The sequence below is a fragment of the Brachycentrus maculatus genome, unplaced genomic scaffold (assembly GCF_059751285.1).
Source record: "Brachycentrus maculatus isolate JH-2025_06_01 unplaced genomic scaffold, ASM5975128v1 h1tg000365l, whole genome shotgun sequence".
NCBI lineage: Eukaryota > Metazoa > Arthropoda > Insecta > Trichoptera > Brachycentridae > Brachycentrus > Brachycentrus maculatus.
Window position 1 is genome coordinate 258,377 of NW_028281114.1, and position 288,358 is coordinate 546,734.

General features: G+C 32.4%; 15 protein-coding genes and 1 long non-coding RNA gene across 25 annotated transcripts in view; 5 read left to right on the forward strand and 11 right to left on the reverse strand.

Annotated features, from left to right (window-relative positions):
• The window catches only part of Ho (Heme oxygenase), a 10,205-nt gene extending 5,546 nt beyond the window's left edge, over positions 1 to 4,659 (forward strand). The window contains exon 3 of the mRNA XM_088269844.1: positions 1 to 4,659. This exon is cut by the window's left edge and continues 2,289 nt beyond it. The gene's annotated coding sequence lies outside the window, so the exon portion shown is untranslated.
• Positions 4,660 to 25,225: 20,566 nt separating this feature from the next.
• Positions 25,226 to 46,328, reverse strand: LOC148303507 (uncharacterized). 2 transcript variants are annotated; one of them, XM_088269824.1, is made up of 13 exons: positions 46,239 to 46,322; positions 46,106 to 46,159; positions 40,795 to 40,926; positions 39,104 to 39,253; positions 38,317 to 38,391; positions 37,017 to 37,128; positions 35,049 to 35,150; positions 32,349 to 32,534; positions 31,496 to 31,591; positions 29,238 to 29,333; positions 28,272 to 28,383; positions 26,406 to 26,578; positions 25,226 to 25,930 (listed from the first exon to the last, which is right to left on the reverse strand). In XM_088269824.1, the coding sequence occupies exons 3-13, from the start codon at positions 40,923 to 40,925 to the stop codon at positions 25,790 to 25,792; spliced, it is 1,374 nt and encodes a 457-aa protein (XP_088125950.1). In that variant the 5' UTR covers position 40,926; positions 46,106 to 46,159; positions 46,239 to 46,322; the 3' UTR covers positions 25,226 to 25,789. The 2 variants fall into 2 exon arrangements, with proteins under 2 accessions (XP_088125950.1, XP_088125949.1); XM_088269823.1 differs by having other exon boundaries at positions 46,106 to 46,328.
• A 1,021-nt stretch (positions 46,329 to 47,349) lies between these two features.
• mRpL54 (mitochondrial ribosomal protein L54) lies at positions 47,350 to 55,242 on the forward strand. The gene is made up of 3 exons (XM_088269837.1): positions 47,350 to 47,553; positions 47,639 to 47,790; positions 54,977 to 55,242. The coding sequence occupies exons 1-3, from the start codon at positions 47,463 to 47,465 to the stop codon at positions 55,139 to 55,141; spliced, it is 408 nt and encodes a 135-aa protein (XP_088125963.1). The 5' UTR covers positions 47,350 to 47,462; the 3' UTR covers positions 55,142 to 55,242.
• Positions 55,243 to 55,698: 456 nt separating this feature from the next.
• On the reverse strand, positions 55,699 to 63,458 carry LOC148303509 (ciliary microtubule associated protein 1A-like). The gene is made up of 7 exons (XM_088269838.1): positions 63,275 to 63,458; positions 62,185 to 62,303; positions 60,914 to 61,010; positions 59,022 to 59,199; positions 57,479 to 57,565; positions 56,658 to 56,757; positions 55,699 to 55,839 (listed from the first exon to the last, which is right to left on the reverse strand). The coding sequence occupies exons 1-7, from the start codon at positions 63,288 to 63,290 to the stop codon at positions 55,750 to 55,752; spliced, it is 687 nt and encodes a 228-aa protein (XP_088125964.1). The 5' UTR covers positions 63,291 to 63,458; the 3' UTR covers positions 55,699 to 55,749.
• A 906-nt stretch (positions 63,459 to 64,364) lies between these two features.
• Positions 64,365 to 73,818, reverse strand: LOC148303510 (chitinase-3-like protein 1). Of its 2 annotated transcripts, none has more exons than XM_088269833.1 (9): positions 73,704 to 73,818; positions 72,345 to 72,515; positions 71,622 to 71,722; positions 70,551 to 70,810; positions 69,389 to 69,512; positions 68,125 to 68,310; positions 65,896 to 66,018; positions 65,299 to 65,436; positions 64,365 to 65,031 (listed from the first exon to the last, which is right to left on the reverse strand). In XM_088269833.1, exons 1-9 carry the CDS (start codon positions 73,720 to 73,722, stop codon positions 64,600 to 64,602), a joined length of 1,554 nt encoding a protein of 517 aa, XP_088125959.1. In that variant the 5' UTR covers positions 73,723 to 73,818; the 3' UTR covers positions 64,365 to 64,599. The 2 variants fall into 2 exon arrangements, with proteins under 2 accessions (XP_088125959.1, XP_088125958.1); XM_088269832.1 differs by lacking the exon at positions 73,704 to 73,818 and adding an exon at positions 72,886 to 73,006.
• A 7,296-nt stretch (positions 73,819 to 81,114) lies between these two features.
• LOC148303511 (chitotriosidase-1-like) lies at positions 81,115 to 87,002 on the forward strand. The gene is made up of 8 exons (XM_088269821.1): positions 81,115 to 81,128; positions 81,313 to 81,413; positions 82,481 to 82,740; positions 84,090 to 84,210; positions 84,570 to 84,755; positions 85,113 to 85,235; positions 85,832 to 85,966; positions 86,577 to 87,002. The coding sequence occupies exons 2-8, from the start codon at positions 81,318 to 81,320 to the stop codon at positions 86,949 to 86,951; spliced, it is 1,296 nt and encodes a 431-aa protein (XP_088125947.1). The 5' UTR covers positions 81,115 to 81,128; positions 81,313 to 81,317; the 3' UTR covers positions 86,952 to 87,002.
• Positions 87,003 to 87,469: 467 nt separating this feature from the next.
• LOC148303512 (uncharacterized) lies at positions 87,470 to 92,351 on the reverse strand. The gene is made up of 3 exons (XM_088269839.1): positions 92,083 to 92,351; positions 91,867 to 91,999; positions 87,470 to 89,851 (listed from the first exon to the last, which is right to left on the reverse strand). The coding sequence occupies exons 1-3, from the start codon at positions 92,151 to 92,153 to the stop codon at positions 89,513 to 89,515; spliced, it is 543 nt and encodes a 180-aa protein (XP_088125965.1). The 5' UTR covers positions 92,154 to 92,351; the 3' UTR covers positions 87,470 to 89,512.
• A 1,274-nt stretch (positions 92,352 to 93,625) lies between these two features.
• Positions 93,626 to 132,279, forward strand: Cep290 (Centrosomal protein 290kDa). 2 transcript variants are annotated; one of them, XM_088269841.1, is made up of 33 exons: positions 93,626 to 93,894; positions 96,041 to 96,131; positions 96,728 to 96,810; positions 97,229 to 97,402; positions 98,996 to 99,131; positions 100,270 to 100,406; positions 102,182 to 102,295; positions 102,886 to 102,979; positions 104,161 to 104,330; positions 105,551 to 105,741; positions 106,918 to 107,235; positions 107,875 to 108,038; positions 108,324 to 108,447; positions 109,301 to 110,244; positions 111,134 to 111,368; positions 111,979 to 112,120; positions 112,990 to 113,099; positions 114,219 to 114,395; positions 114,779 to 115,055; positions 116,743 to 116,992; positions 117,315 to 118,026; positions 118,473 to 118,610; positions 119,294 to 119,573; positions 120,890 to 121,131; positions 122,899 to 123,045; positions 124,469 to 124,633; positions 125,859 to 126,019; positions 127,487 to 127,686; positions 129,037 to 129,233; positions 130,193 to 130,341; positions 130,723 to 130,817; positions 131,180 to 131,308; positions 131,902 to 132,279. In XM_088269841.1, the coding sequence occupies exons 1-33, from the start codon at positions 93,712 to 93,714 to the stop codon at positions 131,941 to 131,943; spliced, it is 6,771 nt and encodes a 2,256-aa protein (XP_088125967.1). In that variant the 5' UTR covers positions 93,626 to 93,711; the 3' UTR covers positions 131,944 to 132,279. The 2 variants fall into 2 exon arrangements, with proteins under 2 accessions (XP_088125967.1, XP_088125968.1); XM_088269842.1 differs by lacking the exon at positions 93,626 to 93,894 and adding an exon at positions 95,185 to 95,743.
• A 209-nt stretch (positions 132,280 to 132,488) lies between these two features.
• On the forward strand, positions 132,489 to 133,838 carry LOC148303514 (uncharacterized). Of its 2 annotated transcripts, none has more exons than XR_015838475.1 (3): positions 132,489 to 132,701; positions 133,128 to 133,261; positions 133,399 to 133,838. It is a non-coding gene; the product is annotated as an uncharacterized LOC148303514 (long non-coding RNA). The 2 variants fall into 2 exon arrangements; XR_015838476.1 differs by having other exon boundaries at positions 132,489 to 132,671.
• LOC148303515 (lysosomal acid glucosylceramidase-like) lies at positions 133,044 to 150,541 on the reverse strand. Of its 2 annotated transcripts, none has more exons than XM_088269834.1 (13): positions 150,388 to 150,541; positions 144,252 to 144,353; positions 143,102 to 143,238; positions 142,253 to 142,361; positions 139,717 to 139,846; positions 138,567 to 138,723; positions 137,717 to 137,877; positions 136,790 to 136,913; positions 136,588 to 136,704; positions 136,354 to 136,498; positions 135,983 to 136,062; positions 135,349 to 135,626; positions 133,044 to 133,285 (listed from the first exon to the last, which is right to left on the reverse strand). In XM_088269834.1, exons 2-13 carry the CDS (start codon positions 144,313 to 144,315, stop codon positions 133,186 to 133,188), a joined length of 1,602 nt encoding a protein of 533 aa, XP_088125960.1. In that variant the 5' UTR covers positions 144,316 to 144,353; positions 150,388 to 150,541; the 3' UTR covers positions 133,044 to 133,185. The 2 variants fall into 2 exon arrangements, with proteins under 2 accessions (XP_088125960.1, XP_088125961.1); XM_088269835.1 differs by lacking the exon at positions 150,388 to 150,541 and adding an exon at positions 148,976 to 149,011.
• Positions 150,542 to 152,424: 1,883 nt separating this feature from the next.
• LOC148303516 (lysosomal acid glucosylceramidase-like) lies at positions 152,425 to 171,118 on the reverse strand. The gene is made up of 13 exons (XM_088269822.1): positions 171,022 to 171,118; positions 169,210 to 169,304; positions 167,089 to 167,225; positions 165,427 to 165,532; positions 163,721 to 163,850; positions 161,320 to 161,476; positions 160,056 to 160,216; positions 158,346 to 158,469; positions 157,447 to 157,563; positions 156,778 to 156,922; positions 155,239 to 155,315; positions 154,803 to 155,080; positions 152,425 to 153,653 (listed from the first exon to the last, which is right to left on the reverse strand). Exons 2-13 carry the CDS (start codon positions 169,271 to 169,273, stop codon positions 153,554 to 153,556), a joined length of 1,596 nt encoding a protein of 531 aa, XP_088125948.1. The 5' UTR covers positions 169,274 to 169,304; positions 171,022 to 171,118; the 3' UTR covers positions 152,425 to 153,553.
• A 3,506-nt stretch (positions 171,119 to 174,624) lies between these two features.
• On the reverse strand, positions 174,625 to 189,015 carry LOC148303517 (lysosomal acid glucosylceramidase-like). Its single transcript, XM_088269846.1, has 11 exons — positions 188,911 to 189,015; positions 188,399 to 188,504; positions 187,804 to 187,933; positions 186,530 to 186,686; positions 185,095 to 185,255; positions 183,739 to 183,862; positions 183,023 to 183,139; positions 180,533 to 180,677; positions 178,280 to 178,356; positions 177,005 to 177,282; positions 174,625 to 174,837 (listed from the first exon to the last, which is right to left on the reverse strand). Exons 1-11 carry the CDS (start codon positions 189,013 to 189,015, stop codon positions 174,738 to 174,740), a joined length of 1,500 nt encoding a protein of 499 aa, XP_088125972.1. The 3' UTR covers positions 174,625 to 174,737.
• A 6,943-nt stretch (positions 189,016 to 195,958) lies between these two features.
• LOC148303518 (lysosomal acid glucosylceramidase-like) lies at positions 195,959 to 209,326 on the reverse strand. Its single transcript, XM_088269843.1, has 12 exons — positions 209,251 to 209,326; positions 208,681 to 208,817; positions 208,285 to 208,390; positions 206,083 to 206,209; positions 204,085 to 204,241; positions 202,513 to 202,670; positions 201,849 to 201,972; positions 201,427 to 201,543; positions 200,389 to 200,533; positions 199,696 to 199,775; positions 196,836 to 197,113; positions 195,959 to 196,179 (listed from the first exon to the last, which is right to left on the reverse strand). Exons 1-12 carry the CDS (start codon positions 209,315 to 209,317, stop codon positions 196,080 to 196,082), a joined length of 1,596 nt encoding a protein of 531 aa, XP_088125969.1. The 5' UTR covers positions 209,318 to 209,326; the 3' UTR covers positions 195,959 to 196,079.
• Positions 209,327 to 213,031: 3,705 nt separating this feature from the next.
• LOC148303519 (lysosomal acid glucosylceramidase-like) lies at positions 213,032 to 231,219 on the reverse strand. The gene is made up of 12 exons (XM_088269847.1): positions 231,168 to 231,219; positions 229,982 to 230,118; positions 229,262 to 229,358; positions 228,244 to 228,370; positions 224,982 to 225,138; positions 224,474 to 224,634; positions 224,003 to 224,126; positions 223,038 to 223,154; positions 220,678 to 220,822; positions 216,386 to 216,465; positions 214,898 to 215,175; positions 213,032 to 213,303 (listed from the first exon to the last, which is right to left on the reverse strand). The coding sequence occupies exons 1-12, from the start codon at positions 231,217 to 231,219 to the stop codon at positions 213,204 to 213,206; spliced, it is 1,575 nt and encodes a 524-aa protein (XP_088125973.1). The 3' UTR covers positions 213,032 to 213,203.
• Positions 231,220 to 233,930: 2,711 nt separating this feature from the next.
• Positions 233,931 to 249,185, reverse strand: LOC148303520 (uncharacterized). Its single transcript, XM_088269848.1, has 11 exons — positions 249,002 to 249,185; positions 247,934 to 248,047; positions 246,547 to 246,702; positions 244,207 to 244,401; positions 243,545 to 243,736; positions 242,661 to 242,956; positions 241,784 to 241,980; positions 240,724 to 240,894; positions 239,532 to 239,629; positions 237,839 to 237,999; positions 233,931 to 234,308 (listed from the first exon to the last, which is right to left on the reverse strand). Exons 1-11 carry the CDS (start codon positions 249,083 to 249,085, stop codon positions 234,218 to 234,220), a joined length of 1,755 nt encoding a protein of 584 aa, XP_088125974.1. The 5' UTR covers positions 249,086 to 249,185; the 3' UTR covers positions 233,931 to 234,217.
• Positions 249,186 to 262,992: 13,807 nt separating this feature from the next.
• Positions 262,993 to 288,358, reverse strand: part of sano (CABIT domain-containing protein serrano) — a 135,937-nt gene continuing 110,571 nt past the window's right edge. For all 5 annotated transcript variants that reach the window (XM_088269826.1, XM_088269825.1, XM_088269827.1 and 2 more), the window contains one exon: positions 262,993 to 270,280. The gene's annotated coding sequence lies outside the window, so the exon portion shown is untranslated. The remainder of the gene's footprint in view (positions 270,281 to 288,358) is intronic.

Here is a 288,358-nt window from a genome sequence, read left to right on the forward strand (position 1 = left end):
GGCGGACAAGGCGGACTAAAAATATAAATATTCATAATTTCATATATATACCTATTACTTATCTATATATACATTAAAAAAAGACATTAGTATATACTAACCACGCATTATAGAAGTGGCCAAAAGGACACATCCATGTTTGAAAATCTCCAATTTATTTTTTATATGGCCGGTTCATAAATTTTTAAGACAGTTGTTTTTAACTAAACAAAACAACGGTCAACGTGTTATGTTGCAGTGGACAGCGATTGCAAAACCTTTCTTTGAATTTATGTTACATTTATTTGTAAATTTTAGACAAAACCTGTGTCTTTGGATTTGTTGATTTGACTCGGTTAAACCACTTCCCAACCGATACAAACTGATCCCGGTAGAGTCTACTGTATATAATATAATAAATCTATGTCATTTATATTACTACTAGTCATTAGAACAATTTTAACAGTAGATAATTGTTGTATTTCAATGTATTGTAATATATTACAAGAAAATGGGCATCTGGGTACTTATTTCCAACAGCAATAATCTCACAACATTTTGAGTGTGTCCAAATACTTGTTCACATTCTAATGATTTGAGAACAACGTTTCGGAATTGGTTCATACATATAGACAAATTGCGCCATTAGAACGAAAGTGACACTAGTGAGGCATTTGGAGTTGCAGAAGCTGGAAATGTTATAAATACAAAATATAAGAAATCAAAAAGAAAAATATGAGAATGATCTAACAAAAGAGATATCAAGATATTTCAATAATTTGAAAAGTATCTCGTCAAATCATAAGGTTAAATGATAAAAATGAAAATCGTATTTTCTGGCGTTTCTCATGTGTGTGATTATAATCCAGGATTCGGACCTCACATACTAATAAAAGAGTTTCTGCTCAATAAAAAGCTTCTTTTCATCTCACCAATAGATGTCTCTTGTGAAGTTTTAATGATTCAAGAATAATGTTTCAAAGTTGGTTCATATATATAGAACTTCCAAGAATTGGAAGAATTGGTGAATGTTACACGTGTGTTAAGTGATCACTTAAACCAGCCTAAGACGGTCGTCAGCCCCGTAAATGCTCAGACTTCCATATTCTTCTTTGATGAGATGTCAAAAAATAATGTGAGCAATAACTTTCTCTTATTTTAATCCTTCTCCTCACCCAATGGTGCATAGGGCTTCGTATCAAAGAAACAATTTATTATCTCGATTGTTTATTACACAAGACATGGTGATCAATGAGATAACGCAGTACTCAAATATTATATTTGAGCCATTGTCTTAAGGTGGAGACTGACCGGAGCATTTGGTCGTAACGTAACACGTTACGATGCGAGCATTCAGGCAGTCAGTACAGCGAGCCGAGCGCTCCATCCATAGTTTCGGATGCTCGCCACAAGCGATGTAACGACGTTATGTTACGAGTAAATGCTCCGGTCAGTCTCCACCTTTAGTACAGAGCTGTGCGGTGCAATAGGGTTAGGGTATACTTTGTTAGAATGTTTTATGTTTGGTTTAATATGGGTTCCTTAGCTACTCAAAATATGCCATTTATGTGGAAACGAGTACTTGTAAGTTACTGCTCAATAGGTACAGTTTTATGTGAGGTGTCATTTTTCTGAATGGCACCAACAACTGATTTTAACAAACTGAAAAACAGTAAAAAATATGCATTCCTGTTTTTAAATTGTTCAAGAGTAAACATGCAAAAAGGCGGAAACTACTCTAATAGATTCACTGTGATGTTATCTCTTGTACTACAGCGGATTGAGACAAGCACTCACAACACATTTCTTCTACATATAATGGCTTTTCATTATTGCTGTTGGAAGATGTATTATGTCCATTTTTCTTTATATCTGTATATCAGAGGGTACATTTTGATGAGGTCCTATGTACATTTTGATATTTTTTCATAATTAAAAAGTTATACTATAAATAAGTAATGTTTTACCATAGGTAAAAGGTGTTATTATTATTTCCATAGATAAATACAGAGATATTTAAAGATATAAGAGTTTTTAAACGTTTTTGTCAAGTGGATTCAATAAACATCTTATTATTTAAAAATCCACTCGAATGAAACCACTTTTTTGGGTTTACATTAATGCAAACATGACTAGTTTCGAGAACCACAGATGTTCTCATCAACAGATAAAAATGCAAACACTTTGCTCAAACATTTGTGCTTACATTAACAAGGACGGGAAAGGTATTTCTACCCATTGGGTCGATTGATGCTTAAGGACGGGAAGGGTATTTTTACCTTCTGGGCCAGCCTCATTTCAAAGGCAGAAAAAAATTGATCTTTTAATGTTTTTACGTTTGTCCGCCTCCGTAGTGTAATGGTCAGCACGCTCGGCTACCGTTCTGGAGGTCCCGGGTTCGATTCCCAGGGTGGGTCAAATAAATATAAGTGATTTTTTCACTGTAATATTTATTCAATATTACCCTGGACTGGTACCTGAAGCGGAGGGCTGATCACCTTTCCTTCATGTGTAAACGATCAAGATAACACTGCGTTTATATGAAGCAGTGCCCTATGCACTATTGGGGTGCGGATGAGGGTTTTATTATATTATTATTAATGTTTTTATGTGAATATTATGTATCAATCTCTATGTTCAGGTCTAACCTATATGTGCTCAGTTATCAAATCCCTACGTCAGCGGTCCGCAGGCATAAAAAACACTTGTCCGTGATGTGTTAATAAACTCAAAAAAGTTGCCTCATAGAGGTGTTTTATTTTTATATTACAAGTCAAAAAATAATTCAACATTTTGATTATTAGAATGTGATTTTGTTAAAAATGTTATTTGAAATATCACCCTCTGATGCATAGATGCTATATATTTGTGTATTAGACTAATATAGATATGTAGACATCTCAATATATTTTTAATAATATAGTTTATAGATAGCTTATATAAATAGAGAATTTACATATCTATTCAATAAAACAGGGTTTAAATTGTTAATATATATTTGTGTTTATGTTTGACTTCAAAAATTATACTTTTATATTAATTTTATGCTGACTTCTTCCATGTAATGTTTATTGATGTCTCCAGATATATCGCTCACTCCTTTCAAGAACGTCATAAATCAAAAATCGTCAATTTTCAGTTGTGCATGTTTTAGGAATGCCCAGAAAATGTACTATATCCCAGCAAAAGAGGCATATTTTTAACTTAATATTTACCCGCTACAGGGCAGAAAATGTGTTTTTTGCATTTTGAAGAAAATGTATTGTTTAATATTTTTTTTAATATATTAAATATTTTTCAAATGGAGAAAAAACCTTCAGGTTTTACCTAAAAAGATCTGTTGCACAGTAAAATGTTCAATAAGAGGCTTGATATTTATTTTTAATACATTGTGTTATATTTTAAAACATTAAAAACGTTCTCCTGAAAAATCAAGTTTTTTGATTTATGACGTTCTTGAAAGGAGTGACCGATATGTTGAAATTTATTTTCATATGAATACCTACATAAATATCCTTTCTTTCATTTCATTAATTGATTTGACAGTAATATCCATCCATTTTTAATTAAAAATTTACTTGGTTAATACCACTATTTCATAAGATTATTTCCAAACACCGTTCGATGCTTGAAAATAATGCTGAACCCATCAAAGTTTGTGTCGCAATACATTTCAAGAATTAGTTACATTTACCAAGTAAAATTAAAATTAAAAATCCTTTTTTTCCTGAATCCAGAACTGTCCTAACTGCATTTGGGGAAATTTTACAAAAGGCAATTAAATTTTTAAATATGAATGAGTTCTTCCAATCATTTAATAGAATTTTATTTTGAATATTTGTATATTTATATTCCTTGAAAAACTATTTATTTAAGTTAAGAACTTTCCCTACAACTAAATCAGTATCATAAAAAACGAAATACTGTTACTGACTCCACAAAATATATTGTCTAGCCCAGTCTTTATCAAAGTGGGTGATGACGCCACCCTCTGAGCATTTAGAAGCCTTTTAGAGGCCCCAAGAGACAAATAGAAGAGCTGAGAAGCAATTCATTTGTATCCCTTCCCTCTTTTCTTTTGGGGGACATCCTGGCGATTTTTTACCTTTTGACTATAAATTTTGATAAAGGGATGCCTGACTAAAAAAGTTTGGGAACTGTGCTCAGCAGCAGATTTTTCAAAAAGTCTAATTCCTTGTTTGCCCACAATACCCTTCTTGTATTTCAATAGTATTCTTTGATTAATACAAACGAATTATGTATAATATATTTAATGAAAAATAAAACATTATGTTTAGATTTTACAACCTCAACATCTGAAATTGTCATTTGAATATCGACTTTGTGGCGGAATCCAAACCTAATTTTAGGAAATTTGATATTAACGATTTGAAGACAGCAAATTTGGACATTTACAGGACTATATTGATGAATGATTATATGTAAATCGTTACATTTTAAAAGAAAATACATACATACCCCCTGTATACCAAAAATGCTGTCCAGTAGTGTTACTTTCCAACGAACATAGTGTAAATATTCTCAAATTGATGTATGAAAATTATGTTTATTATATTTGTGCAAAATACTATTTTATTATGTATGTAAGTGTACATTACATATTACCCGTGTTAATGATATTAAATCTCTATGTTGTGTCATAAATGTAAATAAAAAATGACAAGAAAAAATTAATTTGTGTTATTATACATAACCTCAAATCCACCTTTAATATAATGAATCCTTCCTTCAAAGTAGGGTTCTTTTTTAATATGGGTGCTCTTAAAATCCATGTAAATAAATCTGAAGGAATTGACATCTCAACATAGATAAAGAATATAAAAGTCTGGGTATTTACAGGGCTTATTACCTGTCATAGGCTGGTTAAGTGATCACTTTACACACATGTAACATTCACCATGGGTAGACTCGTGATTGACAACCAAACTTCTCAAATTTGTGTAACTCATATATATCATCAATCTTATGACGCTTCATAATTTAGTTTACAACAGCCATCTATGACTGGATTGAGAAAGCTTTTATTCGGCAGAGACCCTTTTATTTAGGTGTATGTAAGATCCGAACCCCGGATTGTTTGGGAATTTCATTCCATAGCTTTCTATGAGAAAATAATACATGTCGCTCACTCCTTTCAACAACGTCATATATCAAAAGATTTTTCAGGAGATCATTTTTAAAGTTTAAGAATATAATGAAATGTATTAAAAATAAATATCAAGCCACTTATTGAACTTTTTACTGTGCATCAGATTTTTTGAGGTAAAACCTGAATGTTTTTTCTCCATTTGAAAAATATTTAGTATATTTTAAAAATAATTGAACAATACCTTTTCTTCAAAATGCAAAAACAACACTTTCTTCCCTGAAGCGGGTAAATATTAAGTTAAAAATATGCCCCTTTTGCTGGAATATAATAGTGCATTTTCTAGGCATTCCGAAAACATGTATAACAGAAAATTGACGATTTTTGAAATATGACACTGTTGAAAGGAGTGAGTGATGTAAGGAATGTGGCCATGTTGGTAACAATAACATAGCCGCAATTGTGTGGATACCAGCATAGTCTGGCAAGAGCATTCTAGATTCTTCCTAGAAACCAGTCACTCACTTAGAGATACCTAGTAATACATATTTATAATAAACCATAGTAAGTAGGTACTAGTGAGTAATTCCTGATCATTTTCCACCAACAAAACAGTGTGTAATGTATCCTGAAAATGGAAAAGTCAGTAAGCAATATAAATAAATAATTGATAGTCAATATTTGGAAATATTTAATTTATTTGTTTAATTACATTTTGTTGATATAACATTCTTCGTATATAATCAAATTTCATAACAGTCTATATGTATTCTCAGTTAACTTTTAGCATACATAGTAATCAAGGTGTTCTATGGTACCTCACGAGAGGCTTCACAAGATAACACAACTTAATGCTGAACTATCACATGGATATAATGCGGACAAAACTATCGGCACAACCTTTCGCTGCATTTATTTTCAAACAATATATTTTTAAAAAATACCAAAATACAAATAAATTCAACACCAATTCAGCTATTTTTTGTGTGAATTTCAGACTAAGGAATAATTTCATTGTAAGAAATAAAATTTATTGGAATGTATTAACACATTTCGGACGGGTGTTTTTTACGCCTGCGGACCGCTGGCGACTGCGGGATGATAATTGTGTATATATAGTTAAGACCTTAACAAAGAGATTGTTACATAATATTCATATAGAAACATTAAATAATTCCTTCTTGTCTGACTTTGAAATGAGGCCAGCGCAGAAGGAAAAATTATCATTCCCGTCATTAAGCATCAATGGACCGAACAGGTAGAAATACCTTTCACGTCTCAAGTGTGTCAAAATTAGAGCATTATAAGTCGCAAGAGATTTTAATAAAAAGTGGTATTTACCAAGTGAAATTTTAATTTACAATATTACACATAACTTAAGACAACATTATTAATATGCCGGTCTTTTTTTCACGAACCATTTTCAGATTTTAAAAAAATTGAGAGAAAAAGAAAATTTCAGTTTTAAAAAAATGCTTTTAATTTTACATTTTTATTTGGATACTGAATGAATAAATAAAATAATACAGGTCGATAAAATTAACCTTTATTATTTTAGCTTTAAAAAAATGTGATATTTTCTTTTGAACTAAAGAACGTTAATGGTGTTCAAGGGCTAAATAACGTGTTTGTCTCGAAACCAATAATTCCTCAGTATTTTGGACGACTTCTACAGCCCAATTGGCTATTTTGAAATCTTTTACGGCTTCAGAATGTGGAATCATTTCAAACCAGCATTGTGTATATTTTGTTTGTTTTTGTAAAACCTTCTTTGTTTGAAAATAAACACAGCGAATTCACAACGAAAACAATAAATTGTCCTTAAGGAATGTTATTTGTACATTCAGCACTAATTTTCAACCTTCGTCCATCCGCCGATTCTCAGAGCACGATATTAAAATATATTTCTAAGTATAATATGCCATTCTATATTGACATTCAGGCATTTTGGTATGTCACCGCAACCTTTGGTAGGCATTCTGGCAAGCGGTATCCTCCCTTGCTTTGTTCCACATACTAACTGCCATCGACGATAGAAACAACATTATTCGATGACGAGAGATTTTAAATTTTGAATCTTTAAAAAGTATTGCCACACTTTATTTCGTTGTATTGACACCCTGATAACACTGACCAGATTAATATGGTAAATTAAAACGTAAAGAGCACCGCATAACCTAAGAAATACAGAATATATTACTACTAGTTTTCCCATGCTATGGGGGAAAGATGAAAAACATCACGCATCTTTCCTGATATACAGTCTTAGCTTCAACTTGCACACAGCTATTCGCACATTCTCTTCAATTACAACCAGATTTAGTCATCCTTGTCTGTTTTTGTTCTACTTGCTCATTCGCTCTTATAGCCATCCCTCGGTATTGGCTATTTTCCATATTCATGGACAATATCTTGACATATTTGTATCTGGGAGTGGAATATAGATGACACAAGTCAAAGAATTTTACGATGGAGACCTTGGGAGAACAAAAGAGGTGTTTAGAAGACCCCAAAAGAGATGGTCTGACGACACAGTCGCTGTGGGGGGTAAAAACTGGCTGCAAGCAGCAACCGAATACAATGGCTACAATAGTTTAGAGACTAGAAGGAATGTGTATTTAATTACGCATTTTTATCGATTGTTGCGCGGTATGATTGATAATCCTGAAATTATCCGGAGCATTGGTCTGTATGTTCCCGATAGTTACCTAAGACAGCGTCGGCATAGATTGTTTCACATTCCTATACACAGGACCAACCTGCCGATGGTTATGCCTGTAGGAAGAGCTACCGCTATGTTGAACAATATTACATTGGATATTGATCTGTTCCATGTGTCCGAAGGAGTTTTCCGAAGCGGGATTCTTCTACACCTTTAAGTCTTCTTGCTTACTTTTACTTTTAATATATACGCCTTGAATATTGTTTGTTATGTATATATTCTTTTTTTATTGAATAAATTGAATTGAATTGAATTAATTGAATTGAAACCGACCGGAGGAAATGGAAAGAAGGGGAAGAGGCCTATATCTAGCAGAGGAGGTCAGAGGGCTCATGAAAAAGAAGTGAAGGACATTACTGCTATATGGATAGGATATAGAGGAAGAATAGTAGGTAATTTATAAAATAAATGTAACTGATATGGACAGTAAAAGTAATATTTTTCAAAGAATCCCAAATTCATGTATTCATGTTTGTCAAAATGTATCTTTTCTAGAAAATACCGGGAGATGACTATATAATCTTTAAACCTTTCTCCCATCATTTTATAAAACTCTCTCTTCACCTTCCTAATTAACTTTTCAAATTAAACCCTATCGTACATCAATTTTCTTAGATATCTCATTCAATCCCCATTCTTCTGTCTTCAACTCCATAGTTTCATATTTCACTTCCGCGCACAAGTATTAGGACTAGCACTCCATAACGTGATGCAAGTATAGCTTCTGCGGGCGTACTTATCATAAAATGTATTAAAAAATAAACAGAAATCCTATTTCTTTACAGGAATTACATTCTCAGCTTATATATTTTTAATTATTCAACACTCGATAGTGATTTCTCTAATACATACAAAATATTAAACTAACACACGCATAACATTGTGTATTTTATAATATTTGAGCTCTCAAAAGGGGATGTCAGATTGATTTCTTGAAATGGAAGGTTGACTAAATCCAAGAAAAATGTGACAAAGTTCCCTGTACGTATCACAACCTTATTCATTTGCGTGTTCTTTTAAAAAGTAAGTACTCTTTCATTGTCGAATTCGTATTTCTAAATTAGCAAACAGAACTAGATATATTAAATTTGTGCATATTTTGGCACACAAAATGTGACTGACCCGAGTTTGTCAAATGATGTAAAATTTGGGATATCATAGAAGATTGATCTTTATGAAATTATCTGGAATAAACTGTGTCCTAAATATCCCATTTTGTCTGCTGTTCTTATCAACTAGATATTTTTATTTTAAATTTATTTATTTGTCTATTAACCGCCCTACCTTTGGATTATTATTTTTTTTTAAATCTGATTCCACTGTAGCACTAATTCGCCATTTAGAGCCATTTGGGGCCACAGACAAAGTAAAAATTGGCAACCTCCTGCGTGTAGTGACACAATAAGAAAAAGCCTAATTGACTAACAATGTTTACTAATGCATCATAGACTATAACCGAGGTATAACTATATCGCTAAATTAACTAACATCAGTGCTAGAAGATGCTCGCTACGAGGAACGAAATATATCGTACAATACACGAATATGGACATGTATTCTGGCAAACTTGAGAGGATGGTTCCACTGTAGCACTAACTCACTGTTTAAAGCGGCCGCAGATAAAGTGAAAATCGTTCATACTGTGTTGAGTGGCACGATAATTGAAGCCGATAAAAGAAGGCTTATTGACTAAAAACGTTCACTAAAACATCATAGAATGGATTTAATTCGACAACCGAGGTAGAACTTTATCGCTAAATTAACTAACATCAGTGCTCGAAGATACTCTTTAGGCGGAGACGAAATATGTCGTACAATACACAAATATGGACATGTATCCTGGCAAACTTGAGAGAATGGTCCCACTCTAGCACTAACTCACCGTTTAAAGCGGCCGCAGACAAAGTAAAAATCGTTAACATACTGTGTTGAGTGGCACGATAAGAAAAAGAAAAATTGACTAACAACTAATGCGTCGTAGACTGGATTAAATTCGACAACCGAGGTATATCTACATCGCTAAATTAACTAACATCAGTGCTAGAAGATGCTCTTTACGCGGAACGAAATATGTCGTACAATACACGAACGCGGGTGTGGCAATAATGCCTGGCCAGCTGTTGCGGTGACGTTACTCCAACGAGGTGAACGGTAAGTTCAGATTCGCTGTTACTGCTTGACTTGTGTAACTAAGTCGCATAGTATTATCACAGATGTTTACCTTGCTTGGTGTTCAACTATTTGTCGTTCAAGCAGTGGAAGGTACTCATTGTCGGCTTTTGTTCAAAACACTTTTCCCGATCACGAGGCTGTCAAATAATCCACTTTTTCATCTATATAACATTTTCATTGGCATAACATTACTCGAGCATCCTGCGTTTTTAATTGTGGGTAGGTTCGAAAGTCGAATGGGACCCACAAAAACAAACCCACATACCGCTGATATTTTTTCATCCAGAATAGACATTTTTATATAATTTTACTGGCAGTATTGGATTCATTTTAAGAATCAAATGAATAGTAATTGAGACTCTATGAACTAAAATAAGTTATTCAATCATCCTTATGATTGAATTATTTCATAAAAATAATTTAAAAAATTAAAACTATTGACACTAATCTGATTCCGTATTTTGTCAATTTCTTCCGGTAATAATTTAATATTTTTCTGCCTCCATAGTGTAGTTAGTGGTCAATGCATTTGGCTACCATATTGGAGGTCCCAGATTCGATTCCCAGTGTCCTTTGAACCGTTGGGTGCAGTTAGAAGAAGAGCAATAATAATAATAATCATTCAAATCTCGTAAATTTCTCATAAAAAAAAGAAAATCAATAAACAAATTTATATGTAATCATTAAAATGAATGACTCAATTATTTTCATTTGATTAAAAATTACAGATAAAATGATATTAAAAATGTCTACTTTACATAACATAATGACTCAATTCGAATGAGATATATGTTTGATGCATTTTATTTTTGAAAAATATATATGAATTATTTGAACAGTCTGCCATCTCGTTCAAGTTATTTGAATTTTGTAGCTATCACATTTTATGAGCTGCGTTTTTATGCAGACACAGATTAAGTTTTGAGAGTGCTAAAATTAACTCCCAGCATACGATCCCAACCAAATATCTTATACTTATACCTAAGGTTACAATACAATAATAATTATAATATGGTTAATATATTATCTGACACCATTAAACCTAGTAATTAATGAAAAGATACGGCCTAGAGGTGGATATAAAATGATGGAGAATCCGCTGCATTTAACAAGGAAAATAAGGAATGAAAAATCTCATTATTAAAGATAATTTCTAGCATTTTCAAACCATTACTGATTTATACACTGTGCAGCATGAAACCCCAACCTTATAGTTGAGTGTGACTTATAGATAATTCGCTCATTTGATGTAACGATGGCGCAATTACACTTTCAGAAATATGTACTACAAAAGATGCAATTAAGACGTTGTAGCAACAGAAATGGCGCCATTTTACTCAATTCTACAATGACATCTTGTAGCATTTCACCACAAAATCAATCCTGTCCATATTTCTCATGATGTAAATAGTCTTTTCGCACATTTTGACATATTTAACTTATTTTTATAAAAGTGTTAGTCTTTTTAGCTGAGTGTCTCATAAGATATAGGCTGATTTGACCATAAAACGACAGCAAATAAATGTCAAGCCTTATTTATTGATTTAGCGTTTAATTTGCAGAACTCCATTTTAATTTATGTATTAATTTTTAAATGAAACAGATTTTTTGAGTCTACTAAGTTGTATTTTATTAAAAAACACATCAAAATTAATATTGTGACTATTTTTTCGTCTAGTTATTGCATTTTCAAACGAATGCATTCATTTGAAAATGCCATAACTAGGCGATAGTAAAATACAACTTAGTAGACTCAAAGAATGTGTTTGATTTAAAAATTAATATATTAATGTCAAGCCTCAAAAAAATGCAACGGATTAAGAACTAAGATAAGGAAAAACATCAAAATAACATGAATATATCCACAAAATCCGGCCAAGATACAAAATGAAATACAATTTTCAAGATAGTTACGATAAAATATCATTTACAGAATATTTTAAAAGAGAAAGACAATATTACTGTATATATTACGTAAGTTTATCATAATAAATGTATTCCAGAAAATTACAAGACATTATAATAAACGACGAAAATACATAAAATTCATTACATATCATCGAGAAAAACATATTTCAACATTCAATACTCATTTTTGACATGTGAATCAAATAGCGGGACTTATTTCATAGTGCTGCAAAGAATTTGAGAAAAGTGAGAGAATTATAGAGTACAATTCAACATGTTGACTGCCAACTAGGAGATAACTCTAGGATTGCGTTCTATGCTAGAACGCCGACTATGAGTTATCTCATACTGTGTTTACTTACCATATTCGTACAGCTACGATCAAATTCCTAGTACAGTATATCAGTGCTAATATGGATAGATGGCTTCTGGGAAGAGAACAAAAAATTAATGCTGGCTTACATGAACAGAAAATTGATTGATAAATGAACAGAAAATATAATTAAAATCAAGAAGTAAAAGAATATTTTTATTGTTTGTGAAATTGGCTTTTTAGACCAGAATTCTGAAAATTTCCGTGGCAGTCAACGTGTTAAAATTAACCCTTTTAGTGCAACACATTTTCGATGGAGGAAGCGCGATGCCGCTCTTCGGCACTCAAACAGTTGATCAAAAAAATACTGCCGTGAAAGAAATACCCACTTATTTCTACAGATATTTATGGATTCAACCATATATTTGTATCAATACGTGATTACGTAGTCAAACTTAAAAAATAAAATGTCTTTGATTAACTGAAATGGTGAAAACCTACATTTATAATGAACCACTTACATTTCTCGAAGCGCAAGATTAAAATTGCGATTATGAATTTCAAGCTTTGCACGCAAGCTGTTATATAATATATATGTATTATATCTTGTTGGCTGATAAAAATGTAAAAAATTCAATAGTGTCTGCTATATATTTTCCTTTTTTTCAAACCAAATATTATATAATACAAAATGAGTTAAGGTCTAGATACACACACTCATTATTAGCACAAAAGCATGCTATTATTGAGCAATTGCTACTTAGTAGTATGTGTGTACATAGTTTACTAGAAATAAGCATGCTCATTTTGCTCTAAAATTGGCAGTTATTTAATTTTCAAACATGCTACCTGCAGTACGGGTGGGAGGGGTGAGCTCTAACGCGCTTGAATGAGTTTGCTTATGAGCATGCTAGTATCGATGTATGTAAACGAGTAATGCTTATTTCAAGCAAATGTATATGTCTATACGGAGAAAATACTCGTTTTAAGCATGCTGTTAGTAGCATGTGTATCTATACCTTTATATTTACATTCAATACATATTTTTCATTGTTGAAATGATAAATTGGACAGCCCAGTTAAAGAAATACATTCCTTCATTTTCAGGGTCGTGAACAGAGAATTAATTAGGGTAGGTAGTAGATGTAGGTGGAAAAGTAAGCTAGGTACTACTAGCTAGCTAGCTAGCTAGTAAGGTAGGGTAGATACTGGTTGCGTTTTTATGTTACGCGGGTAAGTTAGGATAGGCACTGTTTTTCTGCCTATATAGAATGCACGCCCTTGTCAATTGAATCAATTTAATAGAGTCCCCCAGTACTGGCCAAATATTTTTGAATTTACAGAAAAATTTCTTCAACCATACATTTTTTTAATAAACCCTGGACTGGTACCTGAAGCGGAGGGCTGATCACCTTTCCCTCATGTGTAAACGATCAAGATAACACTGCGGTATATGACGCAGTGCCCTATGCACTGTGTCATATAACGCAGTGTTATATAACGCACTTGGGGTGCCGATAAGGGTTTTATTACCTTATCATACATTTTTCGGTAAATTTTCAGCCCCGTAAATCAAATATTCTAATATATGTAATTGTATAATTTGGAGATGGTGTTTTTACAAAGTGATTTTTATAACTGAGCCATCCAATTTTTTCATATAGAAAAGTTCATTACAAATTATCATATAGACAAAAACAGTTTTTTTTTTAATTATTGAACATACATATTTTAAATACATTACACTTTATTCTATGTACATACGGATAAAAATATTTAATACGGAGAGTTACAGTGAAAGTTTGAACTAGTAAAAATATGTGCCAAAGCAATGAAGTGAATATCATTGAATATGTGTCGTAAAATTAACAAAAAAATATCCATAGATTCAAAAAGAAGGATTCTTATTTGAGCATCGTTAATAATTCAAAGTCGCTGTTTATCCTTAAACACCCTTTCCAATATCCACTCTAATCTCATCAAGTTAAGCAAAAACACAATATAATTGAGGATGCTGTGAAACCAAATTTTTCACTCAAATTCTATTATAATCTTTCTTCAACATTCTGTGTTTTTTAAAGTTTAAAACGATTTTTTAATCTAAAATCATAATTCAGAAATCATGAACCACTTACTTGAGAAACAGCAGTTTACGCAGGATGCTCAAAAAAATTATAATTGAATTTAATAGAAGATATATATTATGTTTATTTAATGGCAAAAACATAATGGTTGCAACCCTTTAATGCCTTTTAACCACAACATATTTAGAATGTAGTGTTTTTTTCAACCAAAAAATGAGAAATTTTTAAAATAATATAATATAGCGTCAATTGTCAGTCATTTTTCATAAAGGTATATCTGAAATTTGTCAATTTTATAGGCACACATCACTCAAGTTCAGATACTTGGCAACAAAAAAAAACATATTGATAAAAAGACAGTATATATCGTGGGCTTACTGGCAAAAATCGTTATCTCGAAAATATTCAATTTGGACTTAATGATGGAGTATAATAAAGTTTTCAACATTCTATAATCTGGAAAAATAGACTAAATAGTTTGAAATGTCATTTATATGTGGTTTTTAAAGTAAATTTAACTTTAAGATTAAAAGCGGGTATTTTATTCAGGCTAAAAGCTTTAAATAACAGGGATTTTAGAGAGAGAACATTTTTTTAGCGAGTGTTTTTGCTTAGAATTTTCACTCATGAATTACATGAAATTATAGTGAAATTAATTAACTTTAAACATAAAGAGTAAATCCACTCACTAGTAGGCATAGGCTATGAAACTTAAAAAGTTGAAGCCTGAGTAGGGTCATGATAAGCGGTGTTGCATAAGCCGTAGCTAGATTTCAGAGGCACTTGGACGTTAGGTACTTCAAAAAATTTAACGTTTTTTGCCAGTATACCCACGATATGAATTGTTTAAACGAATAAAAAAAAGAGTTACAAGCTAAATACAGTAAGTTATCAGCAATATGTGATTACGACATTTAAGGGTGTAATAAAAAAAAACAGAATATATTTCACTGAAAATTTTCAGAAATAAAAATACAACTTCGTGCGATATATCTGATAAAACAATCAATATTCTTTCATTATAAGAATTTTATACAAATGTTACGCTATCCGATACAAAATCTTTCTAGTAACGATCTAGCCCTACTTTTACTCATCTCCATGGTCATTAATGCTTAACCCTATTTTTCGACAAAGGTGCTTTTTAAAAGCTATATAGTTGTGAATATTTAAAAAAATAATTATTTATAACGTAACTAGGTGTTAAAATGCGTTATAGCAAACACTAAAGATGCTCCGTGCAGGGAATGGTCTCAAAACTGATGGGTCTTTTTCAGTCTTTTCTATGTAAAAATAAATAAGATGTTACGTTAAGACAAATAGGAATTTGACCTCACAGTCAGAACAAGAATGTGCGCCAATTGTTTAAGACCGTACATATGTTAAATAGCAACTTAACTTGCTTTAAACCCAGGTAACATTCGACATAGTTGATTTTTTTTATTTAAATAAAAAGAGAAATATTTGTGTTTTTATTATTTACAAATATACTTCAATTTCATACTATTTCTGTGAGCTTCTCATTATTAAAATATGTATCAAGTTATGGAAGTGTGGGTTCGAACCGAGAAACATTGACTCAAGAGTCTGCGACACTAACCACGGGACCACAACCCAATCGATTCGGCAGTCACTTTGTAGTAAAATCTATACATTTTTAATAAGTACATACCACTATTTCTTAAAATCTATTGTGGCATGTGTTTCTATACATCCCACATTATTTTCAAACATCGTATACGGTATTTTATTTATTGTTTCGGCATTTACTTTGTTGAAATCATTAAAGAAAACACTTGAATTTATTTGACGACTAGTTTCGGAACCTAAGCTTCCATCTTCAGATCTAAATGTAAATGTTTACATTTAGACCTGAAGATGGAAGCTTAGCTTCCGAAACTAGTTGTCAAATGAACTCAAGTGGTAAAAAAACAAGTATTTTCTTTAATAATTTTAATTGTTTACGGTATTTGAAAATTATGCTGAATACATTGAAGCATGTGTCACAATAGATTTTAAGTAATTTTCTCATTAAAATTTGAATTTAAATATACCCTATGCACCATTAGGTGCATACAAGGGTTAGAGGAAAAAGAGAGGAACATTCAATTATATGATAGTCAATAAATTATATTGATATTGTAAAACATTCTTGTTCTGACTTCGAGGAGAAAGAGTTATAAAAAATGGTATTTAATAAAACAGTCCTTAACCCTTAGCACTCCTCAGTTATTCTCTTTTACGTAGCTCTAATTACCTAATTCATTTGGAAAATAGATTTTGAAATAGAGACCTCACATTTGTTTCGTATTGGAAAATTGTACATAAGGGTGGAGACTTCCCCACAGTTCGGGGAATTTCCCGCAGGTTAGCCGACTTCGGATGGAGCATTCGGAAGGAGCGGCGAGCAGCTCGGCTCGCTGTACTGACTGCCTGAATGCTCGCATCGTAACATGTTACGTTACGACCAAATGCTCCGGTCAGTCACCACTCTAAGAGTTTGTTTTAATGTTTTGCTCTATATTATATTAGAAATTGCTCCAGCACTTCACATAGGAGTAATAAGGGTTAGCATTTTTGAAGAAAAGAAATAATAAAAATATGATAGGAACAAGGTATCGACTGTTTTCGGATTATAAAGAGAATCTTACAACAATTATTTTTTTATTGTTTTGTTGTTACAACTGTTATTTTATAAATAAGATTAAAAACAATGCCTTCTATATGATAAATACAATACACTGCTAAGGAATTAATTGGCGGCTGAACTGTCTGCCTCCATAGTGTAGTAGTTAGCTCGTTTGGCCTGAGTCCTAGAGGTCCCAGGTTCAATTGCCAGTAGGTTTAAAATAAGCATAATTGATTTTTCTCCCTGGACTGGTCTGAAGCGCAGGGCTGGTGAACTTGCCTTCACATATTTAACATTCAAAATAATTTAAATAAGATTAGCACTATTGGGTGTGGATAAGGGTAAAAAAAATAGATAAATTAGCATTGAATTATTCCATAAAGGTCAAAAATGTATCAAGGCTGAGTTCATATGTACTCTTGATTGTACTCAAAGCCTAAAAAACAATGACTAGTAATGTTGGGACGTACAAATTACAAGGACGACCTGTATTGATGTACCCGTAACACACAATGTGATGCTACTAATCCTGCGTTACGATTTGTGTTTTATATAGAAGGCATTGAATTCTGTGTCATACTGAGAGCGCATATCCGTTTGACGGCTTTTGATATTCACAGGCAGTTATTTGAGCTTGTCACTAATATATATCTTTATATTATTTTGTATTGTAATACTGAAAAAAACTAATGACATTCTTTGATTTAAAATGTATAAAAAGTTACATTTAAACTGTTGTTACTGAAAACATTACGAAATTGAGATCATTGAGGTTTTTAGATTTAACGATACGAAGTTTACATTAATTTAATTTTCACACTCAAATAAAATATAATCTGTTAATAGATTTTAAATTACGTTAAATTCTAAGAAATGCTTTGAATTACAAAGACAATTCTATTCTACTTTTTACAACTTTAACAATCTTATACTTTCTGTTTTTTTTTATGATAATAAATTAATAAAAAAGATGGATCCTAAATTTTTAAGTTTCATAAAATTCCTATCAAATAATTCATGCAAGGTATTTCAATAATGACCTTTATTTTACAACGAATAATATTTTAAGTAAATGTGTAGCAAAAATTAAAAAAAAAAAGATTAATTACTATTTATCTTTAATTCCATCAAAAAAATCGCACAGTCAAGAGCGGATGTTAATAGCATTTTCAATATATATGATCTTGTCCGTACCGAATGATGATTTCAACTACTCTTAGGAGAAAATCTAAAAATATTATATTTTCATAGCATTAACAGCAACGTATTTCATTATTTTATGTACTACAAATTTCAAATACGTTTAAAACTTAAAACAGTTAGAATTGACATTGACCAGATGTTAAAATGATGATTTGATAAAATTCATTCGTTGAACACCCCATACACTCGAACTTATATATGTAGTTATGTTATTATAACCAGTGCTGTAGTCATCAATTTTACAGAAGATACCTGTTGTATATAATATTGTTTATGTTATATTTACAATCATATTTGTGTGGTAAAAATTATACCCTTTAACAGTAAATGTACCTGAATTCTTTGAAACATAAACTTCTTTCCTTTGTAACTGTTAAATTAATTTATACTTTCATCCATTTAAAGTCATAATTTTTTATGGAAAATTACTGTCACTCCCGTGTACCAAAAACGCGCAACAAATATATCCTGCTATGTTTGATTTGTTACAGTACCTACCTACAGAAGATCATTGTTTATAGTCTATGGTACTAACAGGTACAAATAGTCTATGCTGTCGTATACAACATAATCTATGGTGTGATAAAAAATGTTATATTTTTTATACACAGGCATTTTTTCAGACAGTTTTCATGGATGCATTGCTGAAATGCGAATACTAAGGTGATCAGCTGGAGTGTCCCTTAGAGACAAAATAAAGCATTCACACATTCATGGAAGCCTGGGTGTAACAGACATCGATAATATGGTAGAGCAAAGTCAATTGAGATGGTATAGGCACATAGGACACAGAGAACCTGATCATATTGTGAACCAGGCAATCGCCATGGATCTTCCTCGAAAGACATCTACAAAAAGACCAAAAAATTCATGGATGCTGCAGAAAGATAACATGATTCAAAGGCATGGGATAGATGACATTGTATATGATAGAAGGACCTACAACCTGAGGACAAAGAAAGCTTACCCCAACAGTCTACAAAGATGATAAATTGGCTGGAGCCAGGAAGAAAATAAAGGGTTTATACGCTATTTCTGTAAATACACACCCTCGACTACAGCACTGGTATCTAAAATAAAATATATTTACTGATTTTGCCATTGAAGTGTTTTATAAATGTAGTTCAATAGCAATAAACAACTATGTTTCACGGTAAATTGGAGAACATGTCGTTTTCGATAAGAATTCATACTAATGTATGACAATTTAAATTCATAATATACGTCAAATTTCATCAAGATAAAAACCTTATTTACGCCTACTACCATATTTTTTAAAACAACTAATTATAAAGGAAATAATGAACACATTAAATAAAATTTGAATAATAATATGGGCATCTCAACTAAGATGGAGGATCTATCGTTTTTTTATACAAAAGAAGATGGAAGTCTGAGCATTCCAGGGCTTACAACCTGGCATTCGGCTGGCTAGAGAGGCACTTTATAAACATGCGCAACGTTCACCATTATTCTGATCATTATTGAACATCCATATTGCATTAATTTTTTAAAGACATATATTTGGACTCTTGTTGGAATTTTTAAATTTTTTCGTCAGTCATGACATAATTTGATAAATGTGGAATTTTCAGATGACAGGCTGTTTTAAATTGAGAATTTCTGAAGTATATGGCTTTCTCCTGTTGCAAATTGGTGACATTCATTCAAAATTCGATTGCATGTGTGCATATTTTTTTAGGAGAGAGAGCCTGTGTAATTTGACGGGTTGATCGTTTTCTTCGATAAATACTTCGTCTCAGATCAGACTATAGTGTATGATGTATATATATATCATTCATAGGGTGAATAACCCAGTGTCAGATATTTGCATTTGAAATATTGAAGCTATGAAGAAATATGATACACATAAACATATACATCGTTCACTCCTTTTAACAACGTCATATATAAAAAACATGATTTTTCAGGAGATCGTTTTTAAAGTTTAAGAATATAATAAAATGTATTAAAAATAAATATCGAGCCACTTTTTGAACTTCTTACTGTGCAACAGATCTTTTTAGGTAAGACCTGGAGGTTTTTTCTCCATTTGAATAATATTTAGTATACATATTTAAAAAAATAATTAAACAATACATTTTCTTCAAAATGCAAAAACAACACTTTCTGCCCTGTAGCGGGTAAATATTAAGTTAAAAATATGCCGCTTTTGCTGGGATATAGTACATTTTCTGGGCATTCCAAAAACGCGCACAACTGAAAATTGTCAATTTTTGATATATGACGTTGTTGAAAGGAGTGAGCGACATATGTTTTTGAGTAGACAAATCCATAAATACATACTGTATTCATTTGAATATAAACTAAACAAATGAATCATCAAATAAATATGAATCATTTTAAAAATCCTCATTTTACATTATCAAGGAACTTGTACACATTACTGATGTACAACTTACGCAAGCTTTTACAAGCGTTAAACCATTACTGCTTTCTTCCTTTTCTTTTAACATATAGCCAGGTATACCCTTCACTATGTTCCTTCACTTATATCATATAAAATTTTAAAATAATTCATTCTTATACTACAGTAAAAGCATCATAGACTGAATACATTTCTTCATAGTCAACAATACATATAAGGATGCCAAGTGGGTAATGCCTAAATGTAACAAGTATGCAAATTTTTCACCGCATAAACTAAAATAAATGTAATATTTATGTAATTACTTCAATTGACATGTACATGATCAAATTGTATCATCCCAATTATACAATGTGCATTTTGAATGAGACAAATTGTGTAATTTCGATTCTGCGTGATGTTATCCAATGTTCTCAGATAAATGGCTCTTTTGCCTGTTAGGAAATATAGTTTTAAAAAAAACAGTTCTAAACAAACTGATTTGAATATCATTTACTTGTATCCCATACTTATGGAATATAAAATAAAATAAAACCTAAGTAAACAAAGTTCTCAGTTTTTTCCCGCCAATATTTCAAAAGAATTAGGAAAACTTACAAACTTTCTTCATAATTTCAATGCCATAAGAGAGCGATAAGAGCGGCCATACAACTACAAGTAAAATTATTTTTACAAAGACATTTAAAAATACGCCTCTTATTTGTAACTACATATGTACGTATGTACAAAAGCAAGAATTTCGCAAAAATATTTAGCAACTGGATACAGATACCTAAAGCAACTAATATATATATTTTTTTGAATCATTAATTTAATTTAATAATTATACCTACATTTTTTTGTTCGTACAAACAGATGCATAATTAATTGTATGCATGTACCAACAGTCTACTCAGGGATTCCCAAAGTGTGGGTTTTTAAGACAAATTTCAGTGGACTATTTTTTAGAGGAGCAATGGTTTTATTGTCATTGTAAAATATAAATATTATTTATCATAATTTGTTTGAAAAGCCGTCTGTTTTAAATTAAATTTCATATCGTTGTCGTTATTGTAAAATACATATCTTTTAAAGATTTCTTTTGTGAAATTAATTCACCTCGACAACAGCAAATACTTCAGTAAAAAAACTATATACAAGAATCAGGAATCCACAGAACCACTATTGCAGAATATGTTTTATAGAAAAAAGCATATTTTGTGGTATTATTGATACTTGTTTTGTTTTATGTCAATCTAACGCAATTGAATAAAAGAAAATTCCATTTTGAAAATGGGGTCACACTTATAGTGAATGTACATGTACAGGCGGCTTAAAAATTTTTAAACCACTTTTCGCAGTTTAAAATGGTTGAGCTTAGCACATGTTGACCTTAAGACATAACCAATATTGTATATTGTCGCTAAAGGTCAACCTAGCATATAACAGCTGGCTATAACCGACTGTCATCTACTACATAGTATTTACTTAAAATGGTACCCAGGATTGCCAACTAAAGCGACGAAAATTCACGCCAATTGCCAGCTAAAGCGTTCTTTCTTTCATGTATTTAATCAAAATTTTATCAATCGAATGCAGTACCCTATACACCATTTGGTGGGACAAAGAATTGGAAACACATTACCAATTTATTGTAACTGCAAACAGTTGGTAGAATTCCATATTCAATTGTTGGGTATTATATCCAAGATTAAACACGGTTAATAGATTGAATTCTACTTTATTTAGATATATGATATGTGACTCATTTTGTCTTATTAGGACATTATCAAACACTTAGTTGAGTAGTGTAATGGTCAGCACGCTCGGCTACCGTTCTGGAGGTCCCGGGTTCGATTCCCAAGGGGGGTAAAATAAATATAAGTGATTTTTTCACTGTCATATTTATTCAATATTACCCTGGACTGGTACCTGAAGCGGAGGGCTGATCACCTTTCCTTCATGTGTAAACCATCAAGATGACACTGCGTTTATATTACGCAGTGCCCTATGCACCATTGGGGTGCGGATAAGGGTTTTATTATTATTATGAAATAAAGTAGAATTCAATCCATTAACCGTGTTTAATTTTGGATATATTACCCAAAAATACATTACCAATTATCAAATAGTATTTGTTACAACTATCACAGTCCACTAAAATTTGAGAATCCCTGGCCTACGTAAATATTTCCTTGCAAACTAGAGAATGCAAAAGTGCAATAGTTAAACACGCACTCTATAATTAATATCTATGTTTTATTTAACCATCGTTCCAATATAAACATTTCTTGAATAAAAACCATAGAGTTCTTTAATTTTGTTTATGGTTCTTCATTATTGGCAGAATGGATTTACAGCCAATTTAAATTTGACACCAGGCAACACTGATCACGTTCTTAAAATTCACTTACACACTAAGTTTTTTTCATTATTTTTAAATTCAATTAAAAACAGTGAGATATTTTTTCACTTTCGAATCGATATCCTTAAATTTTAACTGATGATATTGTCAATTTATTGAGAAATAACACGAGAAGACATAGTTTTTAAGCCTAAATTTTAATTTAGGAAGCAAAAAAAATTTAGTTTTTTTTTCAATGTGAATCAAAAAGTATGTCTGTTTAATATTAAATATTTTTACTCACAGCTATTACTACTTCAATGCACTAATAAAGAATTAATAATCAATCTCTCAAAAGTTGAAAAATACATTTTTTTTAAATAAAAACTTCTCAAAAAATGTACTTTATCATACATGCAAGACCAAAGACTTAAAAAAAAAAAAAAAACTTATAATCAATTCAAAAATACTATCTACTCCTTTCCCGAAAAAAATAGGTCGTTTGAATTTAAAATAAAATAAATGTTGGTCTTTACGAATAGGTAGTATCATAAAATTCCTCATTCGAAACATACAAAAATTAATTAAATAATTCTAATACATACATGTAAATATGTAGACATTTTCACATCAAACGTTGTTGGTATTAGCGACTCGCATACACAGGACTAGAACCTATACCTCGCGATTGCGAGTTAAGAGTGCGTGTTAGATTATGAATATTAAAGATAGCATTCTAGGATGGTCATTTCGAAAGCTTAATAAAGAACTTTCAATCAAACGTCTTCAACCTCGTAGAATTAATACCCAACATTATTCCGATGACAAAAAAATATGGAATAATCCGTGTTTCACTGTGTCAGGCTCGAATATAAAATGGCCATACATTTGACAGTGTAAAAATATGTGACAATCACTCATATGGCAACTGCCAAAATGACATAGAGTAATGAAATGATAGAGTTTTCCTCCTGTATGCTGCCCGCTACGTCATTGTACAAAAACATGCTCGATTCACACTAAAAATTCTAGAACAACCTATAGACAAAAAAATTCATTACTTCAACACATGACTTCAGTATAACAATCTAACGCCACTTCTTCACTATACAATTTTGTACCCTCAAGAAGGGTAACATAGTCTAAAATTGGTACAAGGATAATTTAGCACAGTGCTCCGCAATCTTTTCTCACTTACAACACACAAAAAATTTCCTACAATTTAGTGGCACACCAAAAGCTAAAATATAGAGACCATCGAAAAATCATTAAGTTATATAATTTATATTTGAAGCACTAACTTTGTGATTTTTCATTTTATAATTCAAATGTAACTTTGTTTTAAAATCGCTATAAATATTTTATTATAACTTAATTATAATGTCTACCGGTTTCGAAGCTAACCTCTTCTTTATCAAGACTGATTTGTCTTGATAAAGAAGCGGTTAGCTTCGAAACCGGTAGACATTATAATTAAGTTATGATAAAATATTTATAGCAATTTTAAAACAAAGTTACATTTTAATGATATCAATAAGTTATAATATTCTTTACTACATTTATATAATTCTTTACTACATTTTAAAAAATAGACAATATTATCTAAAATAATTATTCATGGTGTTTTTAATACAAAATGAAAAATTGTAAAATATCAAATACATTGAATTTGACTGCAGACACCTGTATCGGTTCACAGCACATCGATTGCGGAGCACTAATTTAGTACACAGTTTGACCGAAAAAATATGTCTTTAACATACTGTGACCGTGAAAATCTACATTCTTATTTAACGTTTTATTAACCTTTCCCTTACGGTGCTAAAAACTTCCGTGTGCAACGGTGATATGTATTTTGTACACCATACGAAAATATGATTTACAAACAGGAAAATGTGAATATTCCTAAATGTTGCTTTTATTGACAATAGTTGAAGTTTAAATGTATGAATTTTGTAATGATAACTCTGGTAAGTATCTGAAACCGAGAAAAAAATCAATCTCAAGTAGCCGTTATAGCTGGTGTAGCGGCACAACCACCCCGAAGGACGACTTGCGCTCTACTAAGAAGAGATTGGCGGAAACAGTATAAAATCGCGTGCGCATGTACGCAAAGCATGTTACGCACGCACACACCGAGAAACGTTTGTGTATTGGTGATTCTATCCCTGATTTTTTCACAAATAATTTATTTCCGTCACTGCAAATCAATAACTATTTATTATATTATAATACTTTTATGTAATACGTAATTGTACTATGGAGGAATACAAAAATTCTCAGCCCGTATCTGTTATATTTATTTTATTAAAATTAAACACTTTAATATACCACTTTAATGAGTTTTATTTATATATACACGACTAGTTTCGAAAATGACAAATGTTTTCATCTTCTGGTACAAATTAAAACTCATTAAAGTGGTATATTCAAGTCTTTAATTTTAATAAAATAATCATGTCATTCCACAAAGTGGATGCCGAATCAATAAATAACATCTGTTATATTTTATAGCGATATTCTCGTTATTAGAGTCAAATTGTAGTAAATACATATCACCGGAAAGGAAAGGTAAAACGCAATACTCTATATTGCGTGCGGTTGTTATTTGAGTTCTTTGGACACGTTGCGCGTGGCTACGAGGATAGCCTGGAACGACTAGTTGTGATCGGTAGCCTGGAGGGAAAGAGAGGGAGAGGACCCCCACACAATGGACCGATCAAATTAAGGCAGCAGCAGGCACCTCAGTGGTTGGAGCGCTACGTGCAGCGCAGTCAAGGGATAACTGGAGAAGAGTCATTGTTTCTGCAAGGGTCACAACCCTCAGCGATGAGGAATAAGACGGAGAAGAAGAAGTTATTCGAGTCATGTGTCGTGTGCGCGGTTACCTGGTTACCTAAAAGCATACATTGCTACATCGGCATGTTGTCGTTTGATCTGGCGGGAAGCGGAGGGCAGGTTTAAGGCAGGTCGTTACGAATGGCCTTCATTACGTAGTCCTGCACCAGGTGAGGGTTCTCGTCCGGATTGGCAACCAGAGATGGATGGAGATCGCGTCCATTCAAGACCCGCCACGGGAAGTTTAGAGTGCGGTTCATTTTCTGAAAATTCACAATCAAACGTTACAAACATTTCAAACTATTAAATCATGTGTGGCTAACCCGCGGCGCCCTTACGTGCGGCCCGCGGCCATTTATGAAGAATATATTTTTAAACCAGTGATTTATTTGTGATACACGGTTTGATGCATCAACAAAATTTATGCCCTCAAGTATTCTATGAGCCAAGTCATGCATGTTGTTATAAAAACAGTGAACCATATCCGTTCACACGCTCTTCAGCATTGCCAATTTAACGCAATCTCAAAAAATCTTGAAAACCAGTTAAAGTGTGCAACTTCACTATTACAATAGATTAAAACACTAATTAAAAATGGATAGATTTTCCCAAAAAAGTGACTGCCGAATCAATTAATGAAACGATAACATTTCCACTTGATTCATCTTGACTTTCAACTGATAACACGGGCATTTTTGCCTTGCTGTTCATCTGAAGTGGGAACGCGTGGGAGCTCACCTCTAGGAAGGAGTCGCTGAGGTGAGGGGGCTCGTGGAGCGGGCGCCAGCGCCTGTAGAAGGGCTCGCAGGCCGGCCCGTCGGGCGGCAGCAGCGCCGACACGGCCAGCCCCTTCAGGGAGGTGCCCCGCAGCCGCGCCATGCCCAGCAGGTCTAGGGCCGTCTGCCAGTACCCTACAAATCAATCATCACAAATTATTATTAACCGGTTAACTGCCAAAAGAGTCTTAAGACGCATAATTTTCTGTGAACGGAGCACCGCTCCTACAGAAATTACGTCTTAAGACACGCCGTTTTAAATTGGCTTTTACTAAAGGAAATCAATTATTTAAAATGTACAAATATATTGAACGCATAGTGACATCTATTGAGAATATCTTTGCATACTTGGAATTGAAACAGAATTTTTTTTACCACTTTAAACGTAAATTAAAGAGAGCTTTGTCGTTAGCACAACTAATGGCGCTCAGGGTTGTCCAATAATCCCCGAGTTGCCGTCACTGCCGAATCTGATGACAGTGATTTTAGTGTCGATTCTGATGATTTTTCATTTTTCGTTTTTTTAAATCATAGTGTGTGTGTGTGTGTGTGTATACTTTTAATATTAAAGTAACATAAACAATTACTTTTGACATATAATTAAGTTTTCCTATTTTCTATGACAAATTTTGTGACAACCCTGCACCATGAACAATTAATTTTATGATTATGGATAAATGACTGCATGACTGGTGCAGTCATTTATCCATAATCATAAAATTAATTGTTCATTTATTTGATAAGTTTTATAAATAAATATTATTTCACTTTCAAAAAAGATATGTTTAGAAGGTTTATATTTGTCGTAAAATTCGAGGCGTGCTGGGTACCGCTATACATGTACCTGTCGGCAGTTAAAAGGTTAAGTTCACATCTAATGAACTCAGATGAAGAAGAAAATAGAAGTCTGGGCTTTTACAGAGCTTTTTTTTTACTATGAAGTCAAGGGATCTTGATACCTATTTCTAATAATGAGCCGCTCAGGCTCACATAAATAGTATGAAATTGTAGTATTTTTATAAATAATAAAAACGCAAATATTTCTCTTTTCAAAAAAAATACACAATAAAAATAGAAGTCTGGGCATTTACAGTAATTTTTAAGTAAGTACAGTTATTTTTGTAAATAATAAAAACATATATTTCTCTTCTGGTCTGGACATTTACAGGGCCATCTCAGTATGACCATCTCAGTACAATCTCATAATGCACTAAAAATATAGAATTTGGTGAATTTATGATGATTACCGTAGAACAGGGCTACTTGAACTTTGATGTGTTACTTGAGCCCAGTACAAAAAAGAGATTTAAATCCGTATTTGGTCTACAATAATGAACGCATGGACATGATTCATTGTTTCCCTGATAGGTGACACTTATTGCCATGATACATTCATTATTGTAGTCCAAATACAGATTTCAATCTCTTTTTTGTACTGGGCTCAAGTAACACATCAAAGTTCAAGTAGCCCCCATCAAAGTTCTACGATATTTATTCAAATTTGAAATCCTATCAAGTAAAAGAGATAATCAGTAATAACTCGCGAGTACTTTGACTTTGGTTTATTCCTACATAAGTATGACTAGGTAGCTCTAAGTAAGTGACTGGTTTCTAGGAGAGACGAATCTAGAATGCGCTTGTCAGACTTTGCGGGTATACCCACGATTACGGCTATGTTGTTGTCGCTGACATACCCACATACCTTACAGTTTTCAAGTGATTTTCAATTAAAAAATAATATGAAACACTCAAAATATGCAGGTCATAACTTCACTTGTTATGCACACACTAAACGTGACAACCGCAGAGAAAGAGCCAAAGAACTCACCGTGAACAGTGATATACTCCAAGTTGAGGCACCTCCAGCACATCATGATGAGGGGGTTGGTTGTCTGGGATCGGTAGTACTCCTCGCGACGGGCGTCCACAATCCTCGAGTTCTGTAAACAAGGTAAACCAAAATAAGTCAATACGATCACAGATTGCAATCATCACACATATTAAAATAAAATATATGCAAGAACTATTGCTAAAGGCATAGAAGAATCCTGCTTCGAAAAACACCTTCAGACACATGAAACAGATGAATATCTAATGAGATATTGTTCAACATAGCGGTAGCTCTTCCTACAGGCATGACCATCGGCAGGTTGGTCCTGTGTATAGGAATGTGAAACAATCTATGCCGATGCTGTCTTAGGTAACTATTGGGAACATACAGACCAATGTTCCGGATAATTTTTGGATTATCGATCATACCGCGCAAAAATCGATAAAAATTAGTAATCAAATACACATTCCTTCTAGTCTCTAAACTATTGTAGCCAAGCATACCCTGGAGAAACTCGCAATAGCTCTTACTTCTCTCCTTTGAGCACATACCTCAGATAGGACTAGGATTATTTAAATCATTTATAATATTTAAACCAGTCTACTGCTTTGGTGGGGTGACCATCAATTGAGTTCTCGGGACCCAAATCAAGTAGCCTTTTTTTAAATAATTGAAATTTCACAATGTTATCAATATGCACTGCATTTTATGCATGTCCCTACTAGAATCAACATCACACACACATTCAGATCCACACTAAATATTTCATACTAATCTTTATGTTTCTGTGGTTAACTATAATTGGCTTGTTTAATGTATATCTTTTAATTGTTTTGTTTTACATATGTTGCTGTTATTAACCCAAATAAAAAAAAATTTTAATTAAATTAAAAAAATCTTTTGTAGCAAATGATAGGTTATTGTCAAATTGGCGAAAATACTAAAATAAAAAGATATACTCACGTATTTCAACATGTCCGTTGTCATGGCATCCACCCAAAGTAGCTCTTTGAATGTGTTTTGATAGTGCACCAAACTGTCTATTATATCGTTATTCAACTGAAAATTCACAAAATAAAGTATATTAGATTATATTATTTTGAGAAATAATATATCAATAAGATCCACAAAGTTAATGCTTTCAATATTCTAAATATATTTGATTATCTGTCATTTCCAAATTATCCCCTAACAAAAGTATTTTAAACACTTTATAATTACTCCTATACATAAATCTGAATGTTCATTACATTACCCTGTGAAGAGACAGATTTATTGCATGGTCAGAATTAAAATTTACATTTCATATAAAATATAATTTATACTTTTTCGGTTACTCAATGGGATGGTATTCGTTAAGATTTCCATTCAAAATTCAAATCATCAAATGTCAAATTGTAAAATTAGGATCTTCCCTTTCTTAAGCACCAAATCGACCGAACGGGTATAAATATCTTTCCCATGTTAATTGTAATTTATGAGCTTTGCTGTGAGGTGCTTTCTTGACAATATATTGATTTATTAACCGGATCCCGGCGGCTCGCATAAGCGTATGTGTTTTAACAAGACATGCCCCATACGCGGCTGACATAAGCGTTTGTGTTTTCACTTTGCTCCAAGTTTCGAACCTCAGTTCAACTTGGAGGGATTTTTTCATGGTGTGGAACTTTGGATAAAATAATACGTCAATCCTCGGCCTTATGACATCTGTTGAAATATCTGACTAATAATTTGTAACATCACAAGGATAAATAAAACAACAGATCCCTGATTTTTCTTGCGGTCGGTAATTAGTCCGCGCCATAATCATGCCCTATATCTGTCTCACTCTCGACGCTACGCATCGCCAGTGGGTAAGAGTGACACACGATGCGTGCTTTGATTTATTTATGTTACGATCTAATTTGTTTATATTACGATATATTTCAAGAATAATGTGACACACGTGTATTATAGAGTACCAAAAAGGCACAATGAATCCCATTGAACGTTTTTGTTTAGGAAAATAAATCGTTTCATAACTAAATACATGATAAAAGTAATCATTTAAAAAACGGTGAAATACAGCCGCGCACGGGCGTCTCTTAGGAACAAAGTTAACGCGTTTAAAAGGTTAATGATATGTTTATTGATTTGGCGTTTGTTTTATAGAACTCCACATTTTTTTTTGTAAGAGAAATATTTGTGTTTTCATTATTCACACAAATATTTCAATTTCATACTATTTCTGTGAGCCTAAGCGGCTCATTATTAGAAATAAGTATCAAATTGTGGTAGAGTGGGTTCAAACCAAGAAACTCTGACTTAAGAGTCTACGACACTAACCATGGGACCACAGCCCGACATTAAATGTTAAATCAAACACTGAGTTTTTGAGTCTACTAAGTTGTATTTTATTTCATTAATTGATTCAGCAGTCACTTTGTGGTAAAATCTATCCATTTTTAATTAATGTTTTACTAAAATGTTTGAAAATGATGCGGAATGCATGGAAACACGTGTCACAGTAGATTTTAAGAAATAGTGGTATTACTAAGTAAAACATCAATTAAAAATTGTATTTTATTGTTTAAAAAAAAAACATATAAATTAATTTTGTGACAATTGTTTCGCCTAGTTAAGGCATTTTCAAACGAATGTGAAGATTAAATGGACTGATGGTCCTGAAGTTTAAACTTCTGCAGTAATAATTTACGGGAGACAATAGTCTGTCTTAAGTTTGTCATGAGCTATAAAAACATTAATGGTCTCACAATACCATATCAATGAATTTTTCCTTTATTTTATTTATTGTTTCGGCATTAACTTATTAATTTATTATACAGACCTGAATGATGGAAGTTTAACACCTGAAACATGTAGTCTATAATAAAACTCAAGTGGTAAAAAACGAAGTGTTTTCTTTAATCATTCTAATTTTTCCTTTACCTGAAAATGAATATGAGTATTCCCTACAAGCCCCATTAACTACTGTTGTCTCCCGTAAATTATTACTATGTATACACACATGTTAAAATTATTAAAGTACCAAAAATTGTATCTTTATAAGGACCGTCAGTCCATTTAATCTTCACATTCATTTGACAATGCTATAACTAGGCAAAACAATTGTCACAAAATTATTTTTGTGTTTTTTAATTTAACAATAAAATACAGCTTAGTAGACTCAAAAAATCAGTGTTTGATTTTACATTTAGTACATAAATTAATAATATATTTACCGATTTGCAGAACATGACCCTTAAAACCTCCAGCGGAAGAGCCGGTCGAATGACCGAATTACCTAGCTCGTGCAGTATTTGTCCCGACAAGGATATCTGGAACGAGTACATACATGTTTTTACACATTGAGAGCATTCGCAAGAATCTGCCAGTCAATTGATAAATGATAAAGTATCTAGAGTCGATTATTGTAACAGTATATACACTGGTCTACCAAACAATAAAATACTTTTATATATTGTTTTTTGTTTGTTTGTTCACTTAGTGGTATGACATGATAAAATTGTAAAAGAAAAACAATTATTTTTTACCACTTGAGTTATATTTATTTTATTATAACGACTAGTTTCGGAAGCTATGCTTTTATCTTCAGGTCTAAATATAAATAAATATGAAGATCTAAATATAAATAAATATGAAGATGTAAGCATAGCTTCCGAAACTAGTTGTTATAATAAAATAAATATTTTATTTTTTGACATCTCAACAAAGATGAAGAAGAATATGGATGTCTGGGCATTTATGGGGCTTACGACCATCATAGGCTGGTTCAAGTGATCACTTTACACATTGTGTAACATTCTCCAATTCTACCCAAGTTTGACAACCACACTACTCAAATTCTTGGAAGTTCTATAATATATGATCCAATTTCGAAACATTGTACTTTAATCACTAGAGACATCTATTGTGAGATGAAAGAAGCCTTTTATTCAACAAATATTTGGACACACTCAAAATGTTGTCTATAATAATCAGATAGAAAATAGCGAGTGAACATAACCGAGAATTACATCAGAAGTAATCGCACCCTCTATATAGGAATGAATATTGGTAGAAGGCGGGGCTTACGCAGTTGATGATGACCGTCATGTTGGGATGCGTGTCGGCCCACTCTTGCCAGGCGGAGTCCAGGTCCCTGAATCCTCTTGCAGGACGGACACAAACATTCAGACACAGCTTCTTCAGGCTCGGCAGGAGGTCCTTGTAGAACAGCAGCAAATCCTCGGTGTGGGAGGTGTAATCTAGAGACAGGCTCTGGAAACATATTTTTTTTATTTTTTTATATTTTATTAATTAAGGCAGCAGCAGTCACCTCAGAGGTTGGAGCGCTACGTGCAGCGCAGTCAAGGGATAACTGGAGAAGAGTCATTGCTTCTGCAAGGGTCACAACCCTCAGCAATGAGGAATAAGACGGAGAAGAAGAAGAAGATTTTTTTTTTATTCAATATAGTTACATTTTTAAGTACAATATAATACATTTTCTAAACATTTATACATATGGCAAACTTTAAGTTTTAGATTCTCTGTGCCTCTCCAAAAAAAAGACTGAGCTCTTGTGCTTGGAGAGGGACTTACACTCATGGTTTAATGTTTTATATAACTAATGGTATAGTCTTTTTTTATACATTTTTTCAAGATTTACATGTAACGGGCATTAATTTTTTTCTTAAGAATTTTCATATCTTCTATTTTTTTAATTTCTTTAGGGAGTTTATTGAAATATTCAATTCCCAAATATTTGAAGTTTTGTTGAAATTGCTTAGTATTGCATTTTTATTATATATTACACCATTTAGCCCAAAGAAAAATCACGGAACAAAATTTTGTAATTTCATAAACTAGAGGAATGGACAATATAAAACGTACAAAAAAGAGATGCACGCTCGTCAGATACTTGTGCAAAGAAAATGGCACAATGATTAGTATGTCGTATACCTGAAAAAATATCCAATGCGGTGTGTCTATGTCATCATAACTGGTTACCTGTACTGTATTTTTCTCTGCCAGTTTTATTTATTTATTTATTTAAACTTCATACACAGAAAATAAATAAGTACATTCATGCTATCAAAGATATTAACATGTTGTTGTCGGGCGGTTTTCATCAACCCCAACCTTTATTATACTCAGAATACTATTTATTTAAATTGTTTTATTTTTAGATTACTTAGGTGGAAACCTATAATTGGAATTGTTTTTTTTTTTGTATTTTATCATACTATGTTATTTTTGTCGAAATATTCTGTTGGTTTTCCAATTAATAAATAAAATTAAAATAATAAATTGAAATTAAACAAAATATATAAAAAAACCCTTATCCGCACCCAATGGTGCATAGGGCACTGCGTCATATAAACGCAGTGTTATCTTATCGTTTACACATGAAGGAAAGGTGATCAGCCTTCCGCTTCAGGTACCAGTCCAGGGTAGTATTGAATAAATATTACAGTGAAAAAATCACTTATATTTATTTTACCCCCCTTGGGCATCGAACCCGGGACCTACCGAACGGTAGCCGAGCGTGCTGACCATTACACTACGGAGGCAAAAATTAAAAAAAAATAATTAAAATAAAAAAAAACAATACTGCCTGACCTTCAATATACTAATCACAAGTAACCGCAAACCCAATTCCAATCAGTACAATGTTTTTTGGCATCTCTTGCGCTCTACCAAAAGTAAGCAAATGCAACGATTTTAAGCATCTCCCGCTCTCTACCAACAGTATGTAAAAGACACTTATAAGCGATTCCCGCAAACAATGTGTTAATGTTATCCGTATTTACATTTATGTTCGTAAAAATTGAGTCATTTATAATTTAGAACAGTGTCCGTCGATGGTTGCTTCTCGTTGGAAGGGACAAGGTAGAAAGTGAATCAATTAAAGTCCAGGTGTAATTATTTTATTGTAAAACCTTTATACTGTAAATTGTTATTGTATCTATTGTATGTAATGTATATAATCTAATAATAAAAAAATTATAATTATAATACAAAAAAATTGTATTAACATGGAAGTATTTTGGCTCAACACAGGCCATGCCTAAAAACAAAAATTAAAAAACACATCAACAAATCGCTCACTCCTTTCAAGAACGTCATAAATCAAAAAACTTGATTTTTCAGGAGAAAGTTTTTAAAGTTTAAGAATATAATACAATGTATTAAAAATAAATATCAAACCACTTACTGAACCTTTTTACTGTGCAACAGATCTTTTTAGGTAAAACCTGAAGGTTTTTTCTCCATTTGAAAAATATTTAGTATATTCCGTGTCTAGTATATGTCCGCCTCTGTAGTGTAATGGTCAGCACGCTCGGCTTCCGTTCTGGAGGTCCCGGGTTCGATTCCCAAGGGGGGTAAAATAAATATAAGTGATTTTTCATGATTTCACTGTCATATTAATTCAATATTACCCTGGACTGGTACCTGAAGCGGAGGGCTGATCACCTTTCCTTCATGTGTAAACCATCAAGATGACACTGCGTTTATATGACGCAGTGCCCTATGCACCATTGGGGTGCGGATAAGGGTTTTATTATTATTATATTTAAAAAAATAATTAAACAATACCTTTTCTTCAAGATGCAAAAACAACACTTAGCGGGTAAATATTAAGTTAAAAATATGCCTCTTTTGCTGGGATATAGTACATTTTCTGGGCGTTCCGAAAACATGCACAATTGATAATTGACGATTTTTGATTTATGACGCTCTTGAAAGGAGTGAGCGAAATGTGTATGTATATCTCATATTTGATAGTTTTACCTGTAAGCTGTCGAAACCTTGAAACAGCAGCGGAGAGTAGGCGAGCTTCATCTGAGGACGAAATCCAGCCGTTCCAAGCACTTTAAATTCAGCTTTATTTTGCTGAAACAACAAATTCAAAAGATTTACAACAATGTGATAGCATTGTAAAAACATGTATTTTTAGATGGTTTAGATACGTTGATGACATTTTTTGTATTTTTATTGGGACTGATAGACAAATAGATTCATTCCTTACTCACATCAACACATAACATAATAATATTAAATTTACTATGGAAAAAAATGACGATAATACCCTAAATTTTCTTGATTTATCGATTAAAGTTATAAATAATAAATTAGATTTTAATATATATCGTAAACCAACACACACTGACACAGTCATTCCAGCTGATTCCATTCATCCCATTTCACATAAAATGGCCAGTTTCCATTCATTATTAAATAGACTAGTTAATATCCCCCTCAGTAACTCTAATTATAATCGTGAATTAAACACAATTAAAATAATAGCAAAACACAACGGGTATAATAGCGCACTAATAGATAAAATGTTAAAAAATAAAACTAAAAATAATTTAACCAAAAAATACATATATTCAGCTCCTAATAATGATTCAATTAAAAATAAATCTTGGCGAAAAATTTTATATACGGGTTCAATAACTAAAAATATTTCAAAAATCTTACCCTCCAATATAAAACCTGCATATTATACTAATAATAATTTACATAAAATCCTCGATAACTCAAAATCTAAAATTGATTTATTACAAAAAAGTGGTGTTTATGAAATTTCGTGTGGAGATTGTGATAGAAAATATATTGGCCAAACTGCGAGAAATTTGAAGATTAGAATTAAAGAACATCAAAGCGGTCTTGTTAGTAATTATTTTTCGGAATTTGCAAATCATATAATAGATACTAATCACTCATTTCACTCTCATAAATTAAAATTATTACACCTTGTTCCATATAAAGGCCAAATTATGAATTATCTTGAAAATTTAGAAATACAAAAAAACCTGAATTCTAATAATAATTTATTAAATAATATATTGTTTCAAAATTCTTCACATTGCTTTCAATTTTTCCTTTGTTTTCAAACTCCGTTCCTTGACTAACCCCTTCCCCTTACTTTCCCCTCTCCTTATTTATAGAAAAATTTTATATTTTATATTTAAGTTATTATACAGACCTGAATGATGGAAGTTTAACTTCTGAAACATGTAGTCTATAATAAAACTCAAGTGGTAAAAAACGAAGTGTTTTCTTTAATTATTGTAATGTGATAGCATTTAAAATTTGGAACAAAGGCAAAATAAAGGAATGGGTGAATGATCAAGAGTTAATTTTATGAAAATTGTAAAATGCATACATTCTTAATTTTTATCTCTTTTTTGTGTGTATATTAGGTTAAAATCGTTAAAAACAATATAAAATGTATTAAAAAAGAACTCCACCGTCAAGACACACAAGGTGGCTTGGTGGGTCTTGGCAAAATATTTTTATTTAAAAATGTTTAAAATTGTGATTTAAATAAATGTATACAATTTATGTTGTTATTATTTTTTGACACAAAGATGAAGAAGAATATGGAAGTCTGGGCATTTACGGGGCTGACGACCGTCATAGGCTGGTTTAAGTGATCACTTTACACACGTGTAACATTCACCAATTTTACCCATTATTGACAACCACATTACTCAAATTCTTGGAAGCTCTATATATATATATATATATATATATATATATATATATATATATATATATATATATATATATATATATATATATATATATATATATGCACCAATTTAGAAACCTTGTTCTCGAATCGCTAGAACTTCACTAGAGACATATATTGGTGAGATGTAATTTTGTGAACAAGTATTTGGACACACTCAAAATGTTATGTTATGTTGATAAAAATACGTAAAATCCGGGTTTTACTGTATCACTTACAATTCTTCTCAGAATAAATGGTGTAAATGTTGTAAACTCTGTGCAGCCGTGGACGTTGATGCAGGTCAGCGTTGGTAAGTCGCAGAATTGTAGCAGATACATCGTCAAGATCCTGAAATATTATTTAACAATTAGCACTAATCACACACACACACACACACACACACACACACACACACACGGCATGTAACCTAGAAGAATGAGAATTGGAACAACCGTGAAAATATAAGAAATATCATTTCTTGAATGTTTTTCGCAGATACTTTGTGGCACATTTTACAAACTTTATAAAATTAATTTATTTTTGGTCAGCACGCTCGGCTACCGTTCTGGAGGTCCCGGGTTCGATTCCCAAGGGGGGCAAAATAAATATAAGTTATTTTTTCACTGTAATATTTATTCAATATTACCATGGACTGGTACCTGAAGCGGAGGGCTGATCACCTTTCCTTCATGTGTAAAAACGATCAAGATAACACTGTGTTTATATGACACAGTGCCCTATGCACCATTCGGGTGCGGATAAGGGTTAAGGGTTTTTATTATAAAATTAAACAAATTTGTTTTTGGGTGATTCCATTAGTTGTTATTTGGGTTTGCTATGCAGTGGATAATAAAAATAACATTTAGGATTTTTTACGGAGTATGTGGAAGTTTTTGGTAAGGGATTGTAATTAATTATGAATATTTTAATGTTTTTTTTTCTAATGTTTTAGAATTTAATAAACCCTGATGACGACAAGGTTCTTGTCGTAACCGGTAGGTTAAAGTGTACTAATAATAAAAAAGTGGTTAAAACAAAGTTGTTTAATTTTATAAAGTTTGTAAGAAATATCATTTTAAAATACCCAAATGCAACACAAAACAGTGCCAACAAAATTACATATACTTAGGAATAAAAAAATTCAACAGCCCTCCCTTTAGAAATTAAAAATATAAAAGACACAAACAGTTTAAAAAAGAAACTGAATGAACAATACAAACATATCGTATACGGGAGAAAGTGACCAAGTGCATTTTTTTACAAAAACGTGATTATTGACTATTTGATATCTTACTAGCTTAATATGTATCGCCCTGAAAAAATCCCAAAGCGATTTTAAACTTGGAAGTATAATATATGGACTTATTAAAAAATGACTAACTGCATTATTGTTTATTTTCTTGCCAAGCAAAAGTGATTTCAATGGCTCTCCTGAACATTTTACGTTTTGTTAGCTGGCCACTTTCTCCTGTATGACTACGATATACAGACTATACAATAGAAAACTTAATTGAATAACATCCATAGTATGCTTACTTTGTACTTTCCATGGAGACAAATTGCGCCGTTGGAACAAAAGTGACACTAGTGAGGCATTTGGAGTTGCAGAAGCTAAAAATGTTATAAATACAAAACAAATATTAGAAGTCAAAAAGAAAAATAGGAAAAAGATCTAACAAAGGAGATATCAAGATATTTCAACAATTTAAAAAGACTTACACCTTAATAACAGTATGTAACACCCTAAATACTAAATTCTTTCATAATTAGTTCACATATCGCTCACTCCTTTCAACAACGTCATATATCAAAAATTGTCAATTTTCAGTTGTGCATGTTTTCGGAATGCCCAGAAAATATACTATTTCCCAGCAAAAGTGGCATATTTTAAACTTAATATTTACCCGCTACAGGGCAGGAAGTGTTGTTTTTGCATTTTGAAGAAAAAATATTGTTTAATAATTTTTTTGATTCACGAAATATTTTTCAAATGGATTTTTTTTTTCAGATTTTACCTAAAAAGATCTGTTGCACAGTAAAAAGTTCAATAAGTGGCTTGATATTTATTTTTTATACATTTCATTATATTCTTAAACTTTAAAAACGATCTCCTGAAAAATCAAATTTTTTGATTTATGACGTTGTTGAAAGGAGTGAGTGATATTTGAAATAAAAACCCACCCTTTACCCAATAAAATCGTCATTAAAACCCATTGCTCAAAGGGTCAAAAGAATGAGGGTTATATACAGGGTGAATCAATTTATTCAATTTGTTAGGCCACAGCCGTCTGTAGGGTATTATTATATTGATCAGCAAACTCACCTTTCGAGGACATTTTCACCAAACTTGGAACACTCTTGGCTGGAAGCCGCCAGGACACATTCTAGCTTCTTGAGATTGCGGCGGTACAGTTGTGTGAGGAAACTATTCTTCTTCGCAGATTTCTTGTCTACTTTCAGGCGTAGAAACTCCCTACAATCATCAGTCAGTTTAGCATACAAATCTGCTAAATACATAAAAATTAAATACCTTTAAAAATTCATCAGTGCGGACAATATTATATACAAATAAAGTCAATGAAGTGCGTCTCTTTTCGTATACATTTATGAAGGAACATCATTGTACATGTTGTATTGTTGTGTTTGGCATTCTCTGTACATGTCCAGCCCATCTCAACCTAAGGAGTCTCATATGGACTATATACTAGAGATACTAGGGGCCATCATAAAGTTCAATGTTGTCCCAGATACGCCACTTCATATAGTTTGTTGTTGTTCCCCTTTTACGGGGCCACATATTATTCTCAAATCCTTTCTTTGGAATTTATCCAGCATGCAGCTGTCCACCATCCTTGCTGTCAGTGTTAGCGTTTTACATCCATATCCCGACACAGTTCTTACAATAGTCTTGTAAATGATTTATTGGCTTTCCTGTGGACACTACGTGACTTAAAACTAAACTCTGACAACAGCTCCAGCTGGCAACAAGTTGCAGAAGCCTGGATGAGGAAATATTCAATATCGGATCCGTGTTAGTTCATAAGAAACTCTCACGAGAGGTGGTATTGTAGATGAAAAAAATAGTGAAGGACATTGGTACCACAAACCAAGCTAGGACACAAAATGCCGAACCCTCTTCTAGTGGGAAGGAAGGCCTGTTAAGGACAGTCAATAGTCAGGTGTCTCCTGAGAAGTCTTATGTGGTTTCCTCCCAGCAATGAGCAAATGCTGGGAAGTTCCTGATTGGCCCACGCTAGATTATCCCTCCTGTTCCCAATACGGATTGAAATAAAACATGTTTTTATCTAGAAGAAACAAATATCCACTTTATTATTTTTTGACATCTCATCAAAGATGAAGAAGAATATGGAAGTCTGATCATTTACGGGGCTGACGACCGTCATAGGCTGGTTTACGTGATCACTTTACACACATGTAACATTCACCAATTCTACCCATTATTGACACCCACAATACTCAGATTCTTGGAAGTTCTATATATATGAACCCATTTTGAAACATTGTACTTGAATCACTATAACTTCACTAGAGACATCTATTAGTGAGATGAAAAGAAGCTTTTTACTGAGCAGAAACTCTTTTATTAGTATGTGAGGTTTGAATCCTGGATTATAATCACACACATGAGAAATGCCAGAAAATATCATTATAGCTTATAATTCGACCAGATAATTTATTTACAACATTCTGAGTGCGTCCATAATCCAGATTTGTGAACAAGTATTTGGACACACTCAAAATGTTGTAGAAAAATCGACTAATTGATCTTTAAACCTTGTACATAATAACCACGGTAAATAATAAATGCAGCTCTCATCAATAAATAACAAAATACTGGTTACAAAGAAAAGTATGTTTTGTTGCCTGCTGCAATTTTCCCTCTGATTTCTGCTGGATCTTCGCTGTTCTCTGTTAGACTGGAGTCTACGTAGATGGATTGATCGACCGCATCTTACCTGTGGAAAGAGCGATGGGAGGATATGACTACGTTACCGTTTGATCTTGATGAACATGAGGCAGTATCTCCAATGGCGACATGTTGCGGAAGCGGAGAGACAATCCTCGTGCGGAAGGAACTCGAAAATCCTGCACAGAGGCAGAACGGGCAATTCCCCCCAGGACATTCTGGAAATAATCAAACCTGGAATTTATTTTGTATACAAACACACTAAGGACGGGTGTTTTTTACGCCTGCGGAACGCTGGCGATGGGATTCGACAGTTATGTACATATAGTTAAGACCTACAAAGAGATTGATACATTGCTCGCTCGTTTCAAGAACGTCATAAATCAAAAATTGTAAATTTTCAGCTGTGTTGTTTTTGCATTTTGATCACGCCCTACCTTGATCAAAACTCTATTTTGCCTTTTATGATAAGGTGCAATAGCTCGTACTTTAGCCCCAGAGAGAACACCTTCCGAACTTTAATATCAGTCAGCAACTGTTTTAATATATCGCTCACTCCTTTCAACAACCTCATATATCAAAAATCGTCAATTTTCAATTGTGCATGTTTTCGGAATGCCCAGAAAATGTACTTTATCCCAGAAAAAGACTAAATACTTTTCAAATGGAGAAAAAACCTTTAGGTTTTACCTAAAAAGATCTGTTGGACAGTAAAAAGTTCAATAAGTGGCTTGATATTGATTTTTAATACATTGTATTATATTTTTAAACTTTAAAAACGTTCTCCTGAAAAAAGGAGTTTTTTGATTTATGATGTTCTTGAAAAGAGTGAGCGACATAATATTCATATAAAAACATCAAATAACTCCTTCTTTTATGACTTTGAAATGAGGCCGGCGCAGAAGGTAAAAATACTCTTCCCATCCTTAAGCATCAATCGACCGAACGGTTAGAAATACCAGTCACGAAGTAGTGTTTTTTAAAGTGGTATTACATAAAGTGAACGATGGGTGATAAGGAGAGTGTTAACCGCCCTACACATACGAGCGTACATGATACGCGCAGTTTTTCTTCACCATTCTGCGCTAACTCGTATGACCTACGCACACGAAAAAATATATCTATTCCATAAATATTTAATATGCACCAGATACACTGACAAATTTTTGTCAGGTTTCCTGACATACCTGACAATATTTTATTTTGTGACAACAAACGTTTAATTATTTTATGTTATTTCAATTTTTCAATTCAAACCCTTATTAGCACCCCCATGGTGCATAGGGCACTGCATTATACAAAGTGTGCACAGTGTACAATTATACAGTGTTATCTTGATTACGAAGGAAAGGTGATCAACCCTCCGCTTCAGGTACCAGTCCAGGGTTATATTGAATAAATATTAGAGTGAAAAAATCACTTATATTTATTTGACCCCCCCTGGGAATCGAACCCAGGACCTCCAGAACGGTAGCCGAGCGTGCTGACCATTACACTACGGAGGTGGACAAATTATTATCAGTTATTCACAATATTTTGTATGTCAGGTTAGGAGTCAAAATAATCGGTGGGTATGTACGAGAAGATGCATGAACGTGGAAGAGGCGAAGAATGTTTGCAAAGACAGAGTGGTGTGGCGTTCTATTCTCTCTGCCTTCCCTGCGGAGAAGCAGCGTGATAGTTAGTTAGGTAGTTAGTTAGCACTCCAACGTTGAACCATTACCAATCAGCTACTCTGGTCAAAAAAATGCGACGTTTTTCTATCATTAATATCAATATTTTGGTTCCCTGATTTTGGGACACACTGTCTGGCAATTTGTATGACCATGTTAATTAAGATTAACTGTATTTATCTAAAATATTTTTTTGTAGAATATACTTGGGTGATAGAGAAATCAGTGATTAAAGTTATACCTGCGCCGGGCCAGACATTGTGGCCCACGGAGCTGTCTACTAGAATCATACGGGCCAGAATGTCTGGCCTACAGAGTAGTAAGAGTTAAAAGGTTTGCAATGCAAGCAAGAATTTACAATGTAGCAATCAGAAAGAATAAAGTATTAAATTAATAACTGTCTCCAGTTCATGTCTCCAGTTCACATAGAACGTCGATGTGATAACCCCTCTGCATAAAATATGACAGAATAGCTTGTTAATCAAAAGTTGCAGTACTAAAATGTTTACACATTTATCACAAATATGACCTTTAAATCTAGGTTATTGTACATTTTATAACAATCGCAATAAGAAGGATAAAAATGAGAAATGTTACTACTGGGAACTATTATTTAGTTAACCTAAATAATAACTTCATTAATTGATTCGGCAGTCAATTTGTATTAAATCTATCCATTTTTAAATAATGTTTTTCTTAGTTAATACCACTATTTCTAAAAATCTACAATGACACGTGTTTCGATGCATTCCGCATAATTTTCAAACACCGTAATAATAATAATATAATAAAACCCTTATCCGCACCCCAATGGTGCATAGGGCACTGCGTCATATAAACGCAGTGTTATCTTGATCGTTTACACATGAAGGAAAGGTGATCAGCCCTCCGCTTCAGGTACCAGTCCAGGGTAATATTGAATAAATATGACAGTGAAAAAATCACTTATATTTATTTTACCCCCCTTGGGAATCGAACCCGGGACCTCCAGAACGGTAGCCGAGCGTGCTGACCATTACACTACGGAGGCGGACAAACACCGTATGTGAAGCTAATTCTAAATTTCAGAGTTGGGTCCTTGGGACTTTGAAGGTTGAAGAGGGGGTCGATTCAACGTCCCAAGGACCCAACTCTAAAATTTAGAATTAGCTTCACATACAGTGTTTGAAAATGATGCGGAATGCATCGAAACATGTGTCACAGTAGATTTTAAGAAAAAAATAGCATTTACTAAGTAAAACATTAATTAAAAATGGATAGATTTTACCACAAATTGACTGCCGAATCAATTAATGAAGTTATTATTTAGGTTAGGGCTGAATAAAGAATACAAGAGTTTTTACTTTTATATTTTTTTACAAAAATGTTAGTAGTATTAGTATATAACCAGTCACCGAGATTTTTTTTGTCCACCAGTTTTGAGACGTACTTGTCTCTTCGTCAGGACAATCACTACTACAGCATGCAAACAATACTACCTGTCACCACCATAACACTATTCACACATCAACAACTACACAAAATGTTGATCACATTCGATTTTAGTCAACTAGAGGCCAACATGCAATAAGTGCAGAATAAACATGCAATAAGTGCTAAGTAAACATGCACTAAGTGCAACCCCTAGTGCATGTTGATCCTAGGGTTGACCAAAATCGCATGTGATCAACATTTTGTGTAGTTATATATGTGTGAATAGTGCCATGGTGATGTGTAGTATTGTTTGCATGCTGTTGTAGTGGTTATCCTGACGAAGAGACGGGTACGTCTCAAAACCGGTAGACATAAAAAAATCTCGGTGAGTGGTTATATACTAATATTACTAACATTTTTGTAAAAAAAATATAATAGTAAAAATGACTAACCACAAAGTAAATGCTTTAAATATTGAAAATTATACAAGAGTTGTTTGCACTTTTACTTGATACCTGACAGTAAGACAATTAGAAACAATTGATTAGGTTGACACTATTTCTTTGTCTTAACACATTGTTATCGGGCAGTTTTTTCATCAACCCCGGTACTAATTATACTCAGACAGTCTGCCGCCTGACCCTCAGTTTACTAATCACAAGTAATCGAAAATCCAATTCCCATCTCTACAATGTTTTTTGGCATCTCTCGCGCTCTATTTTAATTACCTAACGTCCAAGTGACTCTGAAATCTAGCTACGGCTTACGCAACACCGCTTATCTTGACCCTACTCAGGCTTCAACTTTTTCAGCTTCATGGCCTATGCCTACACGTTAGTGGATTTACTCTTAATGTTTAAAGTTACAATAATTTCATGTGATTCATGAGTGAAAATTCTAGGCCAAAACACTCGCTCTCTCGCGCTCTACCAAAAGTGAGCAAATATAACACTTATAAGTGTCTGCCACTCTCTACCAACAGTATGTAAAAGACGCTTTTAAGCGTTTCCTGCAAACAATGTGTTAATAAATGTGAAAACAATGATGCCACATAGATTTTTTAATGTCGATAATTAATTTAGAAATTGTGTAGTGGTCAGCACGTTTGGCTTCTGTACTGTATATTCCGGGTTCGATTCCCAGGGACTCAAAATAAAAGTGATTTTTCACTTTAATATTTATTATTATTTATTGATTCGGCATTAACTTTGTGGAATGACATGTTGATTTCTTTTTTTTAAATAAAACACTTGAATATTCCACTTTAATGAGTTTTATTTATATATACGACTAGTTTCGAAAACTTACAGATGTTTTCATCTTCTGGTACAAATTAAAATTATACATAAATATATACAATTATATAATATATATATATAAAACTATACATTAAAGTGGTATATTCAAGAGTTTAATTTTAAAGTAATATTTATTATATACTACCCTGAAGCGCAGGCTCAATCACCTTTCCTTCACGTATTTAAAGATCAGGATAGCACTGCATGCCCTATGCACCATTGGGTCCGTATAAGGGTTATAAAAAAGGAAATTTAGGGCGATTCTAGATATCGATACGTATTATTTATAACATTCGTTTGAAAATGCCATAACTAGGCGAAACAATTGTCACAGTATTACTTTTTATGTGTTTTTTTTTTTTTAAATAAAATACAACTTAGCAGACTCAAAAAATCTGTTTGATTTAAAAATTAGTACATAAATTATTTATACGATATGTATTTTAATTAGGATCTGGCTGACGTATGTGAATGCTAGTTACATTTCAACGTTCACACATTATTGCATATATTTATTTCATAAATTCTTTAGTTGTGATGAAGTTGTACAGAATTAGAGTGACCAAGAGGACTTGGCATGACCAAATCAATAAAAACCTGACATCTGGTTGAGTCAAAACTCAACATAACAAATGGCAAATCAACATGACGTTTCATCCTGATGAAAATGATTCCAAAAAAAAAAATTTAAAGGTCAAATAAAAATGATACCACAAAAGTCACTAGTATTTTTCGTAAATATGCGGCAGTATGCGGAATTAAAAATTACAGGCGGACATTTTTTTTTTCATTACAATGTAAATACGAAATATGGCTGTCAAAAATATGTTTCAAAATTTTTCATGTTTCATGGTGAAATGTCACCTTATGCATATGTAATACGGGCATAAATATTTGAAATGTCGCAGGTTTAACGGAACGACCGTACTTTGCAAGATTTCGCTGAGTAATAAAGAAGAAGACATTATGTTTTACGTGACGCGATGAAAAAATTTTTTACATTACATACTCACAATATGTTGCGTCAAATTGAAAAACTGGAAAATCTCCGCCTCGTATTCCGAAAGCTATAACAAATATTAAATTGTAACCACTGACAACACTGTTTTAATTTTCCAATAAGATTCAACCAAATATGCGCAATACCTCCCCTTGATACCTCAACAAATATTTTCTTCAGCATAAAATGACAGCTGTCAATAGACTTTCTAACACCGAATTCCACAGAATACAGGGGTACAGAATACCACAGATCACAAATTATCCTAACCTGGTAAAAAGGTTGGCTGCTCCTAAAAACTGACGGCTAGAGACAGCAATGAGCGGGAAAATTTAAATACCGATAGCCAAAGTAAAAATCTAACTTTTTTAAATCAAATACTGTATGCATTGTATTATATTATAATAATTAAATTGACAAACATCATTTATTGCCGTCTAAATATTTTTTAAAAATCCATTTTGATTTGGCTAAAATGCTTTATGAAAAGGTTTTATCGTCTGATTCGGGGTCTGTCATTTATTTATTTATAATTATGTTTTAGACTGTATTTGAATGACAGTCCCAGAATATTTTTTTCATTAAACCGCGTATTGTAATATTATTTCGTAACAACCAATGTCTCAGGAATACTTGCGTTAGTGCACCTTGGATATAATTGTTGAAACAACGGCTGCAATGTTGGCAGGGGGAAATACCACATACTAAAACCCAAACTTCACTGCTTTCCACAAATATATATGTATTTTTTGTCGTAAATATCATTTTTTCAAGTTCATAAATGCTTATTATAATTTGACTTTTCTGTATATTTAAATTACAAATTTGCAATATTTATTTTGAATATAATAAATTTTTGTATTTTTACATAATTCACCCGAAAATAAAAACATTATTTCTGATTTTTTTTACAAATTGAATATGTGGACACATGGTAATTATGTTTTGTTATTACAGGATTGGTTAGATGAAAATAAAGTTCTTTTTATCGATATTTTCCACTTGATTTTTAACATGATAAATACAGTTACAAACGAATAAACAAATGTATTATTTATTTTTATCGTCTATCAATGACTAATAGTGTCTATCAATGACGTTTTCTTAATACATTTCGAAAAAATAATTCAAAGAACCCTCTTAAATTCTTTATATTGTATTGAAAAATGAACAAAAACAAAACATATTTTTCCATTTTCTAAGTAGATACTTAGACTTATTTAAAAACCAAAAAAAAACACTACCAACACTGAATTCGTAAAGAAAAAAAACATAACCTCAAAATTTGTAATAAAATGTCAGATTTTACATCCACGAATTAAAAGTTAACAAATTTTATTTTAACCCCGAGATAACTGTTTGCTCTCAATATGACTTCACTTTTGTTTTCCGCTTTAAAACCGGCAATTTTTTCTAGTTTCTCTTACGTACGTCACTATGCTGTCAAGCCAAACATTGGATGTATGATATTTAAAAAAATACTTGTATGAAGTTGATTTTAAATGATTTTGTAATGGTTTTAATTTTTCTGTCGTATTTTATGTAGCCATGATGGGTCTCGGTAAAGGAAAAAAGAAGGGTGGAGGCAAAGCAGGAGCAGTAGTGGAAAAAGTTGTAATTCCAGTCGAAACTGATGCCACGAAATTGGTGAACTATGTCTGCGGTAGTAATATATACTTGACTGGTGAAGATATTAAGGTACTTTTTAAATATATTTATGGCAATATAGCTGTCATTCACCCAACAGGCCATGTGTTCTTATTCTCACAATTATTGAGAATTCGCATGTGGATGGTCCTAGTCTAGTAGGCTTGTCAGACGTTCCGGTTTGAACAAGACAGTCCTAATGTTCCGGCCGGTTAACTTCACGTGTCCGATAAAAAAAAATTTGATTATAGATGACACAAAAGTCGAAAAATTATTTACACCATTTCGAATGTGTCCAAATACATGTTCACAAAATCTCCAATTACAGGAGTTATTTTCACATTATTTTTTGACATCTCATCAAAGATGAAGAAGAATATGGAAGTCTGGGCATTTACTGGGGTTAACGACCGTCATAGGATGGTTTAAGTGATCACTTTACACACATGTAACATTCACCAATTGGGTTTAAATTTGATGACAGTGATGTGTAAACAACTTATTACAGGAAAGGTGGGATGCCAAGAAAAGGAGTTGGGTTTACCGAGGCACATCTTGGGATAAATTCTACTGGCAATCTCCTGAATCTCTAATGTAGCAAGTCATAAAATACTTAACCTTTCCCTTCCGATGCTAAAATAAAACGCGCGGTCCGATGTTGGGTAGTCACTACACAATAAAAAAATTAGCAATTTTAGATTGGAAAAATACAGACATTCATAGCTAATCTAACTAAGTAACTAACCATCACGCCGCTTTCCGCAGGGGTAGGCAGAGAGAATAGAGCGCCACACCACTCTGACCTTGCAAACATTCTTCGCCTCTTCCACGTTCTTGCATCTCCTCATACATACCCGCTGATTGTTACGACTCCTAACCTGACCACTTTCAAGTATTTGGAATACCTGATCGTGCCATGTTTTTCTCGGTCTTCCTCTGCTTCTTTTCCCAATAACATTCGCCTCATAAAGCTAATCTCCTCAATTAATTATAAATGAAGTCAAAAATTATAATAATTTAATTGCTTTTTTTGCTGAAACATTAAAAAACCACCTGACAACGCTCACGAATGTCGGGAGCTCAAAAGCTACTGACCGCAAGCAACATTTAACTTTGAGCTCCTCACACTTACACAGTGCATGTATACAAGAGTGAGATGCGAATATAGTGTCGCGGTTCCCGCTCACTCTTCACGCGCTGTTTATAATACCTTCGATGAACCCGATAAATTCTGATTATTATTAATATTATTTTTTAAATCAACGCGTAAATGTGTTATGGAGAAATACCTAAAATCTTAGCCTTGTATTTATTATATTTATAGAGATACAGGTCAAATCTCTTTGAAGCGAATACCGAATTAACGAAATTCCCAGTATAACGAATCTGCAATATCCCGGAAAACTTCCATATAAGTCCAAAAGAAAATTTCAGATTTTTTTATCAAAAATTAAAAACCTATTTGAACTTGCTTTTTAATTCACTTTTCTTTCATTGCTTATGAATTTCTTTTTTCCAATAAAGTCTCACAGTTTGAAAATCATAGTTTCATTTCTGTTATGTCCTGTAGTAGGTAGGTACCCATATTGTATTGATCACTGGCCGGAAGATCGGGTGTAGTGTAACAGTAATAACTAATTTTAATTTGCTAATAAGAGTGGGTATAATATAGCGATTAAATATATTTAAAATGTGTCATATGCTATACATCCAGTGTAACGAATTTTCATTATAGCAAAATATTTTTTGGTCCCGTGAAGTTCGTAATACCGAGATTTGACCTGTATAATGGTTTATTTATTGATTGGGCGTTTAATTTGTAGAACTCCATTTCAATTTATGTATTAATTTTAAATCAAACACAGATTTTTGAGTATACTAAGTTAGAAGACAATTTTTTTATTTTTTTTTTTTTTTTTTTATTTTTTTTTATTTATTTATTTTTATAAATCACAATTTTTAACATATATTAAAAATAAAAATAAAAAGTTATTTTGCAGAGACCCACCAAGCCACCTTGTGTGTCTTGTCGGTGGAGTTCTTTTTGCATACATTTTTTTATTGTTTTTTAACCATTTTAACCTAATATATACACACAAAAAAGGAGAAAAATTAACAATATAATCTTTTTTACAATGTTCATAAAATTAACTCTTGATCATTTACCCATTCCTTTATTTTGCCTTTGTTCCATCTTTTATTTTGACCTCTAACATCCGTCGGCAACAAATTAAAAATGTTCGGAACGATATATTGCAGTGTTCGACTTCCATATTTATTGTTGATTCTTGGGACTATCAGACCTTCGTTTTGTGTAAATCGTGTATCATGGTTGTGTACTAGAAGATTTCGATATTTTTGTCTAGTTTGTTGCTCAACGATGATACTCATCCACAATATTCCACGTACCGGCAGTAATTTTAAATGTTTATATAACAAGATTGGATTGTCCCTTTGATTATATATATGACTGGGTACAATTTTTTTGATTATGGAATATTGCAGATTTTGAACCATTTTTAAATTTGTTTTCGTCGAATGTCCCCAAGACTTAATTCCATATCTTATTAAGGATTCTACTAATGAACAGTATATAATCTTTAAGGTTGGTTTAGGCAGGATAAAGTACAACTTATAAAAAGTACTCCCTAGAGCCCGCAGACGATCACAGAGTTTTATAATATGCGCATCCCATTTGAACTTATTATCTATACATAAACCTAAATATTTAAATTCGCCCACAAATTCAATCCTATCGCAACTACAATTTTGTTGCTTTTTATTGTGCAAACAGTCAAAATTGTGTGCAATAATATTACCTATCTGTGCAAATTTGTTTGCAAAGTGAGGTGAACTAATAAACATACATTTAGTTTTCTTTGAATTGATTAAGAGTCCAAAATCATGCGCCCATTTTAAAAGCTGATTAAAATCATATTGTAATTTTTCTTTAGCTTCTAATGGATTTTCACTTTCTATGACTAAAGCTGTGTCATCGGCGAACACAAATCTATTTACATATTTAAATATTTTTTTCATCAGTGAGACATATATTATGTACAGTTTTGGTCCTAAAATCGAACCTTGTGGAACTCCAGATAAATATTTTTTGTCTTTACTGAGAACATTTTTGATTCTGATTTTCATTTTTCTCCCCGTAAGATAATTTTTAAAGAAGTTTAGCAATTTTCCCCTTATGCCTATTGATTCTAATATACTGACCAGTTTTGCGTGACATATAGTGTCGAATGCTTTAGTAAAATCTATGAAAATAACAATAATGTGCTTTAAGTTATTTAAACTACAATTAATTTTATCGGAGAATTTTTGCAGCAGGTCATCACAACTGTTTTTCTTCTGAAATCCAAATTGATACTTGTCTATTATTTCAAATTTTTCCAAATATACGTCTAGATGAATCGATACATACTTCTCCAAAAATTTTTCAATTGACGATAGTAATGAAATTGGTCTATAATTATTTACGCATGAGTGGTCTCCTCCTTTATGTATAGGTCTTATTATACTATATTTTAGTTCGTCTGGAATTTGACCACTGTCCATTATTAAATTAATAAGGTGAGTTATAATAGGAGCTAGAAATAAATTATATTTTTTAATGTCGTACATCCTAATGTTATCTATACCTGTTGTTTTTGTGTTTTTCATTGATTTTATAATAATTGCTATTTCGGGCACCTTGGCTCTCGGCAAGTACATGGAGTGTGGTCTATGATCGAGTTCCATCTTGCTAGTTTTAATTACACATTGATGAGTTAGACTATTAACCCCCTCCTCGAAGAAATTTGCGAACTCTTCGGCTACTTCCACAGCTGACTTCGTTTTCATAAAATATTTTTCTAAGACAGTGTCACAGTCCGCTTTATTTTTTCTTCCCATCGCTACGTTTATTTCATTCCATGTAGCTTTGATGTTACTATAGCAGTTTTTAAATTTTTCATTGTAATACGCAGCTTTTGTTTTCAAAATAATCTTATTAATTTTATTTCTACACAGTTTGTATTGCTCTTGAAACCTTGTGTTTTTTGGTGAATTTTTCCATCTTCTCCATAACATATCTCTTATTTTGATTTTTTCTATTAAATCAGGATTTACCCACGCTTTTCTTCCTGTATTATTATCTTTTCTGCTCTTCAATGTTATTTTGCTATTTTCGTATACTTCATTAAAGAATATTTTAATTTTATTATAAAGAATACTTGGATCAGTTTCAGTTAATAAGAGATGCCACTGTATTTTCTTCATATTTAAATCGATATTTTTTTCCGCGAGGTATACATACTGTTCGTGTTTACTTTCTTGTTTTTTCCTGGAAGTAGAGATGGAGACGGCAGTCATGTAGTGGTCAGCAATAGCGCACTCTAGAACACAAGCTTGTAGTAGTACGCACTCCCTATCACGCACATAAATATGGTCCAAACACGAGCTAGTCGTGATCTGTTGTATGACAGCTTCCCTAGTTGTGTCATTTATGCATCTTGTCATGCCATGTGATGCCATCATATTTTCATATGTCATAACAACGGCATCCTTAGAGTCCATCAAATTTATGTTGATATCACCAATAAATATTATATCTCCTTTTTCTTTAATATTTTTCAACAGGTTATCAATTTTGTTGATGAAAATTAATTAATTCGTTTTGGGTGGCCTATAAATCGACAACAAAGTAAAAGTTTTTTTGTTTTCTAACGTTAATGTGCCCCCTACGCACTCAAACTCACTTTCGAGATCATATTTTGTTTGAGTAAATATTATATTATTTTTTATATAAATAATAATTCCACCACCCTTTCTTTTTTTTCTGCAGTAGTAAAAAGTATTGAATCCTTGAATATTAAATAAGTTAATATCAGTTTCTTTTATGGATATTTCGCATATAGTAATAATATTAATATTATTTATACATTTATTCAAAATAACATTTAATTCATCCCAATATTTAGCAAGCGATCTTATGTTTAATTGAATGCACGTGATACTATTTCTCTGAGTATTTTGAATCCATTTATTCAGACAAGTTGATCGTTCGTATTTCAGGTTACTTATTTCTGCCTCATCCATATAGTCATATAACCAATTGTCAATATTAGCAATATTGTATTTTTGCTCTCGCCCTTTGTTCCATCCTTTTCCTCAACGGGCATTCCGCACTGAAAGCCGTGTGCCCATTTAGACCTTGTGCACAGTTTACACATTTTGGCGATGTCGCCGCATCTTGCTTGCTTTTGCATTCCTGCGCCTTATGTTCCCCTGCACAATACGAGCACGTCAGTTTGCGCTCACAAAATCGTCTAGTATGTCCGTACATTAGGCACTGTAAACATTGCACCAGTGGCGTCTCGTCTTGTACCGTGATTCTTTGGAATCCTATGTTTACCTTTTCCGCCTGTACAAGATCTTTCCAAATAGTTGGATTAGTTTCAGCAACAACATGACATAAAAGATCATTTCTAGTGCGTTTTTTGTATTTAATTTTAATGTCCGTTTCACTTATACTTTTTAACTGTTTGTTTTGTTTTATCAAATAATTTATAAAATCTTCTTCTTTGGTGTCATTTAGAACATTTTTAAAAATAAGCAACGGTTTCCTCTGACTAGCTTCTTCCACTTTGATCTTACTGTTTGTGGATTTGTTAATGGCTTGTTTAAGCGTTTTACTATCCTCTTTGCTTCCACAACTCATAATAATTTTTTTATTGGCCGTTTTCCTGAACTCTTCCACACCTACGCCTAGTTAACATACATTAATATTTGTTTTTATGACCTTGGCAATTTCGCTGCTATCGTCTTTTGGATCAGTTGATGATATTATGAGTGTGTGTCTTGGTTTACTTACATATACTTTTTTAACTGCGTCCACATAAGATAGAGAATCGCTCGGTTGGGATATCTTATTATCTTTAAATAATAATTGAATTATTTTGCTTTGTTCCAGTACTATATTTTTGAGATCTTTTATTTCCATGCTTAGTTCTGTGACTCGTTCGCTTAGCGTGGACACTATTTCTGACGTAGCTCTGGTCATTTCTACTGTATGGTATATATCGATTTATTTAGCCCAGAATTGCTACAATAATATCACAGAAACCGCCGTATAATCACCTTTTCACTTTTATTATTTTATATAATATAATAAAAACACCTCACAATATACTACCAAGTACTTTATATAATTTATTGTTTACAACTTTACGATTTTATGTATTTTTAATTTAACTTTATTTTTGTGCGTCGTGCTCTTACAAAGGTCGAAACTCAATTGTTTCGCCTTGTTAGGGCATTATCAAACGAATGTGAAGATCAAATGGACTACGGTCCTTATGTAGCTATACAATTCTAAGTGACAGTTTTAACACAGGCAGCAATAATTTATGGGAGACAACAGTAGCTAATGGGGGATGTAGGTATGTACCCTTATATTTATTTTCTGGGAAAGGAAGAATTTTTTGACATGGCCATATTTCAGAGAATTAATACTTTAAAGCTTAATACAATTGTTGGTAATATTATTTTTAAGAATTTATATATGTAGATGTAATTATTAGTTTATCAATAACGCATCATGCAAGCGTTTACATACAGAGAGATGATGTACAGTAATAGTCTATTTAAATATGTTAAGCAGTAGTGAAGACATAAGGTTGGTTTGTTCATTAGGTAGTGGGGGATGTAGGTATGTACCCTTATATTTATTTTCTGGGAAAGGAAGAATTTATTGACATGGCAATTTTTATTTTTATTTTAAGAAAGAATTTATATATGTAGATGTAATTATTAGTTTATCAATAATGCATCATGCAAGCGTTTACATAGAGAGAGATGATGTACAGTAATAGTCTATTTAAATATGTTTAGCAGTGGTGAAGATATAAGGTTGGTTTGTTCATTAATGATTTTAAAATTAGGATTGTTTATATACTTATTAATTTCTAATTGCTCTAATATATTCATTTTTCTACCTTTGCTTCCAATATGTAATGGAATTGGTTTATTTGAGACATGAATTTTATGGTTATTTTCATTTAAGTGGTTGGCAAATTGAGAGTCTAGTTTTTTATTTTTATAAGATCTTACGTGCTCTGAATATCTAGTAGACTCAAAAAATCTGTGTTTGATTTAAAATTAATACATAAATGTATAATGGTTATTGAAGCAATGTGTACTAGGTACACAACACGGGGAGGGAAGGTTAAAGCACCACATTGTTTTTCAGCTGAAGCCTGACAGTGAATATCCTGAATGGCTGTGGGGACTCAGAACTACAAAGCCAAAAACTCTAGAAGAGATGGACCCGGCTACAAAGGAATATTGGACAAAGGTTCGCACCATTGGTATGAGAAGAAACAACAGACTGAGAAAGCTAAGGAGATTTTTGTAAAGTGCCCATTTTGAAAAAATAATATCTGATTCACACCCCTGCCTGTAGTTCCATAAGTTAGATAATCTTTTAATTTTAATGAAATATACCGATGTAAACAATTGCCTTATATTATTTTTTTAAATTGTAACGGCCGTCGCTTTTTTGTTACTAAAAATACTTAAGGTTTGTAACACAAGATTTATTTCACAACACCAGCGCAATACGACTTTATGTATGATCTACATTGGTCTCGATAAGGGGAGGAAGTCCGGGTTGTCAACAGTACACGTGCTCCATGCAACATGGCGGGTATCCATTGGCTGACATCATTCCCCACCCCTTGACATCAATATTGCTATGTTACAAAATTATTTTTTGTATGAATTTTTCTTCTTCTAACCTTCATTCGCACCCATTGGTGCATATGGCACTGAATCGCATAAAGCAGTGTTTATCTTGGTGTTTACATTACATGAAGGCAAGATGACCAGTCCTGGGTGATAATAAAGAAAGTGTGACCCCCTAGGACATTCTAACTATTATTGGTATCAAAAAAGAAATTAAACACATTTTTACTTAAAACAATTTATTAATTAGGTAGTAATTTAGAAAGCCAAAATGTTTGTTTAACTTTTGCATTCCACGTTATCGGCTTCAACGAATAGAGGAGGTGACCACTCAAAGTGTTTCGTGCCAAACGAATATTTGAAGGATGCCTGGAAATAAAAAATAAAAAATATTTTAATAACTTACACAGCAGCATTTCCAGTTCATTAAAATGACTAAATAAGTTAAATATTAATGATTAGGTCTATAAATATTAAACTTTTGTTTATGTATAAAGATATATTTAATTAGGTTTACATATATTAAAAAGGTTGCTGACTGATATAAAGTGTGGAAGGTGTTCTATGTGGGGCTAAAGTACGAGCTGTTGCACCTTTTCATAAAAGGCAAAATAGAGTTTTGATCAAGGTAAGGCGTGATCAAGTAAATTAGTAAATATGACAAACATTTTCAATAAAAAAAACTTAGAAATTTTGCTGAGAATAAAAATTTCATAAAATATATGTGAAATTCAATGGTTGACGACACCATCTGGAAAAACTATTTTTTTGTTGTTGATCAAATTGATAACATTAATTTATTATGTGTATGGCAGATGTTTAAAATGTTGATATTTTTTCTAAAAATTAATTATAAAAAATAAAAAAAACATTTTTAAAATCTCACTCCCTAGGGTAAACTTTTTCGTTATTATAATTAATATTTAAAGCAATGACTTTGTGATTTTGCATTTTATAACTAAAATATAACTTGTATATATAATATAACCGGTTCTTTTTCAAGATTGATTAGTCAGTGAATCAGTCTTGATATAGAAGCGGTTTAGCTTCGAAACCGGTACACATTATAATTAAGTTATAATAAAATATTTATAGTGATTTTAGAACAAAGTTATACGTAATTTAATTCTTTTTTATTATTATTTTACTACTCAAGAGGTTAAGATAAAGAAAAGTGTGTCACTCACATCTCCGGGCATGTAGAGATTAGGTCCATATCTCGCAGGTCCTGGAGAAACCGGGTCCTTGTCTGATGGGTGTCTTCCTCGCATGGAATACTTAGGATATCTGGTAAATTACGATTAAATTGTGTTAAAAATATCTGATAATATAGAAATATTGCTATAAGTGAGGCCTTGTGAACACATTATTGCGTAACTAGATCGATAAGATTGAAAAGATATAGAGTAATCTCTTCTCCATCTTATTCCTCATTACTGAGGGTTGTGACCCTTGTGGAAAAGCAACGACTCTTCTCCAGTTATCCCTTGACTGCACTGCATGTAGCGCTCCAACTACCGAGGTGTCTGCTGCTGCCTTAACTTGAATGGTCCATCGTGTGGGGATCTTCCTCTCCCTCTCTTCCTTTCCAGGCTACCAATCACAGCCAGTCATTCCAGGCTATCCTTATTTCCACGTGCAACGTGTCTAAAGAACTGAAGAATCCGTCGTGTGCAGACACTGGCCAGAGTCAAGCCATCCAAGTGTAACTGCTTACGAATGGACTCGTTGGTGCGTCTAGCTGTCCATGTAATTCGTAGCATGCGCCTCCAACACCACATTTTGAGAGCATAATTTTTTTTCCTTTCTGCTGCTTTAATGGTCAGCAGTGTCAGCAGCATAGAGAAAAATGGAGTGGACCAAACTCCTGACTTGGTGTTGTTACTCACACCTAGGTCTTTCCAGATTTTGTCTAGCATAGACATATATTAGAGTAATATCACCTTGTTAAACTGAAATTAAGAAATTATCAAGGAACATGGTAAAGTATGGCATAATGACAATTTACCCCGTTTTGTACACTTCGATGTCTTTGTGGTAATAAGTAGCTGGTCCGGGTGATCTGGGCTTCATATTCGGGTCCAATCTCTTGCTCCTAGAATCAAATAACGCCATTAATAGTATTGCCTCTAATTTTCCATTCTTGATTTTGCCCAGATTGTTAGGATAACTAAAGAAGACGCAATTGGATCATTTAGCAGTTACAATATAAAAAATTGTGACCATCAAATTGTGTATAACACATATATTATATCAGTGGGTTTATCTGAGTGTTGAATCATTTGATGATTATTATTTTGGACATTAATATTGCAATCCTTAATTATTTGTTTTCTTTCTATTACTAATTAAAATGGTAAAATTTTTCAAGTTTAGTAAAATATTGTTAGTTAGCTAGGCATGTGTTAAAAAAATTGGTATGAAGATATATGCTGGTCCAAATTTTATTTTTCCTTGTGTTAAATACCAAATACGCCAACAACTACACTAAATTATATTTAAATAATACACAGCATTTTACTATGCTAATTTTTTATTATTATAAACTGGTAAAAAAAACAATAAACACAAGTATTTCAGCATTAAATTGAGTACGAATTACATGTTTTAAAGAAAACGAAGATTGATATTAAAAAAACAATTACATCACATAATACCCTATTAGATTTTAAAGATATATACATAATACAGTGGAAACTCTCATAATGGGCATAATTCTTTCCAGAATCTTACTCATTGAGCGAAACATTTCCTGGCTCACAAGTTAATGTTGTGAAAAGGGCACTTGACCTTTCTCTTAAAATTATGCGAAACGTCGTTCGTTATGGAGCAACTTATTTACATTTTTTTTACTTGTGCGAATTACTCATTATGAGAGGTTCCATTGTATAATGTAAAAATTGCTTCCTACTTTATTATATTTGCTTAATTTGTGTCAGTTTAAACTTCAAAGCACATAATTCCAGAGCAAAGCTAGTTTACATTGGGTCTCCTTCTGATGAAATAGGGTACCGTAGATGGGGCTACTTGAACATTGATGTGTTACTTGAGCCCATTACAAAAAAATTTTTAGATGTGCTATCGATCGAAGTGTGTGACAATAAGTGTCACCTGTCAGGGAAACAATGAATCATGTCGATACGTTCATTATTGTAGACCAAATACAGATTCAAATAATTTTTTTGTCCTGGGCTCAAGTAACACATCAAAGTTCAAGTAGCCCCGTTCTACGGTATTCATTTTATTGAGATACATCAACTACGCGGCTGTCCAAACTTAAAACACAGTAAGGGACATTTTTTGTAGTATGTTTTTTTTTGCATTTTTGGACTGAGTAGCATCTACTTAGTCCAATAATGCAAAAAAAAAACCTACCACAAAAAAATGTCCCTTACTGTGTTTTGAGTTTGGACAGCCGTACGATTGTTGACAAACAGGACTCATCATACGCAACGGTTTCTTTGACCATGTTGATAAAGATGTTTAAAACAGTGGTGTATCGTTTGAATCTGCTGTCCAGCAAAAAGGAATAAAGCTTTTCTAATACTGACATGGACCACTGCTGTGCGTCGAACATTGGCTTGAGGCTGTAGGCGTTTGGTCCCGGCCCGAGCGTCTTCAGGTCTCTGGCGAGCTTGTCGCCAAAGCTGTAGACGGGGGCCCGTTTGGTTTTCATCGGGGGACACTTCTCCGGCTGATACACTCCCGGCCCGGGTCCAGACTGTTGTCCTGCAGATGGAAAAATTATGCATCATCATAAATTGCCTGAAAAATTTGGTAGAACTGTGTATACTTGCTATCAGGAATATGCAGTGGCGTGCACAAAGGGTAGGGTAGGCATATATTCAGAAATATTAAAATATTTATTTTAAATTAGTAACACATAGATTATATCGCTCACTCCTTTCAAGAACGTCATAAATCAAAAATTGTTAATTTTTAGTTGTACATGTTTTCGGAATGCCCAGAATATGTACTTATACATTTCATATTTTAGCAAAAGTGGCATATTTTTAACTTAATATTTACCCGCTACAGGGCAGAAATTGTTTTTGCATTTTGAAGAAAAGGCATTGTTTTATTATTTTTTTTAAATATACTAAATATTTTTCAAATGGAGAAAAAACCTTCAGATTTTACTTAAAAATATCTGTTGCACAGTAAAAAGTTCAATAAGTTTCTTGTTATTTATTTTTAATTTCACTTTAATTTTTCACAATATATAATTCATAATATATTTACATTTTTATTTATAACATAATATATTTGAATCATTTATACATATGGAGAACTTTTATATTTCGATTCGCTGTGCCTCTCCATAAAAGAGACTGTGCTCTTGTGCTTGGAGAGGGACTTACACTCGTGGTTTAATGTTATATAATAAAAGATAAAATAGTTTTTTTTTGTATATTTTTTCAAGATTTAAATGTATAGAGCTTTAATTTTTTTCTTAAATATTTTTATATCATCTATTTTTTTTATTTCTTTAGGGAGTTTATTGAAATGTTTGATTGCCAAATATTTGAAGTTTTGCTGAAATTGCTTGGTGTTGCATTTTGGAGTAGAAAAATCGTTTGAGAATCTCGATGATAATTTTTTTGTTAAATTTAAATAGTTGTCACCCTTTAGTATTTGAAAAATTGCATTTTTTTTATAAAAGGATTCCATATTTGGGACTTGAAATTTTTTGAATAATAATTTTGTTGGATATATATTTTTTTTTCAAAATAACTTAAATTATGGTTTTCTGTACTATTTTCACTGAGTTCAGTATGTTGTTGTATGAGCCTCCCCATGCAGTAATGCCATACTGTAGTAGTGAGTGTACGATAGCATAGTAAACTCTTTTTAGGTTGTCGATGGTTAGTATGTTTAGAATTCTAATGAATATATATATATATATATATATATATATATATATATATATATATATATATATATATATATATATATATATATATATATATATATATATATATGCATTTTCTTATTCGTTTTACTAGTTCATTAATGTGACTATGGTATTTCAAGTGTTGATCTATTATTACACCTAGATATTTTATTTCTTTTTTTGGACATAAAACAGAACATAAGTTTTTGCAATTTGAATCCCTGCAGTCACCATTGTGAATTCTAATTTATTTGAATTTTATTTCATTACTTTTTTTTACGACCACATTTAAAAATTTTCTTTATACATATACATATTTAACCTGTGCTTTTATTTGTTTTTGTAAGTTTGTTGTGTTCTTATAAAATTAATGAATAACATTTAAACGTATTATAGTGCACTGTATTTCATTTCATGTTTTGTGTTTTTCATTGTGTACAAACCAGAAATAAATTAATAAATTATAATAAATATAAATAAATAAAAAATACTGTATGACAATAATGAAAAATGACAACTTGTTTGAAACATGGCGATCGGGTCACTTACGAATTCCAGCAGTCTTGAGACCAAAACTCCAGGCTGGTTCTGTAATTTGGCCATGCGCTGTAACCTTCTTTATTTCATACGCTGGACCGGGGCCAAGCTGTAAATTTTACAATAAATATAAAAACAAATTAAATTAAACCACTTTTCTGTTGCCTCAAACTATCAAGCTTTGAAATATTTATCAAGCCGTAAAAAACATGTAAATGCCACATTCATTCAATTATTTTGAAATGGTCAAAAATATTTATAAAAACAGTACAAAAGGCAGTTGGTAAATTTAACCTTAGCTTAAAATAAATCAATTGTTTTATAATTCTAGGGAGAGTGAACACAGCTCAAAAAAGTAGTGTTGGTAAAAAAATTCATAAGTAATAAATCATAATGTAAATTTATATCAGGTTATAAATTTATAACCTAGATATGTTGATATCCTATAAAATATTAGATAATGAATAGTTATGATTAAAAAAACTAACTTACAATCACGCCTTTTCTATGCAGGGGTAGACAGAGAGAATAAAATGCCACACTAATTTGTCTTTGCAAACAATCTTCGCCTCTTCCACATTCATGCATTTCCTCATATAAACCTGACGATTATTTCAACTCCGGACCTTTCCACTTTCAAGTATTTGATAGTTTGTGTGTAGCACTATTTTTGTAATAATAATTCTACCTCAATGGTGCTTTGCTGAGATCAAATTATTCTAATGAGTAAATAAATGCGTTTTAATTTTTCTCATTAAGTATTCGATAAATCGCAACTTAATTTTCTTAAAACCCAGGTAAAATTTGACGTAATGATTTTCTTAAAATAAATATTTGGTTTCGAAAAGAAAAGAGTTATTAAAAGGTAAGAGTTAAGAGTTAAAAGTTAAGGTAAGAGTTAAGAGTTAAAAGTTAAGGTAAGAGTTACGAGGTAAGAGTTAAAAAAAATAGAAAAAATATTTTTTCAATACTTATTTAAAAAAATCCAATATGTATTCTTAGAAAAAATTGGGCGTGAAGTGACATGCGGCTGTCAGCGCATCTAGACAGTATTTATTGAATTCTATTAGTGCAAGTAAGGTGTTAAGATTATCTCACTCTCACTGTTTTCATCCGCCGATGGAAGAGCGTGTCTCATTGCGCCCGCAAAATTTAAAGCATATTTGCCAAATTTAGTGTACTGGTGGGATCACTGAACCCACGGCAGTCAAACATGGCATTGACTTAACCTATGACTTGTAGAAGGTTAAAAAAAAAGTAGTAGTTATAAAATGTAAGTTCACCAGTTTGTATCCCAGGCCCCCCTTCACTCCAAACGAGTATTGGGGATTCCTCTTCTTGGTGGCATCGTGTTGTGGATAGCCTACAGTGGATGGTAATATATAGTTGCCAGGTCCGGGACCTAAATGTTCAAGACAAAAAAGAAATACATTAATATTTATATTATTTATTGATTCAGCATTAACTTTGTAGAATGACATGTGATTTAAAAAATAATAATTTAACGCTTGTATAATACCACTTAACCCTTACTGGTCCAGTGTCGAATCTCATTTGACATCGATTTTTTGCTCTTGGGTCCCATGTCGGATGTTATTCGACATTTTTTTCATTAGTATTATTTATTAAAATTCCAAAATTACATTCTTGTCACTCCTATCTATGTATTACAACAGTATGTGGAGCAGATGACAAAAGATTTTTCCAATTGGAATACAACTGTCTAGCTAGATTTTTTTTTTAATTTTGGGGGACTGGAAAGGGTTAATGAGTTTTATTTCATTACACACGACTAGTTTCGAAAACTAACAGATGTTTTCATTACAGGTAAAAAGTAAAACTACTTACTTTTCACCTGTAGATGAAAACATCTGTTAATTTTTTAAACTAGTCGTGTGTAATGAAATAAAACTGAGTAGTCATTAAGTGTTTCACTAAAGAAATATATTTATTTATGATGGCCTCTAAATATATATTTATGAGGTGGTTAAGATCCGGTAATTCAAAAGATCTACATCAGTAGATCTCTATCTCTAAATCTGTTCACTAAAACCAGATCAATCGAATAATGGATCTTACACTTCATTTTTTTCTGCCAGAGGGAGGAGAATTTTTATTACATATCTTATCAGGGACAGCGAAAACCAAAAAAGTGTCAGTACATCAATGAATCAGTGACCTGTGACCATTTATTCACTCAAAATTAGATTGAAATTGGAAAATGAGTCACTCAGAGATCACATTTTGACTACATTCAGTCTTTTTTTTACCTTCTTTGCCGACTCTATGATTTTCTTCCTTTTATTAGATTGGTTTCAGGACAATGGTACTCTAGTCATCACAGCATATTGAAATGAAATTAAATAAACTTACCTAGTGGTTTGCCCATTATGTTTTTTTCTTTTTAAGTTAAGAATTCATATAAAATCACAGAAAATTTAGGGCCGAAAGATAACTTTTTTTTAGGTTTTATGTTTTAATTTTTTTGTTTTTTATGCATTTTCATGTTTTTCTTCTCCCCCACTAAACATGTCCGCACAAACATACAACCTTTTTGCAAATGAAATGAAAATTTTTGAATTTTTACACAAGAATATAACAATTGCACAATTTGAAAAATGGAATACATTTTCAAAATTCAATTAACATCCATAAGCACCTACCTAAACATTGTAATAATTATTTTCTGTTTGAGTAAGTACTTTTGTTCCTCATTTGCACCCCATAGCTCATCTTGCACCACATCAGATTATCATTGATCGTCAATTGTGTTACGGTAAGATTATTAGCGAAGCCCCCACATTTGAACTTAATTTATAACATAAATAGTATAGTAATAAAGATGACATAATTTGTACAACACACTATTTAATTTTGACACATTTTTTTTTAAATACAATAAAATTTAGACTACACACAAATTTCACACAAAAATAAAAATGGTAAAACATAAAAGCATAATTTCTGTTTGTCCGTAAGCTTGATCATTATGGCTTATCCCCAGGTAGTTTTGGAAGAGTGTGTTCAGTTCAGAGTTGTGAAAGTTATTGTCATTCAATTTTAATGTAAAAAAACCTGTGATTCGCCGGCTCTGTGAGTCAGTGACAAATTGACCTTGGGCGGCAAATCGCCGGCTCTGTGAGTCAGTGACAAATTGATTTGGCCGGCAATTTGCGGGCTTTGGGCGTTTGTACACTACACGGAATTTTACCGTCCGGCAGTCCGGTTTTGAAAAATGAAAGCGACTACGACAGTTTGGCATGATCGAATTTACGCGCAACGTGTTCACGCACATATCCGAAGAAAGATGGACAAAAGCACAAGCCAATACCAGCCAATCATTGTTTTAAAACGCTAACTGACGTGCCGGACGGTAAAATTCTGTGTAATTCCGTGTAGTGCACAAACGCTCTTTGTGTTGCAGTGGGTTGAATGGATGAACCAAATTAAAACAATACAGTTATTTTAATTATTTATTTATTTCATTCATAATTGATTTGAATGATATAGTTGACTCTATTTGAGAAGCAATCAGATCCAGGACCTGTATTATTTATTCACAATATTTTTTTCAGCCTCCAAAATTTACTGTCAAATATATATTTTTTTTAAATTTTGTAAATAGAAGTAGCTTTAGTTTGAACTATTTTGGAATGAGTTCAAAACAAAATAATTATTCTAGAAAATCAATTGAAATTTCAGCACCCAATCAAATGCTTGTAATTGCAGGTGTTTTTATTTAGATCAAACCCGAGATTGGCACTGCATTTGAATTTCGACATCATATATTTTCCTCCAGATAAGTAACATTTGTAGAATATAGAGCAATCTAAGGGGTCGCGAATGTAGCCAGCCTTGGTGCAAGTTAGTTCAGAAGGTTTCACAGTTGTCTCAACAGGTTTCACAGTTGTTTCAACAGGTTTCACAGTTGTGTCAACAGGTTTCACAGTTGTCTCAATGGGTTTAACAGTTGTCTCAACAGGTTTGACAGTTGTCTCAATGGGTTTAGCAGTTGTCTCTACTGGTTTAGCAGTTGTCTCAACGGGTTTGACAGTTGTCTCAATGGGTTTGGCGGTTGTCTCAATGGGTTTAACAGTTGTCTCAATGGGTTTTACAGTTGTATCTGCGGGCTGATAGAAAGAAAATATTAGTATTAGATTATTGTGGGAAATGTCATGTGGCAGAATGCTAAAAAATAATTGTTTTGTAATAGTTTCATTTTCAGACAGAAGTAGGTGATCTGGGAAATGTCTAGGTTCACTTTCTATTTATTTTTAAATATGAGTCTAATGGGAAAAACGATGAGAAGTTTTTCAGGGAAATGTAGAAACCATAATATAATAGGCATACATATTTATTGCTCTTACATATTAAATAAAAATAATTAAAAACCTTACCGAAGAACTCATCAAGAGACGTTGGTTTAATATGTTCAAAAGGGGATATTTTCCTTCACCACAGTTTCCTCTGAAGTCATCTGTCTCCATACTCCAAACCATTCCACCACCCAAATTGTAGCTCTTTATGAAATCAATCTGGAAACCACAAATGATTGTGTAATATCAATAAGATATGTATTCTACTTGCATACACATGTCTAATGAAAAAAATATAAATTAAAAAGTAGTTTCTAATATATTACTATTTACATAAATTATTAATCTTCAATTGTGTCAAAAAAAACAAATGGTGATATAGACATATGAATTTGTAAGACTGGCATTTTTTTCAATTTGTAAAGCTATACTTTTCGTATAACAATACCTTTGTATGTTGTATTGAATTGATTGTTCTCAAATATCTGTCCACGTGTAATAAATTACGAAATAAAAAGGTTTAATATTTTCATGGCTCTTTGTGAAAAAAAACTTTAGAAATGTTATAAACGTGAATTATAAAATTTTCAAACCCAACACCAATTCAATGAGTGATTTATTTTGTAATAATTTTAAACCAATAATGGTACTTTTTTGGAAGAAAACCCTTCTTCTTACCTTGATTTCAAATGATCTTTTGTCATCATAAGTAACCCACTCATTGCCCAAAATGTAGTAGGGAACCTTTGCTTCATCATCCCAAAACTTTTTGGCATTACTATTCTTGAGATTTTGGCAGATCTGAAAACAACAACAGAAAAAAATATAAATTAATGCATTTCAAAACACAAATGTGATTCATAATGATTAAAGAAAACACTTGTTACAAAGTTAATGCCGAAACAATAAATAAAATGTGATTCATAAATTGTAATATTTCAATGCAATTATACAGTTTTCACCATTCAGCATATTGGAAACATAACAACACAGTTCACAAAAATGTCAGATTTGTCTTCATTTGCAGAATTTGTTTGAGGATTTATTATGTAATTATGTCACTAATTTTTCACCTTCCATAGCGTAGTGGTTAGTGCAGATGTGGGGAATTTGTGTCCTCTTGATTTCTCTAAAATGGCCCTGTTGGAGGTCCCAGGTTTGATTACCAGGAAGACAAAATATAAATATGCCACCCTGAACTTTAAAAAGTGACTTTTCCCTATAATATTTATTCAATATCACTGGACTGGAACTAAAGCATAGGATTGATGACCTCCTTCCACTCAATTTAATTAACACTCAATATAATTCTTCTTCCAACCCTCATCCGCACCCGATGGTGTATAGGGCACGGCATCATATAAACGCAGTGTTATCTTGATTATTAACTCATGAAACACTCCGCTTCAGGTAATATTGAATAAATATTAGAGTGAAAAATCACTTACATTTGTTTGACCCCCCCCTGGGAATCGAACCCGGGACCTCCAGTATGGTAGTCAAGCATGCTGACCATTACACTGCCCACAAGAGGTGGGCGAAAATATATACTACGTAAATATAATATAATACTATATCAATATGATACAGTGCCCTATGCACCATTGGCTGTGAATAAGGGTTATAAAGGAAGCAATCAAAGGTTACAAGGCAAGCAAGGCTTGTACAAACCATACACTTTTCATTTATATTTAAGCATAACATGGTAGATAAATATGCGAGATCAAAGATGTCGTTAGGTGGGGAAGGCAACGAAGGAGACAATGGTATGCGCATGTGAGGAGAATGGAACCATCCAGACTCCCCCACATCGTACTGTAGGTAGACGACTCAAGGGCAGACCACCAAACAGATGGGTCGATAGCTGGGAATCGACGTCGCAGGAGGCTAATCCCTCTTAAAAACAGGCCGCAAGGCCTACAATAAGAAGAAGGGGAGATAAAAAATAGCCTAGGTTAAGTTAGATTCATAAACTAACCAACCATCTCACCACTTTCCTATAGGAGTGGGCAAGAAGAATATAAAGCAGCATCATTTTGTCTTTGGGAACAATCTCCGCCTCTTCTACATCCATGCATCTTCTCATTCAGACCCGCCAATTATTTAACCTGACGTCATTAGACCCGCCAATTATTACCTAACCTGTCCACTTTCAAGTATTTGAAACACTTGGTCGTGTTCAATTTCAATTTCAATTTATTTATTTCATTTAATATAAACATTACAAACTAGATATATATTTTTTTAATCGTATGCATTAAAAATACATTAAAATAAAATATATGCAAGAACTATTGCTAAAGGTGTAGAAGAATCCCGGTTCGGAAAACTCCTTCAGACACATGGAACAGACCAATATCTAATGAAATATTGTTCAACATAGCGGTAGCTCTTCCTACAGGCATACTTCCCATCGGCTGTGTAGAGGAATGTGAAACAATCTATGCCGACGCTGTCTTAGGCAACTATCGGGAACATAAAGACCAATGTTCCGGATAATTTCAGGATTATCGATCATACCGCGCAACAATCAATAAAAATGCGTAATCAAATACACATTCTAGTCTCTTCTGTTCCCTTCTAGTCTCTAAACTGTTGTAGCCAAGCATACCCTGGAGAAACTCGGTCGGGTAGAGCCAAGGATAATAGCCGAACTCTCTCATATAGAGATACTTCAGAAACTTCTTTTGGACTTTCTCTAACATAAGAGAGTACTTAAGCTCGTGTGGCCCCCAAATCATCGAGCCACTCTCGAGTCCACTTCGCACCAAGGAGTTATAAAGAGTTCTCAGCATGCGGGTATTTTGGAAAACCCTGGCAGTATGCAGAACAAATCCTAGCATTTTCAATGCATTACCACTGACCGCCTCTATGTGATGGTGAAATGTCAGAGTGTTAGCTACTTACTTCATTATATCCGAGGTATCCAGGTTGTTGAGTGATAGGTCCTGCTTTGCCTGATCCTGAAGATGGACAGCGAGCTGTCGTACAAGATGTAGAACTGAGAGTGTAACTGTATCCATACAGAGCCATCCCCAGAACCAGTTTGGAACTTGGAGCGCCGTTTTTAATCCATGCATCAAGGCAGCTTTTCTGTAAAACAAATATAGTTTTTTTTAGCCTCCACTTGTTTACGATTTTAGCTCTTACAAACAAAATAAATTGTAATAACAATAAATAAATCATATCATAGTCATACAGAAGAATGTGACCAAGTGCATTGTTTAACAAAAACGTGATCATTAACTATTTGCTATCTTACTAGCTTAATATTGCCCTGAAAAAATCCCAAAGGATTTTAAACTTGGAAGTATAATATATTGACTTGTTAAAAATGACTAACTGCATTGACGTTTATTTTCTTGCCAAGCAAAAGCGACTTAAATGGCCCTCCTGAACATTTTATATTTTGGTAGTTGGTCACTTTCTCCTGTACGACTACGATATAGAGATAGGACGTTTGTCCACTACATGGAATTCTACCATCCGACACGTCAGCTAGCGTTTTAAAATGACGATTGGCTTGGATTGGCTTGTGCTTTTGTCCATTTTCTTCGGATCGGAGCTCTTGATCAGTGCGTGAATACGTTGCGCATAAATTTGATCACGCTAAACTGTCGTAGTAAAAAAAAAATGCAATAAAATTTGTATAAGGAATAACCTGCAAAGTGTCTATTTTAGGTGCTTGTCTGCAGGTAGGATAGTAAGGATAGGGAAAGTAAATGTGAAAAATACATCACAAAAACCCAGACCAATTGAAAATAAATCTTTCTTGATTTCATTTTGCAATTGGCGGGAATCGAACCCGCCTATTGAAATATTTTTTAATTTTTTTTATTTGTATACATTTATTTAAATCACAATTTTTACATATTTAGAACTTTTTTTTTTGCAGAGACCCACCTTAAAATCAAACAATGATTTAAAGAGTGTACTAAATTGTATTTTATTATTAAAAACATAAAAATAAAATTTGTGACTAATGTTTTGCCTTGATTGACATTAAGGAAAATATAAAATAAACTATTAGATCAACATGAATTAAATCATATTTTTTATCTAGTTAAAAATACTATTAAAAATAATAAAATATTTTTAAAAAAATACAGGCCGTCTTCTTCAAAATTAGCTATTTTAATGATCCGTTTTGTTTTACGTTGTTGGTACTTACAATATTAAGAGGACCATCACCAGTGTTTATTTCAGCTTTTGACACATATAAAGGAGTGTTGTGTCCAGTTACTGGTCCTACCGTGTGCAGGTCATATGACATCAAATTGATCCAATCCAAATATCTAAAAAAAATTCAAAAGATAAGGTACATTGTATTTATTTAAATGTACATTACATAACCTACAAAAAGAAAATTGTAGAGGTTTAAAATCACTATATGTATCATATTCGACACTAATGATGTTAAACAGTTTCATTAGCTTATTGTAAATAGGTGAATATTATAATTAAGTTATAGTAAGATACTTTTAGTGATTTTAAACAAAGTTATAAAATGGAAAATCACATAGTTAATTTTGATTTTATTATATTCAGATTTATAATTTAGGAAATCTGTGTGTGGAAAAGACAGTTACAACTGGTGTTAAACTCGAGAAATCCCTTTATTCCTATCCAGTGGTGCATAGGGCACTGCATCAGATCGACACAATGTTAGCACACTGTTTACTGAAAACGCTTCAAAGTGTCTTTTACATACTGTTGGTAAAGACGCATATAAGTGTTCTATTTGCTTATTTTTGGTAGAGCGCGAGATATGTCAAAAAATATTGTACAGATCGGAATTGAGTGTGCTTACTTGTGAGTTACTTGTGATAAGTATACGATCAGCGGGGGGCTGCGGGGCTCGGAGGGGCTCGCGCGAGCCCCTTGTTTAATTTGACTTGTGAAATTGTGAGAAATCAATATTCTCTGATTAAATCAGTACATCAATGCAATTTCAGTAGTTGGTTTAAATGTATTATGACGCATAAAACTTGTTGCCTTTTGGAATTTATCGAGAAATATATTTACAATAAGAAATATTTCATTCGCTAAATTAAAGAATTCTCCACCATAAAAAAGTCATGTATATTTTATCGTTATTATTATGTATTTTGGATAGTTCAAACATAATTATACATCACCCCCTTCCCACGCCACCCGCGAGCCTCTTGTTAAAAAATTGGCAGCCCACCACTGTATACTACCCTAATTAGTGTCGGGGTTGATGAAAAAACAACAATGTTAACTTAATGGGAGGAGGGAGAAACGTAGTGTTAGATTTGTGCTGGCAATTTGATTTTTTTAGCCATATTAGCCTGGATATTATCACAACTTACTTGACAAGATTGGCAACATCGTATGACTGTTGAATTGAATATTCTGAGACTCCAACAGCCGCCGTTAGCAGCAAACCTTCCTTCCCGAGTTCGGCTTTGAGCAGTCGGCAAAGGTCCACGAAGTTCTGTTTGTCTGCAGCAGCACCGCCTCTCTGAGCCGGATACTCCCAGTCCAAGTCCAAACCGTCAAAGTTATATTTCTTCACAAATGCTACCGCGTTTTTGGCAAATGTCTGCCTTCTACCGGCGTCACTAAAAAGCTGAAAGAAAAATTATACTATTTATTGTTTCGCTATTAAGTTTGTGGAATGACATGTTGAGTAACATCAAAACTTGACGTGATACAAGCTTGTCACCATATAAACTTTGAAGAAGAACGATTAACTAAGTCCAAATCAGTCATCAAAATTCCAGTTACAAAATCATTGTTGGCCAGTGTTATTTTAAAAATTAAACACTTGTATAATACCACTTTTTGAGTTTTATTTCATTACACGTGACTAGTTTCGAAAACTACAGCTGTTTTCATTGACAGGTGATTACAAAGCAAAAAAATTATGCAGGTTTATAAAGAGGTGGGGTGGGTAGTAAACAGAAGGGGCGGAACTTTTTACAATGGGAACAGATAATAATGGTGACATATTTTGGAAAAGCATTTTATTATTTAATGTTTTAACAGAATTAAAATTTTTATGTGTTTCTTAATTTTCTCATTTATTCATGACTTGACTTGTCTGAAAAAAACATGAAAAATTGCTTGCAACTTTTGTTTTGAATGATAATTTGCGCTTAATCAATTTAATTTAATTTCATTGTTAAATAATTAAATTAAATAGAAGATGTTAGGTGGGGAAGGCAACAAAGAAAACAATGGTATGCGCATGTGAGGAGAATGGAGCCATCCAGACTCCCCCACATTGCACTGCACAAGATAGACGACTCCCGGGCAGACCACCAAAGGAGATGGATTGACAGCTGGGAATCGACTTCGCAGGAAGCTAATCCTTTTTAAAAATAGGCAATAAGGCCGACACCAAGAAGAAGAAAAAGAAGAAAACAGAAAATACTTACACTTGAATAAAAAGTAGAACCAGCAGACCATCCGCCCATAGCAACTAAGGTTTTTAATTTAGGGTTGCTTTTTTTCAAATTATTGAATTTTTGGAATCCTCCTACAAGTACACAAACATTTTAAAAAATTCAGTAATTGATTCGGCAGTCACTTTGTGGTAAAATCTATCCATTTTTAATTAAAGTTATACATAGTTAATACCAGTATTTCTTAAAATCGACTGTGACACAAACATGGTGTTTGAAACTGATGCAGAATGCATTGAAACACGTGTCACAGTAGATTTTAAGATAAAGTGGGTATTTACTAAGTAAAACTTAAATTAAAAATTTACTAAGAAACAAAATCATCAAACCCCATCACCGCGTTTCAAATCAGTTGTAACATTTACACTTGATATCGGCAATCAAATTAAATAATGACAAATAGTTATTCAAACCCTTATCCGCACCCCAATGATGCATAGGGCACTGCATCATATAAATGCAGTGTTACCTAGATCGTTAAACACATGAAGAAAAGATGATCAGCCCTCCGCTTCAGGTACCAGTCCAGGGTAATATGGAATAAATATTACAGTGAAAAAATCACTTATATTTATTTGACCCCCCCCCCCTGGGAATCGAACCCGGGACCTCCAGAACGGTAGCCGAGCGTGCTGACCATTACACTACGAAGGCGGACGAATAGTAATTGACAGAAACCCTTGCAGAACAACTCACCTAATGAAATATCAAGCCATGAATCCATCATTGCGAGGTCGGCATTGTTGCTGGCGGTTATAAACGAATAAACCAAGTGCGTACATAAATCAGATGGTATTTGGTCCAAAGGGAAATTGCCATCTCCCGGTCTGTATGCTGCCCAAGTTCCCACATAGCACACTACCTTATCTGAAACAAAATAAATTCTGAGTTTTAAACAAATAACCGTATTAAAATCTTTTTCATATTCTTCTACTAATCCTTATCTGAACCTAATGGTACAAAGGGCACTGCATAGTATTGATGCAGAGTTATCTTGATCGTTACTTACATGACGGCAAGATGATCACTCCTGCGCTTCAGGGACCAGTCTAGGTGAATGTAAAATAAATATTGGAGTGTAAAATCAGTAATTTGTATTTATTTTCACCCCCTCCACTGGGAATCGAACCTGGGACCTCCAGCATGCAGCTTAACATGCTAACCATTACACCACGGAGGCGGATAATACTATTAATAATATGTAATAGCTTAAAATAATTTAACAAAATGAAAATACCTGGTACGGCTTGAGCATCCGGTACATTCAGCATAAAGCACAAAACTAGAGCGCCAAAAATACTTTTAAACACCATTGTTGCGAGTAAGTTGATGATGCAATGAACTAAATACTTCTTACTGAAGCCAATTTTTAAATGTAACTTGAATTTATACAAAAAATATAATCTCTTCATAATACCATAAAATAAAATAAAACAAACATGGCCATATTAAAAATTTAGTTTGTTTTCCTTCTTTAAATAGAATAAACAGTAGGGTGGGTCAAGCATACACAGAGAAAAAAAATTACATGAAAATTGTATTTTTTAATTCAGGCAATTCATACATATAATTTGTGTATGATGTGTCGGGTTGTGATCCTTTGGTTAGACAGAGTTTCTGGGTTCGAACCCACTTTACCACAATTTGATACCTATTTTTAATAATGAGCCGCTTAGGCTCACAAAAACTTTATAAAACTGAAGTATTTTTGTAAATAATAAAAGACAAAAATGCAAATATTTCTCTTTGTGTCCTGACCTTGCTACTATTCTCCGTTTTCTTTCCTATAATACATACTACCATTTTTACTCCTGGGTTTTCAGTACAAACCAAGTAATACTCCGTCTTCTCCTGTTGAGTTTACTATGGTTTTCTCATCACTAACTCAGATGCTGAGAAGTTTCCATGAATAGGTTACAACCGACTATTCTGCTTGATCCTGACACAAAATCGCTTAAATAAAATAAAAATCATTTTTCCGAATCAAAGGTTGTACATCATAAGCACGGCAAATAATAAATGTGACTGTAATAATAAATTTAAAACTCCATATACCTTCAGTAATGTCCTTCATATTGAGCACATCTAGTTACATCGTCTGCATCCTTTCCAACATATTTCACTCGTATGTCCATGAATCTGGAGCGTAGGAGTGAGTACCCTTCTTTTAACATATCGCTCACTCCTTTCAACGAGATTTTTCAAGAGATCATTTTTAAAGTTTAAAAATATAATAAAATGTATTAAAAATAAATATTAAGCCACTTATTGAACTTTTTACTGTGCAACAGATCTTTTTAGGTAAAAACCTGAATGTTTTTTCTCCATTTGAAAAATATTTAGTAGGTATATTTAAAAAAAGAATTAAACAATACCTTTTCTTCAAAATGCATAAACAACACTTTCTGCTCTGTAGCGGGTAAATATTAAGTTAAAAATATGCCGCTTTTGCTGGGATATAGTAGATTTTCTGGGCATTCCGAAAACATGCAAAACTGAAAATTGTCGATTTTTGATATTTGATGTTGTTGAAAGGAATGAGCGATATATAATTACCATAGAGTTTACAGCATGTCACTTTGACTCAGTCTTATTTTGATTGTCAATTATACGAAGGCTAGATGATCAGTCTTGTGCTTCAGGTAAAACATGTCCACAATAAAACATGTCTGACATACAACATATTTTGACTCCCCTTTGGAAATGAACCCGGAACCTCCAGCAATGTAGCTAAACATATTGACCACTATTCTATATGGGTGAACTAAAACTGTAATCTGCAATCATCTAGATCAGTTCTCCGCAACCTTTTCTCACCTATGACACACCAAAATTCTTCCTAGAATTCCGTGGCACACCAAAAGCTAAAACATATAGACCATTGAAAAATTATGTAGTTATAAATATTTTATAATTTGTAAAAAAGGCTAAATGTTATGAAAAAAATATCATTCTGTGTTAACACACATTGAGAAATTATTTTTGTATTTAAATACATAATGAAAAATTATAAAGTGTCAAATACATTGAATTTGACCGTGGCACAACTAAATCCTGCTCACGGCTCACCAGTTGCGGAACACTGATATAGAAGACACTGATTCGTTTGTTTGATTTGCTAAAGCATGTGATTTAAAATTAGGAAAACATCAAAGATTACATTGTGTAATTTATGATTTAACATAAAGCATGCGTGTTTCTCAATACCGAAAACTTTCTTTGATAACATTACGTCTTAGACTACCAAGAATCTTAAGCATTGATAATAAATGAACGCGTAGAATATAATCTTATTTATTTTTATAACCTTTCTCGTACTGATCATTCAAAAATTACATGTGATCTGAAGCAGGGTACCAAAGGACCCCAGTTAAGATTTGTATGGAAATCGTAGTACGCAGTTTGCAGTAAGTACAAATTTGTCGCCAGCTGAGTAATAGATGCTATGTCTGTTTCAACGCGCAGCCAAGCGCCAACTGAATGCTTCCATTGGATAGTAATAGGCCAGAAATAGGAACAAACGAAAGTGGAGTAGTCTAGCTGTCTCAGTCTCTCTTTATAGTAATACCACATTTATCAGAGTAAATAAAATAGTATGACGCTATCAGATAAAATAATTAACGTACTGATATATAAGTACGTATATCTCATAATACTTACTGATTGTGCTTTTTATTAAAAACAATATTTTGAAACATTGCAACACAAAGGCGGCGAATCGCCAGTCAAGGTTAATTTGTTACTGACTCACAAAGCCAGCGATTTGCCGGTTTGTCTTTGAAGTGATTTTTTTTTACAATTAAACTGAATGACAGTAATTTTTATTATAAAAATGACATTAATAAATAGGTTTCTGTTACTGGTTTCATAATAAACTGTAATAATCACAATATTACCATTTTTATTTAGTGTATAATTTATACAAGTTTATAAAAGTTATAAAAGTCTTTATGTTATTGAAATTATAAAAACTCTAAAAATTAAATTAATTAGCGCGTTGTATGAACAAATTATGTCATCTTTATATGTGGTACAATGGGTTCATGATTTTAAATATTAAAAATAAAAAAAGGAAATTTTTCTAAAATACTATTTTTAAGATGACAAAAAATATGGAGTAAGTAGCTCTTATAATACTAAAGTTAAGGAATTAAATTTCATATACGGGGGATTTCAATCCCCCTGTTAGATCCGGCTAGGTTAATGATAAAACTTAAGAATTGCTCAAGTAAAATTATTTTCTCTGAGAAATTGCAGGTACAAGGTAGAGTACGTCAATTGTATGTAAATAAGATTATGTCATAATGTGTACCTACTGTCTAGCTACGTGGAAAGTGTAATTATATTAATATGACAGTGTGGCTTTATAGAGTTTGAGCTTTGCTGGACAGTGTTTGAGGCGATTCACAAAATGGCACCTTTGTACATTTCTGACTCTGTTATCTAAATTTTAAATTCAGCCACACATCCCACTACTTCACAAACTGTACTAGTTAAACTTTTCTGAAAGGGTTGAGTAGAAACTCTATCTAAACTCTATTAAAACATAGTATGGCTCCAGAGCAGTGCAGTGGTGGGATTCAGCCGGTTCGCTAGGACCGGTGTCTAAATTTTTTAGAGTTCGCCAAACTGGTCCTTAACCCTTTGTTGTCACACAATATTCCGATTGAGTTCATGTATCGGAGCTAATTTGGTGACGATTTATTTGATAGGTTATAACTAACTAACTAACTAACCATCACGCCGCTTCCCCGCAGTGGTAGGCAGTGAGAATCGAACGCCACACCACTCTGTCTTTGCAAACATTCTTCCACATTCATGCATCTCTTCATACATACCCGCTGATTGTTACGAGTCCTAACCTGACCACTTTAAAATATTTGGCATACCTGATCGTGCCATTTTCAGCATCTCGCATTGCCAGCATCTCCTCATACATACCTGACGATTATTACGACTCCTATAATAAATTATAAATTATCCAAATTTAGCATCGATTGATTTTTTATACAAAGTGAGATGGGAGATGAAAGTCATTTGAGAGCATTTCAGGGCTTATGACAAGACACTTTTTTTACACTTGTGTAAGTTCATAATTTTGCCCAATCGAGCATCTAGATTGCATTCATTTTGAAAGTTTTATATACTCATATGCGCCATTGCAATATTTCCTTTTGTACGTTAGCTTAAGTTTTGATAAATGTGGAATTTTGAAAAATGGTGCTATTATTATCTGAGAATTCGTGAAGTATAAATCTAATGCCTCATCTCCATTGAGTCATCTATAATATGAATAATGAAATTCATCTATAGGGTCAAAAATTCAGTATCTGATAAAAATTATATTCAAAATAATCTCTAGTTATCCAAGAACCTAGATAAAAACTACTACTTAAGATATTTCAAATAAAGGATTAAGCTTAAAGATTAATAAGACACAAGAAAATATCTAATGCGTTGCATTGTAAATCATTTTTTTACTGCCTTATATAAATAAATCATTAGGTTTTTTTTAATGCGTCATTTTTATTGCTATAATAAACAATTACTAATTTTTCTATAGATTTCATCATCAATCATGTTTTGATGAATAATATTATTATCGTTTAAAAAAAAATAGACCCTTATCTCAAATTATGTAGAAATATTCATTTTAAAGAAGTAACATCCGAATGTTGTAAAATTATTTTCAAGTGCTTTAAATATTTATTTTAACTTGTAAAAGAGTCTCAGTAGCCTCTTAACCCCTAAAACTCCTTAATTACTACATTTTACTTGACTTATTTAATTTATTTATAAAATATATGAAAAAAAGGGATTTCACATTAGTTACGAGTTGGAACACCATATAATGTCAAAATAAATATTGGGATAGTAAATATGATCATATAATGGTTGCTTTGGCTATTGCTCTGAACTTTAAAATAAAAGAATAAATTGAACGTTTTTGTCATGATGTTGGATTATTGGCTAATAAATTAATAAACAAAATCACAAGACTATCGATAACATTCTTATTGAAATCTGTAGGGAACTAAGGGAGATATTAAAGTTTAAACTTTAGATATTTGAATAAAAGGAAAAACGTGCATATGGTTTATTGACTATGGTTTATAGAGCTGTAATAGTAGTAGTATGGATTGTTTGTTTACCACTACACTACCATTTGTGTTATACAAATATGAGGGGAGGGGGGGAAGGGAGGGTGGACCATAGGCATGAACAAATAGAGCCACCAATAATTTAGCAATGACACCAACATTAAAATAACTCCATCGTTTCTGTGACGTCATTCATTACCAATGTACGAAAATAATGTTTTTTCGATGGCAAATTTTCCAAAAGAAAATTATGAATGAAAATATTAATTATATCGGCTGTTATAAACACAAAACGAGTCTAATACAATCCTTTACAGGTTGAGTATGTTAAATTAGATATTCCTCCAGTCTGACAAAGATCCATTGTGGTGTATGTTTGCAGAGAGAAGCCCAAGAGATATAAAAACATGTTAAAATAATGGATACAACGCCCTTATCAAGTTACTTTGACACTGTAACATGAGTGGTATGTTTGAATCACGACACACACCACATGGGGATGGGCTAATAAGACAAAGAGTGGCAGGCTTTTGAGAGAGGCTGATGAAGAGCTCCAATCTCATCATAAAACCGCTTTTGGAGTACAGATGGGGACTGGATATATGGCAGCACTGGAACGCAGTATTTAATAGCTAGCAAAATGATCTTCTCACATCATCTCTCCAGAATTTTTACTGTTATTTACAATATTTCTGATTTTGTTTTTGTTCATTATTTTTATATGCAATGTAGTTGTAAACAAAATATGGCAGACTAAATAATACATCCACCGCTTAGTGGAGCTGAATTAAAAATTATCATTAATTTAATCCTTGTATACGATTTTCTAGTACATAATCCATGCGCCACACTAACCATGGAAGTTGTAAGGGTTAAACATATGATTTTTGTAGAATCATTCTGACTCTTATCTACTCTCAACTGTGTCCAAATAAACGATCTTTTTCTTCTATGGATACCTCTATGCGCATCAAGATAGAATACAGAAGTATATATTTAATAAAGAAATATATTGTTAAGATATTTAATAAATAAAGTGGTGAAAAATCACAAATATTATTAATACCAAAATATACTAAACTTTTGTGTGACCCATCATGACATGGGATCCAAAGCAGGGGGGACACCGTAGTCACATAAAACGCACTAAGATTGTCAGAAATGAAGACTCTAAGAAGCATATCTGGCAAGAGTCTACAAGAGTGAATAAGGAACAACAGGATAAGGGAAATATGCGAGATTGAAGATGTTTTTAGGTAGGGAAGGCAACGAAGAAGACAATGGTACGCGCATGTGAGGGAAATGGAACCATACAGACTCCCCCACATTGCGCTGTACAGCCGACCCCAAGGTAGACAACTCCCGGGCAGACCACCAAAGAGATGGATCGACAGCTGGGAATCAACATTGCAGGAGACCAATTCCTCTTAAAAACAGGCCACAAGGCCTACATCTAGCAGAAAAAGATGAATCATTAATATCAGGTTAACTTTTAAATTTCAAGCAAACCACGAGACCTTAACCCAATAAAAATATAGTTTGATTACAAACTAATTTTACAATGGAATTATTCTAATAATTATATGGTGGGTAAATAAAACTACTTTAAAGTGTTTTTGATAAGATTGAAGAGTCAATAAAATCAGTCTGATACCTGCAAAAAAAGGGTATAAAAGGTAAAACGTTTTCAAATTAGTGTTTCAGTTCAGAATTTTATTAAATTCAGTAGGATAAAATTATTTAAAATGTTTTCTAAAAGTTTTCTTTGTGTCTTTGCATGTTTGGTGTTTGTCAATGTGGTCCAAGGGACTCCTGGTACTAAATTTTTAATTTTTAATTTTATTTATTTTATTATATTTTTATTTATTTCATATTAATTATTCTGATTTATATAGTTTTTTTGTATTTCATTATAAAAGATTGTTTTCTTTAAGCAAAACCAGTTTTAAATTGAAATACTTAAATGAAATAAAATACAGTTTTACATAAAAAAAAAATATTTTCCCTCCGTCAGCATATGGTATTAAATTTCCTCCTTGATTTTTTGGACATTTTTACAATTTCGAATTGAGATCTTTTGAAAATATCGCAAGTATTATAGGAAAAAAAGAGAATAAATATAAAGAAAGATAATAATTTACAAATATTTTTCTCTTATCGTAAAATTCAAATTAAATTTGTTAAAATTAATAAGCTTTTATAGTATTTTTACGAAGAATTCAATGAAGAATGGTCGCCATCTTGACATATTTCAAAAGGTCTAGAATAGAGTTGAAAAGTATGGTGAGGGATAATGCTGGCACACAAATAATAAATATGGAGAGAAAAAAAACATGTTCATGTCTTATAAACATATAGCATCCGTCGAAGGCCAAGTGGTCCTCACCAAAAAGTTACATTTCCAATATTGCACAAAAAATCCTTTAAATGCAAATCTATGTTCTGTTTATTGTATTCTACCGAAATCTTAATTAAACTTGTGGTAAAACGTGACTAATCCTGTGTTAAACTAATATGAAATCATTAAATTGCACCAAAGCACGAATAATTTTACAATCTGGAATTCCTGATTACTTAAAATCATATATAATGGAAATGTAACGTTTTGGCGAGGACCTCTAAAAGTTTCCTTATTAATTCAACGAAATTTGGAGTTAAGAAACATTCCTATTGATGTATTCAATTTCAGACAAGGTGGTTTGCTATGTAGCGAGTTGGGCCATGTACAGACTAGGCGATGGTAACTTCCCTCTAGATCAAATCCCCCCTAATCTTTGTACCCATCTAATCTACTCTTTCGTTAATGCTAATTGGAATAGCAACCTTGCACATATGGACGAGTGGGCAGACATTTCATTAGGTGAGTTTTATTGTCCTTACTTGGTTTGTAAAACTATGAAAAAGCTAGACATAATATTCATTCTCGTAATAAAACAACTGATGATAAATGCATTTAACATCATAAGTGTTTGTATGGCTGAGATTAAATTCAGCATACCAGTGAATAATAGTTGGTTCCCTAATGCAGAACTTTTATAACGCTTAACAATCCACTGTTTGGTTTCAACAGCATTTTCCCATCTATGAAACAATGTTTAATTAACATACAAAATTCATTTTAACTTGTAAATTAATTGTCGGAATGCCATGAAATTATAAAACTCATAGTTTGAAGGCTGGTACTATCCAGCAATAATATAGTTCTGACAACAGTGTTGCCATATATATGTGAGACTGGAGACTTACTCAATGAAGAGATAATGAAATCTTTCTTTGGTATTCTTACCTTTTTGCAGTTTATATATTTTGAATATGATGAAGTAAAAGCTTTACGTATATTATTTACTTAAATAATTATAATAACAAAGTATAGTTTACGGTTTGTAATACTATAGATGTAGCTTAATCTTATCTTTTATTTTCTACTTTATAAATAATTCCCCTTAATAAATTTAAGATTTTCAACTCCAACTAATGAAATGCAGAAAATCATTGGTTTTATTAATGCTGAAATTTCGACATCTTTTAAATTTTTATTTATTAAAAATATTGTTTGATTTAAGGCGGGATGGAAAAACTAAACAGTTTGAAGAAAGCAAATCCCAATTTAAAGACTTTAGTAGCAATGGGCGGATGGAATGCTGGCTCTGAATTATATTCTGCAGTAAGTAAAAAAATATTCAATTACACTATTTACTACACCAAAATCATATTACGCTTCATAAAATAAAATAAAAGGGGAAATATTTAACAATACAATAAAACAATTATGTAGCTTTTTCCACATTTATTTTATTTGATGATTTACTGGGTTTAACTTTTACCAAAATCTTATAAATGTTATACATGCAATTAAGCAGGGTATACGGGGTATAGAACCATGTTTTTTATACTGTTTATTTAACTAAAACAATTTATTAAATGAATTTAAGTATTGTCTAAGTATAATAATTACATTTAAAAGATGTTAAGAGTTTCAAATAGAATTTTTGTAAAAAAATTAATGAAATGGATTTTGTAACTGAATTTAGATAATAAACAAATCTATCTGGAGTCACTGGTTGACAGCTCTTTCTACCAGACTGCACTCATCCAGGAAAAGTCAGTGTACTTTGAAATGTAAAATTCCCATCAGTTTTTTCTCATCATGGACAGAACATCAAGGCATTTATAGATCGTTTTCTAATAGGTAAAGTAATGATAAATGTATATGTGTGATGTAATTATTTATTATTTCTTTCTTATGACAGTTTTTTTAATTAAGTTAATTCTCGGATTTCTAATCTATCTAGTTTTTTACCTTTACAAGATACATATATGAATTTGATGCAAATATTTTTGTTTAAATTCTGGCTTACATTATCAAACTATTAAAGTGAAACAAATCTTAGTCACAATTGTCGTCAAGAAAAGATGATTCAGTTGGCTTAGCCATGTACTCTGTATGCCTCCCGAGAGCCGCCATCAAGTTTGCCTCTTTTACAAGGCATCAGGTTAGTGCCGCCCAGGACGTCCACTGCTGACGATTTGTCGGCAGTTCTCGTTAGAACTTTGGGACGCGGACCTGTCTGAGGATGCAAGGGAGCTGGCAGCTGACAGAAAAGCCTGGAGACAGTTTGTTGACTCCAGATATGGCTCCGGATATGGTTTAATATATAAAATAATATATTTACTTCAGATTTTATTTAAATAATAAGCTGTATTTTAACTGCTTTCTATGTATTTAACCAGATATTTAGTGATGCCGGTAGAAGGCAGGCATTTGCTGTAAATGCCGTAGCATTTGTGAAGAAATTCAACTTTGACGGTTTGGACCTGGACTGGGAGTACCCGGCACAGAGAGGCGGTGCTGCTGCAGATAAACAGAACTTTGTGGACCTTTGCCGACTGCTCAAGGCCGAACTCGGAAAGGAAGGTTTGCTGTTAACGGCGGCCATGGGACTCTCTGACTCCATTGTTCAACAGTCATACGATGTTGCCAATCTAGCAAAGTAAAAACTTTTTATTTACTTCATTGTCATTTGGAAAACCCATCAAGAGCGCTTTTTTAAAAATCATAATTTAAGTTGGAAGTTTACCACTATATATATTAATATGTACATGCTATAGGTATTTTCATGAAAGAGTTTTTAGTGAAAATATTCTGAATAATCACACTATGTACTACACTTTTCATTTTAACTCTAAATTGTGTTTTGTTTCCTATATAAAACTGTCTCTCGATTGAGTAAATTCGATGGACTTTTTCTAACTCTTATCAGCACCCAATGGTGCATAGGGCACTTCATAATATAAATGCAAAGTTATTTTGATTGCTAACTACATAAGGACACAGCGATCAGTCTTGTACTACAGGTACCATTTAAAGTGATATTAAATAATTATTAATATCACTGTGCACTGGTAAAATATAATGTGAAAAATAATTAATAATTTCGCCCTTTCTGAGAACCCATCTGGGACCTACAATATGGTACCCAAATGCGTTAACTACTATACCACTGAAGCAGTCGACAATAGATTACATCCCCATATTTGTGAATGTATTTGTATTTTGTCCCTTATAAAATATGTGATTTTAATTTCGTGCCAAATTGTGTCATTTTTATATAAGGTGTGTGAGGTCTGTAGTAGCTATTGATTATTTTGAAGCTAGCATTGAAAAATGCATTGTAGTGATTCTGTTCCCACACTAATAAATGCATGAAAAAGTATTTTTAATAAATTGACACAACATACATGCTTTTAAAGTGCATTTGAATCACTCAATACTGCTGATGTAGGGTTAAGTACCTACCTACAACAATTATAAGTACCTATTTAGAATGGTTTTCCTATTTTAAATATTCAAAGAAAAATAATGAGGGGAATCAAAGATATTGAAAGTCACAGTTCTTTTTTTAAAGGTAACCTACCTATAAGTAGAAAAAGATTCAAAAGCATTTGCAATACATTATTTTTTTACATAAAGTGTCCGGTAACGCTTTTGTATGATTTTATTCATTTATTTTTAACGTCATTATTTTGGTTTGATACCAATTTTTTTATGTGCAGATTTCTATAGAATGTATCGGCAACACAAAAAGTTTTTTTTATTTATTAATTGGGTACTCACTTTGTGGCAATACCAATAAATGTTTAATTAAAATTTATTTACTTAATACCATTAATTCTTTAGTTTGGATACGTTCAGTATCAATATCTTTTATATTTTTTGTCACAATAGATTTTAGGAAAAAGTGATTTATACCAAGCAAAATATAAATATTTTTTTTTTAAAGTTTCGTTGCTGGCATTACAAAGATTTTTCTACCTATGCTTTATAATTTTCTGATTTCAGATATTTGGACTTCTTTAATTTAATGGCTTACGACTTACACACAGAGGGTGCTACAGGACATAATACTCCACTGTTTGTATCAAACGCTGAAATTGGCACTTTTGATATTTCTCTTAATATTGTAAGAAATATATTTTTGTAATAATAAAAAAGTAAAGGCCATCACTGAAAACCCTGCTATAAAAAACATGACTTCATGAAACCATATTTTAAATTATATTGTTGGTAATATGTGGGTTGTCAAGGCAATAAGGATGATATTAAAGAAGAATATATGGCCTCCTGAAATAAAATTGACGCATGATTTTGCAATAAAATATATGTAAAATCTAAAAAAAAAATCACTTCCCAGATACAGTTTTGTCCACAAAAACTCACTTCAGGACAGTTTAAAAATTGTCCCTAATTTATTAATTAAAAACCCTCTTGATTTTATTTTTTTACATGTATATATGATATCTTAATTTACATTTGATTTAGAAATCGTGCATTGATAATTGGATAAGTAATGGAGCTCCAGCGAATAAGTTGGTTCTTGGAATGGCGCTTTACGGTCACAGTTATACCCTCAGCTCTACATCTTGCACGACAGCACGCTGCCCATCTTCTGCAGCAGGAAATGCAGGCCCCATCACTCAGCAACCCGGATACCTCGGGTACAGTGAAGTAAGAAAACATATCTAAATTATTCTAAACCGAAGAACGTATCAACAGATCCTTGATTAAACCCTCTGATGACCTGTGATGAAGATTTTATTTGAAAAAAGGGAATTCAAAATAATTTTAACAAATCATACATAAGACATTTTTTAATAGAAACAATACATATTTCACCTTTTCAATAACCTCGTAGGGTAGCTATAGAATACATTTGACTATCTCATAAAATAATACACTAAAATTAGTCTGAGCTATTATTTTCTTGCTATGTATATATTATAAGAACACAAATATTACTCTTCATTCTATTTAAAAAAACTTAAAATATTATGAACATTACTTATAAGTACATATTTTTTTCAGATTTGCCAGAATCTTAAGAACGTGAATGCAAAAAAGAACTGGGATGATGAAGCAAAGGTTCCTTATTACGTCTTAGGAAATCAGTGGGTCTCGTATGATGATAAGAAGTCTTTTGAAATAAAGGTAATTGCGATATCATAATAGTTATTATTTAATGAATAATAAATGCGTAATACTTAAAGGACCTTTGACCGAACGTGGTATATGTATATATATATTTTTTTTTGGGTTTATGATATTTTCATGCAGTGTATTATTGATGATTTGTATATCTGATATATTTCATGGGAGATTTTTCTTGTGATTTGTGTGATCAATTTTTAAATATAGTATGTAAAAATTGTTTTAGCATATAGTTTTTTGACTACTACAAGTTGTAATTTGTTGGATATTTTCCCTGTAAAAGTGTGCATGGGAATTAAAAAAAATACATGTTTTGGATTTTTGTGTAATATTAACACTTAAAAGTGTTATCACTCGTACCACTCCATCAGGATAGATTGATATAATACATAGTAAATTTTTACTTATTCTTTTGAATTTAGGATATACCTACTACATAATATTATAAAGACAAAAGTTTTTTATCATTGTAGTGTTTTCAGTTTGCAAATTCCGTTTAAAGTGATAATCTATTTGTTTAGTTTCTACCATCGTTAATTCTAGACAGTAACATGAAATGTTATATTTTTATGATATGAATACTTTACATGTTTTAGTTGGACTTCATCGAAAGCTATAAACTGGGTGGAGCAATGGTCTGGAGTTTGGAAACTGATGATTTCAGGGGAAATTGTGGAGAAGGAAAATATCCTCTTGTGTCTTTACTTAACCAAAGAATTCTCGGATCTGGGGTAAGTATTTTAATAATAATAATAATAATAATAAATTTGGATAACTTATAAAGCGCCTATTTCGTAAAATACTACCTGAAGGGCGCTTAAATCGGCTTTAAATCATCTATGAACCTTCTTCCTTGTCTTTTATTCACAATCAATGATGCAAAGAATTTAACCAAGATATTTGCATTGCAATCTTGATTATAAATCTATAAAAATATCCCGATAAATTTATTAAAATATTAGAATGCAAAAATACTAACATCAATGTAAATGTAAGTCAAACAAGTTGATTACGAAAATGAAGGACAAAAGTTTATGTTATTGAAAATAATTAGATAATTAACAATGCATTTTTTAACCTTCTCATACATCGTCGAAATATAAGAGTTTGAAATAATTAAATAGTTTATTTCTACAATCACCCGTTAACTTCCAACTCCATTATCTTGGTAAATCCTAAGTTTACACTTATATATGTGATGACAAGTATTGTGTGTTATAAAAATGTATCGCTTTCTATTTGTAAAGTATTTTTTGATTAACAGCTGCTGGAAAAAATGGCCAAATTTTGCCCATTGTTCCCTTTCCAAGTGCTCATATTATGAATTTGATATTTTTTAAGGTATCATCATCAACCACCACAACAACTCTCAAACCCGATTCTACAACTACAACAGCCAAACCCGAATCTACAACTACAACAGCCAAACCCGAATCTACAACTACAACAGCCAAACCCGAACCTACTCCAGAACCGGAAGTCCCAGTTGAACCAGAAATTATCAATCCAGAGCCTGAAGTAGTTAACCCAGAGACTCCGTCCACCCAAATATGCACCAAAGCTGGGTTTTTCAAGGACCCACTGAACTGCTCCAAGTTCTACCAGTGCTACTTGTCTAGCGGGAAGTATGTGACTGCCCACTTCACTTGTAGCAATGGACTTCTGTTCGATAGCAAAACTAATGTTTGCAACTATCCTCAAGTGGTCACATGCTAGATTAAATGTCTAAGAACAAAATTATATAGAAAATTTAATAAAATAAAATAAATTTGCAATTTATACATTGTTTTATTTTAAAGAAAGCGATACAAAATTGCACATTGTGCTGTAATTGGTTGAAGCTTTCTCCATTTGAAGAAAGGTAAGAATTTTTCAGAATTATTTAATACATTGTTGGCAGGAAATGCTTTAAAGCGTCTTTAACATAATGTTAGTGGAGAGGGTGAAGAATGCTTATAAGCTTATGTATTAATTTTAAATCAAACACAGATTTTTTGAGTCTACTAAGTTGTATTTTATTAACAAAAAACACATAAAAAATTATATTGTGACAATTGTTTCGCCTTGTTAGGGCATTATCAAACGAATGACATTCGTTTGATAATGCCCTAACAAGGCGATACAATTGTCACAATATAATTTTTTATGTGTTTTTTGTTAATAAAATACAACTTAGTAGACTCAAAAAATCTGTGTTTGATTTAAAATTAATACATAAATTAAAATGGAGTTCTACAAATTAAACGCCAAGTCAAAAAATAAAATGCTTATAAGCGTTGAACTTGCTGGTTAGATGAGACTAGGGATTGTAATTAAAACACTTATTATTATCAGTATTTATTAAAGTAATCAGTAATACATAGTCATAGACGCGTAGCGGTTTCCGTATTGACGAAGCACGAGTGTTCCAAGGCGAAGTACGGTGGTGGTCGTAGAGACGCATCGCTGGTGTAGAACTACGATGATACAGTTGAATATCCACAATGAGATGAGCTCAACAAGCTGCTCTCCGGCGCTACCATTGCTCAGGGAGGCGTCCTGCCCAACATCTTGGCCATGCTCCAGCCCAAAAGGACCAAGAAGGGGCAATAATACGGCAGCTCCACTTTACCCCCTTCAGACTCAGCGGATTGACGACGTTTTTCTTTAATATAATAATTTTTTTTTTATCATTATCATTTCCATATCATAATCCATTCGGTATGAGGTAGTATTTTACGAAAATGGCGCTGTATAAATCATCCAAAATTATTAATACTAGTCGCGGTACTGGTGGAGAATTGTGATCAACTGTGAGCACTGGTCAAGGACTGAGATGGTAGCTTCTGGGGGCTCAGCCTATATTTACCCTCCAGATCCTTTGTTCCCCTCCAGATGTTATGTTATTTCCAGACGCTATTCGATACCCAGGACGTAAGAAACCGCGTCGGCCGTAACATTGTCCTATGGTATGCTTTCTTCGAATCAGCAATTGTTATCTGCAATCTGCAACTGCTATTGGTGTCTGGTGCCTGTTATTGCTGCTAGACGTTACTTAATACTTAGAGGTGAATGCCACCACGGTGTTCTATTTACTTACATTTGGTACGGCGTGAGATGCCAAAAAACATTATACAGATCGGAATTGGGTTTGCGGTCACTAGTGATTAGTAAACAACCCTAATTAGTATACTAATTAGGGAGGTTGATGAAAAAACCGCCCGCAAACAATGTGTTAATATATTACAACGGAGCTTGAAATAATATTTCAATACATTTACTTCTTTTTTTGTGGGGGGAAAAAGCACCATGGACACTTTATAGGTAGTGCCGAATCCTCCCGGCTTAAGCCCCCCTCGTTCTTTACTGCTCGGTTCCTACCTTGCGGTTTACCCGAGGCAACAAAGTCTGTCTAGATTAGTAGGCTGCTCTGATGGCAGCAGTAGGAGCTCTTTAGACGGCAGCAGCAAATGCTGCCCAGATGGCAGCGGAGAAGGTTTCCCACACGGCAGCAACAGAAGCTGCCCAGCGAAGGGTGCTCAGCTGGTTGATGTTGTTCTGGCTGCGGTGTAAATGCAATAAATTCATTATATGAACTACACTAATCCGCTCATTCTGATACTCGATCCAGGACGGATCGTTCTGATGCTCTTGATGAAGCTTCCACCATCAGTTGTAAATGTTCTTCTTCAGCCCCCAGGGCGGCTTCTTCTGCCACCAGTCATGCCTTCTCCGCCTCGCCCTTTTTGCTGCGATCCTCGCTTTCTGCCTGGTCACCCTTACCCGTATGGCAGATATCTCCAGGCATCTATGGGCTGTTCAACGTATGAGGAGCTTTTTTTTTAGATGGGAATTGCATTTATTATTTACCTCGCTTATTATGTACAAGGTTTATAGATGATTTAGTGGATTTTTGTTTCTTCTAGCAAATTAAATATGTTTTTATTTGAATCTGTGTTGGGAACAGGAGGGATTATCTAGTGTGGGCCAAACAGGAACTTCTCAGCATTTGCTCATTGCTGGGAGGAAACCACGTTGCACTCCTCAGGAGAAGGCGGACTGTTGACTGACATCAGCAGTCCTTCCATTCCACAAGAAGAGGGTTCGGCATTTTGTGTCCTACTTTGGTTTATGTTACCAATGTCCTTCACTATTTTGTTTTTTGTATGAGGAGCTGAAGAGGGTGGCGCACAATAGACCAGAATGGCGAAGGTGTCATTTCGCTGCAGACCAATCCTCAAGATTGAGACCACAGAGACAAAAAATAGATGCTTCATTCCTATTGAAACACTTTTGAATTATATGCTCTTTTTTGACAATCTTACCAGATGAGATAAGGTTTTTTCTACTAGTTTATTCATGCGTTTGATGTTAGCTGAATTTTTTTCTTCCACTAGCAACATCAGTTTTTCTCTTTGTTTAAGATTTTCCTCCCGCAGAGCCTTCAGCTGGGATCGACGTCTATCAATCTCTTTGAGCAACACTCCCATTCTACTCTTTCTCTTCTTTGAGGGGAGATTTGAAGAGTAGGATTCCTCAGTAGAAGACGCGTGTGACGAAGGACTCGGAGCTCGGTCAGACAGCGAAGGGGGTGGGTCTCCAGAATCCAAGATCACAAGTTGAATATCCTGAATATACTGTAAAGCATAACAACAAAAAAAATTACAAACATTTTAATCACCTTAACCTTTATTTTATTTATTGTTTCGGCATTGACTTTGTGGTAAGACATGTTACAATGATTAAAGAAAACACTTGTTTTATACCACTTGAGTTTTATTAAAAACAATAATTATTATAACCCTTATCCGCACCCAATGGTGCATAGGGCACTGCATCGAATTGACGCAGTGTTATCTTGATCATTACTTACACGAAAGCAAGGTGATCACTCTTGTGCTTCAGGAACCAGTCCAGGGTAATATTAAATAAATAATACAGTGTAAAATCCTTAATATTTATTTTCACCCCCCCTGGGAATCAAACCCGGGACCTCCAGTACGGTAGCTAAACACGCTGACCATTACACCACGGAGGCGGACGTATAAAGACAATAATAAAACTAATAAAACTCAAGTGGTATAAAACAAGTGTTTTCTTTAATCACCTTAATCTTTGCTGAAGTATGGACGTAAATAAACGTCAGTGTAAAATTTACAGAAGTAAATTTTCTAGAAGTACCCCGGTGTAGGCAGTGAAACGGATTAGTATTTAGTTCAGTTAGTCAGCTAGATCCGATTCCGACCCGATGTTGGCCGGTACACAGACGCCCACAACCCCGACCAGCACAGCAGAGTAAGTAATGTAATTGAAAGCTGTCCCACCGCATGCCCAGATCTGATACAGAAGCATCCCGGCTGCCTGACAGTTCTGCTCTTGCTAAGCAATTTTTTTTTCTTAAACTAAGTTGCGATATTTTTTGAAAATGTGAAACAATATAAAATGGTATCTCGATTTAACTGTGAATTTATATTTAAAAGCTTTCAATATACCTGTCACTGCCAATCTAAATAAATACAAGATTGTAAGTCCGTCACCAAAATTTTCTAGAAGTTCCCCAGTGTAGGCAGTGAAAGGGATTAGTGTTTAGTTGAATTAGTCAGCTAGATCCGATTACGACTCGACGTTGGCCGGTACACAGACGCCCACAACCCGACCAGCACAGCAGACAGACACGGAACAGTGTTCCGTGTTCCAGTAAGTAATGTAATGTAAAACTTGTGCTATGAGTAGGCTTACCATACGTCCCGGTTTGACCGGGATTGTCCCGGTTTCAGACACGGGACCCGGTGTCCCGACTGGTTTAGACTTTGTCACGGTTTGCGCGAGCACTGTCTACTTATCTGTTCAATTTTGAAGCGTCGGCAAAATAAAAATGTATTTAGAGAGTGTTCTAGTTTAAAAGAATTAATTATTTGTTCCAAATATTTAAAAAAAAATTATAATTGTATTTGAAGGTGTTACACTCCTTAACAATTTATGTAATTTTACATAACAACATTTTGAGTGTGTACAAATCTGGATTATCTCCAATTATAGGAGTATTTTTCATATTATTTTTTGACATCTCATCAAAGACAAAGAAGAATATGGAAGTCTGGGGATTTACGGGGCTGACGACCGTCATAGGCTGGTTTAAGTGATCACTTTACACACGTGTAACATTCACCAATTCTACCCATTATTGACAACCACACCACTCAAATTCTTGGAAGTTCTATATATATGAACCAATTTAGAAACATTGTTTTTGAATCACTAGAGACTCTATTGGTGAGATGAAAAGAAGCTTTTTATTGAGCAGAAACTCTTTAATTAGTATGTGAGGTCGACTTCCATATCCTTCTTCATCTTTGATGAGATGTCAAAAAATAATATGAATTTTATATAAATAAACGTTTATAAAAAAATACATACAAATTTAGTATTTTTTCGGATTATCGTATTTTACATTGATTTCTATGGGAAAAATGTTTCGCTTAGCGAGTAAGATGCTGGAATGACTTATGCTCGTTATAAAAGGGTTCCACTGTATTTGTTTTTTTCCCTACCTGTCCTGGTTTGGAGCTTTATAATTATGGTAAGCCTAGCTATGAGGTTAGACTTGGAAGAGAAAGATTAAAAATAGCAGGCAAAAACTTTTACAACAAACCTTCTTCCACTCCTCCGCAGATTTTTTGCAGCCGTTAGCATCATTGTCAAGCATTTCACGGAGATTCTCAAATTCTACATGAGATGTTTGCTCATCTTGAGACGGCTGAGATATATAATTGTGATTACCAGACCTAGTAATGAGAAAACATATTAATAATTATGCAGCATTGCAGATTAGAATCAAAATTAAGAGGCGTATTTACTATGCACAAACCTATCGACAAAATAAGTAGAGTTCTCCGATTTTGGACTAGTTGGAAAGGGACTCTTCTGGTGGTTTGTCATTTCAGAAAACCGGTAAACTAATTTATATGTTACGCACACGATTTATAAGCAGTCATACGCAAAACAAAAAATATTGGTAATATTTACGTTTTAAAAATAAAAATGAAAACGACAAAGAATACATTCAAAACACCGCAGTTATAATATTGTTGACATGTGCACGCTTGTATACGTTTTTTAAAATCATAGAAAAAATGAGTTATGAGAGCTGTCATTCGGTGAGTGCGTTTAGTTACTTAAAGCTTTCGTAGGATGGTCACGCCGTTAAGCGGTTCCCAAACTAATAATAATTATATCGTCTTGAAGAGGATGATCTAGATCGCATGTTCTTTGGGTGCCCGCTAAATGACGTCTTCCCGAGATTCCTTTCAGACCTCTCCAGCATAAACGTCCCATTTCCCACTAACATCTCAACCTTATCAATCTCCCCAAACAAACTTGTAAATAAAATAATTTGTAAATATCTTAAAATTAATTGTATTAGTTTGTAAAGGTGTATGATAACTCACTTAAATAACTCACTTAACAAACAAACATTACTAATAAAACTAACCCCACTAACAGGAATACTAATTTTTGAAAGTTAAATGTAAATAAAAAATAACTCGACACTGGCTAGAACAATAAAGATTGGTAAAAAGCCATTAAAAAGAAGAAGAAGAAGATAATAATTATTTTGTCCAAATATGAACTGATCTGCTCAAAAATATTATTCGATTTCTTCCTAAACCGATCTGCTTTGATCTGATGGGAAGTAATTTACTTTCGTCTAAGGGTCATAATATATTGGCGGACATTCTATTAATTGTGACAAGTGAAACTATATGCAGAAATTTACCAAGTTTTATTGATGGTTTCGACAATAGACACATAACGACGCCTCAGTTGAAGAAGTTACATTTGCTTAGAGAAATTATTCTTAGGCACATCACATCAGTCTTATTGGTGCTACAAATATTATAGGAATAAATTGCATATTTATTGACTAATTATATTTAAATTGAATTAAAAAAATTACAAGTGATGTGTTACGCTAATTGAATTGTATCCTCTCTGCCTACCCTTTCAGAAGGCGTTGTGTTGGTAGTAGTAGTATATGTGGTCGATTTAGTTTGGCCTTTTTGAACTTATTAAGTGTGAATTCGAAGGATCGGGAGACGATCATCAGATAATGGTTTGGAACAATTCACAAATTCAGACACTAAGTTTAGCATAAAGCATTCTAGGAATTAAAACTAGGTTTCTCTCTCTTTGTTTGCTCAGTGCAAACTAAAGAAGATAGAAAGAGATAATGTTAGAAGAGTATTTGTCGGTTAAAAAGAGACAGACTGTAAATTGCAGTGCGCTATCTTTTTCTTATACACGGGATATTAACACTGAATGTTTGAATATCGAAATGCGTGTATTACGAGCTATGTAAAGTATATTCGGTGGTAACGGCGGTATGTTTTGACTTTTCTAGTTTGTTATCGTTTCCGTTGCTAGGGTGAAAAGTCCGCCTGGAAATGACCTGGAATTTAAGATCGGGGCTGTTAAATAATTAAACATTTTAACAAAAATGGTTGATATGGATTGGAGGACGATTTTGTCTTTCAATCATGAAGATATCGCGGATGACGACAAAGAGAAGATATATGACGGAATAATATGGATCGACCCCGGGGATATAGAAATGAGTTTTGGAGATATGAAAGGGCTGTTTATAGTTGCGCAAGAAATATTACGATACAAAGGAGAACAGGTAAATTGCGATACGTAATTTCGGTATTGTATGTTTATAATTATAATACCACCAATAGATGGCTGTAGTAAAGTTCCAGTAATTCAAGAACAACGTTTCGAAATTGGTTCATATATATATAGAAATTCCAAGAATTTGAATACTGTGGTTTTCAATAATGGGTAGAATTTGTGAATGTTACATGTGTGTAAAGTGATCACTTAAACCAGCCTATGACGGTCATCAGCCCCGTAAATGCCCAGACTTCCATATTCTTCTTCATCTTTAATGAGATGTCAAAAAATAATATGAAAATAACTCCTGTAATTGGAGATAATCCAGATTTTGTGAACAAGTATTTTGACACACTCAAAATGTTGTAAATAAATTATATTTATTTATTTTGTTGTATTGTTTTCTTGATGGAATCCAAGAAGAGAAAATATTTTGTAGTTTAGAAGTACCATTGATGGATAGTTAACTAATTAATAGTGATAATAAATTTGAATATTTATAAACAGCATTTTTTATAGAATTTTGCCTAAGGGTCAGCTGATAGCTGCACATTTTAGGGGAAACCTAAAAGAATACCCTTTAAAGTCACCACCCCTCGGTGTTGGAAGTTAAAAAAGCATTTTATTGAAACCATGTCAAGTTTTCATTTAAAACAAATATATTCTAATCATTTAATAACAAAATTTCCAACCGTCAAAGTCCCGAGCGTGCTATTGGAAAATGGTGTTATGTAGAAAGATACTAGTAATTTTTACATAACAGTTTAAGGTAATTTGTTAAATATGAAGAAACTTATGAATTATGATTTTTACCAATTCTTTTCTCATACAAATCGGTCACAAGAAAAAGTGGGAGTTGCGGGCAGTGGCGTGCACATAATTTTTAATCAGGTTAGGCAGAAGAGTTGGGTAGTGTTTCACTAAAAAGTTCATATATATTTAGTTCCATATAGAAACACTGGTCATGTTTCTACATGGAATGCGAGTTATCCAGGGTAGGTAGGCACTGTTTTCTGCCTACATAGAATCCATCTCCCCCTCCCGGAAACTCTGCGACCTAAAGTACGCAGATGATGCTGTTTTAATTGATGACTCTGTCGAGGGTCTTCAATTGATCGTCGACAGGGTAAATAGGTACTCTACGCACATGGGGCTTACAATAAATGTTGCAAAAACCCATGTGTTGTGCAACAGCTCATGCCTAGATGCCCAACAACCCTTGATGTTGAGTAACCAGCGCATCGAAAAGGTCGAGAGTTTACTTAAGTAAGTACTTGGGAATGTACGCGACTGAAAATGGCAGCCTTCAAAAGGAACTGGGAGTGCGATTAGGACTCACTGGGTCCGCATTTAACAGTATGAAGGCTGTCTGGAGATCGGATTTATACTCGGTGAAAACCAAATGCCGCCTATACAATGCCTGCATTGCTCCTGTTCTCTTATACGGCTGTGAAACATGGCACCTTACAAGGGCCCAGAGCAGCCGTGTACTAAGCTTTGAGAATAGGTGTTTGCGGAGAATCTTAGGCGTGCGGTGGTTTGACTTTGTGAGGAATGAAGAGATAAGGCGTAGGACGCAGCAAATCTTGGTCACAACTGTCGTCAAGAAAAGGCGATTCAGTTGGCTTGGCCATGTACTTCGCATGCCTCCTGAGAGCCTTAATCAAGCTTGCCTCTTTTACAAGGCATCAGGTTCGCGCCGCCCAGGACGACCACTGCTGACAATTCGTCGGCAGTTCTCGTCAGAACTTCGGGATGCGGATCTGACTTGGGAGGATGCAAGGGAGCTGGCAGCCGACAGAAAAGCCTGGAGACAGTTTGTGGACTCCATATGCTCCACCTAGGGAGCGGATATGGTTATTATTATTATTATTATTATAGAATGCACGCCTTTTCTTCTTCTTTTTTTTAATGGCTTATCACCCATCTTGGGTGTTATAGCCAGTGTCGAGTTATTAATGCTCGCCTCTGGTTGCGGGGATACTTTTTTGTACCTGAACATATGGAATATGGGATATTGTTGCGCTCGGGCAATAATATAGCAGACATATCACATATGTTTGTATGAGTAGGAGAGTTAATATAAATAATTATAAATCCGTTTTTTTAAACGCTACATATTTTTATTATAAATAATATTTTTTCTCATTTAGGTGCAGTCACTTACCTCGGAACTAGATAATATGGCGGAGAAACAAGGTGAAATGGAAGCTGAGTTCAAACTTAGCAATTTAAGAAAAAATGGTAATTTTCATTAATTTATTACACATTGTTTCGTTTTCTTTATAAAATAAATGTAAAAAATAGTTTTAATTTAAGAACTGACTATTTATTTGATTATTTTGATTATAAGTCTGTGTTTTCCCTTTTCTTTGTGGTAAACCAGAACTTTCTTTGTAGGCTAATTTGAAAAGGAACTGGCATTTTATTAGAATCATCTCAATTTTCTTTCAATAGGTTAAATATCGGGGTATTACATTTTTTCGTAGTAGCATTTATATAGAAAAATCGCAAGATAATCTGTAATATTCTTATTGAAATCTGTGAAGGCGAAGAAGAAGATGAAATGGATTAATCTATTTATATGTATTTCAATATAAGTATATTTTGACCAAACAAAACCAAATAACTGCCCGTGTGATAGTATTTAATGAAAATGGAGCTTAATAAATTTTCCTAAATAATTATTATTATTTTTAGGATACAATAAAATTAATAATAATAAAATTAACCAACTTCTATTTCAGTATTTTTGTAAATCATCAACCTAAGGATACTTTACAATTTTTATCTCCAATTTACAATGACTACTGTACTATAATGGATGATTTTTTTTTCAGAATCTTTGCAACAACGAGAATTATTAGAACAAAACGAACAGAAGGACATTGTAATTGAATCGAATAAATCCATTATTGAAAAGGTGACATTTGTATTGTTTATTAACAAATGTACTTATCTATATTTTAGTATAGTAAAACTCTGCTTAATACTGCTCCCTTTAATACTGTTTCAGTATTAGGAATTATTATAGGGATTCTCCAAAATTACATGTGATATGATATTTTGTTCCATATGATATTCGCATGAAATTGGGCTACGTTGGTTTGGGCAGCTATCATAATCAACGAAACATCTTAAATTATGCCTTGATTAAAATAATGCATTAAAAACACCATAAGTGCACTGTGTTCTGTAAATGTCACAACTGATTTGAATATGTTAACCAGGCTAAAAATCTTGCAAATTTGATCAAATGGAAATGGCTGAATAGTAAGGCAAAAAAATGTGTTTTATTTGTCGCTTATTGATAAAAATTGAAATAATATATGGTTTCACAGCTCACTTTAAAGATTTCTTCGCTTGAAGAACAAGTCGCTAACTTGCTGAAGGACAAAAATGGCGACAGCTCTTCGACATCCGATCCTGTATCGGAGATTGACAGGATCAAGGAATTGGGAGATGCTCTTAAAAAGAAAAATGGCCACATTAAAGAGTTGCTCAGTGACATCCAGGTAAACTTCTTGCAATAAACTGAACCAGGTATCTGAGAAACCGTATTACACTATCTGATAAGGTTTTGAAATTAATGACAGCTGGGAATCGACATTGTAGGAGGCTAATCCTTTTTTAAAACAGGCCACTAGGCCTAAACCAAGAAGGAGAAGAAGAAGAAGAATAAAAAGAAATTCTGTGTAATAGAACTGTATATTTTTCTCATAAAAATAAGTTACAACGTTTTGAGTGTGTCAGAATACTTGTTCACAAAATCTGGATTATCTCCAATTACAGGAGCTATTTTCATATTATTTTTTGACATCTCATCAAAGATGAAGAAGAAGTCTGGTCAAATTATAAGCTTAAATAATAAAAATGAAAATGGTATTTTCTGGCGTTTCTTATGTGTGTGATCCAGGATTCAGACCTCACATACTAATATAAGAGTTTCTGCTTAGTAAAAAGCTTCTTTACATCTCACCAATAGATGTCTCTAGTGAAGTTCTAGTGATTCAAGAACAAGGTTTCTAAATTGGTTCATATACATATACAGAACTTCCAAGAATTTGAGTAGTGTGGTTGTCAATAATGGGTAGAATTGGTAAATGTTACACGTGTGTAAAGTGATCACTTAAACCAGCCTATGACGGTCGTCAGCCCGTAAATGCCCAGACTTCCATATTCTTCTTCATCTTTGATGAGAAATCAAAAAATAATACAAAAACAAGTTATTTTTTCTCCACTTAATTATTCACTAGCTGTACACGCATTGCTATGGCTCAATCTGGTTGAATGGAAAGAAAAGAGAATAGAAAGTACACATTTCTATTATGTTTCATTTCACAATGCCTGTGAATCGATTAAAATATTAATAATCTATGAAACAACAATGCAATATAAAGCATTGAAAATGTTAAGTGACAGGTCCGCCGTAAGTAATATTTAGTATTTTGTGTGATGTTGGTACGTTCAACAGATGGCGCTACTATTGCGGTCCAAAATGCTGTTTTTCAATTTTGTAATGTAATGTTGGGTCAAAATTATGAAGAAATCGATGAATAACTTTACATTTAAGATATTGAAATTAATTTATATAGATATATGTACAAAATTATTCGGAGAGAAATCCCTGCTAAAAAATTATTCCTCTGAAGTTTTGAGATCTGAAGGGCACGATGTATATCTTCATATATAATAATTATCAAGTTAAGACCACATAGATTTCATGCGGTACCCTAAGCACCATATTAGTGCAAATATAGATCACAGATGTACTTGAATTACGTGATTTTTTTTAAATACGGAAGATAAAATACATTACTCAAATTATTGTTTTGTTTTTATTTTAATATTTGATATGCTTTGAGTAGGTACTTTCCAGAAAAGACGCTTGTCAACACTTATTTTTGTGTTCATTCAGTAGAACAGTTTTCAAATTCCAAAATTTTCTTATGTGTTTTCTCTCATTTGTTTTCTTTTAAAAATATTTTTCTTTTCCCGCCTCTTTTCTCCCGGCTGTCAAAAGTTAAAAAAAAAGTTGAATTGTTACCAAATTTTGTTAATTAATATTTAAATTATAATTTTGCTAACATTCAATGATTTATTTTCAGGTTATCAGCGAGGAAAATAAGGCTCTGCGTAGTAAACTCAATCACACCAAAGAAAAGTTATCAGAGGCGACTTTTGATATAAAAAATCTCTCCCTTTTAGTTACCAATACAAGGGGAGAAAATATGAATCTTCAAGGTACCACAACTATTATTCTAACCTTACTACACTACCATAACGCCATTTCTGTGCAAGGGTTAAGCAGTGAGGATGGAACAGCATACTTGGTTGTCCTGACATACAGACAGCTTCTTCTTCTATATGCACACATTTTGTCATACATGCCAATTAGTTGTGTAGACTTTTGAAACAACCAGATTTTAGGTTCTGATTGATTTTGTTATGCCGAGTCTTTCTTGGCTGCCTTCATTCTTTTCCATCATTCACATTTGCCAAATATACTCCTTCAGTCATTTTATTTCGTCATCCATTCGATCCATGTGTCTAAACCAGCTCGAAGACCCTTTCCTAATCTTTTGAGACTTGTCTGCAGGTAGAATAGTAAGGATAGGGAAGGTTGATGTGAAAAATACATCACAAACACCCAGACCAACTAAAATAAATATTTCTTGAATTTTTTGCAGTAGACAGACAGGAATTGAATCATATTCGTCTATCTATTTTTGCCACAGCTCTTTCATATATCAGTTTCCACACATTTGACAATAGATTCTAGACAAAATTTTGAGTGTGCCCAAATACTTGTTCACAAAATCTGGATTATCTCCAATTGCAGGAGTTATTTTCAATTGGAGATAATCCAGACTTTGTGAACAGGTATTTGGACACACTCAAAATGTTGTAAATAAATTATCTGGTCAAATTATAAGCTTAAATAATAAAAATGAAAATGGTATTTTCTGGCATTTCTCATGTGTGTGATTATAATCCAGGATTCGGACTTCACATACTAATATAACAGTTTCTGCTTAATAAAAAGCTTCTTTACATCTCACCAATAGATGTCTCTAGTGAAGTTCTAGTGATTCAAGAACAAGGTTTCTAAATTGGTCCAAATATATATTCTAGAACTTCCAAGAATTTGAGTAGTGTGGTTGTCAATAATGGGTAGAATTGGTGAATGTAACACATGTGTAAAGTGATCACTTAAACCAGCCTATGACGGTTGTCAGCCCCGTAAATGCCCAGTCTTCCATAATCTTCTTCATCTTTGATGAGATGTCAAAAAATAAGATTCTAGACAAATGATATACGGGTAGACCATAATGGCATCATTGCAATCATATTTTCATTGAGAAATGTTGTGTACTTTCAGCTAATATAGAGAAATTGAATAATGTAAACGCGTCATTAAAGGACCAAGTGAATGGGCTTGTAGAAATAACCAAAGAACAAGATTCACAATTGGATGAATTTGCCGAACAAATGGATTCCAGGATAACCCAATGGAAGGTATTCTTTTTTTCGCTTCATATTTTAGTTTTTTTTAAAAGAGAAATTTTGTGTTTTTTATTATTTACAAAAAATACTTAAAATTTATATATTTCCGTGAGCCTTAAGGTGGAGACTGACCGGAGTATTTAGTCGTAACGTAACACGTTACGATGCGAGCATTCAGGCAGTCAGTACAGCGAGCCGAGCGCTCCATCCATAGTTTTGGATGCTCGCTGATGCTAGCCGCGAGCGATGTTACGACGTTATGTTACAACGAAATGCTCCGGTCAGTCTCCACCTTAAGTGGCTCATTATTAGAAATAGGTATCAAATTGTGGTAGAGTGGGTTCAGGTTCAGGTTCAGTGCTGCAGAACAGCGTTTATTATTTAATATAATTTTGTACTTAAGTTATACATATTTATATATAAACATATATTTATTATTATTTTTTTATTGGACACTGTCTATCCTCACTAGGTATTTGAAGATACCTGTTCTGAGGTAGGCAGGTTATGATTATTCGTTCGAACCGTGAAACTCTGATTGAAGCGTCCGCGATACTAACCACTGGACCACAACCCGACACTTCTTCATATCTTCTTCTTCTTACCCTTTTCTGCACCCAATGTCTATAGGGCACTGCATCATATTGACACAGTTTTATATTGATCCTAATTTGTATTAAGGCAAGGTGATCAATCTTGTGATTGTATTAAACAAATATTAGTGTAAATAATCACTTATATTTATTTTTACCCCCCTGGAAAATCGTACCTGGGTACTCCAGCACTGTAACCAAACACACTAACCACTACACGACATAGACGGGAAAAATTTCATCATAAGTGTTTACTTCAATTACATACTATCTTTTTTAAGATTTTTACTGGTGTCTTAATATAGACGAAGTTCTTTTTTTCTTTTTAACCCTTATCCACACCCAATGGTGCATAGGGCACTGCATCATAGTGACGCAGTGTTAACTTGATCGTTGATTGCATGAAGACAAGGTGATCAGCCCTCCGCTTCAGGTACCAGTCCAGGGTAATATTGAATAAATATTAGAGTGAAAAAATCACTTTTATTTATTTGACCCCCCCCTCGGAATCGAACCCGGGACCTCCGGTACGGCAGCCGAGCGTGCTGACCATTACACTACGGAGGCGAGCAATAGATGAAGTAACTAAAATGTAAATATGTAAGTGTGTTAAGTGCTGGTTTTATACACTGTCTAACAGTCACTGTTCTACCCGTGAATTACAACCATATGATTCAACTTTGTATGTACATGTTCCAAGTAAAAATTCAAAATTTTATTTTAACTATAGATTTTCTCAATTGAACATTTATTGAACATCTATCTATCATGCAATTTATACTTCACTTCAAACCCTTATCCGCACCTCAGTGGTGCATAGGGCACTGCATCATGTAAATGCAGTGTTATCTTGATCATTAACACATGAAGGAAAGGTGATCAGCCCTCCGCCTCAGGTACCAGTCCAGGGTAATATTGAAAAAATATTACAGTGAAAAAATCACTTATATGTATTTAACCCCACCTGGGAATCGAACCCGGGATCTCCAGTACGGTAGGCGAGCTCGCTGACCATTACACTATGGAGGCGGACAATCTGCTTCGCAATTTATACAATTTAAATAAAATTCAAAATATTGTAAATGTTCTTAACAGTTGACAATGATGAAACAACCAATCAATTCTATATAAAACCTAGTCGGCTTTTGTTTTTAATCTAGAATATTTTGATTATATTAAATAAATATATTTCAGGATATTTTGGATGGAAAAGAGGCAGAAATAGAAAAATTACAAACGGTAAACGCTGATTTACAAGATAAGAATTCTCAAAAGTTTGACCAGAAGGAGCCGGAATTTTATTCTAAGGTACTGCTTATATTCATATAATGACGTATTATTATTTTTGATTATTTTTTTTTTCTTAAAATTTTGTGGCAATGTTATATTTAATAAATCTGGGTTTCAACTTACCACAAACTTTGTGTTATTACATTAATAATAATGATAATAAAACCCTTATCCGCACCCCAATGGTGCATAGGGCACTGCGTCATATAAACGCAGTGTTATCTTGATCGTTTACACATGAAGGAAAGGTGATCAGGCCTCCGCTTCAAGTACCAGTCCAGGGTAATATTGAATAAATATTACAGTGAAAAAATCACTCATATTTATTCTTACCTCCCTGGGAATCGAACCCGGGTCCTCCAGAACGGTAGCCGAGCGTGCTGACCATTACACTACGGAGGCGGACATTATTACATTATGTTTGTGTTAACTTTTTTTGGTTGTTTTTTTTTTAAATATAATTTTAAATGGTGTTGACAAATGCTTACTCAAATATCCAAGGTGGTTTTGAATATTTGAAATTTAGTATATGTATGTACATAGTATGAAAATAATAAAAAATAATAAAATATTTGTTTTATTTTATTTCTAAACTTTAATGGTTTTAGATAATAAGACAGAGAGAAGAACAGATTATATGTCTTCAAGATAAGCTACAGGAGGCTTCTGAAGACATGATGAAATCAGCTAAGACTATTGAAGGTATAGTATAAATTAAACTAATCAGTAATTATTAAAGAGAGCGAAAGATGAACTTACACGATGAATGACAAGAAAAAGCTTTATATTTAGTCAGTATGTTCTCAAGGGATTGGAACGTGGATTTGTATATTGAAACCGAGAAAAACTTGGCACGATCAAGTATGCCGAATACTTGAAAGTGGTCCGGTTAGGAGTCGAAACAATCTGCGGGTATGTATGAGGAGATGCATGAACGTGAAAGAGGTGAAGAATGTTTGCAAGGACAGAGTGTTCTGGCGTTCTATTCTCTCTGCGGTGAAGCGGCGTGATGGTTAGTTAGTTAGTTAGTTTTTGAATGCAGGGAATATAATAAATGATACTTAAAATGAAGTGACTGTAAATAAAAAATATGTCCATGAAAGCCAAATTGACACTTCACAATGAAGTGCTAAAACTGACACTGATATATGGAAGCGAAACATGGAGTGGCAAAAGAAGGATGAAAGTAGAGTGAATGCCGTTGAAATGCGTTCCGTCAGACAAATGAAGGTACTGTAGAACGGGGCTACTTGAACTTTGATGTGTTACTTGAGCCCAGTATAAAATAGAGATTTAAATCTTTATTTGGACTACAATAATGAACGTATCGTGACAATAAGTGTCACCTGTCAGGGAAACAATGAATCATGTCGATACGTTCATTATTGTAGACCAAATACAGATCTAAATATTTTTTTGTACTGGGCTCAAGTAACACATTAAAGTTCAAGTAGCCCCGTTCTACGGTATAACAAAAGAATATATGGCTAAACTAGGGATAATTGAACACGTTCACTGCTTTAAAATAATGTTAATTCTTTAAAACATGCTAGATTTTTTTCTTCTTGTTTCCAGCAGTAATAAGTGTCTTTATTACCAATTAAATAAATTTTTGTAAAAAAAATTTTGTGATATATTTGCCCATTTATACCTATCACACGGATTTGTGTATCCAATTCTCGGCAGCAGTGTACGCAATAGACTGACGCGTTTGTATGTTGATGTGCGCGATCACGGATCTGTGTAGTGGGCACCATGCGCTAGACGCATGATACACGGATCCGTGTTAGGCATGCAAAGTGTTAAGAAAAGTAATATCCCATTTGAATCTTCACGATCTCAATAAAAAAGATAATTGTAGTAAGCAATTTTTCTTCCCGAAGGGCTGAAGAGTGCCAGGGCCGCTCTGGAGGTGGCCGTGGAGAGACTGAAGATGGGCATTTCCCAGGAAACGGAAGACAGCCGCCTGCTAGAGAGGCTCCGGGCCGAAATGGAGAGAAGTTTGGTAGACAGAGATGATCTGGAGGAGTGTCTGAAGGTCAAAGAGGCAGAGGTATAGATGAAATGATATTATCAAATCGTTCACTCCTTTCAAGAACGTCATAAATAAAAATACTCGATTTTTCAGGAGAATGTTTTTAAAGTTTTAAAATATAACACAACGTATTAAAAATAAATATCAAGCCACTTATTGAACTTTTTATTATGCAACAGATCTTTTTAGGTAAAACCTGAAGGTTTTTTCTCCATTTGAAAAATATTTATTATATTTAAAAAAAATAATTAAACAACACCTTTTCTACAAAATGCAAAAACAACATTTTCTGCCCTGTAGCGGGCAAATATTAAGTTAAAAATATGCCTCTTTTGCTGGGATATAGTACATTTTTTGGGTATACCGAAAACATGCACAACTGAAAATTGATGTTTTTTATATATATATATATATTATGTAGTTGAAAGGAGTGAGCGAAATGTATTAAATATTGAATACACATTGAATGTTATGTATTGAATATTTTATTATCTATTTGTAAAATATTTAAGTACATGTCTGCCTTCGCAGTGTAATGGTTAGCACACTCGGATACTGTACTGGAGGTGCCGGGTTGGATTCCCACGGGGGGGATATAAAATAAATATATTATAAGTGATTTTTCACTCTAATATTTATGCAATATTACCCCAGAGTGGTACCTGAAGTGCAGGGCTGATGACCTTTCCTTCATTTGTTAATGATCAAGATAACACTGATTTTATATGATGCAGTGCCCTATGCACCATTGGGGTACAGATAAGGGTTTGGAGTTTGAAGAAGACATATTCATGCTTTTAATATTACCATGAGTTACAAAATACAATACTCATTTTGGGACATTTACATAGTTTCATATTTAATACATGTACAGACTCATACATATATACAAATGAAATCGTTTATGTATACATATTTAAATATTTATAATATTTAAAAATACAATAAAAGTAAAAGGGATAAATATTATGACAAGAGGTAAAAAAGTAGCAAGACAAGAATACATACTTGTATAAATGGAAACACCCCTATTTGCAAAATTTCTTAAAAATAATTATATATTTTAAAATAGATAAGTAATTTAGGGATTGGCTTCTGCTAAATAAACATTATCTCAATGAAAAAAAAAACGGTTAATTTTTTCAATATACATTTATGTATTTTATATATTCATATTGTAATATCTTTAAAAAACTGTTAAATTTATTGAAAATCTCTTTGTAATAATAATTTCTCAGTTAGTGGAAGCTTTGAAGCTGATAAATCAATACGAACATAGCGAGAGTGGATTGAAAGATGCCCTGGAAGCCAACAAGAAGGCCAAACAGCAGATCAAAGTGAGGGATGATCACATTCACCAATTAGTGGCTGAGAATAACAAGTTCACCCATGTCCTGGACCAAATGCAGCTGGAGAATTCTGTTATGAGGTGAATATTTTTGTTATTTTCACTTGAGTTATCTTAGGTGCGAATTTTAATCCTACTTCATTAAGGGTGTACTCGCAAATATAAAATTAAGTACGTGACCGACTGCGCGGGTAGCTACATGTGTGTCCGCATACAATATTTTTTTAGAAAATATATTTTGGAATAATATATTTTTTACATATTTATTAAAAATATGTACATTTATTTTTTTCAACTCTTTTCTTTTCAAAACCATATATTTATTTTGAAGATTTTTTTTTTCTTTACAAAAAACAGTGTTTTAAACAACAAAATTAAATTACGTCAAACGTTATCTGGGTTTAAAGAAAATTAAGTTACAAGCTATCGATCATCCCGCCTTAATTGATTCGACAGTCACATTGTGGTAAAGATCTATGAATTTTTAATTTAAGTTTTACTTAAATAAATACCACTTTTTTTTTAAAATGTATTGTGACACGTGTTTAAATGCATTAAGCATCATTTTAAACAGTGTTTGAAAGTGATGCGGAATATCGAAACATATGTCACAATAGATTATAAGAAATAGTGGTATTTACCGAGTAAAACTTAAATTAAAAATGAAATATTTTTGCCTTTTAATCTTCAAATAAAGCGATGATTAAAAATGTTAGACATTTCATTGAAAACATATAATTTCTATAAATTTGCTTTATTTGTCTATACGAAAATTGTAATGGGGATGCATGCTACATGCGCGACGACACTTGTGATAGCACTTGTTGACGCCCAAATTAAACAGGACACTTGAGTCCCCTTTTGTCAGGAGGCAGGTTGGACTGAAGCGAGTATTAATTAATAACACGGTATAGACTATTTATATATATGTTTATTTAATAACAAATAATACGGCAGTCAATACTCATGTGTTTCCAAACAGCTCTGTTAAGTTATGTTACACCCGATTCTTATGAAATACGAAATTAGATTATTTAAAAACCCTCTTGCTTTGGGATAGGGAATCATAAAATGTTGTACCGATTTATGGCCATGGGAACGCATCTCGCACCAAAGCCGGACAACACATGACGAGTCCCTCGACTTTCTAGGTAGGACTGTAAATGTGCGAATGACAAAATGGCTGGGCCATTATAAAATGTAAAAAAAATTGTTTTATACATATTGCTCCAAAATAAATATTTTATTTAACTACAGAACTAAACTAAACCTTTCACCTGAACATCCAATTTCGACTGCCGACGTACTGTCCCGTCACAACAGACGCAAGAAAGAGCTGAACGCATCCTTGAGGAAGGTCTCCGCACTGGAGGAGCAGAGGATATCTCTCCAGATCCAGCTCCGACAGAAGGACAAGTGCATCCGAAAGTTGGCCAGCTACATCAAGAGTCTGGGCATCAAGCTGCCGGAGCACTTCTTGGCGGCCATTCTGGCAGAGGATAATATGGCCCAGCAAGCATTTGAGAACGAAACGAGCTTGAATAATGACGGGTCCGGGGATTTGATCAACGAAAGGTACGCATTTAACTAGTGTCGGGTTGTGGTCCCGTGGTTAGTGTTGCGGACTCTTAAGTTAAAGGAGTTATTTTTATATTATTTTTTGACATCTCATCAAAGATGAAGAAGAATATGGAAGTCTGGGCATTTACGGGCCTGACGACCATCATAGGCTGGTTTAAGAGATCACTTTATATACGTGTAACATTCACCAATTCTTCCCATTATTGACAACCACACTACTCAAATTCTTGGAAGTTCAATATATATATGAACCAATTTAGAAACCTTGTTCTTGAATCAATAGAATTTCACTAGAGACATCTATTGGTGAGATGTATAAAAGCTTTTTATTAAGCAGAAAATTAGTATGTGAGGTCCGAATTCTGGATTAAAATCACATATGTACACGAGAAACGCCAGAAAATATCATTTTCATTTTTATTATTTTTGCTTATAATTTGACCAGTTAATTTATTTACAACATTTTGAGTGTGTCCAAATACTTGTTCACAAATCTGGATTATCTCCAATTTTTAGAGTTATTTTTTATAAAAATATTATGAAAAATAACTCCTAATCTTTTAAAAAAAAACTTTTATTTAAGAAAAATATGGTATTACCAAACTTTTTTGTTATTTAAATGTTATTTTTCAGTGGAAATGATACCGTAGATAAACATTATCCTCCTGTTTTTGAAAAGGAAGTTTTCAAAGAAGAAATAGATGTGAAAATGAATGTAGATTACCAGAGAGTTTTTAAAGAAAATGAGGTCTTGAGGGAAGGCCTACGTCAAATGTTTGACGCCATCAAACAAAAAGGTACCTACAGCAAAAGTCTATTAACTATATCCATGATAATAAGTATTTTTCAGCATTTTTAATGTCCCGAAATTGAGTTGTCATAAAAAATTGTACCAATAATTAAAATTTTTGTGTATTTCGCAATTGGAAAAGTTTTATTTATGCTTATGTTGTTATATCTTCTTTATTTTCAGTTTGTAACAAGCATAAAAAATACACAAAAGGAAACTTTTTTCAGGATTCCTTTTGACCTTTTGACAAAAATGTTAAAACTTTTCAATAAAATGATTTATATAATTTCAGCTCTGACATCACCAACTGATTTGAGCTCAATTTGTTTAGAAAAATTGATACAAGCTTTGGATAATAGCATCTCTACATCCACATTGGAGGAAAATAATTTAAGAGTTATGCTGACTGAAGCTAGGTTTGTTATTTTTACGTATCAATATAACCATGAAGGTTGACTTAGAATATAAAATACATTTTCACTATTTCAATTATTTTTTTTTTTGTTTATTTTTGGCAAAGCACCCAATTTTGGGTGATACCTGAAAAAGATTTTTGATATTTTTCATCATATGTATAATAAAATTTTGACTAGACAATATTATTTTTTTACATCTCATCAAAGATGAAGAAGAATATGGAAGTCCGGGCATTTACGGGGCTGACGACCGTCATAGGCTGGTTTAAGTAATCACTTTACACACGTGTAACATTCACCAATTCTACCCATTATTGACAACCACACTACTCAAATTCTTGGATGTTCTATATATATGAACCAATTTAGAAACCTTGTTCTTGAATCACTAGAACTTCACCACAGACATCTATTGGTGAGATGTAAAGAAGCTTTTTACTAAGCAGAAACTCTTATATTAGTATGTGAGATCCGAATCCTGGATTATAATCACACACATGAGAAATGCCAGAAAATACCATTTTCATTTTTATTATTTAAGCTTACAATTTGACCAGATAATTTATTTACAACATTTTGAGTGTGTCCAAATACTTGTTCACAAAATCTGAATTATCTCCAATTACAGGAGCTATTTTCATATTATTATTTTATTTATTTATTTATTTATTTTTTATGAAAATAACTCCTATAATTGGAGATAATCCAGATTTTGTGAACAAGTATTTGGACACACTCAAAATGTTGTAGACTCTATACAAAGTGTAGTGGTAAATTCATAACGCTTATAAATATAAAAAATCGATTATGTTTCCAGGGCTGAAATTTATTTTCATTTTATTTTTACTTACAGAAAAGAAATTCTATTGACGATAGATTTACTTGCTAAAGAATCGCAGAAAAATTTAGTACTCGAAAAGAAATTATCTGAAAAAGAACATGAACAAAGTATTCCCGAAATAACCAGCAGAGAGAACCAAAATGTTCATGTCTCTCAACCTTCATCCAGTGACGATAATATAGAATTCGATTTTACAAATGCAAAAACCATAAAAGATACGTATTTAAAATCGGCCGAAAAATCCCATTCGCAAACTTTGAACAATACTCTTAAACATTTCCATCGGCAGTTTGAAATTTTATACGATAATATGATTGAGGTTTTTACGCGAAGTGCGGAGGATAAAAATAAATGGCTGGTCTTAGAAAATCAATACAAGAACGAGATTGAAAATCTAAACACATCTCTCGAATGTTTCAATGCCCAAAATTATCCCGCTAACAAATCCAAAAGCCCGAATGATTCGCGCGAATTAAGCATAGCCGAGGTGGATATGACCCAATTGAACCTACTTTTAGGAGAAAAGAGCTATTTCGAAAGAAGGAACAAGTATTTAGAAGAGACTTTGAAGTTTGTCCGCATTAATAATGAAGAACTAAAATCCGAGTTGTTTTACACTAAAAAGAGAATGTACGACAAGATTAAAGTTTACGAACTCGACTGCCAAAAGTTCATGTTTCACGTGGCTGATTTACGAAACAGCCTTCGGAAGTCAATGCCTCTCGATGTTTTTCTAAAGCAAAATGAAAAGTTGAATGATTACGAAATTAAGTATAGGATTATGTTAAACTCAAGTAAGGATATCAAAGGCGATGTTGGTGACATAGAAGAACATGGATTCAATGTGGAATTAGTAAATAAGAAATGTGATTTGTTGATAAATGAAAAGAAGGAGTTGGAGTCTTTATTGAAAAAAGAAAAGCAATTGAACATTATGGCTGAAAATTCAAAATCAGGTATTTTTGTTATATAATTATTTCCACTTCTTAACACTTAATGTTGGATGTGCAATATCTAAACACATCCTTACATCTGAAATTCTTACTCTTAATATCGTGACACTCAACATTCTAACCTTTCTTATCCCAACACTCAAATTCCGTACTTAGTCTTCAATATCTGTCAATGTGTACTAAAAAATTAGAAGTCAGATTTTTTTATTTATTAAATTTTTTAGAATTATTTTGGGATATGAATCCCACCACTCGAAATTTTGATTTTTGATATCCAAACATGCAAAATTCTGACGCTCAAAGATTACTCTATAAATCACGGTGCATACGTTTTTTTAAAAAAAAGAGAAATATTTGTGTTTTATTATTTACAAAAATACTTCAATTTCATGCTATGTATTTATTTGAGCCTAGGCGGCTCATTATTAGAAATAGGTATCAAATTGTGGTAGAGTGGGTTCGAAACGTGAAACTCTGACTTAGAGTCCGTGACACTAACCATGGGACCACAACCTCACCCTAACCAATTAAAAACCTTAACATTCAATAAAAAAACATTAAAATGGTCAGTTTAATTGTTGCTGTTTTTGTGAATAATCACATTAATAATAATTGAATTATCAAGGGCGCTTCCATTACGGGAGTGTTCCAAAACTATATTCCAAAACTCCAAAACTCAATAGTAATATTCCAACACTCCAAATCCTGATTGTTCAAAATCCAATTAAAAATTCCAAAATTTTGATTCTCAATTCTTATGAATTTAAATAACAAGACATTTTTTTGAGTTTTTTTTTATAGTATATTATTTTTATCACATACATCTTATACAATCTGATTTTCAATCAATTAACACGAAACCAACCGCATTACTCTTTTCTTTTACATTTAGCTGATCAGAATCTCCAGTCCATCTCTGCCAGTCTCTCTGACTGCAAGACGGAACTGATCATGGCCCAGCAGAAAGTCAAGTACCTGGAGAGCATCAACAGCTTGCTGTCGACGCAAGTGAACAACGCTCATACAAAATTGGACGAGACTAACCAAATACTGGCAGCGGCCAATCACAGGATATCCTCTCTTGAAACGCTAAACGTGGACTCGCAAAAGAAGCAAATGGAATTAGTGTAACGTTGAAGTTTTTATTTTATTTAATTGCTAATATTGCAAGAGTATTTCATAACTCAAATAACTCATTTTTGCTAGTTAACACACAAAAAATGTGTGTTTTTTACACTGGCGACGGGATTCGATAATTGTTTACATATAGTTTTGACCTTAACGAAGAGATTAGTATATAATATTCATATAAAAACATTACAAAATTTCTTCTTTTCTGACTTTGAAGTGAGGCCAGCGCAGAGCTTTGAACATGGCAACGCAGTAGTATCGCTGACATTTGCCTGATAGTTTTGAGCACCAATGTAGTGTAACTGTCATTTCTCTATAGTTTCCCCTGAACACCAATGTGGTAGACTAGACTTCATAGTGTTGATGTACCTGTACAAGTAATTACGCTTATTTTGTTCACAATATTTTCAGTGTGTCCAAGTGCTTGTTCACAAATATGGGTTTCTCCAATTAGGAGTTATTTTTACATTTTGATATCTCAACATAGACGAAGAAGAATATAGAAGTCTGAGTATTTACAGGGCTAATGACTTGTCATAGGTTGGTTTAGTTTTCTACGGATTTCTTACACTCAATTAATTTGTTTTATTTTCTTTACTCGAATAGCAATAAAGTTCAGTCATTTCATGGATTGGAAGAAGGGGAAATAGTGGACAGTGAGAATATCACAAAACTAAATAAAGAAAATGAGCAACTCAAGTTAGAAAATATAAAACTGTCTTCAGAACTGACTGCACTTATAAATCAGGTAAAAACATTACATTTGTTCCTTTTTTATTATTAGTGGCCCGTTTCAAGCCTACTTCCTTCACAGTGTAGAGGCCTGTGCATTCACTACTGTCTACAAGGCCTATATTTGGATGGAAAATTAAATAAATAACCATCACGCCGCTTGCGTAGGGGTAGGCAGAGAGAATAGAACGCCACACCAATTTGTCTTTGCAAACAATCTTCGCCTCTTCTATATTCATGCATCTCCTCATATACATACCTGCCGATTATTCCGACTGACCTGACCTGACCACTTTCCTGACCCAAGTATTAAATACTTGATCATACCAAGTTTTTCTCGGTCTTCCTCTGCTTCTATTTTCAACTACATTTTTTTAATTTTTTTTTTATTGAATTTTATTTTTACAAAATAAATATTTGAATAATACAAAATAGTTGGTAAATATACAAAACATTTCAAATATAGCGTTTATACTTCTCTAATAAAGAAGATACTTGCGTTCAGAGAGGGAGTTCGTTTTACATTTTTTTTTAATATTTACAAAGTAAATTAGAAATAAACAAAGTAAATTAAAAATAATAAATAAATATTCCTTGGTTTGGAGTCTAGGTAGGGGTGAGTCTTATATATTTTTTAAATTTAGTTTTAAAGGTTTGATATATTTTATAGATTTTTAGTTTTCCGGAAGTTTATTAAAGTTTTTTTTACCTACATACGTATAATTGTTTAACACTGCTGTTGTTTTACATTAGACTTTTAAATTCGTTAAACTAATCTTTCTTCACTTTTTTCACTATCTTGTAATTTATACAGTGGAATAAGAAATTCACGTAGTGAAATTCTCTCATACTCAAATGCTGTATTAATTGTTATATTTATTTCAGTCCAACGATATTCAACATGATAAATTGGTCAGCGATCTGGAAATGAATATTCTACGCCATCAAATATTAGACCTTCAATCTTGTAATGACAACAAGGCCATCATTGCCAGGTATTGTACAATAAAAAATAATGATAGATATATCGCTCACTCCTTTCAAGAACGTCATAAATCAAAAATTGTCAATTTTCAGTTGTGCATGTTTTCGGAATGCCCAGAAAATGTACTGTATCCCAGAAAAAGAGGCATATTTTTAACTTAATATTTACCCGCTACAGGGCAGAAAGTGTTGTTTTTGCATTTTGAAGAAAAGGTATTTTTTTTCTTTCTTTATTTTAAATTCTTTTGCATTACATGATATAAATTCAAATACAAAAAAATATGAATAAAATATTAATATTAATACAAAAAAAGATCCCACAAAGGCATGGCTTGTGTGTGGGTATACAATATAATTTAGGTCATAGTAAAGGGTATAAGGGTATAGGTATTATAAGTAGAACTATAATAATAGTGTTAATATAAGTGTTTATTGTTTAATGATTTTTTTTTAAATATACTAAATATTACAATAATTAAAGAAAACACTTCGTTTTTTACCACTTGAGTTTTATTATAGACTACATGTTTCAGAAGTTAAACTTCCATCATTCAGGTCTGTATAATAACTAAAATATAAAATATAAAATTTTTCTATAAATAAAATATTTATAGAAAAATTTTATATTTTATATTTTAGTTATTATACAGACCTGAATGATGGAAGTTTAACTTCTGAAACATGTAGTCTATAATAAAACTCAAGTGGTAAAAAACGAAGTGTTTTCTTTAATTATTGAAATATGTCTTACCACAAAGTTAATGCCGAAACAATAAATAAAATATACTAAATATTTTTCATATGGAGAAAAAACCTTCAGGTTTTACCTAAAAAGATCTGTTGCACAGTAAAAAGTTCAATAAGTGGCTTGATATTTATTTTTAATACATTGTATTTTATTTTTAAACTTTAAAAACGTTCTCCTGAAAAATCAGGTTTTTTGATTTATGACGTTCTTGAAAGGAGTGAGCGATATCTTTATTTTTAACATAATTATTTTTTGCTTAAATATAGTCCCTTAAATTTTGCACTTGACTGTAATATTTTTTTTAAATATCGCAGATAAAAAAACAAGTCAGATAGATGCATTTCTCAAAAACCAGATTTAACGATTATTGTATTTTTTTTAGATTAAGTGGTGAAATATTGGTGTCTCACTTACACACGGCGGAAATGCACAAGAAACGCGAGAAGTTGACAACGTCACTCAAGAAAGAAAGAGACAGGACAAGGAGACTGGAGAGTATTGTACATGAAAAAGAAATACAGTTTGATAATTATGTTTCAAGAACAAACTTCAAAATAAGGTTAGTAAAGAAGTTTTTGCAACCATTATCAGAATTCATAGTCTGGTTAGGTTAGGTAAGTTTGGATTTTACATTTTTTTTTTACTATCGAAATTTATTAAAAAATCTTCTTCTTCTAACCCTTATCCGCACTCGATGGTGGATAGGGCACTGCATCATATAAACGCAAAGTTATCTTGATTGTTAACACATGAAGGAAAGGTGATCAGCCCTCCGCTTCAGGTATCAAACAAGGGTAATATTAAATAAATATTAGAGTGAATAAATCACTTATATTTATTTGTTTATCCCCCCTTGGGAATCGAAGCCGGGACCTCCAGAACGGTAGCGGAGTAATTTGATGTTAATTAAGCGGTAAATTGATGTTAATTTGTATTTTTTAGTTTTCTAAGCTCAGCGTTGCAGTCATTAAGAGACCAGTACCAATGTTCCATTCCCCTGTCCTATTTGGAGAATATCCACAACACTAAAGAAGAAATAAAAAAGAAGAGCAAGGAACTGGAAGATTTTGAAGCAGAGTTGAAAGAAAGAGAAAGTAAAATATCTACAGAGGATGTTTATAATGCTGAAGAATGTGTAAAATTATTACAAAACGGAGATGTGCTATGTTTAAACAATGATATTCTACAGTGTCCACACATTCTTGAATACAAATTGAAGGTATTTTTGATATTTTTTTCATTCAGTTCAGTGTCAAGAATCGGCATTTATCATAATAAATTTTTCAATGTTTTATTTGCAACAGTAAAAGGGAATATTATAGGTGTCTCAACTTTATACGAAACATGTATCGTTCTTTTTTATGTGAAAGAAGATGGAAGTCTGAGCATCCCATGGCTTACGGCCTGGCATTTGGCTGGCTTAAGTGATTATTTTATGCCCTTAAATTGAAATCACATATAAGCAAACATATTAGACACTATCCTCACTAAGTATTATAAATACCTCTTCTGAAATAAGCAGCGTTAACTTTCTTTCAAAATGAAATATAGAATATTTAGCCTTAACCCGCGACTGCCCTTAGGGTCCATATGGGCCAGAAATTTTCGACTGCTTAACTGCCCAGGATTTTTTTCGGTTATTTCTAATATCCAATTTCTTTTTTTATTAATGAAAAAAAAAAATTATATTAGAAATAACCGAATAAATGTAAACTGGTATGAAGCAGTATTGACAGTGTTACAAAATAAGTGTTGCCAGCCCGAAAAAATATACAGTAGTCGAGCAATAATCAATAATATAATACATTTCATCTGGGCCCATATGGACCCCGTGGGCATTGGAGGGGTTTCCATGGCCTGGGCAGATAGTTAACTAATGTCTAGAGATAATTTATACATGGGAGCCTTATATAAAATAAAATAGGGGTTGTGGTCCCGTGGTTAGTGTAGCGGACTCTTAAGTCTTGTCATATTGATTGCAAAAAACATGATAGCAAGGTAATCTGTCTTACGCGTTTGGTGCCAAAGGTAACATTTTTTTCTAAATAAAAGAGAAATATTTGTGCTTTTATTATTTTCAATTTCATACTACATATTTTTGTGAGCCTAAGCGGCTCATTATTAGAAATAGGTTTCAAATTATGGTAGAGTGGGTTCGAGCCGAGAAACTGTGACTCAATAGTCCGCGATACTAACCACGGGACCACAACCTGACACATAATATTAAATATGACATTTTTATTATTAGATTAAAACCAATATTTTTAGCTTTTCCACTTTTTTATTTGACCAGCGACCGGGTTTCGTCGTTACCGACATCATCAGACTGGTGAGAGGCTATACAAATTGTTATGTTATATATAAAAGAAGGCAGGAGTTGATAACCATGATTTGATATAATTTTATGAGAAATTAATTTAATTTGAGTGAATTTAAGTATTGTATGATATTTAAAATATTTTTTTATAAAGGTTTTTTTGTATTGAAAGCACGATTTTATATAAAGTTATAATATATTATAAAATCGTGCTTTCAATACAAAAAAACCTTTATAAAAAATATTTTAAATATCATACAATACTTAAATTCACTCAAATTAAATTAATTTCTCATAAAATTATATCAAATCATGGTTATCAACTCCTGCCTTCTTTTATATATAACATAACAATTTGTATAGCCTCTCACCAGTCTGATGATGTCGGTAACGACGAAACCCGGTCGCTGGTCAAATAAAAAAGTGGAAAAGCTAAAAATATTGGTTTTAATCTAATAATAAATTAAAAATGCAATTCCATCACGAAGTGTCAGTGGATAATATAAATCTATTAAATATGACAGTATAGATTACTAGAATTCAGGATTACCGCGCCGAACATCTGAGTACTAATAATTCTGTTTTTCAGGAATCTAAATGGAGAAGAGAAAAAACATTACTAGATTCCAAAGTTAAAACTTTAATGGATGGTCGTGATATTTTGGAAAATAAAGTAGATTCACTGGAGGAAAGTCTGCTGATGCTGACCTTTGCATTTGGAAAGTCCTCCAATCGTCAAAATCCTTCAGATTTGGATATATCTCCTTTCCATATTCAGAGATCTTCCTCGATTGTGGAATTGACGGATATTGACTCTGATGACATCAATCAAGCCAATGGTAAATATATCTTTCGAATCTATTTTTGATTCTATCTCAAAACCATTTATGGAACCTTTTCCGGAAATATATTACAAAATGATCTTAATACACTTCGGATGGGAAAAGTATTTTTACCTACTGCGCTGGCCTCATTTCAAAGGCAGAAAAGAAGGAATTATCCAATGTTTTTATATGAATATTATAAACCAATATGTAATTATCAAATCCCATCGCCAGTGGTCCGCAGGCGTAAAATAATACCCATCTGAAATGTGTTAACTGGGTTAATGACTTTATTCCGGGAAAAAAGTCCATATTGATTCGATTATTATGATTTTAGATCCACCCTTGCATAAACCCACGCCGAAACCGCGAACCTTTGTCAAAACATCTCCAACGCATAGATTCAATGACAAAGTTCAATCTTTGATAGAAACTGAAGTGAATTTACCAGGTTCTCCAATAAAAATATCTGAAAAAACTGCAATAAAATCGCCAGAAAGGACTACCGTAGTCATTCAAACCGATCCTGTAACACCCTGTGATTTAGAAAACGCCATCTGTCAAACAGATTTCGAAGTATACGAAATTAATAATGAGGACAAAATAAATATTGACTTAAATAATCAGCTGGAAATTTCGCAAAATGATTTGAAATCAGCACTCACTCTGGCAGCGGAAAGAGCCGAACAAGTTTTAAATTTACAAACTGAAAAGTGTCTACTCGAATCCAAGATGGCCGCCTCCGAACAGCTGTTGATTGACAAGGATAAAATCATTGACAGTTTACAAGCAAAGTTACGTATCAATGAAGATATACCCGCTGTCGCCGATGAAACTGAGAAATTGAATCACGAAAATGAAGCTGAACAGTTGCAAAAGGTTTTGATGAGTTTGAAGAATATCGAAGCTGAGAAAGATTGGTCCATAGAAGAGTATAAAAAATTGTTGGAAGCAGAGAAAATAGAACACGGGAAAACAAATGCAATAGCTCAAAAACAAATGTTTGACATGAGGATTCAACTTGAATCTCTGGAACGAGAATATAACAGGTAATTTATTTAATTATTTAAACTTCATCTACAGAAAATAGTAAATACATTGGCAGGCTTATTGCTAAAAAGCAATATCTTCCAACCAACCAAAAACAGACTAGTGATATTGATCAAAACGTTTGATACCATATACATATAGCTGTTTGCAATCTGAGGGTAGATAGTACTTGAACATTAAAAAAAACATAAATTACAAAAGAAGATAATAAGGAGGCAAAGGAAAAAGGGAGTTTAAGGAAGGAGGTAGAGGGAAAAACTAAGGGAGGAGGTTTGATGGACAGTTAGGATTCTAATGGTAAATCGTAATGCCTCAAACGTTTCTTGAAAGTTATTAGAGAAGGTACATTTTTAAATAATGGTTTGTTATTGCTAAGCATTATTTTTACACTATAAATGTTTATGCTTCATATTAAATTATGTTTTGGAATTTTTCTTTATTTTAGTTTAAAAGACTTGATGACGGCTCCGTCTCATGTTGAGAGTTACAACAGTACCATAGAGAAATATAGAGGAAAAATATTACAATTGGAAGAAAGATGTTTTCAACTCCAAAGAGATTTTGAGAATGGACATGCGGCTGTGTAAGATTTTTTTAAACTGAATTTATCCAAAATAATATTGTCTTTTAATGTAATTAATTGTTTTTGATTTAAGCTTTAATTGGTACGTACCACTATTTCATAAGATCTATTGTGACACATGTTTCGATGCATTCTGCATCATTTTCAAACACCAAGTTAAACTTAAATTAAAAATAGATAAATATTACCACAAAGTGACTGCCGAATCAATTAATGAAATTAATTGTGTTTAGTAACCGTTTATCAATTGCATTCTCCAAAAAGGCTGTAGATCAGAAAACTTCAGGTATTGTTACCAGATTGTACAGTAGTATAAATGGTGTAAAACTTACTCACTCAAGTGCGAGTACGGGTATGCAACCCCGATTACATTAGCCATTGCTGCTATTTCTATTTTTCCCTCTTATCGTATATACCATTGTTCCGCTAAGTTTGTGCCGCGGAACACTAGTGTACGGTTAACAGGTTAACACAGCATCAAGCACTGGTTGGAGCGCTACGGGCAGCGCAGTCAAGGATATCATGATGGGAAGTAGAAAAATAGTATGTAGGAACCCCTTGAGAATGAGGATTTTCTGCTTTAAAATGTTCTAATATAATTATCTCTTACTTGTATTGCTGGTTGTTATCGTTTGTAATTTCACTTCTGTTTAAAGTAGACATAATCTATTTTCCTCTTCCAGATTATCTTCAAGATCGGAATGCGAGCGTTGGAAAACATTGTCCGCGGAACGCTTCTCCGATTTGGAAACACTTAACAGACGGCTGGAGGAAAAACACATTGAAGAGGTTACGTCATACAGGACGGAAGCCTCCCATTGGCTGGCGGAACTCAACGTCGCCAAGAGGAGCATAGGGGACCTGAGGGCGGAGCTAAATCAAAACAAAATGGCCGTTGCGAGGCAAATGGCCGACAGGGAAGAGGTCATCAGGAGGTTACACACTGTGAACGGGAATTTGAAGGTAGATAAACCTAAAAAAAACTTACTAACTAACCATCACGCCGCTTCCCGCAGGGGCAGGCAGAGGGAATAGAACGCCATACTACTCTGTCTTTGCAAACATTCTTAGCCTCTTCCACGTTCATGCATCTCCTCATACATACCCGCCGATTGTTACGACTCCTAACCTGACCACTTTCAAGTATTTGGCATACCTGATCGTGCCATGTTTGGATAAACCTATCATTTCATATTATCCTAGAGTGTACCTAATGAGCATCTTGATTTTATCAGATTTACGATCAAGATCACACTTTTCTTGTTTTTTTTTTTCAGGATAGTTGTCTGGATAAGTCATTGTGTATACTCAAATAAAACCAATAACTATATAAATAGTCGTTATAATTCAATTGGAGTTAACAAAATCAATTTGACGCAGTGCTCTTTGCACCATATAGACCCAAAACAGCTTAGCAACTCAAATAAAACCAATAGCTTTATGAATGGTCGTTATAATTCAATTTGAGTTAGCAAAATCTGTTTGTCACAGTGCTCTTTCCACCATATAGACCCACAATAGCTTAGCAACTCAAATAAAACCAATAACTTTATGAAAGGTCGTTATGATTCAATTTGAGTTAACAAAATCAAATTGACACAATGCTCTTTGCACCATATAGACCCACAATAGCTTAGCAACTCAAATAAAACCAATAACTTTATGAATACTCGTTATAATTCAATTTTAGTTGACAAAATTTGTGCAGTGCTCTTTGCACTATAATCTCGTATATTCCGAAGCCAGGAGATCTGTCTTCTGCCCACACCTCATCGACCCTCTGTTTTACCTTTTATGATTATATTTCTTCTTACATAGATTACACTTTGCTGCTCATTCGTTTCAGAAATTGCAATTCAATGAGGTTTTGGTTTTTGAAGTTCAAATGCACAATCATTTCAAAACATTAAAATTTTTAAATTATTAAAAAACCACAACTGTATGATGCACTGCTAGTTTATTTTAAGCTGGCTAGTTTTTTCTTTTTTCTGTGCCACTTCTAACGAAGATCGGCGATCATCATGGCTATCTTCAATTTTGATGCTGCAGCTGGGAACAGAGATTTGGTGCTTCTGCCAAACCATTGTCGTAGGTTTTTCAGCCATAATGTCCTTCGGCGTCCTTGATTTCTGGCTAGTTTAGTATGCTTCTATTTCCTGCGCCTAAGAAGGCAAGAGCATTTAATTGGATCCTAGTATTCATCCTCTTCTTAACATCTCCCTCATTCTTTCCATCCCTAGAAAGTATGCATAAATCCTTATTATCGTTTGGTGTTTCAGCAAAAAATCTTAAATCTCCAGACCGTAGTGGCGGCCAATGATCCCACATTTGATCTGTCGTCCATCACAGAACTAGAGGAGGAAGAGGACACTAATATAGCCCTCGACACTGTCATGGTGCATTCCCAGAGGATCAGCAATGATGGAACTTCAGACTCCTTAAACAGCGACATTGACTCCAACAGGGGAATGTACAATGACCGGAACAGTATGCAACTTAGTAACCGACTTCAGACTGGTTGGTATGTAAATATTTATTTCTTACCATATTTTCGGGCTTCCTGCACAAAATAATAGAGGGGACGATCGACGGAATAAACGCCAGAGGACGCCTACGCCGCAAACAGCTAAGCGACTTATACGAAGACATGGGCTGCTCGACGTACGAGGAGCTGAAGAGGACTTCCGAAAATAGGCGAGAATGGCGAAAGAGATGTCATCTGTTGCTACAAGACCAATCCACAGGATCGAGACCAGGGAAGAAGATATAACCGCTATGATATTGTTTGTAATGTTTTATTAATAATCTTAATATTTTTTTTTATGATTAATATATACGTTTTTTAACACACTATGGATGGGAAAGGTATTTCTATCCGTTGAGTCAATTGATAGGACGGGAAGAGTATTTTTACCTTCTGCGTCGGCCTCATTTCAATGTCAGAAAAGAAGGAATTATATATTTGATGTTTTTTTATGAATATTATGTACCTATCTCTTTGTTAAGGTCTTAACAGTCCACAGGCGTAAAAAACACCCGTCCGAAATGTGTTAATATCATTTCACTGCTAATATTGGAAGACCTTGTAACTCGTAAATCTAACCTTACTCTTCTTCACCCCTATCTGTACCCAAATGGTGCATAGGCCAGCGCATCGCATCGATGCGGTGTTAACTTGATTTATATCGGAGAGTAGTGGAATACATTTGAATTGATTCAGATGATATAAGTGCAGGAAATCAAGGTCAAGGATATTACTTTTTATCAGAAAATAATCCTCTTCTAACTCTTATCCGCATCCAATGGTGCATAGGGCACTGCATCGTATTGATGCAGTGTTATGTTCATTGTTACTTACATGAAGGCAAGGTGATCACTCCAGCGCTTCAGGGACCAGTCTAGGGTGATATTAAATAAATATTAACCTTTTCATGGCCGCAAATAAATTACGCCGCAGTGCTCAACAGGCCAAGTATTTTTTTGAAAAAAAAAAGTTGTCCAAAGATTTTTTTTTTGTTGTTTTTATTGAATTATAATTTACTTACCAAATATTATATCCCGCATCGATTGTTAGAGTTTTATTCTTGAAGTTAAACCAGTTTCAAATTTTCAGGGTTGTCACACTAAGTCGCACACGCAAGTTTTTATTAAATTTAATATTAACACACAACTATTATTTATCAATGGAATATTTTAAAATAATAAGAAAAACACAAAAAAATTGAGCAAAATAAAAACCCCTGGCGTTCAAAACAATCGATTAAAATAATCAATATTTCAAGTGGTTTGAGTGGTAGCCCTAATGACATCTGTCAACTGTCAGCTGAAAGTGATACCGATAAATCACTTAAAAGTATTTAAAAACTTTATAAAATATTTTGTGACAACTTCAACTGATGGCAATGTATGTTCCGTTTTTGACAGATTGTCAATATGAGTTAAAACTGCGGAGTAATACGTCATCAAAAGTACTGACGAGATATCTCGTCTCTGGCCATACGGGCACTCCGCCATTTGCCGAGATATCTCGTCTCTGGCAACCATCGGGTTAAAGTGTAAAATCACTAAAATTTATTTTCACCCCCCCCCCCTGGGAATCGAACTCGGGACCTCCAGCACGGTAGCTAAACATGCTAACCATTACACCACTGAGGCCAACAAAGAAAGGAATAGGAGGTAGAAAAATAGTAATAGCAGCAAAGGGATGGGCCGTTCTTGACCCTTTAGTTTACTGATAACAGAATCATTTGTGAATGTAGAATTGAATTTAAATATGATATTTTCTTAGGTCTGATTCAGCTTTGGATAGAGTAAGAAGAGAAAAACAGATGTTGGGCAAACAAAATTCACTCCTGAGGAAACAAATTCGTGTTTTAAGTGCGAGAGAACGCAGATCCAGACTCGAATCTCAAAATCTAAAGGCACAATTATCTAGGTAAATTTATTAATCTACTCTTTTTTTATAATCCTCATCTGCATTGCCCCAATGGTGCATCGGGTACTTCTTCTTGGTGTAGGCCTTGTGGCCTGTTAAGAGAGTTCAACCTCCTGCGATGTCGATTCCCAGCTGTCCATCCGTCTCTTTAATGGTCTGCCCGGGAGTCTTCTGCCTTGAAGTTGGCCGTGCAGTGCATGCGGAGGAGTCTGGATGGTTCCATTCTCCTCACATGCGCATACCATTGCCTTTCTTGTTGCCTTTCCCACCTAATGACATCTTCGATCTCGTATATTTCTCTTAACCTGGTGTTCCTTATCAGTGAAAAATCACTGTTTTTTCCTGATTTGAAACTCTAATGCACTTAACACTACACCTACAGACCCATATTTATACCACATCCAAAAATATTTTCAATAATTAATTTTTGTGAGTTTCAGCAATGCATACACTTACTAACTTTAACCATAGATGTCGCCTATAAAGTTTATATTTATTATTTAGCAATAAAGATAAAATTAAGAAAGGTGTGTTGAGATGGTTTGGGCATGTGAGTCTAATGAGAGAAGAAAGAACAGTTAAACAAATTTATGCAGCGAATGTAGTTGAAAATGGAAGCAAAGGAAGACCGAGGAAAACTTTGCGTGATCAAGTATTTGAAATATTTAAAAGTGGTTTGGGTAGGAGTCTGAATAATCAGTGGGTACATACATAGAAAAGGGGAAGATTGTTTGCTAAGACAGATTGGTGTGATTTTCTACTCTCTCCGCCTACCCCTGCGGAAAAGTGGCGTGATGGTTGGTTAGTTAATTTAAGTTTATTCTGAAAAGCTTTGTTTTGTCACATCTTACATTGATGGAACTTTTTGAAATTTGGTTTTCAATCATAGGTAGAATGATGAATGCTACATAATATTTTAATACCCAAACCATTTAACCATCTCAATAAACTGCTTGGACCTATCAACAATTATTTTGTTAAATTGTACATTTCACTCACTCCTTTCAACACCGTCATATATCAAAAATCATCAATTTTATCATGTTTTCGGAATGCCCTGAAAATTTACAATATCCCAGCAAAAGCGGCATATTTTTAACTTGATATTTACCCGCTACAGGGCAGAAAGTGTTGTTTTTCCATTTTGAAGAAAAGGTATTGTTTAATTATTTTTTTAAATATACTGAATATTTTTCAAATGGAGAAAAGACATTCAGGTTTTACCTAAAAAGATCTGTTGCACAGTAAAAAGTTCAATAAGTGGCTTGATATTAATTTTTATACACTCTGTTATATTTTTAAACTTTAAAAACAATCTCTTGAAAATCAAGTTTTTTTTTATTTATGACGTTGTTGAAAGGAGAGAGCCCTATGTCAGGATGTTAATTAAATCTTGCTAAATATTTACCTACATATTTTTTAGATCTGGGATAAGTAATACAAGACAGTTTTCAAGTCCAGAAGAGACCTCGTTCTTGCAAAAGAAGATAGACGCTCTGGAAGCGCAATTAACCGAGAGGAATTCTTACACCACTTCCAATAATAACAGTAGAGCCATGCAGATTGCACTGTGGGACAAACAAAAACGGTAAGCTATCTCCAAAATTTTAATATTTGACCGTATATATCTATGGGCTAATTTTAATTTAGTTTTTCTGTAATTGTCTTTTAACCTGTCCGGGAGTATGGCCGTACGCCCATACCAAATTTTCTTCAAAGGAGTCCATACTCCTTTGAGGAAAATTTGGTAATTAATTTTTTAAATACGTTTCCATATAAATCATGTTTTGTAGGCCGGAGGTCCATGTACGGCCATCCGTACATGGACCTACGAAACCTATTTAAAAAATTAAATACTGCAAAATTATCAATGCTTCAGTAAATCATGTTTAGTTGTGTAAATAAAAAAATATGTTATAAGCATCACCTATCATATAAAATTATAAAAAGTTTTTTAAAAAAATATAGCAAAATACTGACTCCCCAGATACACTTTTGTCCGCAGATACTCACTTCCGGACAGGTTAAATACCTTCCATTTGTCACCGAAACATAGTTAAGAAAAAAGTTCATATGTGTTTGATTATTCTTTCGGTATTTCAAATATTTATCTACATATCCACCTCTTTTGCATATACTAACATAACCCATAAATAAACAAATAGGATTTTTGAAAAAAACATACGTTTTGTTTCTTTATTTATTCATTTAATTTTCGTATACTTATTATTTTGCATAGACCCACCCACCAAACCTAAATATGGCTTGTCGGATGACTTTTTCTTAAAAGCATTTGTTGCATTTTCAATTCATTATATCTTTAGTTCCTACTTGCAAAACAAAATATTTTCCATTTTTACCTGAAAATGTTATATGAATTTGAATATTTCCTTAAATCACTGTATTATTTTCTATTAAAACCTTAAATAAAAATAATTACTGTTAACCGTTTCGTCATCAAAAAACTTATACAAATCAGCAATATTCAAGTAACACAAGCAAATATGAGTGCGGGTATGCAACTTTGAGAGCCTTAGCCATTGCTACTATCCTCTTTTTCTCATCTACTCTTTCTCATCCATTCCCCTTCCTTTGGGAATAAAGCAGAAATATCTTTCACCATGAGCTCCATCACTTGCATCTTCTATATCCCATCAAATTTATTCTCTTACTATATCCACAAATTGATCGAACACTGCATTGACTCGATACAGTGCTCTATGCGTAATCTAGGTACAATGAAAAAGATAATTGTATAATAATTATTACATTTTAATATACTCATTATAATAAAAAAAAATTCTCACTCTTAGTTGGCAAGAACTATCGGAGAAATGGAAGCAGAGATTTCAGGAGAAGTGTTCCCAACTGGAGAGGTCAGAGAGACATTTGGAAGCGGCTAGAATCACTATACAGAGAATGGAAAAGGATAAGAGACATCTTAACAGTTCGAGACTATCCAAAACTTCTAGAGGTATTTATTCATTACTATCCAACTTTAACCACCCTGCACATACGAACGTACATGATACGCGCGGTTTTTCTTCACCATTCCGCGCTAACCCGTATGACCTTACACGCACAAGAAAAGATATCTGCTCCAAAAATTTTTAACCCTTTCCAGTCCTATGTCGAATGTCATTCGACATCGACTTTATTCCAGTGAGTCCTATGTCGAATGTAAGTCGACATTTTTTTCTTCATCAGTTTAGTGTTAAAATACAAGCAAACAAATTTTTTTCATCCATAGATGTCTATAAAATGTAATAATAAGAGACAAGATTGTATACATTCAGAATAAATATATTTTTTAACACAAGAGTAGTTTTATTAAAAAAAAACTTGGATGTATTGTTTTACCCTGTAAAGCTGTAAATCTATTGTGGACTTGGTGGAATTTTTAAAAAAATTTTATGGACCGGAAAGGGTTATTGTGTACTGGATACACTGACAAATTTTTGTCAGGTTTCATACCTGACAATATTTTGTGACAACAAACATTTTGATTTTTTGCTTCTTTATAAAAATATGCCTGAAAATAACCCGAAGGTAGGGTGGTTAAATAATGCTGATGTTTAAACAAATCCAATCTCTTTGGGAAGTCTTTCAAGATGGCATTTCATTTCATTAACAACATTTTTAGAGTTGATTTACAAAATGAAAGTTTCTAATTACCTATAAAAATATTACATTTATTGTTCATGGTCTATTTCTTGTCATGAATCTAACAAAAGTAAATGGAATGTTCATATCTGTGTTAAATATGGTCTTACTGTATTGAAAAAAATATTTTAACATTAATTGCTGTTTTGTTCTAATCTTCCATTTATTGGTATTTTTCTACTTTTATCAATATCTGACCAATATTGGAATAATTATTCTTCTTTTAACTCTTATCCGCACCCAATGGTGCACAGAGCATTGCATCGTATTGACGCAGTGTTATCATGATTGTTAATTAGGTGCAAGGTGATCATGCCTGCGCTTCAGGGACCAGTCCAGGGTACTATTAAATAAATATTCTTCAAACCCTCATCCGCACCCGATAGTGCATAGGGCACTGCATCATATAAAGCAGTGTTTTCTTGATCGTTAACATATGAAGGAAAGGTGATCAGCCCCCAATCAAATAAATATTAGAGTGTAAAATCACTCATCAATATTTATTTTCACCCCCACCCAGTGAAAATCGAACCCGGAACCTCCAGTACAGTAGCTAAACACGCTAATCATTACACCACAGAGGTGGACATTAGAATATTTTTTCAAATTACATCACCTTTTTTTCCATCTTGGTAATTATTAGAATAATTACTAAGATAGAAAAAAGATAACATGAAAAATTTTTGGCGTTTGACAAGCATATTTGCTCAGTTATTAGTATTTTTTTCAATTGAATCTCTTAAGTAATAAATTATTTTTCTCGTTTTAATTTGGATAGCCACCGATGGTCAAACGCCTTCCAGTGGCACGGGAGACTTTGACAACCATCTGGAGCTGCTGTTGAGGGATAAAGAGAGACTGGAAGATGAGGTGCGAAGTCTGCGGGCGAAACTAGAAGGGACTGTCACTCAGGGGTCACTCATGGAGAGGCTGGAGGCTCAACAGAGGAGAATAACCTCTCTGGAACTAGCCGATAAGGTGCTTTATTTTATCACGCATAATTTAAATTAGATTTAAATAATTCAAAAAAATATACATATCGCTCACTCCTTTCAAGAATGTCATAAATAAAAAATTGACAATTTTCAGTTGTGCATTTTTTCGGAATGCCCAAAAAATGTACTATATCCCAGCGAAAGAAGCATAATTTTAACTTAATATTTACCCGCTTCAGGGCAAATAGTGTTGTTTTTGCATTTTGAAGAAAAGGTATTGTTTGATTATTTTTTTAAATATACTAAATATTTTTCAAATGGAGAAAAAACCTTCAGGTTTTACCTAAATAGATCTGTTGCACAGTAAAAAGTTCAATAAGTGGCTTGATATTTATTTTTAATACATTGTATTATATTTTGAAACTTGAAAAACGTTCTCCTGAAAAATCAAGTTTTTTGATTTATGACGTTCTTGAAAGGAGTGAGCGATATGTAATTTTAATAGGGGTTATTTTTCATATTATTTTTTGACATCTCAATGAGATATAGAGGAATATGGAAGTCTGGGCATTTACACGGCTTATGACAGTCATAGGCTCGGTTAAGTGATCATTTTGTGGACAAGTGGTTTCCTCCCAGCGATATGAGCAAATGCTGAGAAGTTACTGACTGGCCCACACTAGATTATCCCTCCCAACACAGATTCAAATAAAAACATACTTATTTAGTAAGAAGAAACAAAAATCCACTAATTGATCTATAAACCTTGTACATAATAAGCAAGGTAAATAATAAATGCAATTCTCACCAAAAAAATAATAAATACAAAAGGCTTGGAGATGGATATTTGGATTGGGGACTTGTTACATTACGACAGTGTTCCGCAAACTTTTTCTATTCAAGAACCTACCAAATTAAGAAATTTCAGAGGTGCATATTTACCATATTGTGTTTAATGGCGACAACGAAGGCGATACAGGAATGAACATATAAACAGAATGTCAGAAGACAGACTTCCACGTATCGCCCTTCAAGGCAACCCTGAAGGACGCAGACCCCCAGGCAGACCTCCGAAAAGATGAAAAGACAGCTGGGAGTTAACATCCCGAGAGCGACATGCGGAAGCACAAACAGATCCCTAGGATCTACAAAAAGAAGAAGAAGAAGAAGAAAATGTTTAATGGGAAATATGAGCCTACTTAACCGAGCATAGGCAATCAAAATTTCTAGCAATTTTGTTATTTTCACAAAACTAGACTTTTCCGTGACACACCAACTAATCATCATGGTACACCAGTGTGCCGCAGGACACACTTTGCGGAACAATGCATTACGGAACCATACATGGCACAGATCTTGTAACAGAATATTAATAAGCTACCCTTCATTTCAGGGTAAAGACGTGCTGGTGTCTGAGTACGAGCGCTTGCTGGAGCAGAACTCTTCGCTGGCCAAGAGGAACCTCAAGCTGGAGTCGGAGGTACTGGACACACAGCTGCTCACACTCGGCAAGAGGCTGGATCCCGATGGCAGCGAAGGAGAGAGTGCCTGCTGCAGGAGGAATCGACTCCAAAAGGAGCATCTACAGAAGTAAGTGCGGGAGGAGACTTCAATTTGTATGGTTGTGTGACTCAAACTCAAAGACTTGGTTCTCTTTTACATGCTTATTTGATAAATTATTGGTTTAACTGTATTCAAACGCTCTAAAGTCCAAATTCAATTTCCTAAATTGGTGAAATTTAACCATCAAATAAATAAGGGGAAGGTTTACCTTATATATTATGTATTTATACCACCCACATTTTTTTCTTCTTCAAAATACTTAAATATTAAAGTATTAATATTAATATTTAAGTACATTTATGAACATTGCCGTATTTATTGAAGGTAAAAATTATTAGGTACTGTTAACTTTATATTTAAGTACATTTATGAACATTGCCATATAAATTGAAAGGTCAAATGAGTAGGTACTGTTATTTAAGTACATTTATGAACATTGGCATATTTATTGTAGGGACAATTGATTAGGTACTGTTAACTAGTGAAACTTAAAAAAATATATATTTAGAGAAGGCATTCAAATATTTTATTTCTAAGTTTAAACAAATTACTTTCATTCTGTTTTCTCTAAATACCTACGAAAGTATAATTTCTTTGATCACATCTTCCATTTTTAGAGATTATGAGCTAAAGTTATCATTATCTCTAGAACCATGCTTCTCTGCATTGCGCTCTTATTTTAAAACTGTCTAATAGGCCATAAGTCCTTTAATTATATCTACTGTTTGTTTTTACTGTTTATATTTACAAACATTTTTATAATTTTCTTTTGAATTCTTTGATATAGAAAAATAAAGAATAAAAATTGTATTGATCTGATTAAGGGTATATCGTACATTATTTCCCTATCTTTTCTCCTGCCTGCAGACAAGCCTCTAAAAATAGAAGCTTTGCAGTTTGTTCTTTTAAAAAGTAACATATAATTTAACAACATTAAAAAGAAAAAAAGTCATAAAATAGATTATGATGATATTTTGAATTTACAGCTATGTAAAGTTACTCAAGGAAGAAAACAGTCAACTCATATCTCGGAATATAGAGCAGCCAGTTTTGGATGTTACGTCAACAAAGACTTGTTCAGTTTCACACGCCAAACGTATATCAGATTTGGAAAGGACTGTTCTCACGTTGAGAGGTAACACTTCATATCTTTATTTTGTTTTATTTATTTAAAGCAGGCCTGGCCGATCCAAATTGCACCCCGGGCCGCATCGAGACCTAAATTTTTCCTAAGGGTCGCATGTAGATAGTCATATTAAAAAAAAATACAATTAATTTTATACTTATTGATTGTTTTTAAAAGTATTATAAACAATTTGAATGCAGAATGTTTTTAAACTACCAATATAACAAGATTATTTACATTTTTTAATATAGTCAAACAAACAGTGACCCATGAAAAACACAACAAAAATGTTTTTTCCATTACATGTCTGTATTTCGTTTGATGATTTTTTTTGTTGATACAACGTCCGTTTTATTTAAAAAAAATTATCTGCAAACATGGTGTTTTCAGGACTCATTGGCGGATTGCAGGCTGAAAATAAACGGCTTCTGATGGGATCAGGAAAATTAAAACGGAGTCCGGTTCATTCCAGCAATATTGAAAAGGTTTTTATTTTGTTATTTTTTTCACTTTCAATTGAGTAGAAAAAAAATAAGTTTTTTAGCCAATGGCGGCAATCGGTAGAAGATTAAATCTTCTACCAATTTGAGCTTTTTCGAGAGATTTTTGTAAGTGAACTGTCGATCGGCATGAGTTTTGCAAGAGTATTGATTTTTCAACTCCATTTTATTCTTAACTTAATGAGTTTTGGTAGATTCTGTTAAACATACATGTTAAAATTTTAAATTTGCCATTTGCAAATTACTGCTATGGGCTAAAAAACTATTTTTTTTTCAACATAACATGGTTTGCAAGTTGACTACTCAATTCTGATGAGAATTTTTCATTTGCTCATTATTTTTTTTAGGTCATAGAAGAACTTCAAACAGAAAATGAGTCATGCAGAAAGATAATAAACGAGAAAGATGAACTATTAGAGAGGGCCAAGTTATTATTACGGAAAGCCATTGATAAGGAAAAACTGCTACTAAAAGAGGTACCTTACTCCGTTCTTTATATTAACGTTTTCCAAATCTCTGTTTCCGATTGTACGATTAAATTTTTCATTTCACATCATCAAAATTAACTTAGGATGGATTTAGCAGTTTGTTAAAGTATGTGCCATGTAAATTTTTACATCATGTATTTTATTGAGGTTTTTCTAAAATTTTTCCTTGACAAAAATGCCAAAAGTAATTAACCATGAAAAGGACTTGACAATGTTTTGATATATTTCAATGTTCTGCAAGAGAGTTCTACGACACAGGTACAAAAAATGGTATACTGCATGAAAAACGCATTAATCGTTAAAAGTGATTATGTAGAAAATTACCTTACCAAAAATGTACATGTTTATGCGAATAAATGTGTTTCAACTTATGAAAGGAACAGAGATCTTATTTTATAGACAACCTTCGTATTTCATTAGTATCTAAGTCACATTTAAATTTTAATTAATTATCTGTTTGCTTTGGTAATACTATTAAAACCCGCCATCACCTTTGAGATTAATTGATCGCAATTGAATTTTTCTTTAATTTATTGTGTTATAAAATATGTAAAGTGAATAATAAAAAATCTTTCTTTCAGATTTCATCTCTAAAAGAAAAATTAAATTCATCTGGAAATTAAACATATAATTTTTGTAAACGTCAAAAAATAATAAAGGAAATATTTTATTAAGTGTTAATTTTTGTGCATACTTAAATTAAGAAAAATGAAGAATACACATGTGAAAATGCAATGATTTTACCAAAGAATCTATGAAACTAGTCAGTTTTCTATATAATAAATCTATTTATAATTATTTTATTGGAATTTTATTTATTATTAGTAAAAGTTTTCATTGATTTATATAATTCAGCACTTTTACATAACCCTGCTTGTATTTAAAACAATATTATTCTGACTTTTTATATTCCTCACCCTCAGTTTATATGAAAAAAGTGCAATAAACCTTTTTTTTCAATAAAATACTTTTTGATTTTGTCTTTTTTCTTATGTAAAAGTTTATTTGATTTTCACTTTATAAGTATTGATAGAACCTAAAAAATTAAAATTGAAAAGGAAAGAAGCTTGATAATGGAATACATATTTGAAATTGTCCTTATAAAATCCGAATAACTACATTAATATATTTTAAGTGAAATTATTATGCAACAGTAATCTTGAAAGAGTTAACTCTTGATCTAGGTATTTGTTATTTGTATTTGTAAAGAAATGTATGCTGCAAAACCTGATATACTAGTTCTCAACTAGTTCAATGAAATAATTCTTCTCACATTTGCAGTAATTATGAATTCCATCGCAATATCTACTTCACCACGCTCAACATTTTTCAAGCAACACGAAAACCTAAGGTACTTGCTGCATATAATGTAATGTATACAGTGAGTGTTCTGTTCAAACAAAAACAGTTAAATTATACATATAAGTAGTCCACTTGCAAACCACATCATGTTAATTTTTTAAAGTTTTTAAGCCAATAGCGCCATTCACCATTCGGTAAAAAATTAAAAATAGTAACGTCCATATTAAACATAATCTGCCAAAAACTCATTAAGTTAGGAATAAAATGGAATGGAAAAATCAATACTTTTGCTAAACTTGCTATGCCGATCGACAATTTACTTTTTAAAATCTCAAAAAGTTCAAATCAGTAGAAAATTTAATCCTCTACCGAATACAGCCACTGGCTAAAAAACTAAATTTTTTAACATTATGTGGTTTGCATGTGGACTATTCATATAACAGATTAAAAAAAATATATGTATGAATATGAACAAGGCAATAATAATAACAAAAATAATTTTTAGGATAATTGTGACTTTATTACTTAAAAGAGTTAAGTATTTTTAATGAAGTATTTTTGTATCACCAGTAAATCAAACTATGGACGGATCTTGCAGGAACATTTACAGTAATACTCCCTTTGTCTTTTTCTTGAATGGTGAGCGTCTTTTCATTATCATATCTGCACAAAAAGAAGTGTTTTTTATTCTTGTTTTGTTACATTACATTAAAAGTAGATAAAGGTTAGATAAAATTAATAGATACTGAGTTAAAACAAGCATGGTTTTATTCTAGGTCCAAGAATATAAAGAAGGAAGATGAATTTGGAATTCATTTGTAAGGAATCAGAGAAAAGGAAAAATATGCCAAATACCTTTTTTTAAAATAGACTGATCTTTAGAATTATTAGATAAATGTTCACAACTACCAACTTGCATGATCTAAATTAATTGCCATTACTTAAAATAAAAATTCATTAGGCGTAGTATTATTTGTAATCAACTACCTACATATTTTTATCTAAAATTAATTGCCATTTTTAAAAATAAAAATTCATTAGGCTTTGTTGGCACTATTTTTAAACAACTACCAACTTAATCATGTTCTAAAATTAATCGATATTATTAAAAATAAAAATTTATTATGCTCGGTTGGTACTATTTGTAAATAACTTCCAACTGAATAATCATGATCTAAAATAAATTGCCATTATAAAAAATCAAAATTCATTAGGCTTGGTTGGTACTATTTGTAAACAACTACCAACTTAATCATGATAAAAAAAATTAATTGCCACTATTATAAATCTAAATTCATTAGGCTAGGTTGGTACTATTTGTAAACAACTACCAACCTAGTCATGATAAAAAATTGCCATTATTAAAAATTAAAATTCATTAGGCTAGGTTAGTACTATTTGTAAACAACTACCAACTTAATCGTAGTAAAAAAAATTAATTATCATTATTAAAAATTGAAATTCGTTAGGCTAGTTGCGTTGCTACTATTTGTAAACAACTACCAACGTAATCATGATTTAAAATGAATTGCCATTATTAGAAATAAAAATTCATTAGGCTCGGGTGGCACTATTTATGCTACCAACTAAATTACCACTACAATTACAACTACCAACTAAATTATGATTTAAATTGATTGCCATTAATAAATAATATATATATATATATATATATATATATATATATATATATATATATATATATATATATATATATATATATATATATATATATATATATATATATATATATATATATATATATATATATATATATATATATATATATATATATATATATATATATATATATATATATATATATATATATATATATATATATATATATATATATATATATATATATATATATATATATATATATATATATATGTATATATGTATATATGTATATATGTATATATGTATATATATATATATATATATATATATATATATGTATATTTATATACATATATATATATATATATATATATATATATATATATATATATATATATATATATATATATATATATATATATATATATATATATATATATATATATGTATATATGTATAATATATATATATATATATATATATATATATATATATATATATATATATATATATATATATATATATATATATATATATATATATATGTATATATGTATAAATATATATATATATATATATATATATATATATATATATATATATATATATATATATATATATATATATATATATATATATATATATATATATATATATATATATATATATATATATATATATATATATATATATATATATATATATGTATATATGTATATATGTATATATGTATATATGTATATATATATATATATATATATATATATTATATACATATATATGTATATATGTATATATGTATATATATATATATATATATATATATATATATATTTATATACATATATATATATATATATATATATACATATATATATATATATATATATATATATATATATATATATATATGTATATATGTATAAATATATATATATATATATATATATATATATATATATATATATATATATATATATATATATATATATATATATACACATATATATTAGGCACCGTTTGCTCAGTTGGTAAAACTTGTATAAAGGACATGACTACCAATATCATATAAAAAAGGAAAAAATAGATGGATAGGTACTAACGGATTATAAAATATGATGGTTATTCCATTATCGGGTCTAAGAAATGCGACATTATCAATGAAACCATTGATTTCCTGTATTTCTATCCTTTTAGACCCTCTCGGTATGAATTTACTGAAGTGTCCAACAGCATAAAACAGTGGCTGTTTTAAGAATTCATCATTTTCTGGCATGACTATAACTCCTGCATCCACATAGTTGTCAAACCAATTCGGTCCACCTTGTCTATTCAGAGCTAAATTCCAGTCAATCCATCCCACGCACCAATGATTTAAATCCTGAAAACAGTTGCATTTAATTATTTTTTCTTATGCCTCTCCATAATATAAAGGTTAGCCACCAATCTAAATTATCTTGGTTCACATTCAAATATCCTGCGATAAAGCTATATTTCCATGGCCTGTATTATTTTATTGTTGCCGAGGGTCTAACTTTCAAAATTTTATATTGTCCAAGTTGCTTGTGTTTAAAAATAGAAATCAGAGTAGGTTCAGGTTCAAACCAAGATACTCTGCTCAGGACCATGTCACTGTTCATAGGACAAGAATCCTACTCAAAATGTTACAATATCTTGACAAGTATATAAAAAAAACATTGTCAAATGACTAGGTTATATTTTTGGTAGGATACTCACCTCCAAAATATCTTTGATGTACATTTCCGCTCTTTCCCAAGATCCAAGTTCAACCTTTTCTGTCTGCCATGGTTTATCACCTATTACATAAAATGACTGATTATCCCTCTTTATAATAATAAAAATAAATAAATAATACTAAGTAGGTGCTACTTATTCAAATTTTAAGAAAGTGTGCGGAGTGCTGCTTAGTCCACTGTAAAGTGTACTAATTGTTTAAAAAAATTGTGAAAGTTAATGTTTCAATAGACCCTTAAGAGATACCATTAGTTAATTACAAAGATAATCAAGGAAAAAAGTACCACATTCTATTTGTTTTAGTTTTTTTTCATACAGAAATAAGAAGATACTATAAATATTAATTGTCTTACCCACACAAGCCTCCGTTCCTATTATATACTTATCGGGGAAGGCATTATGTGTTCTGTCTAATGAAGACGGGCCAATCAAAGTATCCCAGTACCAATGGACACCAATGCCATCTATATACTGCATTGTATCAGGATTTTCTGCAAGCTGTCAAGCAATATTTGATTTCAAAATACTTCTCCAGAGAACATTGATACTCATATGATAGTTTTTAAATGAAATATAATAATTCTTACCCATTCAATCCACCAAGGAAGGCTAAATCTTTGATCATCAAGTGCTAATATATTAACCTTGGAGAAATCAGGATCGTTCTTTATGGTTGGACCTAAGTTATTTGCTATCCACGTGGCCTAGAGAAGCATAGTTTATTAATAACTACATACATTATTTCATGAGCATTATTCTGAACCAATATTTTTACTTTATTCAAAGTACCTGTTCGGAGGGCATCCACCCCAGGGAATTGAATGCCATGATAGGGATAATACCATTGCTAGGCTCGTTGCCCGTTGAGATAGCCCAGATATTTATGCCAAACTTTTTGTATTCCTGTAAAAATCTAAAATAATCATTAACAATTATTAATCTTTCCACAATCAAACTTGAATTAACACACCTTCTCATCTGCACCCAATTGTGCATAGGGCACTGCAAGACATTATTAGAGTAAGTATAGATCATACAGAATGCTATATTTATTGTTAATTACATGAAGGCAAGGTGAACCACCCTGCATACTACTCTAAAATATTATTAAATAAATATTAGAATGAAAAATCACTCAATTATTTTGTACTCCCTGGGAATTAACCCTTTTGCATTGGAAAGTTTTTTGTATGTGCAGTGTGCAAACTCTAACAAACTCTAACTCTATCAAATTCCAAGGCTTATTACTATTTGATTGTACTTAACTTGATTCTAGTTTAATTATATTGAAATGTAATTTTTTTTTTTAAAGTATTAAGTAAAGACTTTTTTTTCTTGGCACCATAGCGGCGACACTAAAGTTGTCTGGCAAACCAGGCATGCCACCTCTATAGCGGTACTAAGAGTCAACCCTTTAAAGTTTGATCCAGACTTCAAGCATGGTAAACATATTATCACAAGTAGATGATATTGTTATTCAAGATTTGCACACTGGGGTTTGAATTTAAATGATAGTTTGATCAAATTATACAAGGATAATTTATAAAGATAATAAAAACCACTGCTGGATACACCATTCGTCACCTGATAGATCAGGTGAAATGGAGTGATATATAGTCCGAAACATCCATAATAAATCTAGTAATTGCCACCCTCAGTAATGATTGAAAATAAGAATGTATATTATGGAAATAAAAATAAATAATATTTCCTTACTTGAGATGATAGTCTGCCCATGTTTGATAGTACTTCTTGATCAACCTAGACTCTCCACCAAACTCTCCGTTAGTCTTCATCCAAACAGGAGGAGACCACGCAGTTGCCAATATCATCAGGTCATCAGTGGACAAATCTGATGCTCGTTTTATAAGAGGAATCTGAACAAAAAATGTGAATGAATGGACACCATAAATGCTACAATTCTCGAACGGCATGGAGAATAGAATGCCTCACCACTCTGTCCTTGAAAACAATTTTCACCTTGTATACATTCAGGCATCTCCTCATACATACCTGCTGATTATTCCAACTTTTGACCTGACCACCTTTCAAATATAATAAATACTTGATCATGCCAAGTTTTCCTCTGCTACTATTTCCAACTGCCTTATAAATCTGTTCTTTCCTCACTCATTGGTTCCACATGTTAAAACCATTTTTAACACACCTTTCTTAATTTTATCGACAATCACTATCACAGCATGCAAACAATACCACCTTTCACCACCATAGCACCATTTACACACTCAAAACTACACTAAGGTTAGTTTTGTACACACTAAAACTACTCTATGCTTCACTTCCATACACTAGGGTTGGTTGGCTCATAAGCTTTTATTTGCTACAATTGATTTAAGTGAACTATTCACTCTGTTCCCAGCATTCATTCTCCATATCTTTATCAATCAAAATATAATACAGGAGGAAATAAAATGGAAGAGAGGAAGAGGAAATAGAAGTGGCTATGTGGACTAGTTTAAAGAGAATACCGGAATCATATTGTACAAAACTACTGATGTAAATAACACATTCTAGATTCTCAATGCTATATTAAATTTGAACTCACTTTTAGTAAAAAGTCTTCATCTGTGAGTGTAAAGTTGGAAAGATTTTCATCGTCTGTAGGCTGCATGTTGTAGGCATAAGGGTGCGTAGAGAAATCACTCCCGCCTATCGGCACCCTACCCACATTAAACTCCAACCCTTTTTCACTATAGTATGACCTATGAAGCAAGGAAAATCACAGTATTGATATGATGACGAGCTTATTCAAACCATTAAATAATCATAAAATAAAGTTAGTTTTATTTTAAAAAGTTTTATAAAATGTGCCACAAACTATCTGCAAAAAAACATTCAACACAATATCAATTTGTATTTAACCTTAAGACGCTCATAAGCCGCGTGCAATAAGGGTAGCACCCTTCCCAAGCATTTTTGTGAAATATTCGCACGACTTGCTACCTACGCGTAGCTACTAAAATATTTATTGGAACCAAAAATAAAATGATGGATTGGTATCTCAAAGAAATTATTTACATAAGCTAAAATTCATATTTTGAAAGGTTAAAAAGAAGGGGACACATCATTGAATGTTACGTTAAATAAATAAAATAATTGACTTTTAATGCTTGTGTTATTTATTTTATTGACAGCAATTAAAAGTATTTATTCCATTACTACTATAAATTATTCTTACTAAATTATAAAAATCAAGAAATGCCCAATAGGGTGTTTCACACGGTTGTATGATGATAATCAAATAATTTAAAACAGATTATTATGAATATTTATATTTTCTAAACTTGATCTCAATATTTTATTTATTGTTTCGGCATTAACTTTGTGGTAAGACATGTTACAATGATTAAAGAAAACACTTCGTTTTTTACCACTTGAGTTTTATTATAGACTACATGTTTCAGAAGTTAAACTTCCATCATTCAGGTCTGTATATGTTATTATACAGACCTGAATGATGGAAGTTTAACTTCTGAAACATGTAGTCTATAATAAAACTCAAGTGGTAAAAAACGAAGTGTTTTCTTTAATCATTGATCTTAATACATTAATAGTACAATAACATTATTAGAATCATAAAAATATGCTTTAATATTCAATACATTTATAACATTGTTTTAAACCTTTGAATAGACCCTATTACACACGAGAACATTAAATGAACTTTATGGGTTCTTTGCAATTTTTTGTATTACCTGACAAAGTTCTCTTGTGCTTCTTTACTTAGTGATAATAAATTAATTCCTGCGGCATCTGTAAATGATCCTCCAAATCCTTTTATTGTCTGAAAGGGTTTTTCTCTGTTAATTTGAATAACTGGAGTTTCTGGAATGTTTTCAAAATTAAGTTATTTGCATTAGTGTAAATCCCTTAAACAATATCTTTGCTGACCTTTAAAACAAATTAAAAGCATTCACAAAAATATGCCATTTTCTGCCTGCCAATTTATAAATGCATTTGTAGTATGTAGAGTCAATCATTATATACGGGTTACCAAACAATAAAATGACTGGACTGCTGTCAGTATTAAATGCTGCAGTGAGACTGATTTTAATAAATTTTAGACACAACATTCCACTACTTCATTGTTTGGCTTTCCCAAAAGTATGAAGTATTTATCCTATTTGCTTGTTCATAAAGAATATTCCTGAATATCTAAAGAAACTTTACATCCCAGACAAATTGAGTGTTGAAGCTCTAACGCTTTGATCAGCTACAACAACTGTCGTGGGTAAAGTGGTCTTGCTAGCTCGCAACCAGTGCATTAAATTTTGCAAATGTGGGCTTTTGCGGGCACAAAGGTATGGATTGCTCTTCCACAGGTGGTTAAAAACTGTGAGAATGGAATGATCTTTATAAAAAAATTATAAACACATTTACAATATTTTGAGTGTGTCCAAATACTTGTTCACAAAATCTGGATTATCTCCAATTACAGGAGTTATTTTCATATAATTTTTTGACATCTCATCAAAGATGAAGAAGAATATGGAAGTCTGGGCATTTACGGGGCTGATGACCGTCATCGGCTGGTTTAAGTGATCACTTTACACACGTGTAACATTCACCAATTCTACCCATTATTGACAACCACACTACTCAAATTCTTGGAAGTTCTTTATATATGAACCAATTTAGAAACCTTGTTCTTGAATCACTAGAACTTCACTAGATTTAACTTCTCTTATATTGCCCAGACTTCCATATTCTTCTTCATCTTTGATGAGATGTCAAAATATTATGAAAATAACTCCTGTAATTGGAGATAATCCAGATTTTGTGAACAAGTATTTGGACACACTCAAAATATTGTAAATAAATTATCTGGTCAAATTATAAGCTTAAATAATAAAAATGAAAATGGTATTTTCTGGCGTTTCTCATGTGTGTGATTATAATCCAGGATTTGGACCTCACATACTAATATAAGAGTTTCTGCTTAGTAAAAAACTTCTTTACATCTCACCAATAGATGTCTCTAGTGAAGTTCTAGTGATTCAAGAACAAGGTTTCTAAATTGGTTCATATATAAAGAACTTCCAAGAATTTGAGTAGTGTGGTTGTCAATAATGGGTAGAATTGGTGATATACGTGTGTAAAGTGATCACTTAAACCAGCCGATGACGGTCGTCAGCCCCGTAAATGCCCAGACTTCCATATTCGTCTTCATCTTTGATGAGATGTCAAAAAATAATATAAACACATTTGTTGACATAATCATTCCCATAATTTTTCTTCCAAATTAAATCACAGAATTATATTTGAGAGTTAAAACACCCTTGAGGTGGTATTTTACGAAGATGACATAAATAATTGTTATTTAAGGAAAAAAACACATTTGTAAGATTATCCTAAATTATATGAGGTTGGACGGGGATCAGGACCGTCGAGGCGCTGTATAGAGCTGCCCGAGACAAGGACAATTACTCTCAAGTGATAGTCGACGTCAGGGGGACCTGGCATGGCACGTAAAGAAGAAGAAGAAGAAGATTATCCTGCATGGTAATTTTTATATTCAAAATATGAAATGTGATGCATTTGATACTTACTGATTATTTTTAATTTTATTTAATTATCTATGACAGTACATTCATCAGATATGCAATTCAATCGGTTGAAGTAATCATTGTTTACCGTTTTGACTGCTAGATTACACAATATTATTTATTTTCATAATGATCTAATTACTATGTGTCATTATATTATATAAGAAATGTCAGGTGTAAGATAATAAAACCATTAAATTGTATACAAATTACATTAGGTATTGAACAAAGCCAAAATAGAGTAAACTGTAGTGTAACTAGCTACTAGGGTTCATCTGATCTCCCTTCTTTGCAAATCAAATTATCACCTTGCAACAGAAATGTTTAAAAAAAAAATGTTTTGATAAAAGAGAATTATTCCTATGGTGAAATTGAGTCAAAATGAAAAGTCTAAGCAGGTCTTTAGGCAGAGAAAATATCAACTCGAACACTCTATTCAAAATATTAAGTGGTCATACAATGTACTTTCATAACTGTGTCAAATGAAATTCAACATTTTAAACCGCAGACTTATAAATAATAAGTGCTATTTTTCAATATCCATAAAAATATATGGTTTTGAAAGTCTTATGTCTTATGTTAATTCGAGGCAGAAATTCGAATCCGTGAATAAATTTAGGAGATTAATACTTTAAACGAATGAACATTTACATTATCATTAATAAACAGAGATTGAATAACTTACCGGCATAAACGATAACTTTACTAATCCAATCAATAATTCCCTTTGGTTTAGGAGTGCTGAGAACTTTCTTTTGTACGTCTCCAAAGGTTTTTTCAAATCGAAGACCTTCCTAAAAATGAGAACAGTGTTATAACCTTATATCTGCTGAATGCATTCTCTATTTCAAATCTCTGTCAAGAAAAGTAGCCAAAATTGTTGACTCAAGAGATTTTTGTGTCCAAATCATGTCTTAATATATTTCAACTTTCCCAAGAGACGTCTCTTCCTACTTCAGTATTGAACACTGTTGAAAATCCTTGACTTTGACTAAAGAAATGACTAGACCAGTGTTTTTTCCACGGAAACGCAAGACGTGTTAAAACGGTTAAGATATTCACTAGCAGATAACAGAGTTTCTCGGTTTGTACCCACTCTACCACAATTTGATACCTATTTCTAATAATAAGGCGCTTAGGCTCACAGAAATAGTATGAAATTGAAGTATTTTTGTAAATAATTAAAACACAAATATTTCTCTATAAAAAAAAAGAAATGTATAACCCAGTTCTTTAGACATGTTGCGCGTGTCAACGAGGATAGCCTGGAACGAGTGATTGTGATCAGTAGCCCAGAGAGGAAGAGAGGGAGAGGAAGATCCCCACACGATGGACCGATCAAGTTAAGGCAGCGCAGCAGACTCCTCAGTGGATGGAGCACTACGTGCAGCATAGTCAAGAGATAGCTGGAGAAGAGTCATTGCATCCACAACCCTCAGTAATGAGGAATAAGACGGAGAAGAGATGTACCTAATAACTACGATAAATAATAAATGCAAATCCTATCTAAAAGAATAAAAGAAGGTCAACTTACACTGCTGGAGGTGAAGAGAACATATTTGCCGGGTGACAATGGATCCACGCTAGACACCTCGTCACAATACGATGCGTTGCACACACATACCACAGAACTGTGGTTGTACTTTCGTGCCAGGCAAGGCTTGTCTTGGCCTGAAAATGAATGCTACCCATTTAGAGATGTGCCTTATGGGTACCTGATACTTTTTTGGTTACCTAATTGGAATGGTATTTGCTAATTCTTCTCAGTTTGTATTTCTGACTAGCTTAAGTTTGTGGTATCAAATTGTCCAATATATTAGCAGCTAGAAATATGTGCACTAATTGACGTCACTAGCTTTAAGTGATCCAATCCAAAAACCGAATTCAGTAACAACTTATTTTAAAGAAGTCATTATTTAAACAGTTTTTAAAAAAAGATCCCCCATCTCTGTGCTTATTGTGGATATTTTTTTTATACATGAATATCATTTCACATAATGATGAGTAATAATAAAAATAATTGTGTACTACAAATTAAAAACAACACCAGTTTTGGCAGATTTTTTTAAAAATTCTTAAACAGAAATCCAAAAAGTATTTTTGCATTGTGTGAGTATAATGTAAGAAAGAATAAATGCTGTAAATTAATTTTCTTTCAGTGATACTTATACCCCTTACCGCACCCCAATGGTGCATAGGGTACTGCTTCATATAAACGCAGTGTTATCTCGATCGATTACACATGAAGGAAAGGTGATCAGCCCTCCACTTCAGGTACCAGTCCAGTGTAATATTGAATAAATATTAGAGTGAAAAAATCACTTTATATTTATTAAACCCCCCTGGGAATCGAACCCGGGACCTCCAGAACGGTAGGCGAGCATGCTGACCATTACACTACGGAGGCGGACGAGATTCAGTGATACTACGTGAAAAATAAAATAAAAATATTACAAAAAATTATGTTTCGTTAATTTATGAAAAATCTTTTTGTCTTTTTTTTTAGCACAGAATGGTAAATAAGGTTATATTTTTTTATTAAAATAAAAATTAACTTTGATTTTTGCTGTCTCATTACTGCTTATTCTATTCTTTTCTGGGGCTATTCTGTAACCTGTCTAATCTTTTTTTTAAATTATGATTACTCACGTAAAAATATCGCAATATTGAAATATTCTACATACCTAAGGCATTTACCATCAGATATCCAAAAATTAGTAGCAATATCAAATATTTGAAACTGAACATTTTTTGACATGAGTTGACTGCTCCAAAGAAAAAAAATGCTGAAAAGGAGAGAGAAAAAAATATTAAGGAATTTATAAATGTGAAGATGTAAATAGCTTTCCCTTGTTTAGCACAGGCGACCAAAGCAACCTTGATATTCTGTTAATATACAAAGATACCTCGTTTCTCTTAAGACACATCTTGATAAGTTAACCTCAAAGTATTTCCTGTATGTAAAGTATATCTTGCACTAACCACTACACTACTGATTTGATGTTAACCTGCAGACATATCCGTAAGTGCGTTACAGTAGAACCATGTATGTAATTGGATCACTTATTACAGTATGTAATATTAGATTGAAATGTAAAAAAGACAGGCACCGTGGCGTAATTGGGTAGACGCTCTACTGCGAAACTAGCGTTGGGGGTTCGATTCCCTCCAAGTGCAAATAAATTCAAGAAAGATTTATTTTTGATTGGTCTGGGTGTTTGTGATTTACTTTTCACATTTACATACTTTCCCTATCCTTACTATCCTACCTGCAGACAAGACTCTAATAGAGGCTTTGCATGTTATTCTTATTTAAAAAATATGTAAAAAAAATGCTCGTACAACGTAACTACTGAAGTGTAAAGCACTATGTAACATATGAACTGTATTACAAATTTCTCGGCCAATCGGAACTTTTCCGAATCCAAATAAGCCACAGCCCCAATTATTTCAGATTTCAGGGGTTCTACTGTAATGAACTATGACTGTCGCCATTACGGATATGTCTGGGTCGGATATCGCTCACTCCTTTCAAGAACGTCATAAATAAAAAATTGTCAATTTTCAGTTGTGCATGTTTTAGGAATGCCCAGAAGTACTATATCCCAGCAAAAGAGGCATATATTTAACTTGTAAATTGTACATTTCACTCACTCCTTTCAACACCGTCATATATCAAAAATCATCAATTTTATCATTTTTTCGGAATGCCCAGAAAATGTACTATATCCCAACAAAAGCGGCATATTTTTAACTTTATATTTACCCGCTACAGGGCAGGAAGAGTTGTTTTTGCATTTTGAAGAAAAGGTATTGTTTTATTACTTTTTAAAAAAATACTAAATATTTTTCAAATGGAGAAAAAACCGTCAGGTTTTACCTAAAAAGATCTGTTGCACAGTAAAAAGTTCAATAAGTGGCTTGATATTTATTTTTAATACATTGTGTTTTATTTTTAAACTTTATATCAAATCCAAATATTTATATAAATTTATAATAAATTTATATAAATAAAATTTATATAAATTTATAGCAAATCCAAGATTATGGTTTTTGAAAGAGAAGAATGCAGATCTGAATGTGAAATATTGGTAAACGGGGAGATTTTGGAACAGGTAGATGATTTCGTGTATTTGGGTAGTATGTTTTCTAGGGATGGAAAGATTGATAGAGACATAGAAAGGAGAGTGAATGCTGGGAACAAAGTGAATGGTGCACTGAAATCAGTTATAGCAAATAAAAACCTAAACTGGCAGTGCACAACGGAGTCCTGGTTCCAACTCTAATGTATGGAAGTGAAACATGGAGTTGGCAAAAGAAGGATGAATGTAGACTGAATGCAGTCGAAATGCGATCTCTCAGAAGAATGTGCGACAAAACGATGTATGATAGATGTGCGAATAGTGAAATAAGGAAGGAATGCAAAGCTAAGATAAGCATTATCGATAAAATTAAGAAAGGTGTGTTGAGATGGTTTGGACATGTGGAACGAATGAGTGAGGAAAGAACGGTAAAACAAATTTATGAGGCGAATGTTAGTGGGAAAAGAAGCAGAGGAAGACCGAGAAAAACATGGCACAATCAGGTATGCCAAATACTTGAAAGTGGTCAGGTTAGGAGTCGTAACAATCGGCGGGTATGTATGAGGAGATGCATGAACGTGGAAGAGACGAAGAATGTCTGCAAGGACAGAGTGGTGTGGCGCTCTATTCTCTCTGCCTACCCCTGCGGCGAAGCGGCGTGATGGTTAGTTAGTTAGTTTAGTTAGTTAAAAACGTTCTCCTGAAAAATCAAGTATTTTGATTTATGACGTTCTTGAAAGGAGGGAGCGATATGTCTATAAAGGTTGAAGTAAGGAATGCGTCATCGATATAATTTAACATTTCAAAAGTAACTAATTCATGAATAAATTGAATACATAAACATATAAGTAACTAATATTCCTCAATAGCTATTCTCAATAGCGGTTCTTTATTGAAAGTACAAAACCAATTAATAATTTAGTTATTTACACACAAATCTGGATCCAATTATTTTTTATACATAATTTTAAAAAATTAATCTTACAATTTTTAACCGAAAAAAATTAAGATACCAACATTATGGGTGTGTCCAAAACCTTGTTCATATAAACCTGAACAAGGATTTAAACACACCTAATATTTGTCCGCCCCCGTAGTGTAATGGTCAGCACGCTCGGCTACCGTTCTGGAGGTCCCGGGTTCGATTCCCAAGGGGAGTAAAATAAATATAAGTGATTTTTTCACTGTCATATTTATTCAATATTACCCTGGACTGGTACCTGAAGCGGAGGGCTGATCACCTTTCCTTCATGTGTAAACGATCAAGATAACACTGCGTTTATATGACGCAGTGCCCTATGCACCATTGGGGTGCGGATAAGGGTTTTATTATTATTAATATTGTGAATAAAATATCTGGTCATATAAGCTTGATAAAAATTGCAAATCGTGCATTCAGGCGTCTCCCAGTATGTAAAATAATTTGGGAAGGATCTTGCATACATTTAAAAATAGAAGATTTTTTGCCAAATAAAAAGCTTACAGAAATCAACCGTAGATGCCGCCACGAACTCACACACGAAACAAGGTGTAAATTATGATCAATCGTGGACGGTGAATCTTACATGTCGCTCACTCCTTTCAAGAACGTCATAAATCAAAATACTTGATTTTTCAGGAGATCGTTTTTAAAGTTTAAAAATGTAACACAATGTATTAAAAATAAATATCAAGCCACTTATTGAACTTTTTTCTGTGCAACAGATCGTTTTAGGTATAACCTGAAGGTTTTTTCTCCATTTGAAAAATATTTAGTTTATTTAAAAATATAATTAAACAATACCTTTTCTTAAAAATGCAAAAAAAAAACACTTTCTGCCCTGTAGCGGTTAAAAATTAAGTTAAAAATATGCCGCTTTTGCTGGGATATAGTACATTTTCTGGGCATTCCAAAAACATGCACAACTGAAAATTGACGAATTTTGATTTATGACGTTCTTGAAAGCAGTGAGCGATGTGTGTAAAGCATGACAAGTCGCAAGCCCTGCAAATACCCAGTTTTCTGTATTCTTCTTTCTTTGTTGAGATATCTGTATTGGATTGGCGTCATCGTCGATATATCGACGGCCGCGTGTGTGTGTGTATAAATAAATTTGATTTGTTTTTGCCTATTAATACAGAAATAGTGATTTACATATAAGACTGTTTTTTTTTTTTAATAAAACTGTGTAGCATATACCATATATAAAATTAAGTACATACAAAAATGTCACCTAGATACTTCAATGCTCGTTTCGTGTAAATATTGTAGATACTTTGTCTATGATTTCGACATTTAATATTAACATTATCGGAAAAGTTTGAGAATAGCTCCTAAAAAATAAATAAATAAAAACAATGGTATCCGCTAAAATACAAGTACCTACTCGGCAGTGGCGGTACTTCCCTAGAAGCCCAAAAGCCCGGCTTGCCTAACAACTCCAAATAAAAATGACTAAATCTAGACCAAAATATTAAAAATACATAATTAATGTGTGACTATTTTTAAATTATCGCGCGCTTACATGATTATTAAACACTATGCATGCCATTATATGGTGATGGTACTTATTGGTTATGGTTAATATCTGAGGAAGATATTTTATTATAGTGAACATTTTCTTTATTTCAAGATGATGGCTATACCTTACAAAAGTTACATGTTAGCATATTTTTACAATGATTACAATACATTGTTTATATTTATAATACTTTCTGGGTGCTTACTATACTGGGAATGATATGAGGTGAAGAAATTATAGGTACATCATGTATTCACGAATGTGAAAAATAATGGGCTTGCCTTACTGGTGAACCCTAGGCACGCCACTGCTACTCGGTGACCTACCGACACTAGTGAAAGTAAATATATATGTATTAAACTTTCAAAACGTCTACATGTAAACATGACTAACATATTAAATTTTTAGTACACATTTCGCTCACTCCTTTCAACAACGTCATATATCAATAATCGTCAATTTTCAGTTGTGCCCGTCGCAGTTGTATGTTTTCGGAATGCCCAGAAAATGTACTATATCCTAGCAAAAGCGGGATATTTTAAACTTAATATTTACCCGCTACAGGGCAGAAAGTGTTGTTTTTGCATTTTGAAGAAAAGGGTATTGTTTAATTATTTTTTTAAATATACTAAATATTTTTCAAATGGAGAAAAAATATTCAGGTTTTACTTAAAAAGATCTGTAGCACAGTAAAAAGTTCAATAAGTGGCTTGATATTTATTTTAAATACATTTTATTATATTTTTAAACTTTAAAAACGATCTCCTGAAAAATCAAGTTTTTTGATATATGACGTTGAAAGGAGTGAGCGATTTGTGTATGTACCGTGTACCGTGATGCCTCGCACAACGAACGCAGCGTACAACGAATCTTCTATTCATCTATTACGCGACTCAAAGACTTAAGTGACAATTTTTATTAAGTATACCACCTTTTAAAAAGTCAAAAATTCCTTTTTTTTCTCTCTATTTTCTCAAAACACTCAGTAATCCGAGCGATCCCTTAATCCGAATGATCCCCTAATCCGAACGATTCCATAATCTGAACGATTCACTGCACGATTAGCAAGCTGTCACTGCAGACTGCAATAGTTTTTTGAATTACAGTAAAACCTTGTTATAACGATCTAATTGGGGGGGAGGGATGTCCTTTTAAAAGTCCGTTTTATAAAAATGGTTATTTTTTTTGGTGTCGATAATATGAATACTGTATTTAGAAATAAATAAACAATAAAAAACACAAACAAAATTACACTATTGTCTTTTGACACTCGTCGTGAAGTGACGTTGCTGTTTGATATCGAAGCGCTTGCTTTCGGTAATCCTATTTTGAAAAAGGAATCAAATTTTGTTTGCACTTTAAAATATTGCTATTTTATTATAATCAATGGATCTTTGTCAGACGGGAAGAATATCTAATTTACCATACTCAACCTATAAAGGATTTTATTAGACTCGTTTTGTGTTTATAACAGCCGATATAATTAATGTTTTCATTCATCATTTTCTTTTGGAAAATTCGCCTTAAAAAAACGTCATTTTCGTAAGTTGGCAATGAATGACGTCACAGAAACGATGGAGTTATTTTAATGTTCGTGTCATTGCTAAATTATTGGCAGCTCTATTTGTTGATGTCTATAGTCCACCCTCCCACCCCCCTCCCCTCATTTGTATAACACAAATGGTAGTGTAGTGGTAAACAAACAATACACACTACTACTATTACAGATCTATAAACCATAGACAATAAACCATATGACGTCATAAAACGTTCGATGACGGAAATTTGATGACATATACGAACGCACGTTTTTCGTTTTATTAAAATATCTAAAGTTTAAACCTTCATATCTCTCTTAGTTCCCTTCAGATTTCAATAAGAATGTTATCGATAGTCTTGTGATTTTTCATATTAATTTATTAGCCAATAATCATACATCGTGATATTTATCCATTCTCTAAAATTAAGAAAATGCTTATAATATAACTGTTATCTGATGAATGCTCAATAATTTGACCAGATTTTTTGTCTGTCATATACGTATCCCTACTTTGAAATAGGAATCAAACTGTGTTTGCACTTTTGAAGTTTGCCTTTTAAAAAAAAATATATATAATCAACTCTCTAAAATACGTATACTAGTTGAACTTCGTTATTTGACAAATAGTCAATAATTTGACCGGATTTTTTGTCCGTTATATCGAGGTTTTACTGCAATAGTTTTTTGTATTATGTACCTTTACAAGTCTCGCAAGCTCGCACGTGTCGGACTTCCCGCGTTAATTTGACGTGCGCACGGCGCGCGGTCGCAACTGCTACTGAATAATAGCGTATCTACCTAGGCCTGCTGAGTACGCGCGTAGAGATAGTGTGACTGGACACTAATTCATTTATTGGGTTTAATTTGTGGCGACTGAAGAATGAATGACACTTTCCTGGGAAGCATTCAGACATATTTAAATCAATAAATATATAAATTTTGAAATCTAAAATTTTCTAAAAATGTTCACCGATTACTTTGAAATTTTGACACAACGTTGCGTAAGAATACGAGCGTGTTTTTACATTAATACATAAATAAAATGCAGTAAAACTTCGATATAACGGACCTCTATTTCACGAACTTCGGATATAACGAATAAAAAATGCGGCCAAATGCAAAAAAATTAAAAACATCCTGTCCGTGTCGGGTTGTGGTCCCTTGGTTAGTGTCGCGGACTCTTGAGTCAGAGTTTCTCGGTTCGAACCCACTCTACCACAATTTGACACCTATTTCTAATAATGAGCCGCTTAGGCTCACAGAAACAGTATGAAATTGAAATATTTTTGTAAAAAATAAAAACACGAATATTTCTCTTTTTATTAAAAAATTTAAAGTAGGTCATCGATTGTTTTGAAAATTTTTATCTAAGTTTTTATCTGCTCGAGTTTCTATCTACTAAAAATAAAAATGTTCACATTGTCATATTATTTTTTGACATCTTATCAAAGATGAAGAAAAATATGGAAGTCTGGGCATTATGTCTCTATATTATTATCTCGCATATGTCCCTGATCCTGGCGTTTCTTATTCTGTCTTGCCAGATATAATCCATACAATCTTCATTCCTGACACTATAAGAGAGTTTTTTTTACTACGTTGTCCGCTCTGCTTTCAATCCCATGTCATGATGGGTCGCACACAAGTTCTGTATATTTTGATTTTGCTGATGATATTCATGTAAGGGTTTTTCCATATAGAATTTTTCAGGTATCCTGAGATGGCTGCAGAGCCTTATTTACCTGCCCGATCACTTCACATCGCAGATCCATTTGACCACACAGGTCCACACCCAGGTATTTGAACTTTTCCACCTGTTCTACTAAGACGCCATCCACGGTCACGCTACATCCCACTGGGATCCGAGAGAATACCATGCTCTTAGTCTTTGTAGCTGATAAAGTATTGTTTACTTGTATTGTAGTTTTATTAGGTATAACTTTTTTTTACATATTTAATAAATAAAATTGTCATAAATACGGCCCTGGCTCTAGGACTATCGAAAAATACGATTTATATTTGAAACATTTATCCAAATATTCAATTTTGTGATTTGTGATAAGAAATTAGTTATACAAGATAAGATAACAAAACCTATTCTATATTATGATTGACATGAGTTGCATTTTTTATACCTTGCGGTCGAAGTACAACAATAAATGGGTTAGTCTCCATATTAACCCTTTGATGACTGTGCATGTATTAGATAATTTAAAAAAAAAAATATTACACTCTCTTTATTATTCATCCTTCACTTTAAAACTACTTGCACCTTACAAAGGCCCAGAGCAGCCTTGTACTTAGCCTTGAGAATAGGTGTCTGTGAAGAATTTTAGGCGTGCGGTGGTTTGACTTTGTGAGGAGTGAAGAGATAAGGCGTAGTACGCAGCAAATCTTGGTAACAACTGTCGTCAAGAAAAGGTGATTCAGTTGGCTTGGCCATGTACTCCGCATGCCTCCCGAGAGCTGCCATCAAGCTTTCCTCTTTTACAAGGCATCAGGTTCGCCCCGCTAGGACGACCACTGCTGACAATTCGTTGGCAGTTTTCTCTAGTCACAACTTCGGGACGCGAACCTGACTTGGGAGGATGCAAGGGAGCTGGCGGCTGACAGAAAGGCCTGGACACAGTTTGTGGACTCCATATGCTCCACATAAGGAGCGAATGTGGTTAAATAATAACCATAATTACAGACTCGAAGAATAATCTTATGATAGTAAAAATCATGTTATATGTGTTGAATTTTTAAGTTTATTAATTAATATAATATACATCGCTCACTCCTTTCAAGAACGTCATCAATCGAAAATCGTCAATTTTCAGTTGTGCATGTTTTCGGAATGCCCAAAAAATGTACTATATCCCAGCAAAAGAGGGATATTTTAAACTTAATATTTACCCGCTGCAGGGCAGAAAATGTTGTTTTAGCATATTGAAGAAAAGGTATTGTTTAATTATTTTTTTTAAATTTATTAAATATTTTTTAAATGGAGAAAAAACATTCAAGTTTTACCTAAAAATATCTGTTGCACTGTAAAAAGTTCAATAAGTGGCTTGATATTTATTTTTAATGTATTGTATTATATTTTTAAACTTTAAAAACGTTCTCCTGAAAAATCAAGTATTTTGATTTATGATGTTCTTGAAAGGAGTGAGCGACATATGATCAAATATGTTTAAAAAAATACAAATGAATTTGACCAAAAAAATACTGTAATAAGTGGACGTTTAATGATGTAATACGAGGCGTTACAGGGTTACAATGCTCTAACAAATGTCATACAGCAGTAAAATAGTACGAATGGTGACACTAACCATTTTGTATCACAAATATGTTATACTCGAACGCTTGATTGTGATAGAATTTGATGAGTCTAAATCTATATTTCTGTTTTTAATTTAAAATTAGTAACTGTGTGTTTCATTTTCTTGAAGCTGCTCAAGTTTTGAAACGGAAATTGATAATGTTTGTTCTCCTTTCACTAATTACAAATGCCTTCCAGAGTTTGAATTACAGTGTCAAAATGACATTAAAAAAAAAAGTTTTACTTAGTAAATACAACTATTTCTTAAAATCTAATGTGACACTTGTTTCTATGCATTCCCTATCATTTTCAAACACCATATCATTTTAAAACATACGGTATTTGAAAAAGGTGCGAAATGCATCGAAACAGTGTCACAGTAGATTTAAAGAAATAGTGGTATCTACTAAGTAAAACTTAAATTAAAAATGGATAGATTTCACCACAAATGGACTGCCGAATCAATTAATGAAACTATATTTCAGTGTTGTGACGCATTTGTTACAGCTGTGTCTTGTTACATTGATCCCAGATCACCCCTTCTCGCTTTGATCTATGATCACCAGTAGATCAGAGAACCTACAGATCGGGGTGGAACACTCACAGTAACTTGCCCTCTTCCCTTTTCTTTTACAGTCAATACCTTTGGGTATTTGCTCCTGTAAAAAAAGTATAAGTTTATTAAATGTTTTTTATTTAAATCACTCACGAATTTTGGTGAGAAAATTCGTTGGTGTAGGAAATCATCACCAAACACCTGGAAACAGGACTACCTGTACACTGCTCGGGTTAGTCAATGATAACAAACACATAAATATATTAATTTATTGTAACTGCAGACAGTTGGTAGAATTCCATGTTGAATTGTTGGGTAATATATCCAAAATTAAACAAGGTTTATTTGATTGAATTCTACATTTATTTATGTACCCAAATAATAATATGTGACACGTTTCATCTTATTAAGACATTATCAAACACATAGAGTGTTTGATAATGTCTTAATAAGACGAAACGTCTCACATATTAACATATACATAAATAAATGTAGAATTCAATCCAATAAACCTTGTTTAATTTTGGATATATTACCCAACAATTAAATATATTAAGCTTGGGAAAATTTATACCACGAGTTGCAATACGATTTGCCCGAGCAGCACTCGGGCTCATTGATGCAACGCAAACTCCTTGCCAAGTCACGTAAGAGATAAACTGGCAACTGTTTAAGGAATACCAAAAAAACATTTAAATGTAATAATTAAGAGTAAAGAAATTGAAAGCATTTATTGAAAAGAGACTCTTTCATTTGTATTTGAGGTCCGAATCCTGGTTTTGAAAAAAAAAGTTTTCCTAGTCCCATCATAGATGTCTCTAGTGAACTCTCGCAGGCTGTGTTTCAAGTTTGATCAATATATCTAGTAGTTTTGAAAATTTGAGTACTGTGGTTGTCAATCATGGGTAGAATTGGTGAATGTTACATGTTTGTAAAGTTGTAAAATGATCACTTAACCAAGTTTAAGACTGTTGTAAGCCCTGTAAATGCCCAGACTTCCATATTCTTCTTCATCTTTGTTAAGATGTCAAAAATAATGTATGTAGTTATCGTTTTATCATATATTTTTATGTATAAAGAAATCTTTTGTAAATTAAATGCATTGTTAACTTTGTGGTATGGTAATATTACTCTCCTTATCATTCATCATTCACTTTGTGAGACCGGTAGTCACGAAGTAGTGTTTTTTAAAGTGGTATTACACTAAGTGAACGATGAATGATAAGGAGAGTGTTGTAAAGATATCACTTACTTGTTAAAGTAGACAATGACCACTCCATCATCTGGTCTTAAGAAGGCCACATAATTGATTGACCCAACTTTTTTGATAGCTTTGACCTTCCGCGATCCTCTCGGGACAAACTTGCTCAAATGCCCGAGGGCGTAGAATATCGGCTGCTTCAGAAACTCGTCTGCATCAGGCAGGGATATTATGGGGGAATCTACATAATACTTGAACCAGTTTGGTCCTCCGTGCGTGTTCAAGACTAAGTTCCAGTCCACCCATCCCACAAACCAATGATCGAGGTTCTGAAATATCGAGAACATCAAACATTTAGATCAGGGCTGTCCTAATCCAAACTGGATACAATCCTGGGTTAATCCAAATAACTAAATAGACTGGAGGGCCACAGCCATAAAAAGAATTGCACTGCATTACAAAAAAACAAAACAAGAAACATTTGTACCTCAAAAATTCCACCAAGATATCTTTCTACCCGATCCCAACTTCCTAAACGAACTCCATAGTTTCCTGGTTTGTCACCTAAAGAAAAATTAAATTGTTTGAGTGATTATTAATTGATTTATAACTAGCTATACCCGGCGAATAAATAAATCAGTCTGGTAAAGAAATTAGTATTTTTTTCAAAGGAATAACTTACTAAAGTTAGCTTTATAGGGAAGGTAATTGTGAGAAAAAAACAATCAGATCACTTTAAAATATAACTTTCAAGAATTTGTTTTTAAAAAAATGCTAGGATTCGAACCAATCTAATTGCGCTACTACATATGTCTTATTAATAACTTATTCTTCATTCTTCTGTCAGTGTTATATCAGGTCCTCTTAACATCAACTATCACTTGAGAATTGGGCAGCTCTAAATAGCACTTCGATGGTTCTGATCCCTGTCCAATCTCATATATTCAAGAGAATCTCATATATTCCGGAGTTAAGAGATCTGCCTTCTGCCCACACCTCTTCGAACCTTTATTAGGTGCAATAGCTCGTATTTCTCTCCTCTTGGCACATGCCACAGATAGGACACCTTCCGGACTTTGATATCGGTCAGCGACTGTCTCCCTGCTCTTGCTCTGCGGAGCACATTCACGCTGCTGACCATATTGGTCCATGGAATGCGTAGCATTCCACGATATAATGACTTATTAACGAAAGATTCAAGATTTTTAACTAACAGACGTTATATTTTTAATTCTCTTTTCTGCTAAATCTATTATTTTATATCATACCCTTTTTATTAAATCTCTTAATGTTTTTTTTAATAGTTTTATAACATAAATGTGGAATTGTTTAATTGGCTTCTTTTTTAACATAACAATTTTTTGTTAATGTAATGTAATGTTTATTATTGTTAATGTAACTATTATTTATTATATCATTTTTTTATATGTAAGCTGTACAATTCCCCAATAAATAAAAAAAAAACAATAAAATAAATCTTCAAACCCTTATACGCACCCCAAAGGTGCAAAAGGCACTGCATCATATAAACACAGTGTTATCTTAATCGTTAGCACATGAAGGAAAGGTGATTAGCCCATAATATTGAATAAATATTAGAGTGAAAAAATAACTTATATTTATTTGACCCCCCCTGGGAATCGAACCCGGATATAACACAAGCTTTAAATTCAACAATAAATATTATTGTAAAAAAATCTATAAAGATAGATAATGTATTCGAAGCGACATTGTGATAAAATTTCTAAGCTTATTAACAGATATTAATATATTCTTTTCCTGGAAGAAGACCAGGAAAAGAATCAAAGTAGAGGATATCATGGATCGCGTACTACGATGGAGAGCTTGGGAGAACAAAAGAGGTGTCGGAAGACCCCAAAAGAGATGGTCGGACGACATAGTCGCTGTAGAGGGTAGAAACTGGCTGCAAGCAGCAACCGATCAGAGGAAACGGAAAAAAGCCTATATTCAGCAGTGAAGGTCAGAGGGCTCATGAAGAAGATGAAGAAGAAGAATATATTCTTACCTACGCAAGCTTCTGTTCCGATGATATATAATTTTGGAAACAGTAGTTGTGTCTTGTCAATAGTGTACGGACTTACAGTGTCATCAGTGTACCAATGTATTCCGATACCGTCGATGTACTTCATAGTATCTTTTCTTATTGCCATCTGTAATGGGAAAAATATAAGTCAGTCAATGGTTCTTAGTTATGTAAAAGAAAATATCAAAAATCCAATTTCATTTAGTCAAATTTATTTCTTTATACAGCACAAGGGCCATTTACATTTGAATATAAAAACAAAGAATAGTGCGTTTATATAAAGGTAATACACAAAAATATAGATATAAAGTTCTGTAGCTGTTAGGGCGTTTGTGCACTACACGGAATTACTTGGAATTTTACCGTCTTTGTTGAAGGGTGGGAAGGTTGGGACATGAAAATTTATTGTTTCATAGAATATGAAATGGAGTTTATCAATTGATTGTTCGATATTAACGTCACAAAGAAAGACCAATCAATATTTGTGAACTGGAGATTTATAGTATCACAATCTCCTTTTTTCCCAGACTTCCATATTCTTCTTCATCTTTGATGAGATATCAAAAAATTATTATTTTATCTTCAGGTAGACATGTGGAATTTCGCCATCTTTTACTTTTATGCCAGAAAAACGGGATGAATCATATTTACCATCTGTATCCACCAAGGAAGTGAAAGCCTCTGATCATCCAGTGCTATTATTTGAATGTCGGAAAATTCCGCATTATTCCTGACTGTTGGACCAAAATTTTCTGCTATCCATTTAGACTGAAAATAAGTTTTATTAAAAATACCAGTAACATTTAAAAACAACTTATTATACCTATTAAACATATAAATAAAAATATTTCCCAACATTATTAATATTTAAAGCATTTACTTTGTGGTTAGTCCTTTTTACTTAGTGTTAAACATTTTGTATAGTTTTAAGTGTGTAAATGGTGCTATGGTGGTGAAGGGTGGTATTGTTTGCATGCTGTGATAGTGATTGTCCTGACGAAGATACGGGTATGTCTCGAAACCGGTAGACATAAAAATTTCAGTGAGTGGTTACATCCTAATATTATTAAAAAAAATTGTACAAAAATAAAATAACTAAAAAGGTTTCTTTTGTTCAAAATCTTAAATCTCCTCAAGTTATTCACAGATGGCTTTGAAATCTTGACACAATTTGCATTTTTTTATATCAGTCACAGATAAAAACTTTAATGGTAATGCTTTTTATGAAAAAAAAATTTTTTGACGGTAATGGTAGCGCCATCTTTTGAACGTAACAGCAACACACATAAGAATAAAAAAATACACTCTTTATGTATAAATTTTTTGAGTCTACCAAGTTGTATTTTACTAACAAAAACACATAAAAAATTAATATTGCGACAATTGTTTCGCCTAGTTATGGCATTTTCAAACGAATGTCATGTGTTTTTGTTAGTAAAATACAACTTAGTAGACTCAAAAAATCTGTGTTTGATTTAAAATTAATACATAAATTAAAATGGAGTTCTACAAATTAAACGCCAAATCAATAAATAAATAAAAATACTTACATGTGAAATAGGTGTAAATCCAAGATTATTGATTCGTAAGACTGGAATGATACCAATGCTGGGCTCGTTTCCCGTGGTTAAGGACCATATTTTCACTCCATTACTTTTGTATTCTTCAAGGAATCTAAAATGAAAAAGAAAGTGATATATTCCCAATATTTTGAGTCCAAAACTGGGTTTTTCCACTAAGAAGTTATTCATATTGACATCTCAACACATGTATGAACACATCGCTAACTCCTTTCAAGAACGTCATAAATCAAAAATTGTAAATTTTCAGCTGTGCATGTTTTCAGAATGCCCAGAAAATGTACTATATCTCAGTAAAAGAGGTATATTTTTAACTTAATATTTACCCACTACAGGGCAGAAAGTGTTGTTTTTGCATTTTGAAGAAATGGTTTTGTTTCCATTATTTTTTTAAATATACTAAATATTTTTCAAATGGAGAAAAAACCCTTCAGGTTTTACCTAAAAAGATCTGTTGCACAGTAAAAAGTTCAATAAGTGGCTTGATATTTATTTGTAATACATTGTATTATATTTTTAAACTTTTAAAACTTTCTTCTGAAAAATCAAGTTTTTTGATTTATGACTTTCTTGAAAGGAGTGAGCGACATGTGTGGCAAAATGATGTACGATAGATGTTCGAACGCTGATATAAGGAAATATAATAATAAATTAAGAAAGGTATGTCGAGATGGTTCGGGCATATAAATCGAAAGTGGACCCTCAAAATCAGCACTATGAACCGATTAGAGACATTCAAAATGTTGTTACATAGTAGAATTCTACGCAATCCATAGACCGATATGGTCAGCAACGCAAATGTGTTCCAAAGAGCAAGAGCAAGACAGTTGCTGACTGATATCAAGGTCTAGAAGGTATCCTTGATTACGCATTTTTATCGATTGTTGCGCGGTATGATCGATAATCCTGAAATTATCCGGAACATTGGTCTGTATGTTCCCGATAGTTACCTAAGACAGCGTCGACATAGATTGTTTCGCATTCCTATACACAGGACCAACCTGCCGATGGTTATGCCTGTAGGAAGAGCTACCGCTATGTTGAACAATATCTCATTGGATACTGGTCTGTTCCATGTGTCTGAAGGAGTTTTCCGAAGCGGGATTCTTTTACACCTTTAGCAATAGTATTCTTGCTTATTTTCTATTTTTGTTAATGTATACGATTTAAATTTAAGTTTGTAATGTGCATATTAACTATAAATAAATAAATTGAATTGAATTTAATTGAAAATTGAATCCTATCTGGGGCATGTGCTGGTAGGAGAGAAGTTCGAGCTATTGCACCTTTCATAAAAGGCAAAATAGATTGTAGGCAAGGTGTGGGCAGAAGACAGATTTTCTGGCTCCGGAATATGCGAGATTGGACAGGGATCAGGACCATTGAGGCGCTGTTTAGAGCTGCCCAAGACAAGGACAATTACTCTCAACTCTAACATAACACGCACAGAAGAAGAATCAAATGAGTTAAGAAAGAATGGTAAAATAAATTTATGAGCCAAACGTGGTTGAAAATAGGAGCAAAGGAAGACCGAGAAGGCAAAGATAGTTTGCAAAGACAGATCAGTGTGGCGTTCTATTCTCTCTGCTTACCCCTATGGGGAAGCGGCATGATGGCTTGTTATGGGTAATTGAACTACTGGAGGCTTCCAATGAAGACGATGAAGAAATGTTGCCTTACCTTATGTGGTAGTCAGCATAAGTCTGCCAGTACTTTTTGATCAATGTTCCTGTGCGATTGTACTCCCCGCTTGTTTTCATCCAAGCCGGAGGACACCATACTGACGCTATATTTAGCAGCTCATCAGTTGCCAACTCTTGGGCTCTTATCATAAGTGGAATCTAAAAACAATTTGTCAATTTCATCCTCTGCCTTCAGCGTACGATGTTTAAGGTTTAAAATTATATTATGCGTATTCTTACAAAAAAAAACATTGAGAAAATCCCTGTTTGAAAAATCCCTGTTATTTAAAGCTTTTAGCCTGAAGAAAATACCCGTTATTAAAATTAAAATTGAATTTACTTTTAAAACCACATAAATATGACATTTCAAACTACTTAGTGAATTTTGCTAGTTTATAGAACGTTGAAAACTTAATACATAATATATAATAATAATAATAATAATAAAACCCTTATCCGCACCCTAATGGTGCATAAGGCACTGCATCATATATAAACGCAGTGTTATCTTGATCGTTTACACATGAAGAAAAGGTGATCAGCCCTCCGCTTCAGGTACCAGTCCAGGGTAATATTGAATAAATATGACAGTGAAAAAATCACTTATATTTATTTTAGCCCCCTTGGGAAACGAACCCGGGACCTCCAGAACGGTAGCCGAGCGTGCTGACCATTACACTACGGAGGCGGACAGAAATAATATATTATTTTGAGAAATATAAAGACTTTGTTTTTTTATCCACTCACATTTTTATTAACAACCAACTAGTTTCGGCAACAACCTGTTGCCCTCTTCAGGGTTTAATTTCTGACTAAACATATTGTAGTCATACAGGAGAAAATTACCAAGTGCATTTTTTATAAAAACATGATCGTAGACTATTCTTACTAGCTTAATATTGCCCTGAAAAAATCCCAATGGATTTTAAACTTGGAAGTATAATATATTGACTTGTTAAAAATGACTAACAGCATTGATGTTTATTTTCTTGCCAAGTAAAGGTGACTTAAATGGCCCTCCTGAACATTTTACGTTTTGTTAGTTGGTCACTTTTTCCTGTACGACTACGATATATATAAAAGATTCAAGAAAAGTCTTTTTATTTCTCAAAATAATATATTACCATGATCCACAAAGTTAATGCTTTCAATATTCAAAATATTTACATTAAGTCAAAATTGCCTTGAAATATCCAACAAGGATTTAGTCGATCTTGGCAACTTTTGTACCTAGTTTTCAACTTAAAAAGTTCCAATATTACTTTGAATCTGAAGTCTTCCATTTCGAGAGCGAAGTTACTGAGATTAACATCATCAGCAGGCTCCATATTGTATGCATACATCCGCGTGGAGAAATCTGCTCCACCGATTGGAACTCGACCAAGATTGTATTCTATGCCTTTCTCGCTAAAATAGGACCTGAAATAAGCAAACATTACAAATTCGTGGGATTCCATTCGTAGTCGTCATTTGGATTTGACGTATTCGCCACGCAATGCATAATATAAACAACATTTAGGAGTTATTTTTATATTATTTTTTGACATCTCATCAAAGATGAAGAAGAATATGGAAGTCTGAGCATTTACGGGGCTGACGACCGTCATCGGCTGGTTTAAGTGATCACTTTACACACGTGTAACATTCACCAATTCTACCCATTATTGACAACCACACTACTCAAATTCTTGGAAGTTCTTTATACATGAACCAATTTAGAAACCTTGTTCTTGAATCACTAGAACTTCACTAGAGACATCTATTGGTGAGATGTAAAGAAGCTTTTTATTAAGCAGAAACTCTTATATTAGTATGTGAGGTCCAAATCCTGGATTATAATCACACACATCAGAAACGCCAGAAAATACCATTTTCATTTTTATTATTTACGCTTATAATTTGACCAGATAATTTATTTACAACATTTTGAGTGTGTCCAAATACTTGTTCACAAAATCTGGATTAAGTGATCACTTAAACCAGCCGATGACGGTCGTCAGCCCCGTAAATGCCCAGACTTCCATATTCTTCTTCATCTTTGATGAGATGTCAAAAAAATAATATGAAAATAACTCCTGTAATTGGAGATAATCCAGATTTTGTGAACAAGTATTTGGACACACTCAAAATGTTGTAAACATTTAGGAGTTTTTAAATCATATTATTAAATCATATTTTCATATGGTGTACGGAGTGTGTGGAACTTTTTGGTAAGGGAAGGGTAATTAACTATGAGTATTTCAATGTTTTAGAATTTAGTACATAAACTTTGATGATGAAAAGGTTCTTGTCGAAACCGGTTGGATGAAGTGTACCAATAAAAAGTGGATAAAATAAAGTTGTTTAGTTTTATAAAGTTTAAACATAATAAAATCCATACTTATATGCTTATCCATTTAAAATCATCCATTAAAAAAAATTACTGTCACTTTTTCTGATTTGGGTATTTTCACCTTCTGCGCCGGCCTCATTTCAAGGGCAGAGAAGAAGAAATCATACTTTTATGTTTTTATATGAATATTGTATACCAATCTCATTGTTAAAGTCTTAACTATATGTACATAATTATTAAATCCCGTCGCCAGGGGTCCGCAAGTGTAAAAAAAATACCCGTCCTTACTCTTTTATACTTTATATCAAACATCTGTTATACTTTATATTTTACTTTGTATCAAACATCAAACAATTAATTGTCATAACTTTTTGGGTGATATATTCAAAATTAAACAAGTTTATTGGATTGAATTCCACTTTTATTTACATATATGTATATGATAGTATGTGACGCGTTTCATCTTATTCAGACATTATCAAACACTTAATAAGATGAAACGTGTCACATATTATCATATATATATATATATATATATATATATATATATATATATATATATATATATATATATATATATATATATATATATATATATATATATATATATATATATATATGTATATATATATATATATATATATATATATATATATATATATATATATATATATATATATATATATATATATATATATATATATATATATATATATATATATATTTATTTATATATATATATATATATATATATATATATATATATATATATATATATATATATATATATATATATATATATGTATATATATATATATGTATATATATATATATATATATATATATATATATATATATATATATATATATATATATATATATATATATATATATATATATATATATATATATATATATATATATATATATATATATATATATATATATATATATATATATATATATATATATATATATATATATATATATATATATTACCCAAAACTACCAACTGTCTGCAGTCACAATAAATAAATTATTTATTACATTGCCAGGTTTCAGGCAATGCAATGATTGAATTGATTTAAATGAACATTTTTTCACAATCTGTATGACTTTATATCTAAAGGTGGAGACTGACTGGAGCATTTCGTCGTAACATAACGTCGTAACATTGCTCGCGGCGAGCATCAGCGAGCATCCGAAACTATGGGTGGAGCGCTCGGCTCGCTGTACTGACTGCCTGAATGCTCGTATTGTAACATGTTACGTTACGACGAAATGCTCCGGTCAGTCTTCTCCCTAAGAGTATCAATGCAAATATTTTTTACCTTAGAATATTTTCCTGAGCACCCGCAGTCAATAGCTTTGTATTGATCCCAGCTGAATCCGTGAAAGAACCACCAAATCCCTTAATGGTCTGGTAGACTTTGTCTCTGTATATTTGAATGACTACAGAATCTGTAAATTAAACAATTGAAATGTTATCCTTTAACCACCCTCATTAATTCCTCTCCTTCCTGCAAAATCTATTTTTTCATACCATACCTTTTTTTTATCTCTGAATGTTTTTAATAGTTATTATAATATAAATGTGGAATTGTTTAATTGGCTTTATTTTTATTAATGTAAATATTTTTGTTAATGTAATGTAATATTTATTATTGTTAATGTAACTAATGTTTATTATATACTTTTTTGAATGTAAAAAGCTGTACAATTCCCCAACAAATAAAAAAAATATTATGAAAGCATTACAGTTTTGACAAATTAGGCTGGTAGGCGGTATTGTACTGTTGAAATTTTAACAACCGGCTCACACCTTGGTGAACACTAGAGATGCACTGAATATTTGGTAATTATTCATATTCTGTTGAAATACTGAATATTATATTATGAGTACTTGTAATGAACACACACCAGGCCAGCCAATGGAATCGTATGTCATTCGCTTGCTTATATAGTAGAACCTATACAGAATAATCCGCAAAGCCTCTATTTTTGAAGGTTTATCTGCAGGTAGGATAGTAAGGAAAGGAAGGGTGAAATGTGAAAAATACATCACAAACGCCTAGACCAATTGAAAATAAATCATTCTTGAATTTATTTCGCAATCGCTCCCACAAGAAATATTATGTTCAGTTGGAAATAAATTCAAAATGCACACAAAAGAATGGCTCCTAAAAATTGGAAGATCCCAGCTGGAGCAGCAAATTAAAGTTTGTGTGTGATTAATCTATGTGTCAGTGTTTTATAATTATATAATCCTATTTTCTAATTTTATAATGTTACTCCTTTAGATTTTACTTTTCTTTTAGTTAAACTCTCTATTTGCTTTCATTTTATAATTATTATTTCATATTATTTCAGTCTTACCACTTTTATATTATCATTAAAATATATATAAAGCTGTATTATAAAAAGAATAAGCATACCCTGCCTACCTCAGAACAGGTATCTCCAAATACCTAGTGAGGATAGACAGTGTCCAATAAAAAAAATAATAACAAATATATGTTTATACATAAATATGTATAACCTTAGTACAAAATTATATTAAATAATAAACGCTGTTCTGCAGCACTGAACCAGAATTGGCGGGAATCGAACCCATGACGCTTTCGTAGTCGGGCGTCTACCCAACACTGTAGTGTCACTGTAGTGTAAAGTACTGTGTTTGCACTGTAGTATTTCTCGGCTAATCTGAACTTTACAAATCCGAACAGGCCACAACCCCAATTAATTCCAATTTTCAGGATTCCACTGTATACAGATTAGATAATGCAAACAAAATAGTATACTCAACGGCTGCAAGCTTTTAATTTATCCATGTCAAATGATATATGTATTTGTTGTGATTTTGTACAAATTCCATTTTGGAAATAGGATAGTAAAAAACGTCCATGTTTTAACAACTATCTCCCCGAACCCAAATTATTTTACCAACCAACTCGGAAGAGCCGGTCTGAACCCATCGCAGTAAATCACGACTGACACGAGTCATTTTCCTTAATTAAAATGAATACATGTTGCTTACCGACAGTACCGAACAAATTTTTCAGCGAATCGCATAAAACTGTCAATAATTTAGTAGACCCATAATACTCTGTTGGCCCTGAAGTTTTGTCGAAACGAAGGCCTTCCTGAAATCAGAAATACAAAGGTGTCTATTTTATGCATAAATTATATAAATTGAATGCGTATTTCCTTTATTCACCCTTCCTATTCCAGACTACCTTAGTAAGCTCAAAACTGGTGCAAGCGATGAGTTGAATAAAATATTTTCTGTAGCATCCACTGGATCTTATTATAAGTCTATTCAACCCATAATACCCAAATCCCCTTGGGAACCAAGGGGATTTGGGTATTAAAAAATCAAAATACCTAAGCTGAATGTGTCCCTTCTGTGCAGGCTGAGGATCGGACATACTGTACTTGCATCCCACCTCAAAAAAATGAACACACTAACTTGTTCATTATGCGCTTGTGAAGAGGAGGATGAGACTGCTGATTACATATTATTAAACTGCCCCTTACTCCCAAACCTTGAGTTCCTTCAGGACATTCGCTCGGAGGGTCCTTCTCACTGAATATCCAGCACATCTTATCAATGAACTCCCAAAATGTCAATAGTGCGGCCATACAGCATTTTAAAAGGTATAGCAAAAAAGTTTAAGTAACTTCAAGTAAAACCATTATGGCATGTATCACTCAATTTTGGGTGCTTTGCCAATTAAAAAAAAGTGTATTTTCTGAAATTCGTGAAGAAGGATCCATCTTCTAGTGCTCAGGAAAAACTTTTGATAAAAAAATAAGCACTATCTTAGACACTTATCCTAGACACTAATACAAATGGGTCGTAAAAAAATGTTCATTTGAAAGAAAATGATGAAAAAATTGCCTGATGTGATGTGATATTATGATAATTTGTTTGATCTACAATACAAATGTGTTGCACTGTGACTTACAAGTCCACATCACCTTGTCAGTTGGATTTGACAAGTTTCTGTCCTTGGTGACATGGAACAGCTACTTGACTCTAAGTCACCTCATCTTGATAACAAATAAACCATTCCCAAATCCCCTTTTGGAAATTCAGACTTGCGCAAAGACACTCATTTTTCATAGCTCCAAAACTGTTTAATTCATTCCACAAAGACTATATGTTAGACGTTAATTACCTACGTTTGTTTCGATTTAAAATTATGCTTAAATTGTTTACTGAACAGATAGATTTAAGCTTCTTTTTCTTTTAGACCTATTACTCATGTAGTACAATCTTGCTAACTTTTTACTTTTTCATCTTTTTTATTTTTCTATTTTTATTTTCTGTTAGTCAAGTATTTTGTATTTTATATCAACACTTTTATTCTACAAAATTTTGATTGTGTCCAAATGCTTGTTCACAAAATCTGAATTATCTCCAATTACAGGAGTCATTTTCATATTATGTTTTGACATCTTATCGTCAAAAAATAATATTTTTATTCTAGTTTTACTTCTTATTATATCTATTGTATTCTTGCCAGTGCCCTTTACTATGACGAGAATTATATTTTATACCCACACACAGGCCATGCCTTTCTGGGATCTTTTTTTGTATTTATATTATGTATATTTTTTGTATTTGTTTTTATATTATGTTGTATAATGCAAAATAAAGAAAAAATAATCCCCACACATAACAAATTGGACTTACCTCACTAGAAACATAGAGAACATAGTTTCCTGTTGGCATTGTGATTACTTTGGACACCTCATCACAGTAGGTGGCATTACAGACGCAGACAAATGAAGTATCATTGTATTTTCTTGGTATACACGGTTTGTCTTGAGCTAAAATTCAAATAAAAATTATTATAAACATGCTTCACAACAAACGATCTTAGCTTTCTGAAGTTGTAAGTTGTGAGGCAATCTAAATATTTAATACATAGCAATTTACTAGATTTGTCGATGCCTAATGATTTAAAGTAAGCTGAAATGCCTGGCAAAGATAGCAGGAGTACATAGATTATTTTAAATATTGAAACTATTGTTAATTTTTTGGAATGGTAATACATATAACACTCTCCTTATCATACATCGCTCACTCCTTTCAAGAACGTCATAAATCAAAAAACTTGATTTATCAGGAGAACGTTTTTAATGTTTCAAAATATAATACAATATATTAAAAATAAATATCAAGCCATTTATTGAACTTTTCACTGTGCAACATATCTTTTTAGGTAAAACCTGAAGGTTTTTTCTCCGTTTGAAAAATAAATAGTATGTTTAAAAAAATAACCAAACAATACCTTTTCTTCAAAATGCAAAAACAACACTTTCTGCCCTGTAACGGGTAAATATTAAGTTAAAAATATGCCGCTTTTGCTGGGATATAGTACATTTTCTGGGTTTTTCAAATATATAATTGGTTTACAATAATTTTGCAAATATGTCATTCTTATTTTTCTTCTGTAAGTGTCATGTCAGATCCCCCTAATGTATAAAATCACTTGAGAGTAATTTTCCTTCCCTTGGGTAGATTTAAACAGCTCCTTGACGGTCCTGATCACCGTCAAATCTCGTATATTCCGGACCCAGGAGATTTGTCTTCTGTCCAAACCCGTTGGCCCTCTATTTAGCCTTGTATGATTAGTATGTCTTGTATGTCTCTTCTCAGTACATGCCCCAGATAGGACACCTTCCGGACCTTGATGTCAGTCAGCAACTGTCTCCCTGCTCTTGCTTAATGGAGCACATTCATTGCTGACATCGTAGCATTCTACGATGAAGCCACATTTCGAATGCCTCTAGTTGGTTCATAGTGGAGACTTTGAGGGTCCACGACTCAACTCCGTATAGAAGTACTGACCAGACATAACATCTAACTATTCTCTGCCAGAGCTTCGAATTGAGGCTGTCATTACAGGATACATTTCTTATCTTATTAAAAACTGTACGAATGGCCACTATTCTGTACTTTACTTTGATTTCTGGGTCGACGTTTATAAAAAATAAATATTCTTCTTTTTCCATGTTTGCTCCCTAGGTGGAGCATATGGCCAACACGAGACGTCTCCACGTCACTCTGTCACGCGCCATCTCCTTGGCTTCTTCCCAGGTCAGTCCGGCATCTCGAAGTTCCGCTGAGTAAAGTCGGTGAATGGTCGGGGCCTTCCGGGGCGCCAGAATCCCCAGAGTTGGAAGAAGAGACATGGGGGGCTAATAATACTCTCAGGTGGCATTCTAAGGACATGTCCCAATCATGTCTATCTTTTCCTCTTCAGGACTTCCAGTATAAGGGGCTGTCGGGTTCTTTTCCTCACATCGTCATTCCTTACAAAGTCATACCACTTTATATCCAGTATTCACCTCAGGCACCTATTTTCAAAACTTGCTAGTTTCTTGCTTTGAGCTTTGGTGAGGTGCCACGACTCACATCCGTACAGAAACACTGTTAGGATGCAGGCGTTAAAGAGACGACACTTGGTTTTTGTCGAGTAAAGCAGTACACATATATACAATTAGTTTACATATATATATATATAAATATATATATATATATATATATATATATATATATATATATATATATATATATATATATATATATAATTAGTTTGAGATAATTTTGCACGTACAAGTAAATCATTGGTACATTATAATTAAGCATATATATTATCAGTTCATGGTTATTTTGCAAATAAAGTACCGGTTTATATATTCATTATACCAGTTATATGTATACACAAAAAATTAATTCATTATTCCTTTTACCAAAAGCTAAAAATTTATTTAAATATTTTGCAAAAGTATTTTGAAAAAAACAAACCTTCAATACTGATAATAAAAAGTGTAAAAATTATGAATCCGAATACGTCAAACAATTTCAACATCTTAGGTCCAAAGTTGAATGTCTGATTTAAACTAAAAAAAATAACAATTTATAGATTAATTGTAAAATTTATATTTTTCAATAGCAAGTTTTCCGTATTAACATACAAGCAATATGACATATCATTGTACACATATTTTTTTATTTATTTAATTCTAATTTATTAAAACTAGATGCAAAGTAGATATATTTTTAAGTATTAAATGTTTTCTGTCACCTCCTTTAAATAATAAACATATTTTTCTACAATTAAAATGTAGCTTTGTTTTATAATCATAATAAATATTTTATTATACCTTAATTATAATGTCTACCGGTTTCGAAGCTAACCGCTTCTTTATCAAGACTGATTACTTATGTTATAATAAATTATGATTAATAAACATTACAATTAATTTAACAATATAATTAAATTATGATAAAATATTTATGGTGATTTTAAAACAAAGTAACATTTTAATTATAAAATGGAAAATCACAAAATTAGTGCTTCAAATATAAATTATATATTTTTCTACCCTTATGCACCCGATGGTGCAAAGTACCTACTGCATCACTAACACATGAAGGAAAGGTGATCAGACCTCCGCTTCAGGTACCAGTCCAGGGTAATATTGAATAAATATTAGAGTGAAAAATCACTTATATTTATTTGACCCCCCTGGGAATCGAGCACGGGACCTCTAGTGCGGTAGCCAAGCATGCTGACCATTACACTATGGAGGCAAGCGTATAATAAAATAATAATCATTATTATTTCCTCATTTATATATTTATTTCTGTTCGACTGTATGTTATAATAATAAAAATATATCCCAGCTTGACTAAATTGTGGGTGCATTAGCCATATTTGTTGACAAAAACAAAAAAGTACCTACTTTAAAGTTAAAGAGATAAAAACAATAAATAATATTGGAGAAATGATCTAAGAAGATCAGCAATTGCAACACTGTGCTCTAGTGCTGCCACAAGTCCAGACTCCATCTGTGCTCCACAAGTAGTTTTATGATGAAGTTGGAGCTCTTTATCAGACTATCCCGGAAGCCTACCACTCTATACCTTATAAGCCCATCCCAGTGTGGTATACAATTGAAGGTGCGTTGCAGGAGCCTGGTGAGGACCTATCCGACAACTGATCCGTGATAGTTCATAAGGAACTGTCACGAGAGGTGGTATCATGATAAAACTAGTGAAGGACATTGGTACCATAAACCAAGCTAGAACAAAATTGCCGAACTCTCTTCTAGTGGAACGGAAGGTCTGTTGATGAAAGTCAGCAGTCCGGTTTCTCCTGAGGAGTTTTATGTGGTTTCTTCCCAGCAATGAGCAAATGCTGACAAGTTCCTGACTGGCCCTCACTAGATTATCCCTCATGTTCCCAAATCAGATTAAAATAAAACATCTTTTTTTATGTTAAAAGAAACAAAAATCCACTTAATGATTATAAACATTGTACATAATATGCAAGGTAAATAATTAATGCAACTGCCATCTTAATAAAAAATCACAGTGTGGTATGTGTGCAGAAGCGTGGGTAGGTCCCAGACAAGATGGTCTGATGACATTAAAAAACGTGGCGGGCCTGCACTGGAAGAGATTCCCGTCCAACAGAAAACTGTGGAAGTCCAAGAGGGAGGCCTTTGTAGGCCTTCAATACTGAACATTAAAGAAGGCTGAAGTAAGTAAGTCAGTCTTCTATAAATTCTATTCAATTCTCAAACATAACATGTATCAGTTTATACAACTTACTCAACAATGAAGCACTTTTGAAATACAATAATTAACTAAATTTGAGAAGTGACTTTTGTATAACAATGTAACCATTTATTGAACTTGTACCAACAGTAGTCGTGCTACTATATTACAGGCCCAATAAAAAGTACAGTTCATTTTATTAAATAAAAATAAGTAAGTGTGTTCTTATTATATATAGAAATATTTTTAATTTATACTATTTTTATATATCAAAGGGTGTCGTTATCAAAAATAGGAATAGAGTTATAGTAAAGTGGGCCCAGGAACTCAGGAAGAATTATGAACACTCACTCCTTTCACACCTCACTCACTCCTTTCAAAAAAGTCATATTTCAAAAATCATCAATTTTCAGTTGTGCATGTTTTCGGAATGCCCAGAAAATGTACTATATCCCAGCAAAAGCGGCATATTTTAAAATTAATATTTACCCGCTACAAGGCAGAAAGTGTTGTTTTGCATTTTGAAGAAAAGATATAGTTTTATTATTTTTTTAAATTTACTAAATATTTTATTTATTGTTTCAGCATTAACTTTGTGGTAAGACATGTTACAATGATTAAAGAAAACACTTGTTTTTTTACCACTTGAGTTTTATTATAGACTACATGTTTCAGAAGTTAAACTTCCATCATTCAGGTTTGTATAATAACTAAAATATAAAATTGTTTTATAAATAAGGAGAGGGGAAAGTAAGGGGAAGTCAAGGGACGGAGTTTGAAAACAAACTTTACTTTTTTTTTTTACTTTCCCCTCTCCTTATTTATAGAACAATTATATATTTTATATTTTAGTTATTATACAGACCTGAATGATGGAAGTTTAACTTCTGAAACATGTAGTCTATAATAAAACTCAAGTGGTAAAAAACAAGTGTTTTCTTTAATCATTACTAAATATTTATTAAATGGAGAAAAAATCTTCAGGTTCTACCTAAAAAGATCTGTTGCACAGTAAAAAGTTCAAAAAGTGACTTGATATTTATTTTTAATACATTTCATTATATTCTTAAACTTTAAAAACGATATCCTGAAAAATCAAGTTTTTTTATATTTGACATTGTTGAATTCGCAATCAATGTTGAGAAAACAATTTATTAATCTATTAAGAAGACATACTTTTTCTCACCCACAAAATATTTTATATTTTCACCGGTTAATGAGACCATCTGTAGCTGTTGAAACTAGTTTAAACTCTACTTTTTGTCACACTCCATATGAGTGAAATTGTAATAGGTTTAATTATAAATTCAATATTTTTCAAGAGTTTCCTGCATAAAAAATGTTATTTGCCTTGTGATTTGTTACTTAAATTCATATAAATGATTTTTTATCAATTTACCGGGTTTTCATTACCACATTTCACAATAGTTAGATTTATTCTTTTCTTTTGTAAATTATAGCACCTGAAGTAACCAATAATGAAACAATATTGGCTCATTTACCACACTAATACACACACACACACACACACACACACACACACACACACACACAGACACACACACAGCACGCTCGGCTGTTGTATTGGAGGTCACGGGTTCGAATATTAGTGTTTTTTTTTTACTTAAATATTTTTTTAATATAACTCTGGACCGAAGGGCTGATCACCTTTCTTTCATGTGTTAATGATGAAGATAACACTGCGTTTATATGATGCAGTGCCCTATGCACCAATCGGGTGTGGTTAAAATGTATATAAACATACAAGTTTTCCCCGTCTTCCTTTGCTCTGATTATTACCAACCTTTCAAATTTGGCGGCAACGTTCTAATTGCCCAGTTGGATTTTAATGCTAAAGGTCGAAAATGTTTTAAAACATTAAAATATTTACGACATTTAAAAAAAGGCGATCTTTTTTGCTCGCTATAGCCGAGAAGATGCTCGTTATAACCGTGAATAAACGTATGGAGAAAACCAGAAACCAAAATTTCACAAATGTTTCATCGTTATATCTGAGATCTCGCTATAACTATGTTCGTAATAACCGAGTTAGTATTTGCTTATTAAAACTTAAATTAAAAATGTAATCTTTACACTAAATTAATTCAAACCCAAGTAATTCAAGTAATTCAAACCCTGGAAGGCAATTGTGGAGGTCCTCACCAAAAAGTTACACTTCCAGTATTGCACAAAAAAAATCCTTTAAACACAAATCTGTTCTGTTTACTGTATTCTATGGATATCTAAATTAAAATTGCGATAAAACGTGACCAATCCTGTGTTAAAGCAATATGAAATCATTAAATCGCACCAAGCTAGAATTCCTGATTACTTAAAATAATTTATAATGGAAATGTAACGTTTTGGTAAGGACCTGCATATTTGTAATTAGTGAAAGGAAAGTAAAAAATCTTCCATTCCTGTTTGTTTAAAAACTTGAGCAGGTTTAAGAAAATGAAAGACACAGAAAATATAAGATTATAATTTGTTTATTAGCCTAACAATAATAATCAAATAATAATGATGGGGGAAGTAGACAAGGATGCAGCCATCTCAGGATGCCTGAAAAATGTTGTATGGAAAAATCCTGAGATGAAGATCTGCAGTAAAATCAAGATTTACAAAACTTTTGTCCGACCCATCATGACGTATGGAATCCAAAGTAGAGCGGACACCGTTGGCACAAAAAACGCGCTTAGAGTGTCAGAAATGAAGACTCTAAGAAGCATATCAGGCAAGATATGCTTCTTAGAGTCAATTGTTAATTCTTGGGACTATCAAACCTTCGTTGTGAGTAAATCGTGTATCATGGTTGTGTACTAGAAGATTTTAATATTTTTTTCTAGTTTGTTGTTCAACGATGATACTTATCCACAATATTCCACTTACCAGAAGTAACTTTATATGTTTATATATCAAAAACTTCTCCAAAAACTTGTTCATAAGTTTGGATTTCTCCACGCACAAGTTGTTTGTACATTTTTGACATCTCAACACAGGTGTGGGAGAATTTACACATATACAACATTCATCATTCTACCCATGATGATTTTTTGTGTAACTTATAGCAAAATTTTGACAATTTCATTAATTGATTCGGCAGTCACTTTGTGGTAAAATCTATCCATTTTTAATTAATGTTTTACTTAGTAAATACCACTATTTCTTAAAATGTACTGTGACACGTGTTTCGATGCATTCCGCATCATTTTCAAACACCATTTTCACGGTGTTTGAAAATGATGCGGAATGCATCGAAACACGTGTCACAGTAGATTTTAAGAAATAGTGGTATTTACTAAGTAAAACATTAATTAAATTTTTTTTTGACATTTGATTTACAAAACTTGTATCCGACCTATCATAACGTATGGAATCGAAAGTAGAGCGGACACCGTTGCCACAAAAAAACACGCTTAGAGTGTCAGAAATGAAGACTCTAAGAAGCATATCAGGCTAGAGTCTTCGAGATAGAATAAGAATCGCCAGGATCAGGGGAATATGCGAGATCGAAGATGTCGTTAGGTGGGGAAGGCAACGAAGGAGACAATGGTATGCGCATGTGAGGAGAATGGAACCATCCAGACTCCCCCACATTGCACTGTAGGTAGACGACTCCCGGGCAGACCACCAAACAGATGGGTCGATAGCTGGGAACAGACATCGCAGGAGGCTAATCCCTCTTAAAAACAGGCCACAAGGCCTACACCAAGATGATGAAGAAGAGGAAGAAGAATGATAATCTCTGGAAGCGAGGATTGTTATCAAAGTCACCAATAGATCAGAGAGTGGATGGATTTGGGAGAGACTTTGATTGTTATTTGACCTTTATTCTTTTCTCGTATCGTCAATTTCTGCTCACAAATGGTCCTGCAAAATAATTTTTAAAATTAAAATTAAAACTTCCAACTTTTTTAATCCAAACTTGTTATTTAGTAGTTTTCTCATGTCGCTCACTCCTTTCAAGAACATCATAAATAAAAAAAAAGATTTTTCAGCAGAACGTTTTTAAAGTTTAAAAATTTAATCAAATGTTAAATTAAAAATAAATATCAAGCCACTTATTGAACTTTTACTGTGCAACAGATCTTTTTAGATAAAACATAAAGGTTTTTTCTCCATTTGAAAAATATTTAGTTTAAAAAAAACAATTAAACAATACCTTTTCTTCAAAATGCAAAAACAACAATTTTTGCCCTGTAGCGGGTAAATATTAAGTTAAAAATATGTCTCTTTTGCTGGGATATAGTACATTATCTGGGCATTCCGAAAACATGCACAACTGAAAATTGATGATTTTTGATTTATGACGTTCTTGAAATGAGTGAGCGATGTCTGTATATTTATATTAAACAGATATGAGAAAATTGAGAAAAATTTGTTATTTAGTGGGTGTTTTTTTTTTAATGTTCTGTAGTGAGTGTTATAAAAAACGCTTTTTTATTTTGTAGTTCTTTGGGTCTGATAATGTCAGGTAGATGTTATTTAGGATTGTGTTTTATTTTATAGTATTTCTGTAGTTGGTGTTATATAAAAGGCTAGTTTGCTTTGTAGTTGTTTGGGTCTGATAATTTTTAAAATTTTTAATTTTTAAATTTTATTTGGGTTAACAACAGCAACATATGTAAAACAAAACAATTAAAAGATATACATTAAACAAGCCAATTAAAGTTAACCACAGAAACATAAAGATAAGTACAATGTAGATGTTGTCCGCCTCCATGGTGTAGTGGTTAGCGCGCTAGGCTACCATGCTGGAGGTTCCGGGTTCGATTCCCAAGTGGGTCAAAATAAATTTTAGTGATTTTTCAGTCTAATATTTATTTAATATGACCATGGACTGGTACCTGAAGCGGAAGGCTGATCACCTTTCCTTCGTGTATTTAACGATCAAGATGACACTGCTTCTATACGATGCAGTGCCCTATGCACCATTGTGGTGCGGATAAGGGTTAGAAGAAGATGTTGGGCAATTGTAGTTTTAGATTGTATGTGTTATTTGTGCAGTTCATGTTCTATAAAGAGCAAGTTTGGTTTGCAGTCGTTTCGATCTGTAATGGTACTTTGATCTCTTATTCCTTATAACTGATGCATTTAACGAAGTATTTGGTTCAATATTGTTTTGTAACCTAGATAAATAGTATTGAAAAAGTGTACTTATGTGTATAAATTAAATGCGTTAGGGTATTTTTCAATTGATCAGATAAGTTATTGAGCACCCTTTGATAAAATTTTGCATTTCACAATAAAGTTTTAATCACAAGTACAAAAATATTATATGTACCAATACTAAAAAATATCCCGCCAAAGCTTGGCTTGTGTGTGGGTATACATTTTATTTTAGAAACTTAAATGGAGGGTACTGGAAGAATATGATAGATGTCAAAAATATAAATAGAATATTGCTTGACAGATATTATTCAATTATTAAAATATAACTTTGTTTTAAAATCATTAAAAATATTTTATTATAACTTAATTAAAATGTCTACCGGTTTCGAAGCTAACCGCTTCTTTTTCAAGACTGATGAATTATGTACTGATATTTTAATCAGCTCTTGAATGTTTTTCGCAGATACTTTGTGGCACATTTTATAAACTTATTATACACATTTTATAAGTTATTTGGAGTTGCTAAGCAATACACTATAAAAATAACATTTAAGATTTGTTACGGAGTGTGTGGAAGTTTTTGGTAAGGGAATGTAATTAAATATGAGTATTTTAATGTTTTTAATGTTTTAGAATTTAATGAACCCTGATGATGACAAGGTTTTTGTCAAAAGGTAGGTTAAAGTGTACTAATAATAAAAAAGTGGTTAAAACAATGTTGTTTAATTTTATAAAGTTTATATTAATCAGTCTTGAAAAAGAAGCGGTTTACTTCGAAACTGGTAAACATTTTAATTAACTTATAATAGAATACTTATAGTGGTTAAAATGGAAAATTACAAAGTTATTGCTTAAAATATAAGTAATGGTCTTATTCAAGTCAATTTTCCATGAAATAACACAATATAGCATAAAATAGACTTACGGATTGAAATAAACAACGACAATGCCTTTATCTGGCCTTAAGAAAGCCACACAGTTTAATTCTCCAACCCTGTTTTTTACTTCCACCTTTTTAGATCCTCTCGGTATAAATTTGCTCAAATGTCCGAAGGCGTAGAATACTGGCTGCTTCAAAAACTCATCCTCATCAGGTATGGCTATAATAGGAGCGTCTGAGTAATATTTCAACCAATTTGGTCCTCCGTGTAAATTTAAAACCATATTCCAGTCTATCCACCCAACGAACCCAAGGTTAAGATTCTGAAAAGAAAGAAAACTTCTTTCTAAAATATATAAACATGAGCATTCTGTGTATGGATAAGCATACAATTCCATAGATTTTCCAACTCAACATTGAAATACAAATAGATGTGCCACTAAAATATCTTCCTTTTTGTCAGCTAGACACCTTAGAGAAGATGTCTAAGAAGCACGGCCGAAGGAAATGTAAGGATATGGTATTCCTATATCCAGCAGTGGAAAACAGAAGGCTAAAGAGAATTATTCACTCCACGGATGATATGTCAATATTATAGGAGTCTTAACTTGATATGAAACATCTATCATTCATTTAAGTATTAAAGAAGATAGAAGTCTGAGCATCTTTACAGACGTATGACATTCGCCAATTCTACCCATTATTGACAACCACACCACTAAAATTGAAATCTCACCAACAGATGTCTCTAGTGAAGTTCTAGTTATTCAAGAACAATGTTTCAAAATTGGTTCATTTATATAAGAATTTGAGTGGTGTGGTTGTCAATAATGGGTAGAATTGGTAAATGTTACATGTCGCTCACTCCATTCAACAACATCACATATCAAAAAACTTGATTTTTCAGGAGATCGTTTTAATGTTTAAAAATATAATCAAATATATTAAAAATAAATATCAAGCCACTTTTTGAACTTTTTACTGTGCAACAGATCTTTTTAGGTAAAACCTGAATGTTTTTTCTCCACTTAAAAAATATTTAGTTAATTAAAAAAAATAATTAAACAATACCTTTTCTTTAAAATGCCAAAACAACACTTTCTGCCCTGTAGTGGGTAAATATTAAGTTAAAAATATGGCGCTTTTGCTGGGATATAGAACATTTTCTGGGCATTCCAAAAACATGCACGACTGAAAATTGACAATTTTTGTAACAATCTCATGAAAAATCAAGTTTTTTGATATATGACGTTGTTGAAAGGAGTGAGCGATATGTTTGATCAACGTGAGCATTCTTTTAACAAAAAATACATATCTTACCTCAAATATGCCTCTAAGATATTGTACAGTTCGCATCCAATTTCCAAGTGCCACTTTTTCTTTTACTAGTTGCAGACCTTAAAACAACAATTGAACAATATTAAATCTTATAACTTGAAAAAGACTGTTATAAAATCACTACAAATGATATTATAACTTGATTATAATGTGGAACTGTTTTGAAGCAGACAGCTTCTTCTTTAAGTCTTGAGGAAGATGCTAAATGATGCCGTAGTACCCAATGAACTACATATTTTCATTACAGAGAAATATCAAATTAGAATAAGAGAACATCGCCGTGGACTAACAAGTAATTATTTTTCAGAATTTGCAAATCATATCATGGAAACTAACCACTCATTTGACTCTCATACACTTAAATTATTACACTCTGTTACAAATAAAGGTCAAATTATGAATAATTTAGAAAATTTAGAAATACGTAAAAATTTTAATTCAGATAAAACGTTAATTAATAATTTATTATTAGATTAAAACCAATATTTTTAGCTTTTCCACTTTTTTATTTGACCAGCGACCGGGTTTCGTCGTTACCGACATCATCAGACTGGTGAGAGGCTTTACAAATTTGTATGTTATATATAAAAGAAGGCAGGAGTTGATAACCATGATTTGATATAATTTTATGAGAAATTAATTTAATTTTAGTGAATTTAAGTATTGTATGATATTTTAAATATTTTTTTTATAAAGGTTTTTTGTATTGAAAGCACGATTTTATATAAAGTTAAAATAGATTTGTATTTTTTGTAAATGAATTTAAATTATGTAACGAGGTATCAGGAAATGCTGGTTGACGGCTCCTTCCACTAAGCTGTGGTTGTCCGGGGGTTAATTAATAATATACTGTTTCAAAATACGTCACCATTATTATCAATGTTTCCTCTTACAAAAAATCTTGTTCCTAAACCCCCCCCTCCCTTCCCTATATTTATTAACCTATATGTACCCCATAGTTTTTGTCCGCCTCCGTAGTGTAATGGTCAGCACGCTCGGCTACCGTTCTGGAGGACCCGGGTTCGATTCCCAGGGGGGGTAAGAATAAATATAAGTGATTTTTTCACTGTAATATTTATTCAATATTACCCTGGACTGGTACTTGAAGCGGAGGGCTGATCACCTTTCCTTCATGTGTAAACGATCAAGATAACACTGCGTTTATATGACGCAGTGCCCTATGCACCATTGGGGTACGGATAAGGGTTTTATTATTTTATTATTATTATATGTACCCCAAAATATATTTTTTGATTGTTAGTTTAAATTTGATCAGAAGATGAAAACATCTGTAAGTTTTCGAAACTAGTCGTATATATAAATGAAACTCATTAAAGTTGTATATTCAAGTGTTTGATTTTAATAAAATAATCATGTCATTCCACAAAGTTAATGCCGAATCAATAAATAATATCAAATTCCACATCTACTTCGTGGATTACAATCTTTCCAGATTTTCAGATTTTTTTCTTGTATGCAAAAGTCGTTTATGTGACAAATTGTTTTGAAAATCTGTTGTTATTGATAGTATATTGTAAGTGATGATTTTTATCATTGTATTCTTAATCGTTATTGTACATATTGTATACAGGAGAAAATGACCAAGTGCATTTTTACCTTAATACCTTAATTAATATCTTACTAACTTAATATTGCCCTGAAGAAATCCCAAAGCGATTTTGAACTTGGAAGTATAATATATTGACTTGGTAAAAATGACTAACTGCATTGATGTTTATTTTCTTGCCAAGCAAAAGGGCCCCTCCTGAACGTTTTGCGTTTTGTTAGTTGGTCACTTTCTCCTGTACGACTACGATATGTTATATAAAGGATGGTTATTATTGTTAGTATGGTATTATAGAAAAAAAGTTTACATAAATCCTGTATTGATAATTTGTTGTATGGGAAATTTTCATCAGTTTTAACAACCTAAGTTTTACTTAAGTATACTTTCAAATTAACAATATAAAACTTTAAAATGGAATACGCAATCTAAAAACATTATATTCCAACTCAACTTTATAAGGATTTTTTTAACACTTAAAAACGTGATCCTTACTAACCAAACAAAAAAAAAGCAGCAAAGAAACTTTGAACTAATTTTCAGGGGGTGTGAACCCACTCTTGCTTAATGTGAATAACCTCTTCTTCAACCGTGGCTCCGCGTATTTTTATTTTTATTTTCAATGGTTTTAATAGGTCTTAATAAAAAAAAAGCATTGGTGCTATTTTTACCTACACACGCCTCGGTCCCAATCATGTATTTTGTGGGTAGTAACTTTCGCGTATATTCTACCGCAATAGGATGTATCCACCAATCGGTGTACCAATGAATCGCAATGCCATCTATATACTCCATAGCTTCCTCATTCAATGACATCTGGGAAGAAAAATACCATGATGTATGAAAGACAACAATATTCTATAGTTAAAATATTATTTTTCTCACTTTAATCTATTATAAATCACTTTAATTTATTATAATTTAATTAAAATCACGTAAATCTATTATAATTTAATTATATTGTTCACAGGTTTCGAAGCTAACCGAAAGTTTTTAAGACAGATGGACTGAAAACTATTTTTTCGTGGAATTTATAACAAAGCCAACATGTCTGATATGCAATGATTCTGTTTCTATCTTGAAAAAGTAAAACATTAATCGGCAATACGAGGCTAAACATGCAAATAAGTTTGAAAAGTACCTGATAAATATGTTTATATATTATATATATATATATATATATATATATATATATATATATATATATATATATATATATATATATATATATATATATATATATATATATATATATATATATATATATATATATATATATATATATAACGTGGTAATATTTTCCTTTTGAAAATTAAGTGTAAATAATATGTAAAGTGGGTGTATAATAATAAAATAAACAATGTGTTGCTTTGTAATTAAAGAAACGACAATAAAAGTTTATTCTTAATTAATCTTTATAATAATTTTTATATCTATCTATCTATCTATCTGATTCTGACAGTTAATAATATTATCGGAAGTCTTTTGTTTTCTTCTGAGCGACGCATGCGGCATCTGGTGGTAGAACTGTTTTATGTAGGTACTTTTTGTAAGTACTTAATAAAATGTATAGGTAGGTACCTAGGTATTTTATTACATCTCCCCCCTTGGGGATGAAAATTCATGGTAAAATTTTCACTCGTCCTCCGGATCATCTTCTTGTAGTGAAGGGACTGGTATAAGTTTAGTGATATGATAAAGTTTTTTTTCTTTTCTTTCTTTCTTTTTTCCTTCTTTTTTTTTCTTTCTTTTTTTTCTTTCTTTTTTTTTCTTTTTTTCCGTTCTCTTTTTTATTTTTTTTTTCTTTCTTTCTCTTTTTTTCTTTTTTTCCGTTCTTTTTTTTTCTTTCTTTTTTTTTGTATTTTTTTTTCTTGACCCTTTTAAAGTAGACACAGTTTTTCTCAATCCATTTGTTTTTTTCTTTTGAATTCCTTCATTTTTATTCAGATCTCTTAAAGTATCTTCTAATATAACCAAATGTACAACTTTTAATTGTTCATCTGCATTTTTATTCGATTCTAAAACTGGATTCCGGCTTAGACAATCTACTTCTAAATTCTTCTTTCCTGGAGTATATTTTATTTCATCTTTCGTAGAAGTTTTTTCTACTTTATTATTATTTTCATTCTTCAAGCACTGTTTCTGTGTTATTTGTATGTCTTCATTTTTATTCTGATCTTTGAAAATATCTTCTAATTTAACCAAATTAACAACTTTTAATTGTTCATCTGCATTTTCCTTCGATTCTAATACTGGATTCCTTTTTAGACAATCTGTTTCTAAATTCTTCTTTTCTGCAGTATATTTTATTTTATATTTTGTAGTATTTTTTTCTACTTTATTTTTATTTTCATTCTTCAAGCACTGTTTCTGTGTTATTTGTATGTCTTCATTTTTATTCTGATCTTTTAAAATATCTTCTAATTTAACCAAATTTACAACTTTTAATTGTTCATTTGCATTTTCCTTCGATTCTAATACTGGATTCCTGCTCACACAATCTGCTTCGAAATTCTTCTTTTCTGGAGTATATTTTATTTTATATTTTGTAGAAATTTTTTTCACATGATTTTTATTTTTAATTTTATCACTAGTTCTTAAATTTCCACGTCTTCTTTGATTATCTTCTAATCGTTTTCTTTGATCATCTTCTAATTTTTCTCTCTCACTCCGAACATATTGTAGTAATTGTTTTAATACATCTAATGTTTCATAATCCATTTCCAATTATCAAAATTGTCGTTTTATAACGTGGTAATATTTTCCTTTTGAAAATTAAGTGTAAATAATATGTAAAGTGGGTGTATAATAATAAAATAAACAATGTGTTGCTTTGTAATTAAAGAAACGACAATAAAAGTTTATTCTTAATTAATCTTTATAATAATTTTTATATCTATCTATCTATCTATCTGATTCTGACAGTTAATAATATTATCGGAAGTCTTTTGTTTTCTTCTGAGCGACGCATGCGGCATCTGGTGGTAGAACTGTTTTATGTAGGTACTTTTTGTAAGTACTTAATAAAATGTATAGGTAGGTACCTAGGTATTTTATTACATATATATATATATATATATATATATATATATATATATATATATATATATATATATATATATACATATATATATATATACATATATATATTCCATATTTACCAACTTCATCCACCATGGAAGAGTCAGTCTCAGATCATCCAGAGCTAGTATATGGAGATGTGAAAACTCGGAGCTGTTCCTGATTGTAGGTCCAAAGTTTTGAGCTATCCATTTGGCCTGCAATGTTTAAAAACGCATTAGGTACATATGTCTACGGCTACTTTTCCATGTAACGCGGTGAAACGGCGTTCCAGCACCTTATAGACTTGTATGACTAGATGTATGGATGTGAAGCAGGCGAGGAGTGTATGTCAGGACAGAGGAGTGTGGCGTTCCATCCTTTCTGCTTACCCCCTACATATTTTTACACTGTCAAATGTATAGCCAGTTTATATTCGAGCCTGACACAGTGAAACACGGATTATTCCATATTTTTTTGTCATCGGAATAATGTTGGGTATTAATTCTACGAGGTTGAAGGTGTTTGATTGAAAGTTCATTATTAAGCTTTCGAAATGACCACCCTAGAATCCTATCTTTAATATTCATAATCTAAAGGTGGCGACTGACCGGAGCATTTCGTCGTAACATAACGTCGTGACATCGCTCGCGGCGAGCATCAGCGAGCATCCGAAACTATGGATGGAGCGCTCGGCTCGGTGTACTGACTGCCTGAATGCTCACATCGTAACGTGTTACGTTACAACGAAATGCTCTGGTCAGTCTCCACCTTTATACTACGGAGGCGGACGAATGGTTATTAAAAATGTACCAACCTGTTCCGTGGGAAACCACCCTAGAGAATTTATATGTACTACAGGTCTGATTCCTATTACAGGCTCGTTTCCAGTACTCAGTCCCCAAATGTTAATTCCATTCTTTTTGTATTCCTGAAGGAATCTGCAAAATAGAATCAGTTTCAAGATGGTTATGAAATGTGGAAAAACTTGGTAACTGTGGTGAGGGGAAAATGGATCCCTCATATTACAAGAAAAAAAAAAATGGGATGGGTTCATAAATAAATAGATGCTTGTAAAATTAATAAACTTTGTTTTAACCACTTTTTAATTCATACAATTTAACTTACCGGTTTCCACAAGAACCTTATGATCATCAGGGTTTCAAAAACATTAAAATACTCTCACCAAAAACTTCCACTCACTCCGTAAAAAATCCTAAATGTTATTTTTAGGATTTAGTATTTTGTAACATTTAGGATTGTTTATAGAGTGTGTGGAAGTTTTTGGTGAGAGTATTTTAATGTTTTTAAAACCCTGATGATGACAAGGTTCTTGTCAAAATCGGTAGCTTAAATTGTATTAATAAAAAAGTGGTTAAAACAAAGTCGATTAATTTTATAAAGTTTATAAAATGTGTCACAAAGTATTCAAGAAATGAATGTTTGATTAATTTTTGACAGCTGTTTTGCTTGCACGTGTTTTGGCTCGTCTTGGATTTTTGCCTATGTATAGAATAGTCTTCTTCCTGGCTGCATCCCAAGTTATCGTCTTAGACTGCTGGGGTCAGCTCACCTCGTCCTCAGGTTGTAGGTCCTTCTGTCATGGACAACGTCACCTAGGAACTATCTTCTCTCTTTCCAGCACCAATGAATTTTTGGTCTTCCTCTAGATATCTAGGTCCAATTATCTTCTCTTTTTGCAGCATCGTCTTCTTTGCAACATTGTCTTAGAACTATCTTCTCTCTTTGCAGCATCGTCTTCTTTGCAACGTTGTCTTAGAACTATCTTCTCTCTTTGCAGCATCCATGAATTTTTGGTCTTCCTCTTGATATCTTTTTAAGAAGATCCATTTCTATAGCCTGATTTACGACACGGGTTTTCCGTGTCCTATATGCCCATACTATCTCAATTTTCTTTCCTCTACCTTCTGTTTTATGTTTGTTACTCTCAGGCTTCAACGAATGAGTGAACTCTTTATTTTGTCTCTAAGGGACACTCCCGCTGACCATCTAAGCATTCGCACTTCAGCAGATTCTAGTTGCCTAGAGATGGTGCTATACATCGTCCAGCATTCGGAGGCGTATAGTATAGTCATACCAATGAAAGCCCATCCAATGATGGGCATTCGTTGGTCAATACATTATAATATGTTCAAGATATGAAAGTCCTTACTTGATATGGTAGTCAGCATAGGTTTGCCAGTACTTTTTTTTCAATATTCCCGCTTCGTTAATGGCTTTGCTGGTCTGCATCCAAAGTGGAGGAGACCACACTGACCCTATGACTTGCAACTCATCGGTAGTCAACTCTTGTGCTCTTTTCATGAGTGGTATCTGAAAAGTCATGTCATAACAAAATAAACATTAGTTTTATATAAACTACATTTTATTTTATTTAAGTTTATCTTCGAGATTCCAAAATGTAATACCAAACAATTTCAACAAGACCGATGTCTTGAAAAAGAAGTGGTTAGCTTTAAAACCGGTAGACATTATAATTAAGTTGTTATAAAATATTTATAGTGATTTTAAAACAAAGTTATATTTTAATCATATCACATATTTGAATTTTAAGTTTATCTTCGAGATTCCAAAATGATTTTACAACTCCAAATGTAATACTAAATAATTTATTACAAAATTTTAAATAAAAAAGGAATTAAATACTTCAATAAACTCCCTAAAGACAAAAAAAAATAGAAGATATCAAAATTCTTTGGAAAAAATTAATGCCCATTACATGTAAATCTTAAAAAAATATGTAAAAGAAAGGAAAAAGACTATTATGCCATTAATCAAATAAAACAATAATCCTTGAGTGTAAGTCCCTCTCCAAGCACAAGAGCTCAGTCTCTTTTTTGGAGAGGCACAGCTAAACTAAAATTATAAATTTGCCATATGTATATGTAAATGTATGGAAATTGTATCAAATTGTATTAAAAAAATGTAACTGTATTAAATAAATAAAAAAGTTTATTAATTTTTGACATTTCAACGTAGATGAAGAAGAATATGGATGTCTGAGCATTTACGGGGCTAATTCAGTGAAATTCTAGTGATTCAAGCACTATGTTTCGAGTTTAAACAATATATATATATATATATATATATATATATAGAAGTTCCAAGAATTTGAGTAGTGTGGTTGTCAATCATGGGTAGTATTCGTGAATGTTACATGAAAGTCTAGGCATTGAGATGTCAAAAAAACTATAAAAAATAGGTCCTATAATTGGAGATAATCCACATTAGTGAACAAGTATTGGAACACACTCAAAATGTTGATGAAACTTTAATGATTTTTTTATCATTTTATTCAAATTGATTTTTTAAGGAAACTATTGTCAAACATGAGTTTACCGTATAAAAAAAAAAACAAAAACAAAAAACTCAATTAACGACATTGTCTCACGGAGTAATGGGTTTTTCGTTTCCAATATTTTTTGTGCTTTTTCCATTGTTAAAAAATGAACCAACGTAATAGGTAGTAATTACATAATTTTTACGACCGCAATATCTTCCCATTGACGTATACCGCATGCATCATGAAATGATCGATTCTATTACGCAAAGGTTACATCAGTTAAGCAAATAAAAACATTACTTACTTTAAATTTGAAATCCTCCATTTCGAGGGCGAAGTTTGTAAGGTTCACGTCATCAGCTGGTTCCATATTGTAAGCGTATATCCGCGTAGAGTAATCTGTACCACCTATGGGTACCCTGCCCATATTGTACTCTATACCTTTCTCGCTAAAATATGACCTGGAATATTATTAAACAATATGTAATCATAGAAGAGTGTAAAATTATGCATTGAATCAGCCTCCGAGGTATTTTGATTTATTTAAAGTTCATGTACAGAAAATAAATAAGTACATTGGAAGGCTTATTGCTAAAAAGAAATATCTTCCAACTAACCAAAAACAGACTAGTGATATTGGTCAAAACGTTTGATACCCTATATAACTTTTTGCAATCAGAGGGTAGATAGTACATAAACATAAAAAAAACATAAATTACAAATTGATTATAATAAGGAAGGCAAAGGAAAAAGGGAGTTTAGGGAAGGAGGTAGAGGGAAAAATTAGGGGAGGAGTTTTGATGGACAGTTAGGAATCTAATGATAGATAGTAATGTCTCAGACGTTTCTTAAAAGTGATTGGAGAAGATGCATTTTTAACAAGGTCTAACCGCTTGGACAGAGAAGGAATTACTAAATAATGATGTGCTATGGAGAGAAATGGAAAGTGTTCTTTCTTTAGAAGAACCAAGTGATAAGCCATGATCTGAGAGGTATCTGAAAAGAATGTTTTGAAAATGATATTTTCTGGCGTTTCTCATGTATGTGATTATAATCCAGGATTCCGACCTCACATACTAATAAAAGAGTTTCTGCTCAATACAGAGCTTCTTTTCATCTCACCAAAAGATATCTCTAGTGAAGTTCTAGTGATTCAAGAACAATGTTTCAAAATTGGTTCATATATATAGAACTTTCAAGAATTTGAGTAGTGTGATTGTCAATAATGAGTAGAATTGGTGAATGTTACACGTGTGTAAAGTGATCACTTAAACTAGTCTATGACGGTCGTCAGCCCCGTAAAAGCCCAGAATTCCATATTCTTCTTTATCTTTAATGAGATGTCAAAAAATAATATAAATTTCCTTATGTTTCTTAAATGGCAAATTCTGATGCTTCAATAACTATGAATAAAATGTTTTTTCTTCTATTGCTTCTGGTTTTATGAGATTTTTTAAATGTTCCCTTTTTTTGTTTCACCCTATATTATTGGATTTAATGCCTTATGGGTAAAAGCACGATTTTGGTGATGAGTTTTGAACCCGATCGTGTCATTTTTCAATGTTTAATTAGCTTTACCTGAGTAGATTTTCCTGCGTTTCTTCACTCAACATCTTTACATTAATGCCGGCCGCGTCAGTGAAAGAACCACCAAACCCTCTCATTGTCTGAAAAGTGTTTGCTCTGTTTATTTCAATAACTGCGGAATCTAAAAACAATGGTCTCGTATTAATAAACATCGTAACATATTACCAAGTATCTGATTCCTAATTTTCTTATTGATTACCAAGTTCCATTGTATTACAAAATTTTAAAGTTCACACTTTTGATAAGCAGTTACTATTATTTAATTTGTCCGCCTCCGTAGTGTAATGGTCAGCACGCTCGGCTACCGTTCTGGAGGTCCCGGGTTCGATTCCCAAGGGGGGTAAAATAAATATAAGTGATTTTTTTCACTGTCATATTTATTCAATATTACCCTGGACTGGTATATGGTTATATGACTTCTATTCGATCTTTCTCTTCCTCTTTTGTGTTATACTTATTTACTTCTCTTTGCATTATGTTACACTAGAGACCCTGTCTTCCCTTCTGTCCACCTAACGTCTCAAACTCTGGCAATCTTTAGATTATAACAATAATATTTAATCAAAAAAATAATTGAGGTAATTACTGGTGATGTCGAAAGCATTAGTGGTCCACTTCAAGAAATCTGATAAGAAACCGTTAGATGCAGGGGGTTCTATTATTCCGGTTCTTTTGTCGAAACGTAAGCCATCCTGTAATGGGAAAGAGATTCGATTCAATATATTTAGTCAGATGAAATAGATAGAGAAGTAGTACGATGTGGAAAGAATAAAATCACGAGGAAGAGTTTCAGCTAGATAAGGGACACCATAAAGAGTGCCACAGGACTCTTGGGAGGAAGTCACATTCGCCAAGATGAGAGATACTATCAAAAATACCAAGACACCCTCAGGAGGCACAAATGCTATCCATCTGAGAGCCCTTTAGAGGAGGAGAGGCAAACAAGGAGCAAGAACACATAAAGATTATCTTGCCTTACCTCGCTAGAAACGTAAAGAACGTAGTTTCCTGGAGACAGTGGAACCACTCGGGATACCTCATCACAGTAGGTGGCGTTACAGACACATACAATGGAAGAACACATAAAGATTATCTTACCTCACTAGAAACGTAAAGAACGTAGTTTCCTGGAGACAGTGGAACCACTCGGGATACCTCTTCACAGTAGATGGCGTTACAGACACAGACAATGGAAGAACACATAAAGATTATCTTACCTCACTAGAAACGTAAAGAACGTAGTTTCCTGGAGACAGTGGAACCACTCGGGATACCTCATCACAGTAGGTGGCGTTACAGACACAGACAATGGAAGAACACATAAAGATTATCTTACCTCACTAGAAACGTAAAGAACGTAGTTTCCTGGAGACAGTGGAACCACTTGGGATACCTCATCACAGTAGGTGGCGTTACAGACACAGACAATGGAAGAACATATAAAGATTATCTTACCTCACTAGAAACGTAAAGAACGTAGTTTCCTGGAGACAGTGGAACCACTCGGGATACCTCATCACAGTAGGTGGCGTTACAGACACATACAATGGAAGAACACATAAAGATTATCTTACCTCACTAGAAACGTAAAGAACGTAGTTTCCTGGAGACAGTGGAACCACTCGGGATACCTCATCACAGTAGGTGGCGTTACAGACACAGACAATGGAGGAATGATTGTACCTTCTTGGTATGCACGGTTTATCTTGAGCTAAAATTCAAATAAAATATATCGGACTGCTTTGTGCCATGGTATTTTACCAGCCGATGAAATGGAAATACCCATGGAAACAAATAAGCCATGGAAATACCCTATTTCTATCTTGAAAGTAATATTTAATTTTTTAAATTAATGTTTTACTTAGTAAATACCACTATTGGTACCAATAGTTGTATTTACTAGGTAAAACATTAATTAAAAATGGATAGGTTTTACCACAAAGTGACTGCCGAATCAATTGATGAAATAATATTATTTTGTTGAACTTTATAAAATAAAACAACTTTGTAAAAAATATTTTTCTCCAACTGATATGGACTAGAACATTCGTCATCATCAGGGTTAAACATGTATATGGTATTACACAAAACAAACGATGAATGATAAGAAGAGTGTTAAAAACAATGTGTCCAAAAAATGTGGTACAAAGTATCAGCGAAAAACATTCAAGAAAGTATAATATTATATTTGAAACTAAAACAAATTGTAAACGTACCATTGATTTTGAAGACATTGTATAAAAGGAGAGTTATCCATAGCAAGGCTATAAAATCCATTTGAGTTGGTCCAATGTTCGAAGACGACTACACCAGGATAAATAACTAAATAAATGTGAATTAGTAGGTGTATTAATTGAGTAAGTTAGTATATAAATGTCTCTCCAAGTTTATAAAAGTGGTATTATGAGTATTTCATAACCATACCAAAAAGTTATCAATGTTTTAATGTCCAAAATATATGTCGCCTACTTTCAAAATCTGCCAGATCCATGTAAGTTGATTTTACAAAAAAATGCAAAATTCTCCGGGTAACATTTATGTTTCAAAGATTTGTCTATTATTATTTAGATTAAATATAATGATAAAGTTAATTTTCCCATTTTATTGATTTTTTTTTCACTTATTAAAAAAGACACAAACTGATATGAACATCACCTTAATTTTTGACCTGTCCCCGCTCTCTGATTGGCCGATATGGGTCAGAAGGCAAGTTTCATGAATTTAGCGGAATTGGAAATACAATACTGTTTTTAAGTATATTTTAGCAGGGTTTTCAAGTATATAAATATTTTAAACAATAAAACCCACAATTGGCATTCCGATAGAGAATTTATTTTAAAATCTTATAAAATTGGATCTGGTGGATTTTGAAATTAGGCGACACATATCGCTCACTCCTTTCAAGAACGTCATAAATAAAAAAAACTTGATTTTTCAGGAGAACGTTTTTAAAGTTAAAAATATAACACAATATATTAAAAATAAATATCAAGCCGCGTATTGAACTTTTTACTGTGCAACAGATCTTTTTAGGTAAAACCTGAAGGTTTTTTCTCCATTTGAAAAATATTTAGTTTATTAAAAAAAAAATTAAACAATACTTTTTTTTCAAAACGCAAAAAAAACATTTTCTGCCCTGTAGCGGGTAAATATTAATTAAAAAATATGCCTCTTTTGCACAATATATATCAAGCCACTTATTGAACTTTTTACTGTGCAACAGATCTTTTTAGGTAAAACCTGATGGTTTTTTCGCCATTTGAAAAATATTTAGTTTATTTAAAAAAATAATTAAACAATACCTTTTTTTCAAAATGCAAAAACAACATTTTCGGCCCTGTAGCGGGCAAATATTGAGTTAAAAATATGCCTCTTTATGTTTTGAATATTGAAAGCATTAACTTTGTGGATCATATTGATATATTATTTCGAGAAATAAAAATACTTTGTGTTCTGATCCACTCACATTTGTGAATGTGAGTGTATCAGAACACAAAGTATTTTTATTTCTCGAAATAATATATATGCCTCCTTTGCTGGGATAAAGTACATTTTCTAGACATTCCCAAAACATGCACAACTGAAAATTGACAATTTTTGATTTATGACGTTCTGGAAAGGAGTGAGCGATATAATACATTCATTTACTAATATACAAATTAGACTGCGCTTTGCGTTATTTCACTTCGTTTTTTTTTCGAAGTTGCGTCGTTACTGAATTAAGACTCATTTTTGCTGTGCGTCGTTGTTTTTTTATTATTATTATTTAGAGAATATTTTTTTTTAATTTTCTGAAAGGAACTTTCTTACTACAACGCAAATCGAGTCTTAGTGTATATAAATATTATTGCCCTATAAATATTTATATATTCTAATTTATGTTCATAATCTTGTTTTTTTTGCTTGTGATGTTATTTTACGTATAAAATATTTAAAATCCAAGATCATTTGGCCAATCAACAAAAAATATCAATGAGAATTTATTTTCATATTTTTTTTGACATCTTATCAAAGATGAAGAAGAATATGGAAGTCTGGGCATTTACGGGGCTGACGACCGTCATAGGCCGGTTTAAGTGATCACTTTACACACGTTTAACATTCACCAATTCTACCCATTATTGACAACCACACTAATCAATTCTTGGAAGCTCTATTCAATTTGAACCAATTTAGAAACCTTGTTCTTGAATCACTACAACTTCACTAGAGACATCTATTGGTGAGATGAAAAGAAGCTTTTTAATGAGCAGAAACTCTCTTATTAGTATGTGAGGTCCAAATCCTGAATTATAATCACACACATTCTCTTTGGCCTCTTCTCTCTAATAAATAAAATTTCTTGTGGAGACTGCAATAAAAAAAAATGGCCAAACTGTGAGAAACTTAAAATAAGGAATCAAAGAACATGGTCCATGGTCTTACTAGTAATCATTTTTCTGGGTTCGCGAATCACTTAATGGAAACTAACTACTCATTTGACTCACACACACTCAAATAAATACACTCAGTCACATACAAAGGGCAACTCATGAACATTTTAGAAAATTTAATAATACTTAAAAAAATCAAACTGATATAACATTAATTTATAATATTTCTTCTTCTGCTTCTTCTGCTTGGTGTAGGCCTTGTGCCCTGTTTTTAATGTTGATTCCCAGCTGTCAATCCATCTCTTTGGTGGTCTGCCTGGGAGTCATCTACCTTGGGGTAAACCGTGCAGTGCAATCTGAGGGAGTCTGGATTTAAAATAATAATGAAATTTTGTGACATTGATATTTTTTGTTGATTGGATAAGTTAGTATACATCATTATTCATTAAAATAAGTATACATTATGTGCATAATCTTTTTTTCTTTTTTGCGTATGACATTATACGATAATATTTTACATTTTACGATCCAAAAAGTTATGGCGAATCATCAAAAAATATAATGTCACAAAATTTCATACATATTATATATATATATATATATATATATATATATATATATATATATATATATATATATATATATATATATATATATATATATATTTATATATATATATTTATATATATATATATATATGTAAATATATATATATATATATATATATATATATATATATATATATATATATATATATATATATATATATATATATATATATATATATATATATATATATATATATATATATATATATATATATATATATATATATATATATATATATATATATATATATATATATATATATATATATATATATATTTATATATATATATATATACATATATATATATATATATATATACATATATATATATATATATATATATATATATATATATATATATATATATATATATATATATATATATATATATATATATTTTTTAAACTTTAAAAACGTTCTCCTGAAAAATCAAGTATTTTGATTTATGACGTTCTTGAAAGGAATGAGCGACATGTAAACTGTTTTAATATGTACAAAACGATCTCCTGAAAAATCTAGTTTTTGATATGTGACGTTCTTGAAAGGAGTGAGCGATATAAATTCACGATTATCAACATTTCATCTACGAGAATGGCGCTAAATAAGTTATTTACGATTTAAATATAAAAATAAAACACATGTTTAAACCACATTTGAGTTTATTTATGTAAACACGACTAGTTTCGAGAACTACAGATGTTCTCACCATACAAACTTAAAATACAAACTTATGCTTATTTGGTTAGATCTCGTCGATAGTTTTTGATTTAGCTTGATACGAAATTCCTTCTACGAAAGTCTTTCTTCATAAATCACATCGCTTAATAGCATAAACGAGAACATGAGTCCATTTCTCTGTTTACAAACAGTTTAAGTGTGTCTTTATTCTTGTTCACAAAACCAGAGTTGTGAACACTCAAAATGTTATGAATAAAATAACTGTTAAGGTTTTCTCCAAAATAATACATTTCTATTATTTATTGATTCGGCATTAACTTTCTAAACTGCAGCCATCTCAGGATGCCTGAAAAATGCTATATGGAAAAACCCTGAGATGAAGATCGGCAGCAAGATCAAGACATACAAAACTTGTGTCCGACCCATCATGACGTATGGAATCGAAAGTAGAGCAGACACCGCTGCCACAAAAAACGCGCTTAGAGTGTCAGAAATGAAGACTCTGAGAAGCATAACAGGCAAGAGTCTTCGAGATAGATTGAGAAATGCCAAGATCAGGGAAATATGCGAGATCGAAGATGTCGTTAGGTGGGGAAGGCAACGAAGAAGACAATGGTATGTGCATGTGAGGAGAATGGAACCATCCAGACTCCCCCACATCGCATTGTACGGCCAACCCCATGGTAGACGACTCCCGGGCAGACCACCAAAGAGATGGGCCGATAGCTGGGAATCGACGTCGCAGGAGGCTAATCCCTCTTAAAAACAGGCCGTAAGGCCTATAATAAGAAGAAGAAGAAGAAGCATTAACTTTGTGGAATGACATGTTGATTTTTTTTTCAAATTAAACACTTGAATATACTACTTTAAGGGGTTTTATTTATATATACGACTAGTTTCGAAAACTTACAGATGTTTTCATCTTCTGGTACAAATTAAAACTACATATATTTAAATAAAACTCATTAAAGTAGTGTATCAAGTGTTTAATTAAAAAAATAAAACAATACATTTCCATTATAAATGATTTTCAGTAATCTGGAATTCTAGCTTGTAAAATTGTTACGTTTTGGTGCGATTTAATGATTTCATATTGGTTTAACACAGGATTGGTCACAACATTAATTAAGATTATTATAGATAATATACTGTAGTAAAAAGAACAGATTTGCATTTAAAATATTTTTTGTGCACAGTTGGAACTGTAACTTTTTGGTGACGACCTCCACAACTGGTCAAATTATAAGGGACATAAAAAAATTCATATAATGTTTTCATGCGTATCTCAAGTTTGCGAATTTAATCCAAGATTTGGACCTTACATACAAATAGAAAAAGAGTCTTTGCTTAGTAAAAGTTTTCTCTATTCTCCAACATATATGTCGGTAGAGAACTCACATGAACTGTGTCACGAATTTGATCAATATATCTGTGGGTTCCAAAAATTGAGCAGCGTGGTTGTCAATCATGGGTAGAATTGGTGAATGTTACACATGTGTAAAGTGATCACATAAACCAGCATGTGACCGTCTATATTCTTCTTCATCTATATTGAGATATCGAAAAAAGTATGTCGGAATTGTTTGGTAGTTAAAAACAATCTTCTGATGAGTCTAAGAGAACTAGGCATTCATACATTACACCATGCATAGAATATTGTATTTAGCACCTCACTATTTTGAAAAACATCCTTAGTGCATGTCAGGCCATAGCCTTTAGTGCATGTTGTTCAGCAATCCTTAGTGCACGTTGGTCCTCGGGTTGACGATTATTATTTTGTGTACTTATTAGAGTGTGAATAGTGCTTTAGTAGTCACATGTAGTATTATTAGCATGGTGATGTAGTAATTATCCTGACAAAGAGACTGAGTAACTGAGTAAACTGAGTAAAATTAAAATAATTTTAGTAAAAAAAAAGTTTAAAAAAAAACAATGTATATGTGTATTATTATATTATATAATTAAAGAAAACACTTCGTTTTTTACCACTTGAGTTTTATAAATAAAAAAACTCACTCTCATAAATTAAAATTATTACACCTTGTTCCATATAAAGGCCAAATTATGAATTATCTTGAAAATTTAGAAATACAAAAAAACCTGAATTCTAATAATAATTTATTAAATAATATAGTGTTTCAAAATTCTTCGCCATTGCTTTCAATTTTTCCTTTGTTTTCAAACTCCGTTCCTTGACTAACCCCTTCCCCTTACTTTCCCCTCTCCTTATTTATAGAAAAATTTTATATTTTATATTTTAGTTACTATACAGACCTGAATGATGGAAGTTTAACTTCTGAAACATGTAGTCTATAATAAAACTCAAGTGGTAAAAAACGAAGTGTTTTCTTTAATTATTGTAACATGTCTTACCACAAAGTTAATTATATTATAATTATTATCACAACAAAAATAATTATATTATATTATAACAATAATCGCCACCTATCCTAATATTATATTAGGGTAGGTGGTGATACTGACACGACACAGAAATACACAAAAAGAGGTAAATTATAACTCAGTAATATTATACAATCGGTGACAATAATACAATTTTTGTATAGCTTCTTTAGTCTTTTACAGTTTTTATTTTCTCTTTTTTATTACCAATAGATCAGAGAGTGAATGCTTCTTGCAGAAAGTTCAATTGTAATTTTCCCTTTATCTTTTTCTTGTACTGTCAGTTTTTGGTCGATTTCATTACTGTAATAAAAAAAATCAAACATGAAACATAGAATGTATCGCCGTTAATTCCAAATCTATTTTTTTTTTGTTTTTCAAATACTAAAGGGTGACAACTATTTAAATTTAACAAAAAATTTATCATCGAGATTCTCAAACGATTTTTCTATTCCAAAATGCAACACCAAGCAATTTCACCAAAACTTCAAATATTTGGCAATCAAACATTTCAATAAACTCCCTAAAGAAATAAAAAAAATAGATGATAAAAAAATCCTTAAGAAAAAAATTAAAGCTCTATACATTTAAATCTTGAAAAAATATACAAAAAAAAACTATTATATCTTTTATTATATAACATTAAACCACGAGTGTAAGTCCCTTTCCAAGCACAAGAGCACAGACTCTTTTATGGAGAGGCACAGCGAATCGAAATATAAAAGTTCTCCATATGTATAAATGATTCAAATGTATTATGTTATAAATAAAAATGTAAATATATTAAATGAATAAAAAAAAAAATTATATATGCAATCTTTTCGTCCCTAGAAAACATACTTCCCTTAGAGAGATTGCATTTTGACCGCATTATTTTTTTCTATTTAACCAGACTGAGCACAACGCAGCAGACAGCAATGTGTAGCGGGGTACAGCTAGTACAAAAAAGATTAACTTACGGGTTATAATAGATGACGACGATTCCGCCATCTGGTCTCAAGAAAGCCGCAGAATTTAAAGATCCCCCTGTGGTTTTTACTTCAACTCTTTGAGATCCTCTGGGTACAAACTTGGTCACGTGTCCGAAGGCATAGAAAGCTGGCTGCTTCAGGAACTCATCCTCATCAGGCAAGGCTATCATAGGAGCGTCTGAATAGTACTTCATCCAATTTGGTCCTCCGTGTCGATTTAACACCATGTTCCAGTCTATCCACCCCACGTACCAATTATTCAGATTCTTGAGATGAAAATAATGTTAAAAACCTTTTAAATATTTATTTGTTAACTATATATTGATGTCTATATGTCCGTCTCCGTGGTGTAATGGTCAGCGTGTTTAGCTACCGTGCTGGAGGTCCCAGGTTCGATTCCCAGGGGAGGGTGAAAATAAATATTAGTGATTTTACACTGCAATATTTATTTAATATTACCCTGGACTGGTTCCTGAAGCGCAAGAGTGATCACCTTGCCTTCATGTATTCAATTCAATTCAATTCAATTTATTCAATTCAATTTATTCAACAAAAAAATAATATATACATAAACAATATTCATGTATGTAATGATTAAGATAACACTGTGTCAATTCGATGCAGTACCCTATGCACCATTGGGTGCGGATAAGGGTTATAAGTAATTTATCGACGTGCCCTACGTAAAGTGCTCTTACTACATTTTTGTCAATTTTGAGATGTTTGGTGTATGTTACCAACTGACCGCTATCTACAAATATAAACAAACAATTTTTTTTTTAAAAATAAATTACTCCTAGTTTTCAGGCGTATAAGACGGTATTTACATGAAATTTACGAAACGAACTGAACTCCTAAAACGCTAACTACTTAATTTTGACAAACCATAAAGTTTTAAAATGATTTCATACATTATTTTATAGTGTTTTTAAATGAATAAAACTATTCGTTTGATAATGCCCTAACAAGGCGAAACAATTGTCAATTGTATATATATATATATATATATATATATATATATATATATATATATATATATATATATATATATATATATATATATATATATATATATATATATATATATATATATATATATATATATATATATATATGTATATATATATATATGTATATATATATATATATATATATATATATATATATATATATATATATATATATATATATATATATATATATTTATGTGTTTTTTGTTAATAAAATACAACTTAGTAGACTCAAAAAATCTGTGTTTGATTTAAAATTAATACATGAATAATACTAGTTTAGAATTTCAGATAAAACCGTTAATTAATAAAAGAGAATACGTCGAAAAATTTTTCTAAGCTCTCTCTCTCCTGTAAAGTTTAGATAGAGATAAAGATTTGCAGATAGAGTACTTTACGTAGGGGCCGTCGATATCATAGTCATACAGGAGAAAGTGACCGAGTGCATTTTGTGATTATTGACTATTGACTATTTGAAATCTTACTAGCTTAATATTGCCCTGAAAAAATCCCAAAGCAATTTAAAACATGGAAGTATAATATATTGATTTGTTAAAATTGACTAACTGCATTGATGTTTATTTTCATGCCAAGCAAAAGTGACTTAAATGGCCCTCCTGAACATTTTACGTTTTGTTAGTTGGTTTTGTTAGTTAGTCACTTTCTCCTGTACGACTATGATATGTACATACATATAAATACATATACTGTATACATACAAAATTATAAACATAATCAATTTTTTTTTGCACCAAGCCACCTTGTCTGTCTTGTCGGTGGAGTTTTTATTGTTTTTATCTATTTTAATTTAATGTACAGAAAAAAATAGAAAAATAGAAACTATTTCACAATTTTCATAGAATAAACTCTTGATCATTTACCCATTCCTTAATTTCCCTTAGTTCTATATATTTTGACCTCTTACCTCCGTCGGCAACAAATTTAAAATGTTTGTAACTATATTATATTGAAGTGTGCTACTCCCATATTTATTGTTAATTCTTGGGACTATCAAACCTTCGTTGTGAGTAAATCGTGTATCATGGTTGTGTACTAGAAGATTTTAATATTTTTTCTAGTTTGTTGTTCAACGATGATACTTATCCACAATATTCCACTTACCAGAAGTAACTTTATATGTTTATATTGTATATCAAAAACTTCTCCAAAAACTTGTTCATAAGTCTGGATTTCTCCACGCACAAGTTGTTTGTACATTTTTGACATCTCAACACAGGTGTGGGAGAATTTACACAAAACAAAACATCATTCTACCCATGATGATTTTTTGTGTAACTTATACCATTTATTTTAATCACAAAATTTTGACATTTGAAGATTTACAAAACTTGTGTCCGACCCATCATAACGTATGGAATCGAAAGTAGAGCGGACACCGTTGCTACAAAAAACGTGCTTAGAGTGTCAGAAATGAAGACTCTAAGAAGCATATCAAGCAAGAGTCTTCGAGATAGAATAAGAAACGCCAGGATCAGGGAAATATGCGAGATCGAAGATGTCGTTAGGTGGGGAAGGCAACGAAGGAGACAACGGTATAAGCATGTGAGGAGAATGGAACCATCCAGACTCCCCCACATCGCACTGTACGGCCAACCCCATGGTAGACGACTTCCGGGCAGACCACCAAAGAGATGGATCGATGGCTGGGAATCGACATCGCAGGAGGCTAATCCCTCTTAAAAACAGGCCATTTTGAGTGAGTCCAAATATTTGTTCACAAATCTGGGTTTCTCCAATTGGGAGTTATTTAAATAAAAGAAAATAAATAAATAAATAAATAAAAAATGATATTTTTTTTGTGAATATGTATTACTTACATTCAAAATACTTTGAAGATACTTTATCGCTCGATCCCAGTTCCCAAGAATTACCTTTTCCATTTTTCCGATACCGACACCTTAAAAATAAGAATAAAAAGTTTAATACCTATACCCTAAAAAAAAGGGTAAAAAAGTTTAAATGGTTGGGTAATATATTTAAAACTAAACACGGTTATTGTATTAAATTCTACTTTTATATACATATATATATGGTAATATGTGACGAGTTTCGTCTTATTAAGACATTGTCAAACACTCTATTGTGTTTGATAATGTCTTAATAAGACGAAACGCGTCATATATTATCATATATCGCTCACTCTTTTCAAGAACGTTATAAATCAAAAATTGTCAATTTTCAGCTGTGCATGTTTTCGGAGTGCCTAGAAAACTTACTATATCCCAGCAAAAGAGGCATATTTTTAACTTAATATTTACCCGCTACAGGGCAGAAAGTGTTGTTTTTGCATTTTGAAGAAAAGGTGTTGTTTAATTATTTTTTGAAACATGCTAAATCTTTTTCAAATGCAGAAAAAACCTTAAGGTTTTACCTAAAATCATCTGTTGCCTGGGAGGAAGCCAAGGAGATAGCGCGTGACAGAGTGACTTGGCTTGGAGACGTCTCGTGTTGGCCATATGCTCCACCTAGGGAGCGAACATGGAAAGAAGAAGAAATGAAAAATATCTCACCTATACCCGATTCGGTTCCAATAAGATATTTGGAGGGTAATAATTCTCGAGTGATGTCGAGAACACTAGAACTTATAAACCTATCAGCGTACGAATGTATTCCTATGCCGTCTATGTACTCCATAGCTCTTTTATTCGACGCCATCTGAGGACATGAATTATAATATTCAGATAGGTTTATTGTAGTTAGGTTAGGTTAGAGAAGCTCAAACGCATACAGCGATCCATGAAAAGATCCATGCTTGGTTTAAGCCTGAATGATAAAGTAAGAAATGAAGAAATCGGGAATAGAACCAAAATAGAGGATATCATGGATCGCGTGGCAAGACTCAAGTGGCAATGGGCGAGACATATTGCAAGACCTTAATTTTTTTTTAAATGGAGACCTTAGGAGAAAAAAAAGAGGTGTCAACCTTGTCATTATCAGGGTACAACATGTACATGTTTAACTCTGATGATGACAGGTTATTGTTGAAACCGGTTGGAGAATAAAAAGTATCAATAAAAAGTGGTTAAAAACAAGGTTGTTTTATTTTATAAAATTTATGAAATGTGCCACAAAGTATCTGCAAAAACATTCAAGATAGAAAAAGGTTTTTTTTTGCTAAAACAATTTTTGGTTGCATACAAGATGTGGACCCAAGGAAGACTAAGATTTGTGAACAAGTACATATTTAGACACATTAAAATTATTTTTAAAGTTTTCTCGTTAAGTGTGACCTTACATTACTAAAATGAAGAACTAGTAAACATTTTGATTACTGGAGGTCCTCACCAAAAACTTACATTTCCAATATTGCACAAAAATCTTTTAAACACAAATTTGTTCTGCTTACTGTTCTATTGAAATCTTACGAAATCGAAAAGTTGTGACAAAACGTGACCAATCTTGTGTTAAACCAATATGAAATCATTAAATCGCACCAAAACGGAACAATTTAACAAGCTAGAATTCCTGATAACGTAAAATAATTTATAATGGAAATGTAACGTTTTGGAGAGGACCTTCACAAATATAAAAACGAATCACATATTTACCAATCTCATCCACCAAGGAAGACTAGTCCTTAAATCATCCAGACCTATAATATGTACGTTGGAAAATTCAGGGTTGTTCTTGATAGTGGGACCAAAGCTTTGCTCCAACCATTTAGCCTGTAATATTTAATACTCATATATTATTTCAATTAACATTTGAAAATAATCCAATTTATGTAATAAAATTATACTTAAAACCCTAAACTTAGCTTAAATGTGATTATTATTACTATACAAAACTTAAATTATTTGAAAATAAAAGAGTTCATGCATTCGTGGAAGTCTGGGTGTAACCGACATCAATAGTAATGTGGAGGAAAGGCAATTGGGATGGTATGGGCACATAGGACGTAGAGAACCAGTTGGACATACCCAAAATGTAGTAACCTAAAAGAACATGTATGTTAACAAAATATACTAACTTGCTCCAGAGGCAACCATCCTAAAGAATTAATGAAAACAACTGCCACTATTCCAAGCATGGGTTCATTTCCTGTTGAAACGCCCCAAATATTTACTCCATTCTTTTTGTATTCTTGCAGAAATCTGAAAAAACGTACATACTTATCTAAATGAGATGGTTTGGGCATGCGATGCAGTCGAAAGGCCATCACTCAGATGAATGAGCGGCAAAACAAGGCATGACAGATGTTCGAATAGTGAAATAAGGAAAAAACACAAGGCTGAGATAAGGATTATCAATCAAATTAACAACGGCGTGTTGAGATGGTTTGGGCATGCGATTCGAACGAGTGAAGAAAGAACTTATTTTGACTCTATGCTGAATACAAATTCTCTAGTTCTTCGGCCACATTGCTCGTAGACCACCAGACAATCTGGAGAGGCTCATCATAACCGGAGGCCTAGAAAGGCGGAGAGCTAGAGGCAGATCTCAAACCCAATGGACCGATCGGATGAAAGATATCACAGGGCTAAATATATAAAAGATAAAGGCTGCACAATGCAGGGACCAATGGTAGTGTTGTCCGAGTTTCCAGAGGAAGCCAGGAGGAGGGTCACCATCCTCAGCAATGAGGGTAACGACTGAAGAAGAAGAATTTTCGAGTAGAGATGAATTAATCTCACTTGATGTGGTAGTCAGTATAGGTCTGCCAGTATTTCTTCTTGAGGGTTCCCGGGCCGCTAATTTGGCCCTTCTTCATCCAACCCGGAGGACTCCATACTGACGCTAGAACCTGAACCTCATCAGTCGCCAACTCTTGTGCTCTTTTCATGAGTGGTATCTGCAACAAAACAACAATTTAAACTAGTTGAATTCAATTCAATTTATTTATTTATAATTAACATACACATTACAAACTTATTTAAAGCATATACATTAAAATACATTTAAATCGAAAATATGCAAGAATACTACTGCTAAAGGTCTAGAAGAATCCCGCTTCGGAAAACTCCTTCAGACACATGGAGCAGATCTTGGAGCAGATGAATATCCAATGAGATATTGTTCAACATAGCGGTAGCTCTTCCTACAGGCATAACCATGGGTAGGTTGGTCCTGTGAATAGGAATATGAAACAATCTATGCCGACGCTGTTTAGGTAACTATCGGGAACATACAGACCAATGCTCGGGATAATTTCAGGATTATCAATCATACCGCGCAACAATCGATAACAATGCGTAATTAAATACACATTCCTTACCCTGCCAAGCCAAGCATACCCTGGAGAAACTCGGTCGGGTAGAGCCAAAGATAATAGCCATACTCTCTCAGTTTTACAACAACCACAAACTTAGAGACTCTTTCCATCTGTATATGAGGTCTGAATCCTGGATTATATTCATACATACGAGAAACGCTTGAAAACATGCTTTCCGATTTATTTTAGCTTATAATTTGACCAGTTAATTTATTTACAAACTTTTGAGTATTTTTTAATATTATTTATTTAAGTATTTGTCTGCCTCCGTAGTGTAATGGTCAGCACGCTCGGCTACCGTTCTGGAGGTCCCGGGTTCGATTACCAAGGGGGGTAATATTACCATGGACTGGTACCTGAAGCGGAGGGCTGATCACCTTTCCTTCATGTGTAAAAACGATCAAGATAGCACTGTGTTTATATGACACAGTGCCCTATGCACCATTTGGGTGCGGATAAGGATTTTATTATTATTATTATTATTTATTTAAACTTTATTTACAGAAAAAAAATAAGTACATTGGTGGGCTTATTGCTAAAAAGTAATATCTTCCAACCAACCAAAAACAGACTAGTGATATTGAGCAAAACGTTTGATACCATATATAGCTGTTTGCAATCAGAGGGTAGATAGTACTTGAACGTTAAAAACAACATTCAAGTACTATCTACCCTCTGATTTATTAATTTTTACAAAATTACAAATTGATGAGAATAAGGAAGGCAAAGGAAAAAAGGAGTTTAGGGAAGGAGTAAGACGGAAAAATTAAGGGAGTTTAACTACAAATCTGGATTATCTCTTAAATTTCACATTGAGTTATATTTCACATTGAATGCCCAGACTTCCATATTCTTCTTCATCTTTATTGAGATGTCAAAAGAATAATATAAAACAATAAAGCCTAATTCGAGATAATCCAGATTTTTTGTAAACATTCAAAATGTTAAAGAAAGGTTAAATTGGTTGGGAAAAAAGAGTAAATAAAACCGTTACTTTAAAATTGAAGTCCTCCATTTCAAGGGCGAAGTTTGTAAGGTTCACGTCATCAGCTGGTTCCATATTGTAAGTGTATATCCGCGTAGAGTAATCTGTGCCGCCTATGGGTACCCTGCCCATATTGTACTCTATACCTTTCTCGCTAAAGTATGACCTGTAACATTATACTACGTTTAACCTTCTCCTCCAGGTGAAATGTATTTACTGTAACTTGACTTAAAAATGAGAATATTGATATAAATTATTATAGATAATGGGCTCAGAATTTTTGTATTCCTTCGTAATCTAATTATGTAAAATATGAAAGTATTATTATATAAAGTTATTCATTTGTAGCGATGGAAATAAATAATTTGTGGAAAAATCGGGGATAAAATCACCAATACACAAACGTTTCTCAGCATATATGTACGTGAGTGCCGTTCTTCGTGTATACACGTATGTTGTAGCATGTTTACTGTGCCAGTAGTGCGCAGATCGTATTAAGGTTATACTTATATTTTATTATTAGATTAAAACGAATATTTTTAGCTTTTCCACTTTTTTTATTTGACCAGCGACCGGGTTTCGTCGTTACCGACATCATCAGACTGGTGAGAGGCTATACAAATTGTTATGTTATATATAAAAGAAGGCAGGAGTTGATAACCATGATTTGATATAATTTTATTGAGGTTTTATTGAAAATTATATCAAATCATGGTTATCAACTCCTGCCTTCTTTTATATATAACATAACAATTTGTATAGCCTCTCAACAGTCTGATGATGTCGGTAACGACGAAACCCGGTTGCTGGTCAAATAAAAAAGTGGAAAAGCTAAAAATATTCGTTTTAATCTAATAATAAATTAAAAATGCAATTCCATCACGAAGTGTCAGTGGATAATATAAAAGTTATACTTATACTTAACACAGCATTTCGTCGTAACGTAACATCGTAACGTCGTTCGCGGCAAGCATCTGACACCTTACGACAAAATGACTCCGGTCAGTCCCCACACAGTCAGTGTTGCTACGCTAACTATTACAGCTAGTTGCAATGTATTTTTTTCTCATTTTCAGATACTTACCAGAGCTAACATTATATTTTAACTTTAACTATGGTCAATAAAAGCTACATTTAGGAATATTCACATTTTTCCCATTTTAAATCACATTTCCATATGGTGTACAAAATACATATCACCGGTGCACGCGGTTTTTAGCACCATAAGTGAAAGGTAAATCATGTAATATGACAATTCTGAAAAATATAACTTATGTAAGAAATTCATTTTATTTATTGTTTCGGCATTCACTTTATGGTAAAAACTGATTAAATAAAAAAACACTTGTTGTTTTTACTACATAAGTATTTTAAACACTGAATTATTTTATCGCTTTGTATCGCTCTCTTGTGCGTCACTCTCTCGTGCTCCACTCCAACTCCATCGGAAATAAAGCTCTCTTTCTCTTTTTCTCAACGTTTTATCTTTCATCTCTCTCTTGTAACGAAATGTGCCTTATAAAACGTTGCGCGTCCTTAAAATTTCACTCTCCCTTCACTCTTTCTTTCACTGTCGTCCAATTTTATCGATTTTCAAATCGCCGCACAAGTTATATTTCAAAATGCTCCAATAAAATGTGTACTTTTAAAACATGCGTTTACATGAATCAACTAAGAGGTGGTATTTTACAAGTATTTCAATTCTATATTTAAATGCTAGAAAATGTGGATCTTCCTTGATTAATATTCAAAGGAAGACCAAAGAATTCTTGGATGCTGCAGAAAGAAAACATGATTCAAAGTCATGGCCTAGGTGACGTTGTATATGATAGAAGGACTTACAAACCTGAGGATGAGGAGATCTGACCTCAGCAGTCTACAAAGACGATAAGTTGAATGGAGCCAGGAAAAAGAGTATTTAAAAGTTGGCAAATCTCAAAGTTACCTTTAACTGTGTGAATGTTCTATGTCAACTAATATTCAAAGTTTTTTTTTTGTAATATTTACCGAAGAATATTTTCCTGAGCACCTTCAGTCAACATCTTCAAATTGATGCCTGTTGAATCGGTGAATGACCCACCGAAACCTCTAATTGTTTGGAAGGTTTTCGTTCTGTCTATCTCTATAACCGAATCTGAAAACAAATCATTACACTTCTAAATAACATTTTTTATTTATTGATTTGGCGTTTAATTTGTAGAGCTCCATTTTAATTTATGTATTAATTTTAAATCAAACACAGATTTTTTGAGTCTACTAAGTTGTATTTTATTGACAAAAACACATAAAAAATTATATTGTGACAATTGTTTATATTGTGACAATTATCAAACGAATGTTTAATGTCAAACATTCGTTTATATAATCAAACATTCGCTTGATAATGCCCTAACAAGGCGAAACAATTGTCACAATATAACTTTTTATGTGTTTTTGTTAATAAAATACAACTTTGTACACTCAAAAAATCCGTGTTTGATTCAAAATTAATACATAACATTTTTTATTTAGGAATTTACACGGCTTACAACTTTTCAAAGGCTGGTTTGAGTAATAACTTTATACGGATGTAACATTCACCATTCTACCTATGATTGAGACCGCACTACTAAATTTTCGGATGTTATATTTATGCTTCATTTGAAAAACATCTATTTATTTATTTATTGACTTGGCGTTTAATTTGTAGAACTCCATTTTAATTTATGTATTAATTTTAAATCAAACACAGATTTTTTGAGTCTACTAAGTTGTATTTTATTAACAAAAAACACATAAAAAATTAAACTGTGACAACTGTTTCGCCTTGTTAGGGCATTATCAAACGAATGTGAAGTAGTCAATTTGATCTTCACATTCGTTTGATAATGCCCTAACAAGGCGAAACAATTGTCACAATATAATTTTTTATGTGTTTTTTGTTAATAAAATACAACTTACTAGACTCAAAAAATCTGTGTTTGATTTAAAATTAATACATAAATGAAAAACATCTCGTCATTCATTCATTCCTTCATTCGAAAAGCATCTTTGGTAAGGAATAACCCGCAAAGCCTCTATCAGAGGCTTCTCTGCAGGTAGGATAGTAAGGATAGGGAAGGTAAATGTGAAATATACATCACAAACACCCTAACCAATTGAAATAAATCTTTCTTGGTTTTATTTTGCACTTGGCGGGAATCGAACCTGCGACGCCAGTTTCGAAGTAGAGCGTCTACCCAATTACGCCTGTCGAATTTAGTTTGTATTTTGTTAGCAGAAACCTTCATGAAATGTATGTAAGATTCCTCTCAAATTATTGTACATACTTGGAGACGCCTGAAAATATCAAATTGTCCTTGTCCTGACGAAGAGACGGGTACGTCTCGAAACCGGTAGACGTAAAAATCTCGGTGAGTGGTTATATACTAATTTTATTAACATTTTTGTAAAAAAATAAATAAGTAAAAATGACTAACCACAAAGTAAATGCTTTAAATATTAATAATATTGAGAATATGAAAATATCAGTTTCAATTTTAATTTAACTTATATTTTGACCAGTTATTCACAATATCTTCTAAGTTAAATTTGATAAATGTAGCCAAACTCAGGATTTGTGAACAAGGATTTGGAAACATAAAATAATAAAAAAATAAAACCCTTATCCGCACCCCAATGGTGCATAGGGCACTGCGTCATATAAACGCAGTGTTATCTTGATCGTTTACACATGAAGGAAAGGTGATCAGCCCTCCGCTTCAGGTACCAGTCCAGGGTAATATTGAATAAATATGACAGTGAAAAAATCACTTATATTTATTTTACCCCCCTTGGGAATCGAACCCGGGACCTCCAGAACGGTAGCCGAGCGTGCTGACCATTACACTACGGAGGCGGACGTATTTGGAAACAATGTGTATATTATCATTATTTAATAAAGAATAGAAGGTAATTGGACTTACTGGCTCTGTTGAGAGAATTCGAGAACCGTTCACCTATGGATTTTATTTGCCAGTTGTATCTATTATGTGATTTGGAAATTCCGAAAAATAATTACTAACAAGACCGCTACGATGTTCTTTAATCCTAATAAATAAATTTATTTCTTTAAATTTCTCGCGGTTTGATCCATCTTGAAAGTATTTTTAATATTAGAAAGCTTCATGAATTGTATCTAAAAAATCACCCGAAGCATTAGAAAAAAAAATAATAGGTAAGACGACTTACTGGCAGTGTCAAGAGAATTCAAGAACCATGCAGCTTTAGATATTATTTTCCAAGTAGTTTTTAAAGGTTCCATTACTCCCGTTGTTTTGTTGAAACGAAGACCTTCCTGAAACCAAATTGACATTCAATTCAATAAAGATTAAATAATACAAATACTGCATTGCATTCGTGTGCAATGTTTAGTTTCCTGTAATTAGTAAAACCACTTGAAATACCTCATCACAGTAGGTGGCGTTACAGACACGGACAATGGAAGAACACATAAAGATTATCTTACCTCACTAGAAACGTAAAGAACGTAGTTTCCTGGAGACAGTGGAACCACTCGAGATACCTCATCACAGTAGGTGGCGTTACAGACACAGACAATGGAAGAACACATAAAGATTATCTTACCTCACTAGAAACGTAAAGAACGTAGTTTCCTGGAGACAGTGGAACCACTCGGGATACCTCATCACAGTAGGTGGCGTTACAGACACAGACAACGGAAGAATGATTATACCTTCTTGGTATGCACGGTTTATCTTGAGCTAAAATTCAAATAAAATATATCGTACTTCTGTGCCATGATACTTTAACTAGCAGATGAAATGGAAATACCCATGGAAACAAATAAGACATGGTTATACCCCATCTTCTGTATTCCCATTTAAAGAGATTTCTATCTTGAAAGTAATATTTAGTTTTATTTTGTTAAACTTTATAAAATGAAGCAGCTTTGTTTTTAACCACTTTTTTATGGGTACATTTTCTCCAACCGGTTTCGACTAGAAACTTGTCATCATCAGGGTTAAGTATGTACATATTTGACCCTAATGGTATTTATTACACAAAGTAAAGGATGAATGATAGGAAGAGTGTTAAAAACAAAGTGTCTTTTAAATGTGCCACAAAGTATCAGCGAAAAACATTCAAGAAAGTATAATAATATATTTAAAACAAAAATAAAAATTGTCAACGTACCACTTATTTTGATAACAGCACACGAGCATGATAGGGCAATCATCCATAGCAAGGCCATAAAATCCATTTTCGAAGTTCGAAGATGTTCCAATGTTCGAAGACGAGGATAAATAAATTAATAAATGTGAATTCATTGAGTATGTAATTTTTTTGCATATATTATTCTGTATTATTTTACATATCGCTCACTCCTTTCAACAACGTCATATAACAAGAATCATTAATTTTTAGTTGTGTTTTAATGAAAAATTAAATTTAAAAAAGAATTGATATTACCAAAAACTTGCTGCCTAATCAATTTATTGGGTGAATTCAGTAGCGTGATCATATATTTATTTATTTTATCATTGTAAGATCTCAGCAAGTTTCACATATCGTTGTCATACAGGAGAATGTGACCAAGTGCATTTTTTACAAAAACGTGATCATTGACTATTTGATATCTTACTAGCTTAGTATTGCCCTGAAAAAATCCCAAAGGATTTTAAACTTGGAAGTATAATATATTGACTTCTTAAAAATGACTAACTGCATTCATGTTTATTTTCTTGCCAAGCAAAAGTGACTCAAATGGCCCTTCTGAATATATAACGTTTTGTTAGTTGGTCACTTTCTTCTGTACGACTACAATATATTGGACCAATGAATGTCAGATTACTGCAGATCATCATATTATGCATTTTTAATATATATAAAATACGAACTTGTGGATAGAACTATTCTGTTTGTTAAAGTGATAATTTAACTAATCCCGCAATACATCATACTGTATCAAAAGGGTTTCACATTGCACTGTGCATAGTTAAACCCTTCCCTTACGGTGCTAAAAAACTTCCGCGCAATGGTGATATCGCTCACTCGTTTCAAGAACGTCATTAATAAAAAATTGTCAATTTTCAGTTGTGCATGTTTTCGGAATGCCCATAAAATGTACTATATCCCACCTAAAGCGGCATTATTTTTACTTAATATTTACCCAATACTGGGCAGAAAGTGTTGTTTTTTACATTTTGAAGAAAAGGTATTTTGAATATTTTTTTTAAATATACTAAAGACTGCACACACTTATCCTTGTACTGTTATGGCGACCTTTTGAATAAACCGATTGCATCCTAATTACGAGTTGTTATTACCGATACCCGACCCCCCCCGTAACAGATGTAACAAAACGCACGGCCCAACTAACTTCAACTAACTTAGACTGTTTTTTTAATAGATTTATATTATCCACTGACACTTCGTGATGGAATTGCATTTTTAATTTATTATTAGATTAAAACCAATATTTTTAGCTTTTCCACTTTTTTAAAAAAAGTGGAAAAGCTAAAAATATTGGTTTTAATCTAATAATAAATTAACTTAGACTGTTGTCAAAATGAACATAAGTGGAGTATCGCTGGAAGTGACTACAGTACTTTGCATTATTTCTACACTTTTATAATATTTGTTTGTATTTTTATAAAGATCATATCATTTTACAACTATGTGAATGAAAATAAATGAATAACTCATTTTTTTTCCATTTCTTGACATGTGCCACTTTCATAATTATGGGCACATATCGCTCACTCCTTTCAAGAACGTCATAAATCAAAAAACTTTACTTTTCAGGAGAACGTTTTTAATGTTTAAAAATATAATACAATGTATTTAAAATAAATATCAAGCCATTTCTTGAACTTTTTACTGTGCAACAGATCTTTTCAGGTAAAACCTGAATGCTTTTTCTCCATTTGAAAAATATTTAGTAAATTCAAAAAAATTATTAAACAATACCTTTTCTTCAAAATGCAAAAACAACACTTTCTGCCCTGTAGCGGGTAAATATTACATTAAAAATATGCCGCTTTTGCTGGGATATAGTACATTTTCTGGGCATTCTGAAAACATGCACAACTGAAAATTGACGATTTTTGATTTATGACGTTCTTGAAAGGAGTGAGCGATATATGTATTTCATAATCCAAGATCATGAGGCGAATCAACAAAAAATATCAATGTCGCAAAATTTTATTATAAATGTTTATATAAATATGTATATATTTATGTATTTATATATATATATATATATATATATATATATATATATATATATATATATATATATATATATATATATATATATATATATATATATATATATATATATATATATATATATATATATATATATATATATATATATATATATATATATATATATATATATATATATATATATATATATATATATATATATATATATATATATATATATATATATATATATATATATATATATATATATATATATATATATATATATATATATATATATATATATATATATATATATATATATATATATATATATATATATATATATATATATATATATATATATATAAATATATATATAAACCCATTTTGTAACATTGTTCTTGAATCACAAGAGCTTCACAAGAGACATTTATTGGTGAGATAAAAATAAGCTTTTTATTGAGCAGAAACTCTTTTATTAGTATGTGAGGTCCAAATCCTAGATTATAATCACATACAAGAGAAAAGCTAGAAAATATCATTTTCATTTTTATCATTTTTGCTTACAACTTGACCAGATAAATTATTTACAAAAAATGAATAAATAAAGATGATTTAAATCTGTGTTGGGAACAGGAAGGATAATCTGGTGTGGGCCAATCAGGAACTTCTCAGCATTTGCTCAGTTCATCACTTCGATCACTCCTTTCAAGAAGGTCATAAACAAAAAATCGACAATTTTCTGTTGTGCATGTTTTCGGAATGCCCTGAAAATGAACTATATCCCAGCAAAAGAGGCATATTTTTAACTTAATTTTTACCCGCTACAGGGTAAAAAATGTTGTTTTTGCATTTTGTGTAAAGATGATGAGATGTTAAAAAATAACATGTTTATTAAGTTTGAAAAAACAAAAATCTCCACTAAATGATCTATAAACCTTGAACCTACATAATAAATAAGGTAAATAATAAAATGCAATTCCCTTCTAAAAAAATGCATGGGTCACTGCATAGTTGCATTGATCATTAATAACTTGATCGGTTCTGAGCTCCAGGTACCAGCCCGGGGTGAAATAAAATATGAAATAAATATTAGAGTGAATTATTTTTTATTTTTGCACAAATAAGAATATTTTACAAAATACAGAAGTATCATTATAAGGTATAAATAATTTAATATGTAACAATTATTTTCCATAAATATATATTTATATACAGAGGTAGTATGAGGTTGTATGCGAAAATGGCACTAAAAAATATATATTTATACATATCGTAGTCATAAAAGAGAAAGTAACCAAGTGCATTTTTTACAAAAACGTGATCATTGACTAGTCAATATCTTACTAGCTTAAAATTGCCCTGAAAAAGTCCCAAAGGATTTTAAACTTGGAAGTATATTATTTTCTAGCCAAGCAAAGGTCACTAAAATGGCCATCCTGAATACTTTATCTTTTGTTAGTTGGTCACATTTTCCTGTATGATATATATATATATATATATATATATATATATATATATATATATATATATATATATATATATATATATATATATATATATATATATATATACGGCCTCTTCCGTATCTTTCCAATAATTATCCAGAATTAATGCAATATGGATATTCAATTATAAACAGAATGGTGAATGTTACAAAATTGTTTGAAATGATCGCTTAAGCCAGCCAAATGCCAGGTCGTAAACCATGGGATGCTCAGATCTTTCATCTTCTTTCATAAAAAGGGGGGGGGGGAAATGATACATGTTTAATTTTCAATTGAAGAAACCTTCAAAAATAAAAACTTAGTTTAATCGCCATATAAAAAAGTCATCAAATCGTTTGGTAGTAAAGAGAAATATGAATTAATATAACTATCAATTTTCAAATCCCAATTCCTCAATGCTTAATTGATCTGGGTTTTTCTAACAGGTCACCAATAAATCAGGGAAAGAACGGATCTTGGGAGGACTTTCATTGTCATCTGCCCTCTATATTTTTCTTGTACCGTCAACTTCAACTCGGTGTTCGTCCTTAAAAAAAATCATAAACAATTAATTGAAATATCACAAGAAAAATCATGAATTTTCAATTGCCACTATGCCAAATGCCAGTTGACAACTCAACAAATAAGAAAAAGAATATGGATGTCTAGGTCTTACAGGACTCACATCCTGACATAGGAAAGGGAATTTTAACGGAGTGTGTGGAAGTTTTTTGGTGAGAGTATTTTAATTTTTTTGAATTAATATAAACCCTGATGATGACAAGGTTCTTGTTGAAACCAATAGGTTAAATTGTATTAATAAAAAAGTGCTTATAACAAAGTTATTCCATTTTAAAAAGTTTTTAAAATGTGCCACGAAGTACTGCGGAAAACATTCAAGAAATGTCTTTATTAAATGATTTCATCACTTCTGTTAAAAATTGGGTGCTGTATTCTACACGACAACTAAAAAGACAATGGTTATCAAAAGGTCAAATACTGACATCAGCTCCTAAGGGCGTTTGTCCACTACACGGGATTTCACCGTCCGGCAGTCCGGTTTTGAAAAATGAAAACGACCACGACAGTTTAGCGTGATCGAATTTACGCGCAACGTGTTCACGCACCGATTCGAAGAAAGATGGAGAAAAGCACAAGCCAATCCAAGCTAATCGTCGTTTTAAAACGTTAACTGACGTGCCGGACGGTAAAATTACACGGAATTCCAGTTGGTGGACAAGCGCCCTAAGACTGGTCTTACGGGAAAAAAGTGATTTTGTGTGTTTGATGGGATTCTATGGAATAAATCATTATGATGTCCTCACAGGCTATTGATGTTCAACTTTATTGTGAACAATTCGACCGTTTATCGGTTGAAATAAAAAGATTTTCTAATAGCGAATCGAAAAAAGCATATTTGCTACATAATAAGCCTCGCCCGCGTATAGCATAATAAAAAAAATATAATCTCGGATGTAATATTTTTAGACATTCATCATACTCTCTGAACCTTGTTCCTTCGGATTATTATTTTTTTGTTCAATGAAAGATTTCTAAGAAGGAAAAAATTACATTAACAATGATGATATGAAAACTGAATAATTCGAGTGAAAGCCCATAGACATCAGCAAATAGAGCCGCCAATAATTTTGCAATGTTACCGATATTAAAATAAGTCCATCGTTTCTGTGAAGTAATTCATTACCAACTTACGAAAACAACGGTGTGAATAGAGCCGATAATAATTTAGCAATGTTACTGATATTAAAATAAGTTCATCGTTTCTGTGACGTCATTCGTTACCAACTTTCGAAAACAACGTATTTACAAAGGCGAATTTTCCAAAAGAAAGAGATGGATGAAAATATTGATTATATTGGCTGTTATAAACACAAAACGAGACTAATACAATCCTTTATAGGTTGATTATGTTAAATTAGATATTCCTCCCGTCTGAAAATGATCCTTTGATGGTTGTTACACTGAATACAAATCAATTAAACCCTGAAGAGTGCAACAGGTTGTTGCCGAAACTAGTTGATCAAACAAAGTCTTTTTATTTCTCAAAATAATAAATCAATATGATCCACAAAGTTAATGCTTGCAACATTCAAAACAGAATACAAATCAAATTGTCTTACGGGTTGTAACAGATGACAGCGATTCCTTTATCTGGTCTTAAAAAGGCCAAGCAACTTAAAGACCCAAGTATGTTTCGCACTTTCACCCTTTTAGATCCTCTGGGTACAAACTTGGTCACATGTCCGAAGGCATAGAACAATGGCTGCTTCAAGAACTCGTCCTCATCTGGCATTGCTATAATAGGAGAGTCCACATACATCTTGAACCAAGTTGGTCCTCCGTGTCTGTTCAGCACCAAGTTCCAATCAATCCACCCCACGTACCAATGGTTTAGATTCTGAAACAAGAAACAAATATAGTTTATGTATTAATTTTAAATTATATATAGAATATAAAGCAAATATTTTACGAAATTAATATAAATGTTTAATTTTTCTTCTAGGAAGGTCTTCGTTTCAACAAAACAATCGGATCAATGAGACCTTTTGTGCGAACAACTGGCATTTTGAATTGGTTTCACGATATTTTTTTACAACCAGTGGGTCGTCTTTTTCTCTTTGTTTCTCCGCCTTTTCTCCACTATTGGATATCCTTCTTTTCATCTCACCAATAGATGTCTCTAGTGAAGTTTTAGTGATTCAAGAACAATGTTTCAAAATTGGTTCATATATATAGAGCTTCCATAGAATTTGAGTAGTGTGGTTGTCACCAATTCATTAACATCTAACATTCACCAATTCCACCCATTATTGACATAATGGGTAGAATTGGTGAATGTTACACGTGTGTAAAGTGATCGCTTAAACGAGCCTATGACGGTCGTCAGCCCTGCAAATAGCCAGACTTCCATATTCTTCTTCATCTTTGATGAGATGTCAAAAAATAATATGAAAATAACTCCTGTAATTGGAGATAATCCAGATTTTATGAACAAATATTTGGACACATTCAAAATGTTGTAAATAAATCATCTGGTCAAATTATAAGCTTAATAATAAAAATGAAAATGGTATTTTCTGGCGTTTCTTATGTGTGTGATTATAATCCAGGATTCGGACATCACATACTAATATAAGAGTTTCTGCTTAGTAAAAAGCTTCTTTACATCTCACCAATAGATGTCTGTAGTGAAGTTCTCGTGATTCAAGAACAAGGTTCTTAAATTGGTTCATATATATAGAATTTCCAAGAATTTGAGTAGTGTGGTTGTCAACAATGGGTAGAATTGGTGAATGTTAAACGTGTGTAAAGTGATCACTTAAACCGGCCTATGACGGTCGTCAGCCCCGTAAATGCCCAGACTTCCATATTCTTCTTCATATTTGATGAGATGTTAAAAAATTACTATTATATTAATACTTTCCATATCATTTATCGTTCACTTTGTGTAATACCACTTTGATACACTCATTCGTGTATGATTCGTGTTTTTTTAAAGTGGTATTACTCAAAATTAATGATTAATGATAAGGAGAGTATTATATTACCATAAAATAATGTTAACAATGCTTTTGATTTGCAAAAGTATTTTATTTTTTTTTACATACCTCAAAAATACCTTTTAGATATGATTCCGCTCGTTCCCAGTCACCCAGTGCAACTCTTTCTAATATTCCTATCGCAATACCTAAAAGATGATGAATAAATATCAGTGGATCTGCAGTTGGCCAACCATCACGGCGAAGAGCTAAGCAAACTGCTCTGTGAGACTTTGAAGACAGTTAGATTACATTATTTTTTGCATGAAGAATATCACCTCTCCTTGTAAAAAATGCACCTTCTCTAATAACTTTTAAGAAACGTCTGAGACATATCTATCTATCATTAGAATCCTAACTGTCCATCAAACCTCCTCCCTTTGTATTTCCCTTTACCTCCTTCCCTAAACTCCCTTTTTCCTTTGCCTTCCTTAGTATCATCAATTTGTAATTTATGTTTTTTTTTTAAATTTAATAATTTTTTTACAAAAATGTTAATAAAATTAGTATATAACCACTCACCGAGATTTTTACGTCTACCGGTTTCGAGACGTACCCGTCTCTTCGTCAGGACAATCACTAACACAGCATGCAAACAATACTAACCTTCACCACCATAGCACCATTTACACACTCAAAACTACAAAAAATTTGTGTAGTTTTGAGTGTTTAAATGGTGCTATGGTGGTGAAGGTTAGCATTGTTTGCATGCTGTGTTAGTGATTATCCTGACGAAGAGACGGGTGCGTCTCGAAACCGGTAGACGTAAAAATCTCGGTGAGTGGTTATATACTAATTTTATCAACATTTTTGTAAAAAATAAATAAGTAAAAATGACTAACCACAAAGTAAATGCTTTAAATATGAATAATATTGAAAATATTTTTTTTAATGTTCATGTACTATCTACCTTCTGATTGCAAAAAGTTATATATGGTCTCAAACGTTTTGACCAATATCACCAGTCTATTTTTGATTGGTTGAAAGATATTGCTTTTTAGCAATAAGCCCGTCAATGTACTCATTTGTTTTGTGTACATGAAGTTTAAATAAATAAATAAAACATGGAAGTCTTGTTATTTACAGGGTTTACGACCCTATGACGGTTTAAGTGATCACTTAAAGGTTTCACAAACATTCGTTTGAAAATGCCATAACTAGGCTAAACAATTGTCACTCATTAATTTTTAATGTGTTTTTGTTAATAAATTACTTTTTTTTGATATCTCATCAAAGATGAAGAAGAATATGGAAGTCTGGGCATTTACGGGGCTTACGACCGTCATAGGCTGGTTTAAGTGATCACTTTACACACGTGTAACATTCACCAATTCTACCCATTATTGACAACCACACTACTCAAATTCTTGGAAGTTCTATATATATGAACCAATTTAGAAACCTTGTTCATGAATCACTAGAACTTCACTAGAGACATCTATTGGTGAGATGTAAAGAAGCTTTTTATTATTTGATTTTAAAAATTAATATATAAATTAAAATGGAGTTCTACAAATTAAACGCCAAACCAATCAATAAAGTAATAGATTTTATTTATAATTTATAATAACACTTTAAATATTAATACCATTTATTAGTGGTTGTTCATTTTTCCTTTTTTTACGAAAATGTTAGAAATCTTAGTATATAACCACTCAACGACATTTTAGTATACCGATTTTGAGATGTACCTATCACTTCATACTGGCATTTCACAACAAAATGAAAAATATGTCACCTTGTTGTGTAATCCTTAATCCGTATTGGTCCTCAAGTCGACTAAAAACATGTGATTAACATTTCGTCTAGTAATAACTGCAAATTTGTCCTTGGGTCAACCAAAAACGCATGTGATTAACATTTTTTAAAGTTATAAGTTCATATTTATCCTCGGGTCAACAAAAACATGTGAATAACATTTCGTCTTGTAATAAGTGCATATTTGTCCTTGGGTCGACCAAAAACGCATGTGTTTAACATTTTTTTAGTTGTACGTGTATTTTTGTCCCCAGGTTGACCAAAAACGCGTGAGATTAACACTTTGTATAGTTGTACGTGCATATTTGTCCTCGGGTCGACCAAAAACGCATGTGATTAATATTTTATAAAGTTATAAGTCCATATTTGTCCTCGAGTTGACCAAGAACGCATGTGATTAACATTTTGCGTAGTTATAAGTGCATTTTTATCCTCGGGTCAACCAAAAACGCATGTGATTAACATTTTATGTAGTTATAAGTGCATATTTGTCCTCGAATTGACTAAGAGCGCATGTGATTAACATTTTGTTTAGTTATAAGTGCATATCTGTCCTCGGGTCGATCAAAAACGCATGTGAGTAATATTTGTGTAGTCGTAAGTGCATGTTGGTCGACCAAAAACGCATTTGATTAATGTTTAGTGTAATTTTAAGTGTGTGAATAGCGCTGTGGTAGTGACGCGTAGTGACGTGTAGTGCTGTTTGCATGCTGGTGTAGTGATTGTCCTGACGAAGAGACGGGTACGTCTGAAACCGGTAAACTAAAATCTCGGTGAGTAGTGCACTAATATTAGTTACTAATATTTTTTGTAAAAAAAAATAATAAAATGCATTTATTCAAAATATACATAATTTACACTTTTAAATTTAATATATCTAAGTTACTTTTTCTTTTTAACTTATAACTCGTATGGTACATACTTATTAGTTTTTTTTTTCATTTTTATCTTTTTGATTTTCTTTGTTAAAATCAAAAATACAAAAATGAATTTCCGTCCGCCTCCGTAGTGAAATGGTCAGCACGCTCGGCTACCGTTCTGGAGGTCCCGGGTTCGATTCCCAAGGGGGGTAAAATAAATATTAGTGATTTTTTCACTGTCATATTTATTCAATATTACCCTGGACTGGCACCTGAAGCGGAGGGCTGATCACCTTTCCTTCGTGTGTAAACGATCAAGATAACACTGCGTTTATATGACGCAGTGCCCTATGCACCATTGGGGTGCGGATAAGGGTTTTATTATTTATTATTATTGTTAAAATTAAATATTTGTCATTTATATTGCACTTAAAATCAATATATATTATTGATGTCTATTTTATTTCCAGTACCCTTTATTATGACCTAAATGTAATGTGTACCTTACACACACGCCATGCCTTTATGGGATCTTTTTTTGTGATATTTATATAATTTAATTTTTTGTACTTTTGTAATTATATTGTAAAATGCAAAAATATATATAAAGAAAGAAAAAAACGCAGGTATAAAATAATAATATGGCGAGCGTCTTACGTTATCTTGTTCTAAAATTGTTACTCGTGACTTACTGAAACAAAGCATCCTCCGTATTTATACAAAAGAAGGTCTGAACATTAAATTAAGGGTTTTTTTTTTTAAATTTTTTTTGGGAAAATTATATTTTTAAAATTATAATCCAGGATTCGGACCTTACATACTCATAAAAGAGTTTCTGTTCAATAAAAAGCTTCTTTTCATCTCACCAATAGATGTCTCTAGTGAAGTTCTCGTGATTCAATAATGATTTTCCAAAATTGGTTCATATATTTAGAACTTCCAAGAATTTGAGTAGTGTGGTTGTCAATAATGGGTAGAATTGGTGAATGTTACACGTGTGTAAATTGATCACTTAAACCAGCCTATGATGGTCGTCAACCCCGTAAATGCCTAGACTTCCATATTCTTCTTCATCTTTGATGAGATGTCAAAAAAAATAATATGAAAATAACTCCTGTAATTGGAGATAATCCAGATTTTGTGAACAAGTATTTGGACACACTCAAAATGTTGTAAATTAAGGGTGTACAAATATATCGTAGTCATACAGGAGAAAGTGACCAAGTGCATTTTTTGCAAAAACGTGATTATTGACAATTTGATATCTTACTAGCTTAATATCACCCCGAAAAAATATCCTAAGCGATTTTAAACTTGGAAGTGTAATATATTGACTTGTTGTCCGCCTCCATGGTGTAATGGTCAGCGTGTTAAGCTACCGTGCTGGAGGTACCGGGTTCGATTCCCAGGGGGGTGAAAATAAATATTAGTGATCTTACACTGAAATATTTATTTAATTTTACCCTGGACTGGTTCCTGAAGTGCAAGAGTGATCACCTTGCCTTCGTGTAAGTAATGATCAAGATAACACTGCTTCAATTCGATGCAGTGCCCTATGCACCATTGGGTGCGGATAAGGGTTATAAGTAAGTAATGTTAAAAATGACTAACTGCATTGATGTTTATTTGCTTGCCAAGCAAAAGTGACTTAAATGACCCTCTTGAACATTTTACGTATTGTTAGTTGGTCACTTTCTCCTGTACGACTGCGATATGGTAAAAAAAAATATTAAGATAGTCTACCTTCACAGGCTTCCGTTCCAATAAGATACTGTTTAGGGAATAGTCTTTGGGTGACATCGAGAACATAAGGACTTGCCAACTTGTCATAGTACCAATGTACTCCAATACCATCTATGTACTTCATGGCATCTTTATTAAGGGCCATCTGTGGAGAAAAATCACATGCATTATAGGTGTGTCAACTTGGGGCAGAGCATCTATCATTTTTATACGAAAGAAGATGGGATCATTCCAAGGGAGCCATTTAAAAGTTACTTTGTTTCAAAATCACTATAAATGTTTTTTATTTATTGTTTCGGCATTAACTTTGTGGTAAGACATGTAACAATGGTTAATTTATGATTAATTTAGGTTTTTTTGGATTTCTAAATTTTAAAAACCTAAATTCTAATAATAATTTATTAAATAATATATTGTTTCAAAATTCTTCACCGTTGGTTTCCATTTTTCCTTTGTTTTCAAACTCCGCCCCTTGACTAACCCTTTCCCTTTACTTTCCCCTCTCCTTATTTATAGAACAATTTTATATTTTAGTTATTATACAGACCTGAATGATGGAAGTTTAACTTCTGAAACATGTAGTCTATAATAAAACTCAAGTGGTGAAAAACAAGTGTTTTCTTTAATCATTATAAATGTTTTTTTTAACTTAATTATAATATCTACCGGTTTCGAAGCTAACCGCTTCTTTATCAAGACTGATTAATACTAAAACACTATCAACTAAACAATAATCAAAATATTTTGAGGGTTAGGGAAAGAAGCTTAGGTAGATTTCAAGTGGCTTTATTTTTTTTGTTTTGATTGGCAGTCACAGTCGAAAGGGATCCAGGATGATTAGTGATTGGAAACATTTATGTATTAATTTTAAATCAAACACAGATTTTTTTAATCTACTAATTTGTATTTTATTAACAAAAACACATAAAAAATTATATTGTGACAATTGTTTCGCCTTGTTAGGGCATTATCAAACGAATGTCAAAAAATCTGTGTTTGATTTAAAATTAATACATAAATTAAAATGGAGTTCTACAAATTAAACGCCAAATCAATATAAAAATAGATTAGAAACATATTTAATAATGGACTTTAAGCAAAATCATTTACTTGTGTATTTATGAGCTGTAAATTATTATTCACTGCCTTTTTAATTTACAATATTTCTAAGTAATCTAATTTAAGTGCTGTATTGCATGTGTGTAATATATTTAGACCTTTATTTTTTATCAAAAATATTTTGAATTTTTTTTAGTAGATGGTGTTTTAGTATTAATCAGTCTTGGTAAAGAAGCGGTCAACTTCGAAACCGGTAGACATTATAATTATAAGTTATAATAAAATATTTATAGTGATTTAAAAAAAAAAAATATTTGTAAAATGGTAAATCACAAAATTAGTGCTTCAAATATAAATTATATCCTTATAAATTTACTAATAAAAGCCCTCCGGGCATTTATGCGAGATGAAATAAAATAAATTTTTATTAAAAAAAGATTTTTTTTACTTGTGTATTTATTAGTTGTAAATTATTATTAATTGCTTTTTTAATTTCTAATATTTTTAAGTAATCCAATTTAATTTTATTTATTTTTTTACAAAAATGTTAATAATATTAGTATATAACCACTCACCGAGATTTTTATGCCTACCGGTTTCGAGACATACCCGTCTCTTCGTCAGGACAATCACTATTACAGCATGCAAACTATACCACCCTTCACCACCATAACACCATTTACACACTTAAAACTACACAAAATGTTTAAAGCATGGCTCACTCCTTTCGAGAATGTCATAAATCAAAAATCATCAATTTTCAGTTGCGCATGTTTTTAGAATGCCCAGAATATGTACTATATCCCAGCAAAATAGGCAATTTTTTATCTTTATATTTACCCGCTACAGGGCAGAAAGTGTTGTTTTTGAATTTTAAAGAAAAGGTATTGTTTAATTATTTTTTTTTAAATTTACATAGTATTTTACAAATTGTGAAAAAACCTAAAAAGATCTGTTGCACAGTAAAAAGTTCAGTAAGTGGCTTTATGTTTTTTTTAATACATTGTATTATATTTTTAAACTTTAAAAACATTCTGCTGAAAAATCAAGTTTTTTGATTTATGACGTTCTTGAAAGGAGTGAGCGACATGCGATTTTTGGTCGACCCGAAGACCAACATGCACTACCGACATGTGTTACGAGCCGAGGTTGAACATGCACTATTTAATTATTAATAATATTGAGAATAATCTAATTAAAGTCTTCTATCGCATGTGTGTAATATATTAAGACCTTTATTTTTATCAAATTTTATTTGTAGTTTCTATTTTATTTTTATTACTTGAGCTTTTTATATTTACCAATTGCATCGTCCAAGGAAGACTGATTCTCTGATCGTCCATAGCCACTATGTGGACGTTTGAAAATTCTGGGTTGTTCTTGATGGTAGGGCCTAAATTTTCAGCTACCCATTTGCCCTGCAACGTTTAAAAACAACAACCTCATTTTACATTCGATTTTATCCATTTTAGTCTGGTATTCCAAGGGCTGATCACCTTTAATCATGCAAGTAACAATCAAGATAACACTGTGTCAATGCGAAACAGTGCCCTATGCACCTTTGGTGCGAATACGGATAAGAAGAAGAGGAAATAAAATAACCTTTACCAGCATCATCCGTCTTATTTTGGTTGGTTGGAAGATATTGCTGCTTAGTAATAAGTTCGCAAATATTCTCGTACATTTATTCCATAAAAGTTTTATAAATAAACGAATCACTCAATCTTTTCAACACCATCATATATCAAAAATCATCAATTTTCAGTTGTGTGTTTTTGGAATGCCCAGAAAATGTACTATATCCCAGCAAAAGCGGCATATTTTTAACTTAATATTTACCCGCTACAGGGCAGAAAGTGTTGTTTTTGCATTTTAAAGAAAATGTATTTACAACATTTTGAGTGTGTCCAAATACTTGTTCACAAAATCTGGATTGTCTCCAATTACAGGAGTTATTTTCATATTATTTTTTGACATCTCATCAAAGATGAAGAAGAATATGGAAGTCTGGAATGATGAAGATGAGGAAGAAAATGTATTGTTTAATTTTTTTTTAAATATATTAAATATTTTTAAATGGAGAAAAAACATTCAGGTTTTACCCTAAAAAGATCTTTTGCACGGTAAAAAAGTTCAATAAGAGGCTTGATATTTATTATATCTTTAAACTTTAAACACCATCTCCTGAAAAATCAAGTTTTTTTTATTTATGACGTTGTCGAAAGGAGTGAGCAAAATGTTAAAATGTTAAAATAAAGATACCAACATGTGATACAGGCAGCCATCCTAGAGCATTGAATAATACTACGGGGATTATTCCAACCATAGGCTCATTTCCGGTAGTGAGACCCCATATATTTACACCATGCTTTTTGTATTCTTTTAAAAACCTGAAAATAAGGTCGATTGATTAATTATATCATAATATTTTTTTGACATCTCATCAAAAGCTGAAGAAGAATATGGATGTCTGGGCATTTACGGGGCTGACGACCGTCATAGGCTGGTTTAAGTGATCACTATACACATAGTACCATTCACTAATTCTGCCCATTATTGACAACCACACTACTCAAATTCTTGGAAGTTCTATATATATTGGATGCATGAAGAGGTGAAGAATGTTTGCGAAGACAGAGTGGTGTGGCGTTCGATTCACTCTGCCTACCCCTGCGGGTAAGCGGCGTGATGGTAAGTTAGTTAGTTGAATAACTTTCTTAACAAAAAAATCCTTTACTTCAAATGGTAGTCAGCATAAGTTTGCCAATATTGGTGTAATAGCGCTCCAGTGTTGTTGATTTCTTTGCTGGTTTTCATCCAAGCCGGGGGAGACCACACTGACCCCATAACTTGGAGCTCATCGGTAGCCAGCTCTTGGGCTCTTTTTATGAGTGGTATCTGAAAAATAGCACTCAAAACGTGAGGTTAAAAAAAATCTTATTTGTTACTTTATTATTTGTGTTTTAGCCTTGTTAACCTTAATCCCATATCTCAAAATGAGAAATAGAAATTACTCATCGGGCATATTATGTATATATGACTTATGTATGTAATATGTTTTGAAAAATAAATAAATATCACCATTCGAACATCTATCAACCATCATTCGAGATTACATTCCGACTGCATTCAGTCTACTTTCATCTTTCTTTTACCAAATTTGTGCTTCCATTCCATACATTACGGTTTGTACTATAGTGTACTGCTAGTTAGCTTTTGTGCGAATGTTGTTTTATATTCATTACCTTGTATTTGAAATCTTCCATTTGTAGGGAGAAGTTTGTAAGCTTCACGTCATCAGCCGGTTCCATATTGTAAGCGTATATCCGCGTAGAGAAATCTGTACCGCCTATGGGTACCCTGCCCATATTGTACTCTATACCTTTGTCACTGAAGTATGACCTGGAAAATTTAGCAGCAACATTTAACAAATAACACTGGCCAACAATTTGCAACCGTTATTTTGTAACTTGCATGAAAATACCTGATGTTTATGCACTTTGCATAGCTGAATTCAGAAATAAAAGCAAAAACAATATATTTTGATGATTTTTTAGTTATGGATATTTTTAATTCTGATATTGACTAAAGTTTATCTTATTTTATTAAAATTAAACACTTGAATATACCACTTTAATAAGCTAAGCAAAAACCAAATAAGGATCCTAACCAGGACCTTGACAGGACACTGCAGACTGAGGAAACACATGACAAAAATCTCACTTCATGACTCCCCAGTATGCAGATTTTGTATGGAGGATAGCGAAACGCCAATCCACATTCTTTACTCGCTCACAAACGAAGTCACATCCTTGGAGGACCTCTACTGGACTTCGAGAAGGGGAAGCTCCTACCACCAAGACAGGTCGTGAGTTAGATGACTCATCTAGGTCTTGGCAGTGAGCTGTAAAACACAGGAAAGTCACAATAGACCTGACATGGTCGCGGTGACATAAGGGATGCAAGATCCATTGACCCCCAAGGAAAAAAAAAACACTTTAATGAGTTTTATTTTTATTTACGACTAGTTTCGAAAACGACAGATGTTTTCATCTGTCATAGTTTTAATTTGTACCAGAAGATGAAAACATCTGTCGTTTTCGAAACTAGTCGTACATAAAAATAAAACTCGATGAAGTGGTATATTCAAGTGTTTAATTTTAATAAAATAATCATGTCATTCCACAAAGTTAATGCCGAGTCAATAAATAATATAAAGTTTATCTTATTATTTTTGTAAAAATATATAAACATATAATGCTATCGTATTCAATATTAATAAGTTAATATATTTCCACTGTTGCTCCAATTATCAATACTTTTTTTGAATCCCTTAGACCTTAGACTAAAGCACGTCTAGATACCAACCACTATTACGGTTTCAACGTATGGGGTCCATACAAACAATAATATGAATGTAATTTATTATTAGATTAAAACCAATATTTTTAGCTTTTCCACTTTTTTATTTGACCAGCGACCGGGTTTCGTCGTTACCGACATCATCACACTGGTCTTTACCGACATCATCAGACTGTCGTCGTTACCGACATCATCAGACCAGTCTGATGATGTCGGTAACGACGAAACCCGGTCGCTGGTCAAATAAAAAAGTGGAAAAGCTAAAAATATTGGTTTTAATCTAATAATAAATTAAAAATGCAATTCCATCACGAAGTGTCAGTGGATAATATAAATCTATTAATATGAATGTAATATCAAAACTTGACGTGATACAAGTCTCCATAAAGACTTTGAATGACAAATAGAACCAGCAATAATTTAGCAAGGTTACCAATATTAAAATAAGTCCATCGTTTTTGTGACGTCATTCATTACCAACTTACAAAAACAAAATATTATACAAAAGAAGATGATGAATGAAAATATTGATTATATCGGCTGTTATAAACACAAAACGAGTCTGATACAATCCTTTATAGGATGAGTATGTTAAATTAGATATTCCTCCTGTCTGACAATGATCCATCAGACAATTCCACATTTATTTAAAATATTGATTATATCGGCTGTTATAAACACAAAACGAGTCTGATACAATCCTTTATAGGATGAGTATGTTAAATTAGATATTCCTCCTGTCTGACAATGATCCATCAGACAATTCCACATTTATTTAAAATATTGATTATATCGGCTGTTATAAACACAAAACGAGTCTGATACAATCCTTTATAGGATGAGTATGTTTTTTTAATTATTTTTTATTTATTTTTTTTTTTTTTTATTTATTTGTACACATTTATTTAAATCACAATTTTTACATGTGTAGAACTTTTTTTTTCAGAGACCTACCAAGCCACTTTGTGTGTCTTTTCGGTGGAGTTCTTTTTTTATAGATTTTTTATTGTTTTTAACGATTTTAACCTAATATACACACAAAAAAAGAGAAAAAAATTAAAAATATAAACATTTTACAATTTTCATAAAATTAACTCTTGATCATTTACCCATTTCTTTATTTTGCCTTTGTTCCATATTTTATTTTGACCTCTAACATCCGTCGGCAACAAATTAAAAATGTTCGGAACGATATATTGCAGTGTTCGACTCCCATATTTATTGTTAATTCTTGTCAAATTAGATATTCCTCCCGTCTGACAATGATCCATTAGACCAGTGATTCCCAAAGTGGTCTATATCGACCCCTAGGGGTCTATGACAACTTGCAAGGTGTCTATGTTTTAATTTGAATTTAATAAATACATGTATAAAACCTAACATGTATGGTTTTCAATTTTAACTACACTTCACTACCGTTATAAATTCAAATATTATAAGTGAGTAGCACTACATATACCGGCTGTCAAATAAACATTTGAAGTTTTTTTTTAAAGTGACTGAAATCTAGCTACGGCTTATGAGACACCGCTTATCATGACCCTACTCAGACTTCAACTTTTTAAGTTTTATGGCCTATGCTTACACGTGAGTGGATATACTCTTTATGTTTAATATAATATAATAAAACCCTTATCCGCACCCCAATGGTGCATAGGGTACTGCGTCATATAAACGCAGTGTTATCTTGATCATTAACACATGAAGGAAAGGTGATCAGCCCTCCGCTTCAGGTACCAGTCCAGGGTAATATAGAATAAATATGACAGTGAAAAAAATCACTTTTTATTTTACCCCCCTTGGGAATCGAACCCGGAACCTCCAGAACGGTAGCCAAGCGTGCTGACCATTACACTACGGAGGCGGACAGAAAATGATTATGTTTAAAAGAGATTATGTTTAAAGTTACTATAATTTCATGTAATTTGTGAGTGAAAATCTAGGCAAAAACACTCGCTGTTAATGAATTTGCTAAATATCAATATCAGGTAAGGCGGAGGTCTAATCGAAATCGAAAAACATGGCAAGGGGTTTTCGAGACAAAAAAGTTTGGGAACCTCTGCCTTAGACAGTTCCACATTTATTTTATAATTATTTGAATATTAAGAGAGAAAAATCTTTCAGGAAGGTGAATAAAAAAATAACCTTAAAATATTTTCCTGAGCACCTTCACTCAGCATCTTGACATTAATACCTGATGCATCTGTGAAGGATCCACCGAATCCTCTCATGGTCTGATAGACTCTAGCCCGACTGATTTCGATAACAGAATCTGAAAAGAATTGTATTATTTACTATTTTTATATTCTTCAATCAAAACCATCCAAGATCGCCTGAGAACAGCCACAAATTCAAATAGGGTTATTTTTACATTCTTAACATCTCAACATATATGAAAAAGAATATGGGTCTGTCTGGGTATTTACAGGGCTTATGACCTGTCATAAGTTAGTTAAGTGGTCACTTTTCACACAAGCGAAATTCTACCCATGATTCACAACCATGAGAGCGCTTGTCTACTACCCGGAATTTTACCGTCCAACAGTCCGACGGTTTTAAAAAACGAAAGCGACTACAATGGTTAATTTAGGCGCAACGTGTTCACGCACCGATCAAGAGCTCCGATCCGAAGAAAGATGAACAAAGCACAAGTCGATCCAAGCCAATCATCGTTTTAAAACGTTAACTGACGTGCCGGACGATAAAATTCCGTGTAATTCCGTGTAGTGGACAAACGCCCTGATAGTTATCTTATGGCGGCCTTAAAATATGGGTGATTAATATTATCCCTGTATCAGAAGGTGGGTGGATGAGAAAAGTGCCTTAGAGGGCGAATGAATATAAAAAATAAGAATATCCAATTATTCTTTTGACATTTCATCAAAGATGAAGAAGAATATGGAAGTCTGGGCATGTACGGGGCTGACGACCGTCATAGGCTGGTTTAAGTGATCACTTTACACACGTGTAACATTCACCAATTCTACGCATTATTGACAACCACACTACTCAAATTCTTGGAAGTTCTATATATATGAACTAATTTTGAAACATTGTTCTTGAATCACTAGAACTTCACTAGAGACATCTATTGGTGAGATGAAAAGAAGAATATCCAATAGTGGAGATAAGGCGGAGAAAGAAAGCGAATAAGTCGACTCACCGGTTGTAAAAAAATGATCGTGAAACCAATTCAAAATGCCAGTTGTTCGCACAAAAGGTTTAATTGATCCTATTGTTTTGTTGAAACGAAGACCTTCCTAGAAGAAAAATTAAATATTTTTATTAATTTCATAAAATATTTGCTTCTGAAAACGCTGCCCCAAGTATTTTGTAATCCAGTGCCCGCTTGGTAATTCAAAGCTAACTGGTGTTCAAGGGCTAAATCACACATCCGTCTTAAAAACCATTAAATCCTCAGTGTTCTGGACGACTTCTTCAGCCCAGTTGGTGGCTATGCTGAAAGCTGTTATGGCTTTAGAGGGAGAAATTTTTAAAACTATGATCACGTAGACAGAATGTAAGAAGTACTAAAATCGTTAAGAACGTAGTTTCCTGGAGACAGTGGAACCACTCGGGATACCTCATCACAGTAGGTGGCGTTACAGACACAGACAATGTAAGAACATATAAAGATTATCTTACCTCACTAGAAACGTAAAGAACGTAGTTTCCTGGAGACAGTGGAACCACTCGGGATACCTCATCACAGTAGGTGGCGTTACAGACACAGACAATGGAAGAACACATAAAGATTATCTTACCTCACTAGAACCGTAAAGAACGTAGTTTCCTGGAGACAGTGGAACCACTCGGGATACCTCATCACAGTAGGTGGCGTTACAGACACAGACAATGGAAGAACACATAAAGATTATCTTACCTCACTAGAAACGTAAAGAACGTAGTTTCCTGGAGACAGTGGAACCACTCGGGATACCTCATCACAGTAGGTGGCGTTACAGACACAGACAATGGAAGTATGATTGTACCTTCTTGGTATGCATGGTTTATCTAGGGCTTAATTTCAAAAGGATTAATTCATTACAAAGTAACATCTTATATAAGTTACAATATTCAAAGAGCTTAAAATCTAGAATTCCTCAAATCAATGGTTAATTCTAAATCCGCTTTGTATAAGAAGAAGCTGAGGCTTATATCTTGGCAGTAAAGAGAGACCAACTATGGAGTAAGCTAGCTCTATTCATAGGATAATTTTAGAGATGGGGCCTCTTTTTACTATATCTAACCAGAAGGATCATGGATAAGACAGACTACTTAGACAACAGCCAACTGCAGTCTGTGTTCTTCATCTTGCTCAGAAGCTAACCTCATGGGAGCAAAGAAGCAAACTATTGAGCGAGCTAGCTCTATTCTTATTATGATTTGAAGAAATTAGGTCTCCTATTTATGAGTTTTGATTAGGAGATCATGAATAAGGCAGACTGCAACAAGCTGCATCCAGCCAAGTTCTTTGTCTTGCTCAGAGACTTACCTCATGGGAGCCAAGAGGACAACTATTGAGTGAACTAGCTCTAATAATTTGAAAAGATGGTAATCTTATTTACTAGATATGATGAGAACAATTACGGAGAAGGTGGACTACTATAAGCTACATCCAACCAACTGCAGTATGTGTCCTCTATCTTGCGCAGAGACTGTTTATGTAGGTTTAACTCTTGCCGGTCCCCCAAAATTAAAAAAAAATCTAGGCAGACAGTAACATTCCAATTGGAAAATCATTATTTTGTCCTCTGCTCCACATACTGCTGTAATAGATACGAGTGACAAAAATGTAAGCTTGGAATTGAAATAAATAATGCTAATGGTGAAAAAAATGTCGAATAACATCCGACATGGAACCTAAGAGGAAAAAATCAATTTCGAATGAGACTCGACATTGGACCAGTAAGCGTTAAGTGGTGTCGTCTTCTGAAGTTTGTGCCTTCGCACATGCCTTCCTTAATCGAAAAAAGCAGGCCTCGGGTATCTTATATTATGGCCTATCCATTTGGCTAGCTTTTGTGTTTATTAAGTAAGCATCTAGACTCCTAAGCTCTGCTTTATACCTCGTTGTTCCCTATATGCTACGACCATTGAATCTTGAACACAGCACAGCATCTCAAACGCTTATTTTCTGTTGTGTACTCTCAAGAAGTAAAAATCAACCTTTTCCAGTACTATTTATTCTCTCAATGATTTTTTTATTTAGTCAAATAATTTATGAACATACCTCTGATATTGATGACAAAAGTTGTTAAGATTATGTGAAAGAACACATAGGACAATTTCGACATTATATGTTTCAATCTGCAAAAATTCAACTGAAAATTAAAAAAAAAAAACACAACTATGATTACTTCGTAACACTTAAATATAATATGTAAAATATAAGCCAAGGAAGGTCGATTACTATATGACACGATCAATTATATCTAGTGTAAGTTTTCAAACAATCGCTCACTACTTTCAACAACGTCAAATATCAAAAAACTTGAATTTTCAGGAGATCGTTTTTAAAGTTAAAAAATATAATAAAATGTATTAAAAATAAATATCAAGCCACTTATTGAACTTTTTACTGTGTAACAGATTTTTTCTAGGTAAAACCTGAATATTTTTTCTCCATTTGAAAATTATTTAGTTTATTTAAAAAAATAATTAAACGATACCTTTTCTTAAAAATCCAAAAACAACACTTTCTGCCCTGTAGCGGGTAAATATTAAGTTTAAAATATGCCGCTTTTGCTGGGATAAAGTACATTATCTGGGCATTCCGAAAACATGCACAACTGAAAATTGTCGATTTTTGATATATGACGTTGTTGAAAAGAGTGAGCGATATGTGATAAAGGTGACGCATTGCTATGAGTCCTCTCTGGCTACCCTAGACGACATTTTTCTTTGGTTGCGTACCCTTATGACGAATAACTCATAAATTATGCCCCCTAATTTATGTTCTCATCTTCCTGGCTCCATACCAACTTCTCGTGTTTGTAGACTGTTGAGGTCAGCTCTCCTCATCCTCAGACTGTAGGTCCTTCTATCATGGACAACGTCACCTAGGCCATACCTTCAAATCATGTTATCTTTCTGCAGAATCTATGAATTCTTTGACCTTCCTGTAGATGTCTTTCGAGGAAGATCCATGGCTATTGCCTGGTTCACAATATTATCAGGTTCTCTGCGCCTTGTGTACCCATACAATCGCAATTGCCTTTCTTCTGACTCATTATTATTCTATATATATATATATATATATATATATATATATATATATATATATATATATATATATATATATATATATATATATATATATATATATATATATATATATATATATATATATATATATATATCTACAAACGAAACCGTAAAAACATATTTATGATTTACATATTATAATCATGAATACTACTTTCGTAATAATATTAAATATGAAATAGACTATATATGACTTTAAAAAGACTTTTAAAATGTTACGGTCAATAGAGAGCGCTACAGAACCATGATTACTGACTTCTTCGTAACTCCGTTGAATGGTATTGATGCGACAGTGCTGTGGTTTCAAATATATGGCGCAACATGCCACACGGCGGGTCCCACCATCAATTCATTGCAAAAATTTGAATTTGTATACTGTACCTCGTTTTTTTATATTAAAAATAATATTTAAAAACGCTCACTTACGTGTGTATGATTTATTCACTTTTTATCACATATAACTGCAAATTTTATTATTATCGATTTCTTTTTATTAACAGTTTATGAACTACTTATTACCACAGAAGATTCTTCTTCTTCTTCTTCTTCTTTTTAATGACTTTTTACCCTTCTTGAGTGGTCTAGCTAGTGTCGAGTTATTACCACAGAAAATGTTTAGCCAAGAGAAGGAAGCGAATGAATTGCTATTGGCAAAGGACACATCAGCCAACGCTTTCTGACTTTTTGTATCGTATGTTGTAATATGCAAATAAATTTTAAGCAAAAATAATAGGGAAAATAAAGAAATACCAAAGACATGTGAGAATAAATAATTTTTAGCCTAAAATGAAAAAAATAAAATAGTAGCAATGTATTGTATAATATAACAGGAAAAAAAAGGTGAATTGTAAAATTAGCATTTCACCAAAAAAGATAATACTTGTAATTAACATAAAATACACACATATATATAAATAAATAAATGTTTATAAATATATATATATATATATATATATATATATATATATATATATATATATATATATATATATATATATATATATATATATATATATTTATATATATAAATATATATAAATATATATATATATATATATATATATATATATATATATATATATATATATATATATATATATATATATATATATATATATATATATATATATATATATATATATATATATATATATATATATATATATATATATATATATATATATATATATATATATATATATATATATATATATATATATATATATATATATATATATATATATATATATATATATATATATATATATATATATATATATATATATATATATATATAAATTTATACTCGCATATACACACATATCGCTCACTCCTTTCAAGAACGTTATACATAAAAAAACTTTTTTAAAGTTTAGAAATATAATACAATTTCACTTATTGAACTTTTTACTGTGCAGATCTTTTTAGGTTAAACTTGAAGGTTTTTTTCTCCATTTGAAAACTAGTTAATAGTTAAAAATAATCAAACAATACCTTTTCTTTAAAATGCAAAAACAACACTTTCTGCCCTGTAGCGGGTAAATGTTAAGTTAATAATATGCCTCTTTTGCTGGGATATAGTACATTTTCTGGGCATTCCGAAAACATGCACAACTGAAAATTAATGATTATTAGTTTATGACGTTCTTAAAAGGAGTGAGCGATATGTACCCATACATTTTATGTGCTGCAAAAGGAGATATTATCGAATGTTGTAGATATATACTATTTTTTTCAAATACATATTTTATTTTCTTAAGAAAAATAATATTAATATCCTTATCATTTAATGCTAGTTGACATTTTACATTAAGCAGAACGTTTTGGATTTTTATAATGTTATTGATAAGCGTCACTGATGAGAATGGTCGGATTTTTTCGAGTTTTCCGTTGTTCTGGATGATATTGTATAGTTGGAGCGAGGTGTTGCCATCGAAAAACAACTGAAAAGAAAAAATGCAATTTATACATACTATACATCAAAAATGGAGGTAAGAGGTCAAAAAAATATGGAACAAAGGCAAAATAGAGGAATGGGTAAATGAACAAGAGTTAATTCTATGAAGATTGTAAAATAGTTTATATTCTTTTTTGTTTCCTTTTATTTGAATAATTTGTTCTCTTAATTTGTTCTCTTTATATTAGAGAGTAAAAAAAATGAATGATGCGAATGTTTTGGTTTACAGAAGCAGAGGAAGGCTGAGGAAAACTTGGGGAGGCGGCGTGATGGTAAGTAAGTTTAAATTATACTTATGTATGTATACTTATACTTAATGTTTGCATATAAATATATATTTATATAGGCAAAGCCTCTCTTAGAGGCTTGAATGCAGGTAGGATAGTAAGGATAGGGAAGGTAAATGTGAAAAATACATCACAAACACCCGGACCAATTAATAATAAATCTTTCTTGAATTTATTTTCCACTTGGCGGGAATCGAACCCGCGACGCCAGTTTCGTAGTTGAGAGTCTACCCAACTACGCCACGGCGCATGTCCATTTGTAATGTTGGTATATATATACATATATATATACGCCGTAGGCAGAGAGGATGGAACGCCACACTTCTGTCCTGACATACCTTCCTCGCCTCCTTCACATCCATACATCTAGTCATACATGCCATCCGATTACGCAGACTTTTGACACCGCCAGATTTTAGGTTCTGATTGATCATGCCAAGTCTTTTTTGGTCGTCCCCGTTCTGTTTTCCCTCTCACATTCGCCACATATATTTTCTTAGTCATTCTCTCGTTATCCATTCGCTCCACATGTCCAAAGAACTCTTCCTAATCTTTTCAATTATTCCTCGTTCAACCTTACATTCCTTTTTTATGTCTTTATACATACACATATATATATATATATATATATATATATATATATATATATATATATATATATATATATATATATATATATATATATATATATATATATATATATATAGAACTCTTATCTGCACCCCAATGGTGCATAGGGCACTGCGTCATATAAACGCAGTGTTATCTTGATCGTTTACATATGAAGGAGAGGTGATCAGCCCTCCGCTTCAGGTACCAGTCCAGGGTAATATTGAATAAATACGACAGTGAAAAAATCACTTATATTTATTTTGCCCCCCTTGGGAATTGAACCCGGGACCTCCAGAACGGTAGCCGAGCGTGCTGACCATTATACTACGGAGGCGGACAATATATATATATATATATATATATATATATATATATATATATATATATATATATATATATATATATATATATATATATATATATATATATATATATATATATATATATACATATATATATATATATATATATATATATATATATATATATATATATATATATATATATATATATATATATATATATATATATATATATATATATATATATATATATTTATATATATACAATGAAATTTTCGTTTTACGAATGCCATAATGCATCAATATAACTGAGTAGCTGATATTCCAATTCATCCTCGTACTCAATATTAAAATATTATTAAAAAATGTTGAAATTCGACAGTGTTAAAATTATACAAAGGGGTTAAGTACAATTTTTTGCAGGAATTATTGCTTTATATGATATTTGTTAATGTATTCTATCTTTTATTTATTGCGGTATGATGAAATTATATTTGTATTAGTGGGTGGGATAAAAAATGTTGTATTTTTACAGAAAACTTTTTGTCTTTAATAAATTATAAGATTAATAAATAAATAAATTTCCTTTTATTTTTTGACATCTCATTAAAGATGAAGAAGAATATGGAACTCTGGGTATTTACGGGGCTGACAACAGTCATAGGTTTAAGTGATCACTTTACACACGTGTAACATTCACCAATTCTAACCATCATTGACAACCACACTTCTCCAATTCTTGGAAGTTCTGTATATATGAACCGATTTAGAAACATTGTTCTTGAATCACTAGAACTTCACTAGAGAAGCTTTTTACCAAGCAGAAACTTTTATTGGTATGTGAGGTCCGAATCCTGGATTATAATCACATACATGAGAAACGCCTGAAAATACCATTTTCATTTTTATTATTTAAGCTTATCATTTGACAAGATAATTTATTTACCACTTTTTGTATTTTTTTATCCAGATTTTGTGAACAAGTATTTGGACACACTCAAAATGTTGTAAGAAAAACTTTAATTAAAAACTTTATAATTACCCTTGAAAACAGGCAACCCACAAAAGCTAGTTTTTACAAATCGCTCACTCCTTTCAAGAACGTCATAAATCAAAAAAAATGATTTTTCAGGAGAACGTTTTTAAAGTTTAAAAATATAATACTATGTTTTAAAAATAAATATCAAGCCACTTATTGAAGTGTTTATTGTGCAACAGATCTTCTTAGGTAAAACCTGAAGGTTTTTTCTCCATTTGAAAAATATTTAGTACGTTTAAAAAAAATATTAAACAATACATTTTTTTCGAAATGCAAAAACGACACTTTCTTCCCTGTAGCGGGTAAATATTAAGTTAAAAATATGCCTCTTTCGCTGGGATATAGTAGCATTTTCTGGGTATTCCGAAAACATGCACAACTGAAAATTGACGATTTTTGATTTATGACGTTCTTGAAAGGAGTGAGCGAAATGACACATTTGACCAAAATGTGTCATTTTTCATAGTGTAGCGGGTTTTACTACGGCAATGTAGGTCCAGGTATGGATGGTATAGATTATTTTTCATAGCTCCAAAATTGTTTAATTCATTCCAAAAAGACTATATGTTAGACATTAATAAGCTAAGTTTGTTTCGATTTAAAATTTTGTTTAAATTATTTATTTAAAAAAAAAAACAGATCTATGTAAGTACCTTCTTCTTAAAACACATATAGTACACATACTACCTTGATCAAAAAGTTCCCGGAATCGCCACTGTGTTCTCACCAGCGTTCTCAGTCACCCGATTTGAGTTTTTACTTGTTTTTCTTAGGTTGCTACATCTGTCATTGGTATTCTATGAAATTTTCAGCTTGATGACTTTATAAAATAGAACAACTTTGTTTTAACCACTTTTTATTGGTACACTTTTTCCAACCTTTTTTTCCTTTTTTTTATGTACCATAGAACGGGGCTACTTGAACTTTGATGTGTTACTTGAGCCCAGTACAAAAAAAAATTAAATCTGTATTTGGTCTACAATAATGAACGTATCGACGTGATTCATTGTTTCCCTGACAGGTTGCACTTATTGTCACATTACTTCGATCGATACCACGATCTAAATATTTTTTTGTACTGGGCTCAAGTAACACATCAAAGTTCAAGTAGCCCCGTTCCACGGTACTTGTATTAATGTACTGTTATTGTACTTGTATTAATGTATTGTGAAATGCAAAAGAATTTAAAAGAAAGAAAAAATAATACTAACCCCAAGTTAGACGATTCCCGGGCAGAGACTTTTTTTTTTAAATAAAAATATATAGAATAATTAACCTGTTATGTCTTAGTATCTGTTGCGGTTCTGAGAATTTCTCCAGTCCAGATTTCTTCTTCATTCTCATACTGATGGGCATGGGGGCTGAAAACTTGACTTCTCTCGGTTCTTGGAGTTCTAGGGCCGAGTAAGGAGCCCCCTGAGACACCTGTAGCTTCATCTGTAGGACAAACAAACAGGACTTAATGCCCTTAGCTAAACTGTCATCCACTCCATCCAGAAATTAGAGAAAGGCTAAGATCTCTATGTTGGGTCGCTTGAGGGCTTCAACATCAAAAGGGATAAAATCCAGATTTGTGAACAAGTATTTGCAACATTTTGAGAAAAATGCTGTAAATAAATTATCTGGTTAATTATAAGCTTAAATAATAAAAATGAAAATGATGTTTTCTGGCGTTTCTCATGTGTGTGATTATAATCCAGGATTCGGACCTCACATACTAATAGAAGAGTGTCTACTCAATAAAAAGCTTCTTTTTCATCCCACCAATAGATGTCTCTAGTGAAGTTCTAGTGATTTAAGAATAATGTTTCAAAATTGGTTTATATATATAGAACTTCCAAGAATTTAAGTAGTGTGGTTGTCAATAATGGGTAGAATTGGTGAATATTAGACGTGTGTAAAGTTATCACTTAAACCAGCCTATGGCGGTCGTCAGCTTTGTAAATGCCCAGACTTGTATATTGTTCTTCATCTTTGATGAGATGTCAAAAAGTAAAAAGTATTTGTACGCATTTAAAATGTTGTGTATAAAATAAACTGGTCAAATTATAAGCTGTATAAAATAATTGAAAATCATGTTTTCAGGCGTTTCCCAGTATGCAAAAATGATCGGAGAGTTCGGATCTTGCACGCATCCGAATAAAGGGTCTCTACTAAATAAAAGCTTTCTTCATTCCAACATAGATGGCAAATTACCCCGAATTATTTTTACTTACTGAGAGAAGACTGAGATTTTCAATTTTGTGTGCAGATTGAAATCTGACCAGTTTCTTTTATTCACAACATTTTGAGTGTGTCCAAATACTTATTCACAATTCTGGCACAAATCCAACATAGACTGTTGTGAGCTCACTCCTTTCAACAACGTCATTTATCAAAAATCGTCCATTTTCAATTTTGTGCATGTTTTCGGAATGCCCAGAAAATTTACTATATCCCAGAAAAAGCAGCATATTTTTAATTAAATATTTACCCGCTACAGGGCAGAAAGTGTTGTTTTTGCATTTTGAAGAAAATTTATTGTTCAATTATTTTTTTTTTAAATTTATTAAATATTTTTGAAATGGAGAAAAAACATTCAGGTTTTACCTAAAAATATCTGTTGCAGAGTAAAAAGTTCAATAAGTGGCTTGATACTCATTTTTAAAAGATTTTATTTTATTTTTAAACTTTTAAAACGATCTCCTGAAAAATCAAGTTATTTGATATATGACGTTGTTCAAAAGAGTGAGCGATATGTACTGTGTCTAAGATTGATCATATATATGGTATGTAGGACATCCGAAAATTTAAGTAGTGTGGTGATCAATCATAGTGAACGTTGCACTTGTGTAAAAGGATCAATTAACCCACGTATGGCAGATCATAGGCCTTGCAAATACTCAAACTTCCATGGGGGGATGAAGACTTGATGATAAGGGTGACCGAATACCGCACATCAAAAAGAGAAGTTGAAAATTGCCGAATACCTTTTCTTGCTTCGACTTTTGAAGAGCCAGTTTCGTGTTCATGTCATGTTTGAGTCCAAATTTAGAAATGAAATCCTTCTCGAATATTCCAGTCAAACCTGTAACAAAGAACAGATAAAAATTACTCTAGAGCAGTATTTTATTTTTAATATTTATTAATTCCTCTTCTTCTTCATCTTGGTGTAGGCCTTGTGCCCTGTTTTAAAGAGGGATTAGCCTCCTGCGATGTCGATTCCCAGCTATCGATCCATCTCTTTGGTGGTCTGCCCGGGAGTCGTCTACCTACAGTGTTATGTAAGGAAGTCTGGATGGTTCCATTCTCCTCACATGCTTATACCGTTGTCTCCTTCGTTGCCTTCCCCACCTAACGACATCTTCGATCTCGCATATTTCCCTGATCCTGGCGTTTCTTATTCTATCTCGAAGACTCTTGCCTGATATGTTTCTTAGAGTTGTTTAAAAGTTGCTTTAGAAAATTCTTCTTGACCTATTATGTATATATAAGGATTTATAGCATATTTAGTTTATATTCTTAACAATAATAGTTGATGTGTATAGTTCATAATAAATTGATAAGGTTGATCCCTTAAAATAATACAAAAGACACAATGGATTCAATATCTTACATTAATCAAGATTTGTCACATAGCCCATTTATTTGTCGTATTAGTCTTGTCATATCGCTCACTCCTTTCAACGACGTCAAATATCAAAAATCGTAAATTTTCAGTTGTGTATGTTTTCAGAATGCCCAGAAAGTGTATTATATCCCGGCAAAAGCGGCATATTTTTAACTTAATATTTACCCGCTACAGGCCAGAAAGTGTTGTTTTGGCATTTTGAAAAAAAGGTATTGTTTAATTATTTTTTTAAATATACTAAATATTTTTCAAATTGAGAAAAAACATACAGGTTTTACTTAAAAAGATCTATTGCACAGTAAAAAGTTCAAGAAGTGGTTTGATATTTATTTTTAATCAATTTAATTATATTTTTAAACTTTAAAAATTATCTCCTGAAAAATCAAGTTTTTTAATTTATGACTTTATGGGCATTTTGAAAAGATGCACAATTGAAAATTGACGATTTTTCATTTATGACGTTCTTGAAAGGAGTGAGCGAAATATCTGAACAAGATATTTATAAGAGTTAGATGTTATAGGTCGGAACGGTATTGCAAAATTGATATTACCAGCTCGTTTCAGAAGCTCGTCCAAACTAAGGTCTTCTGTATCCAGCATCGGGGTGTATGTACAATCTTCAAAGTCACTTGTACTAGGAGAAGATAAACCGGTGTGGTGTTGTAATTGGCTGGGTGTTTTGGGTTCCAATGGTTTAGACGAAGCGGGCTGTGTTATGGCATCTAAAAAAATACAAGTATAATTCGGCATTGAAAAAAACCCATTAATATTTGTGCCCCTACCAGAAACTCGAGAAACCGTGAAATATTTTATTGTAATAAGTACAAGTTAACCATATTTATCATAAAAACGGAAAAACCTTAGTTACTCCTGGGAGTATGACAAGATATGATCACGCGTGCTATGCGGTTTGCGGAATACTATTTATAGGCGTAATTCTTACAAGCGGAAAACGCGAGTAACTCCTGGGAGTATGTATGACAAGAAATAACCCTGGTATGCAGTTTGCAGAACTTCCATTTCTAGGCGTAATTCTTAGATGTTATTAGATTCTTAATAACTGTGCTTTTTGTCATAATATAAAATTTCATCAAAATAATTACCACGCTAAGGAAATTTTTTCTACTTCTTATCAACATGCTGAAATAATAATTATAACTTTATTGAAATAGCGGAGCAAAGTCAAAAATAAAAAAAAAGTCAAAAATCAAAGTAAAAATAAAAGAGCAAATTAAAAAGAAGTATATGAGTGAATTTACTGGGCTTACGACCTGTCAAAGGCTGGTTTCAACGATCACTTTACACACGCGTAACACTAACCATTCTGCGAATTGAATAACTGAAATATGGTACAATATTTGAACTCTTCTTCTTCAAACCCTTTTTCGCACCCCAATGGTGCATAGGGCACTGCATCATATATTATCTTGATCGTTAACACATGAAGGAAAGGTGATCAGCCCTCCGCTTCAGGTACCAGTCCTGGGTAATATATAATAATTATTAGAGTGAATAAATCACTTATATTTATTTGACCCCCCCCTGGGAATTGAACGGTGGCCAAGCGTGCTGACCATAACACTACAAAGGTGGACAAATATTTTGACTCACTCATGTGAAACTGGTCATCATTCCACAGGGATGGTTTCCTCGGTTTGTTCGTTCTGTCCGGTGGCGGTAGCATAGAAGGCAGCGACCTGACTTCATCACTCTTATCATGTCCCGTTGGAAGCCTCACCAGGGGTATTATCGCAATATGGTTGCAACATGTCACCAGCAGTTCTGGTCGATTCCACTTTGAGCTTTCCCTGAAAAAATAAAGTTCATTATGTAATTTTTTTGACATCTCATCAAAGATGAAGAAAAATATGGAAGTCTGGGCATTTACGTCGGAAGTCGGGCTTACGACCGTCAAAGGCTGGTTTAAGTGATCACTTTACACACGTGTAACGTTTACCAAATCCTCCCATTATTGACAACCACAGTACTCAAATTGCATGTATTCGCATTAGTTTGGATTATTTAAAAAAAATCTTTTTTGTTACTTTATTATTTGTGTTCCAGTCTTGTTAACCTTAATCCCATGTCCCAAAATGAGAAATAGAAATTACTCATCGGGAATATTATATGGATATTTGACTTATGTATGTAATAAAAAAATAAAAAAATATATGATATAAAAATACTTAAGAAAAAAATTAAAGCTCTTTACATTTAAATCTTGAAAAAATATACAAAAAAAACTATTATATCTTTTATTATATAACATTAAACCACGAGTGTAAGTCCCTCTCCAAGCACAAGAGCACAGTCTCTTTTATGGAGAGGCACAGCGAATCGAAATATAAAAGTTCTCCATATGTATTAATGATTCCAATGTATTATGTTATAAATAAATGTAAATATATTAAATAAATAAATAAAAAAATATGTGTTTTCAAAAAAATATAATAATAATGGATTTTTAATCATTTTTTAAGAAGCTCACATCTTCATCTCTTCTGCAACTTCTTTTTCAAACGTCGATTTCAAAGACTCCTCTTCTGGAAGGGAGTTATTCCTTTGAATCCCTTCTCCGACTCCTGAATTCCTGGAAGTCTTACTCACAACAGGCATCGACAGCTTCCTTTTGAAGTCCTGCTCTAGTGTTTTAATCCTCGCAGGACCCGAGTAGATGGATTGGGGTCCGTATTGGATCAATCTCCCCAGGACTCCAAAGGAACTGAATCTGATCTGGATAGACTGGAGATAGCTTTGGTTAAGGATATCTATCACTTTAAGTTCCTGGAAAAATCAAATGGATATAAGTATGTAGTTTAAGCAACGATTCAAGATCATGTGTAGTATGGTGGTTCACGTGTACCATGTAATTATTCATTAATTTATTATTATTTTGACATCTCATCAAAGATGAAGAAGAATATGGAAGTCTGGGCATTTACGGGGCTGACGACCGTCATAGGCTGGTTTAAGTGATCACTTTACACACGTGTAACATTCACCAATTCTATCCGTTATTGACAACCACACTACTCAAATTCTTGGAAGTTCTATATATTTGAATCAATTTAGAAACCTTGTTCTTGAATCGCAAGAATTTCACCAGAGATATCTATTGGTGAGATAAAAATAAGCTTTTTATTGAGCAGAAACTCTTTTATAAGTATGTGAGGTCCGAATCCTGGATTATAATCACACACATGAGAAACCAGTCTATGACGGTCGTCAGCCCCGTAAATACCCAGACTTCCATATTCTTCTTCATCTTTGATGAGATGTCAAAAAATAATATGAAAATAACTCCTGTAATTGGAGATAATCCAGATTTTGTGAAAAAGTATTTGGACACACTCAAAATGTTGTTTAACATACTCCATTTTTGTTGAAGCTCAGTACAGCTGATATTTGTGCTAGTATGACGATGTCCATGATGGCCGAAGTCTGCACAGGAAGTGTAGAAGTAGGCTTCGCTGATATTACAGGATCCCATATCCTCACTCTTCCATCGCTACTCCCAGTAGCTAAGAGCTTCAGGGTTGTGGAGTAGTAGAAGCAGGAGACACCCTGAAGAAAATTGAACAGTCAAAGGTCAAAATTTACTGGGTCATTTTTTAAGAAGATGAAATATAAAAATTCGACAATTCAGCTTATTGACATAACCAAATCGATGAACAAAATTTCGCGATGAAAAAGAGCATCAAGAAGCTAAATATTATTTTCGGCCCATTCACCAAACCTACGACGCGCATAATTGCTATTCAGTCTTTTCATAGTAAAAGGGCAAAACGTACTTACTTCAAATCAACTGTCAACTGTCAAATTGACAGTCTGTGGATTGACAATTTTGCGAGTTTAAAAACTAAATCTCCATACAAAAAAACGCCCCATATAAAGAAGACTGCACATCTGCACAATGATTATTACGTCGAATATTAAAAAAAATATCTTCTTGCATTTGTTTCTCCTAAAATTTTACGTCTTTTTAGGGAGTGCTATCGATTACAATCAATATTTATTATTATCAACATATATACCTTATTGACTTTAAAGATGTAAGGATCTCTTATCCCTTTTCTGTGTTTAATTATAAGGGAGGCATCGGGATCACTGGAACAGGATATTACAGAGTCGTTCAATCCTAGGAAGACAATTTTCTTGACAGGACGAGAGTGAAGCCTTCTTTGGATTTTGATGTCACAATAAGGCTCTTGGAGTATGCAGTGAAGATCCTAAAAGAAGAAATTAATGAACTATCAAAAGAGGTCAAAATATAATTACAAGAATTAAAAAAGACAAAAATCAACCAGGAATTTAAACTGTCTAAAAGACTTCTAAGAAAGTCAATCAAGTAAAAACCAAAAACATTACCATAAACCAAAAACAAATCATTAAAAACCAAAAACATTACCATAGACCAAAAACAAATCATTCAAAGCCAAAAACATTACCATAGACCAAAAACAAATCATTCAAAACCAAAAACATTACCATAGACCAAAAACAAATCATCCAAAACCAAAAACATGACTTTGTACTTGGTATGGAAAGAATGCCAGAAGACAGACTTCCACGTTATTATAAAAACCAATATAATAGATTAAAAATTAAATATTACGATTAAAAAATAGATTTTAGTATAAATAAATAAAAAATAATTTAAAAAACCAGAGAAGACAAAAATGAATTAGGAATTTTAAACAGACTCAAAGACTTCTATTAAAGATAGTCAAGTTCAAACCAAAAACAATTACCATAGACCAAAAACAAATCATCAAAAACCAAAAACATGACTATTTACTTGGTATGGACAGAATGTCAGAAGACAGACTTCCACGTTATTATAAAAACCAATTTAATAAATTAAAAATGAAATATTATGATAAAAATAGATTTTAGTATGAATAGATAAAAAATAATTTAAATAACCAGAGAAGACAAAAATAAACCAGGAATTTAAACTGTCTAAAAGGCTTCTTAGAAAGTCAATCAAGAAAAAACCACATTACCATGGACCAAAAACAAATCATTAAAGACCAAAAACATGACTATGTACTTGGTATGGACAGAATGTCAGAAGACAGACTTCTACGTAATTATAAAAAAAAAACAACATCTTCCATCTATCAAAAAAAAAAGAAATAGATGAAGCGAATTTAGCACGATCAAAATAGAATAACAGAATTCAGCTTGATTTATTGATTTTTATTATTATTTATTCAATAGTTACATTTTTTAAATACAATTTCTATACTTAATACCATCTTATGATTTTAGTTGCGCTGAGCTTCTCCAAAAAAGAGACTGAGCTCTTGTGCTTCGAGAGGGAAATATTTTTTTAAATGTCAATTTGTATTTTTTTTTTAATGTGAACAGCTATATATGGTATGAAACGTTTTGATCAATATCACAAGTCGCTCACTCCTTTCAAGAACGTCATAAATCAAAAATCGTCATTTTTCAGTTGTGCATGTTTTCGGAATGCCCAGAAAATGTACTATATCCCAGCAAAAAGGCATATTTTTAACTTAATATTTACCCACTACAGGGCAGAAAGTGTTGTTTTTGCATTTTAAAGAAAAGGTATTGTTTAATTATTTTTTTAAATATACTAAATATTTTTCAAATGGAGAGAAAACCTTCAGATTGTACCTAAAAAGATTTGTTGCACAGTAAAAAGATACATAAGTGGCTTGATATTTATTTTTTATGCATTGTGTTATATTTTTAAACTCTAAAAACGTTCTCCTGAAATATCACGTTTTTTTTATTTATGACGTTCTTGAAAGGAGTGAGCGAAGTCTATTATTAGTTGTTTGGAAGATATCGCTTTTCAGCAATAAGCCCGCCAATGTACTTTTTATTTTCTGTACATAAAGTTTAAATAAATAAATAAAATATTATATTTAAATCGACGGGTAGATCCATGTTATTTCTGTAAAGTGCCTCTAAAGTGTCAAAAACAATCAATCACAAATTGATATATTGTCATATTTTTAGTGTATTCAGAAATGCTGAATTTGCTCCACTTATAATAAGAAGATTTTTTAAAAATGACGTAATAGATTATATTTTAAATATATTAAAAATAGATTTAACCAGGAATTTAAAACCGTATTGAAGACTAAAGAAAGATAATCAAGAACCAAAAAGATTACTATGGACTATGTTTTTGGTATGGACAGAATGTCCGAAGACAGACTTCCATGCATCGCTCTTCAAGGAAACTCCAAAGGGTGTAAAATAGACCCCCCAGGCAGACCCCTGAAAAGGTGAAGAGCTAGCTGGCAGTTGTATTCTTCGAGGAACAGTCGGTGGCTCAGAGAGATTTCCAGCATCTATAGAAAGGAGAGTAAGAATAAGATGAAGATACTCACTATCCAAAATATATTGTTTATTTTATCCTGAATTTGTTTGAAGAACATTCCCACCCTTGGTTGTTTAAAATTGATGAAGGTTATATTTCCATGATCATCTCCCATGGCTAGACAGGATTGTCCTGTTTTGTTCTTTGAAGGATTATACGCGAAACACTGCAAGAAGATAAATATAAAAATATGTTTATTGAAAGTATCTCAACTCAAGACGAAGCATCTATCGAATGACAATAAAAACAACACAACTTAACTAACCATCACGCCGCTTCTCCGTAGGGGTAGGCAGAAAGAGCAGAACGCCACACCAAACTGTCTTTGGAAACATTCTGCACCCCATCCACAATCATGCATCTCCTCATACATACCTGCCGATTATTCCAACTCGAGACCTGACCATTTTCGAGTATTTGAAACATCTGATCATGCCAACTCTCCTCGGGGTTCCTCTGCTTCTATTACCAACCACATTCACCTCTTAAATTTGTTTAACTGTTCTTTCTTCACTCACTCGATTCACATACCATCATTCACCAACCATCTCAATACACCGTTCTTTGTTTTATCGATAATGCTTATCTCAACCTTACGTTCTTTATTTTATATCACCATAAAACAAAAATAGACACTCAGAATTCAACATCACATTTATTTTATTTATTGTTTTGGCATTAACTTTGTGGTAAGACATGTTACAATGATTAAAGAAAACACTTGTTTTTTACCACTTGAGTTTTATTATAGACTACATGTTTCAGAAGTTAAACTTCCATCATTCAGGTCTGTATAATAACTATGTATATATGACTGTTATTTTTTGACATCTCTTCAAACAAGGTTTCTAAATTGGTTCATATATATATAGAACTTCCAAGAATTTCAGTAGTGTGGTTGTCAATAATGTGTAACATTCATCAGTTCTACCCATTATTGACAACCACACTACTGAAATTCTTGGAAGTTCTATATATATATGAACCAATTTAGAAATCTTGTTTGAAGAGATGTCAAAAAATAATATGAAAATAACTCCTGTAATTGGAGATAATCCAGATTTTGCGAACAAGTATTTGGACACACTCAAAATGTTGTAAATATATATGACTGTATGTCTGTTATTATACAGACCTGAATGATGGAAGTTTAACTTCTGAAACATGTAGTCTTTAATAAAACTCAAGTGGTAAAAAACAAGTGTTTTCTCTAATCATTATCACATTTATTATTATTAATACTTGAGAGAGGTTAGGTTAGGAGTCGGAATTATACGAAAAGAATGAATTTGGAAAAGATGAAGATTGTTTATCCCTACGGCGAACGGCTTGAAAGGTTAATTAGTTAGTTATTTTTTATGGTTGTTAGTGGGCACATAGGTAAAAAAAATCATTACCGTGGGTATATTGGTAATACCAGTTATAAGAAACGTTGGAATGTGACACAATGTTGAAGAGTCGAAGATCATCAGGCTTCTGTCAGACGCTGCCAACAAGAGTGACTGAGAATCCTGAAACCAGATTACAATGTTTTCAATTCTTCTTATCATTTACTGTGTAATACCAAAAAATCCTTAATATTTAGTATTTTTTTACGGAGTGTGAGGAAGTTTTTGATAAGGGTAATTAATTATAAGTATTTTAATGTTTTAGAATTTAATAAACCCTGATGATGACAAGGTTCTTGTCGAAACCGGTAGGTTGAAGTGTACTTTTAATAAATAAAAAGAAAAAAAAAACAAAGTTTAATTTTATAAAGTTTTTAAAATGTGCCACAATGTATTTGCGAAAAACATTCAAGAAATAAACAAATAATTTATTTTTAGTTATGCAATGTTAATATGTACGAGTATTATTATTATGCATTGCTCCTGTTCTCTTATACGGCTGTGAAACATGGCACCTTACAAGGGTCCAGAGCAGCCGTGTACTAAGCTTTGAGAATAGGTGTCTGCGGAGAATCTTAGGCGTGCGGTGGTTTGACTTTGTGAGGAATGAAGAGATAAGGCGTAGGACGCAGCAAATCTTGGTCACAACTGTCGCCAAGAAAAGGCGATTCAGTTGGCTTGGCCATGTACTCCGCATGCCTCCTGAGAGCCTTAATCAAGCTTGCCCCTTTTACAAGGCATCAGGTTCGCGCCGCCCAGGATGACCCCTGCTGACAATTCGTCGGCAGCTCTCGTCAGAACTTTGGGACGCGGATCTGACTTGGGAGGATGCAAGGGAGCTGGCAGCCGACAGAAAAGCCTGGAGACAGTTTGTGGACTCCATATGCTCCACCTAGGGAGCGGATATGGTTATTATTATTGTTATTCATACAAATTTAAAACAAATTGTTTATTAACCTCGACAAGTAAAAATGTATCTTTTAGGATAATATCACATCTTTAAACAACTTACTTTTCGCGGAAACAAATTTAATTTAATTCGTTTTTTTTTTCCTTTCCTTAAAAAAATAATTCTACCTCTAAATTGATGGCTGCTGTAATCCAAACGTCCCTTACTCTTCGGTTGACACCAGTTCTCGTGAAGAACACGTCGTATTCCATCAGCAGCTTCAATTTCCCATCATAAATACCAACTTTCCCATACTTGGAAATTATGACGAAACTAAATGATGTTTCAGTTTCTATTGGCACCACGAATGCAATTGATTCTTTCTGAAACGAAACACGAAAGGTACATGATAAACTTGATAGATTTTCAAAATATTTTGAGTGTGTCCAAATACTTGTTCACTAATTATAATAATAATAATTAAATCCTTATCCGCACCCCAATGGTGCATAGGGCACTGCTTCATATAAACGCAGTGTTATCTTGATCGTTTACACATGAAGGAAAGGTGATTAGCCCTCCGCTTCAGGTACCAACCCAGGGTAATATTGAATAAATATTACAGTGAAAAAAATATATTTATTTGACCCCCCTGGGAATCGAACCCGGGACCTCCAGAACGGTAGCCGAGCGTGCTGACCATTACACTACGGAGGAATTACACTAATTATAAGCTGCAAAAAAATGAAAGTCATGTTTTCAGGAGTTTCTCAGTATGTAAAATAATCCGGTTAGTATCTTGCACACATCCGAATAAAAGAGTCTCTGCTAAATTAAAGTTTCATAAATCTAACATAGATGGAGCTAGTGAACTCAAAGAACAGGATCACGAGATTAATGATATAAGTATGTAGGATTTTATTATTTAGAATTGGGTGGAAAAGGTGAATGTTACACGTGTGTAAAGTGATCACTTAAACCAGCCTATGACGGTCGTCAGCCCCATAAATGCCCAGACTTCCATATTCTTCTTCATCATCTTTGATGAGATGTCAAAAAATAATATGAAAATAACCCCTGTAATTGGAGATAATCCAGATTTTGTGAACAAGTATTTGGACACACTCAAAATGTTGTAAATGTAGAAGCTATTCATACTACCTTGCAGTGTGCCAGATCCAATATTCTTATCTTTTCCTTCTTCACCGGAGTCCATCCATCAGGATTTCTGCTGGTTCTCCTTTCTCCACATTCGAGCAGTTTATCCAACAGTTGCTCCCACCATATAAATCCTGAATCATCAGTATCCAAAGCGCTGAAGAGCTTTTGGGATTCAGAAACTAAGTTCGAATTGGCTGAAAAATACGGTTTCAGAATTTTTAATAAAGTAGGTAGAATATTGTATGTATATAAATATAACAGCAGTCTCAATATAGACCAAGAATTAAATCGTTTTTTTTTATAAAGGGAAGATGGAACTACTAACTAACTAACTAACTGCCAGTTTAGCATTCGCTAATAGATTTTTATTTGCTAAAACTGACTAAAGTGCACCATTCACTCTGTTTCCAGCATTCACTCTCCTTACTATGTCTTTATCAATCTTAATACGAAATCATCTACCTGTTTCAAAAGCTCCCCATTTACCAATATTTCACACTTAGATCTACATTCTTCTCTTTCAAAAACCATGATCTTGGATTTGCTAACATTCATCAATAAATCACTTTCCTTGCACATATTGAACTGGTGGAATAGCTCTGCATATATACAACTTTTGAAAATGCTTTATGAATGACAGAATGGTCAACGTTGAATGTTATACAATTGGTGAACACCCTCAGTTGTAAAGGACATTGGTACAATAAACCAAGCTAGCACACGAAATGCCGAACCATCTTCTAGTGAAACGGAAGGTCTCTCGATGCCAGTCATTAGTCCGCCTTATCCTCAGGAGTGCAACGTGGTTTCTTCCCAGTTATGAGCAAATGCTGACAAGTTCCTGATTGACCCACACTAGATTATCCTTCCTGTTCCCAACACAGTTTAAAATAAAACATTATTTTAATTACCAGAAACAAAAATCCATCGAATGACCTATTTACCTTGTACATAATAAGAAAGGTAAATAAAAAATGCAATTTCCATATTTAAAAAAAAGAGTTAGTGGTACCTCTCAGTTAGTGGTACCAAAATGTGCCTTACCAAAAACGGACTGGATGGCATTCTCGAAGTCACTCCTCGATATGTAGAACGTTCTCTTCTCGCGGTGTCTCTGCTCTTCTGCCGGCTGATGCTCAGATGAGTCTGAGTCCAGTTTGTGGAAGTACTGCTTCAAGTTCAGAAGAGACGATGTGTCCAACTTCCATAGAAGTTGACCGATTACATCGTCGACGACACGACTGCAAATCAAACTTAGACATGTAGCATTTTGAAGCTCTGGTTTTTTATATGTTATCTCAATGAGGATGAAAAGGTCTTTGGGGTTGGATCATGAAAGATTCCGGTAATTTTAAGGGTGATGGACCAGCATTGAGAGATTACTTTAAACAGTGTTAAACGTTCACCATTACTCCCTACTGGAGATACATTTAGTGTTTGCGTAAAATAAAATAGAATTGTAACTTTCATTGCACATTATTTATCTGTTTGTATGTATTTGAGCGTGAGAGGAAGAGATAGTGCTTGCAAGTTTGTATTTTTGTGCGAGTGTGTATATGTATTTCCCCTTTTGTATGTATGTGTGTGTGTATGTGCGTGCGTTAGGCGTGGAAGTGGTTGTGTATGTACATGTGAGTTTATGCATATATATATATATATATATATATATATATATATATATATATATATATATATATATATATATATATATATATATATATATATATATATATATATATATATATATATATATATATATATATATATATATATATATATATATATATATATATATATATATATATATATATATGTGTGTGTGTGTGTGTGTGTGTGTGTACAATGTGTGTGTGTGTGTGCGTCTTCGTGCGTGTGGGTGAGTTTGGCATAAATATATATTATATGTAAAGGTGATTCAGTTGGCTTGGCCATGTACTCCGCATGCCTCCTGAGAGCCTTAATCAAGCTTGCCTCTTTTACAAGGCATCAGGTTCGCGCCGCCCAGGACGACCACTGCTGACAATTCGTCGGCAGTTCTCGTCAGAGCTTCGGGACGCGGATCTGACTTGGGAGGATGCAAGGGAGCTGGCAGCCGACAGAAAAGCCCGGAGACAGTTTGTGGACTCCATATGCTCCACCTAGGGAGCGGATATGGTTTATTATTTTATTATATTTAAATGTGTTGGAGGTTGAAAATGTTTTAATAGAGGAATGCTCAAATTTAAGGGAGGAGGAATTTCACCGAACACACTGAAATTTGGCATAGATAATATTTATTCAATTGAATTGTCTTTTTTTACCCTCTACCCCATAAAACTTAAGTATAAGGCAATTACAAGTCTTTTTTAAATGTGAAAAAAAAATACCATAGTAGTCACTTGCCTTCTCGTCGGGCTTTCCAATGACTCTGAAAATTCGCTTTCTCCCAGTTCATCTGGTTGACTGTTTTCCTCGTTCATGTTTGAACAATTTCAAATTATAACACAATTGACTATTGACAAAGGGTCACAACCGTTTCTGAATAACTCCTATCAAGTTCGTCCGTTTTATAGGCTACTTCAGAGATAAACTTCATGTATGCGTTGCACCGTAACTAAATGTTTTGAATTATTAAATCGATATTGGTCAAACATCTGCTCCATAGAAACAAACAAATACATTCAACAGGTGAATGATAGGGTCGTTGGAGTAGATTAACATGTTCACTGCGATAAATATTTCGTCAAAAATTACGATATATTTAAAACGCTAAAGGTATTTTAAACATGTGAAATAATATGAGATTCTTATCCTTGACACTTGTCCGCCTCCGTGGTGTAATGGTCAGCTAATGTAATGCTTGTTTAGCTACCGTGCTGGAGGTCCCGGGTTCGATACCCAGGGGGGGGTGAAAATAAATATTAGTGATTTAACACTGTAATCTTTATTTAATATTACCCTGGACTGGTTTCTGAACGCAAGAGTGATCACCTTGCCTTCATGTATGTAATGATCAAGATAACACTGCGTTAATTTGATGCAGTGCCCTATGCACCATAAGGGTTATAAGTAAGTAAGTAAATCCTTGAATGTTTTTCGAAGATACTTTGTGCCACATTTTATAAACTTAAAGAAATAAACAAAATAAAACTAATTGTATTAATTGATTCGGCAGTCATTTAGTGGTAAAATCTATCCATTTTTGATTGTTTAGCCCATCCACTCAATCATAAACTAGCTAGCTTTTACCCCATGATCCATAGAGCACTACAATTCCTATTAAATGATAATAAGTTTAAACGAGAAATAAATACAATCAAACAAATTGCTTACAATAACGGTTATAAACCACATATAATAGACGCGATATTGGCGCTTAAAAATAAAAATAATTTAACAAAAACATTTCTCTACTCAGCCGATACGTAAAATGAAAAAGTAAAAACCAACTGGAGAATAATCATTTACATAAATAAAACATCACATAAAATAACCTAAGAATGCCCTAATAATATAAAACCAGCATTTTACACAAAAAATTATTTAACTTAAAATTTTAAAACACAAAGTAATCCTGGAAATATATTAGACAATAGTGGCATATTATTTATTGATTCGGCATTAACTTTGTGGAATGATGTGATTATTTTATTAAAATTAAACACTTGAATAAGCCACTTTATCGAGTTTTATTTGTATTTACGACTAGTTTCGAAAACGACAGATTTTTCATCTTCTACTCTTTTTTCCACTTACATTCGTCTCATAAATTCGTTTTACCGTTCTTTCCTCACTCATTCGTTCTACATGTCCAAACCATCTCAACACACCTTTCTTAATTTTATCGATAATGCTTATCTCAGCTTTGCATTCCTTCCTTATTTCACTATTCGCACATCTGTCATACATCGTTTTATCGCACATTCTTCTGAGAGATCGCATTTCGACTGCATTCAGTCTACTTTCATCCTTCTTTTGCCAACTCCATGTTTCACTTCCATACATTAGAGTTGGAACCAGGACTCCGTTTAGCTTCCGCTGATAGGTTTTTATTTTATTTTATTTTATTTTATTTGGGATTTTTACAGCCAAAACAATATATTATACAACATTAATTAACCAAACTATGGCCAATTACAAAAAATCCTCCGATAATGCTATTCTTATGTTGGTTGGGGTGAGTGTGTGTGTGTGTGTGTGTGTGTGTGTGTGTAGTACCTATTTAAACAGTTGGCTTGTTGAACAAACGGCAACGATCAATCATTCACCTAATTTCCTGCTTATGTCATTTTTTATGGAATTAGTGCTTTTCCCAAATATATCTACGTCATTAAACATTTTATTATAAGTATCCATAATGCGGTTAATTGTAGTATTTCTGGCAAAATCAGTGTTACATTTAGGTACTTGAAAAAGTTGATTATAACGCGTTTGCCTTTGCGGTACCCTAAAATATTTTATTAGCTATAACTGATTTCAGTGCACCATTCACTTTGTTCCCAGCATTCACTCTCCTTTCTATGTCTTTATCAATCTTTCTAATCTTTCTATGTAGAATGCCCTTTCTAGATACGCGAATATGGCTACGTTGTTGTCACCAATGAGTCACCAACATACCCACGTTCCTTACACGTGACAAGGCAGAGCATGAAGTGGAGTTTCCCCCCTGAAATGTTACTATACGGTTGAGTGTACGCGTAATATTTTGCACCCTTCTCTGAATACAAACTACTCCCATGCTTCATGAGCAAAATAAGTGCTACTAACGACCCTTTTCATAATATAATAATATTATTACAGTGATACAAGAAACGTTTTGGATCATTACTGCAGGGATTGTGTTGCGTAATTCAATACAAGTATCGGATGTACGAAAACTTAAACACCTTCAAAAAATATTTTGAATATTGAAAGCATTACGGCTGTCCAAATTCAATACACAGTAAGGGACATATTTTTTGTAATACGTTTTTTTTTGCATTTTTGGACTAGTAGATTAAGTAGATTCTACTTGGTCCAAAAATGCAAAAAAACGTACTACAAAAAAATGTCCCTTACTGTGTTTTTAATTTGTACAACCGATTAACTTTGTGGATCATATTGATATGTTATTTCGAGAAATAAAAAGACTTTGTGTTTTGATCCACTCACATTTTTATTAACCAACTAGTTTCGGCAACAACCTGTTGCCCTCTTCAGGGTTTTATCTATGACTTAAAGTTTCTCTCTTCAGGGTTTAATTTTAAAATCTAAGGTTTAATTAAGGTTTAATTTAGCTTAATTAATTAAGGGTTTAATTTTAAAAAACTCTTCAGGGTTTAATTTATGACTATATCATCATATTTATGACTATATCAGTCATAAATTAAACCCTGAAGAGGGCAACAAGTTGTTGGTGAAACTAGTTGGTTAATAAAAATGTGAGTGGATCAAAACACAAAGTCTTTTTATTTCTCGAAATAATATACCTTCAAATAACTTGATATACGTGTTATTCCTGAGCTTCATTTTCCTTGTAATATAATAACGTATTACTATGTATCTCTCTCCTCATTAGACACTATAGTTGCTAATCTCTTTAAAAAACCACAAGTTTGGATTTGTTAAGTCATATTTTTTAAATAGTTTTCCTTCTTCAAACCCTTATCCGCACCCCAATGGTGCATAGGGCACTGCATAATATAAACGCAGTGTTATCTTAATCGTTAACACATGAAGGAAAGGTGATCAGCCCTCCGCTTCAGGTACCAGTCCAGGGTAATATTAAATAAATATTAGAGTGAAAAAAATCACTTAAATATTTATTTGACCAATTGGGAATCGAACTCGGGACCTCCAGAAGGGTAGCCGAACGTGCTGACCATTACTCTTCGAAGGCAGACAAATTCAAACACCAGCATAAGTTTATTTTTTCTTTTATTTAATGATAACATAAGAAATATACAAATATATAAAAAAAACTGTGTTTTAAAAAGTGCGCGGAATGTATCTAAACACGTGTGATAATAGATATTAAGAAAAAGTGGTATTTCCCAAGTAAAACTTAAATTATAAACTATGTGGAGTCCACAAACTGTCTCCAGGCTTTTCTGTCGGCTGCCAGCTCCCTTGCACCCCCCCAAGTCAGGTCCACGTCCCGAAGTTCAGACGAGAACTGCCGACGAATTGTCAGCAGTGGTCGTCATGGGCGGCGCGAACCTGATGCCTTGTAAAAGAGGCAAGCTTGATGGCGGCTCTCGGGAGGCATGCGGAGTACATGGCCAAGCCAACTGAATCGCTTTTTCTTTTCAAAAGACAGTTCGCTCACTCCTTTCAAGAACGTCATAAAATGCATGTTTTTGGAATGCCCAGAAAATATACTATATCCCAGCAAATGAGGCACATTTTTTACTTAATATTTACCCGCTACAGGGCAGAAAATGTTGTTTTTGCATTTTGAAGAAAAGGTATTGTTTAATTATTTATTTAAGTATTTGAAATATTTTTCAAATGGAGAAAAAAACCTTCAGGTTTTACCTAAAAAGATCCGTTGCACAGTAAAAAGTTCAATAAGTGGCTTGATATTTATTTTTCATACATATATTCATCATATATTTTTAAACTTTAAAAACGTTCTCCCGAAAAATCAAGTTTCTCGATTTATGACGTTCTTGAAAGGAGTGAGTGATTTGTTTCCACAAGTTGCTGTCCACCATATAGCATGCAGTGGTACGGTCTGTTGGTCACGAAACTTAGGAGTTCGTTAGCATTGAGTTATTCGCGTCAGCAAACATAAGTGACTTTCTGCAGACAATGGGCTATTTTCTCCAGGAAAGAATACCAAACATATATATTAGTATCCTCTTTTTCTTTTTCTGCTTGGTGTAGGCCTTGAAGTCTGTTTTAAGAAGGATTATCCTCCTGCGTTGTTGATTGCCAGCTTTCAACCCATATTTTTAGTCGTCTATCTTGAGGTTGGGTTAGATTAGGTTAGATTCGTTCGTTCAGTGCAATGTGAGAAAGTAATTATGGAGTAACAGTGGAAATATATTAAATTATTAATATTGAATACGATAACATTATATCTTTATATATAAATAATAAGATAAGTCAATAAAATAATTAAAAACATCCATAACTAAAAAAAATTGTCCGCCTCCGTAGTGTAATGGTCAGCATGCTCGCCTACCGTTCTGGAGGTCCCGGGTTCGATTCCCAGGGGGGTTTAATAAATATAACTGATTTTTTCACTCTAATATTTATTCAATATTGCACTGGACTGGTACCTGAAGTGGGGGGCTGATCACCTTTCCTTCATGTGTAATCGTTCGAGATAACACTGCGTCAATATGAAGCAGTGCCCTATGCACCATTGCGGTGCGGTAAGGGATTTATTATTATATTATTATTTAAAAATCTGACGTGCCACTTTTTTTGCTTTCGTTTTTTTAATTCAGCTATGCAAAGTGCATAAGATCAGGTATTTCCATGCCAGTTACAAAATAAGAGTTGGAAATTGTTGGCCAGTGTTATTATGAGCTGGTCAAATAATAAGCTGCAAAAAAAAACAATCATGTTTTCAGACGTTTATGTATGTAAAAATAACCCGGGGTTCGGATCTTGCATACATCCAAATAAAAGGGTCTCTGTTTAATAAAAGCTTTATCTATCCAACACAGATGGCTGATGTGAACTCATAAGTACCTACTGTGTCGCGAGATCAATCATATATCCAGGAGTTACAAAAATCACAGCACTGTGGTTGTCAGTCATTGGTAGGCTGAATGACACAGTCTGGGCATAAGACTTCCATATTCTTCTTCATCTGTGTTGAGATGTCAACATGTAAAAATAAGTGGAGAAAGTATTTGGACAGACTCAAAATGTTTCGAATAACGGCGTTTGAAAAAATCGTTATTTGATTGCGGTTTTTAATTCGAGGGCCCATGTCTGGAATCGACACTTAGCGATCTATACAGACCAAACTACGGTTTACAGTATAAACTTTACACGATCCCTTGACTGCAAGACGATGACACAGCTCGGCTGTCCAAATTTAAAACACAGTAAGGGACATTTTTTTGTAGTAGATTTTTTTTAAATTATGGACTAAGTAGACTCTACTTAGTCCAAAAATACAAAAAAAAACTACTACAAAAAAAATGTCCCTTACTGTGTTTTAAATTTGGACAGGCGAGCTGATATAATCGCAAATTCACGGGATATTATACAACCTTTAATTAACAAAATTTAGAGTGTGTCCAAATACTTGTTTAAAAATCAGTTATTAAATTAAATTTAAATAACTCCTATAATTGAAGATAATCCAGATTTGTGAACATAAGGATTATTACATTACATTTTTACACACTCAAAATGGTGAAAATAAATTAATAAGCTAAAATAATAAAAATAAAAATTATATTTTTTGGCGTTTATCATGTATGCTATCACATACATGATGAACGCCAAAAAGTCCAGGATTCGGACCTCAAATACAAATGAAAGAGTTTCTGCTCAATATAAAGCGTCTATCATCTCACCAAAAGACGTCTCTTGTGAAATTCTAGTGGGTAACGAAAAATGTTTCAAAATTGGATTATATATAAAGAATGCTCCATCCATCCAAGAAAAATCCAGTCTGATGATGTCGGTAACGACGAAACCCGGTCGCTGGTCAAATAAAAATAAAGTGGAAAAGCTAAAAATATTGGTTTTAATCTGATAATATATTAAAAATGCAATTCCATCACGAAGTGTCAGTGGATAATATAAATCTATATATAAAGAAGTTCCAAGAATTTGAGTAATGTGGTTGTCAATCATGGGTAGAATTGGTGAAACACGTGTGTAAAGCGATCACTTAAACCAGCCTATGACAGTCGTAAGCCCCGTAAAAATAAAGTAAGAAAAGGTGTGGAAATCTTGGAATGACGAAGTATTTCAAATATTTGGGCATGGTTACGGAATAATCGGCAGGTTTGTATGAAGAGATCCATGAATGTGGAAGAGGGAAACCAGGGAGTCCACTCTGGGAGCCTATGGCTTACACGATCCTTTGACTACAGGACAATGACACGGCTGATCCTAATACAATATAATCGCTAGTTCACGTGATATAATACAACCTTTTATTATTCACAGAGTAACAATATTTGAAGATCAAGAACCTCCAGATTTATCTGAGATCTTGAATAAATCCTCTAGTCATAGTCAGCCGCGATGGCAACAACTTATTAGTACGAGGTAGGTACCACGGGGTACCTAAACAGCAGATACAGTATCCAACAGATTAATTGAAACAAAACTTTTTTCCGACCCCAATATATGGAAGTGAAACATGGAGTTGGCAAAAGAAGGATGAGAGTAGACTGAATGCAGTCAAAATGCGATCTCTCAGAAGAATGTGCGACAAAACGACGTATGATAGATGTTTGAATAGTGAAATAAGGAAGGAATGCAAAGCTGAGACAAGCATTATCGATAAAATTAAGAAAGGTGTGTTGAGATGGTTTGGACATGTAGAACGAATGAGTGAGGAAAAAACGGTAAAACAAATTTATGAGGCGAATGTTATTGGAAAAAGGAGCTGAGGAAGACCGATAAAAACTTGGCACGATCAAGTATGCCAAATACTTGAAAGTGGTCAGGTTAGGAGTCGAAACAATCGGCGGGTATGTATGAGGAGATGCATGAACGTGGAAGAGGCGAAGAATGTTTGCAAGGACAGAGTGGTGTGGCGTTCTATTCTCTCTGCCTACCCCTGCGGGGAAGCGGCGTGATGGTTAGTTTTTTTTAGTTAAACTTTTTTTTCGTATTTTCAACACCCTCTAAAAAAATGGACTAGGGCTGCTTCTTTCAGTGACTGAGATGATGAATAGCGAGAAGTATCACCCGATTCTACTGGAAAAGATACTACCAGAGATACAAAAACGAAGGTCAAATGGTAATGGAATATTTCAGCAGGATTTAACCCCGTGCCACAAACTTTTAAAAAAATTATGAAATTTTTCACACAAAAACAATGAACTGTGTTGGACTGGTCAAGAATTGTACCAGACATAAACCTGGTTGAAAATCTGTCGGCAATCTGTAAGAATCGGCTCCCCAAAATTGATTGCACTACGGTGGAAAAGCTCATTTTGTCCATAATTCAGGTATGGTTTCGAGACGAAAAAATGGCTTCCACGTGCCAAAACCTTATATAATAGATGCTATTATTATTATTATACCCTTATCCGCACCTGATGGTGCATAGGGCACTACATCAAATTGACCCAGTGTTATCTTGATCATTACTTACATGAAGGCAAGGTGATCACTCTTGCGCTTCAGGAACCAGTCCAGGGTAGTATTTAATAATATTACAGTGTTATATCACTAATATTTATTTTCACCCCCCCCTGGGAATCGAACCCGGGACCTCCAGCACGGTAACTGAACACGCTGACCATTACACCACGGAGGCGGACAGATGCTAAGAAGAGTAAAATCTTTGATTAAGCCCAAATTAGATCAGATTAAATATTAATTTGTGATGTAACTAATGAATAAAATAAAAATATTTTTTTTTACGAAAATATAACAAAAAAGTTATGTTTCAATGAATATGTTCGATACTGTAGATACCATGGGGTACCTAAACAGTAGATAGTTCCGTGGATGTGAAATTGCACAGTCATCCCAATAGCGGTCTATAGTTTGCTGCGAATATATATGGCATGTCCCAAAAAATGCTCCTCATATTTTCTCAAACTTATTTTACACCATTTTGAGTGTATCCAAATACTTGTTCACAAATCTGGATTATCTCCGATTAAGAGTTATTTAGGTATATTATTTTTTGACATCTCATTATAGATGAAGAATAATATGGTAGTCTGGGCATTTACTGGGCTCACGACCGTCATAGGCTGTTTTAAATGATCACTTTACACACAAAATATTTTGAATATTGTTTAGTAGATAGTGTTTTAGTATTAATCAGTCTTGATAAAGAAGCGATTAACTTCAAAATCGGTAGACATAATAATTAAGTTAATATAAAAATATTTAAAGTGTATTATTTTGAGAAATAAAAAGACCTTGTTCTTTGATCTACTCACATTTTTACTAACCAACTAGTTTCGGTAACAACCTGTTGCCCTCTTCAGGGTTTAATTTATGACTTAAACCTGAAGAGGGAAACAGGTTGTTGCCGAAACTAGTTGGTTAATTTGAGGTATTTTTTTACGAAAATGGCGCTATATAAGTTATACAATTTTATTATTATTATTATTATTAATAAAAATGTGAGTGGATCAAAAAACAAAGTCTTTTTGTTTCTCAAAATAATATATCAATATGATCCACAAAGTTAATGCTTTCAATATTCAAAACATATTTATAATAATAATAATAAAACCCTTATCCGCACCCCAATGATGCATAGGGCACTGCGTCATATAAACGCAGTGTTATCTTGATCGTTTACACATGAAGGAAAGGTGATCAGCCCTCCGCTTCAGGTACCAGTCCAGGATAATAATATTGAATAAATATTACATTGAAAAAATCACTTATATTTATTTTACCCCCCTTGGGAACGAACCCGCCTCCGTAGTGTAATGGTCAGCACGCTCGGCTACCGTTCTGGAGGTCCCGGGATCGAAACATATTTATAGTGATTTTAAAACAAAGTTACACTTTGATTATAAAATGGAAAATCACAAACTTAGTGCTTCAAATATAAATTATATTATTAATAATAATCTAAAAATTAAATATTTTTTTGTCGATTGAAGCATCCTGTAGATATAAGCAATATTTTTTAGATCTTTATCTGATAGTTAACCAAATATCATAGACAAACTGATAGACAAGAGTTCACCAGAGGTTAATCACTCACTCCGAGAGATGTACTTAAAAGGGAAGACAGATGGGACCATAGATAATAAATTCTAAATCAGATTCTCGTTAGGTACTGACAAAAAAAACTCGTGGTATTTTCAATAGAGGTGGCTAGAGGAATTTATAAATTGTTGTGACTCTCACAGCCAATATTTAAACATATGTTTATCATATGTTGGTCCTTATGGTAGCTCGGACACATTAAACATATAGGTAACATATCGCTCACTCCTTTCAAGAACGTCATAAATAAAAAACATGATTTTTCAGGAGAACGTTTTTAAAATTAAAAAATATGACACAATGTATTAAAAATAAATATCAAGCCAATTATTGAACTTTTTACTGGCAACAGATCTTTTTGGGTAAAACCTGGAGGTTTTTTTCTCTATTTGATAAATATTTGATTTATTTAAAAAAATAATTAAACAATGCATTTTCTTCAAAATACAAAAACAACACTTTCTGCCCTGTAGCTGGTAAATATTAAGTTAAAAATATGGCGCTTTTGCTGGGATATAGTACATTTTCTGGGCATTCAAACATGCACAACTGAAAATTACCCATGATTGACAACCATACTTCTCAAATTTAGGATCTTGTATATATCCTTGAATTTGCTACGTTCTTTCGCATTTGAGTTCTTTTCACCATCTATGATTGAGTTGAGTAAGCTTTTTTATTGCGCAGATATCCTTCCGAAATGTATGTATGAAAGATATTCTAGAATTATTTTACATACTACGAGATGCCTGAAAACATGATTGTCAACTTTTTCTTAAACTTTTAATATGACTGGTTATTTTATTCACAATATTTTTATGTGCCCAAAAACTATGTATGGCAGCCCACGACAGGTCATAAACCCTGCAAATACCTAGATTTCCATATTTTTCTTCATCTTTGTTGAGATGTCTATATAACTCCTAAGTGGAGAAAATCAAATTTGTTAACAAGGATTTGAACACACTTAAAATGTTGTAGAAAAGGGGTATGTGTAAACAGAGGATTTGTTAGATGTGTTCTGGATCTTGTAGTTCTATGTACTTTGTCCGCCTCCGTGGTGTAATGGTTAGCGTATTTAGCTACCGTGCTGGAGGTCCCGGGTTCAATATATATATTTTTTTATGTAAAAAAACTATGATACAGTAAAAATAATAACACATTTTAATGGAATGTTGTTTTTATTGAATCAGCAATGAAGACGAAAATACAATACAAATTCTTACAATACAATTTGCCCTTAAGTACCTTACATTAATATTTCGCATATTTAAAAATAAAAACAATAGGTAATTTCTAAGTTTTGTTATGATAATTAACTTATAATAAAAACATTGTCGAAGACCCGAATATCTCATTTTTTGCTTACTCAGAAAAGAAGAAATATGTCCATATTTAATATTATAGAAATAAATTAAAACCCTAAAAGTATCACATATAATACATATGTTGTTCAGGTGTTTTTAAAGAGGTATACAAAACTAAATTTCACGCAATAAATTGATTATGGCACCCACCGTGTGGCATGTTGCGCCATTTTGTTGAAACCACAGATCTGTCACATCAACGCCATTCAACTGAGGTACGAAGAAGTCAGTAATCACGGTTCTGTATCTAATCTGGCTGACATGCGGTTGGTAATAGAAGCAGACTAAGATAAAGGAAAACTAGGCATGATCAGGTATTTCAAATACTTGAAATTGGTCAGGTCAGGAGTCATATGGAGCAGGCGAAGATTGTGTGCAAAGACAGACTAATGTGGCATTCTATTCTCTCTGCCTACCGCTGCGGGGAATCGGCGAAATGATTAGTTTTTTGAAGCGACGTGACGATAAGGGGTACGCGAGTTTGAGGTATTTTTTTAAGTGGTGCGCAAGAAAAACTGATTGAGAATCACTGTTTTAAGTAAATGGCGCTTTTTAAGTTATATTTGCAATAATAAGTCAATATGGACAGTTCAAAATTCGCTTGACTAAATAATGAGGAGGAAATCAAACATTCAGGTCTCCAAGAAAGTCTAAATAATTTTTCAAAAATGAAAATATATTACTCACCCCTTAATGGCTATGTTAGTTTGGTTAAAAATTAAAATAACATACAATTTTTGACGCATACTATTGCGTCAAAACATACATAACACATAAGCAAGATATAGTTTATATAAGAGAACAATACTGCTATCTTTCTTATGAATTTCTAAGGAAGTATTTTAGAAACTTGGGTCTTCAGTGTTTTAATATAAATGAAAAAAATCTACACATATCGCTCACTCCTTTCAAGAACGTCATAAATCAAAATACTTGATTTTTCAGGAGAACGTTTTTAAAGTTTAAAAATATAATACAATGTATTAAAAATAAATATCAAGCCACTTACTGAACTTTTTACTATGCAACAGATCTTTTTAGGTAAAACCTGAAGGTTTTTTTCTCAATTTGAAAAATATTTAGTTTATTCAAAAAAATAATTAAACAATACATTTTCTTCAAAATGCAAAAACAACACATTCTGCCCTGTAGCGGGTAAATATTAAGTTAAAAATATGCCAATTTTGCTGAGATATAGTACACTTTCTGGGCATTCCGAAAACATGCACAACTGAAAATTGATAAATTTTGATTTATGACGTTCTTGAAAGGAGTGAGCGATATAGGGCTTTTTTTAAACAAAAAAGGTTCTGGGACACACTTCATGTCAAGCGTTTTACTAAAAAATATATATTTTAATATCTGGGTAATATATCCAAAATTAAACAAGGTTATTGGATTGAATTCTACTTTAATTTACATTAAATGATAATATGTGACGCGTTTTGTCTTATTAAGGCATTATCAAACATTGAGGGTTTGATAATGTTTTAATGAGACGAAACGCGTCACATGTTATCATATATCTCGCTCACTCCTTTCAAGAACGTCATAAATCAAAAATCGTCAATTTTCATTTGTGCATGTTTTCAGAATGCCCAGAAAATGTACTACATCCCAGCAAAATCGGCAAATTTTTACTTAATATTCACCCGCTACAGGGAAGAAAGTGTTGTTTTTGCATTTTGAAGAAAATGTATTGTTTAATTATTTTTTTTAAATATACTAAATATTTTTCTAATGGAGAAAAAACCTTCAGGTTTTACCTAAAAAGATCTGTTGCACAGTAAAAAGTTCAATAGTGGTTTGATATTTATTTTTAATACATTGTATTATATTTTTAAACTTTAAAAATGTAATACAAAATAAGTTTTTTGATTTATGACTTTCTTTAAAGGAGTGAGCGATATGTAAATAAAAGTAGAATTCAATCCAATAACTGTGTATAATTACTTATATACCCAACAATTTTAAATGGAGTTTTACCAACTATCTGCAGTTACAATAAATATTCAAATATCATTTGAATATTCATTCAAATACCATATTTTATCATTTTTAGGAATTATATACTGTATATTCGTAAGCAGATTTTTTTTTGTCACATTGATTTTGAAAATTAATTAAAATTTTAATTTATCCGTGAAAAAAGGTACCGGAATACCGTTTCACCGCGTTACATGAAAAAAAGCCCTATATATATGACATGAAGACCTAAAATGTATGTAATTACTTATTTCAATAAATGCATAAAGGCACTGTTGTTTTTATATATAATATTATTTCAACCCTAGATTACAAGACGTTCGTAAAATTTACGACGGACATCCAATCTGTGGGGAGCACTGAGGCGACACATGTAAAGAATGTAGTAACAACTACCATGTATCTTAATATTTGACTATTTTATATAAAGTTCTCAAAAAACGTGTTGCACTTATTTTCTAATGTTTTTAGTAAGCGTTTTTGGCAAAATGTGTGTTTTTTTACTGTCGTACATTTTACGATAGTCTTGTATCAAGTTTCATTGAAACAAGTGGTCTAGGGTTAAATATTGCAGTTCGATGACTCAGTTAAAGACATTCCTAAGTCCAATTTCGCTTTTTTCGAAATTTTATTGTAGGTAAGTATATAAAAATAGTTTCAAAACTTTAAAACAGGTGTTTGAAGTGAATACTAAGTGTAAGATGGAATGATTTTGTCAGGATTGAGGATGGAAAGAGAAGAGCGCATCAGCCATTATATCGGAAGTCCTAAAAAGGAGAAGATGAACATGTTTGGGACGTTTTACGAAGCAAATTGGACGCCTTAATAATCAAATTGGACGTTATATTATATTTTGTAAAAAAGTTAGAATTTTAATAAATATATTCAAAGTAGTAATCATGATTCAAATTAGTATTTAAAGTCTTGTCTGAAAACTTCAGTACACATCGCGCGCACAGACTATGACAGCGCGCCGCGCAAACTTGTCAACATGACGACTAATGCACTTGCTAGTCTTAAGAATAAAATAATACATGGGCAGGTATTGAAATGTCCAATTTAGATTTAAAATGCGTCGAATTTGGTTTGTAAAACGTCAAATTTGAAGTGAAAAACCAGTGTTAAAAATGAAATCTGGCTTATTATACTAGCTTAGTAACAGCAAGGAAAAAAGGTCTCAAGGCATCAAATATTTATAAAATATTGAAAAAACTAAGTGCACTTGTGGATTGAAGATATTCGTAATTTGAGTATAAATATAATTGTTATATTCAAAAATACAATGTATTTAAGTAAGGTAAAATTTAGAAAATCGCATATATTATTAAGTCTATATTAAAAAGATTTAAACGGAGACGTTATAGCAACAGTTTTAAGCTATTTTAAGAATATTTGCTTAATAATTAAAACATCTTAATACTAAATTACGTTAGTAAACATCGACTATTTTTTATTTATTTATTTTATTGACATAGTACCCTATGGATTCAGTGTCAAACGTATATGGCAATATCAAACAGCCGTTTTCTTACGAGATCAATTTACAAAAAAATATTATTATTAAAATTACTCTAATACTTTACCCAAATTGAAAATAATCACTTAAAATGAAATATTTTAAGAACAAAATAAAATACGAAGTTTCTATGAAATCTACAGATGATCTATGAAATTTTGAGAAGCAGATTCTGTCGTCAGTACTGTGATATTACTTTGAATAAAATAAAACACAACAATATAAATTTAATAATTAAATACATATTTTGAAAATACGTAATTTAAAAAAAAATGTAAATTGACCTGTCCAGGAGTTAGTTTCTGGGGACAAAACTGTATCTGCGGAGTGAGTTTTTTGCTATTTTTTCTTTTTTTAAATTTTATATAATAGTCAACATATTTTTTTGAATATTTTTTTTTATTTACACCAGTAAACATAATTTATCGAAACATGGATAATTTTGACATAAATCATGTTTTGTATCGGCCGTACATGTACGGCCATACTCCTTTGAAGAAAATTTGGTATGGCCATATATGTACGGCCATACTCCCGAAAGTGCCCTACGTAAAGTGCTCTATCTACGTTTTTGTCAATTTTGAGATATTTGGTGTACGTTATCAACTGACCGTTATCTACAAATATAAATGAACAAAAAATATATAAAATAAATTACGCCTAGTTTTCAGGCGTATAAGACGCCATCTACATCGAATTTTCGAAATGAACTGAGCTCCTAAAACGCTAATTACTTCATTTTGACAAAGCATAAAGTTTTAAAACGATTTAATATATTATTTTATCGTGTTTTTAATGTATAATACTAGTTTAGAATTTCAGATAAAACCATTAAATTATAAAAAAAAATCCGTTGAAAAAATCTTCTAAGCTCTCTCCTGTAAAGTAACAGATTTGCAGATAAAAGTACTTTACGTAGGGACCGCCGAGGTTAAAAGCATTGTTAACTTTGTGGTTTAATAATAATAATATTTCATCAAGTTTCATTTGCTTTATTTAATTTGCGTTTTACTTGGTAAATACCACTTATTTATCAAGTAAAACTTACATTAAAAATGGACAGTTATTACCGATTTGATTTTTGAAAATATTACTTTAATTTCTTTAATTTTTGACAGTCTTAATGAGGACCAAAAATGTATGATGTGAAATTTTTGATGATTTTTTTAGAGTTATAAAAAAGCACATTCCCATGCTCTCGGGAGACCATTTATAAATTTTTAAATATTCATATAAAGGTGTATTTCATTTTGTTCTCAAATCGTGAACCATTGGCAGTGATAACTTATAATAAAAACGCATACTGTATATAACAATAGAAGACATTAGTCGTAATCTAACTAAAAAATGCAAATTATTTTAAATTATTCATTTATTCGTGATTCGGTTAAAGAAGTCATTATGGCGAATATTTTGACGCTTAAAATTAATATTCCTAAAATATATATATGCTTAAATCACCTTTATTAACCATTCAAGATCATTTTTTGGTAATTTGAATATTAAAATTTATTAATGGATAATTATCTTTAAATTTTAGTACAAGAATAGTTGCAAATCATAAATACACAGGGTGATCCGTATTTATTGCGAAAATAAAAATATGAATAATAAGTAAATAAAAAAAATACATAATTAAAATGTAACTTTGTTTTAAAATCACTATAAATATTTTATTATAACTTAATTAATATGTCTACCGGTTTCGAAGGTAACTGCTTCTTTATCAAGACTGATTAATACAAGTCTTGATAAAGAAGCGGTTAGCTTCGAAACCGGTAGACATTATAATTAAGTTATAATAAAATCTTTATAGTGATTTTAAAAGAAAGTTACATTTTAATTATAAAATGGAAAAATCGCAAAGTAAGTTTTTCAAATATAAATTATATTTAAAAATACCTTTAAATGTTATAAAGTGATTTTTCATAAAAACAGCGCTACATAAATTGTCTCATTTATTTTTGACATTAATTTTGTGGAAAAACACGATGATTTAAATAAAACAAAATAAAACACTTGAATTAGGCCATTTTTTAGTTTATGAATGTAAACATGACTAGTTTCGAGAACCACAAATTTTCTCATCAAAAAGTGAAGGTTTTAAATTTGATACAACGTCAAACTGTTGTATCAAGCTTTTAAGTTTATTGATGATACGCGGATCTGCAGATCTCGAAACTAGTTGTGTTTACATAAATAAACATGAAAAAAGTGGTCTTACACAAGTGTTTTATTATGTATTTTTTTGTATTTTGTCAAAAATTGCCATATTTATTGAAGTTGCTTTTGAAAAATGTTCGAATGATTTTTATTTTTTCTGATATACTTATTTAACTTTTTAGTATTAGGCTCTACGAATAAAATATAAGTAGCCCTGTATATATGAATCACATTATTATGGTACGATAATTTTATATGTGTAATCCAACTTTTAGATACAAAATAATATGATTTAGATTTTTTTGGCTTTGTACAAAAAAAAGGCAAATGATGAATTAATTAATGAATGGAAAAAGTATGAAGAAATTTATTTGCCAAGGATGTATATAAAAATACAAAATTAAAACCACTTTTAAAAAATAGCTTGAACTAAAAGGATAATTACAATAAATTTTCATTAAAAATTTGTGTGAATTTTCAATGAGTTCTTATTTTTGATATTTTTATTACTAAATATTTAAGGAGGTCGGCCATCTGTCGAGTAAAATTTAAACTGTTGACTTTTCTTATATTTATGAAATTTGCCATCAGGTGTCTAAACTAGTCCAACTTAAGAGTAAAAGAAATATTTTTAAAGAAATTTAAAAAATTATGTTTTTTTTTTATTTTTCTAGCGATTCTCACAATGAACGACTAAAATTAACAAAAATATAAAAATAATTGTTTCTTGAGTATCTTTTTTACATAAAAAGAAGTAAAAACTCAAGAAATTACAAAAAAAATTATCGAATTGGGATGCATACTATGTATAATTTTCATATCAATAATGAATAATGTTGATGATCTATTTTTTTTTTATTTAAATGTATTTATTTTTAATACATTTTATTATATTCTTAAACTTTAAAAACGATCTTCTGAAAAATCAAGTTTTTTGATATATGACGTTGTTGAAAGGAGTGAGCTATGTAACCAGTTACTATTTTATATTAATATTTTTGCGTAGTCCGGCTGACGAATGTTTAGTTACTATGTATCTTCAAATATAGTTTAGTTATCTAGGGTAAATAATAAGAGAAACATCAAAATTAGTATACATCCCAATGAGATAAAAATACAAACAAATCGTAAAACTATCAGTCAGACATTTAAAATAAGAAAATAGAAAACAAATATGATAGTACTTATATATTTTTTACTGATAGATCGTTTATGCTCTAAACTTTACTGAAAAGAAAAGTTTTGCATGGCTTTTTTGTATTTTAGTGCGGAAAATGTGGAACTGAAATACATATTTGTATTTTTAAAATATAGTAAAACTACAAACTATGATATTATATTTTTGACTTTTTTATGGAAAGTTAATTTTTATATTTTTCTTCTGTTTTCGCGTCGATATTCTTTCAGCAGTGTGTCCATAGAATCTGTAATATAAATAAAAATATATTAGATTATTTTATTAATTGATTTGGCATTAATTTTATGATAAAACATATTGATATAAATGCAATATTAAAATAAAACAATTGTTTAATAACGCTTTTGAGTTTATTTATATAAACACGACTAGTTTCGAAAAATACAAATTTTCAACAGGTTATTCTCAGGTTCAGGTTCAGATTCAGTTTGTATTTTTAGCTGTTAATGAGAACATCTTTATGTATTTAATTATTTTTCAAAACGTATCGCATACATATCGCTCACTCCTTTCAAGAACGTCATAAATCAAAAATCGTCGATTTTCAGTTGTGCATGTTTTCGGAATGCCCAGAAAATGTGCTATATCCCAGCAAAAGTGGCATATTTTTAGCATGATATTTACCCGCTACAGGGCAGAAAGTGTTGTTTTTGTATTTTGAAGAAAATGTATTGTTTAATTATTTTTTTAAATATACTAAATATTTTTCAAATGGAGAAAAAACCTTTAGGTTTTACCTAAAAAGATCTGTTGCGCAGAAAAAAGTTCAATAAGTGGCTTGATATTTATTTTTAATACATTGTATTATATTTTTAAACTTAAAAAACGTTCTCCTGAAAAATCAAGTATTTTGATTTATGACGTTCTTGAAAGGAGTGAGCGATATGTATAAGTATATAATATTCCCGATGAGTTATTTCTATTTCTTATTATTTTTTGACATCTCATCAAAGACGAAGAAGAATATGGAAGTCTGGGCATTTACGGGGCTGACGACCGTCATAGGCTGGTTCAAGTGATCACTTTACACACGTGTAACATTCACCAATTCTACCCATTATTGACAACCACACTACTCAAATTCTTGTCTTATTTGTGTTCCAGTCTTGTAAACCTTAATCCCATGTCCCAAAATGTGAAATAGAAATAAAACATTTTGAGTGTGTCCAAATACTTGTTCACAATATCTGGATTATCTCCAATTACAGGAGTTATTTTCATTTTATTTATTGACATCTCATCAAAGATGAAGAAGAATATGGAAGTCTGGGCATTTACGGGGCAGACGACCGTCATAGACTGGTTTAAGTGATCACTTTACACATGTGTAACACTCACCAATTCTACCCATTATTGACAACCACACTACTCAAATATTTGGAAGTTCTATATACATGAACCAATTTTTGAAACATTATTCTTGAATCACTAGAACTTCACTAGAGACATCTATTGGTGAGATGGAAATAAGCTTTTTATTGAACAGAAACTCTTTTATTAGTATGTGAGGTCCGAATCCTGGATTATAATCACACACATGAGAAACGTCAGAAAATATCATTTTCATTTTTATTATTTAAGCTTATAATTTGACCAGATAATTTATTTATAACATTTTTAAATAAATTTTAAATTAGCTTATAATTTGACCAGATAATTTATTTACAACATTTTAAAATAAATTTTGTAAATAAATTTTAGGTTGGGTTCTTTAGAATAAAAATGTTACTCTATGTAGCATGTCGGCTCGTCGATTAAATCCAATTTGCTATTTCTGGTGAAAAAAAAATTGTGTTTTAATAAAAAGTTACAAGAAATAGAGAATGGCTATGAGGTGAGTTGCACCGTGTACAATGCGGTCCGTAATGGGGTCTTTTGTTGGCGATACATCATGTGTGAAGAAGCGAATAATGTTAGCAAGGTCAAAGGCACCGAACGGAAGGCTTCCCGGATGCGCAAGGTGACGGTCTCGGGGTCGACCACCTGCTCCGCTTATGTAATGCGACTCCCCTCCGTCCTGACCGCTGCAGCGTGCTCTTGGCCGTGAAACACTTGCACAAAGCCGCAAGAACAAAATACATTAAAGTCATCAAACAGAACCGTACATAACTTGAATGTATGTTTATGTATTACGATTAAATGATTTTTTCACAGTAATATTTATTCAATATTACCCTGGACTGGTACCTGAAGCGAAAGGCTGATCACCATCCCTTCGTGTGTTAACGATCAAGATAACACTGCGTTTATATGATGCAGTGTCCTATGCACCATTGGAGTGCGGATAAGGGTTCGAATGAATGAATGAATATATGTATTAATTGTTAAATAAAACACAGATTTTTTGAGTCTAAGTTGTACTTTATTATTAACCCTTCCTTCCCGGTGTTGTCTCGGCTAGCCAGAGAACATTGAGCTTTGAGCTCCTCACGCTTGCACAGTGCAAGTATGCAAGAGTGAGATGCGAATATAGTGTCGCGGTTCCCGCACACTCTTCACGCGCTTTTTGTACGCGAATTAGTTTCCGATATTCATAAAATATCTCCGATGTACCCGACAACAAAAAAACATGGCACGATCAGGTATGCCAAATACTTGAAAGTGGTCAGGTTAGGAGTCGAAATATGAAGTCGTCGTATGAACGTGGAAGAGGCGAGGAATGTTTGCAAAGACAATTGATGTGGCGTTCTATTCTCTCTGCCTACCCCTGCATATCTTCATTGTACCAAATGAAATTTCACAAGTAAAAACCTGTCACGGAGGTACTTACCATTACAAAACTCTTAATTTTATCGGATCTCACGTACACCGTATCTCGATTCATTTAAACGTATCCTGTTCGTATAAAAAATGCTTGCATTAAGTGGTATTAACTGTAAACAATTTGCATTAAATTAAATGTTCACAGAGGTCATTAAACTGCACCAAATTAAACGAGTTTTAAAATACAATTTATTTATATTATGCGGGAAATTTATATCATTTCGTAAGCTGCCCTTGACAATGGAATGAAATGTGCTTTAGTCTGAGGTTCTGATCTTCGCTAACTGTTTTGTGCTTCGAAAAACTGCCGACAGGTGGCAGTAATAATTAACATAACAATATTATTTTTTGACATCTCATCAAAGATGAAGAAGAATATGGAAGTCTGGGCATTTACGGGGCTTACAACCGTCATAGGCTGGTTTAAGTGATCACTTTACACACGTGTAACATTCACCAATTCTACCCATTATTGACAACCACACTACTCAAATTCTTGGAAGTTATATATATATATATATATATATATGAACCAATTTAGAAACCTTGTTCATGAATCACTAGAACTTCACTAGAGACATCTATTGGTGAGATGTAAAGAAGCTTTTTACTAAGCAGAAACTCTTATATTAGTATGTGAGATCCGAATCCTGGATTATAATCACACACATGAGAAACGCCAGAAAATAACATTTTCATTTTTATTATTAAGCTTATAATTTGACCAGATAATTTATTTACAACATTTTGAGTGTGTCCAAATAATTGAATTTTGAGTGTGGTATTTGGACACACTCAAAATGTTGTAACATAACAATAATCCATTGAATATCAATAACACGTTGAAATCAGTTAACAAGTTTGCGGCTTTGGCACCAAAAAATATACTATTCAATTTTTTTTATTGAAGTATATATTTGTTTGTTCAAAATCTTAAATATCCTAAAATAAATCACTGATTTGTTTGAAATGTTGACACAACGTTGCATAATCACACGTGTGTTTTTACATAAATTTATTTATTTATTTATTGAACGACTTACGCCTTTAACATAATACATATAAGTTTACAGTATCTAATATAAAAATACACTAATGAATACACTAATAGACAAACAAAAAGTCTTAAACATAAAATAATAATAAAATAACAAATAGTAAGGAATGGTAAATACACGTCTCCATCACACACTATCAGCGAGCAGCGAGAGTGAGTGAAACACAACGTTTAAATTTATCCATTATAACATGGAGAAGAAATGCTGAGAAAGTACAGACTTCAAGGTGGATAACAATATATTAAATAAATCTATACTATCTAAAGTATAGGCTAACATGTGAGCCGCGGAATCGGAGAGAACATGACATAGTTTGCATTATGTACAAATACTGCGAATATAGATTTTTGCCTAGTACCTCTTCGACGCACGCTAAGCTATACATCTGTGTCAATTGAAAACATGTTTTATTTAATAGCTTTTTTCACTCAATGGCGACGCCATCTGTGTAACGTAACAGCAAAACACTCAATGCTAAGGCGTTGTTCATGGCAGACAGCGTGCTTCTTGACAGCTGCTGTCATTTGTCATTTTTTTATTTATTGTATTGTTGTTTAATTTTTTATATTTTTACTGATACACAGACATTGTGAAATAAAATATACAGTATTTGAAACAGATCTTTTTATTTACTTTTTCTATCTTAATAGAAAAGAAAGCCAAGAGGGCCACTGTAATGCGATGCGAGGTGGGTACAGCTAATAAATATTATTTAAAAGGTGTTTAAAATATTTTTAGATTGGGAACATTTTCTAACGAAAAAATTTGTTATCTATTAAACTTTATAAAATAATATATTATTAGATTAAAACCAATATTTTTAGTTTTTCCACTTTATTTTTATTTGACCAGCGACCGGGTTTCGTCGTTACCGACATCATCAGACCAGTCTGATGATGTCGGTAACGACGAAACCCGGTCGCTGGTCAAATAAAAATAAAGTGGAAAAGCTAAAAATATTGGTTTTAATCTAATAATATATTAAAAATGCAATTCCATCACGAAGTCTCAGTGGATAATATAAATTTATAAAATAAAACAACTTTGGTAAGGGTAATTAACTGTGAGTATTTCAATGTTTTAGAATTTAGTACAAAAACCCTGATGATGACAAGGTTCTTGTCGAAACCGGTTGAATAAAGTATACCAATAAAAAGTGGTTAAAACAATGTTGTTTTATTTTATAAAGTTTATAAAATGTGCCATAAAATATTTGCGAAAAGGTAGAAATATCAAGAATTATTATCTATTAATTAAATATATATTTTTTTAAGATTAGTTTATTTTTTAAACTGACCCAAATAAAGTTCATGAACAGCCAAAAATTTGTTCTTAAAAACCTATTAAATTTTCTTGTTTTTTACATATATTATTTTGCGAATTCGTGAATCTAGATTTGAAATATTGTTATTAGTTCAAAATCGTATTTTTAAATTGCTATCTCAGTACACAGCGCAGTATTAATAAAATATTATCAGATATTACACATGCCATTGACGAAACGACATCGTCCGACAGCGTCGGATGGAAAGAAGTAAACATATCGCTCACTTCTTTCAAGAACGTCATAAATCAAAAATCGTCAATTTTGAGTTCTGCATGTTTTCAGAATACCCAGAAAATGTACTATTTCCCAGCAAAAGAGGCATGTTTTAACTTAATATTTCACCGCTACAGGGCAGAAAGTGTTGTTTTTGCATTTTGAAGAAAAGGTGTCGTTTAGTTTTTTTTTTAAATAAACTAAATATTTTTTAAATAAGGAAAAAACCTTAAGGTTTTACCTAAAAAGATCTGTTGCACAGAGAAAAGTTCAATAAGTGGCTTGATATTTATTTTTAATACATTGTATTATATTTTAAACTTTAAAAACATTCTCCTGAAAAATCAAATTTTTTCATTCATTGATTCAGCGATATGATTATTCATATCGCTTACTCCTTTCAAGAACGTCATAAATCAAAAAACTTGATTTTTCAGGAGAACGTTTTTAAAGTTTAAAATATAATACAATGTATTAAAAATAAATATCAAGCCACTTATTGAACTTTTCTCTGTGCAACAGATCTTTTTAGGTAAAACTTGAAGGTTTTTTCCTCATTTAAAAAATATTTAGTATATTTAAAAAATGACTAAACGACACCTTTTCTTCAAAATGCAAAAACAACACTTTTTGCCCTAAAGCGGGTAAGAATTATGTTAAAAATATGCCGCTTTTGCTGAGATATAGTACATTTTCTGGGCATCTGAAAACATGCACAACTGAAAATTAACGATTTTTTATATATGACGTTCTTGAAAGGAGTGAGCGAAATATTATCGGATTTTTTTTTTTATTTCCTAAGGTTCAAAAATTCAAAGTCTCAGTTAAAAAGTCGAAATTGAGAATCGCTTGGTGTATGGCCGGCTAAAGCCCCATTTCGCACATACGATATGTTTTAGCGATATCACGATTCTATTAAAGATTAAGTAATATGTAATTTGCACCTTGCTGGCTTCCGATGGCTTATCTAACACAAAATTAAACATATTATTACCCGTGTGCAGCGGTTATTATTAAATTTTACCGTGAAGCAACGATGCTTGGGTCCACCTGTCGGTCAAACTAATACGATTTTTTTTCTCTAGCGATTTGGCAATGTGCTTCCACAACGCTTCCAAATTTCTACCGTCTAGTTATCTGGGCAGTTAGCATCTGTCGGATCTGCAATCGAACTTTCGTTTGACCCATTTTCATCGGCCGAACTACGAAAGATGTACGAATTAAAATCACATGCCAGCAGCACTTCGTGTTAAATGAATGAACTGGAAAAAAACTTTATAGAAAGATATTTGTGAGAGTGATTAGTTATATTTTCTCATTTTTTCCTTTTAACAGGGTTCTTACATTATATTTTTATATACTTATCAGTGGCGTGCCTAGGGTTTACCAGTAAGGCAAGCCCATTATTTTTCACATTCGTTAATACATGATGTGCCTATAATTTCTTCACCTCATATTATTCCCAGTATAGTAAGCACCCAGAAAGTATTATAAATATAAACAATGTACTGTAATAATTGTAAAAATATGCTAACATGTAACTTTTGTAAGGTATAGCCATCACCTTGAAATAAAGAAAATGTTCACTATATTAAAATATCTTCCTCAGATATTAACCATAACCAATAAGTACCATCACCATATAATGGCATGCATAGAGTTTAATAATCATGTAAGCGCGCCATAATTTAAAAATAGTCATACATTAAATACATATTTTTAATCATTTGGTCTAGATTTAGTCATTTTTATTTGGAGTTGTTAGGCAAGCCGGGCTTTTGGGCTTCTAGGGAAGTACCGCCACTGATACTTATATACCAATTTACTATACTCATTTATTGTTTTATATTTTACATTTTGCCCAGTGGATTAATTATTTTAAATTCATTTTTTTTCAAAAGAAGAATGAAAGTAGACTGAATGCAGTCGAAATGCGATCTCTCAGAAGAATAGTGAAATAAGGAAGAAATGCAAAGCTGAGATAAGCATTATCGATAAAATTAAGAAAGGTGTGTTGAGATGGTTTGGACATGTAGAACGAATGAGTGAGGAAAGAACGGTAAAACAAATTTATGAGGCAAATGTTAGTGGGAAAAGAAGCAGAGGAAGACCGAGAAAAACATGGCAGATCAGGTATGCCAAATACTTGAAAGTGGTCAGGTTAGGAGTCGTAACAATCGGCGGGTATGTATGAGGAGATGCATGAACGTGGAAGAGGCGAAGAATGTTTGCAAGGACAGAGTGGTGTGGCGCTCTATTCTCTCTGCCTACCCCTGCGGGGAAGCGGCGTGATGGTTAGTTAGTTAGTTTAGTTTTTAATGCGAATTCAACTAAGAACGAATATCTATCATCTCTAATGTACATTAGTGGCACTCCCTAAATTACAGCCTTGTCGCACAGAGTAAACAAATTATTATTATATTATTTATATTCAAAGCATTTACTTTGTGGTCAAACATTTTAATTGATATTAGTAATGTTAGTAAATAACCACTCACCGACTACTTCTGTCTACCGGTTTCGAGACGTACCCGTCTCTTCGTCAGGACATACACTACAATTTAACAATCATGCGAACAACACTACACCACACCCACTTAGTACTATTCACATACACTATCACTACACATGCAAAACATGCAGAGCGAGTTGTTAGTCCCACCAGTTTCCCAAAAGCATGGTGGGACTAACAACTCGCTCTGCATGTTTTGCATGTGTAGTGATAGTGTATGTGAATAGTACTAAGTGGGTGTGGTGTAGTGTTGTTCGCATGATTGTTAAATTGTAGTGTATGTCCTGACGAAGAGACGGGTACGTCTCGAAACCGGTAGACAGAAGTAGTCGGTGAGTGGTTATTTACTAACATTACTAATATCAATTAAATTATTATTAATTCATCTAACACGACATGATCTCTTTTAATGTTTTATTCACTTAATTTTAATGAAATCATGTAGCCAAATGAAGGAAAAATAGGCGTTACTGGATTTATGCGGAAAAAAACTAGAATAATATGCAATATTTTAGCCCACAGATATTAATAGTTCAAGGATACTATGAACCTTTCCCGTACTGATCAAAAAATTATCAAAAAATTACACCTGATCTGAAGGGGGGTACCAAATGACCCCAGATTTGTATGGAAATCGTAGTACGCAGTTCGCAGCAAGTACCAACTGACTCATAAGGAGACACTCCGTGCCAACGCGCCGTCACGCGGCGACTGAGTGCAGGTAGTGGGACACTAGATCAAACGAAAATCGAGTAGTTTAGTTGTCTCACTCTCTCGTTATGGTACTAGATTTATTTGAGCTAAAGATATATAAATTTGCGCCGCCTTAAATTTTTTTGTAAACTGTAGCTGTCTAGTTTACAAAAGTCAAATATGATTGACGTACAACGCCATTTGCAAAAGTTTAACATCTTCCAATGGGGTGATTAATTTTGCACCACCCTGTATTCTTTATTTAAACTCCATGTACGGAAAAGAAATAAGTACATTAGCGGGTTTATTGTTAAAAAGCAATAGCTTCCAACAAACCAAAAACAGACTAGTGATATTGGTCAAAACGCTTGATACCATATATAGCTGTATGCAGAGGGTAGATAGTAATGAAAAAAATTTAAAAACATCAATTATATGAAACATCGATGATAATAAGGAAGGCAAAGGAAAAAGGGAGTTTAGGGAAGGATGTAGAGAGAAAATCTAAGGCAGAAGGTTTGATGGACAGTTAGGACTCTAATGATAGATAGTAATGTCTCAGACGTCTGTTATTTTAATATATTATATTCAAGATTACATAAAATATGGAGTAAGTAGTTCTTATAATACTAAACTTATGGATTTAAAATTCATATATGGGGGATTTCAATCCCCCTATTAGATGTGGCAAGGTTAAATTTCCTAAAGTCAAGAGTAATTGAGGCATTGTTCCAGATAAGTCGATTGCGCAGATCAAAATTTACACTTTGATATCGGAAATCGTTAATATAATTAAACGTATTATTCTATGGGATGTCCTTGGCGAACCATAAAAGACAATAAGTATAATTAGGTTTTGATACAGCACATTGAAATGATACCTACGTATGAATAATAAAACACACGGTAATAATATAGACATAACGATTTTCTTTGTAATCTGGAATTCATTATATTCGCCAGGAATGCTGTTTTGCCAAAACTGTGAAAAATGATATAATTTCAATTTTTTTTTAAATTAAAAAATTCATTGTTTGCATGCTGTGATAGTGATTGTCCTGACGAAGAGATGGGTACGTCTCGAAACCGGTAGACGTAAAAATCTCGGTGAGTGGTTGTATACTAATATTATTAACATTTTTGTATAAAAATTAATAATTAAAAAAAATCATTAATTGACTCGGCAGTCACTTAGTGGTAAAATCTATCCATTTTAAATTTTACTCAGTAAATACCACTATTTCTTAAAATCTACTGTGACACGTGTTACGATGCATTCCGCAGCATTTTCAAACACCGTATTTGTGTTTGAAAATGTGCGGTGTTTGAAAATCATGCGGAATGCATCGAAATACGTGTCATAGTAGATTTTAAGAAAAAGTGGTAAGTATTTACTTAATAAAAAATAGTAAAGAATATTAATATCTCAGCATAGATTGAGTATTAACAGGACTAACGACCGGTCATAGGCTGGTTTAAAACCACCCTATGCCACATAGTAACCCCTGTTAATACCCATACTTTCAAATTTTTATGTTGCGTTGTGTTATGTTGAAGTGTCGGGTTGTGGTTCCGTGGTTAGTGTCGCGGACTCTTAAGTCAGAGTTTCTCGGTTCGAACCCACTCTACCACAATTTGATACCTATTTCTAATAATGAGTCGCTTAGGCTCACAGAAATAGTATGAAATTGTTGATAGTAAAAACACAAATATTTGTCTTTAAAAAACAATTATTTGAAGAGATTTTTTTACACGTGTATAACAATAGATGCATCATTTCTTTTTTATACATAGGTTTAAATCACGATTCATTGATCATTAATTATGTATAATTCAAGGCTTTATTATAAATAGGTAGGTACTAGAAACGGTAATAGTCATTCAGGAAATACCAGACATGAACTTATATGTAGATGTATCAATGAATTATAAATTTAGTGTTCATGTATGAAATTTAAATTTCGCTTTCATTGAACTACGTTTTAAAATCATTTAAAGCCATCTGCGTTCCTGCTTGAATAGTATTATGTTTATTTCAAACTTAAAATAATTATTTGTATTATGTTCATTTCACGATGCTATTTTAAGTTATTTCATTAACATGTTAAATAAGGTAATTCAGATCTTATTTATTTCATTTTTAGATTCCAGTATTGCTCGACTGCATTGAATATCTTGGACAGAACCTAATTTGAAATCTTTAATAAAATCTAGCCGTTAGTTTTGCAGCCTTGCCATAGAGATGTACATATTTGCATTTATTTGAATTTCCTGAACAAAATGTTAAACGTATTATACGTCTGCATTGTGGCAATATATTAGCAGAATAGCCAAAGACGAGCTTAAACGCACGGAAAAGAGCGTTACATTGTGGATATTTGACATTTGAGTGCCGCTATCTGCCGCCATCTTTTAACTACACTAGCGAATTATTTGCGCCTAGCGGCAGACGACTCAACTACATTGTATGTTCTTAAAGTATTTGGTTCCAATTAAACAATTAAAATTATATTCTTTATTAATTCAGCATTAATTTTGTGGAATGACATGTTGATTATTTAAAAATTAAGCACTTGTATAATACTTATTGAGTTTTATCACATTACACATAACTAGTTTCGAAAACTACAGTTGTTTTCACCGACAAGTGATTACAAAACTAATAAGAATAACATTTTCTTTTAACTTAAGAAGAAATATATGCAAAGCAGTAAAAACGCGAAAAAGTGGTTTGGTGTAATGGAATTTGTTCTAATTATTATCTAACTCACCATCACGCCGCTTTCCCGTCGAGGTAGGCAGAGGGAATAGACCGCCACACCAATCTGTTTTTCAATACTATCTTTGCCTCCTTTACATTCATGGATCTCTTCGTACATACCAGCCAATTATTCCGACTCCTGACCTGATCAATTTCAAGTATATGAAATTCTTGATCATGCCAAGTTTTTTTCGGTCTTCCTCTGCTCTTATCACCAACCACACTTGCCTCATAAATTTGTTTTACTGCTCTTTCTTCACTCGATCATTCTGCATGTCCAAAACATCTCAACACACCGTTTTTGAATTTTGGCGATGATGCTCATCTCAGCCTTGCATTCTTTCCTTATTTCACTATTCAAACATTCTATCTTACATATTTTTGCCACACATTCGTCTGAGAGATCGCATTTCGACTGTGTTCAGTCTACTTTCAACCTTCTTTAGCCTACTCTTTGCTTCACTATGCACTAGACACTTCGAACTGACTACCACAATTTGATACCTTTTAATAATAATGAGCTGCTTAGGTTCACAGAAATAGTGTGAAATTGAAATATTTTTGTAAATAATAAAAACACAAATATTTCTCTTTTAAAAAAAAATAGGTGTCGGAAGACCCCATGCATCTTATATAAAACAATTGCCTTGATCAATTCAAGAGTCGTGTTATGTAAGATAGGCCTTTATTCTCCGTTTATATGTACGTATCTAGTATATATATGTATACCTGTATGTATCTATAATGTTAATAGGTTAGGTTGGGTTATGTTAGGCGATCTTCTAACGTTCGCCAAATGTCAATCTGAGCAAGCAATGCAAGAGTAGAGTTATCGTCTTTCATCTGTATATATGTATGTAGGTACATATCGCTCACTCCTTTCAACAACGTCATACTACATATATTGCAAACAACTTCATTTTTCAAGAGATCATTTTTTAAGTTTAAAAATATAATCAAATCTATTGAAAATAAATATCAAGCCACTAATTGATCTTTTTAGGTAAAACCTGAAAAAAAACTTAAACCAGCCTATGACGGTCGTCAGTCCCGTAAATGCCCAGACTTCCATATTCTTCTTCATCTTTGATGAGATGTCAAAAAATAATATGAAAAATAAGTCCCATAATTGGAGATAATCCAGATTTGTGAAAAAGTATTTGTACACACTCAAAATGTTGTAAATAAATTAACTGGTCAAATTATAAGCTAAAATAATAAAAATGAAAATGATATTTTCTTGCGATTTTCATGTATGTGATTATATTCCAGGATTCGGACCTCACAATAGTTTCTGCTTAGTAAAAAGCTTCTTTTCATCACACCAATAGATGTCTCTAGTGAAGTTCTAGTGATTCAAGAACAAGGTTTCTAAATTGGTTCATATATATATATATATGTATATATGTAGAACTTCCAAGAATTTGAGTAGTGTGGTTGTTAATAATGGGTAGACTTGGTTAATGTTACACGTGTGTAAAGTGATCACTTAAACCAGCCTATGACGTTCGTCAGCCCTGTAAATGCCCAGACTTCCATTTTCTTCTTCATTAAATTACGCTCAATTAAACTTGATTTAACATCTAATTAGGATTTTATTCATTGATAAAAAACATTTTTTATTAATTGATTCGGCAGTCACTTTGTGGTAATATATATCCATTTTTAATTTTAACTTTATAAGTTTTTAATTAAAAAAAATAAAATGATATTTTCCCGCGTTTCTCATGTATGTGATTATACTCCAGGATTCGGACCTCACATAGATACTTATATAAGAGTTTCTGCTTAATAAAAAGCTTCTTTACATCTCACCAATAGAAAAAGTTAGTGCTTTAAACATTGATTATATAATAATATAATAAAACCCTTATCCGCACCCAATGGTGCATAGGGCACTGCGTCATATAAACGCAGTGTTATCTTGATCGTTTACACATGGAGGAAAGGTGATCAGTCCTCTGCTTCAGGTACCAGTCCAGGGTAATATTGAATAAATATGACAGTGAAAAAATCACTTATATTTATTATACCCCCCTTGGGAATCGAACCCGGGACCTCCAGAACGGTAGCCGAGCGTGCTGACCATTACACTACGGAGGCGGACATTGATTAGACAGTATTAACCTGTCAATTTTATTTTTGTGATTTAAATGGGTCCATTTTCGAAAAATTTATGTCAGTAATTAAACCAAACATAATGGAACTAGTATACATGATACAAGGTAATAAAAAATACAATATTGCATACACTATATCGCTGAAATAACAAATGACGTAAACAATACAACTTCTCTTATCATTTAACTAAATAAAATGTAATTTAGAAATACACCGTGTTAAAAATATGGTCAATGATATACAGGAAACTGTATTTGACATCATACAGAGTGGCGCAAAATTAATCATCCTATTGGAAGATGTTATAATTTTTGCGAATGGCGTTGCACGTCAATCATATTTGAAGTTTGTTAACTAGACAGATGCAGTATACTAACAGATTGATAAATCGCGCACAAATGTATATCAATACTGGTGGCAGTCACTTGACAAATATAATATTTTATTTTAAGTATGCCTCCGTAGTGTAATGGTCAGCACGCTCGGCTACCGTTCTGGAGGTCCCGGGTTCGATTCCCAGGGGGGGTCAAATAAAAACATGTGATTTTTTCACTGTAATATTTATTCAATATTACCCTGGACTGGTACCTGAAGCGGAGGGCAGATCACGTTTCCTTCATGTATAAACGATTAAGATAACACTGCGTTTATATGAGGCAGTGCCCTATGCACCATTGGGGTGCGGATAAGGGTTTTATTATTATTTTAAGTATTTATTGTAAAATCAAACACAGATTTTTTGAGTCTACTAAGTTGTATTTCATTGCTTTAAAAAAAACCCATAAAAATTAATATTGTGACAATTATTTCGCCTAGTTATGGCATTTTTAAACATTCGTTTGGAAATGCTATAACTAGACGAAACAATTGTCAAAATATTCAATTTCATGTGTTTTTTTTAACAATAAAATACAATGTCATCAATTTATTTAATTTCGTCACTTTCTGGTAAAATCTATCCATTTTAATTAATGTTTTACTTTGAAAATACCACTATTTCTTAATATCTACTGTGACACGTGTTTCGATGCATTCCACATCATATATCACATCATACGGTGTTAGAAAATTATGCGGAATGCATCGAAACACGTGTCACAGTAGATTTTAAGAAATAGTGTTATTTAGTGGTATTTACTAAGTAAAACATTAATTAAAAATAAAATACAACTTAGTAGGCTCAAAAAAAACTGCGTTTAATTTAACAATTGATACATAAATTAAAATGGAGCTCTGCAAACTAAACGCCTAATCAATAAATAATCTTTTGCACTCAACGAAAAAAAAAATAAAAATAAAAATAAAAATCCCTTAAAGCACCCCAATGGTGCATAGGGCACTGATTCATATAAACGCAGTGTTATCTAGATCGATTACACATGAAGGAAAGGTGATCAGCCCTCCACTTCAGGTACCAGTCCAGTGTAATACTGAATAAATATTAGAGTGAAAAAATCACTTATATTTATTAAACCCCCCTGGGAATCGAAACCGGGACCTCCAGAACGGTAGGCGAGCATGCTGACCATTACACTACGGAGGCGGACAAAAAAACTTGAAAAAATGTAAAGGTCCAAATAAATATCAAAATGTGAGTATTTTTATGTTCTAAGAAACAGCAATCATGAAGTTATAGACGTGGTACTGGTATTATCCTGGTGTTATTTCTGTAACACCGTGTTATAATTACTCTTGTATACATTTATGTATTTATAAAAGGTATTTAGTGTGTCACTAACACAATTAGGTGACCGTTGACCAATAAATGCATAATTTATACCTTGATCGCTATACCAATCTGATATTAATGAACGACCAGTTATATGACTGACCGGGTTTTTCAAACATATTTATCTATTCATTGTTATAATTTAACAATAAACAATTTTCCAGCTTTTTAAACAAATAATAATATAGGTAAACTGTTTTGAATATTGAAAGCATTAACTTTGTGGATCATATTGATATATTATTTCGAGAAATAAAAATACTTTGTGTTCTGATCCACTCACCTTTTTATTAACCAACTAGTTTCGGCAACAACCTGTTGCCCTCTTCAGGGTTACATTTATTACCTCTTCAGGGTTACATTTATTACAGTAATAAATGTAACCCTGAAGAGGGCAACAGGTTGTTGCCGAAACTAGTTGGTTAATAAAAATGTGAGTGGATCAGAACACAAAGCATTTTTATTTCTCGAAATAATATAAGTAAACTGTTGTTAAATTATCATATTAAAACAAAACAAAACACAAAACAGTACCAACAAAATTACATATACATAGAAATAAAAATAAAAAACTTCGACAGCCTCCCTTTAGAAATTCACTCTAAAAAAGAAAATAAGTGAACACTTTAAACAAATACTATTATACAGACTATACAATAAAAACTTGATTTTAAAAGGAGTGATTTAAATGTAATTGATGAGCGAAAACACTTACAACAACATTTTGAGTGTGTCCAAATACTTGTTCACAAGTCTGGATTATCTCTTATTATAGGAGTTATTTTCATATTATTTTTTGACATCTCATCAAAGATGAAGAAGAATATGGAAGTCTGGGCATTTACGGGGCTGACGACCATCATAGGCTGATTTAAATGATCACTTTACACACGTGTAACATTCAGATTTTGTGAACAAGTATTTGGACACACTCCAAATGTTGTTAATATAATTCATCATTGAAATTGTACGCAAAATCGCTAGCTTTCAAAAACGAGACCCGCGGTGTAACATACAGGGTGTGGCGAAATAAAGCTGACCTTGTTTGGTTCGTGTAAATTTAACGCGGCTGCGGTACCTACCCACCTACCCGCCCGGTGTTCCGGTCAAGTCTCTGTGACAATATAACCGGTAAGCCAATCGCTTTCCGGTCAATCGGTTCGAGTCACGTTTCTGTAGGTACACGGCGAGCGGACACCTATATCGGCATACTCCGCCGGCCAGAGTGTGTTCATTGTTCTACATAGAACTGGACTGTGTCACCCAGCTAATCTAAAATGGGCCATAAAATGCGACACTGGTACAAGAACTAGCCAACTAAACGTCACGCCGCTCCCCACAGGGGTAGGCAGAGAGAACAGAACGCCACACCAATCTGTCTAAAAACTGTGAAAAAAAACAAATGTTTTTCTTTTACAATTTCAATTTGCAAAAATCCTGAGATGAAGATCGGCAGCAAAATTAAGATTTAAAAAACTTGTGCCTGACCCATCATGACGTATGGAATTGAAAGTAGAGCGGACACCGTTGGCACAAAAAATGCGCATAGAGTGTCAGAAATGAAGACTCTAAGAAGCATATCAGGCAAGTCTTCGAGATAGAATAAGAAACGCCAGGATCAGGGAAATATGCGAGATCGAAGATGTCGTTAGGTGGGGAAGGCAACGGAGGAGACAATGGTATGAGCATGTGAGGAGAATGGAACCATCCAGACTCCCCCACATTGCACTGTAGGTAGACGACTCCCGGGCAGACCACCAAACAGATGGGTCGATAGCTGGGAATCGACATCTCAGGAGGCTAATCCCTTTTAAAAACAGGCCACAGACCTACACCAATAAGAAGAAAAAGAAGAATTTCAATTTCCTAATTAATTTTGTTTTTCCAAATATTTGGACCTGAAGATGGAAGCATAGCTTCCGATGCTAGTCGTTATAATAAAAATAAACTCAAGTGGTAAAAACAAACATTTGCAATTTCAATTTCCTAATTGATTTTTGTTTTTCCCTGAAAATCTCACATATGAATACGAGCTAATGAAAATTTCCACGAATCTCTAATAAAGATTGGATTGAACTGGTTATTTCCAGTTCCCGCTATTCGCTTTCGTGATAACTGCGACGTATTTTCATTCAGAAAAATAGGGGAGCGTCGGACCAACCCTACAGGTTATTATTACACAAACCTCCCCCTAGCCACCCTTATCCTTACACACCCTGACAGAGTGATAGACTTGGGATGGGCCCAGTGACAAGTGGAAAAACATCGTATCACCATTTTATTAGCGACTCACAATAACAAGGCTATAAAAATTTACTAACAAAATTGATCATTTGCAGACGGGAGGAATATCTAATTTAACATAATCCATCTATAAAGGATTGTATTAGACTCGCTTTGTGTTTATAACAGCCGATATAATCAATATTTTCATTCATAATTTTCTTTTGGAAAATTCACCTTTCATTAAAAATTATGTTTCGATTAACCGAATACTGTGCCTTAAAACGGCATTAATAAGACTTTATTTTTATTTTTGCCAACACATGATGCGAGCTATTGTATACGTACGCATAATTGATATATATTTACATACAAAATCTGGATTATCTCCGATTACAATCCAGTTATTTTCATATTATTTTTTGTCATCTCATCAAAGATGAAGAAGAATATGGAAGTCTGGGCATTTACATTTATGTAAATAAATTATGTATTATACGCCCATTGAATCTAGAAGCAAAAATTCTGAGGTCGACGAAATTCCTGACAACACAGATATTTCAATGGAACATGATGGATCACTCTTCATATATTTTTATATATTTCATCATATAGATATTATTATTATAACATTTATTTCATATAATTACCAATAAGAAATTAAAATAGTTTGGCTTCAATTTTTTTCAAGAGCTTTCCAGTGCTTAGGGTACATTTTACAATATGTTATAAATTGATCAATCAGAACCTAAAATCTGGCGGTGTCAAAAGTCTGCGTAATCGGAGGGCATGTATGACTAGATGTATGGATGTGAAGGAAGCGAGGAGTGTATGTCAGGACAGAAGAGTTTGGCGTTCCATCCTTTCTGCCTACCCCTGCGGGGAAACGGCGTGATGGTAGTAA

Bases quoted from the DNA above. Each gene is read 5' to 3' on its own strand.
- LOC148303512 (XM_088269839.1), bottom strand. From the start codon at position 92,153: ATGACAAACCACCAGAAGAGTCCCTTTCCAACTAGTCCAAAATCGGAG. The intron at 92,000-92,082 runs GTTTGTGCATAG...TCTCATTACTAG, and splicing joins TCTACTTATTTTGTCGATAG to GTCTGGTAATCACAATTATA. The intron at 89,852-91,866 runs GTTTGTTGTAAA...TATGCTTTACAG, and splicing joins CTGCGGAGGAGTGGAAGAAG to TATATTCAGGATATTCAACT.
- LOC148303517 (XM_088269846.1), bottom strand. From the start codon at position 189,015: ATGTGTTCTTCCATTGTCTGTGTCTGTAACGCCATCTACTGTGAAGAG. The intron at 186,687-187,803 runs GTAAAGCTAATT...ATAATATTCCAG, and splicing joins ACGCAGGAAAATCTACTCAG to GTCATATTTTAGCGAGAAAG. The intron at 178,357-180,532 runs GTAAAAATAGCA...TGTTGTTTTAAG, and splicing joins TGGGACCGAGGCGTGTGTAG to GTCTGCAACTAGTAAAAGAA.
- LOC148303507 (XM_088269823.1), bottom strand. From the start codon at position 40,925: ATGTCCTGGGGGGAATTGCCCGTTCTGCCTCTGTGCAGGATTTTCGAG. The intron at 31,592-32,348 runs GTAAGCCCCGCC...TACTCGTTCCAG, and splicing joins TGACGGTCATCATCAACTGC to ATATCCTTGTCGGGACAAAT. The intron at 25,931-26,405 runs GTGAGCTCCCAC...GTGAATTTTCAG, and splicing joins TCAGCGACTCCTTCCTAGAG to AAAATGAACCGCACTCTAAA.
- LOC148303509 (XM_088269838.1), bottom strand. The intron at 59,200-60,913 runs GTAAGTGACCCG...TTCCATCTGCAG, and splicing joins TCTCAAGACTGCTGGAATTC to GACAACAGTCTGGACCCGGG. The intron at 56,758-57,478 runs GTAAATTGTCAT...GTAATTTACCAG, and splicing joins ATCGAAGTGTACAAAACGGG to ATATCCTAAGTATTCCATGC.
- Cep290 (XM_088269841.1), top strand. From the start codon at position 93,712: ATGGTTGATATGGATTGGAGGACGATTTTGTCTTTCAATCATGAAGAT. The intron at 107,236-107,874 runs GTACGCATTTAA...GTTATTTTTCAG, and splicing joins GGGGATTTGATCAACGAAAG to TGGAAATGATACCGTAGATA. The intron at 127,687-129,036 runs GTGCTTTATTTT...CCTTCATTTCAG, and splicing joins CTCTGGAACTAGCCGATAAG to GGTAAAGACGTGCTGGTGTC.
- LOC148303516 (XM_088269822.1), bottom strand. From the start codon at position 169,273: ATGTTGAAATTGTTTGACGTATTCGGATTCATAATTTTTACACTTTTT. The intron at 155,316-156,777 runs GTAAGAATATAT...ATTTTTCTTTAG, and splicing joins CGGAACAGAAGCTTGCGTAG to GTGACAAACCAGGAAACTAT. The intron at 153,654-154,802 runs GTAAGTGATATC...CTTTTTTTACAG, and splicing joins GTCATTGTCTACTTTAACAA to GAGCAAATACCCAAAGGTAT.
- LOC148303515 (XM_088269834.1), bottom strand. From the start codon at position 144,315: ATGTTCAGTTTCAAATATTTGATATTGCTACTAATTTTTGGATATCTG. The intron at 136,705-136,789 runs GTACTTTGAATA...ATGCTTCTCTAG, and splicing joins GGTGGATGCCCTCCGAACAG to GCCACGTGGATAGCAAATAA. The intron at 133,286-135,348 runs GTTAGTACCTAT...CTTTTTGTGCAG, and splicing joins ACCATCATATTTTATAATCC to ATATGATAATGAAAAGACGC.
- LOC148303510 (XM_088269832.1), bottom strand. From the start codon at position 72,961: ATGGTGTTTAAAAGTATTTTTGGCGCTCTAGTTTTGTGCTTTATGCTG. The intron at 68,311-69,388 runs GTAAGTACCAAC...TTTGTTTTACAG, and splicing joins GTGATGGTCCTCTTAATATT to AAAAGCTGCCTTGATGCATG. The intron at 66,019-68,124 runs GTAAGTAGCTAA...TGTTGTTTTCAG, and splicing joins GATACCTCGGATATAATGAA to ATCTGCCAAAATCTCAAGAA.
- mRpL54 (XM_088269837.1), top strand. From the start codon at position 47,463: ATGACTTCACTTTTGTTTTCCGCTTTAAAACCGGCAATTTTTTCTAGT. The intron at 47,554-47,638 runs GTATGATATTTA...TATTTTATGTAG, and splicing joins TGTCAAGCCAAACATTGGAT to CCATGATGGGTCTCGGTAAA. The intron at 47,791-54,976 runs GTACTTTTTAAA...ATTGTTTTTCAG, and splicing joins TGACTGGTGAAGATATTAAG to CTGAAGCCTGACAGTGAATA.
- LOC148303520 (XM_088269848.1), bottom strand. From the start codon at position 249,085: ATGGAATACGACGTGTTCTTCACGAGAACTGGTGTCAACCGAAGAGTA. The intron at 248,048-249,001 runs GTAGAATTATTT...ATCTGGTTTCAG, and splicing joins CAGCAGCCATCAATTTAGAG to GATTCTCAGTCACTCTTGTT. The intron at 244,402-246,546 runs GTGAGTATCTTC...TTCTTCTTTTAG, and splicing joins TAAACAATATATTTTGGATA to GATCTTCACTGCATACTCCA.
- LOC148303511 (XM_088269821.1), top strand. From the start codon at position 81,318: ATGGAAAAACTAAACAGTTTGAAGAAAGCAAATCCCAATTTAAAGACT. The intron at 84,211-84,569 runs GTAAGAAATATA...CATTTGATTTAG, and splicing joins TTGATATTTCTCTTAATATT to AAATCGTGCATTGATAATTG. The intron at 84,756-85,112 runs GTAAGAAAACAT...TATTTTTTTCAG, and splicing joins GATACCTCGGGTACAGTGAA to ATTTGCCAGAATCTTAAGAA.
- LOC148303518 (XM_088269843.1), bottom strand. From the start codon at position 209,317: ATGGATTTTATGGCCTTGCTATGGATGATTGCCCTATCATGCTCGTGT. The intron at 208,391-208,680 runs GTAAGATAATCT...ATTTGGTTTCAG, and splicing joins TTCTTTACGTTTCTAGTGAG to GAAGGTCTTCGTTTCAACAA. The intron at 202,671-204,084 runs GTAACGGTTTTA...GTTTTGTTGCAG, and splicing joins TGGAGGACTTCAATTTTAAA to ATACCACTCATGAAAAGAGC.
- LOC148303519 (XM_088269847.1), bottom strand. From the start codon at position 231,219: ATGCTGTGCTGTGTTCAAGATTCAATGGTCGTAGCATATAGGGAACAA. The intron at 225,139-228,243 runs GTTATTTTTTTA...TAAATTTTCCAG, and splicing joins GCTCAGGAAAATATTTTAAG to GTCATACTTCAGTGACAAAG. The intron at 223,155-224,002 runs GTTGGTATCTTT...TAAACGTTGCAG, and splicing joins GATGGCTGCCTGTATCACAT to GGCAAATGGGTAGCTGAAAA.